Source organism: Hippopotamus amphibius, chromosome 17, assembly GCF_030028045.1.
Source record: "Hippopotamus amphibius kiboko isolate mHipAmp2 chromosome 17, mHipAmp2.hap2, whole genome shotgun sequence".
Classification (NCBI taxonomy): Eukaryota; Metazoa; Chordata; class Mammalia; order Artiodactyla; family Hippopotamidae; genus Hippopotamus; species Hippopotamus amphibius.
Genome location: NC_080202.1, coordinates 3,498,127 through 3,786,484, shown reverse-complemented (window position 1 = coordinate 3,786,484; position 288,358 = coordinate 3,498,127). Strand labels below are relative to the sequence as shown.

Below are 288,358 nucleotides of genomic sequence, written 5' to 3'. Positions count from 1 at the left end.
CCTTTGTATCTCTCATAGCACCCTATGCAATAATAAAATCAATGTTTGGGCACTCAATACATACTTACAGAATGAGTGAAGGCTGTTTTGTTTAGAACACTCTTGGAGGTGCTGCCTTGCCTTATAATGAGAAGTTCAAAGGTATAAACCTATCCATCCTTGGCTGATAGAGAATGGAGATCTGGCAAACCAGTAGAGAAATATAAGGGTAGTTTGCACGAGGAGTTATTAATAAGGATTGTGACTTGTCTAAGTAGGATGCTTTATAAGCCAAGATGGGATAGGCTGTGCTATGGTAACGTGCATTTCCCAAATCTCAGTGCCTCCTAAAAACAGAGGTCATTGTCTCACTCACTCTGTGTGCCCAACACGGGTAAAGGGAGGAGGAGCAGGGGGTTTGCTCATTAGAATCACTTGGGGACTAAGGCTGACAGAGGCTCTGTCTTGCTACCTTCACTCATACTTACCGTGGTAGATGGAAGAGAATGGGGTCTTTCTTACACTGGCTCTGAAAACCTCTACCTGGATATGACATTTGCACTCAATTTTCACAACCGGAGAAAATCATATGGCCACATCTAACATGAAAGAAGGCAGGACAGTGCCATTCGACCCTATATCCAGGTAGAGAGGAGAACCAGATCACTTGTGACCACCACAGGTGCTAACTTTGGCTAAGAAAAGATCTCAATCAGCCAAGATGTTTAACTGCAGCCAACAAAAGCTGGCTCTGGTGAACTTGAGCAAGAAATGAATCTATTGGGAGGGTATGGGTAGCCCACAGAATTGAAGGAAATCTACCTAGAAGGGATCCAGGCCAGGGTCAACCCTGAGGATACAGATGACTAACCAGACTGACAGGCTCTTCAGAGAACTTCAGTAGTATGAACCAGCCACAATGATATCTTTGTGTCATTTGTCTAACTTTCAAATTCTTAGATGACAGCATCTCATGGGCTGAGCTTGGACCATGGGCCAACCTTGACCAGGGATGAGTAGGCACCCAGGACAAGAGTCCCACTAAGACTGTGTGCAGTGGAAGGAAGGATAGTAGAACCCTGTTAGAAGAAGGGGGACTAAAGGAGGACAAGAAAAAGCTACTTGTGTCCATTTTGCACAACCATTGTACAACAGTTTAAAGGCTGATGGAAGTATGGCAGGCCTATGCAGCAAGACATTATGGAAGGACTGAATATCTGTATCCCTTGACCAGAGACCCCTAAGACTGTACCTTTCTCTTGGTTCACTTCTTCCAAAAAGAAGTCTACCTTCCACTTTCCTCCTTAAGCGCAAATCCTATCTTAGGGCACGAGCAACAGCATAATATATCTGTGGGAGTAATTCACGGCTGCAATCAAAAGGTGAAAGTTTAACTGAGCAAAGTCACACGGCTGCTGTTCTAAATAGCTTTCAGCAAATCCAAGGCTGATTTACTCCCACCTCCCCTGGTAGGAACTGATCCTAAATGCAGATGACTAATGTGCAGCCCTTTGAATGACAAGAGGATGGTTTAACTGGGGGACTGATCAGCCATCCCTAGAAACTCTCCCCAGATTTCCAAATGACAAAACCAGAGGTAGTAGCTCCAGGGCTGATAGCTCAAGGCTCATTCACCAGCAACTGGAGTATTCTGGGATGCTGTAGACTAAACCAAAGGCTCTCCACCTCCTGCCACTACCCCTGAAATACTTTATTCCAATAGGAGCTTAAATGAAAGAGTAAACAAATCAGAGCTACTCTGCATGAAACCATATTTGGGAACCCTGAATACTGCCCCTCGGTCTCCCTAATTCTACGCATAATTACTTGGTTTTTTCTTTCTTTTTTTTCCTTTTGGCCATGCGGTGCGGCATGTGGGATCTTAGTTCCTGGACCAGGGATCAAATCCATGCCCCCTGCACTGGGAGCACAGAGTCTTAACCACTGGACCACCAGGGAATTCCCTACTTACAGTTAGTTTTTCATGCACAACCTACCACCACAAACTAATGACTTATGACAGTAGCCATTTATTTAGCTGGAGATTCCGGGAGTCAGCAAACTGGGCGGGGCTCAGCCAGCTAGTTCTTCTGCAGACTGCAGTTGGGGTCACTCTGGCATCTGCAGTCTGCTGCCCATCAGCTAGGCGGCTCTGCTTACAGGGTTTGGCCAGCTGAGATGACAACCACTGGGTCTCTCATCATCCTATAGACATGCCTGGGCTTCTCGTGGTTTCTAAGAGCCTCAGGAGGGCAAGCCTTAATGCACAAATGCTTTCCAAGCCTTTGCCTGTGTCACAATTGATAGCGTTCCACTGGCCAAGACAAGCCACACATTCAACGGATTCAAAGAGCAGAACGACAATCTCCACTTCTTGACGGGCGGAACTGTGGTGGTGCATTGCAAAGGTATGAACACAGGAATAGATCAAATCTGTGGCCATTTTTCAGTCTTCCACAGAAGGCAATCTCTGTTGGAACTCCGTGGATCCAAATTTGGAAATCAGTGGGCTAAACTAGCCTGATCTGTCCATGCTCTGTCTGGCTGGATAACTTCTAGTCCACCTAAGTAATATGAGAGGAGCCCACTCTGTCTCAATCTCTTATTTTCTGCAGGCTGCTAGGTGAATAGGTTAGCAAAAGGGACTCTGCGGCCCAGCAAAGTAGACATTTATCTTGCCTCCCCAGCCTTGGCCATCTGCCCTAATGCTGCTTGTTCTTTTAAAATGCAGCGTTAGCAGATAGAGACCCCTGTGTCATCCACAGACCTTGGGAAGACAGGCTGGCTTTCCGGGTAGCACATTCTGCTGATGGGGAAGCAGTTCAAAGTGGGATAAATTAAAGCCCTTATTTAACTCACAGAATTCACTCATCTTTTGATCCACCTTCCACTCTGAGAGATGCTCCCTCTCCTATCACATTCAAACACACACCCCCTTCAGAAGCTAGTAAACTCCTCCCCTGCCAAGGAATGGATTTTCCCCATATTGCTTTATCTGAGCGATAAAAGGGTTTCATGTCCCAAGTTCGTTTTTCAGTCGCTAACTCAGATACAGCAGACACAGCGAAGTGCCTAAGCTCTCTCTACAATTAAACTGTTATCCCTAATTCCTCCAGAGACTCCACCTAGCAGCAGTGATTCCGAGGGCGCTTCCCTATTAAATGTGCATTCTGCACAGAGAGATAACGCAGGCCGGTTCCGCCCTGTTTACAGGGATGGCAGAAGAGCCCCTGCAGGCCGCCTGTGCTATCAGCGCTTTTCCTCTCTTGGAGAGCCTGTGCGGGACAGACCCCCACGGTTCATGGCCCGGACACACCTGCAAACTTTGCAAACTTTTCTAAAACTCTTCCAGGGTGGGAGCTCAGAGTCGCCTGGCAGGTTCGCAGCAGGTATGATGAGAGCATCAAAAAGCTCAACCAACCACCGAGGAACAGACATTCCCAGGCATATCTGTATAAAGCCAAAATCACTCTGGAGGCAGACTTGTGTGGTGTGAGATGTAAGTGGGGTCCCCAAATTGTGTGCACATCTTCCGAGCGGGTGTGAGATGATGCATTGCTTTACAGAAACAATACATTAGAATTATTTGTTTATGCCTTAAAAAGAATAAAAAAGAAATTAAGGTGTTCTAGTTTCTAACATACAAATTTCTCCCAGCACCATCAAGAGTCCGCTGTGTGAGCTGGGACATGTCTCATGGGTCCACAGCAGGAAAAGGTGTCCTCTCTCATCTATACTTTAAGCAGATTTTCATGTCTCACGGTTTACATGAGGCCAATAAAATTACTTTAACAACTACGTGACTTATTTCAACCCAAACCAACGCTTACAAAACAGACCAGTGGCCAAAAAGGATTCTCGCAAAGATACCAGGAGTGAAGATAATACAGATAACATAGACTCATAGCAACAGTGGCCAAGGAGCCTGTCCCCCCATTGCTGTCTGATCTCTCTGTCAACCACACTAGGAGGAAAAACCCAAAACAATAGGGCTAATTAGATCTGACAAAAGTGTGAAATGTGAATATACATCCACTATTGTTTTCTATGACTTTTTTTTTTTTTTGCTGTGTTGGGTCTTCATTGCTGCGCGCAGGCTTTCTCTCGTTGCGGTGGGGGGGCTACTCTTCATTGTGGTACATGGGTTTCTCATTGCGGTGGCTTCTCTTGTTGCGGAGCATGGGCTCTAGGCATGTGGGCTTCAGTAGTTGTGGAACATGGGCTCAGTAGTTTTGGTTCGCCGGCTTAGTTGCTCCGTGGCATGTGGGATCTTCCTGGACCAGGGCTCGAACCCGTGTCCCCTGCATTGGCAGGCGGATTCTTAACCACTGCGCCACCAGGGAAGTCCCCATCCACTATCGTTGACGACAGTCCTCACGTTAAGTACCGTGAAGTATGAGCTAATGATGGCTGGGAGCCTTCAGGATTAGAAAGACAGTGTATTGTTTATTTCTAATTTATCTCAACCTCCTGTAATTTCTATTCTGTGTGTATCTTACAATACAAGTAAAGATGCGTGTGTTAGAATGCATGATAACACATCTTTAACCAATGGGATATGCAACTCAAAATAATTTGCACTGAGACCACGTAGGTCGACCTTGAGGGCATTGTACTAAGTGAAATAAGTCAGACAGAGAAAGACAAACACCATATGATCTAAAAACAAAACAAAACCAAGTTCATAGGTACAAAGAACAGATTGGTGGTTGCCAGAGGTGGGAAAAGGGTGGTGAAATGGGAGAAGGGGGTCAAAAGGTACAAAATTTCAATTATAAAATAAATGAAGTCTTGGAGAAGTACAGCATGATGACTATAGCTAATAGTACTTCATTGAATATTTGAAAATTTCTGAGAGTCAATCTTAAAAGTTCTCATAACAACAAAAACACTTTGTAGCTGTGCATAGTGATAGAGAGTAACCAGATTTATTGTGGAGATCATTTTGCAATATATACAAATATTGAATCATTATGTTGTACACCTGAAACTAATATAATGTTATATGTCAATCATACCTTCTCAATAAAGAACAAAATTAAATAGTGGCAATTATACTACCAGACACACCTCTTTAATATTTAAACCTCATAATTACACACAAAAAAATAATAATTTGGAAAGTCTAGTTTAAGAAGAAAGTGAAGGTGACAGCCAACCTTTGTGCAATCCAGAGAAAGCTGCCTGTGAATTCATAGTTTTTCAAACTTCAAATCTTGCTTATTTCCCACTTGTCATGCAGTCTCCAACTAAGAAAATGAAATTAAATGAGAGTGGTTATTGGGATTATTTCATTTATTAACTATTGGAGGTATTTGTTTAAATTGAATCCTGGACTTCCCTGGTGGCACAGTAGTTACGAATCCGCCTGCCAATGCAGGGGACACAGGTTTGATCCCTGGTCCGGGAAGATCCCATACACCCTGGAGCAACTAAGCCCATGCGCCACAACTACTGAGCCTGAGCTCTAGAGCCTGAGAGCCACAACTGCTGAGCCTGTGTGCTGCAACTACTGAAGCCCATACACCTAGAGCCCATGCTCCACAACAAGAAAAGCCATCACACTGAGAAGCCCACACACCGCAGCAAAGAGTAGCCCCTGCTCTCCTCAACTAGAGAAAGCCCGCATGCAGCAACGAAGACCCAATGCTGCCAAAAATAAATAAATAAAATAATCTTTAAAAAATAAAATAAAAATAAGTAAATAAATTGAATCCTGTCATTCCAGAGCCCCTAATCAAAGACTTTCCAAGAGCAAGTACAAGTTAGAGGCCTCTTCTTCTGATGGGGATAACAAAACCACCTCACGCTGCTTCCTGAGAAAGGGTCCTCTTCTAAGAGCTTGATGTATATTAACTCATTGACTCCACATGATAACCCTATGAGGCATTGTGATGGACAGACTCTGAAGGTGACCCCAGGACCCTCACCTCCTGGTGTTCATGCCTTTGTGTAATCACCCCACAGGGACCTTCGAGTGAGTGGTGGACGGGACCTGGGACTCGCCTTTACTCCATCGAACACAGCAGAGGTGACGTGATAGCGTGTGTGTGGCTGTGTTACAAAGTCGTGCCTGAATTGCTGGGGCCTCTCTCTCACTGGCTGCTTTTGAGAAAGCAAGTGGCCTTTGGTCACCAGCCAACAAGAAAATGAGTCCCTGGGTCCTACACCCACAAGGACATACATTTTGCTAGCACCTTTGGTGAGCCTGAAAGTGGATCTTCCCCCAGTTCAGTCTCAGATGAGACCTCAGCCCCGCCAGACACTTTGACTTCAGTCTTGCTGAGGACCCGGCTGATCTGGGCCTGGACTCCTGACCACGGAAACCGTAGACAGTAAATGTGTGTTGTTTCCAGCCACCGTGTGCGTGTTAGCATTGCTCCTCAGCAGTAGATAACTGATACAGTGGTGTGGATAGCTGCACACCCACTTTACAGGAGGAAGGTGAAATAAACGGTCCGTGTTCATGCAGTGAGTTAGAGGCAAGATGGAAAACCAGAAAGTCTCCTTCTGGGAGATCAGCCTTCACCACCGTACCTTACCGCCCCTGCTAACACTTTACTAGCCCACCTGTCATAGGGACTGTCTCTCTCCCTCTCCTGAGGGTGGGGACCCCTACCCTGGAGCCACGGGCCCCATTAGGGCACCAAACCCAATCCCTCGCAGCCCCGGTGCCAAGGCCATGGCATGGCATTTGTGCCAGCACAAAGGAGAGAGCAGCAGTAATGGGCCGTGACGTCCCTTCCACAGCCCTGGCATCTGGGAAGGAGAGAGCTTGGTTGCACACCAAAGGCTCTGGCTGTCTGTGCTCTGAACAAACTCTGCCAGTGACTCAAGTTTCCCCACAAATAAAGGAGAAAAATAAGTCTATGGGTGTCACAGAAAGAGTCTTGGCATGAAAGTCCACAGACTTAGGCTCTGACCGCGGCTCTGCCAACCGGGAGGCCGTGGGAACCTGAGGAAGTCACTTGACCCCTCTGGGCCTCTTCTCTCTCGTCTCCACAAGGAGCGGCTTGGACTGCAGCAGTCTTAAAGTCTCCAAAAATTTACATAATTCTAAGGTACTGTCTTGGTTTGAACTGATTCAATGCCTTCCTTCCCTCCCGTGCCCCCAGAACTGAAAGGGCCTTCTCCACGTCAGTTACCTAATTTTAAATTCCAGGGAACACATTTTTAAGGGGGAAAGAGCTGAGGAAAAAAAGAGGAAACAAAATACCACGGGGTCAGAGACACAAGGAAGGATGGAATTAATAGCCAAAAAGAAGAAATTCTCACCCAAAGCTACTGAAGCCCTGAACCTCCAGCCTGGCATTTGCCACCCAGCGTCTGCTCAGCCACCCAGGATCCCGCGTCCACTGCTCCCTGGTAGATTGAGTCCCAGCCTGCGTGACAGGCTCATTTCTCACTGAATGCATGCAGTGAATGCTAAACTGTAATCTCTTTTTACATGCTTCAGTTCCGAATTAATAACCCGAGCAGAGAGCCTGCTGTCTGGAGCGGGTGAGCTCCGTGAGCCGCTCGGCGGGCCCAGCCGGGTAGCCCTGCAATCCCGCGGCTTTCTCCCTGCTTCACACTTTGTCAAGATGCATCACGAGCGACACAAAGAAATGGCCACTGGAAACTCCCCGTTCCCCAATCCTTTTACTTTCAAACTGTCCTCCTTCCTCAAGGCTTGGCCATCCTCAAAATAGGCCAGGATCCCCGCCTGGGCCACTTTCATCTGGAAGTGGGAGGCACGGCATCACAGAGGCCCTTCCCACAGCTCCGAGCGGGCGGTGCTGTCTGCATTGTCTCAGGCTCTGCTGTCCAGGCCCTGGGCTGAGATGCTGTTTTCCCATCATTCCAAGTGGCCAGTCTGCTCCCGCACTGTTAGCACTCGATCCGACGAGGAAGATGTGATAACAGAAAGTAAAGTAGGCGTGCCTGCGTCTGGCCCCTTGCCGTGCGTGGACTGGGAGCCCAGCCTGCCTCTCCCTCTTCATCCCCAGCAGGCCCCGGGAGGGGCAGCGCCCTCCAGCCACACTGGCCATCACATCCTTTCTCAAGGAAGGGCCTTCGCACACACTGTGCCCTTTGCCCTGAATGCTCTCTCCCTAGATCTCTCCATGGCTACCTCCTGCTTGTTATCATCTGGGGAATAAGCCCAGCAATGTCAGCCCTGAAAGAGCAAGTGCCGCCCTGGTCATCACTGGCCGGGCACATGGCCGGGTTCCAGCGCCTACATCAGACATCGGTGACTCCCTGGAGCCCCTCTGAGCACTGGAGCCCGCTCTGCCCAGTGTAGGCCCAGCTGGATGTACCAGTGAACTGCTGGGCCCAGGAGCAGCTTCGGTCCAGACACAGCATCCTGGCCCCGCAGCGTGGATAATACTGACCACACCCCAGTGCCCGTGCCACCTGCTTGTCATCACACTTTTGCCAGTTGCTTCCTTTCCCGTCCCACTTGCCCAGTGCTCTGCTGGTGCTTCCTGCCATGACCTCCCCGACAGACGGCATGCCCGAACTTCCTCGTCTCACAGCTGGTTCTCAAAGCTACTGACGCGAGTCTGCACTCCTGATCTTTCTCTTCCTGGAAGCCTTTTCTATGCTGTTCACAGCGCTGAATATTTTTTCTGTGTGTTTCACTGCTTACTCTTTTGTACTCACTGGCTTCCCTACAGAGAGAGAGAAAGCTCCACCAAGGCAGAGAGCCCTGTGTCTGCCCACACTGACCATAGCAGATGCTCAATAAATGCCTGCTGAGGAGTGAAGGAACTCACCGGCAGCTTGCTGTGATTCTGAGCTGCTCCTTTCTCTTTTAATGGAATTTTCCTCTTAAGGCTCAAGGGATCCTACAAAGCCTTCCTACACATCTGACACCCCCACTAAAGGAATTTCAAGCCACTGGAAAGTTCTTGCCAGTGCCTCGGAGATGACACTCCAATCAGCAAGGCACCCAGAGTCCACCAGCCCTGGGCACCCAGTCCTGCAGGTAAGATCTGAACTTAAAGGGCAGTTAGACAGACAGTGTGATAAAAATTGAATCAGTTCTTGAATTCTTGGGACAGTGTAACTATTGGAACTCTGGACTCTTGCTCCAAACTTAGCTTGTTTATTTCTGGCAGATGAAAAGCATGTTTATCCCAAGTGGCCACCCTTTGCCCTGCAGGGTTTTCTCTGTGGTTAAGTGGGTCTTGCCTGGCCATCCATCTAAGTTCCCTGGCTCTAGGGCACAAGGCATTATCTCTTGTTTGTTCGCCATCGTGTCTCCAGTGTCGACTGTAGTTACTATACACGGTGGACACTCAATAAATACACGATAGTTGAATGACGGATAGATAAATGCACAAATTTCTCTCTTCGCAGAGCAGAACCACGAAAACCCACTGAAAGAACCCATTGACAGAGTAGAATCACAGGAGCCCCCAATGAGCCAGCGGTGACAATGACTAGCCTACTAAGAGAAAGTCACAGTGTCAAAGGAGAGAGGACACATGGCATTGAAGGAGAAGCACGGGATCTCCTAACTGTGGCTTAGCCTTAAACAGATGGGCTAATTTCAAGAAAACTCCACAACCAGTACCTTGTTTCCAGAGCTGGGTTTTCTGCCAAAGAGGCCAAAGTCACTTTACTGATCACATGGGCACAACCAGGCTCCTCTCTTAAAGTGCCAGGTGATGAAGAGGAGGAGTTTTGTAGAGTGTGCTTCTCTTTACCCACACTGCGTGTTTTCATGAGGATGATAAATATTGCTAAGTGTGTTCAGTGAATAATTAGCCCCAGACGATGTCCCACTGGAAAGAAAAAGTCTGTGTGGTCCAAAAGCCAGGGCGAAATCCTTCTAAAATATAAGTCAGGTCATGCTACACTCCTCCTCCCAGTGGCTCCTGTCTCACTCGGAGGCAAACTCAAACTCCTTACCATGGTCCACAAACCAGACAGGACCTTCCTGCCTTGATCACGGGTACCTCTTAGAACATCCCTCACGTAAAATCTGCATAGGTCGCACATGAAAAGATGCTCAGCATCCCTAATCATTAAAACAAATGCAAATGAAAACCACCATGAGATGCCACGTCACACCCATCAAGACGGCTATGATCAAAAGAAAACAGAAAACAACAAGTGTTGGCAAGGATGTGGCGACGTTGGAACCCTGTGCACAGCTGGTGGGATGTAAAATGGTGCAGCCACTATGGAAATCAGGATGGAGGCTCCTCAAAAAGTTAAAAATAGAATTTCCATGTGATGCAATAATTCTCCTTCTGGATAGATACCCCAAACACGTGAAAACAAGGACTCAAACAGATATCTGCACTCCCACGTTCACAGCAGCACTATTCACAATAACCAAGATGTGGGAACAACCTAAATGTCCACCAACAAATCAACAGATAAAGAAAATGTGGTCTATACACTCAGTGAACTATTACTCAGCCTTAAAAAGAAGGAAATTCTGACACATGCTACAACGTGAACCTTGAAGACACTATGATAAGTGAAATAACCCATCACTAAAGAACAAACGCCGTGTGATTGCACTTATATGAGGTCCCTGGAGTCGTCAAATTCATAGAGACAGAGAGTAAGATGGAGGTTACCAGGGGCTGGGGAAGGGGATGGGGAATTTTTTTTTTTCCATTGGAGTACAGTTGCTTTACAATGTTGTGTTAGTTTCTGCTGCACAGCAGAGTGAATCAGCTATATGTATACATATATCTCCTCTTTTTTGGATTTCCTTCCCATTTAGGTCACCACAGAGCATTGAGTAGAGTTCCCTGTGCTAACAGTAGGTTCTCATTAGTTACCTATTTTATACATAGTATCAATAGTGTATATATTGTCAATCCCAATCTCCCAATTCATCCCAACCCCTCTCCCGCTTGGTATCCATATGTTTGTTCTCTACGTCTGTGTCTCTATTTCCGCTGGAGAGTTATTGTGTAATGGGTATAAATCTCAGTTTGGAATGATAAAAAGGTTCTGGAGATGATGCAGGTGATGGTAGAACAACAATGTGAAAGTACTTAATGCCACTGAACTGTACACTTAAAAACGGTTGATGTAGTAAATTTTATGTTACGTATGTTTTACCAAATAAAAACCAAAAAAAAAAAAAAAAAAGAACTCAGTAGGGTTGAGGATCCAGCCCAAGCTGCTGGCTGTTGAGCAGCAGAAGAGAGCAGCGTTCTAGATGGGACACAAGCCCGCGAGTGCTGCTGCCTGAAGCAGGCGTCACCACTCTGGCCGCGTCAGCCAGCCCAGTCCACTCAGACCCCAGGTATAATGATGCTCTCAGCAAGCTGTCAGCTCATTTGACTGAATGAACTCTACCGACAGATTGTTTGCTGCTGTTTAGACAAAGCTGATTCTGCCAGAAATAATGAGAGTGGCCTGGTGTGGAAGTGTCAGATCATGAATCACTAATGCCAGAGTTCCCTTCAGTCTGCAGCCAAAAACACCACCCCCTGGATTAAAAGGAAGGGGCCACTGATGAAAGCAACAGAACAGATACGTCTCAGAAGCAACTGCTGTGTGAAAGAAGTCAGGGTACTGACGTGCTGATCCCATTCTAACGAAGCTCTGGGACGGGTGAAACAAATCCCTGGTGAAAAACGTTGGACCAGTGGTCACCAGGAAAGGGGGGATGGAGTGTGGGGTGTGGCTAGCTGGGAAGGGCCACTAGGAAACTTTTAGAGATCATGGAAATGTTTTATACGTTGATAAGGGTTTGAGCTGTGAGATCGTATTTTTAAAACTCATCAATTATACACCGGATCGATTCCTTTCATTGTACGTAAATCTGACCTTTTAAAAAGAACTAGACATAGAGATGGGACTCCAGTTAATGCTTGATATGTGTTTGGAAGTACTGATGTCTGCAACTTATTTTGACATGAATTTTAAAATAAGATGAACTGATGTATATAAAGAGACAGTGATGAAACAGAGAGAAACACTGGCAGTTGTAGAATCTAGGTGTCAGGTGCATGGGTATTTACAATTCTTTCCATTTTTATCTAGAGTTAAAAACTTTTATATAGGGACTTCCCTGGTGGTCCAGTGGGTAAGACCCCATGCTCCCAATGCAGGGGGCCTGGGTTTGATCCCTGGTCTGGGAACTAAGATCCCATATGCCACAACGAAGATCCCGTGTGCCGCAACTAAGACCCAGCGCAGTCAAGATAAACAAATATTTTCAAAAAAACTTTTACATAAAATACTAAGGGAAATAAAATTCTAGTTAAAAATTATTCAAACCACTTGATTCTTAGTCCATTGTAGGACCAAAGAAAACATCAGAACTGTGTGCCCAACTGATAGTACCTTAAATAGTGATTCTTAAACTCTTCCCCACCACCAAAAAAAGTTTCAGGGACCTCCTCCTCTCCTTCAGGAAAAAAACAGCTCTTCTTTAATATGTTTTATATGTTGGGATTCTGTGTAAGATTTTTGTTTGAAGAAATCCTTCCACTATTTTAAAATGTGGATGCCTTTCAATACTGTGTCATCAGCATTTGGAACTGGCCAGTCTTGGCGGGGCAAGGCTGCCCCTCACGCTGATGTACCTGGGCATCCTTGGTCTTCAGACACCAAAAATCTGTGTCACCCCCGCCCCATTGCTGTAGCAATTTTTAATGCCCCCATTCATCTTGGCCCTCACCCCCATTGTCTTGTTCGTATCCCTCTGGAGTTAGCACTACATCTAAAAAACCTAGGTTGGGCTTCCCTGGTGGCACAGTGGTTAAGAATCCTCCTGCCATTGCAGGGGACACGGGTTCGAGCCCTGGTCCAGGAAGATCCCACATGCTGCGGAGCTGCTAAGCCTGTGTGCCACAACTACTGAGCCTGTGCTCTAGGGCCCGCAAGCCACAACTATTGAGCCCATGTGCCACAACTACTGAAGCCTGAGGGCCTAGACCCCGTGCTCCGCAACAAGAGTAGCCACCACAATGAGAAGCCCGCACACCTCAACAAAGAGTAGCTCCCACTCTCCGCAACTAGAGAAAGCCCGTGTGCAGCAAGGAAGACCCAACGCAGCCAATAAATAAACAAATTTATTAAAACAAAACAAAACAAAAACACCCAGGTCAACAGGCCTGTCCTTAAGTGGAGAAAGTTGTCCCACAATAGCATCTTGCCTGCAATTCTTCTTGAGTGTTTAAAAAACGCTAGAAGGAACCCTTACGGGCTGGTTTCTACCATCCAAGTGCAGCTCTCCTTAAGAGAAACCATCCTCCTCCCATCTTTCCAGGCTGAGATACTGCTAGTCTCCTGGTAAACAAATGGCCTCAGATACTTTCACATCTTGATTCCAGGAGGAGGAGAACTGCTGTGATCACGCTGACACTTGTACACCTGATCCACCCACAGTTCTACTGACCGTTAACAGTGAGTAAACTGGCATTCTGGCGTCCACAAATAAAACTGAAAAAAGACCACCATGCTCAAGGCCATGATGAAACCCAAGCAGGGGGGAACAAATGTCAGGGCCCTTCATCGGCTTATACTTTTGTCTCACCCTCTATGGGGTCTGTGGCCTCAGAAGAGGACAGCGGTCAAGTGCCACCCCCTCTTCCCTAGACAAAGTGCTTTTCCGTTGTTTTCATGTCAAAATGTGCAAATGGAGAATGAGTGGAGAGCGAGCTGGAACAGATGTCTAATATCATTAAAGCTGGCTCCGAAAGAATCCAGATCTCAGTTTGGTATATTAATGCTCTATTTATCTTTAAGCACAGATGGATATTTTTATTAGTATTACTTTGTTTATCTGGTTTCAAGAAAGGTTAGTCCAGGGGGCAGATGCCTGTGTTATGAGAGCACATTCCTGCCGAGAGTCAGAAGAGAGGGGTAGCCTTTTCAGTGGAACTTTAATTAGAAAAGCCGGAGTTATAAATGTTGGCGGCTCTTGCCTGATCTAATGAGGCCAGTTGCAACAACAAACAGAAAGACAAATAGGACATTGGCAAGCCGGTGCCTCCCCACCTCTCCTCCTCACCAACCCAAGAGAAAAACAACATACCACCACCTCATTCCCAGATGTAAAACAGACCACGACAGAGTCCAAGTTCTCAGAAAACAGATGCTTCTTGAGCAGCTGGTTATCACTGAGGATAACCAAGGGCAACAGGCCTGTTATGTCCTAGTTATAAAAGCATGGACCTTCCAGAAGCTTCTGGGTGAAGCAATTTCTCTTACGGATTTCATGGCCTTTAGTAGATGACAGCCCGGGATCCGGGGGGATGGGGGGATCCCCAGTGTCCCTCCACAACCAGAACCTCTACCTTTGTTTTTCACTGGAGTTGATTTCTCATTAGTCTCTCTTTTTAGGGGGTCTACATGGGATTATGGACTCACTTGCCCAGGAAATGTCTCACCGGGTTGGATTAGGAGAGCTCATGTGACTGACGGTTCCCCTAAGAACCATGACAATGCGTTTGCTTCCCTCACCCGTAGCATCATTTGTTACTACTCATCTTTTTGTTGATTCTTTTTGCTACCAGCCTCTCTATACATCTACTTAGCAAGTCTATAAGGAAAAAAGAGCAAAGGTTTGGTTTTTTTGTTTGCTATAATTTTTTTGGGGTTGCATTAGGTCTTCATTGCTGCGCACGGGCTTTCTCTAGTTGAGGTTAGGTGGGGGCTACTCTTTGTTGCCGTGTGTGGGCTTCTCATTGTTGTGGCTTCTCTAGCTGCAAGCACAGGCTCTAGAGCACAGGCTCAGTAGTTGTGGCGCATGGGCTTAGTTGCTCCACCACATGTGGGATCTTCCCGGCCCAGGGCTCGAACCTGTGTCCCCTGCATTGGCAGGTGGATTCTAAACCCCTGCGCCACCAGGGAAGCCCAAGAGCAAAGGTTTTAAAACCCAAAGGTCTGGGTTTGAGGACTAGCTCTGCCTTGTAGCCTGTGAGCGGGGACACCCCTGTGTCTTACAGCTGTGACTTACAGCTCCATGTCACAATTCTCCCACCTCGAGAGTGGGAGTCACTGTCTCTATCCCACCCACCTTATGAAGGTTGAAGACGTGAAACCATCATGTTTCCTCCAAAAAATCGCCCCATCTCTTGGATAGCGTGCTGTTCTCTTCCCAACTGCTCACGTAGGGCTCTCCCCAGACTCCTCTCCTCCCTCGCCTCAACACCTACCCGCCCTGTCTCCCAACCCCATCGTCTTCTCCCTTGAAGAGCGAGAAGACGCGTCGATCTCCGCACCCATACCTGCTGCTGCTGCTGCGGAAGTCTCCGCACCCGTCTACCTAGGCCAGCGTCTCCTGTTCACCTGACACACACGGACCCAGGTGAACCCGCCTGACCCAGTCACACCCTGCTGCTCGTTGGATTTTCATGGCTCCATCCGGGGTGTTATCTCAGCTTGGTGTATTTTGCGGCATATGAAATAAGATACAGACGACTCAGCCGCTGGTCAGGGGTCTCCGGGATGCAGTTTCACTCCCCCTTCCCACCATACCTTCCCCAAACATCCCCTCCAGCAGTGCAGGTGTTGGCTGGTCTGAAGCCCTGCCACCTCCTGGTGTTGCTAGGAACATCCACCCCGTGCCCCTTCTTCCTGGAATACCTTTCTAGTCACCTCCTCCAGGTGTCTGTGTCTCAGGCAACCTCCAGGAAACCATTCCCGCTTCGGCTCTGCAGGAAGCAGCCATCCTCTCTGCCCCGTTATCTGTGCCTCTCTCCTCCCACCTAGCTTTCCCTCCCCTGCAGTTTGTTTATTTACTACCTGCCTGTTCGTGGAATAAAGTCCTTGAGGGCGAGTCCTGTGTCTGATCTGTTTTCCGGCCCCACCGCCCCCTTTGGAATCAAGATGCGCCACTGGGAGCCCGCGTCAGTGCCCGCTTCGGTGAGCCGGGCAGGTCTGGGCACGTCCGGCCTCCCAGTGCCAAGGTGCACAAAGCTCCAGGGGGCCCTCTGGGAAGGAGCCCGTCCTGAGAGAGGTGAGCAGAGCCACATGGCCCCTCACAAAGCCTTAGTCATGGTGCCTGGGCTTGGGTTTCGAGAAGAGCATAATGTTGGCCTTTCAGCTCTGCCTCCCCGCCCTGGAGCTGTTTACTGAAAAATCTAGAAGGTGCTGGAACACAAACAGCACAATTTTAAAATCCCTGGGAAAACACTGGCTGTGGAGAGGAAGCATTCTGCAGGCTCTGAAGGGCTCCAGAGGAAAGACACGGGGCTGACGCTCGGGGACCTTCAGGGTGCGGCTCACCAAAAGCCGCAAAGAAAAAAAAAGAAAACAATGCCGACGTTACCTGAGACCTAACCGTTTATTAGGGAGCACATGTGAGATACCTCCAGGGACCCCCCCGCCCCAACAGGAAGTAACGTGTGAGGAGCTGGGGACTGCAGAAGCTGAAGACCCCGCGACGGCAGGTGGGGACGGAAGCACAGATAACACTGCAGGAAGGAGGAGATGAGAGCCAGCCGCGTATACAGAAGAATTCTTCAAAGTACATGCGGCTCCCAGGTTTGGGTCTCTGTGATAAATTGGTTCTGCGGGTTTCTCTTGGTTATATAAACACAGTCGCACAATCTTGAGTCTTGTCCCTCCAGGATTAACCTGTCCCCAGGGACCTCCATCCCTTCTTACGTTAAATCTTCTATTTTTTTTAATCCCCCCCCCCCCCCATGTATTACATCTATTTGCATCATCCCTCTAAGGCTGCGACAAATACATCTACGGAGCCGTGGGGACCCGCGTCACCACTCATAAGAACCTTTTGTTTGTCGTGGGACATACTGCAAATATCAGATGGGAGCAGAGGATACACCCGTGATGCCTGTCCCTGGCTTCTGGGAACTGGTGGAAATTGTGGCGGCAGCGGGGGGAGGTGGGGGGCACTGGGAAGACAGACTATCCTGCTTAACTGATCCACCTTGCTCATGCCTGATGATTATTAATTACGTTTGTGCATTGATACAATTTGCTAGTTTTCTGAGTAGGCGAATTGCGCTTAGTCATCTTGGCATTTTTAAATGTAAATGAAAAATCACCCTGTGCTCTGAGCCAGAAGCGAGAAAGATAAATAACACCAGGAAGCTGGTCGTTGCCCGTCTGTCATAAAATTTCATTAGTTCTGACAGCCTGTACAACATAAGCAATGAATGATGCTAACTGTACGTCCTCAACGGGTCCGCTCCCATAAGTCACCGGCATGGCACGGGCAGAGGAGGTGCCCGCGGTGCTGGGATGAAGGGCATGCGAGCCTCAGCCACCTCAGGTTGGTCACGACACCTACACTCGGGGGTGGACTCGGGGCCTCCCGGTCCACCCCATGGGACGGCTCTCTCCTGGGAATCACTCATCAGGCAAATGTTTCCTGATACCTCCACGTGCCAGGCACAGCACTGAGCACTGGAGGGGTAAGACTCTATCCAACCAATAAGGGGAAGGCAACAGGTACCGGGAGGAAAGCACACGGGGAAGGCGAGAGGAGCCCTGGCCGTGGCTGGGTGAAGGCAGCTGCAAGTCGCCTCACTGACCACGGAGACTCGTGGGCATTCACGTCCTGGAAATCAGGGGCAGCCTGGGGGTCCTGAGTCTCTTGGGGTAACTGGCACAGGTAAAGGTAAAGGCGCCCTGCTTTGTCTCCCCTCCTCTTCTCTTCCCATCCTGAACAATTCAGCCTTAAAGCCATGGTGTAGGTCAGAACAAGGGCCAGCATCTCTCAGGAACAGGAGGGAAACACAGTGGCCCACGGTACCAGAGTCCGTGCAGGTGAAGAGGACATCTGCATGAGGGGAGACTCCGCTGTGCAAAGGGGCGGGGGGTGGGGGGAATTGGTCACATACAGGAGCATTGATCAAATCAGTAAACCAATTAAGGAAATGGGGGCCTGGTTTCACCATCAGAGAAGTGCAGGGGAGAAAGCTAAAATAAACCCGGTGCTGTTGGGTTGGAATTGGGGGGATCAGAGTAAACAGGTAGTTCTCAAGTATAGAGCCACACACAGAAACAAATACAGATGTGTGTACACATTCCCTTGCTGTGCCTTTGAAAGAGCTTGGGAGCAAGAGCGTCCAACAGAGATAAATACACCTTTCTTCTCACCGGGAGGCTTGTAACAAAATCTTAAAGATGCCTGTGGCATGGTTATCACCATAAAGGAAAAGGCTGCCTGGAAATGAAGTGGATGCAAGAGGAGGAAAGTAAAGAGACCGAATCCCAATGACATCATGTGAACTCCTGGATCCAGCCATGCCTGAATCTTATCAGTGAACACATTTCTTCTTTCCTTTTGTTGTTCAAGCTTTTACTGGAGTTGTTGCTGCTTGCAGAGGAAAGAGTTCTGATTAGTAATTCGCTCAACAACTTCCTGATGATTGGTCTTAGTTAAATCACAACCTCAAATATTCCAAGCAGCCCAGTTTTTTAAAGGTATTTGCGTATACATGCGGTCATTCACTTAGCAAATATTGATTCGGTGTCTACTACCTGCCAAGCATCATTCTAGGTTCTCAGGATACATCAGTGAAAGAAAGCTGCCGAAACTCTCTGACCTGTGGAACTGTCATGCTAGTGGAGTCAGACAGACAGTAAACAACACACAATCTCTAAACAAAGAAAAGACTGTAAATGCTTTGGGGGGGGGGGTGGAAAAGAAAATGCAGAGCGTAGAAAGGGGTTACAGGCATTCCAGCGTAGGCAGTGGGACCTGACATTTTAAACAGGGTGGTCAGGGTAGGACACAGTGAGCCAGGGACATCTTAGCAAAGCCTAGAAAAGCAGGTAGAGAGAAGATGATGAAGAAGAGGGAACCGCCAGGGCAGAGGCCCCGAGGCGGAAGCAGGTCTGGGGTGTTCCAGAAACAGAGAGAAGTCACCGCGCTGGGGAAAGAGCTGGGAGCCAGGCGGTCGCGGAGGGCAAGGTTGGGGTGACCAGGTAAGACTTTCAGGGCATTTTAAGCCGTCAGCTTTGGCTCTGAGGGAAAGGGGTCAGCCTCGCATCCTTTTCAGCAGAAGACCGCACGGTGCCGGGTGCTCAAAGCCTCGCTCTGGCTGTTCTGTCCAGCGTGGATTTGGGGGCGGGCCGGGGGGAGCCGAGAGGACAGGTGGGAGCACCGGGGGAGAGATACTGGGGGCTCAGCCAGAGCCCTTCCGGGAGGGGTGGGGAAGGACTCGAGGGTTCTGTGCCTGGGCGGCTCTCACTGCGAGAGGATGAGCAAAGAGGCACAAGGTCTTCCCCCCATGGCGAACACGACTTTCCTCTCACAGACGCCGGCCGAGGGCCCGGGGTCCCCGGGCGGGGCGACCAGCGCCCAGGCGCAGAGGCCCCCGGTCCGTGGGCTGCCCGGGACACGGCCCGGGGCAGCGGCCTGGGGGCGGAGGAGCGGCGGGCTCTGGGGGCGCCCGCAAGGCCCATGAGCCACTCCCGGAAGTACACACAGAATCTGGGTGATACAAGGAAATCTAACCTTTCGTTTCCTCTGTGCTGAGTCTAGAGTCTCCTGCTCACAGGGGGCTGCGGGCAGAGGCCTGCCCCGCGGCCCTTCAGCCCAGAGTTCCGGGCGGGAAAGGGCTGCGCCCACACCTCAGCTCCGGGCCCTGGGCGGGAAAGCGCGGCTGCGCACCAGGGTTCAAGATGGCGGCGGCGGACCGTGTGCAGAGGCGGGCCGTGTGCAGAGGCTGGCCGTGTGCAGAGGCCGCGCGGGACCGCAGGTCTCGCCCACCCCCGCGAGAACTCACCCCCGCGAGAACTCACCCCCGCGAGAACTCGCCCCCGCTCCGCCCCCGCGGGAACCTGCCCCGCCCCGCCCACCGTCTGTCCCGGAAGCACGTGCTCTAGAGCGCGCATCTCCCCGGATTCTCTGATCAGAGAACGACACTTTCCTTTGCTTCTGAGCTCGGTCTCCAGCTATTGGCTGCAATGACACGGGGCAAGAGGACTCCCATGGGAGTCCGGCTGGAAAGGGTCGGTAATAGTCGTATATATACGAGTTTGGAGTTCTGAAGGTAAATTGGGATTTTTATTCCACTTTTGCAGACGTTTATAAAGGTAGCTGAGATTTAACAGCCTGCTGGAGGATCCATTGCGAAGGACAGTACCCTAAAGATCAAGCCAAACGATCTCAAAACCTTCGCTTGTAATTCTCAGCGGGGACGACCCCGCTGCACTGTTCTCCTGGGGGGCCCTGAGACCCTGGGAGGACATCGTAATAATGGGAGGACGTTATTCCCCTTTTTTCACTCTCGTTCTCTCTCTCAAATATGCCCGCGGTGGAGTCCTCCAGAGGCTACGTGACGTGATATCACAATAAATCGAGTGTAGGAACAGATAGGAGAATACTGTTGTCTTCTATTAAGCTGTCATATTGTGATAGAATAAGAAATATATATTTGGTCTTTGTCCCTGGTTCCTGGCACGAGACTTTTATTTTAAATCCTTGGGATTTCCTGAGTGATAGGGGTGAGGGGAACATCTTATGTCTTACAGAATGAGCCCCTTTCGGCCACACCTGAGTTTATGCTAATGAGGTGGATGTTAGTGGTCCCCGACCAGCCTCAGGGTGGGAGGCGGTTGCCAGAGAAACCAACCACGTGTTTAAAGGGTTGGGCCTCTCAGCCCCAACTCCCCAACCTCCAAGCAAGGGAGAGGGGCTGGACATTGAGTTCCTCACCAGTGACCAATGATTTACTCAATCGTGACTTCTTAATGAAACCTCTATTCCAACTCTGGGATTGGTGAACCCCCGAGTTCACCAGTCTTTGGGTGGGAGGTGGGAGGTCCGTGTGGCCAGAGGAGGCTGTGCATACCCTCCTCCCCACCTGTCCCTGTTTGGCTGTTCAATTGTATCCTTTATAATAAACCAATAAACACAAGTGTTTCCCTGACTTCTGTGACCCATTTTAGAAAATTATTGGCTACGAGGAGGGGGCTGTGGAAACCCCAGTATATAGCGGGATAGTTAGAAGTACAGATGGCAGCTTGGGACTAAATTGGTGTCAAAAGTGGGGGCAGTCTTGTGGGACTGAGCCCTTAACTTGTGGGATGTGATGCTAATTCCACGCAAGCAGAGTCAAAATTGGAGTGAATTATAAGACACCCAGCTGGTGTCGGAAATTACTTGATGTGTAGAAAACCCAACATGTGGTATCAGAAGCATTGTGAGTAGTGAGTAAAGGAGAAACACAGGAGTGTGTATTTTCCCCACCAAGCCCATAATATGTTATGTGTGTGTATTTTCCGGTTCTGTCCTCTGAGAGAACCTAGAAACACAGGCACTTCAAAAGCAAAGGGCATAGACCGCCCAGATCTTGACTTCTAAAACCCATTACGTGTTCGCTAACAGAAACCAGGGATCTTTAGAGGAACAGTCAGGGCGGGGAGCCTGCAAGGTGGGCCTGGAAAATCTTGCTGTGTCAGAAGGAAAGAAGGGTTCACGCTGATGGGCTGGTGTGGGAAGGTCACAGGAGCTGCTTGAAGAAGCCCCCACCAGCCACATTTAGGATGATCGGAGCCTGAAAAAGAATGTACTTTAAGTAAAAATCCACGATTCCACACTGCTAATAATAGAGAAGAAAAGAAAAAATTACTTTTGGCTTAGATGATACAAATATGATGAAAAACTTAAAAAAAATGAATTTTCCAAAAATCAGGGTATGGTTGTCTGTAGGGAAAGGGGGAGGGTGTTAACTAGCTCTGTTTGCATGTTTTATGGACGTTTCTGTATGTATCTTATTTTTTTAATCAACAAGCCAAAAACAAAAAACGAATGACTTAAATCGGCCACAAATTACATGATCCACCAAATCAAAGGTCAGAAAGAAAAAAAGATCAAAATTAGGTACCTATGAAATTACAGATGGTTTTTAAATTCTCTTCCTTTTGCTCTTCTTCTTTCCTAGTCTTCTACAGTAAATACGCATGACTCTAGTAACATGAGGAAAACAAAGCCAGAAGGTTGCGCTCTGCACATACAACGCACAGGGCTAGGAGAGCCTGCGTGGAACAGCACCCCGTGGGTCTGTCACTCTTTCCTGATGTAACCGTATGCACCTCCATTTTTTTCTTACGTATATCTTCCCACGTTTCCTTCTTTTATTCTCCAAGAGATGTTGTCAAAGCAGAAATTTAGTTATAGATGCCTACAGGGAGCACCACTCTTTGACTAATGCACTTGGAATACTTTATTCACATCAGAGTTTCATTTCTAAAACAACGGAAGGGAAAAGGATCTGAAAATGTACGAGGTTGGACAGCGAAACGACAAGACGAATTTTTTTTTCTACGCCAAAACGTATCTGGAACTCCTCTTGACGTCACCGGGGATCAAGTCACCTTCCTTACGGAGCTTCGGTAACATAAATCTTTCAGCTCTGGGGGTGAATGTCATTTTCGGAAGCAACCAAAAACCATCCAGAGCCGAGTCTGATGAATAAGGTGGTGGATCGAGCAGGAAACTTTTTTTTTTTTTTTGGTTAAAAATGAGGTGCCACTGTAGAGTGATGAGATCGAAAATATAAACTAGCTCAGACGTCATCCCAAAGTGGAATTCTTTGAGCGTTTTGAGGCACTTTTGTGAGGGGAAAAAAATGTACATCCCCCGCAAGGGATAGTCATTTACCATCATCGACCCTGTCCATTCCTGATACCAAATGAGGACATAACCGTCCCCGCTCCCAAATATCCTGGGCCCATCACTAATCCCCCCCAAAAGGACCCCCTTACTTGGCACACCCATGTGCCCTCTCTCATTCTAGATAGTGGTTTGAAATTCTGTCCTCTCCTCACAGAATTGGGTCCCGTCATGCACAGTGGTCAGCTCTTCCACACTTGCTTACAATGCATATGCTGGGGGTGGACGTCCTGCTCTCTCTGGGCAGAATCACTAGGCAGTTATTCCGACACCTTCTGTTCTCTGATCTCTGTCTCGGAAGCTAAGGAGCAATTACCTCTTGTTCACTGAGACCAACTGAAGGACTTGTAGCAGTTTCTGGGCTGGGTTCCTCTCTTCCTAGGATGACTCTTTGCTCCTGGGGTCATTTTCTACCTGGAGTCTCCTTCCTTCTGTGCAGCTGGAGCCTGGGGCCAGCACAATTCGTGTCAGTAAGGGCTTTTTTCCAGCTTTAGGGTCTGAATCGTTTCTTCTGTATCACAAACCCAGGCCCCCACCATCTCAGGGTACCTTTCCATCAGGATGCTCTGAAGCTGCAGGGGTCCAATAGTCCTGGTCCCACAATCTTCTGGACACTCTCTCTCTCTTTTTAGATTTTTATTGGGTTATAGTTGATTTACAATGTTGTGTTAGTTTCAGGTGTACAGCAAAGTGAATCAGTTATACATATACATCTATCCACCCCTTCTTAGATTCATTTCCCATATAGGCCATTACAGAGTATTGAGTAGAGTTCCCTGTGCTGTACAGTAGGTCTCTATGAGTTATCTATTTTATATATAGTAGTGTGTATATGTCAATCTCAGTCTCCCAATGTATCCCCCCGCCCTTATCCCCTGGTAACCATAAGTTTGTTTTCTGCATCTGTGACCCTACTTCTATTTTGTAAATAAGTTCACTTGTACCCTCTTTTTAGATTCCACATATAAGCGATATCATGTGATACTTGTCTTTCTGTATCTGGGCTCTCTTGATGAGAAAGGACTGATCTGAACAGGCTGAGATCGGGCCAGCTCCCGGGGCTCCATCCCCCCACTCAGAGCAGAATATCATGACAAGAGCAGTTGACACAAAAGAGATAAACCCCTAAAAATTCCATCGAGCTTTTAAATAATTACGTCTCGAAAAATAAAAGAAATGGGTGAGGAGTTAGGGCTGTGAGAGCCCGTTGGCTGCACATTTCTGTAACCAGGCTCAGTGTTCGCCATTGGTGGGACTTGGTTCTGGTTTCAGCAAACAGTATTCATTTCAAAGTCTCCCTTATTTGTCAAGCTAAGTTTATAAACACAGCTATTTGCTCATAAATGTGACCTTTAAATCGCATTTCTCTAAACACAGACTTCCTCTTTGTGCAGGCTGAGGGCCGGGGGACAGTAGGGGCCTAGAGAAAAGGCTTGAAGGAGCTGTACACAGCCCCTCCCCGCCAGCCACTTGGCCCTTAAACCAACCTCCTGTGGCCTATTTCTGCCCATGCCTGCACCCGTCCTTCCATTTAGTCAATACATTTCTTTTTGACTATTCTCTTTCTATTTGAGTATTCACCGTGGGTAAGGTGCTAGGTGAAAACAGTAAAGACACAGAACTTGAGAGGACAGTCATTGTCTTTCAGGACTGAGTGCGCGGCCATAAGGCACTCACACAAATAGCATGAGTTGTGGCAGCATTTGAGAAGTACAGTCTGAAAGGTGCCTGGATAAAGTCACACTTTGAACGGGAAAAGATTCATCTCGCCCGTGATGCGATGGACCGAAAGGCTTTGAAGAAGCTGACTTCTGAGTTGGTCCTGGAAGGATGCTTATTATTTTGGAAAGCAGAGAAAACCTAAAGATCATTCTAAGAAGAGCAAGCAATGTGAGTTCAGCTAGGGAGTGAATTAATAAGGTGAACTCTTAGGCATTCTTCTACCTCTCATGGGAAAAAAAACAAAGACAGCAAGTTTCATCAGAGCAGATTGTTGAATTATTTGGAAAGGGAAGGTTGATAGTCTTGAATAGCTCTGGTATCAGAATTGCGTAAAGCGGGAAGTGGTAAAATAATAATAGATTACACCACAATTGAACACCATTTAAGACTGTCAGCTCGTTCAAGGGCATTATCTGTTGTCTGTGACCCAAAATGTAGGGGTAGGAAGAGAAATAAAGCTGCGAAGGTGGTTAGAACTAATTTGATGAAGTATCTTGAGTGCCCCACAATTGGAAATTTATGGTTTGGTTTCAAGACACTGGGAGTCATTAAGAGTTTGAGGGTGAATGCAACTCTGCATGATGTTTGGAAGATGAATATAGCAGCAAAGTAGACAAGTAGAGATACCGAAATGAGGGAATACTGAAGAAAGGAAAACCAAGTAAGTTTTGGACGAGGGCTTTGGTTTAACATTTACATACCAGGTAGTATTGTCTTTACATCAATTTACTCTCCATTCTGTTGAAAATCCTATTTTGGCATCCTTGTTCCCTTCCATCGTTGCTTTCATTCCGTCAGCAGTCTGTTCCTTTCAGTCTGCCTTACTTGCCTCCCTTTTCCTGTTCTAAAATTGAGTTCTCCATCTCACGAGGATAGTGGTGTTCTCAGCTCTCTGTATTCATGGACTAAGTAACAGCCCTCTGAGGAAGGTAACTGCTCTCCAACGCCTGGAGTCACGCCCCAGCACCTGAAACAGCTCGTTCCACCGTCGGTGCTTGAAAATTATTTGTTAAGTGAATCCTCGTTTTACAGATGAGAAAACAGAAGCATGTAGAGGTTACATAAGTTCCTCAAGGTTGCATCACTCTAAGTTCTGGAGCTGGGCTTCTATCTCAGACAAGAGAGTCCTGCATTCTTATCACAATTCTTATCATAACTGTTTATCTGTTTCAAAGACGTTCTTATTTGCCTTCATCTAGGCAATAGCTCGCTCTCTTCATTTATCAACTCTTCCTTGGCCCTTGGCAATCACAAATGATTATCAACTTAGGAATCAAATTGCCCCAAAACTTCTGAAATGTTTCTAGAGCTTAGTGATGTGAAGTATCTTCATTCTCTGGTTGGGAGCATTCAACATACGTTCACAGTTCTGTGCACCGAAAACGTTTTCGGTTTGGTGCCCTTTTCTCCGGACCGTTATTTCTGGGTTTCTGGGTTACTACACCTAGAGTTCTGAGAACTAGAAAATCATTCATCAAGAAACAAATAACAGATGGGTTAGACCATAAAAAGGTGATTGAGAGGAAACTGGTTAGAATTCCAGTTCCTGTGTGTTCAACATACAACAGAGCACACACACACACAACTAATCTCTGCCTGCAATTACTCAGCCGTTGCCTTTATGATAAACCATCTGTTTCCTTATCGCTGGCTGTATGCTTACACGTTTGAGTCCTTAAGTATAGGATTGATTACACTGCTGCAAAAGATTTTTTTTTAAGTTTCTAGAGATTTTCATGAGTTCTAGGTATTTGGCATTTATTCTTCACCAATAGATGGTACAATCTTTGAACATGAGAGGCAAGTTTCTTTCATATTTCTCTTTCATTTTCCCTCAGTGTCTGCTGGAGCATATAGGCGATGTTAGATAAATTCTCCTGTGCACACACATATGCAAGTACACAAGCACACTTGAACACATGTGTGCACACAAGTACACATGCACACACATGGTAGCGACCTGCTCCCTTTCAAACACAAGTTATCTAAGTTATATTTTGGACCTAGATTTTTCTGCTGTGTTGACTGACTCTCCTGTAAGTTTCATCAAGGAGAAAGTGTGTGCCTCAAATGAACCTATCTATGAAACAGAAACACATTCACAGGCACAAAGGACGAATTTGTGGTTGCCGACGGGGATGGGGGTTGGGGGAGGGATGATTGGGAGTTTGGGGTTAATAGATGCAAACTATCATACATAGAATGGATCAACAACAAGGTGCTACTGGGTAGCACAGGGACATATGCTCAGTATCCTGGGATAAACCATAATGGAAAAGAACATGAAAAAGAATGTCTATATGTGCATAACGGAGTCACTTACCTGTATAGCAGAAATTTACACACATTGTAAATCAACTATACTTCAATAAAAAAAACAAATTTAAAAAAAAGAAGAAGAAAGTGCGTGCCTTGGCTTCCTATGTAAGCTCACACTCTGCAACAAACAGCTTTACTTCCAGCATATGTGAACCAAGGCCTGTGTGCACCTTGCCTTTTCCTAGGATTTTGACGCCTGAATTAGACAGAGTCCTATGGCAATCAGGCGAGCAAGATTATAACTTTATGTACTCATTGTAAATGTTGCTGTTGAGCATCGGGACATGCCAGCTGAGGTAGACACTACAGATAAATATGAGATGCAAGTCCCTTAACCCCAGGAAACCCTTAGACGTATCTGAGAAAGAAAATATAACACACCTAAGATAAATTAATTACATAAGATTGTGAACTCTAAGTGACAAGTAGTTCAGACAATGAGGATTATATGAAATCAGAAGAGTGCTTTCTGTGGGCTGAAATGGTCCAAAAAAGCTTCACAAAACTGGGACTTTACCTTCAGAAATGGTTATATTTCAAGTCAGCAGGAGGTAGAGCTTTGCCTTGCTGTTTCCTCTTCCTAGAACGTTGCCCTGTTGACCACTGGCTCCCTGGTGTCCTGCCGAAGTCCCGGACTCAGTGTCACCTGCTCAGGGACATTGTCTTCACCTGCTGCATCTAAAGGACCCCCCCCCTTCTGTCCCCAAGTGTAGCGCCTAGTTTTTTTTTGTTTTTGTTTTTGTTTTTTTTTTTTTTAAGAATTTGCTAACATTTATTGCAGAAGCCAGGCAATTACCACCAAGTATTCAGAAGTTAAATGACAGTACTAATTTGATTGAGAGTAGTTTTCAATATCTTAAACAAAAGATCAATTCCCACAGAACGAGCCCCTCTACAGCCTGTAAAATTAAGTGGTGCAGAAAGGGAAAAGGAGCCTAAAGCCTTTATTTACTATTTCCAGGACAGTTTAAATATACCTCAACCTCACAAAACCTTACTTTGCATTTCATAAATTAATATTTCCACCTTGCTTATCCATTCCTGTATTCATATCACCAAGAAAATAGAGAAATCCTATTCCTTATAAACACCCACAATCTATTAATAAACTAAGCCTCAAAACTTATTTAGATTTTAATTTTAGAGAAGGAAATTATTTAAGGAAAAAATGCTCTTCAAGGAAATGATATACACCACTTTATTTCTGTGATATACAATTATGAAAAGATAATATTTCCTCTTAGAAATCAAACATATTGCTGAAGCTATCTGCAACAGTCTTTCAGTAGTAGCTTGGCAATGAAGAACAATGGAAAAAGTTGGATAGGTAATGTCACACAGTAATATTAGTCACTGATTTAGCAGTATCCAACAACAGACATTCAAATTGCCATAGCTTCTGAAAAAATATATTTTTATGAAGCAATGCCAAAAATGGTATTTCATAATACTTCCCCAGGCTATTGAATATCCTCTGGAGAGTTTAAAGACAAGGACAGATAAGGCCGTCTGGGACCTTCTAAGGCAGGAGCTTTCACTTCTTTAACCATGACCCACAGTACCACAGTAATAAAGAAATACATTCTGTATCAGAATATACATATGCATGTATGCCTACAAATATGTATGCATATGGAACTGTTTCACAAAAGATTATTCTAATTATGTTTGCTATTTTTTACTATTTCTCTCCTTTTCATTTTTTTTTAACAATGGTCATGGCCACCTAACTGATTTCATCTGAATAGCTACAACCCACAGTATGGGAAACATTGGTCTGAAGGCGATCTCACACTGGACTACAGGAATCAGATCCAAACGCTGTGCCTACAAGCGCCTAGTTTTAAACCTCTCTCTAACACTTACTATCTGAGGGTTTTCATTGTTTCTGCTTATTTATTTCCTACTTGTTTTCCTTCTAAAATGCATGTCCCATAAGAGCCGTGACATTGTTTTGTTCGACTGTTCAGAGTTCCTTGAGGGTTTCAGTGGTGCTCAGTAAGCATTCGAGAGATGCATGAGTGGGCGCAGGGTTAAATAAATCATGAAAACAGTGGGAAGAAAGGCCTGGAAGAGGTAGGATGCAAAGACTTAGTCTGACAAGGCAACAATTCCAAACTCAAGTGCAGAGGTTACATGAAGGAGCAGCGGGAACGAGAGTGCCTAACAGTGAAATGAACAAGGGATGTAAACAGCCAATTCACAAAACGTAAGATCAAAATAGCTAAGAAGCGGATGAAAACACACACGACCTCACTGGCTGCTAAAAAATGCTGCAGAAAGTAATTAGCATTAAAATAGACAACGCTTAAAATTGACGAAAATGTTTAAGATGATAAAGCCTAGAATTGACAACATTTCTTAAATTCAGCACTATTTCTAGAAGAAAATATACATCCAATACACCAACGGGCCCAGCAAGTCTACACTTAAAATTTATCTTAGGAAATAATTAGCCCACATTGAGCTTTAAGAATGTGAATCTCAGGATTGTTTATAAAAGTGAAAAAGTGAAAATGCATAAACGTGTCACAATGGGCAATTTGTTTCATGTGTTCATCCTGTAGAATATTATGTACTCATTAAACAGGATGCTCCAGTCGTCAGAGGTGTTCATGAGGTATCACTTAGTAAAAAAGTCACTTATAGACAGTGTATATATGGCATGACCCCAAATTCATAAAGACAAAAGGAAAATAAAATTTACATATTGAAAATAAACTGGCCTCAATGTTCCCTGCAGCACTATTTACAACAGCCATGGAAGCAACCTAAATGTCCATCGACAGATGAACGGATAAAGAAGATGTAGTACATATATACAATGGAATATTACTCGGCCGTAAAATGGAACGAAATTGGGACGTTTGTAGAGGCATGGATGGACCTAGAGACTGTCATACAGAGTGAAGTAAGAAAGAGAAAAACAAATATTGTATATTAACACATATATGTGGAATATAGAAAAATGGTACAGATCAACCGGTTTGCAAGGCAGAAATAGAGACAGATGTAGAGAACAAACATATGGACAACAAGGGGGGAAAGTGGGGCAGGGAGGGGGATGAATTGGGAGATTGGGATTGTCATATATACATTACTAATAAGAAAAAAATATCAAATTGTACACTTTAAATATATGCAGTTTATTGTATGTCAATTGTATCTCAATAAAAGTTCTAAAAAAAGAAAGAAAACTAAGCAAACAACAATATGAGATGATTATTAATTCTAGGGGAAAGGAATTGCATGATAAAGGAACAATTGCCTTAATGTGCAACGTGCCTCAGCTGTGACGAATAGCTGCATGCCTTTTTCAAACCATTTTAAAATTTTATTTTATTAAAAATTATTATTTCTATACAATGTAAAGGTTACTTTACACTCACAGTTAATTACTAAATATTGGCTATATGCCTCATGTTGTACAATATATCCTTGTAGCCTATCTTACACCCAACAATTTGTACCTCCCGCTCCCCACTGGTAACCTCTAGTTTGTTCTCTATATCTGTGAGTCTGCTTCTTTTTTGTTATGTTCACTAGTTTGTTGTATTTTTTCGATTCCATTTATAAGTGATAGCAAACACTATTATACTCCTCAGTCATAGAGAAGGAATGAATTTTGCCATTTGCAGCAATGTGGACGGACTTGGAGGGCGTTATGCTAAGTGACGTAAGTCAGAGAAAGACAAATACTGCCTGACATCTGCGTGCCTTAATAACGCAAACACTGATCACTGATGTCAACAGAGTGTGACTGAACCTTGTCGCTCTATCTGCAGAAAATGGGAGGGGTAGTGTATACATGGGGTAATGGAAGACAGCTAAACTGCCTTCTCCCGAAGAAGAAAACCAGTAGAAGACATCTCAAATAAAAGTTGATAGGTAGCAGTATGATGATATGCTTAGTGATATACACCAGAATAAATAATAACAGGATTGAAAGCAAGTAGTGGGGCTTAGAGATGGGGCGTGGCTGTTTTCAGTATAACTACTACTAAACTTTTCCATAAACACGAGCCTAGACTGACTGGATAAAAAGTTTCAAATGGAAACCAGAGTTGAGATTTTGAAAGACACTATTTTGATTTTCTACTTAACCTGGATTTAGTCTTGTACCAGGTTTTACTTTACATGATTTAAAACAAACAACAACAACCAAAATCAGCTTCCAGATGTATTGCATCGAATCAAACAAAACTTGAGGTTCTTTTTTATTTACTATCTTAGTCTGTTCAGGCTGCTGTAACAAAATGCCACAGGCTGGGTATCTTCTCACCGCTGGGAAGGGTGGGACGTCCAGGATCACGGTGCCAGTGTGGTCTCATGCTGGCGAGGACCCTTGTGCCAGTTCACAGCCCACATCTTCTCCCTGTGTCTTCGTGTGGTGGAAGGGACAAGGGTGCTCTGTGGGGTCTCCTTATAAGGGCACTCATTCCATTCCTGGGGGCTCCACCCTCATGACCTAAGCATCTCCCAAAGGCCCCACGTGCTAATGCTATCACCCTGGGTGTTAGGACTTCAACACGTGAATTTGGGGAGGGGCACCCAGAAAGCATTTAGTCCGTAGCATTTACCTGTCTATCAATTCGTGAACTGGTGTGCTATGGCTATGTTTACAAAGACAAAATGCAGTAAGAAGAAAGAGCTTCCCCACCCTTGGGTAGGGAAATGACTCCTAACGAATCAGACCAGAATCCAGAAGTCTCCTCCCTCTTGTTGGGCTGCACCGTGCAGGACAGCAAGCCCTGTGCTCACCCAGCATGGAGACCAAAGGAAGAGCCCAGAGTCAGCGACAGAGACGCTGATGGTTTAAAACGTGGATGGAGGAGCTTACACGTCTGAAGCAAGGTCCTGGAAGGACACCCCACTGTGTGCGGCAAGATGTAGCAGCCGTCTTTGTTCCTGGGGGGAGGGGGACGGTTACCAGTTGTAAGGGTTGGCTCATCAGTTACCAGGGAAACCAGAAGAGGGGCACACCCCTCATCACCCCTCATCACCCCTTTGATGAGAACAGTTACTAGCTGGGGCCTGGGGCACTCCCTGAAGTGTGTTTGCTTAAAGGAGCAGAAGCCCAGGGGAGACCGAGCCCTTAAGAAAACAGGAGACCTCAGCTTCCTACTCCTCCTTCAAGACCCAGTTCCTCATCTCAATTAACTAACAATTTTCCTTAACACACTGAAGATATGATTTCACTGACTTCTGGCTTCTACGGCTGCTGGTGAGAAGTTAGGCATCCGTCTGAACAGCAGCTTCTTTCTAGGTGATCTGTCTTTTCTCCACAGTTTCATTTAAGATCTTGCCTTTGACTTCAAGACGTCTACAGTTTCACCATGACGTGTCCTGGTGGGCTTTCCTTCTTACGCTCCTTTTTGGGACTCTGACTACCTGAATCTCAGCACTGGTATTTTTTATCAAGTCTGGTCATTTTCTTATCCACCATCTCTCCCGTCAAACATCGACCCTCCCCTCTCCCTCTTCATTCTCTCATCTCCTCACGGTCTCTGATTAAATGCTGTCCATCTCTTTTAAGTCTCAGTAATGTAGTCTAACATTTATTTACATCTATTCTCTAGCTCACTTATTCTCTCTTCTGGGTCGTATCTGCTGTTAAACTCAGACAGTGAGCTTTTAAATTTCATTTATGATTTTTTTTTATTTCTAGAGGAAGTTTTATTTGACTTTTTCAAATCTGCTTGATCATTTTTATGGTTTCTTGTCCCCTGCTCATAAGTTTAATCTCTTTTTTATTTCTTTAGATATGACTCTTTCACAGTCTGTCTTTGACAGTTCCGATATCTGAAATCTTTTCATGTTCCACACTGATGTCCTTAGTTTCTGCTGCCTCTCAGTCATGGTCACGTGCTTCATTATTATTTTGGCATTTCTTATATAAATTAGCATCTTTGGGAAGTTTTTCCAAAGGAATTGTTTGAGGTTTAGTTTAAAGGTGGGTTCCCTCAGAGAAATCCTCCAAAGAGGATTCATGTTTGTGTCTGCCAGATGCCAGTGGGAAGGACCAACTGGAATAGATGGGCATAGACACAGTTTCAAAGCAGACCTTTTTTTTCTTTCCTTTACTCAGAATACAATTTCAATCAGGAAATTTTCTTTGATGTCCATTGGGTGTCAAGATAATTTCTTTTTTTTTCTTTTTTTCTTTTATACCTTTTTGGAGTATAATTGCTTTACAATGTTGTGTTAGTTTCTGCTGTACAACAAAGTGAATCAGTTATATGTATACATATATCCCCATATCCCCTCCCTCTTGAGCCTCCCTCCCACCCTCCCTATCCCACCCCTCTAGGTCGTCACAAAGCACTGAGCTGGATGGAAAAGATATTTCATGCAAATGGAAATCAAAAGAAAGCTGGAGTTGCAATACTTTTATCAGATAAAATAGACTTTAAAATAAAGACTGTTACAAGAGATAAGGGAGGACACTACATAATGATCAAGGGATCCATCCAAGAAGAAGATATAACAGTTGTAAATATCTATGCACCCAACATAGGAGCACCTCAATATATAAGGCAAATGCTAACAGCCATAAAAGGGGACATTGACAGTAACACAACAATAGTAGGGGACTTTAACACCCCACTTAAATCAAGATAATTTCTAGTTCAGTTTTACATGGGTAGCCTTTGGGGGAATGTGTAGCCCCACCTTTAATGATGGGGTCTCCTATTAAACACTGCACCTTGGGCAGCTCCTAGGCCATGTCTTCTGCCCTTTGAAGCTGTGAAAACAAAAGCTTTAGGTCACCAACGTCCCCCAAATATTCTTTAGTACTCTGCTCATCCCTGCATGTTTCTACTTTCACTTGATTTTGACCTCTGATGAATCCTTATTTTTATAACAGCTTATCAGTACAGGCTTTTACAATTTTGACTGCATTTTAGCCAGACTTTTATTATTTTCAGAGCCACGAGTCTGCCATCCTGTTGGAAATAACTGTCTGAAATTACTTGTTTTCCCAATTGCCTCCCCCAGTGTTGAACTACTTGTGAACAAGGGACCATGTCCTGTTTATGCATCCCTTGTCCCTGTGAGGAGCTCAGTGAGGGTTTGCTGATTAAAATGATGAGTGAACACAATTTTGATTAAAGCACCCCTTCAAAGGGATACACTTTTATTTTCTTTGATAACTAGAAATTTAATGAGTCATGTTCTTGAAGCTTTTTCATTAGCAGCAAATGACTTTTGCTACAGCTTGCTCACCCTTTTCTTGGGAAGAGAAAAAAATTTTAAGGTAAGGTGGAAGTATGTTCAAGACAAAATCTGGAGGAAAGAGGATAGTATAGAAGAATTTTGCACGCTCAGAGAAACTTCTTGATGTCACAGACCTCCAGAAAAAAGAACTGGAATTTCATGTTACCTCAGTCATTAGATAGCAGCCTACATTAAACCCTTGTTATTTTTTAATAAAGGAGGCTTGGCAACATCATGGTTAGGAAATACACTTGTAACAGAGACACATAATTTAAGTGGAGAAAACAACCCAGAGTTTCGTGCTCAAATACTTTCTTACATGGTAAGAACCCCAAAATCTTTACGTGAACACAAATCCACTCAAAGCAGATGTTCCCTCAGACAGACATCGTACCTCCAAACCTTGGAAGAGGAGCACCCCCTGCTTCACTCTGCAGGTACCACAAATAAATCAACATATGGGGGGGCTGTGCATGTGGGTGTATATATAGAGAGAGACAAGGTAGAAGACATGGAATATAGATGGAGAAAATTCAACATACAGCTGACCCTTGAACAACACGGGTTTGCACTGAGCAGCCGACTTACACACGGATTTCTTTCACCAAATGTGTCCCGCAGTACTGCACGGTCTAAAATTCCTTGAATCCTTGGATGCAGAGCCGTGGGTCTGTGGGGCTGACTGTGAGGTCTGCATGGGTTTTCAGCAGCAGGGAGGGTCAGCATCCCGGGGCCCCGCTTGTGCAAGGGTCAACTGTATACCTAACAAGAACTCCCCAAAGCGGGGATGAAGACAGTGGGGGTGGAAATGGCGCTCACACTGGTACGAGATGACGATTATCCAGCTGTATAAAAAAAATAAATCTTCCGATTAAAGAAGCACAGTAACTAAGTATGATAAACAAAATAAATTCAGACTGAGACTCACTGCAGTGAAATGAGGAAACCAAAATAACCAGGAAGAGAAAATGAATGATCAAGAGCAGAGCAGCAGCTACCACGGCAGCGGGGTTTCTAACAGTGATCCTAGGGGCTGGAAGACGTGCGGGGACAGCTTCAAAGTACTGAGGGGAAAATGACGGCAACTTGGAGTTCTGTTACCAGAAGAGGAAAGGTGATGAGAAAAAATTTAGCTGTATGCTGTTTATAAGAAACATACCTAAAATATAATGGAAAGGTGAGTGATAAAGGGTTGAAAATTACATACCAGGTAAATGTAAACTGGAAAAAGCCACTGCGTTGACGTAAGTAACAGATAAAAGGAAAACTAAGGCCAGATACGCTGTTAAGGATAAAAAGGACACTAAATATTAATAAAAGGGAAAATTTATCAGAAATGTATGTATTAATCATATATGTACCTAACAAGCTAGCATCTAAATGTATAAGGCAAAAATTGATGGAAGACAAAGGAAATTTACAAACCAGTATAGTGGAAGATTTTAATATTCCTTTCCCAGAATCGACAGATTAAGCAGAAAAAAATAACGACAGGGACTATTTGAATGACTACAATTAAGAAGCTGGATGAAGGGACACATGCAGAACCCTGAGAATTAAAGAGTACACGTTTTCAAGTACCCACGGAATAGTGCAAATAAGTTGACCGTATGGTATACTACCGACCACGTCCAAACAAATGCCAAAGAATCGATATCCTACAGACTACATCACAAGATTAAAAATCAACAACCACAAAAATGATTTAATATGCCTGGAAATTTTTTTTAAAAATGTATTTCTAAGCAATCAATGAGTAAAGAAGAAATAATGGAACCAAATCATAATACAAACATTAAATACCAAGTCTGGAAAAAAACAGGTGTCGTGTGGGTAGATGTTTTCCAGGAGGCTCTCAGGGTTGGTGTGCGCGCGTGTGTGTGTGTATGTGTGTGTGACTATGTACGTGGCGGTGGGGAGGGCAAGGAAGGTATGATTTGCAGCATTTGCCCATCTGTAGTGGGCACCAGGTCTATTTCAAATTACCAACCAAGTGTGGAATTGGGAAGAAATACACCAAATGAACTCTAGCAACCCAAAATGAGCTGGCCACGGTTGGTTCAAGTACACCACTGTAAACAACTGAAATATAGCTTTAAGTGCACATAAGAAACAAAGAAAGATTGGAAAAGACTGTACTTCATATGTAAATCAAAGGTTGGAAAAAGAACAGGGCAGCAGAGTAAACCCAAAGGGATTAGAAGGAAGGAAATAATAAAGATAAGAGCAGAAGTTAATAACATTACGAACAAAGACAGTCAAGAGGAGTAACAGAAGGGGAAAAAAATGGCTCTTTTGGAACACAAATTAAATAGGCAAACATCTGGCTAACATGATCAAAAGAAGAGAAATTAAAGTAAAAATAAACAATACTCAACTGAAAGAACACAGTAGAGATGCAGTAGAAAAATAAAAAATAAATACGACGAACAATGACAATAAACGTGAAAACTCTGATTAAAAGGGCAATTTTCTGGAAAAATATAACAATAAATCTGACTCAAGAAGAGATATGAAATGTGAGCATATGTGTTACTGTCAGAGAGACTGAATCAGTCCACCTGCCCCTGCTGCTCTTTCTTCAGACAAACACAGACACAGTCGCCAAGCCTGGTTGGTTTTACAGGTAACTTCTGTCTTCAAGAGATGGATAATTTTAATATCGTAAAATTGCTTCAGAAAAATAGGAAAAAACATTCATCTGGCTCATTTTATGGAGCCATTCAGCCTTGAGACAAAACTGAAAACTTTAGGCCCCTTGCATACATGCGCAAGGAGAAAAATGTAAGAAATCACATATTATTTTTTAAATCTGGCAAAGTAATATCTTAACTCGTTGCTAATTAAGATTTATCCAAGAATGTAAAGACACCTTAGAAGGTAGATTAATATCATCATTACGTTAACAGATGAAAGGAGAAAGATCATTCGAATAGATGCAGAAAAGACATTTGATACAACCCAACAACCATTCTTGATTAAACAAAGACACCTCCCCCAAATAAGTAAATAAATCCTCTCAAGTAAACTAGGAATAGGTGGGAACCCTCTCAACTGGATGAAGTAAGTCATCAAAAGCCCACAGCAAATACGGACATGAATAGTGTTAGAAACATCAGGATACCCCCTTGTTCCACTTTCAGTGTCAGACTATAGGTCCTAGCTAACATAATGAGAAAATAAAAGAAAGTTAAAAGACAGAAAGGTTTACAGCAGCCTGTGATGGTCCCAAATTCAAAACGACCCACTTCTGTCGACATGGAGATGGGATAACAAAAGGCGAGGGATGGAAGCAATGGGCTGTTGCTCAGCCACACGAGGGTGCGTGCCGGATTCGGGCCGCAATGTAAGTGAAACTGAGGACAACCGCGTGCCCTGCAAAAGCAGCCGGTCCCCAAATAAAACATCCCGTATGAGTCCGTTTCTGTAAAGTTCAAGAACGGGAAACCCTGCTTGACAGCCATAGAAAAGCAGACTGTTGGTTGCCTAGGGCTGGGAGGTGGGCACTGACTGCAAGGGAACGTCTTGGAGTGATGAAAACGCTCTATGTCTCGACCGGGGCGTTCATTACACAAGTGTGTAGAGCTGTCGGAGCGAACGGAACTAAATAATTGGCACCTGTGCTTTTTATTGGTGGATAATTATATCTCAATTTTCAAAAGCACAATAGGCACGAAAAACTAAAGATTGCCGGAAAGGTATAACATACTTAGTACAAAGAATACATGTTTACCTAGAATATCCAGGAGAATCTGAAAATAAGTATTAGCACTAATAAGAAAGTTCAGTAAGTTTGCTAGAAATCAATATACAAAAATCAATAGTTATTGTTAAAGGACATTATTAACCACAGCAATAAAAGCTTTTAAGGTGTCCAGAAATAAATCTAACAAATGGTGTGTCAGACTTTTATGGAGAAAGCAACAAAACCTTATGCAAGGGGGAAAGAAAGAAAGGATTTGCTATATTCATGAATGGGAGGGTTCAATGTTTTAAAGACTGCATTTTCCCCCAAGTTTACCGATAAATTCAATACGATTTCAACAAAAATCACCGTAGAGTTTTTCAAAGAACTTGACAAGAATGTGCAAAAAAAAAAAATTGCAAAGAAAAGGAGGGAGGAGAAAGATGAGGAGGAAGAAAAGGAAAAAGGGACTATCCTTTTGCATACTGGTACTCAGTATAAAGCGTTAATAGTAATTTGAACAGTTATATTGCCACAGGGAATAGGGAACCTTAGAAATAGAACACTTAAATGTGGAAATTCGAAATATGGCAAAGATGGAATTTCAAGTCTCCGGGCAAAAGATGAGCGTACACAATAAATGATGCTGGGACATCACCGTATAGGAAAAGTTAGATCCAGCTCTTCATATGAAAGAGGGTAAAACTGGACATCTACCTCTTTGTCATACCCCCAAATCATCTAAATGTGAAAGCGAAATTTAAAAAGAAAATATAGGAGGCTGTCTTGATGACATCTGAGTACCGTCATTCCTATTTAAGATGCCAAAAGCACAAACCACACTGAGAAAAGAAAATAATGAGACTATAACTATATCCAACTAAGAACTTCTGTGTATCAGGACGACGATGAAAAGAAAGACAAAAAAGAAAAAAGAGAAGAAAGTCAGCAGCTACCATAAGGTGTATACGACCCATGTAACTAGCTTTATATAAGTGGAATACAATAGAATTCCTTAAAAACCAAGCAAACAATATGAGCAAAAAGGAAGCACAAATAAATGCATGGAAAGATGCGTCAGCCTCTCTGGTAGTCAAAGCAAAATTCACATTAGAGCAATAAAATGCCATCCCATAACCATCGACTGATAAAAATCAAATATCAATAAATCCAATACCAACAAGAATGGGTGGGGCTCCTGGGAATTGGGAAGTCTTATACAATGTTGGCATGGCTATAAGTTGGTACTACTACTTTGAAGAGCAATTTTGGAATAACTAAAAAAAAATTGCTGTTATGCAAAACCTACCAACCAGAAATTAGACTTCTCGATGTTCGCCATAGAGCAGCCCATGCACAAGGAAATATGTGCAAGAAGGTTCATTGTGACACAGTTCACAGTAGGAGAAAAAACTAGGGAAAAACCCACAAGTGTTATCAAATCATATACTTTAAAAAAATGCATGTAAATCCGATGTATACTTATCATGGGTGTGTGTGTATCTAGGGAAAGTTTACCGTGACCCCCAGCAACACGGGGACAGGGCTGGCGGTGGTATATGTGACAGCCGGATTGCCTGGGTGGAAATCCCGGCTCCCCTGGGTACCACCCGCGTGGCCTCGGCCCCTCACCTAGAAAATGGGGCTAAAGATAGTATGTGTGTCACATATCTACTGCAGGCTTTAAAGGAGCTAATGTATGTGAAGTGCTCAGATAATGGCCAGCCTAGAGGAGACGGGCCGCCTCTATTGCCACCGTTATTATAATTATCCTCACTGTGGTCCTTATCCTCAGCATCAGGATGTGCTTCCTTCTGGGGAGGGCGGGGAGGGGCGGAGATGAATCTATAGCTTCATCCACAAGGAAACCTGGCTACATGTGAACACACATTTAATGTGAGTACGTGGCTGAGGGTACCAAGTACAGGGTTACTTGTTATAGAGCTTTATAGACTTTGCTGTGTGTTTCAGATAGTTCATATATTAGAAGTTTTTTTTTTTTTTAAGTAAAAAGATGAATGATCTGTGGAATATTGTGGAGAAATGTTTAACTGTCTTGTGTCCTGAATGACTCTGTGAGGAAGGTATTGCAGGAACACACTTCTGGACAAATACTTGATACCTGGCTAGTTACGAGGCAACAGCAAGTTACAAGTTAACCGTGAGAGGCAAAAGCCAGGGAAGTGAAGAGTAATCCTTTCCAGGAACATCTGAGATCCCAACACAACAGGAAAACGTGCAGTTTCTAGGAAGGACAGAAATGCAGAGCTCCTGGAAATGCCAAAGAAATACCGTTTGTTGATACAAGTATCCAAAAAACTTATTTCCTGAGCAAATGATTATGGTAACCTGTAGAACATTCCTTCACTTTTCAAATGAGTATTTACTGAGCTTCAATTATGTATACATGTATGTTTTCAGTGTGTCTTTTTGCCCGAGGCAGACTTCTGCTATAATTTTTTTAAAAAATAAGAAAAAGAAAGAAAACTTTACATTTTTTAAGTGCATCTCTCACAATAAGGGGCTTTGGGGGTTATAGTCCTAGAAAGATCACCCATCAGGATGCTTTCGGCAGCAAACAGCAATAGCCACCTGCCAATGGCTGAACCCGTAGGGGTTCACTGCTCTCTCAGCTGAGGGGGTCCCTGAAGGTGAGCAGTCCCGGCTGGATTCGGCTGCTCCCGTCACCCACAGGCCCCGGGCTCTTTCTGCGTCTCTGCTCTGCTGTCCCATGTGTCAGGAATGTTTCCGCTCGAGGTGGCGAGATGGCGGCTGCTGGAAAGCGGAAAGCAACGTTGGCTGGCAGACCCCTTGCTCAACTCCCATTTTGCCAGGTAGAAAAATCTTTCCCGGAAGCCCCTCAGGAGAATTTGTCTTCCATCCCTGTGACCAGAATGGGGTGACGTGGACATGCCGAAGCCGTTCATTGGTCAATGGAACTGGGATGCCCACGACCGTCAGACCCACCGCTAATCTGTCCCCTGGGACTGGGACCTTCCTCTTTCAGTACGTTTGTATCCAAACAAAACTTGGGTTAGTTATCAAGGAGGAAAACCACAAGGACGACCTAGGAGGGCAACACTTACCTATTTAGAAAGACACAGGCAAACGACAGAGAAAACACAGAACTAAATGAACAGCGTCCCCTCAGTGTCCCCAGCAGGACGCGGTGCCTTGCGGTAGGCATCACCCGCCTCTTTCTCGCCAGGGCACAGGGTTTGCGTGGTAGTGAGTCGCCGGATGCTCTCCAGAGAATGAGCCTCTTTACGGTCTAGGGGCGACTCTTAACTGGCCTTTGGCCACCACGGTAGATCCGTTCCCCCTGCCAAGTGACCAGTATAGGAGTGGAAGGCGACACAAAGGTGAGTCTTCTGCGGAGCCTCGGGAAAGAGGCAGAAGGAAGGAGGCCCTCTCGGCAGCCCCGAAGCACTGCTGTGCGGGGCATCTCCGCTGTAGTGCCGCGGGATCTAGCAAGTCTGAGGAGGAGGGGCTGTAGCTACCACCAGGAAAGTGGGTCCTATTGTCAGGTTTCTAAACTAATTAGCCTTTCAACCACTCAACCCCCAAACTTCTTGTAACAGGAGATGACACACTGTCCTCTTTGTTCAGGCCATTTTTGTTTGATTCTTTGTTGCTTGTAGTCAAATCCTCGATATTATACTTGCGCTGAAAAATATAAAGCAAATAATTTAATGAGGGATTTAAAACATCCAGATAGATAAGAAACTAACAAGCACATCTAGTGGCTTTAAACGGGTTCAAATCCATATGTTCAGAATAATCAGGTCTCATGATCCTGCAGGAAAACCCTTTACTAAGTATTTCCTGTATGTAAGGCCTCAAAATGAAACAGCGATTGAGAGAGTGAGTTAGGGACACAAAAGAAGCAAAATGCATAATCCTTAAATTCAGGGAGCTTATAATACAGCTGAGGAGAAAGTTCAGTTGACAGTAAAAATTCTAAGTTGTACATCACTTTTAAGGAAATGGTCCCATTAGTTCAAGGATGGTACCTATTGTCAATCAACTCATGCCTTGTACCATCGTGCAGTGATATATCAAATATCAGAATCCCTTCCCGCAGAAAAACTTCTAGATCCTGAAGTATATTAGAAAAAATCTTTAATTTCATAAGATCAATTCTTCTTTTGAAATGGCAACTGACATCTGAATAGATCTACTTTATCCCTGAGGAAACTAAAAATTCGTAGAGAAAGACATAATGTCCCATTTTTTACTTTAAGCGTCTTACCATTTATGAATAATCAGGATAGACTTGGAGTTAGTGGAGTCAGGATTAGTGAGTCTTCACTGTGTTTGCATTTGAGCGTCATGATTTCTAATTTGATAGTTTATCTTTAAATTTCTTGATGAAAATAAAGCTACCACAGGGATGGTGGTGGGCAAGTTGACCTGTTCACACTTGATGAAATACATTTTGGGATTTGTGGAGAGAGCGCCCAAGGCAAGTAGGATTCTAAGTAGGGCTAAGTGTGCATTTGCTTTCCTGGGGACCCAGAGGGAGAGGAAGAGTGCTGAGCCCTGGCAGGAAGGCAGCAGCCTGGATATAAAGCACCTCGGCTCCAAATGTGCCTGCCAGAGCAGAAATTTATTAAAACCCCATTTTTGGCCATAAAGCAAATGCATCAACAAAGCAGCAGCTCCCGCTCAGCTAGGTCAGGTTTGTTTTGTGTTTTGTTGCAGTATTTTTTTTGTGAAAATGTGAGTGGTTGAGCAACCCTGGCCTCGGACACAGGGTCTCAAGGGCCAGCGCCGTGACTGGCTGCAGCAGAGCAGGCTCCGCTAGATGCAGAACGGCTGAGTGGTTGCCTTCTCCACCAAACTGCTTGAGAGTGTCTCTCTATCGCTGTGTTGCATTTTCCTCTTCAGAAACCAGCAAGTACCAGCTTGGCCTGTAAATAGAATCTCTTCCTTCGTAGGGGAGGGCCATCTCTGCTGAATCCCAACTGGAAGAGTTCCACTAGACTAGAAAGGAGGGAAAGGCAGGTGGAGGATGAAAGAAGCTTTAAGGAACAAGAGGGTGTTTCAACCTCTAAAACTTCTTCATCAGCCGGATGACCAGTTACTGTCTGTAAGGGCAAGCTGCCCCCTGCTTTTCGCGGAATCCTGTAACCCTGGAGGAGGGTATGACCACACTAATTTTTAAATGACCACATTTCACTGTCAAGGTCATGAAAGATGGGAAAGATGGAGAACCGTCACATATTGGAGGAGATGGAGGAGATGTGATAACTAAATGTGGGTCCTGGATTGAATCCTCGAGCAGATAAAGGACATCAGTAAAAAACAGGAAATCCAAAGGAAGTCTTCAGTTCAGTGAATAGCTTTGTACAGTGTTTAGTTTTGATGACTGTATCATGGTTATTTAAGATACGACTGGTAGTGTGCAGTCTATAGAAAACCACTCTGTATCACTTTATAGAACATTTTAATTCTTCCTGGACATTAAAATTCACTACATAAGGCTAAAGTGAAAAGTCAAACATATTCAAGAAATTGTTTGCTGTGTGACAGAAATGCAGTGTGTTTTTCTCCAGTGAAACTGATGGTTGCAGAACAATTATGGCCCCTGTGGAAACTGATGCCAGCTCTTTTGAAGAAATCCAGGGAACTCGCCTGACTCCCTGAAGGTAAACATGATGTCCCGTACTGGGCTGTGTGCTCCCTGTGTCTTCAGGGCGTGAGGAGGAAGCTGAAGTACGTCACTGGTGATACTAGTACTCACGAGCCACTTCCTACACAGCGATCTATTCACCAGCAGTGCTCTGAGCGAGAGCTAGAGTTCCGGGGAAGCCAAGAGGCAGGGCACGGAGGGTACAAGGAAGCCAGAGCTACGAGCCCTGGGTTCCTAGGCTCAAGCATTTAAGAACAGCTGTCCTTCAGCCTGTACTTTGTAGATTGACTTCCACATGTGATTTCATTTGGGAAAACAGTTCTATTGTATGAATTTGGCCACAGGGGTAGGAGGAGTGCTTTTTTTTTTTTCATGGCAAGCATTTTATTGTAAATATAGCAGTGTGTACATGTCAATCCCCAACTCCCAATCTATGCCTCCCCACATCCTTCCCCCTTGGTAACCATAAGTTCGGGGAATGCTCTTTTTAATTTTTAGCTTTCCTTATGGAAAATCCCAAATGTACACAAAGATAGAGAGAATAGTTCAGTGAATCCCCATGCACCCATCACCCAGCTTCAACAGTTAGCGACTCACGGCCATTCTTGTTTCATCTCCACCCTAATTTCTCGGCCACCATCTGCTCTGCAAGAATATTTTGCATTAAATGCCAAATTTCACATCATTTTATCTGTCAACAATACTATATGTGTCTCTGAAAGGTTTTTTGTAAAATTAAACATAACCACAACATTATGCTATGTGAAATAAGTCAGTCACAAAAAGACAAATACTGGGTGATTCCTAGAGATGCTTAGATAAGTCAAAATCACAGAGACAGAAAGTAGAATGGTGGTCGCCAGGGGCTGGGGGGAAGGGCAGTGGGGAGTTAGTGTTTAATGGAGACAGAGTTTCAGTTTTACAAGAGGAAAAGGGCTCTGCAGATGGATGGTGACGGTTGCACAACAATATGAATGCATTTGACGCCACTAAACTGTGCACTTAGAAATGACAGACATGGTGGGACCTCCCTGGTGGTCCAGTGATTGAGAATCTGTCTTGCAATGCAGGGGATGCCAGTTCGATCCCTTGTTGGGGAATTAAGATCCCACATGCTGCGGGGCAACTAAGCCCTTGAGCCATAACTAGAGAGAAGCCCGCGGACCGCAACAAAAGCTCCCTTGTGACACAACTAAGAACCAATGCAGCCAATAAATAAATAAATAAATATTAAAAAAAGAAAAAGAAATGATGGACATGGTAAATTTTATGTGTATTTTAATGCCATAAAAAAGAATAGAACAGGGCTTCCCTGGCAGGGCAATGGTTAAGAATCCGCCTGCCAATGCAGGGGACATGGGTTCGAGCCCTGGGCTGGGAAGATCCCACATGCCACAGAGCAACTAAGCCCGTGTACCACAACTATTGAGCCTGCACTCTAGAGCCCTCGAGACACAACTATTGAGCCCTCATGCCACAACTACTGAAGCCCTCACGCCTAGAGCCCATGCTCCACAACGAAAAGCCATCACAGTGAGAAGCCCAAGCACCACAGTGAAGAGGAGCCCCCACTCACCACAACTAGAGAAAGCCCACACACAGCAACGAAGACCCAACACAGCCAATAAATAAATACATTAATTAATTATTTTTTTTAAAAAAAGAACAAAGAATAGAACAAAGAAAACTATAAAAAACTACAATCATCTTACCATACAGAAAAAAACTAATAATAATGCCTCATCAAATATCCAGGCAGTGTTAAATTTTCCCAATAACTCATAAGTGTTTTTACAGTTGGTTTGTTTAAACAAGACCCATGCTTTGCATTTGGCTTTTATGTCTCTTAATTGTCCTAGAACCTAAAGGTCTGCAGAAGTTTTCATTTTCTGGGTTCTGCCGATTGCATAGTTTGTCATGTCCTCTGACGCACTCTTTGAGCGAAAGGCTTTCCGTCTGCCCACCCTCCCTTAAGCATCCTCTTTCATGCCAGCTCCTGCTCTGGACCCCGTGATGGGGAGCACTCCCCTGCAGGGCTCTCATTTATCACCACGGCTTCACTCCAACCTACTTGAGACCCGCACACCCAGCTGCCTAGCGGAATCCTCCACCTCCAGTCTCAACGAGCCTGTCCGAAACAGAGTTCACTGTCTTCTCTCCCTCCTTCTACCAAACGTCCAGCCCCGCTGTGTCCCTTCTCCTGGGTGAATGGAACCGCAGCCTGCACAGAGGTCAGGGTCACACACGGGCGCCGGATCGGACTCCGCCCTCTCCTCCACCCCATCGTCTCAATTCTACCTGAACCACCGAATGCGTCCATGTCTGCCCATCGCCACTGTCAACACCTCGGTTCATGCCGCAGGTGTCCCTCTTCTGGATGTCATCTGGTGTCTCCTCTCCACTGTTTGAATATCCGCTAACTGGTTTTCCTGTCATATTTCAAATTACGTTCTCATTTGGCATTTAAAATCGTCCTTCTGAAACAGATCTGACCACATTGCTTTGCTGGTTAGAACCCATCAGTGGCTCTCCATTGCCCTAAGGATAAAATCCAAACTGTTAAACGGGGACGGCCTTCAGGATCTGGACCCTCCTCACCTTGGGAGGCCCGCTTCTGCTCTACTCCCTGCAGAGCCTCACGCGGCAGCACCCCTGTCGTCAAGGGGTCCTTCTGAATCTCTAGATGTGCCTCTAGGCTGTGGTGTGTCTCCTCACTGCCCCTCACCTGTTCAGCCCTACTTGTGCTCGAATTCCTGCTGTTACATTCCTGTAGTCCCCCTCGCTGTGACCCCCACAGATGGTGTTGCTTGTTTCTCCTCTGCGCTCAGAGTCCCCGGATTCAGCCCTAAGAGCAGGGCTGTATCCCTCACACACAGTAGTCTCCCTAACATCATGTCTTTTAGGGAATTCCCCGGTGGCGCAGTGGTTAAGAACCCACCTGCCAATGCAGAGGACACAGGTTTGATTCCTGGTCCAGGAAGATCCCACATGCCGCGGAGCAACTAAGCCAGCGAGCCGCAACTACTGAAGCCTGCGCACCTAGAGCCTGTGCTCCACAACAAGAGAAGCCACCACAATGAGAAGCCCGCGCATTGCAATGAAGAGTAGCCCTGCTTCGCCGCAACTAAAGAAAGCCTGTGTGCGGCAATGAAGACCCAATGCAGCAAAAAAAAAAAAAAAGAAAGAAAGAAAGAAAGAAAAGGAAAAAACAAGATCATGCTTTTTATATGCTTGGGACTTGACAGATGTTTAGCACATAATAGGTACTTAACTAACTGAATTGATTAGGGAGTGAAGGGATACATGGATGAATCAATTAACCAATGAGTGGAAATGCTCTTGTACGTGGTCCAAGCCCCAAAGCCAAGCTAGATAATTCTGATTTTCAGAAATTTCTACCAACAGAAGTCTTTTCGTCTTTTACAATAACTTACTCAGATTCATTCAACACAATCCATTCTTCCCTTTATCTTGCTTGAGAGAGCTTTTTTTCTTCTTTAATGTAGCAAAGGAAAATTACCTTCAAAACATTTTCCAGACAAATGATGAAGTTAGAACACTGGGCATAGAAGGCTTCTGATATTTGGTAACTCTTGCGAGATTAAAGAGATAAACAGATTAGAGATCTCGGGGACATTCTGGAAACAATCTTAATTTAAAAATAAAATCAGATACGACATCAGATTCTTTTCTTTCAACATATCAAAAGTGTGCAATATTCCCCTCTTTGCGGGATATTCCTACTAATGTGCTGTCTCCATCTACTTACAATGCATGTCTCCATATGAGAGAAAACATGATGTGACTCTTTTTAAAACTAGCAGTGCACATGAAAAAAATAGTTTAGTACCTAAAAAAAGTGTCCATACTTGTAACGTTTGTATTCTTTCAACAGACAGGCTCCAATCCGCTTTTGACTTGCCACGGACACGACCATGAAATTCTGGTTCTTTGATGACTGGCCGAAAATGAGAGCCCTCCCACCACCCCCACTGTGACCTCTCCTGGGATCAGTGTAATTTAAGAGAAACCAGTCTCGTCTGTCGAGATTGGAAAACGACATTGATCTTCTGATAACCGCTGCCATCCTGGGAGGTGATGATGTGATTTTTTTCCAAGCCGGTGCCAAGGAATAAACATTGAAAGTTTATGTAGGTTATTAAGTCCCACCAAGAAGAAACACCCCTTCACTGGCCTCTTGGCTCACCCCCTCCCCCCACCGGCACGATGCAGGTACCATAAGAATGCTACCAGGGGAAGCAGGAGAAACGAACCTAAAACCCCCCACGAAGCCCCAGTTCCAAATAACACCCCCGTGAGGAACCCCCATCTCAGGAGGCCAGGGGTCTTCCGTGTGCACTGGCCAATCAGCACTTGAAAACCACCATCTGGGCAAGGTCCTTTCCATCCTTAGCTGGGGCAACAACGAGAACAGCCGGAAACGTCCTAGCACCGTGGGAAAAGGCTAGCGGCAGATAAGAAAAGGTAGAGTGGGCTTGCTGTCAGTAATTCGTCACAGCCACGTAAACAGCAGGGCCTGACTGCATCCTAAATTGTGAGTTGAGTTGGGACCTTAGTTCGGTTATTCTCATTGTACTTAAGGTGACAAATTCACCTCTGAGTACAGCTTCACCCACGGCCTATGAACTGTGATATGTGAGTTTGCAACTGCCGTTATTTTCTAAATAGTCTAAAATTGCTGTTTTGATTTCTTCCTTGCCCTGGGTTATTTAGGAAAGTTGTAAATGGCCAAGAAGTTTTCTTTTTTGTGTGTTTATACTAGTGGTTAAACTTTTAAGAGTGTTATGGCATTTTGTGCCTGTGTAATTTCTATGATTTGGAATTTATTAAAATGTTTGTGTCCTCTAATCTGACTGGTACTTGTAAATACTTCGTGATATATGTATGATGTAGTCTCTTTCGAGAATTAGGGTTTTTTAATTTACATTGCTTTATTTATTTATTTATTGGCTGCGTTGGGTCTTCATTGCTGCGCTTGGGCTTTCTCTAGTTGCTGCGAGTGGGGGCTACTCTTCATTGTGGTGTGCAGGCCTCATTTCGGTGACTTCTCTTGTTATGGAGCACAGGCTCTAGGCACGTGGGCTTCAGTAGTTGTGGCGGACTTCAGTAGTTGTGGCACGTGGGCTCAATAGTTGTGGCTCGCAGGCTCTAGAGCACAGGCTCAGTAGTTGTGGCACATGGGCTTAGTTGCTCTGCCGCATGTGGGATCTTCCCGGACCAGGGCTCGAACCCATGTGCCCTGCATTGGCAGGCAGATTCTTAACCACGGTGCCACCAGGGAAACCCCTAACTTACATTGCTTTTTGAACTTGGTAACAATGATGGCTTAAATGACAACGTTTGTATGCTTTCCTTGTGCATCCCTATTCTTTCATGCAGTGGTCTCTGCTTCTTCAGTTCTCTGCCACAATTCATTTCTAGCGAGAAGGACATTTTTGGTCATTTTTTTTGGGAGAAGGACATTTTCGGTCATTTTTTTTCAGGGCTGGAATATACGAGCTATATTTTCTGAGTCCCCAAATATATTTAAGAAAGCCTCTGTCACATGTGCACATACAAAATTCTGGCTTGATCTAAAATATTTGAGCTATGTTGTTCTCCAGCAGAATTATGTTTTAATTGCTGCATTTTATTCTGGTATTTATTTTTGTGGGGGGAAAAATATGCCTAATTTTTTCCCATTATATTTACATTCCTTGAAGTTAAAATTTAATTCAGATAATCTAGGTGCAGTTTTATTCAATTTGCCTGACGTTAATTTCGCCCTTTGATTTAAATATCTAAACGTTTCTCCCAGAAAAAAAATTCACACATAACTGTCCTCACTGTTGCTCCTCTTCACTTGCTTTGTTCTTTCCTGTTGGAAATATTTTTTGTGTGTATATGAGATCTCTTGGTTTTCTCTTCAAAATCTCTCTTCCATAACTCTTATGTATATATTTTTAATTAATAGGCTTCTTTTTTTTTTTTTAAGCAGCTTTAGGTTTCCAGAAAAAATCGAAAGAAAAGTAGAGTTCACATGTGCCCCTCACACTCCTCCCTATTCCCCAGTTACCTGTATTAACATCCTGAGTTAGTGTGGTCCTTTGTTACAGTCAATGAGCCAATGTCAATATAGTATCATTAACTGAAGTCTCTAGTTTATGTTAGGGCCATCTCTCAGTGGTGCACAGTCTACAGATTTTGGTAAATGTGTAATGACATGTAATTCACCATTATAATAACCTGCATAGTAATAGATTCCTTTCCCTCAAAAGCCTCTGTGCTCTACTTACTCATCCTCTCCTTGCACTCCCCAAACCTTTGGCAACCCTGACCTTTTTATTGTCTCCATAGTTTTACCTTTTCGAGACTGTCATATAGTTAGGATCACACCCGACGTAGTCTGTTCAGACTGGCTTCTTTCACTTAGTCTTATGCAGTTAAGACTCCTCCATGTCTTGCATGGCTTGATGGCTCATTTCTTTTTAGTGCTGAGTAACATTCCGTTGTCTGGATGGACCACAGTTTATTTATCTGTTCACCTACTGAAGGACATCCTGGTTGCTTCCAGGTTTGGGCAATTGTGAATAAAGCTTCTGTAAACACCCGTGAGCAGGTTTTTACGTGGACATAAATTTTCAGTTCACTTGTATCAATACCAAGGAGCACAACTGCTGGATCCCCTGGTAAGAATATATTTAGTATTAAGAAACCACCAAACTGTCTTTCAAAGTGGCCCTACCGTTTTGCATTCCCACCAGCGAAGAGGAGGGTTCCTGTCACTCCTGTTGTGGTTAGTGTTGTGGACTTGGGGCCATTCTACAACTCATTGCTTTGATTTACATTTCCCCAGTGACACAGGAAGTTGAGCATCTTTTCTTATGCTTACTTGCTATCCGTATATCGCCTCTGGCGAGGTATCTGTCAGATCTCTTGCCCATTTTTAGTGGGTTGTTTTCTGATTTTTCAATTTTAAGAGTTCTTTATACATGTTGGATACCGGTCCTTTATCTGATATGTGTTTTGCAAAGATTTTCTCCTAGTCTGTTGTTTGTCTTTTCAGTCTCTTCGTAGTGTCTTTTTTTGCAGAGCAGAAGCACTCATATGGTGTTGTAGCTAAGAAGTTACCATCAAACCCGAGGTCACCTAGGTTTTCTCCTGTGTATTCTTCTAGGAGGTGTGCAGCTGTGCATTTTACATTAAGCTCTATGATGTCTTCTGAGTTAATTTTTGTGAAAGGTGTAAAGTCTGTGTCTAGATTCATTTTTTCACACGTGGATGTCAGTTGTGTCAGCAACAGTTCTTATATATTCTTTCAAGTGATTTTTTTCAGTTTATCCTATCTGCAAGTTCTAGAACTTGTTCAATTTTCCCCTTAAGTCACAGTGAAAAGGGCGATGAACCCACAATTGGCTAAGTTACCTCCATCATGATAGAATAGAAGCTTGGATTAGAAGATAAGTAGTCATCAAAAAAAAAAAAAGGAATAAAGTACTCAAAAGAAGATACATTTCTTGCTTCCTTATATCTGTGGCCTGAGAATCATACCTGCTGCACTTTCTTCTGCCCAGTTGTGTAACATTATTTATTTTTGAGACAGATATTTCTAATACCATGTAGCATCATGCTGTAATTCAGCAATGAGTGCATATTTTTATACTTCTTAACTTCGCAAATGAGGTGGTTCATTAGAAAAAGATTTTTTGGGGGGGTTTGTTTATTTGTTTTTCATGGAATAATTCTCAACAACAACCTTTAAGGAGTTCTTAGGTGAATTCAAACTTTCCTGACACTAAATAATGGATATATACTGAAGATGTACATTCTGGACCAAGTTTTCTAATTGTAAAAATATTTCATAATTTCCTGATAAAGTAATAATCTGTATTAAATTGATTTTCCTGTTAATTTTAGAAACACCTTAGGTACCTAAGCTCAGTGTGTTCATTTTCTCATTTTTAAGGAACAAATTAGTTTGAGTTCAAATGAAAATAGGACAAAATTAAAACAAAATAGACCATTTGACCCATTTTAAAAGCAACAGCCAAGTAAATAAATGCAGGCATGGTAAATAAAGGTCTCCAGCTACCTTCTCTATAAAGCAATGGTTGAAACTGATGAGTAAGAAAAAAAAATTTAATACAGTAATTTTCCTATTTGACTTTTTTCTAAGCTCTCTTCAGCTCTTCAGCATTTGTACCAAATTCTCCCAGTTATAATTTGAAGGGGACAGTCATGGAAAAGTCCTGAGAAGTGTTGTTAAGTTCGTTTCCTAATTGAGACACATTTTTTTCTAATACGGATTTTTTTCCTTATGTTTTCTGCACTTAAAAACCTCTAGTATACAAAGAAAACTGTCTGGTTTACACGTAAAGAACAAAGAAAATACGCATTATTTAAGCTTCTCTTTCACAGAAACGCACGTCTCATAGGTGCACAAATTCAGACACATACCCTGAAACCTAAAGCACCAGAGTCAAAGCCTAGTTATTAACACCAGTGCCTGATCTATCTAAAATTGGAAATGTTTTATTTCTACTTTCTTAGTTCTCCCAGCCCTCACTCCACCATATTTGTGTAATTCCCTCTATCCTTTCCTGTGCCACATCCTTTACCTTCTTAAAATCACACTGTTAGGTGACCTCTTCCAGAAAACTTCCTCTGGGTAAGCGTACCCTCCTCTTTACAAAAGCTCAGTTCAGCGTGAGTAATTTCTCATCCTCCACGTCGCCCTTAGACACCAAATACCAGTGGCAGTTTACGTGGAATACATGCTACACCCAATGTTCTACTCTATCGGTCACATGTTCCTTGAAGACACAGAGGTAGTCCACATGTCAGGACTTCACGTCCCCAAGGTTAGGGCTACACACAGAGCTTCCCGGAAAACCCTATTTTGGCTTTCTCTTCTTCCCCTCTTAGCCAGGAACAGGAAACAGTGACCAGAGTATGGTGACTGTACCCTGTGACCCGAGGATAGAAGCACTTGTGGGAAGGATGGCTGAGCCGAAAGACAAGGGGCGTCCTCCATTGCAGCACTGCGCTGTCCGCTTCTGCGTATCAACTACGGTGCCAGCAGAGAAGCCGAAGCCCCAGAGGGGTGTGTTCTGTTACAGGGTCTGGACCTTAGACAGTCGCGGGGGTGGGTTAAGCAGAACCTGTAAGCTTGTTGTCCTTGCACCTGATGCTGATGCTGGAGGCTGCAGACAGTGGAGAGAGGAAGACGGACATGAGGAGGACGAGAACAGGTGGGACCCGCGAGCACAACCGGGAGTCCTTGGGGACAGATTGAACCCTGTCAGGTCTCACTGCCTGTGACCTTAGTGGTGCGATCATCCTTTAGAAACTGGGCACCTTCATCGAGGAGCTACATGGGTACACCTCGCCCAGGGGTCAAAACGCTGAAGGAGGATCCAAGAAAAGATGGAGCACCTGCGGGCCCAGGTGCTGGCTCCCCTCTTCATGTGACAGGTGAGTCAGCCGGTAATCAACACCTGCGAGCGACACGATGGCGGCGGGCCCTTCTCCCCCATCCCCCACCCCGCCCCATCTCCCAGAGAACCTCCCTGCAACCCACTTGCCTGGAGACACACGGGAAAGGACATTCTGGGATTTGTACTTTAACACAGCCCGGGTGATGAAAAGCCGTCACGTTCTGGATTTCTTTACACTCTCTCTTGCCTAAACCACCAAATTATTTGGGACACTGTCATCAGCAACTAGAACGTAATCCCGAGCTGATACTGGGCCCCTGCAAGTAAATGCTGACGGAGAGCTGAATGGATAATGAATAAGACGTGTGGAGCCAGATGACGTCAACAGGGACTTTTCTTCTCTTGATAATATGTAAGACATCACTTAAAGAAAAAAAAAAACAACAACCAACTACACTTTTTTTAAAAAAACCTTAAAGAAAAGCATACTTTACTGAATCACTTTGCCATACACCTGAAACACTGAAAGTCAACTATACCTCAACTTAAAAAAAAAAAAAAAGGAAAAGAAAAGCACACTTTAAAAAGGAAAATTTAAAAGGTCATGGACTTGAGAGAGAAGAACAGAAGGAAGGCTGGGAAGGGATGTGGTCATTGTCTAACTGGTCACGAAAGTCCTGGCTAAGGAAAACAGGGGCTTGTAAACAAACTCTGAAATATTAGTTCCAGGATGAAACAATACTGTGACAGTGCCAAGTCCTTTTATAAAATACAGCGGTTTTGCGTATGGCATAAACTTTGGCAAGTTAAGCATCTGTGATTTAAGTCCTCTACCATCTTGTTGTGGTCGTTCCTTGTAATTTCTGAATTATTTCCACAAGTAGGTGTCGATACCCCGTGTCAGGTGCATCTTGTGGGACTGAGTTAGGCTTCAGAGCAGATTACTGGAGGAGCTGGGATGCTCTCCCAGGGAGAGCCTTAGATTGAGATGTGGATTTGACGAGGTCTAGGCTAATCCCCACATTGGACAGAGATGGTCAAGCCCCAGGTTCATCTTGTGCTCAGTCATTTGTTGGGGGCTTTCGAGAGAGAATGTGCTCTCAGCTCAAAAGCTGAGTTGGATACGGAAGGTGCTGGAGTTGGGGGCTGTGAGCTCCCTTGATGGGGACCTGAGCTACCCACCTTTTTTATTTATTGGCTGCATTGGGTCTTCCTTGCTGCACACGGGCTTTCTCTAGTTGTGGCTAGTGGGGGCTTCTCATTGCAGTGGTTTCTCTTGTTGCGGAGCACAGGTTCTAGGCATGTGGGCTTCAGTAGTTGCAGCACACGGGCTCAATAGCTGTGGCTCATGGGCTTAGTTGCTCCATGGCATGTGGGATCTTCCTGGAGCAGGGATCAAACCCATGTCCCAGGCTGCGCCAGCTTGGAAGTCCTGAGCTACCCCCTTCTGTGACCGTTGCAAGCACAGTTACTAATAGACACACCCTTCCGACACAGTAGACAAACCTACTTCTCAAAGCCCAGTTGATAAGGAGAATCCTTATAAGGGCAGAGTAACTTGCCTCAGGTCAGAAATTACCTGGAAAGAGTGGTTAAGAAATTAATTGACCTTCCAAAATCCATTGCTCTTGATTTGAGCTGGAAGGCCTGGCTGAGTTCACACAGACCCGAACCAGGCTGCAGCCACTGCTGACCTCTGTCCACGGTACTCCCCGGTTCCAAGTTCGGTAGCTTTCCTTCCTGCTCTGCACACACCATCCAGGTGACTCATGCTCTCATGCTCCCACAGCTACTCCAAGCCCTGTCCTCCTAGTACCCCGACTCCCCCAACTCCCCCCAACTCGTTTCACTTTGTAGGTCCAAGCACCTGAGAAGTAGTTCCTCAGGCTTTACGTTTCCCTATCACCCTAGCTTCCCGTCACAACGGACCTGCGCTGTTTTCATTTCCTTGGTAGAAGGGTGATGACTTAGGCTGAAAAGCTGATTGACACAGACTCATGAAAGCACACCTATCACCTTGTTTGCATCTCTAGCACTGAACCCAAACAAGTGTCCAGCTCCTGGGGGGTTTACAAACATTTGTTCAGGCCCATGTTGGTGAAACGTTGGGCAAAGTTGGTATAGAAGCAGCTCGCACGAACGACAGTGGCCGATTACAGATTTTACTCTCAAAAGGTACTCATTCCTGAGTAGCAACCTCAGCAAGCGGGCAACGGTTGTTTACCAGCCTGTTTGGGAATTCTGATATCGTGGAGGACTTTGTCTTGCTCTGCTTTAGGTTCTCTACTCTAAATAGAGGAGTAGAAATTGTGATAAAATAACAATTAAGGACCTGCTAGATACAAAGAATGGTGCTTGTACTTTAACTGGACCGTGGGTTTAATGCAGTCGTCCTATAAGCTGAGTACTATGTTTCCATTTCACAGATGAGGGTCAGAAAGGTTAAGTGGCCTAAAGCCAACCAAGCAGGAAATTGTCATAGTCGAGCCTGCTTCAGGTCAGGTCTGTCAGGCTCCCTAATCTTCTGCTCTATTCTCTCTCGCCCCACAATTCACAATGACACAGAAGAGTCTCTAAGACTTCCAGCTTGGACTCCATAGCTGCTGGCATCTGCAGTGTCTGATAGTTGGGGAGGGAGAAAATAAGATTGGCCACACGTTGATGATTGCTGAAGCAAGTACACCTACCCCTACTTGTGGGGGGTCAAACCTCTCTGCTTTTTACATGTTTGAGATTTTCCATAATAAACAGAGGCTTACAGGAGCGTTCACCTTCCATAAAAGCATTCGGTGAATACAGACGGCTCACCCCTAACCAGGACATGCCACGGGTTCCCTCACCCCAACTGGCTACGCGCGCGCACACACACACGCACACACAGAGAGTCGCACAGTTAAAAACATCTTCCAGCATCAGCAGTACAGATGTGAATTCGTCTTCAAGGTGCAAAGCAGAAGTCTGGACACCCTAGCGTCTCCAACATGGATTGTGTAAGCATGCCCTTTGCACTTGTGAATCACAGCATTCAGCCCTATTCACCGTCTCAGTTCCTCTTCATTTGCACAAGCCCAGCCAAAGCAAACCAGGGATCACCAGTAGAGAGAACTGCAAATGTTTGCAAGCTGTGAGCAAATTAGGAGAAAGCCCTCGATTTAGCCCTGAATGGTGAATAAACATTGTTCCCGGCGCCCTGCACGGACTCCTCCAAAGGTAAATGAGCGAGAGTCACTCCTCCCTGGTGAGCTCCAAAAACACCTGGTGGGGCACACGCTGTACTTGGCCAAGCTCATTTTCAAACCGCAGCCCTTGGAATACAGAGCAACCACAGAGTATGCGGCCAGCTCTGAAATCTGTGTGTTTTCAGGCAGCCATGAGGGCACAATAGTCATTCTCTCTTTTTTCTGTTCCACACGTCAGATCCTGGCAGTGGCCATCCTGGAAGTCTCACAATTTTTTTCCCCTCCACCTTCTTCATTTTTTAATTAAGTGAGACATACTTACTGTGGAATACGTATTTATTTTTAATACAGAGAATGAAGAAGATTGTAAATTGCCTTAATTCTATCAACCAGAGCTGACCGCCGTTCATTTTGAACGGTTTCTAGAATTTTTAAGGCGCATATAAACTCTGCAAAATTAAAATAGGAACATACTGTAGGTAGCTTGCTTTGTTCATTCAGACATAGCCTGTAAACAGTTTAATGCCTATAAACAACCTTTACAGCAATATTTACAATGTCTCTACATATGGACATAAAAAATTTACTCGGTCAAGACATATTGGATATTTACCAAGAATTGTTAAAGAACATATCGGTTGTTTTCAAACTTTTGCTCCTGAAACTGAGATTGGATGACTATTTTAATAAATAATTAGTTCTACAAATGTATTATTATTTCCTTAGAATGAATTCCCAGAAGTAAAATGCCCAGATAGGAACCTTTTGAGACTGTTAACAGACTGCCTTCCAGAGAGAGCGCAGTTGTCAGTGTCCATGGGGGACTGATTCCAGAACCTCCACTGTTTCCAAAATCCACGGATGCTCAAGCCCCTTGTATAAAATGGTGTAGCACTTGCCTATGACCTATGCACATCCTCCCATATATTATACTTTAAATCATCTCCAGATAACTTATAATACCTAACACGAGGTAAATGCCATGTAAATAGTTGCTGGTGTGCAACAAATTCAAGTTTTGCTTTTAGGAAATTTCTGGAATTAAATATATACATATATTTTCGATTTGAAGTTGGTTGGATCCACGGACGTGGACCCCGTGGATGTGCAGGGTCAACTGCGTATAGATTTATACTCCCGTTGTCCGCCTGCACCCTAACAGCACCGATGATCACTTTCTTTAATCTTTGCCAATTCAATAGCTAGGAGAGCCTATCAGTTTTTTTGAACTTTGTAATTCTTTGACTCTAATGATATTGAAATTGCAGTTATGCTGGGGACATTTGGTTAGTTCTGAGCTGCGGGCTGGGGGTATAAAAGACGTTTGCCATTTTTGATCGGAGGAAATTAAGAGTACACGTGCGTCTCCTTCTTTGATAAGGTGGTGACCATAGAGGCCACCTACTGGGAATGGTGGAGCTGCAACATGGAAGCCGCCTGGATCTCTGGCTCACTGCTCGGAGGAGGGCAGCCTTGACGAGCCACCAGCCTGCATCACGCTCTAAGTGAGCAAGAAGTAAGCCTTTTGTTGGTGTCATTTAGATTTGAGGACTTGTTACCATCGTAAAGTGCCTTAGTAAAGGCGGCAGATTTCTTATTCAGTAGGTCTTAGGATTGATATCTCGGTAGTTATTGTGATAGGGAAACCGTGCTTTGATTTACCATAGTATTACTTTATACCAGACCGGAGGTTCTGTTTGCCTAGCCGGTGAGGAAGGGAACAGATACAGGGTAGGAACTTCACCCCGGTGCCTCCAAGCCTCTTTACCTGATGGTCATTCTAGCTTATAACACTTAGGGAGGGCTGCAGGGCGACACTCCAGGGAGACGTTCCCCACCGCAAACCCACTTCCTCAGATTTAAGCCAGCTTCATGGCTGCCCCTTCTTTACTTAGTCTAGGAACTCATTCCAAGTAGAAATCCGATTGAAAGCTGCAAGCAGCCTCTGTGTCTGTACCTGATACGCTGGCTTCCAGACTCTGTTTGTCCTGGCTCCCTGCCCCTCTGGCTCCGAGTCCGGGGGTGGGGGTGGGGTACTGGCTGAATTTTGCTTGGCGGCCCCCCGTCTTTCTCCATACATGAGTCTCACCCTTTATGTGTCATGAATCGTAGACTGATGGGTTCTTTTCTCACTCTGGCCTCACCTGTACTCTAATTTGCAGAAATTCTCAGAAATTATAGCCAAATGGGCAAACCCTCAGTTTGAAATGCAGACATGTTCTTTTTATAGAGAATTGGGGAGGGAGAAGTAATTAAATGTGAGAATGCAAATCATTATTTTAAACTAGTGGTCCTTTCATGGATATTTTCATGAGAACTTGGAAAAGGCTAAGTGGAAACCCAGATGTCAGCTGAGGGAATAAGCTATCTCCTTCCCTCTGCCCTCTGTATGTGGAAGGGAGGAGCGCTGCAGAGATTTATTTTCCCACTGAAATGCTCCTTAGAGGATGGAAATGATTATGGTCAGTTTCAAATCATATTTTCCCCCCAGTGGCATAAATCCTGAGTGCTAGCCAGAACCCATTTTCACTTGTCCTTCTTTGAGTTCCCGTGAGTTCCTGGTCCTGAAACACCCATTCACGGGTGAGATCTTATCTACAGAAAAAGTTCTTCGCTCCTCTGGGGTAAAATATATTAAATACAAGTATTTTCTCATAAAGCTACACTATTCCATTTAAGTAGCTATCAGATTATACCCTTTTAATATTTTTGGCATTAAAATGATCGATCTTTTATGAAGCCATTACGTGAACACTAGATGGTAGTTTGATTTGCTATAAATGCCTTTACAAAGTTAAAAGCTGGCAATCCTTATGCTGGTTTCTAAATTATCTTTGAGATTTTTTTCTGGTCTGTATAATCCCAAACCCTCTAAGCCACTGGAATGTATCTTCAAATAGTTTTTCAACACGTGGAATATTTTCTGAGCCCTTGCATTTCTGAGAATGCCCGCCTGCCCCACTGAAAGACAAATTGTTGGGAATAAAGTTCTTAGCTCGTAACTTTTGCCCCCTCAAAACTCTGTGTGGAGTCATTTGGCATCTAGCTGTTGCAGAGGAAATGTCTGAGACTGGACTGGAGTTTTGTGCTCTTGTAAATAAATTGTTACCGAGTAGTTGGGAGATTTTTCTCCCCACTTATCACACCTTCTGCTGCTCAAGGTGCTGCAGCACACAGCGGCCCCGAGTGCCTTCCCGAGACAGGATATGCGGTGGCTGACGGCCACGGGGCCAGATTCTAGCATCACCCAAGCTCCAGTCCAGTCCTGCACTTTGTAGCCATTGTATCCTTGGATAGTGTTATGGGTTGAACTCTGTCCCCAAGAAAGATATGTACCTGTACCCCAGGACCTGGGAATGTCACCTTCTTTGGAAATAGGATCTTTGCAGATGTAGTCAAATTGAGATGAAGTTGTTCGGGTGCGCCCTCATCCAATTAGACTCATGTCCTTAAAAAAGGGAAATCTGGACACAGACACACACAGGGCAGAGAACGCCTTGTGAAGACAGAGGCAGAGACTGGAGTTCAGCTGCCACAAGCCTGGCACTGAATGCCCAGGGCTCTTAGAAGCTGGAAGAGGCAGGAAGGATGTTCCAGAGAGGCCTCAGAGGGACCGTGGTGCTGCTGACACCGCGATTTCAGACTTCCAGCCTCCATGACTGGGGGATGGTACACACCTGTGGTTCTAAGCCATCCAGTTTTGTGGTACTTTGTTACTGCAGCCCTAGGATCCTAATACAGATTTCTCAGATGATGGGCTTCAATTACTTTATCTATAAATGTGGATAGTCGTGTGTTAGCTCTAAGACTGTTGTGGAGGTGAAATGTAATTAGATGAGACAAGGTCTGTAAATCCTGGGACGCAGGAATGATCTAAGAAACAGAGGGGCTGTGTGTGTTGTTATCATCACCGCCATCCCCGCCACCACTGCCACGGCCGCTGCCACCTTCCTTGGGGACCCTTTCTCCTGGGAATGCTTTCTTTTTCTGTACTCTCGACATTTCTATGCAAAGCTTATGTGATTTTCTAAAAATAATAACGTCATTTTTCTTAACTGTACATTCCCAGGCCCACCCCCAAAGATTTCTGATTCAGTAGGTCTTAGCTAGGCCTCCAGAATGAGTTTTATTTGAAGGTGTCCAGACGTGAAGGTCTCATTAAGTACGGAAAGTGCAATGCAACTGAAGTGGTGGACCTGCTATTAGTATTCCTGTTCTATAAACACAGAAACTGAGGTCAAAGGACATTGAACCCAAGTCAGAAAACGCAAATTCAAGTAATTTTTTGAGGCTGGACGTCAATAACTTCACTCGTTTGATGAAATGCGAAACTCTAGACTTGTATGAAAAAAATGCCAGATAATGAGGACTCTGTAATACATAAAATATGGGAGACAGCCCAGTACTAGGATTAAGAACACATGCCTCAGAAATCAGGCGGGTTTAAATTCTAGTAGTGGTACTTACTTTTCTAGCTATGTGAACTTGGAAAAATTACTTAATCTTTTAAAATCTTTTAAGGTCTCAAGCTCCTCATTTGAAAATGGGAATGACATACATTGGATTCTTGTGAAAAGTAAATGATGTCATGATAAAGCACTTAATACACCGTAAGTGCTAAAGAAATGGCATATTTTTGCAAACATGCACTGATACTTATTTCAAAAAAGAAATCAAGGGCTTCCTAAGTGGCACAGTGGTTAAGAATCCGCCTGCCAATGCAAGGGACATGGGTTCTATCCCTGCTCCAGGAAGATCCCACATGCCTCGAAGCAACTAAGCCCATGTACGAAAAAAAAAAAAAGAAAGAAATCAATACCTTCATTTTCTGCTATCAACTGTCTTAAAGGCACAAATGCAGCAAGAAAAGAAGGTCCACAGATGAGAACTAGTAACTCATTTTAGAAAAGATGTGAGGTTTATGCTTTCTTAGTGACTTGCTAATTATTTTTGTTCTGAAAATAACCTTTCTGGGATTCTTCTCATTAATTTGCCTTTAGCAGATCTCCTTGTACCTTGAAATTCTCTAGTTTTATAACACTGACAGGTCATTTCCCAGAACATGTAAGACCATTTTTAAGAGTTTCTGGAAGCTAAGAGAAAAATGTGTGTTTAGGGATGCTCTTCATGGGTTATGATTTCTAAACCAGTAGTGCCCAAAACGATTTGTTTCCTGCTACACTTGGAGCATTTCACCATATTTTTCACCGAGGTTTCAAGATTCCACGGAGGAGGAAACCAGGAAAGGAATGCTTTCCCTATGTGGGGAAGCAGGACATTTTGACATCAGCAAAGGAGTTGGGTACACAGTAAATAGCAAAGAAACAAGACAGGAAGCCAGTTTGCACAAAATCTCGTCTTTTATTTGTGTGTTATTTAAACCCTTGTGGATTTATACCCTATTGAGTTTGTGTTGTTATTCCTGTCAGACACGGCCTGTGTTTCGGCTGTCTGACGTGATTCGGGCTGTCTCTCCATGTCGTTTTCCTCTCCCGAAGCTATCATCATGGAGGCCATGAACGGGAAACCCAGAACACAGCTTACACAGAACTGGATGCTCACAGCAGTACGTCTGCAAACAGAGCTTCCAGGCTTGGAGCAGTGGCCCAACAAGTTCACCTAGAACCTGGGCTCTTTTTCCCACTCTGCCCTCCTCCTTGGCGTGTTTTTTCATCACTTCACAGTTGCGAGATGGCTGCCTCAGTGCCAGGAATTCCACCTTCAGTCCTGCTTCCTGAGAATGAAAGGAAGGGAAGGGCCCTGAGCACCGCCCTTTTCACACCCGGCTTCAGCGGGAAACGAGATGATTTCCAGCAACCTTGTCTGCAGGTTTCTCCTTCTCTTTCTCTCTAGCCAGAGCTGGGTCAAGTGTGGCTGAGGTTACTCTGATTGACTGCAGGTAGTCGTGACTCACCTCCTGGGCTGCATGTACTGCTTCCTTTGAAATCACGGTCTGTTGACTAAAGAAGGTAGAAGGCCACGGCAGTGAACAGAATTTGTTCTAGTGCATTTCCCTGCTGCTGTTTCATTTTCCTGCATCCCTGAACTTCCCCTTCCACTTCTGATGTCCCACTAGATGTACTCAGCGCTGGGGCGTAGAGCTGGAAAAGGCTACTGCTGAGGGGTAATGTCTGACTGGAGTGACCCTGGACTAGGATCCTTTTCGGTCACCTTGGAGGAACTAATAAGAGATCCGAGGAACTGATTTACATTATTCAAGCTCATAGGAGGCTGATTTGTAAACCCTAATCTGTACACTTACAGTTGGACATCTATTCACCTAAAAACTCACAGTGGTTAACTGTCCTGGCTCCAAACTTACCCTGTATCCTGTGCCTGGCAGTGCTAGAGCCGGGAGTCTGCAAACCACACTCCTGAACGCCCGCTCACTACTCGGCTCTGCCAAGAAGGGACAGAGATGCCGCAGGATGGGGAGGGGAGAAAAATGTGTGTTTAGGGATGCTCTTCATGGGTTATGATTTCTAAACCAGTAGTGCCCAAAACGATTTGCTTCCTGCTACACTTGGAGCATTTCACCATATTCTTCACCGAGGTTTCAAGATTCCAAGGAAGAGGAAACCAGGAAAGGAATGCTTCCTCCTCCCGCCTGCTTCCTGCCTGCCTGCAGCCCCTGAGTGCCTCCCTCCAGGGCTCCTCCCTCCAGTGCTCCTTCACCCCAGCAGCAGCAGCTGAGGCCACGTGCAGCTTTTCTAACACCTTAAGATCCAGCTTGGTCAGGTCCCCCTCAGAGACTGGAGCATCAGTAAAGCAGTGCCTTTTCCTCTCAGTTTCCACACGGTGATAATTCTGACCTCATCCCCATCACCCAGTTACAGAGGTGGTAGCTGCTTCCTGAAGGTGCTACCTCTGTGACACTTGGAGTTCTAACCCTTTCGATGACCTAGTTAACAACATTGTATGTGTTAATCTTTACATTAAATCTCTGTTCCAATCACTGGTGTGATTTCCGTCTCCTGACCTGACTTGACTCAGCAGCGTCACCATGAAGCCCTGTGGCCAAAGGCAGGGTCCTGAAATACTCCCACTTTCCCACACCTGAGCTGCCTCCTGGAGCAGCAGTCACCTTCACTAAGCCCCCAGAGGAGGACAAGGAGGGTAAAAGCCACTGTGTATCATCACACGAAGGCTCTGGACACACACACTCACGCAGGAGCCCTGACGCTGGTGAGCAGAGCTACACCCGCTGGGAGCCCAGCTCACTGCAAGGAGCCTGAGCACTGGCCTTTTCCTGCAGGAGGCGTCCCTCAAGTAAGAAGCAAGCCCGGCCTGTCCTGTCACCCACTCCCAACATCATGGGACCAGGGGCAGAGCCCTGTCTTTTCCTTGTGGAGTAAGTATGTCTTCGTTTCTCCATGTAGGAGTGGAACTGCTGGGTCATGTGACAGCCGTTTTTTAACTTTTTGAAAAACTGCCAGACTGTTTTCAAAGGCAGCTGCACCACTTTACATTCCCACCAGAAGCACATCAGGGTTCCAATTTCTCCACATTCTCACTCTGGTGATGTCTCTTATCTGTCCTTTCGACTGCAGCCACTTCAGAGAGCATAAAGTGGTATCTTGACAAGATTTTAAGTCATATTTCTCTGACTGCTAATGATGTTGACCATCTTTTCACGCACTTATTGGCCATTTGTATCTCTTCTTTGGAAAAACTCTATTTAGATCCTTGCTGATCCTTAGGCTTTGAAATCTAATTCTGCTTTTCGATAGATAGTTCTGTGCCAACCGATTACATCCTGCAAACTAGGTTGGGATTTTGCTTAGAGAAAGCTAGGTCTTTATCTACTGCACTAAATTCAAGGCTTTGAAAGAGTGAGCAGCCACTCAGAAGTCTCATCATATGGTATAAAATGCAGATTTGATTCAGTACAGACTCTCTAAGGAGACACTTTATTTGAAATTTTGCTTTCAAATTTTGAAGCAAATCCACTACAGGACAAAGTGGCAGTTGAGGGCAGCTTGGTTTTTAACTAAGTGCTAAGCCATTATCTAGGTAAAGTGTGATAACATTAATTTTAAGAGACAAAACACAAAGCTTTACATTAATTATTCAGAATCATGTTTACAAACACATAAGTGAAAATTGTATTTAATGACCACATTAACATAAAATTGAATACAACTAAATTTTCAGTAACTATGGGCTAATTAAAACTATGCTTTTAGCTAAAAATAATGCTTTTAATTCTTTATATCTCTTGTCATAAGCAATACTGAACAAAATAAGTAATTAAAAACATATTACAAAACCCCACAAAACACATTTATTTTACTTGAAATGTAAAACTTCAAGAAATCCAAAGTCAAATAAATATATATAATTGTGGAGTCCTACATCATTTCATTAGTGAAGATGCCAAGGTAGAGGGACAAGAAAGACAATTTAATGAGATGGAAAAATGCTGGCCTGAGTGCTTGGAGAGACAGTTCTATCACTCAGAGTAAATTACTTAACCTCTCTGGACCTCAGTTTTCAAATGTGTAAAATGAAAAGGTGCAGCTATACGGCTGTCTGAGGCCCATCTCTACATGTCCTATTAATCTACAGCAACCGAAAGGCAGAGCTTGTATATGGCAGTTTCTAAGGAAACCTGTCCAGGAAAAGTAAGTCTAATGAAGCAAGATCGTTCCAAATCAGGGAGTCTGATTCACCTTAGAATAAGGGAAAACTGTTAATACAAACATAGTCCAAGCCCCAAATTGTTCATTTGTATGTTTGGCTGTGTGTGTGTGTGTGTGTGTGTGTGTGTGTGTGTGTGTGTGTGTGTGTGTGTGAGGCTGGCACTTTCCAAGTTTTCAGGGTATTTCACAAAAGAGTTTGTTTCCAAACTGTTTGGAAAACAATAGGTTCAACAAAGTTGGGGCAAACCCTTTTAGCTGCTTAACCAAAAGCCATTCTCTACTTTTTTCCCAGTCTAAAGTCACCGTGGTTTGATTCCAGACAGCACTACGTCTGGGGGATGGGTTGTGGCTGGCCAGGCTCATCACTGCAATCCTGCTCTCTGCTTCCTCGGCCTCCCCTGCAGCTATGGATGGCCACATCACCTCCCGTGGCCATGGAATTCTCTTCTTCCCAGAAGCATCTCCAGGGATTACTTTTCCGGAGCCTCTGCTCTGGCATTATTGACACAGGCTAACTTAATTACAAATGAATGCACTTCCTGACCAAGCTCATCAGAAGGTATTCATCTTTTAGGCATTTCTCCCATATAACACTGATTCTGGTTTCTCTTAATAAATAAAAACCTATGCATTCATTCGTGTACTTGATATTGCCACCACTTCTGGAAAGAACTGTAAATGAAGAAGAAACTCTGCCAGCCAAGGAGGAGCGTGTCTATTAAACTTCTTGTCTATCACAAGCCTAGAGAAGTCAGAAATTCACATTTTCTGAGTATATGAAACGTGACACGCGTGTGAATAAACCTTTTAGATGTAGCTGTATCGTCAAAAAGAAAGAGAAAAAAAAAACCTGGAATCTAGTAATTCTCAGTTCTTTGTACCAAAATCACCTGTGATGCTTTAAAAAGAAAACTATAGTTCCCTTCCATGCATTCCCCACCCCTTCTAATTTAATAGCTCTGGAGGTGGCTCAGGCAGCTGCAATTTCTGAAGCACTGCAGGTGACGCTGATGGGCAGTCAAGGTTGAAATACTGTGCTTTACAAATCACAGAGGCTGTGACTCTTCAAGGTGCTTAGGTGAATAAGGCCGTAAGGCATGGTGCACTCCTGTGATAACAGGTACCAGGGGTTCTGGTCTTGGTCTGGAACTCAGCAGCTAGATGACTTTGGGCAGATAAGACTCTTTGAGCCTTACCGGGTCATTCAAAAGAGGTTACTGTGGATGTCAACACCCAACGTTTATAAAAAGCACATGGGAAATTATAAGGCATTTGAAAACTTTTAACACATTATTTTATCCTGTTTACCTCTTCATGGAATATACTCTCCCTTCCTTGTACGCAGGGAAAATCCACTATTCCTACAACCGAGTATTAAGTTTAAATCTCCCAAAGCTTCCCTGAGCCAACCACCCAGAACTGTGACTTCCCCTGGGTTTCTGCAGCACTTTCTCCATCACCCCCATGTCACACTGACCTGGTTAACTGCCAACCCTTCTGGCCCCCACTGGTGCAGTGTCAGCTCGTACACGATCGGGGGATTCTTCTGATCCCCCCCACCCCCACCCGTGCCCGGCAATGTCAGACGAGATGAACCAAATGGCCACCTATCGCCTTATCATTGAAGTCAGAGACATTACCCTCCTAGAACCCAGTTACCTATTTCTTCTCTTTCAAAAGCTGCATCTTTTCCAACTTCAGTGGACTGTTACTTGCGGAACTCCGATGCCAAAAGCAGATGAGAGGAGGGCTGCTGACACCTGCCCTCCTAACCACGACACGAATGATAACTTATTTCTTAGCTGTGACCGCCGTCTGGCTGGCCACCCACCGCAGAGACATCACTGAGGTCTCTCAACCATCTTATGGGATCTACGCTATTAAGATCCCCGTCGTGCAGCGACACAGCCGAGGTCCAGGGGACTCAGGGCCTCTGCCCAACAGGTCCGAGGCCAGGAGGTGGAGGCCGGAATACAGAGGCCACTCCAGAGCCCGAAATCTTAAACTCCGCATGCACCTTCCTCATCCCGGGATGCTTGGACGGCTCCTCGGCGTGCCTCAGGGACCAGGCGCCCGCTCGCATCGCTCTCCGCATTTCACAGCCAATACCGACGGGGCTGGAAGGTGGAGGCACCGTCCCCAGGACCTTTTCCTCCCGGCGGCAACTGCAAGCGACCCGCGAGCAGCCCCGCGGCCGGCCCTGCCCTAACGCCAGGCCCCTCGGCTCCGTCCATGGATGCTGGTCTCGGGCCACCGCCCTCCGCTGCTTCCGCGTCCGCCCGCCGGAAGGGACGCGCCGGAAGTGACGCTCCAGAAGCGCCGCTCCTCCCCCGGGGGCGGGGCGGGGCAGGGAGATGGCGGCGCCCAGCAGCCGGTGAGGAGAGAGGACGCCGGGACCCTGGGGCCGGGGGGCGCGGCCGGACTCGTGCGTGATGGCCGCATCCCCGCACCCTGGCTGCTCACGCCTCCTGGCAGGTACCGCGCCCGCCCTCGGGCACCGCTGTGGGGGGGGTTGTCGTCTCCGAGCCACGTGCGACGCCGTGCTTCCGCCCTCCTGCAACCTTGGGAGCCCTTGGCTAGGGCGGCGGGGCGCCGGTGGGGGCGGAGGCCCGTGGAGCGGCCCGACGTGAGGCGAGCGCGGGGCTGGGGTCCGGGCCTGCTCTGGGGCCGCGGTGGTCCGCAGCGCCTCCCTCTCCTCCTCCCCGGGGCCTGGGGTGGGGGTGGGGGGGGCGCGACGTCTGGCGCGTCTCTCAGTTGTCAGAGACTGGCGGCTGCAGGAGAGGGGACGGGGTGGGACCTGGGGGCTCCACGAGCCTTGTGGCGCATCAGAGCCTTAGGTCCTGGCGCCCCTGGAGGTTACTCGTACGCCCCCCGGGTAGGGGCCCCGGCAAGTGCTTTGCCCCCCCGCCCCGTTCCGAAGCCTTGTTCCAGTGTGCAGGGTCGCGATGGGGACGGTAAAGATCCTGACCACCTCGGACAGCGCGCCTACCCACCCCCCCTCCAACCGCCCCACCCCCCAGACTTTTGTCTTTTCTACCCTTAGCGTGGTCCCTGACGTAATCCGTCCACGCCAAGGACCTGCCACAACTGTATGTTGAAAGTGGGATGCGCTTTCTTGCTCCCTTGGCTCGGTCTCAGCTCAAATGTTACCTATTTGGAGAGGCCTGACCACCCTAAGTAAAGCCCCCCCCACCCCCCTCTTCTTACATCAGCCTGTGTCTTTCATCGTGGTTCGTCTAGCACAGTCTGTCGTCGTTTATTTGTAACCGGCTTATTGCGTGTTTCTCCCGACGGGAAGGTTGAACCTTGTGCGGGCAGGGACGGTCTCTCTCTGGTCCGTCTCTGTGTCCCCAGTGCCCAAACCAGTGCCCCAGATGCCTTGTTGGTGCTGAGTAAATCATTTGTGAATGAGTGAAGGTTGTCCTGATGGAGTTGTTAAAAGCGGGGGGTTGGGCATCGTTTTACCCTCTGTAGTTTAGGATGGTAACTGATGTGTGAGGACTGTGTTGCTGGTGGCCCACACTGGAGATGGGCTCCCTTTGGGTCAAATCCCAGAAACTGCTTTAGGCCTCACCTATCGCAGGCTCTCTACAGCATCTGGCAGTGTTGGTCGCAGCACTCTGTGAAACTCCATTCTCTTCCTTTCTCCCAGTGTTGTTATTATGTGGGTCTCTTTTGGCTGTGTAGCCTCAGGGCATACCAACTGTTTTCTGGAATTGAGTTCTACACGTCTATAAAATGAGGCAATTCAACTAGATGATCTCTAAGGCCTCTTCTGGTTCAAAAGGAGGGCAGGAGGGTGAGAGGTGGGAGTGGGAGTGAACATTAAACCAGATTAGCCCAGGTTTGGTAATTGTTGAAGCTGGGGGGTCAGTTGTGTTCTTCTGCTATTGTATATGACTGGAATTTTCCATAATGACACATCTTATTTAAAGGGTCTGTGGTTGGCTTTGAATTACTTTGTTACCTTCTCCACTCCCAAAGGTGAGTGTTTGATCCTGACCCTAGACACTCATTCTCAGAGAGCTGGATTATCCCCTCTGTAGGGAGGTTTTTCCCACGTGCACTCCTCAGGACTGGCTGCTTTCCTGCCTTTCACTTCGGTGTTTTCAGCTTTCCCACCTGACTACCCAGAACTCCCCGGGTTCAGTAAGTGGACTGCATGGGGTTCACGTGGTTTGTTGCAGGAGCAGTCTTTTTGATGCAGGTGTGGGAGAAATTAATAGCTTAGCCTCCTGACGCTATGTCATAATCCCCAGAAGATCTGCTAGTAAGTGGTCTGTGCAAGCTGCTGTGATCCACCCGGAAGATCAGTGTAAGAGCTTGATACGGAGGCAGCATGGTGGGAAAGGGACAGAAGGGTAAACTGGGACTGTGTCGGGTATCTGGTGGTCATGCCCAACTGTTCTTCTAAGGCATCAAAGTATTTTATCGCCATTAAGAACTTGTCAGGACCTTTCGGTTTCTTATCTGTGCACTTCGCTTTAAAAGCTCTACAATCATGACTCACTGTTGATGGTGAATAGTGGATATGATCATATGTTTCCAAATTTTTAATGCATCTTTTATAAGCTCTGTGTATCTTCAAACCTACATTTGTTTACCTGGGGCCAAATGTCTTTAAATTTCTGGCACTGATTCGTAGAGAAGTGACATGTTTTGACGAAATGAAGCATTTTCATCTTTTAAAAGTGTAGTTTCCTAGTTTTTTTGTTTTTGTTTTTGTTTTCCATAGAATCTTGTTTTAACCCACTTAATCTTGAGAGATATTTTCCTAGGTGGCTGTTTTCCTCCCAGGAACATGCATTTCTCATTGGACCATTGGAACTCAAAACTGGTTTTGAAATTAAGGCCCAGAGCAATAAAACTTGATGTCTTCTGACATGATCTTTTAATATTGAAATTGTATTATTCCAAAGAAAATGTCAAGGCAAAAAAGGAAAAACACACACCATCCCAAAAAAAGACAGCAAACCTTTACTATCGGAGGACTGATTCCAACACTCCTGTTCCTTCCTGTACCCATTTATAGACAACACGTATTCATGTATGTGGAAAGTAAGCATTTCATACTTACCTGAGGGTTGAGGAGATGATTTCAGTGGAGAAGGGACTTATCTCCAGTCTAAGATAATTGCCATGTTTACCGAGGGTCAGTGGTAGTTCTTCCCACAGTCCAGTGAGCGACGTGGGTGACCCAGTCATCAGACATTATCTCCTTACATGGAAGGCACTCTGCTAGCTGTGGTAGCAGAGGTGAGGAGAGGAGAGTTCCTGCCCCGAGGAACTAAAAAAAAAGTGATGCAGAAACAAATGGAAATATTTGCATTAAGAAGGGCCCCAAGAAAAGAGTGTAAAATGATAGAGTAGTTGAGAGAGACTTGGACATTCGACAGGCGGAGCAGAGGCAGGACAGTGGAGGCAAGGAAGCAGCAGAAACAAGGAACATGGAGCTGGAGTGGTGGCGTGCACAGGGAGGGATGGCATGATGAGTCACAGGGACACGTTCGGGCAGGTGATATGTACTCTGGGCTTCAGACGGAAACCGTTGGCTCTATGGGACATGGCTTAACTGGAGTCAGGACGAGTGAGCTGAATCCCATGTCTGTACTGTAGTCAGCGTGTGAGATGGTAAGATCTGTACCTCTCAGCGGCCAGGAAAGGAGTGGGCAGATTTGACTGGTGTTTCAGAGTTGACTGGAGTTGATGATTATTAGGTGATGAAGGAAGAGTTCAAGACGGTCCTGGAATCTCAAGTAGGCGATGGTTTTATCTGCAGTAGGTGACAGAGTAGAGATAAGGGTGAGAGTGAAGTGTTCTTAGAGACGTATTGCAGCGCATCCACGTGGAGACCCTCAGCAGATGGAAATGGGTGCAGTGACTCTAGCAGTGGGTTGAAGATGAGAAATTACCCAGAATTGCATTTGTTCAAGGACAGGATGTAGTGCGCAGAACATCGGGGACACAGCTGCCTTCACGTGGCTGACACAGCACAGGAGCCACTGTGGGAACCTGAGAAGTGATGAGTCGCGGGCCGCGGAGGACCAGGGGTCCTTAGGGGGGTCATGGAAGCTGCGGGAGGAGAGACTTAAAAGAAAGAGGTGGGGGGCCTGTGCTGTGGTCCTGTCGAAGTCTCATCCAGGATGAGGGCTTACACGGAAGCACTGGATTTGTTGATATTTGAGACAAGGTTTAGAGATGAATCACTAAAAGCCAAATTCGGATACAACAAAAATAGCTTCTTACTAACTATGTTGATAGACTCATACTTTATTGAGAACTGTTTCCTCTCCCTTTTAGTTGGCTAACCCAACATGGCCAAAATATTAATCTGAAATATATCTTCCAATTTACTTTTATTGAGAAAAATTCAGCTTCTCATTTTACACTTTTTAAAAAGTGACTGAATTGATTATTTTACATTTTGTTCTTAAAAAGATCTATGGTTTGGTTATTTCAGCATTTGATATAATAAAAGCATAATGATCCTGAAATGGAAGAGTTCCCTAGCCCTGCTGGAGATCAGTACCACGCATCCACAGGTCTGGATCAGAGCATTTCAGAGTTCTGACCCATCACTCGTGCATTGCTTGCCGTGGTGTGGGCGCTGCTTCTGGGTAGGTCCGGTCATCACTCGGTGAGAAGCGTTAGCCGTTTTAACATTTTCCCCCTTCCTCTCTATTGCAGGCTGGGTAGGAGGACGCATCTGGTATCTAGAAAGAAGAGCCTTGCAGGAGTCACCTCAAAGGTTCCTGCATCTTCTCAGGAATGTCAATCAACAATGGGTCACGTTTCAGCACTTTAACTTCCTCAGGCGCATGGTACGTTCAGAAGACCATCCTCCCTTTGCTGCTCCCTGGCTTTCCTTGCCCTGTAGGAGGGGATTGTGAGAAGAGTTCTAAAAAGTACTCTTTGAGAAGGATTTTTGTTTCACATGCCCTTAAGTTTACCCACAACTTTAATCCCCTGTTCTGGTTATGTTTAACTGAAACCAGAATATTTCTGGTGTCTGAGTTTTCAAGTATGATCTTGAACTTATTGATTAAGTTTGGAGAAAGACTGAAAACTGCTGCCATGTTTCGACTAGGCCACAGTTAGGAAAAGCTGAACTGTTACAAAGCATCTCTTTAAATTCTTTAAAGCTCTGTGAATACATCAGTAATACAGAAATAATGGCTTTAACAGTGTAACCTTTCTATTTTATAACATCAGCAGTGTGTTCAAAAGTCTTTTAAACACATGCACTTCTGAGCAGATTCAAACAAATTGAGTTTTGTGATTTGCTGAGCATTTTACAGTGGGCATTGGTAATATAGCTCAGTTCTCTAGTGGGCCTTTGTCCAGGTCGACTCTGGGGTCTGCAGCATGGGAACTTATATTTGCCACTTTCTCAAGTGACAAAGAATCATAGAATGAAGAAATGATGGTAAAAACTCATAATTTCAGTGTAAGCGTGAAAGAATAGCAAATTCATAATCTGAAGTCCTATTTGACATTTCTCTAATCTTTTTTTAACTTAAAATGCTCACTCTAACTTTTAAAATCTTAACAAAACTCATTGTTTTGATGAGAGATTTTAATTTCCAGAAATGTTCAGACTTTTAAAGTTGGGGATAGAGGATAATGGATAATTAGAAGAGAAACTCAAGTATGTAGGATGCCTTTTTTATGTAAACAGAACTCTGAATTCAGTCATGAGTTTGTAACTCCTTTCTAAGACAGGTGTATGTAATTTCAAGCTTTTGTGATATAATGGGGGAAAAAAATCACTTAACTGGTTATCAGGAAGGTGGCTTCAGTGCCAGGAGCATCTATCACTAACTAGTTGTTGATTCTGGGCTCTGTCCGTTTTTTCCCAGCCTTGGTTTCCCCATCTGAGAATTAAAGCGAGACGTACTAGTAACGGTCCATCTTCTTCCACAGCTTTTGAGAAGATTGAATGAGACGTGTGTTGTGTAAACTGTAAAGATGCATGTTACGTAAAGTGCCTCACGGTGTTAGTCACAGTTCCTCCTTTTCGCTAATGATAGAGACTGTTTGACTCTAGATCCCATTCTTTCCACACACCCACTGCCCTAAGGTCAGTGACACCTGGGCTGTGACCCCATACCGAGCCCCTCTGCGCTGTCTGCCTGGGGACATGGAAAGTCAGCAGGTTGCCTTGGGCTCTTGATTATAGAAAACTTTTTCATTGTATTTGGAATGTGAAGCCTCCAGTTTCTGGTACTGCATGGGGGGAGGTTCTGGGGGAGATGAGTAAGGAATAAATTCATCTTTCTTTCAAGGAACTTAAATTCCTAGGATTTTCTAAGCCATAGAATTTGAAAACCAGCTAGTTGCATTCTCCATATCTCTTAGTAAAGTGATTCCCATGTAGTACGAGTTCTTTCAGCGAGTGTTTGTAAAGGTATGGAAAATCTTTTAAGTGCTGTAGAGGTTGGACTGGTGGAAGGTGTTACTGAACAACCATTTAAGAGCATCTGGGGCCTCAGCTTCCTAGTAACGGGTACCTTTTTTATTCAGTATGTCACACAACGGAGCAGAAGCCTCAACCAGCAAGTAAAACCGAAGCCAGAACCAACGGCGTCCCCTTTCCTTGGGAAAACACCTTTGGATGAGGCCAAAGCCGAAATGTACGAGATGAGTCCTCTTTCGCCCCCCAGCCTGCCTCTGTCCAGAAAGCCACATGGAAAAGAACGGATAGAACTAGAACCAGCCCCAGTGGCTGAAGCCTCAGCAGCGGTGGGGGCGGAGACAAGGGAGGAAAAGCAGTGGAGAGAGATGCGGCTGCGGGCGGATGATTTGCCGGGGATCCTGGCTCGGCTGTCAAAGATCAAACTCACAGGTATGCGGCTTCTCTGCTCTGGTTGGATTCTTACTTGAAACTGGGTGGTTTTTTTTTTTTGGTTAAACAAAATGCTGATTTTATTACTGCCCCAAAAGAAATGATTTTGAAACTACAGGTCCTCTCTTAGTATTTTTCCTCTCTTCAACTTGATTGAGATTTGAAATCAAAGTTTTGGAATTCCATTTATGCAGAATTGTAAATAGTATTGCCCTAAGCATATTATACTAAAAATAGTCTCTCTTTTATTTGCAGTTGCAGCAGAATGTTTATCTTCCTTATTTCCTTGTCTTTTGTGTGTTTATACCTACTGTCCTGTAAAGATGCAGTAAGGTAATGCGTTCTGTTCCAGTTCTGGAAGCACTGCTGGCTGGACGGGCAGTGGACCCTCAGGCGCCGGGGCTCCCAGCTCACTGCCGTGCGTGGCTTCTTGTCAGGCCTCTGCGGTTGTCCCCCGTGTGTGGGAGTGTCCAGTGCTTCTCTGCAGAGAAAGCTGGTGACAGCACTGTTGAGCAAGGCTTGCCTGTCTTTTTAAATAGAGTTTTGCCACGGCCGCTGGTTCTGTGCTCATGTCACCCTCCCCCCCGGCAGAATTGAGTCACTGCCACAGAACTCTTACGGCCTGGAAAGCCTGGAACGTTTCCTGTCCGGCCCTTTAGAGAAAAAGTTTGCTGACCCCGCCTCTAGAGCATGGACTTGTGAGAGGCAAGGATGATGGCAGACAAACCAGTGGTGGCTAATCAGGAAATGCCTCGCGGCTGAGCTCAGGAGGAAAGGGCAGAGAGAGAGAAATACAAGGAAGTGACATGAACAGACCCTCAGGTAGACCTGGTGGAGCACTAGCGCCACGAGATACAAGGCTCTTAGGACCCAGGCTCGCGAGGGGCCTGACTGCTGTCGGGGGAAGCAAGCCTTCCCCGGTCCTGGGCCCCTCTCCTCACTGTCCTCCACCCAGCCCCATCCTCTGAGCGAGAGCGTAGAGTCCTGCCCTCACATCCTCACTCAAACTCGTTCCGTGACCTTGAGCAAGTTCCATGCATCTCTGTGCCTCAGTGTTCCCATCTGTAAAGTAGGGATAGCAGTGATACCTACCTCCTAGGTCTACTGAGTATTAAATGGGATGGCATCTTCAAACTGTGTGGAAGTGGCATGTGAAGACTATTCACTTGTTTCTTACATGAGAAATAAATTTGTCACCTGGGTACCCCTGTGGGCACTTGTGCTTGCTGCCCCTGCTCTAGGAGGACCCCTGGCCTTCTGCTGTGGGAGACTGGCTCACTGGTTGCGCTGAGGCTTAAGAATGTGAACACTGAAGGGAGAACCGGGTTTGGGGGGAGGGCAGGTTTGGACACACGGAATTCAAGTTGCCTCTGGCACATCCAGGTAGAGAGGTCCAGTCGGCACTGGCTGTGAAGGACAGGAGCTTGGCTAGACTCCTGGGCCGGCAGAGCAAGGGGTCTTCAGGGTTGACCGTGAAGCTGTGGTGGGTTGCCAGAGGTCAGGTGTAGAGTGACCAGAGCAGAAGGCAAGAACAGGACTTGGGGGCGTGTCCCCCTTTAAGGGGTGGGCAGAGCCTGCAGGGAAATAAAGGGTGGGAGGAAGGGAAACAGGAAGGGGCTTTGTTAGGGAAGCCAAAAGAAAGCTGGTTCATAAAGGAAGTGATCAACACAAGTGCTAGAGGTCTCTGACGATGCCTGGCTACGTGGTTATTTTATTTGGCAGTTAGGGAGTCAGTGTTGACAGACTGCTAAATCAGGAACTAATTATCAATGTTTCTTAGAGTCTTAAATGAGGTACTTTAATGAATTTAAAATAACATCTTAAAGTTTGTTTCCATAATGCTTATTTCTTTAGGGACAGACAGGAAAGGATGATAATTGGTTTAGGAGCTTTTGGGGGGCGGGGGGCACATCTTCCTTCCTTTCACACTGCTGTTGTGTTGTTTGTCCTTTTCTGTCCCTTACAGTGTTGTATCTCTGAATAGGCATTCCAGATGCAGGGTTCGATGTTTAGAACATGCTGTGTGAAGTCTAGAGCAGGGACTGAATCACTTCTTCAGTGGTACGTGTTGTGCTCAGTGTGTGTTTGTGTCGACATCAGTCCCCAGGCGTCAGTTTGCGAAGGAGCACACGTGGCACATGTGTTCAAACGGCGCTTCCGCGGTCCCCGGGGCTCAAATCCCGGAGGCCTGGGACCGGACCCAGATCTCTGCATCTTGGCACGTGTGCAGACGATGTGGTGCTGCAGGTGGTCCTGGACCACCCTTTGAGAACGTGAAGGAGGTGCGCACGTGCAGAGGACCGGGCCCGGCCCCACTGGTCTGGGGGACGTGGGGGGGCTCGCCCCTTCCTTCCCGTGAGAGGCAGAGCGGCCCTCGCCACCACTGGCACAGGAGCAGCTGGCTGGGGGGCTCTGGACCACACAGGAGAGGTGCGCACAGGCGAGGTGCACGGAGGCCGTGGGGAGCAGCAGCCCCTACCCCTGCAGCCACAGGCAGTACATTTCTCCCCGTATCATGTTATATAGTCCATGCCCCAGGTTTCTGGATGAGCTCATTGAATTAAAGTCATTTCCTTCTGCTTATTCCATTTAAAGAGGCAGCACCCTTTGGGTGACCCCAACCCTCTTGTTTGACCTCTTACCTCCCTATTTATTTTATTACTTGAATTCACATGTCTTGGAGTCAGCAGGATTTTTTTTTTTTTTAAAGAAATCCCTGGTATCTGTCAATTGATTTCTTTTGGACTCTTTAACATCTTGGGCAATTCGTTTATAGCTAATGATGGCCGAGGCAGAAATATCTGGGGGTCAGCGATCACTTTTATAGGACTAGTCTTCCTTCCTTCGCCTCCTTTTGTTTACAGCTGTAACACGCCATGGATAATTAACCAGCCTACGGGAAGAGCCTGTAGCGAGCGTGTGTGCGCTTCTTGTGTAGGGCAGGAGGGCAGCAGCAGGAGGGTGCCATGCCGTTCATGCCAGGGTCTCAGCCAAAGTTTCCAGGAGCTAATGCCAGTTAAAGATTTTTTTTTCCTATGAAAGGAAGTAAGACTGAGTTTATAAAGAAGTAATAATATGTCTCCCTTGAGCTTCTCCTGCCAGCTGAGCTATTTACAATGTGTTTTGGAGTCTGTTGCAAGGACCACACTGGGGTGAAGAAATTTTATTTGGATTAGGGTCCTAAGAAGCTTTGGTGACTCAACCGAGTTTACACTTAATATGGGTCAATAAAAAGCAGAAATTTTTTTCTGAATAATGTGTGTGCTGAAAATCTACAACACATTTTTTCTGAGACCAGAATGCTAGAATAGATTGTTTATTGGAACTGATAGATTAGGCTGTTAATGAAAGTGATATAAACTGCAGTCTATCAGTGTATCGATTTCTTTCCCCTAGAACCTAGAGTGCTGCTTTTTATTAAAAGGGAAAAATAAAACAATCAAGAATAGCGGATACAATTTTATTTTAGATCGCGTGTAGTTTTTAAAAGTCAGTGTACTATTATCATCAGCTCTCAGATACTGTGTAAAGGATTTTTTACATTTTCAGAAAAATATTAATTGAGTAGGATTATAATTTCTTAAATTTTAATGTATATTTTGAAATAATTACCTAATATTTATATGCTTATTAAATGTTAAACTAGTATTTTTATTGTGTCTACTTTTAGAACAAATGAAAAATACAGATAAGCAAAAATGAGAAGAAAGGAATCTCCTTAAAATTCTACTCTCTCAAAATAATAACCGTTTTGTTGACTTTGGTGTATTCTAGAATGTTTTTCTATTCATGCCATTCAGATATTTTTGCCTTTTAAACAAAAGTAAGATCATAATGTAAACGCTTTCTGTAGTTTTAAAAAAATTCTGATTCTGTGCATATCTTTTTGTGTCCCTATGCTTACCCTGGTTTTGATGACCTTTTCTTTTAGTAAGTAGTGTTTCCTTGAGATACAGAAGCACGTGATAACATCCCTCTGAGTTTGATGTGACATTGTCGGACTTGTCTTGCGTTTTAAGCTCGAGGATGGAGGCTCTCAGTTTCCATTACTGGTAAGGCATTCCTGTGGCCCGAAGCAGACGCAGAGGGAGCTACCAGCGGGGCAACTTTTTCTCTAAAAAGGTTTTCCCAACGTTTTTGAAACCACAGAGCCAGCGTCCTGCTTCTTCCCGAGTCTGCATTCTCGTGTCGTCCGCCCCCACGCTCAGCACACTGTGTGTCTGTGCTCAGCCAGAGCCCCGGTGCCCCTGCCTGCCAGGCGTACCGGCTGTGCCGGGGCAGTGCTGATGGGGGGCTCACTCCTCGGGTTGAGGTCCTGAGGGTCGTCTCGGTGAGGATTCTGTCAAGGCCAGGCCCTGCTTTCTCCCCGGTGTGCCCGCTCGTCTCTCCCTCCAGCTGGGATGCAGCTGCCTCCGATCAGTCCTGCCATTGCATAAAGCGGGTCCACGTCATCGTGGTCCACCCTGGCCTCTGCTCCTTGCTCTTCACCCTCCACGCCAGCCAGGAAGACAGGGTCCCGTCAGATAGCCTTTATTTCCCATGTTTGTTCACTTTCTTACCGCTTCGTATTTAGGTTGTCTGATGTTCTGCTATTCAGATAGTGAACGTAAGAAGTCAGCTCTCAGCATCTGTCTTCAGTTTCATCTCATCTGCACTGTATTAGCAAACATTTCTTGAGGTTTTTAGTATCCTCTTTTTACCTAATCTATCGCTGATGTCGGTTTTTCTCCAATTTTCATTCTTATTCCATCATTTCAGTTGGTTTCTGGTGGGAGTGGGGGCTGTGTAGATGCTTTAGCCAGTGTTGTAAGTTAGATGAAAAATGTATTTATCATGGCTGTTCTGTTTTCTGTTGATATAATTGTTTTAAATTCAGTTTGATGTTAATTGGATTGACTGTAAGTGTAAGATGCCTGGTAGATGCTTGAGGAATGTACGGATAAATTTCACATGGATGATAATCATTCTCAAAAAAAAATTGACAGCTGTAAAGACAAGAAGGAGAAAAAGCTATGAGTTGAGAACGGGCTCAGCTCCATGTAACTGAAAACTGAAATAACAGTGACGAAAGCAAATAAAGCGTTTATTAATCTCTTGTATTGAAGAGTCTGAAATTAGGAACCCAGAGCTCATGCTTGAGGAAATTGTCAATGTAGCTGGCTCCTATTTTTTGTTCTGTTGTCATTAGCTTGTGGCTTTTGTCCTCAGGCCCACAAGATAGCTGCCGATCCCCCATCATCATGTTGTATTCCAGGCAGAAAGAATGAAGAAAGGTGATGGTATAGAAAGGCAGAAACCTCCTTACAAGACTTGGCCTTTTTAGGGAATTCCCTGGTGGTGCAGCGGTTAGGATTCTGCACTTTCACTGTTCAGGGCGCGGGTTCGATCCCTGGTTAGGGAACGACGGTCCTGCCAGCCGTGCTGCCTTTTTATTTGGGAAGGGAAGCTTTTGATAGGAATGTCTCCCTGTACCTCATTGGCCAAGACTGTACAGCATGGCATCTCCAGCTAAAAGGGAGATTGTAAAGAGTTCTTACCTCTGCCACTTAAAAAGCCAAAGCAGCTGACGTCCAGCCTAGTCCATTCTGTGGGTAGTCAGCTTCTCTGTGTCCTCACAGCCCCCGGCCCAGGCTGTCTCATCATGCAGCGTATCCCCTGCCAGGAGGAGGGCACAGGGCTGCCCGCCTCTCTATCCCCAGTTTCCCAAAGAAAATAGAGCAGCACCCCGAGGTCTGCTCTAGGTCACGCCACTCACGCACTTCACGTGTAACGCATTTACATGAAGGCCGCTTTGCCGCCTCGACAGGCGCGTTCCCAGCGGCGGTCGTGGTTGTGTACCTGTCTGTCGGCAGTCTCTCCCTGTCGTCTTGGTAATCAGATACGTATCGGAGACTCCTAGTGTGTGCTGGGGACTTGTCAGCACTGGACTGTGCGGTGAGGAAGGCCAGCTAGCCCAAGAGCACATTGAAACTTCAGCTAGACAAGGAAGCAAGCCAGGTGGCCCCCTGGAAGTTCCGCTTTCTCTTTCTGTTGCACTTCACAGTCACTGAGGGCTTTGGCATCGTGCGAAGTTTTCTTCTTCACCCCAAATTCCGTCGTCGACCTAGAGGACTGCACTATCTTCAGTGTTCTGAGACTCCACTTGTGATCTGAGATACTTAGAGTGCTTGTTCCAGTGCAGATTTCTGGGCCTCATCTCCATAAACTCCCTTCGCTCTAGGTCTGGGATGGGGCCCAGGAATCTGTGTTTTAACAGAGGGCCCTGCTAGGCATGGTCCCCAGAACATACTCTGAGAAACTCCTTACCTAGAGAACTCATTCAGCACCTTCTCCACCACCTCGTCTTCATCCTTAGCAGGTCACCTTGCTTTCCATTTCAAACAAAAATAAAGCTTCAGTTCTCATCCAGTGGGAACTCTGCAACTTCCTGCTAACTGAATTCATCTGAATTCTCACCTGTTACTGCCTTTTCTCCCCTCTACCTGTTCCCCCATCCCCGTCCCCCCCACCCCCGAACAGTGGACAGCTCCATCACCGTGGCACCTGGGAGTCCTCTTAGATTCTGCAAGTGCAAGCAGACCTCCCTTGCCCGTGGAGGGTGTGTTAGCCACCTCTGGAGGGGACCAGACGGTTGCTTCCCAGTCCTGCAGGTCAGACGTGCCCAGGTGCCTAATTATCATTTTGGGGTATTATCAAGGGCTTGGTTTCCAGTTCAAAGCAAAGTATGGTAGCATCTCATTCATTAAGATTAAGGAATGAAAAACTTGCAGAAGTGACTTTAAAAGAATGTTACTAGGTTATTTCTTTAAGTACTAAAAAAAGCTTTTGCTCAATAGTATTTTTTTATTTTTCTTGAGGGGATAGTGAATGGGGAAGTCAAGAATGAAGAGAGGAGTGCTAACATATCAGTGATTTGTTAAAAAAAATACAAGGGCACTTTTTTATCTGTATTCACACGGGTGGCATTCTGTCTACAGGGGAGGAGGGCAGCTCTTTCTGGCCCTCCCTCACCCTGTGACCTTGTCCTTGCTGTTCCTCTGTCTCCAGCACTCACACCTCCCCCTCTTCCCCGTTCGCAGGCCAGCTCCTCCTCATCCTTCGGTCTTCGCCTTTGACCTCAGTTTGCACAGGCGTCCGGGTGGTCGGAGCCCTTCAGGTCCTGCACAGCGTCTGCGGCTCCACCCTGTGACGAGCTTTCGCGCTCTGCTGTCCTGCCTGTTGGCGTGCCTGACTCTCCAGCAGCCTTTGGGCGCCCAGAGGGCTGGGACCGCATCCGTCTTCTTGGCTGGTTGCCTTGTTGCGTTCCCAGGGCCTCTTGCTGCTGCCTTGTACATAATAGGTGCTCCAAAAATAGACGCTTGACGGGTGTGGGGAACTATAATGAACTCTGTTGCCACCATTTGTAGAATTTGGAACAGCTTAGCCTTTTAATTACAAATAGTCACTTATTTTACTTTGATGTACCAGTTGAATGTGTAGTGGCAGCTGAAGAGTATTGTCCCTGAACCAGATGACCGTGGGCCACTGTGCTTTGTATTTCTGTCTGCAGTTTACAGTGTCACCTTCACCTGTTGTCATTGATACGAAACTGAGAAAAATCTTCGTTGTGTTAGTGAAAACTGCTCAAGTAACAGTTTCTTCTTGCCAAACTCATTTTTCAAAAGAAGTGTTTTTACTTCTTAAAAGCTTGATAAGCATCAGTTTTATGGAAACTTTTTTAGTTAATTAACGAAGGTTGTAAAGTGTTGGTTATTAAGTGTATTGAGAAAAAATGTTTCTTTTCTTTTTTTTTCCCTTTGGGCTGTGCCCTGCGGCATGCGGGATCTTACTTCCCTGACCAGGGATCAAACCTGGCCAGCTGCATTGGGAGCACAGAGTCTTAACCACTGGACCATGAGGGAAGTGCCGAGAAATGTTTCTTTGTTGAAGAGGAAAACTAAAAATAGGATGACAAAGTAGAAAAGCTCTGATGGTTCAGGGAAAAACTGTGATTTTTAAAGAACAATCTTAGGGTCTCAGTGTTGTGTAATTAACTTGGGTATAAACAGCTTTTATTTATGTGTTCATTTACACCCACCTGGTAGTGATTTCGTTCCCCTCTTCTGAATACTGTCTGCCAGTGCAAACCCAGTGCTTCCTGGGGATTGTCTGGGGACGGTACTTACCTGTTTCATTTTGGTAATAGTGCTGCTCAGTAAATTTGAAGTTAGGAGGTTTAATTTGGTTTTAGGATTTTTAAAACCAGCTCTGGTTACTGAGTATAAGAAGAAGAAAGGAAAACTGAAAGGCCCTGCAAGTTCTTAGTCTTGCAGCTGTGTTATTAAAAATCTCCACGGAAAGTCTTTATCTTTTAAGCAGAAGTGGCTATGGTTTGTAATCAGTTGCCCCCTGATTGATAGCCTCTAATGTGGCTGAGAAACACGTATCCTGTCTCTCATCAGTGGACTTTTCATCTGAACCTAACAATAAGCGTAAGAATTGCCCCCTTCCTCCATGTGTGTGTGGGTAAGAGAACTGTCAGGGGCTTCACGGAATGCGGCCAAGCTGTGAAGCCTAAAAAACGCACTCAAATTAGAAACTGAGCCATTTGCAGCTTATGGTGTTAATAGAAATGAAGACAGAGGAAGCAATGCTAAGTACAGCTCTCAAGTAAAAAGTCCATGCTCGTTTGAAAATCAGAAAAGACCTAATCCTTCCCTCTTAATTAAGTTGTATAATTTTTGAACTTTGAGATCCGCTAACAAAAACATTCCATTGCTTGGAGCCACCCGTGAACAAAACCACATACAAATTCATTAACTGCCTGTTCTTGGGCAGCTTTGTACATAAAAGAGCTTTCAAGAGAATACATCGCAGGCCTGTAGGCTTTGGGTTATGATACCGCATAGTATCTCCTATCAAGGATAATGAGGTGTAATAGATCACAAGGATAATTTGAAATCTATAGAGAATCTTGGATTCTCATTTAGCCAGTGGTTTCAATCTTTTGAGCAAATCTTTTATCAGAGTTGATAATTATCCAAATTGATTTATTGGAGTTTTGTTTTTCACTTAATTCTTTTGGGACCAGGGCTGAAAAATAGCAAGGCATTGAAAGACACAGATAAAGAAGGATGTAGATGATGAGTTTTTTAATATAATCTTTATAGTTATTTTTAATTGATGGTCTCAGAAAAGAAGTAAAGTGCCTCCATTATGCTTCTGCTCAGAGACCAACAGTTCCCAAAGTACTGAGCTTTTACTAAAAAAATCATCCTTGCTAGAGCTGCTGCTCCAAGAAAACCCCTTGCAGATTGGAAAAGGCAAAACCTTTCAGTGGTTCCTGGCTGCTCTGGAAAGCACACTGTCTGCTGGAGCCGGGGAGCCTGGCTGCACTTGCACCCAGGACCCAGGACCTACGCAGCCACCCTCTGCAGAGACAAAGCCCCCTCCCCTGGGCGCTTCCCCCTCGGTGCCGGGCTCCCTCCCCCGGGACTCAAGGCTGCTCCCCTTGAGACCTTGCTGCAGGAACACCAGGGCTTGTGTGCAGGGGTGCAGTGCCCTGAACGCCCTGCTGGCCTGGTTGTGGGTTTGTGATTAGCTGGGTGATGTGTGTGTGTGTATCTGCCCTTCCTTTAGTGGAATTTTCTTCCAAAAATGAGTCTTTGAGTCCTTGTTACAGTGTATCCCGTGAAGCACAGACCCTGTGCAGGAAACATATGCTTCTCTGTTAGATGGTGGACAGAGTCCGCCACCGCTGGTTGGCACCTGGGTCTCCGTGCATAAAATCTGACGTGATGCCTACCAGTACTTGCCTTGCTGTTTATTTTAGGGCAAGCTTCTCCAAAGTTTGTTAGTCAGAAAACAAGTTTTAAGTGAACGTGTGTATATGTATAAAATATTTATGCTGTTGTATATACATGTTATATATAACAAAAATATATAGTTGTTACTTATAAATAAAATTGATGTACTCTTACTCCAAGTGTATTATATTCATTTTAAGATAGGCAAAGTCTGTGTTTTAAAAGAAAGAGTTAAAAAGTCAAATATAAGTCAGAATTCTCATGTTTTCTTCCCATAACCCTGAGGTATCCACACCCTGGTTTGAAGTACAGTGTTTCTGAGATGTAAATAAATGTGAAAGCACTTTGGCATTGCAGAGTGCTTCACAAATGTAAGTCCTGTTTTTATCTTTTACCGTGGCTCGTCCACACTTATTAAGGCCTGCACTCTCGTAACTCCCTTAGACGTCATAAGACAGGAGGCGCTTACGTGTTTTGTTGTTTCTCGAAGTTCCTTAAGGCACTGCTTTGAGATATTAAGTCTAAGTGTAGTGGCTGGAAAAATACATCATCTTGAACCACATTCTAATAATTACCAAGAGCACCGCTTATTAAGCCCTTACTATTTGCCAGGCACTGAGCTGAGTGCTTTTGTTACAGTAGAAACTAGTGTTTCTCTGAAGGGTGTCACTCAGTGTGGACAGGAGTGTGGAGGCCCCACGTGGCTGGTCCCCGCGGTCACTGCGCCTGGAGAGGCAGAGGCGGCGGGTGGTGGCATTTGCACGATGGAAGGTTGTGCTAAGAAAGAGGTGAATTCAGTGTTGCTGCAGAGACAGGAGTTACACCCAGAGGTCAGCGTCTCAAGGGAGTTGTCCTGACTTGGTCTGGGGGAGAGAGACAGACAGAGAGAGAGACAGACGCCTGTCCCACAGCTGGAGCCCTTCTGTGTGGAGGGCTCAGGGGCCACTTCCGGGCCCTCTGGTTTTGGCAGAATTCATTTCTTTGCATCTCTGGGACGGCAGTCCCCGGACCGCTCTGCTCCAGGGGCCACCCGGGCTTCCTGGCCACGTGGCCCTCAGGCGGCGCACATCAGTGAGGTTTGCTTTCTTCTGGGGCAGCCAGGGTGTGCCTGCTGGTGACTGTGTGAAAGTTTAAAAAAATTTTTTAATTATAGGGAGCATTAGTACGAGCTTTTCCCTGGAGGATGCAGGCAGGCCAGAGACCGTATCTGGTGACTCCTTGTCAATGACGGCATCTGGGAGGATGCGGCCCCGGCCAGTCTTAGGTCGGGCTTGATGGTTCCGAAAAGAGCAGAGGGTAGCGCTGCAGCTGTGCTGGGTGTCAGGGCGGCCTTTGTCCCCACGCACCTCCCCAGCGCGCTGCTGGGTCTCTGTGTGGGGGGGCTTGTGACTGGGCTGGACACCCACCCATGAGCGGGGATGAGGGTGGGGGTGGGTACATCAGGGTGGGGGTACCTCTCTTCCTTGGGCCCCCAGAATCACCCCTGGGCCTGCAGGACAAGGCTTCTGGGCCTATACTGCTTGGGTCACGCTGCATTGGCGACATTGATTTTATGTTTATTTGTGAAGGGACAGAATATGAGATTACCAAATAAAATATAATTTCAAGTGTTATTAATGAAAGAATATATTACATTCACTTTTAATGAGATCCTGGTGTTGCAAAATGATTCCATGTAATGAATCCCAGGAAATCAATGAAAAGTTTAATTACCGTTGTGGCAGGGCTGTGTGAGAATATTGCTTTGGTCAATTTTACAATTTATCAATTTTCTTTTCCTCTCTCTTTCTTTAAATTAATTGCTTTGATGAAGTAAGTATAAATACATTCTTTGTTAGGTTTTGATCTTGTTTTTAGAAATGTGTAATGAAATTCAGATTTCTTCCTCTGTAGTGATAATGGCCCTGTCATTTTTTTGATGTGTATTACCCTTTACAGCGTGTATATTTTTAAATGAGGCAATATTTCTATTTTGTAATTTAATCATTGCTAAGTCTTTACTAAAACATTGTCCTTTTCTCTCTGTCAGTTTTTTTGCAAACTTCTTTCTCTTTTCAACTCACCATTTGACCCATTAGACAAAAATTCGACGTGTTTTCTGCTTATTGTTCATCATCTGGTCAAGCTCTGGGGCAAATAAAAAGGATAACAGCGCTTTTGTGTGACTACATACCCTTTTCGATTTTAAACAAAGTGAATCTTCTTTTTACAGTATTTTTAGTTTGACAGTTCAGTGGCGATGGTGCCATCTTTTCTGCCATGGTGGTAATTGATTTTTTAAACTTACATTTACAAGGCACAACACAAAAGGTTGACCTGGATATTTGTGCTTTATTTTGGTGGCTAGATTTTACTAATTATATACTGAAAAAGTTATCATGGATTTTTCTGCACTTTTTTAACTGCCATAGTTGTTTATAAATAGTGTGCTTTTGGTCTAAGAGTCAGGGTCTCAACATAGAGTCGTGAATTATTTCAGCTGGTTTACTCCCCGGAGAGAAGCCCTTTTCTTAGTTCCCCCCTGAGGGGAGGAGCCAGCGGTCTCTCCTTCCCTCCGCATCCTGCCGTCGACATCGTGGGCCCTCTGTCCTCCGGCAGCGCTGGGAAGGAGCCTGCGTGCTGAGGCCCCTGCTCCCAGGCCTGGCTCGTTGCCACACGCGGGGCGACCTGCGAGGCTCTTCTTCCCCTGTCACACGTGGGTGAAATGTCCTTCACAGGCACCTGCAGCCACGGTTTTCAAAGGCTAGAATCACTGGCGTTTTCTTTTGGGCATAAGTCCTTGTAGAATTAAAGCACTAAATGTTTCTTCCAGAATGTTTCCTTTGAAGGAAGAGTTCTGTCTTTGGTTGCATCCCGTCTCCGCGTGGATGCTTGCTGGTGTTGTGTGCATACGTGAACTGGCTGTGCCCTGGCTTACAGACCCCTCTGGGGCCGGGGCAGGCCAGGCCCCCGGAGCAGAGGCCCAGGGCACGGCATGCCTTCTGGCCTCGAAGCACTCTGGGCCTTGGCCGGCCGGCCTGTCTCCTGGGTGTGTGTGTCTGTGACTTCTGATCAGCCTCTTGTCTGCCCTCAACTCCTAATCTTTGGCTTGTCTTCGTGTAATCTTTATCTAAACCTGCATTCTCATTCCTGGCCCTGACTCTTCAGTCTGCTTAAACCTGTGCACCTGTACATCTGTACCCTCTGTCCTGGAGGTGAGTCTTTCCTTAGGAGACTCAGATGCACACACATCTGGGGACCCTGAGCTAGAGCAGGACCTCTGTGCCAAAATTCATGCTCTCTAGAGCCTTCGGGTTTAGGATGACCTTTTCCGCACAGATACTTAAGTCTCCTTTGCACAGTGCTCTTGAACCCAGTCAAAGACACACAGAAATATCAAGAAGCCCGTGTCTGGGCTGGGTATTAGGGAGAAGGAACTTTCCGTGTGGTAGAAGTAGAAACAGTTTCTATACGTTGCCTGTAAAACTAGAATTGAGGACGCGCCAGCCACTCTGTGACCATGAGGAGGAACGTCGAGTGTCTCTGGCCTTGACCTGCTGGTGTCCACGGTGGTGCCTTGCGGTGCTGCCCCTGCGGCCTCACGTGTTGGTTTATCCTCCTCCTGACTCTTGTCTCCATGTAGTCTTTGTCCACGTCAGTCATTATTTTCTTCTCCCCCATCTGTCATTTTTCATACGCGTCTCCCTGCGTGTCCATTGATGTCCTCCAGCCGTGGTCTCTGGGCAGGTGACTCTAGAGCTCTCTGCCTCTCTCCTGGCTCCCCAGTCTGCTTCCTGAGCTCCAGCGTCATGTTTCATCTACGCCCTGTACGTTTCTACCTGCATGTGCCATGGTTCCCCTACAGCAGCACGCTTTCCCAAGACCAGCCAGCCGATCACCGCCTCCCCCGGTGACCCTGTTCTCCGCAGCTCAGCCAGGTGCATTTCACCTTTTATCCTTCCTCTCACAGGTACTAAGTCGTAAGACTTGTCCAATCAGAATATCTCTTCTGTCTGTTTGGTTCGCACTTGTGCTACCCTTATTGCCAGTGGCTTGACGGTAGAGGCTCTCACATCGTCCCTCTATGTGTTGTAAGTCCGGGTGCCCGTTGCTCCTGGATAAATGGCCAGTGGTAGATGATGACCTCCTTGCATTCGATTGTCCATGACTGCTACCAACCAAACGACGTGCAGGTTCCTCAGCTTGCGCTTCTGCAGACGGACAGCCGCCCCTCTCTCTTCTGTTCCTGGTGCAGAGGGAGCCCCGGACGCATAGCGGTGAACTCCACAGTCAGGGCTCCTGCTGCGGGGAGCTCGTTCTAGGAGGAGCCAGAGCGTGGTGGGTGCCGGGAAGGAAATAAGAGGGCGAGGGACCTGCGGAGGCCTCTGCCCGTGAGATGGTCGGGGAAGTTCTCCCCAAGCCCTGACATTTAAGGCAAGTTCTGAAGGATGAGAAGGATCCAGCCGAGGACAAGGAAGAGGGAACAAAAGGACAAGGACCTTCAGGCAAAAAAGAGCCTGGCCTGCGCAGACAGTGCCCGGACGTCCCGCACGGTGCGGATCGTGGATTAGGTTTGCAGCGAATGTTTGCTGAATGAGTAAGTGAACGACTGGCTCTGAAACACCCATCTGATGTTTCACTCTCGGGTGTAACGGAGTTAAAGGAAAATTGGCATTTTTGTGTAATGAACACATATAGAGTTTTTACAATCAGAAAAATGTTTTGTAAAACTTTTTCTTTTAATGAAAGATTAACCCACAGGTCGTGCTGTTGCTGTAGCAGTCGGCCCGTCTGGGGGGCTGGCTCGGCCGCAGGTCTGGCCCGCGCGTAACGAGCCCGCTCTGTTCTGTGTTGCAGCCCTCGTGGTCAGCACCACCTCGGCCGGGTTTGCCTTGGCCCCGGCACCTTTTGACTGGCCCTGCTTCCTGCTGACCTTTGTCGGAACTGGCCTGGCTTCCTGCGCTGCCAACTCCATCAATCAGGTCAGTGTGTCACCTTTCGTTACGTCTTCTTAGGCTGTGATATTGTCGCACTTGAAGAAAACAAAACAAAAAACAACCGTCTTCAATCACACCTCTAGCTGGGAAGCTCCTGTGAACCTGTGTCCTACGAGGTCTGGGGCACAGAACCAGTCTGTCTTCTCTTTTGAGGTGAAAGGTTTTCAGATACGTCCAGGGGAGAGAGCATTAGAGTATATGCCGCAAACGAGCAGGGTTTGGGGTTGGAAAGTGCTGCAGGGCCGTCAGACCTCCTCTCACCCACTTCAAGTACCTTCGCCTGAGCTTACGTTAGTTACTGTGTGCTGTTCTTTCTTTGGTTTGCCTGGTTTGCATTTTAAACCACCACTGTGCAAAACAGTGTATTTTAAATAAGCACGTCCAGCTTTAAAAAGAAAAAAGAAATCGATAATTCAGGATTCAGTAAACTTGGTCTGTGGAATCAGAATATATCAAAAGATTAAATTAGCACATTATTTTTAACGCATCTTCCCCTCCCTATTATTTATTATTTTAAACATCAAAATGATTCTCTAAAATAGTTTTCTCCCTCTGCCTGGTCCTTGTGGTGTGCCCCAACCTTGTGGCTTTCTCATAAGATACTGTGGTGGGAAAGCCTTGGCTAAAACGTAAAGAAAGTCATTTTCATCACCAGAACACCCAAGAGGAGTTGGCATGGTTTTAAAACAGGAATTCAAGTTACCAGCAGGAAAACAGCTTGGCTGCGTGGATGCGTGAGGCGGTAAAACATGAGCGTTTGCATCCGGCAATGCCTGAAGTCATTGTGTTTTTACAATGTGTTGTCAGCTGGAGAAGGAGCGATCTATTTCAAATAAAGTTAATTTTCTGTTACAATTTGAAATGTTAAAACAGCCTCACACTGAGGTTCAGGCAGCCCCGCTCCTTTGTCCGTCCTGTGAACCACGCTGGCCCCTCTTCCAGGTGGCTCCTCCCCTCTGCCGCCCGCCCATGTTTCCTGGCTAAGAGAGTGATCACGGTTTCACAGTGAACATGTTTTTAATGAAAATTGGAATAAAAAGCAGTGTAAGCAAAACGGATTTACGTGGCTATTTTGGGGTCTATTTTTCAAAATAATTTTAAAATGATTACTTTTATGTAGTTATAAATCTGGGTCATACGATTAAAAGCCAGGAAAACATTCTCGTTTTCAGGCTCCTTTTAAAAATTGAAGAGCTGCATTTATCCTTGAGGTATTAACTGCTGTCTTCTGTTTCAATTATGTGGATTTGAAATAGAGGCTTCAGACAAAAGCGTGGAGGCTCAGAAGACGATAAAGACGAATGTGTCCAATGGTTCAGAAGTCCCAAAATGCTGTAAAGGAAAATGCAGAGTTGCTCTGAGTTGGAGCTGCCTGTCCAGCCCCCACCCCAACCCAACAAAAAATGGGTGGTTCAAGAACTCACCGTGGAAAAACACCCCTTGGTTGTAGAAAGGAACTGTCTGGAGGGAATAAATGATTTACATTTAGGCAGAAATTTATGGAAGCGGAACATAAAGCAAGGGTTTAGGAGTAAATGAGTTTAGCTGGCTGCTGTAGTTCACAGTCTGTAGGAAGTGTGTTTACTGCAGGGGTGAGTTGGGTTCTGTGGACTTGAAGCTGCTGGGGAACCTCAGCCTCCGTGAAGGGGTGCTTTCTGGGCCGACCCGTGACACTGTCTGTCCCTTCCCGTCCTGTCTCCTCCCGAGGCTGGTTTCCTTGCCCGGCCTGCCTCTCACGCACACAGCTGTCCTGCTCTTCTTCTGGAACTTGCTCAAGCCCCCTGCAGGCCTCAGCAGTGTTGGGCGTGGCGTCCGCCCTCAGTCAGTGGTACTGGTGCGTGAATAACGTCATCTTCTCGCATCCGTCACGTTGCTGCCTTCCGCTTCATCTGGAAGCCTTGTGATACGTACAAAAATCTCGATTTCCATCAATGTCAGACTTCATTGTTATCATGTTATAAAGTAACATAATATATTGTCACTTAGCTTCTCAAATTACAGTATTTTCTGAATAACGCGGGAAATATTTTAGTTCTGGTGCTGTTAAGCAGTCGCATAAAACTAAAATAAAGGCACGGGAGGCCGTTTCACGCGTGCTCTCCTGAGCGTGAGCAGCAGGAAGAGCACAAGGCCCCAAGGCTTTGCCCGGGTCTGAGCAGCGGGTGAAGAGGCGTCCTCGGCGAGAGGGCAGCGCCTTCCGCTTTCTCAAGGGCGCCGCCGCTCAGCTGCACGCGTGCAGAGGGCGGCTGGTGTGCGGACGTTCTCCAGCCTCTGAGAGCGTTCTGTGGGAGAAAGTGTCCTTCAGTCACGTTTATAAAAGGATTCAAATAGCATTTCGTATTGTTGTAATACTTCTCTTAGCTGTTATTCATTTAGTTCTGAGTGTTTCTTCTTGGTACCCTACCTCTGTGTTCTCTCTGTGTGAAAGTAGGAAAAATAAAGCTTTGGAAAACAGTTCTTCCATGTCTTTTAAGGAGGGAAAATGAAATTTAGCTTCTGATTTATGAAGTCCTGACGAATGCATAAAGAGATGCATGTACATGCAAGAAACCACTAACCTGAAAATGTAAAAAGGAATTACACCCATGTTTTGTAAACCATGCCCATCCTTCACTTAAAGCCATAGGGCAGCTTGAAAGTGGGAGTGCCTTCCAAGGGTGAAAGTAGTCCATAAACTCAGCAGCTGGAAGATGAGATGCTGTAGGTGGCTTTGGCCGATCGCATCTTGTGAAACGAGAGACCAAAAGGAAAAAGCTGAGTAAATTCAAGTAGAATGAATTAACAGATTGAAAGAGAAGAATTATCAGAAAATTATCATCACAGCTATTTTGGCTGTTTGACATAACAGATCCTGCCATAATCAGCTCTGCTGGGGATTCTCTTACTTGTGTCACAGATCTTTTTAATGAAGGCCAAGCGTGTACATCAGCGCGTGCATTTCTGCAGGACGGCTTTCATGGGGACGTGCTGTTTCACTTTATGGACGTGCGACAGCTTTCTCAGACAGCCCTCTACTGTTGTGACTTTTTGCTTCTACAAGTAACGCCACACACGCCTCTGTTTTTGAAGGACACTATACTGGAAGTGAAATTGCTGAGGGGAAGGCTACCAGCCAAAGCGTGTATGAAAGCGACGTAACTGGCATTAGTGATCCTAGCAGAAGCACTGATTCTCACGTTCATACAGCACTTTAGAGTTTATCAAGCGTAAATTATTGTTATTTAAACCTTACAACCCTGTGGGGTAGGTGTCATTATTTCCATTTCTATTTGTAAAACATTTTGTTTTGCCATGAGATTATTCTTTTTAAAAGCAACATTTAAAAATTATTATGCAAATAAAATGTTTATTGCAGATCAGTGAGAAACTATAAGTAAAAATAACAGTCTTCCTCATGCCAGGCACTGCTGTGTGTGTTAGAGTCACAGCAGAGAAAATGCAAAAACGCCTGCCCTTGTAGCTTACATCCCAACACCCAGATAGATCCACTGCTTAACATTTTGATTTGTATTATTACTGTATAGGCTTTTTTCACACACATACCTTCGTATTAATTTCTCACAGAAATGATTTCTTTGGGGGGCGGGGGGTTGGAGTGGGATGAATTGGGAGATTGGGATTTTCAATTTTTGCCCAAATAAATAATGCTGAGCTGAAATTCTTGTAGCTGAATCTTTAAACACGCCCTGAACTGTTTCTTTAGATTCCTGAAATAGTGCGATTGTATTAAAAGATAAATCGTTTTCAAAGTAAAAAGTTAAAATTAAAAAAGATATTTTAAGTACAGCTAAATTTCTTCCCCGAAGATCTTTTTTTGTTTGTTTGTTTGAAATCAGTTTATACTTCCATTTGGCGTCGTGTGACAGCTAATCACTGGTACTGTGTATTAGAAGATCTATGCTGGGTTTATAAGGTAACCTTAGAGGTGTCCTTTTAATTCAAGGTGTTTTGATTACTCAGGAGGTAGAGCTGTTTTTTATTTGAAGAGACTTTTTAAATGCTTATTTGCCATTTCTGTGTGTCAGCGCGTTTTGTGCATTTTGCTGTTGGACACTTGCCTTTGTTTAAGAGGTCTTGAAGTACGTAGATTGGATTAACTTTTTGCCATGTAAGGTTTCAATATTTTATGCAGTGTTTTGGGGTTGTTTTGAAGTGCAGATGTGTCATATGTTTATACAGTCAGATCTTTTAATGTTTAATTCAGGGTTCCTCAGTCTTGGTACTCTTGACATTTTGGGCTGGAAAACGTCTTGTGCACTATGGGGTGCTTCCCAGTGTCCCTGGTCTCTGCCCACTGGATGCTGTTAGCACCAGCCCCTTCGTTGTGACAGCTGAAAGTGTCTTCAGACGCTGCCAAGTGTTGCTTGGGGACCACAGTCCTTCGGTTGAGAACCACGGCTTTGATAATTTCTACTTTTGGTTTCACGCTAGATCCTGGCTACAGCTTTTGCCTCAGGCAGTCTCTGGCTCACATTTCTTCTTGTGTAACTGCCCACCGATGGCTGCGGTGACCACATGGCCTGGTTTATGCTGGTGTTCCTGGTGTAATTGTTAACAACACCCCTTTTAACTCGGTTTAGACAAGAAATCATAAGTCTGTCTACGCATAGCCCTCCCACGCCTTCCATCTTCCACTGTAAATGAGAGGTGCTGAAAGAATCTTTGTATCAGGAGCTTTGGGCTTGGGTTCTGGCTTCTTTACTCACAAGCGCACTGTTGGACCCAGCTCACCGGCTTGCCGCGCCCCCGCCTTCCCTGTGGTTACCTGTCGGAGCTGCCGCCACGCTAACCGTGGTGCCATGTGTGCATCTGCACATAAGACCAAGAATATTTTCCTCCGTTATACTCCGCTGTCGCTAGATTGTTCAGGACGTTTGATGACTTGTTTTGGGTTGGCTCTCTGTAGCTTTTGCAGTATCCCTGGCGTACCAAATCCTTCCTGGGTAACTGGCTCTATTGACAGGTGGCCTGTTGATTGGAAACGTCTTCCTCCTGTTGAGCCAAAGTCGGACTCCTCATCCCTCCAGCGTATGGGTCATCGTTCTCCTCTCTGTGACAGTTCAGTGTCCCTTCTTCCATGTGACCGTGCTCCCGGTCTCTGTCACTTCCTTGTGGTGTTGCAGTAAAATTGTTCATCTGTAGTTCATCCCTAGCGGACACTTAACTCCTCGAGACCAGTGATTATGATTTACTGACCTTGTCCATCCATCACCTCTTCCCACAGCATAAAGCTGGCCAGGAGGGTGAAATCCCAAGGGAGGTCATATTGGGGGAAAAGGAGTGTTTGTGGTGGAAGAGAGGGAGAGGAGCAGGAAGTTGCCGTGACAGTAGCCGCAGCCCATGCTTATTTCACACTTGCCAGGTGCCGAGTGCTGGCTCAGCATTTTACATGTATTAGCTTGTTGGTTTAAATCTAGGTTCATGAGATTGCAGCAAACGGCTCTTCTGAAAGATGAAATAAATGATGAATGGATTCATAACCTAGACTTAGCTCTAAGAAGAACTATTGATGTTCTCAGAGACGTTATTTTGGAGAAAATTACAAGAAAGACACAAAACGTACGTAGAGTTTCAGATCTGAGAGGTAGGTTATAATTAGAAAGGTAAGGGAGATAAGGCTGTGTTATCTTTGGGATCTAGTGTATCTGAATGTTGAAGAATGTTTATGAAAGGAAATGAAAGATCAAGAGGTGTGAATAAAATAGGGTCAAGAAGAGACGTGTTTTTTGTTTGATACTGACAGTACTTGAGAGACTTTTCATGGCTGAAATAAGGTAAAAAGGAAGCGCTTTGGATAAAGAGCTCTGAATTATAGGGTGGGTAGGGCAAAAGAAAATTCACAGCCTTTTAAACTCTGAGAGGGGAGACAGATAAAGATCTTTCTGTTTTCCCAGTGAACATGAGATTAATATCGAAAGCATCTTTCTCCATTTTCCCCTTCTCTGATGTTTCTTTTGTTGTGACCCTGCAGTCCGCCTTGAGCAATAGGGATTGGCGTTCATCTCCCACGTGGAGCAGAAGTGGTTAGGAAGCTCGGTGTTGTGTTCTAGGAGAGCAAGGCTGACGTCAGTGAGCACGGGCAGTGCGACGTGCAGAACGTCGGGCGTAGAAGAAAAATCAGTACGAGAAATGTGTTCTTCTGAATGCTGTGCTTTGTTTGGCTTTGATGTTTTCACTGGTGGGCAGCTTGCGTTCACTCCGAGGCCTCTGAAGTCCACAACTGTGGCTCTTCAGATGACTTGGTTTAGCTGCTGCACTCAGTCAGGTGTGCAGAGTCTTTGAAGAGCATGTGGGAGAGAGTCTCCAACGAAATATGTTTTTTATACAAGGCAAATGATGAGCGTTGCGGAGCAACGTCAGAAAGAACGTGCATTTTCAATGCAGTCTCTTTTCCTGCGTTTATATAACCCCAGATAGTTCCTAAATTACATCTGATTCTCCACTCCAGAATGACCCATCTAAGTCGAGTGAGTTTGGCATCGGAATTCATAACCAAATAACTCTAGGCGAAGCTTTGCCCGCAGATGTAGAGGTGACGATAACTGGAACGTATATTTGGGGATGGTAGTTTATAATTTACATGCCACATTAACTGGCCGTTATTTTATTGGCTTCTTACAACGACTCTGTGAGGTGGCATCATCCCAGTATCGTATAGAAGAATAAAGTGAAGCTTAGCAATGTCCTTGCTCACACGTCTGAACCTAGTCAAACTGAGAGCAAATGTGTGGACTGTGGGGCCCCAGCTTCTTCCCCTCACTTGAAACATTTTAGTCCGGGTACCACTCAGAATAGGGCTGTTCCCACTGAATGAGTCACATTCCACCAAGGGAAGCCCTGGAAGTGAAGGAACAGTCGTGGGTCAGTGGTGTCTCTGTCTCCAGTGAGACGGGGAGGGTTTGAAGCACTTACGCCCTGTGGAGGCCAAGTGTTCCATTACTGTCAGCTGTTGTTATTGTTATTAATATAAAAGTGTGGTCTGTTTCTGACCCACTTTCAGAATCTGGTTACTGTCCAGTTATCTGCAGTTAGGGTCATAATATAGAGAATGGGAAGGGGAAACGTATGCTAAGAGCCTTGGGTTAGCCTTGCAAACTTTAATATATACGTGTGTGTGAATATGCATATATGTTTATTTCGAGTGTGTAAAACCTGCACTTGGTATTGGGATATGTGGTGACCTGGGCTCAGCAGGCATTATTTGTCCTCTGCCATTTCATAGGCATGTGGAGTCGTGTAGTCAGTGCTGGTAAGTCTAAGAAATATTGGTGGAAAAGGTGGATAAAAAAACTAGCTCTTTAATTGCGGCATAGTGGAAATAACGGAAGTGATGGTAATGTAGGTTTTTGGAGTCGCAGTTCTTGGCTGTGTCTCTGGGTAGTGGTGGTGACTGACTGTGGTGGGGGAGGTTTAGAAACTTGCTTCCTGCCTGGATGGCCCCCTGTCTTTCCAGCCCAGCAGGAGTCAAGCTGATTTTCTTCCCACATTATCTTTCTTTTCTTTTCTTCCCAAGTCTTCAGTTATGTTTTGCCTTTCCTGGTAGCGTGTTCTTCTGAATCCCTTCAACTTGTTTGTTTTCTGCCCTGAACCAGCCTCCCTGCCCCGCTCTTCTAGGTTAGGCTGACTCTTGGTTAACTGATGACACTGATGTCAAACCTGACGGCATGGACTGACCCTGGGAGACTATCTCATACTCACACTCTTGGCCTTAGTCACTGCTTTCAGGGTTTAACACATGAAGAATTTGGATGCTTTAGTATTTACACTTTAAAGTCGGAGTCCTTCGATGACTCGGAATTCCATACTGAACTTCGAGACACTTGAAAGGAACAGGAATCAGAATGAGGGTGTCCCCAGGGTGGTGGACAAGTAAATCCTAAATTCATATTTTCACGACCACCCAGTCCTGTCTTATCGATTTGCTAAGGAGTTTTAGAAAATATTGTTTGGCAAGAAGCGGAAATTACTTACCTGGGTAATTAATCTTAAAGAAAATTTCACTGTGGCATTTCCTTCAGATCCTATGCCAGATTTCTCCCGGAAGCAGTGATCACAGGGGGAACAAAGAGATTCTAAAGGATTTGAATGATGGAATGTAAAGATAGGATGAAACAAAAGAGAAAATTTGGTAGTTAATAAGATTTATGTGTACTTGTAATATAGAGTATCTTTATACCTTAAAATATACTTTGTAACCTTACAATAATAAGATAATATGCAGTTCTAGTTTTTATTCCAACTGAGATTTCTTTAATCCTAGAAGACATTTATCTGCTAGCTTATAAAAAAGTAAACCACAGCTGAAATAGTAGTCTAGTGTCATATCCTAACATTTTCATTAATATATCTGAGTAAAAGTATGTTATTCTGGTATTGCTTTTAGCAAAAATGTGATTGATGGTCTAGAAAATGGCTGTTGTTCATGTTGCTGTTATTTGGTGAACTAATAAGAAGGATTCGACAGTGCTGTGTGTAGTTTCCTTCAGCAGCTTGCTGAGGATACGTGAGTAAAGATCTCTCTCCTAAAGGTAATGCTGTCGACTCCTAATTTAAAAGAATGGGGATTAAACAGAACGTCGGATGTTAAGAATATAAAAATATCTTAAGACCAGATTCTCAGTTCTTATAAAAATATCCAGGGATTTTGCAAATTAGGGTGTTAGTAAAGGACACTTTTGACTGAGCCTGGACTCCCTCCTTGACCGTCACTTGCCCTTGAGTAAATGACCAAATGGCAGAATAGCGCATTGAAAGAAGCGTGCAGTTAACCCGGAGCAATTAGACAGCCCCTGATTCAAAGTCTGACACGTTCTCACATAAGAAGAAAAATAGTCCGTGAGTTTTTCATCAGAGAGATACTTAGCCATCCCAGATACCTCTGGCTTAAGTAAAGTCAGATTGTATTTAAAAAAATGACCCTTTCCATAAGTACTTGGTGAACATTCAGGCTTCGAGACTTTGCTTTAATGCCTTTGAAAGTCAGGAAAATGTGACTGAACTAGTTTTCACTTGCACAGAATTTTGTTTATTCTGCTTAGTTCAAGTCAGAACGATTGAAGTGGGGGAGGCTTTTGAGATCCCCTTGAGGTTCCCCTGCCTGTTGTTGGAAAGGAGTTCCGATTTGCCCGCCACCGAAAAGCAGGAGGTCCTTAGGTAGTAGGAAATGCTGGTACTGTGTGGTCGTCTCTCCTTGAAAGTTGTTTTCAGGAAGGACCCTCACCCGTTTATCGACTCCTTTTGGTAGTGATCAAAAGATCAGTCCCTTCTCTGAAGCAGCTCCCAGTCTGGTAGGGAAGGCTGATGCGCGAACAAGTACAGGAAACGGTGCAGCACACAGTACAGGGGAACAGTATCGTCAGTGCTGTAGGTGTGCCAGGGTCGGGAGTGGTCATTTCCCCAAGGAGGTCAGGAGAGCTTCCCCGAGAAGGGACCAGAGCCTGCAGAGGTCAGGTGGGCACATTTACCAGGTAGATGCCCGTGAGAGGGGAACTTCCCAGGCAGAAAGAACATCCTGAGTAAAGACCCAGAGACGTGAAACGTTAGACAAAGAGGACCTGGGAACATCCCGCCCAGCGGAAGCGCGAGGCCCAGGGTGGCGGGGGAGGGGGGATGCTGTGAGAGTCGGCCAGGGCGTAGCGGGCCGGCTTTGCGCTCAAACACCGGCCTGTCCTCTGGGTGCTGGGCACCCATGGTGGGTGGTCGTCACGCCACCACACCTGTGATGGTTCTGGAGCACGCTGAGGGTAGAGAGGAGAGCGCTGGCTCTGACCCACGAGTGCTGTGCGGTCCGTTTCCCCTTCAGCCCCACCTGCTTCATGCCCTCATCGTTCCCAGGGTCACAGCTGAAGTGTCATTTGTTCAGCCGTCACTTCCCGCGCGTCTGTGTCCTGCCAGGCACTGTTCTTGGTGCGGTGCTGGCAGACAGCAGGGTCGCTCCTCTCGTGGAGTGTAGGCGGGGAAGCAAAGAGGGGCAGTAAATACTGTCGCAAGAAAACCTCAGGCAGGGCCGAGGACCGAGACGGACACCGCAGCCGGCCACACAGCAGCGTTGCGTCCCCCGCGCGGCTCCCTGACCCCGACCTGCATCCCCCACGCAGCGTCCCTTCACGGTGCTTTCCACCATTGTGTGGGTGAGTTGGGGTGATTGATGGATTGTACGCTCAGCGAGGGCAGGGACCTTGTCTGTTTGTCTGGTGCAGGAGTGGCTCAGAGAGACCAGGAGGCTGAGGGTCGAGCCCAGGCTCGCTGACCAGGCTGCAGGCGCGGGTTCTGTGTCCACCAGCCGTGAGCCCTGGGCCTTGGGCGGCTGACCTAACCTCATTCAACAGAGGAGGTCGTTGAGAAGGAAATGACATATTTAGTTCTTAGAGAGGGGCCTGGTACTTAGAAAGCAGGCAATCAATGTTAATTATTACGACTTTTTGGTAATAGGAATTTACTGAATGAGGAAAGGGGGTGGGAGATTTTCTTTCTATAAAAATTGATTTAGCCATTCTGTGAAGCAAAGCTTGAGGACAGACCAGTTCAGATAACACGTAGAGATCACGAGAGCCTGAAGGGGCGTCATTAGGAGAGATGTCAAGTTAGAGGACCTGATCGTTAAGTTGATGTCCTGGCGCGAAAAAGAAAGGGGTGTGAATACCGGGTACATTTCCGACATGGCGGGGTGGGTGGATACAGTACTGTCCGGTGAGGTGGGGAGCACAGAAGGAGGAGCAGGTCTCGGCAAAGAAGTAATAACTCAGTTTGGATTTTTTGTGTGGCGGGGGGGGTTGTGGGGGAGGGCCTGTTTGCTGTGCTCTTGGCGTGTCCAGGTGGAGATGGGCAGGGCCAGTGCTGGAGCAGGAGACGGAGGGAACGAGAAGGCTGGTGGAGAGCTGGTACCAGACAGCTGGGGTGGGCGTCCTGGTGAGGGTGAATGGGGGGGTGGTATCGGGGGGCAGAGGGCAGCCTGAACTTGAGGACAGTAGAGAGGCTGCAGTCTGTGGGCTGGGACTGGCGTGAACATTTTGGATGTTTTCCGTGATGGGAAAATAAAGACCTTGGACAAAGAGAAGGACGTTCTGTCAGAGGCGTGTGCATGGACCAACCCCCGGCCGCCCCTCTAGGAACTGCTCTCCCCCTGGCCTCACTCACCTGCTACAGCCACGCAGCTTCTGGCCCTGTCCCCAGCCCACCGGAGCGCTCCTGCCCGAGAATCCCCGTGCCCGCCGCCTCCTCACAGGTGTCCACGCGGCTTCATTCCAACTTCCGCTCAGGTGTCTCCCCTCTGGGTGAAGGGCAGGCCACATGCTGCACCCCTGTCCCTCTCCTGGGACAAGTTCTCTGGTTCCCCCACTAGGATGGGCACATCCGGGAACAGAGCCAGGGTCTCATCTGTCACTTTCCCCAGGGCCTAGAACATTGTTGCCCATGGAGCTCGGCGTACGGATAAGTCAGTGATGAAGGGTGCTTACTGTTTGGTGGGAGAAATCAATCAAAAATGACCGATAAATGTAAAATCACAGCTGCGGTGAGTGGTCAGGGCGTTCAGGACACACCGCGGCGGGGAGGACGCCTGACCTGCCCACCAGGGAGGCGGTCGGGGGTTGGTGCTGGGGAAGCAGGCTGAGCTTGGTCTCGTCACTACCCCCGTCCCCCTGTGGACGGCGTCCTGGGGCGAGGAGGGACTTCCCTGGGGACGGATCCAGCTGTGCACCGCCGCCCCCTCAGGCTGCCTCGTTCCTGGGACTCCAGTTCCTGTGTTTGTAGGAAATAGTCTTGCTGGAAAGTGATTATAGACACGCCTCAGAAGTGAGATTTTTTTTCTTAAAGCTATTCTGGGATCACGGGGAACTCATCCTCAGTTACGCACAGTGATTTTTTTTTCCCACTTTCAGAGGCAAATGCTTGGGGTCTCTTCCTTCCGTGCTTTACTTGCTGTTTTAGGGCCGTGTGTGGTGGCCTCAGTGGACTGGAGGGTGAATGCCCTGACCAGGGAGCTGCGGCTGAGCTCGGCCCAGATCTGTGCAGATCCTGTGTAGCTACAGCGGCCGATCTTTCAGTAGCAACTGGACGCTTGGGTTTTCCTGTGGAATTTCCTGAGTTTTCACTATGAAATGTTGGCTCAGTTTTTTGAACCCCCATGTATACCAACCGAAACCTGCCAGTGGGCGGAATTTTCCTTGAGGACTCCACCCCCAAGTCTGGCCTTTGAAATAGAACGTATAATTTATATAGCATCATTATCCAAAATTTTTTTTAAGAAGAAGCGATAGAAATTCTGTGTTTTCTGCAAACAGAATTCTTCACAAATGGTGGCATGTACTTTTCTCTCCTTTTTTTTCATCACGCTGGGTAAAGTAGAGCACAGAATATCTCAGTAGGGTAGCTAGAATCAAGCCACTGAATCTCAGCTTGGAGATTTAAGTGGCTGGCTTTCTTGGACACGTGTCTTCTCAAGCTGTACCATAGAAGAGCTCATTATTTTCAAATTTAAAAAAAGAGGGGAATGGCACTGCTTTAGCATCCAAAAGGTAAAAGTCAAGAAGGGTCAACTGAAAATTGCTTCAAGAAACACCTGGAAATTTCAAATGTGTTTACAATTATTTCTCCACCGATGGCAATGGCGTTATGTTTCAGAAAGTGCCATTAATTGTAATAGAGTAACACACAGCTCTCTGTGAAATTTAAGTCCATTGAGTATCAGCACCTTCAAAGACAATAAAAATTCCAGCCTGCATTTATCTATCCCCCTGTGAGGAGTTACTACAATGGATATTGTATCATTCCATGTGAAATTCTTTGCCTTAATCGTCTCTCATTTATTTGCAGTTGTCTGAGGTCAGTTTTCCATTCTGCAGTTGTCAAACAGCTGTCAAATTAAAAGAGCAGATCCCGTGTTCATTTACATTTCGTGCCATTCCGTGTTAGTATATTTCTTGGCATAAGTTTTTAAATAGTTATCCACATGCCTTAATCATCCTTTCCCTCATTAGCCCATTTTTCCCCCACAGATGTCCACACACAAATTGTGATACTCTAAGTATCTTTATTATTTTCTAAGCATAGTTTTAAATGATTTGCATGAACTTTTAACAAAATCACTTGAATTAGCCAGTTAATTATACCGTTCCTTTTGCAAGAAGAGAAAGTCAGGTTAATGTAAGCATGTCATTCTTGCTTTCATTGCCATGCTTGTTTGCATTCTTATTTTTATCATTTCTGTCAAATTGGAATCTAAATAGTAATCGAACATAGAATTCTTAATTTGCTGTCTAAATGTCTGCATAGGACAGTGTGATAGTAAAGAATCAGCCTTTGTTTTTAATAGTTCATTGATCAAAGACATGTTTCTGGATATGCTGTTTGATGTTTTGCTACAAAGTGTCTCAGGCTGCCAGCAAGCGACATTAACACTATAATCCTCTGCAAAAGAGGTGTTGAAAGAGACACGGAGGCATCTTAAATTTTTTAAGAGTTTCTTTGAGCAAGGATCGATCCAAACTGGGCAGCACCAACCCAGAAGTGGTTAGGGGTGCTCCCCTGTCAGGAGCCAAGGAAAACGCTTTTCCTGGAGCAGAGGCGAGCAAAGCCAGGAGATGGGTGGATTCACTGTAGCTCCAGCGCCTGCCTTTGAGAACCTGGCTGGCTGTTTGTGATCGGCTGCCCTTAGGTTTCGATTTCTTCGCCTCGAGACGTTTACAGGCTTAGGTTTTGTTTGGCACATGCAGGCTGCTGAGACAGCAGGGACATCTCAGTCTACAGGGCTCCTCACTTATTGAGTTTAACAGAGGTCCACTTTAGGTGTTTGAGTAATATGTCAGAGTTAAGTAATTCGATGGAAGAACTATAGTCATAAGCATATACAATTCTTAGTTATTTGATAGAAAACATCTTACGTGGATATCCTGAAGTATGGCCATTAGAGATTAGCGTGTGGTAGCACACAAACATTACCATGTTAAGTTATATCTCACCTTTTGCAGTGAGGTCCTTTTGATCAGTGTCTGTTCCGTGCCTATTTTCCGTAAGCTTGCATGTTAGGGCTCGCTTTAACCTTTTCTGGGTTTGATGCCTTCCACTCTGATCTCATCATTCCCGGAGTTTTCTGTGACATGGTCGACTGGATCGTGTTTTATGTTTTGCGTATCCTAGTGTCACTAGCCTCGGAGCCCAGTTTTAGCTGCAGGGGCACATTGTGTTTATCTTACTCCCTGGCCCCCGGCCCTCCTGGAAGGCCCTTGAGTGAGAAAACTTAAGGCTCAGTGGTCAAAGGGCCCCAAATCAGTACTGTTACCCTGGGCCTTTGTTATTCTAACCTCATCACAGCTGTTCCTTAAAAAATCACATTTTACAAGGTAAAGAGGAGGCTAATCCTATTGTTTGTGCAAATTGTCTTGGAAACTTATTAGTTGTCTTTGAAAGGATTAGCATTAAGATTGTAATAAAACAAGTTGAATTAAAATTGAGTAATACTAAAGGAGCAGATAGAATCAAGCTTAAGTTAATGGCAGTGTGAAAGTTATTTATAACAGCACGGTAGGTTTTTCATACAACACTAAATGAGAGTGTTTATTAATTTCATATTTGTCATTCGCAGACTTTTAAAAATTATTCTTCATTAATTAGTATTACAAAATGATTTGGAGGTAATGAGTTATGTGTCCTCTCTGCTTACAACAAATAGCTACTAGTGAAAACGTATTTCGGTGATGCAGTTCCTCATAGAAACTTCATTACCAGGGGGAAAAATTAGATACAATATTTAGAAACCCAGAGTCTTCTTGTATCCTGCTGTCTCCTCAGCAGCTCTGCTTGGATTTCTGTAAGATGCCAGAAAGGTAATGTCTAAAACTGAACTTCTCATCTTTCCCCATAAACCTGCTGGGACCGCCCATCTCAGTGCTGTCGATCAGTCCAATGTGATGGCTTTTCAGGCCGGAGACTTTGGAGTCATCCATGACCCCTGGTTTTCTCTCGAACCCCAGATTCAGTCCATCAGGAAATTATGCTGATTGTACAGACACACACACACACACACACACACACACACACACACACACAGAGGCAAGGAGTGGCAGGAGGGTGGCTGGACCGTCACCAGTGTGACCTAGCTGGGTTATGAATAACCTCTCACTGGAGTTGCTGCTACTCCAGCCTGTTCTCAACATGACATAAGTGAGATCACATCCCTCCTCTGCTCAAAACCCACCAGGGACTCCCCGGCCCCTGGGAGCATCCTGCCTCCCGCCCCCAAGTTCAGCTTCTTGATGTCGGCCAACACGTTTTCTCATCTGACTCATCTTAGGCCTTGAGGAAAGGAAACCAGCCTCATGTTCACACTGTGTTAATTACAAGTATTTATCTGTCATTGTGCTTTCTTGTCGGTTAATTGCTGTGATTGTTCTGACATGTCTTTTGCCTATTTTAGCATGAAGATATTTTCTTTTCAAATGATATGTAAGAGCTTTTTGTGTGTGTAATAATTTGTTGCAAATATTTTTCTGAACCTGTCCTTGATGTTGCCCTTTGTTTATGTTTATTTATGTTATTTTGGAGTATAGGGAAGCTTTACATTTTTAAATACTCAAATCTGTTATTTTGTGATGATTTCTCCCTTGGGAAGGGTAATTAGAAAGGCCTTCTACATTAATGTGTAGATTCTCTTTAAAAGAAATAGATTGCGAGGTGGTGATTTAACTTAATATGGTCCTAAATTGTGAGCTTGTCCTCTCAGGACTATTTTTGAACTGCCACTCTTAAAATAGCTACCATCCTGTCGAATTGGGATTTATTTCTCTTGCACTAATCTGTTCATTCTGTTGTTTCCAGAACCACACCCTTTTAAGAGGTTTCTCTCTATCATGCACTTTGATGTCTGAGGGCGCATGTTTCCTGCAGTGCACTTCTTCTTCAAGACTTTTTTTTTTTGGTGCACCTCATCAGTGTATTATTTCAGATGAAGTTGAGAATCATTGTTTTGAAGTTCTTAAAAGAAAAAAAGCCCATTGGGTTTTCATTAGAGCTACATTGTGAATTTACTTGTGAAAACAGGCATCTTAGCACCATTCAGTCTTCTTATCCAGAAGCATTTCCTAGCTCCTAAGACTGTTTGCTAACCCTTGAGGGCAGAAAGGTACATACAGAACATGAGACAGCATTAGATAGACTAGTCAATCTGCAGATGAATTGCAGCTTCAGAAAAATATAGGGAAGAGAAGCACGCAGAAGAATCAAAGAAATACGCTGATTTTTTTTCCTGTTTGCTTGTACTTTATATTCTTAGTAAAGGTAATTTCTAAAATTTAGAACTTCTCCATTTTTTAAAGTTCGTTCCTAGGTTTTCTTAGTCAGCTCTTAGATTTTTAGTTTCTTTAAAATCAAGTCCCATTTCTTATCTATTTTTCTGTTTATATCTGCCTGTACTCAGGTAGCTCCCCCCCCACACACAAGTATATTGTCATGTCTTTAGTTCTTCTTTTATGGTATTGAGAGTAAAAAGCAAATGCTTTCCAAAATTTACTTTTGTTTTTACTAGTAGGATTTTTTTCTAACATACATTTTACAGCCTCTCGGTACTGTTTCCACTGTTTCTGTGGGAAAGTTTCGACGGTCCCCCTGGTATTTCCCCCTGTTCGTTCCCCATTCAGCTAACGGGTCCCTGCAGCACAGCCTCTGTGCTGGTGCAGCATGCGTAGCTTCTAGGCGACCGCAGGCGTGGGTGCTGGTCCTCCTCTCTGCCCTCATGCTTTTCCACGGCGGGCGCGGGTCTCCCTCCCACCAAACTCTCATATTCCTGAGCTCTTCATCTGCCCTCAGGTGGTATCTCCTGGCCCCACTTCCTATATTTTGTGTAAGTTTGTAATTTATGCCTTTGTTGAAGCAACTGGTTCATGTATTCAACTTGTTTTTAACTATTTTGTCTTCCTCTGAGCATCTATATTATATATACCAGTCACTAGGCAACGGAGTTCACGGGAAACTGACATGAACTTGCTCTCAGTGGCCCCGATACCTGGGGGGAGGGGGGTGGAGGCAGATAGTAATTCACTAATCACAAATTTTATTTGAAAACTACAGGGTCGCTTCAGCGACTGCTGCGAGGGAAAGGTGTCTGGTACTGTTTGAGTTTGTGAGAGGGATGCTGGAGCAGGGAAAGTGAGAGTTTCCCAGGGAGACGGGGGAAGGCAGAGAGTCCTGGGCAGAGTGGATAAAACGCGCTCAGGCCCCGCGGCAGGAGGGAGCATGGTGAGGACAACTGGGAGCACCGTCACTGGACGGAGACAGGAAGGCGTGTCAAGTGCAGGGAGGCTGTGGGGGGCGGCACGGGGCAGACCGCGGGTCGGGTGGCGTGCGGGCTACCACAAGGTTTGTTTTAAGCGCGTTGGGAAGTCATTGTCATGCTCTAGCGGAGAGGGATCACCTGATCAGAGTTGGTATTTGAGCCAGAATGAATACGGTGAGAACAGTCAGGAGGCTTTGCCATTCTCCAGGGAAAAGCTGGTGGGGGCTTCGACCAGGGTGATGCCAGAGGAGGGGCCACAGAGAGACTTAAGAGGGAAAACCAACACCACCTATGGGTTGATTCACGCTCGAGGAAGAGAGAGGTTGTCAAGGAGGATTCCTGGGGTGTAACTTGTAAAATTAGGTGGAGGGCGATACCATTCCCTCAGAGAGGACCTGGGCTTGGTGCAAGAATCATGAATTCCATTTTGGACACGTTGAGTGTGAAATGCCTTCATTATAGCCAAGAGGAAATGGCAAGAGGCAGATGGACACATGGGTGTAGAAGTCAGGATAGAGGAATGTGAGCGTCATCCCAAGAGATGGTGATGACCAGCCTCGGGGACTGCACTGCTTCTCGACACGTGGAGGAGGGTGCCCTTGCGGAGGACACTAGGGGAGAAGAGAAGGAGAAAACTGGGGCACCAGGGAAGCAGAGGACACAGTGAAGGAGAGTGTGGTCAGTGCCCGGAGGTCATGAGGGCTGAAGACAAAGGCTGTCTGCTGGGGGGGTGGGGAGGGGGTCAGGGGTGATGGATTCAGGAAGGGCTGCTCTGATGGTCGTTGGTGGGAAGCCACGGGCCCGCAGGGAGGCGGAATTCCAGATGATGCTGTTCACACGGAACAGAAACAAGCGGTACTTGCCAGAGTCGTGCGGTGTGGTAGCCATGGGCAACCAGGCTGGACAGAGGACTCCGCATGGAAGAGGATGAAGTGGGGCAGCGGGTAGGAAACGTCACATGGAAGTGGTGACAGCCACGCCCTCAGCGACACAGTGTCCTGAGGCTTGTGCAGGCTGGTCTCCCCAGCCGATGGCTTTGTATCTCCACGGCTTAGATCCTTGGAAGCGCAGACATTACAGTTGGAACGCTTGGTCTTCCCGTGCAGGTGTCGGTTGCGTTTTCCTCCTCTGTTGTCTGCTCTGCACACCGTGCATTTCCTTTCTCGACGTTTTCACCTCCTTGTCCTTTCCTTCTGTGATGCAGGTGAACGTGCCCTGCTCACACTGCCTGGGACTGGCCTCATTTCCTTCAAGGTGGGTTTTGTTCTTTTATGTTTCTAGGGCTGACTTAATTCTGTAATTCTGTTTTTAAATTTATTTGTTCCTGTCTTTCTGCACTCTCTTTATATCTTGTCTGCCTCAGCCAGTTGTACTTCATCTCACCTTTGATTTCAGGCTTTATGATCTGAATTTTATTATGTGTAGACAGTCAACGTCCATTTTAAAAATTATATTTTTATTCCCAGGCACTTTCTAAGAACCATGACAAAGAAGAAAGAGTGGCCAATTGAAAAACTTAAGCCAGCAGCCAGGTTCACGCTTAGGGACGCATGTCAGACGTCGCCACTTCCGCCTTAAGCAGCCTAGTCATCAGCGTGAGGGAGAAGGTAATCCAGTGGATAGGCTTTGTCGTGTGATGGCGAAGGAGACAGGTGTGAGTCCTGGCTGCACGTAGTGGTGTGACGTGGAGCAAGGTACGTCACCTTCCAGATGCCTTGACTTCTTCACGGGAACAGTAGCATCTGCCTGTATCATGTGCTGGCTTGGAGACAGGCAAATGAAACGTTATTTCTACTCTTACACCCTAGTGGGAAATAGCAGATATGTACACAAGTAACTGCAGTTGAAGGTAGGAAATAAATAAGAGACATACATGTGTATAGGATATCATAGAAGAAAGATTTTGTCTCTGGCTTCTAGAGGAGCGAGCGCATTAGCTTAGAGTGTGCAGGATTTGAGGTTGAGGAGAGGATGGGTCCAGCTGGAAGAAATGACCTGAGCCCCGGCAGGGCAGCGGGAGGGCATCCCGCGGACGTGCACGTGTGGTGCGGAGGGGCCTCCGGTGGCAGGCGGCAGAGAGGAACTCGCTGGCCATGGACCGGAGCCTTATCGTCAGGTGTCGGAATCGCCAGGCCAGGGCTTCCAGGTCTGATTCAGGAGGCGGGTCACTGACGGGGAAGCCTTGGGCCATGTGGCCAGTCAGGGTATTGTTACCAGGGCCCCAGCGACTGGAGGAAACAGGAACTTGGAAATAGCGATAACAAGGAAATGGATTTGAGGAAAAAAAGGCCCTTCGTTCTGAGAAATTAACTTACCTTGAGCTTTGACTCTGTTAGTATGCAAATGTGTCTGCCGCCTGGGTGGCAGCCACCACTCTGAGATCCAAGTCCCCTTTCTCCTAGGACACGCGAGGCCGCAAAGCCTTCAGCGAGATCTGGCAGTGAGGTCGCTGTCACCCCTTTGAACCAGTTGGCGTCTGCCATCTGTGATCTTTCCAAGGCCTTTCTAGCTGACTTCGTGTAGCTTATCATAGTTTTATCATAGTTTCTTTGGTTAACTTTTTAAAAACAGTGAAAAACCAAGAGAAGTTTAATACAATTATAAATAATACTGTTATGAGTGAAAATATATTTTCTGAACTTTTAATTGTGAGTAAACAGTTAGCAGTGCTTTTTCATGAAATTGAAAAAAATTTTAAGAAAATGCCAAACTTTCTCCTTAAATCTCTTTGAATAATTAATTCCCTAACTTTTGCTACATGGAAATTTTGAAAATGTTAAAATTAGCATGTATTACAAGTGACACAAATCTGGTTGCCTGAAGATCATTCCTTACACATTCTTACCCTCCTGGGAAGCTCCAGGCTGGTGGTTACGGGACCATGAACTTGTTCGTTGCTGACCGGATAGCAGTGGGCATAAACCTGGCCTGCTGACACCCTCCATCGAGGCTGAGTTTTCTTCCTGTAGGCGTTTTTTATTGGCCCTTATCCAGTTTGACGAGGGAGGGCTGGGGTGAGATGGTAAGAGGCCTGCTTCTATCAGGGGAGGTGTGTGCCCTTGAGTGTCCTTGGACTGTTATGAACACGCATCTCCCGTTATCAGGGTGGTAAATGTAGGGCTGAAAGTTGCCTGCCGGAGGGCTGCTGCGTTTCTCACTCCACACGATTCTGCCATTCGGGTGTGTTCCCAGGAATCTGCTTCCATCATCTGTCTAATCTGTTACTAGACTGATTTTATTGGGTTGGTTCCTGCCTCTGCGAGAACAGGATTAATGCCCTTTGCCCCAGGCCAGAGGTCCCCCTGATTCTGCCCCTGTGTCTGCCCAGGCATCCCTTCACCCCTAGGTGCTGTGTCTCCTGGTTCCTAGTCAAATGGGGTATGCTTTGAGTAAATACATACTCAAATATACATATTACAGATATATTGGAAGTACATATATTTTTGCTCTGCTGGCAGCCTGCAGGGCCTCCGGGTGACTCACTGCTGCCTCTGCCTCCAGCTCTGTTACTCCGCAAATAACCGTAATGGTGCTAATAATAGCATCACTTCAGGCCGCCAGGCACTTTACCTATATCACCTGATTTTATCTCTGTAGCAACCCTATAAGCTAGGTCTTGTTTTTGCTGTGGGACGGATGAGAAAACAGTCACTCAGACAAGTTAAGTGATTTGCCTTAGGTTATTTGGTCAAATGGCCAAGCTAGAAGTCCTTCCAGTTTTATCCAGCTCCGGAGCCCTTTCTCTCTTGACCCCGACTTACTCACCAGATCCTAACCTTGCTCTGACCAAACATCAGCACATGAGGCACTTGTTGCCGGATTCTTGCCGCCCTCTCACCAGCGGTGGATTTCTGGATCTGAGCTGTTCTGCTGCTTTCTGCATGGTACCTTAAGCCTTGCCGTACCTGTGAGCTCTGGCTTCCCCTCCTCACCCTGTAGTCTGAGATTTTCTCAGCACAAGCTGACTGGGTCTTGGTTGGTGGCAGTGACTGTTGGGACGCTCTGAGGAAGAAAAATGCCCTTGGCCAACTGGGGGAAGTCCTGCCAGGCGGCAGGGGTGGCTGAGACTCGGCCTCTCAGTCGTCATGAAAGCCAAGTGCTGGACCGTCCGCTGGCCCGGAGACCGCTGCTTCAGTGAACCGGGTTCAGTTAAGATCTTTCCTAAGCATGCGTCCGCCAGACACCAGCTGAAGCCTCCCTGGACCCTGAGACAGCGAGGCAGCGTTTCCCACGCGTGCCTGGGGGAGCTGCCCCTGCACGGGGCCTGCCCGCTTCCCCAAGGGCTGGAGAGCCGCAGCCGAGCCCACTCAGCCGCCCGAGAGGCTGGTGCAGCGGGTGTGGAGAGAGGGCTGCGAGTCAGGACCACCGGCAGTGCCTTGTGTTCCAAGGGCCCTTCACGGTTTACAGAGCGGTCTCCTGAGCCAGGTCTTTCACCTTCCCCACAGCTCCCTGAGGTGCACGGAGCGGGGCCACCATGTGAGTCCCACGCGGGAAACCGAGGCTCAGAGTTCCGGTCACCCTGCCTTGGGTGCCAACGCTCAGACTCAGAATTCTAGTTCTTCTACCAGTTCTTCTACAGCTCATGCAGTAAACTTTTGATCTGAGGAAGCGATGGCTTCAGAATTTTTCTGTAAGCTATAGATGTACGTTCGTCATAATGAATCTGGATCTCAAATCATAAATCTCTTCTAAGCAGCATTAACTCAGTAATTTTCTGAAGACTTTTTGCGTATAGAATGGACTCAAATAGGTGATAGTATTGATGCACGAGCTGTGAAAATTAAAGCTTTTTTCAGAACTCGGGCTTCTTTCCCTGTGTGGAGAAACGAGCCCAGAGCATGATGGAAACATACGAAACTAATTTGTCTGATTAAAAAGAAAAATTTATACAAATCATAAAATTAGAAAGGCAGTTTATAATGAAAGGCATTCAATAGAGAATGTAAATGTTATTTCTGTGGTATATTTGGTATTACATTTTAATGTAAATCATGTATCCCAAAGAAACTGTGAAATTGAGGAATAAATCCGCTCTCCTCCGAGTTAGGCAACCTGAGACAGCCTGAGCAGGGCTGTCTGTGCGGGGAGCGGCGTTCTCAGGCTTGCAGGGTGAGGCGGGGCCGCCGGCCCGAGCACAACAGGTGCCCGCAGCGCTTGTTCAGAGCCATCTGAGTATCTTTAATCAGTCTGTTTTAAGTCAAACCATGTGATGTGCAGACATGGACCGTTTTCCCTCCAGTATCAAGTGCTTTTTCCTTTCTTCCTCTTTTCTTAGTGCCCGCATCAGTGGTACCCGGCTGTGAAGCTAGGCTTGCTTTGTGTTACTGAAAAGCAGATACAGTGCTTACAACAGTTACAGTTGATTGCATGGGAGTGGTTTCATGTCTCTCTCCTGTTACTGTGACAGTGGGTTTCCAGAGAATAAATCAGGTACCTGATTCTCGTCTTCTGCTCAGTTCAGCTGTAAATAGGTTAGTTGTTGCATCAAATATTGCAGGGTAACCACTCTGTTAGACTCGGACAGCTCTGTCCTACCCATAGGAAGAGTCATGTCATCTCTTGAAATTGGCACAGAATCTGTGAACCAGGGAAACCCTTAGAGAGACTAGGACTTAGCATTTATGACACATCATTGCCTTTCCATCAAGGATGGAGAAGTGGGGGATCGCTTCAGTGAAGTGAGCCATATCCCAAGGACATTCCACAAGAAGCTTCCCGTTGTTTGTTTCCCCGAATTTCCACGGACATAGAATTAAGAAGTGAAGGCTTCGTAGGCCAAGCCAGAGCGGATGAGTTTTCTCATGCCGTTCGAACGTGCGTTTGGGTGCTTCCGCCAGCCCTGCTGTCCTTGGCTGGTGGACATCTGTCCTGGCGGCCCGCGTTGCACATGGAATTTGTTAACGGGTCTCTGGATGATGAGGGTGGCGTGTTCATCCCACAGCACCCGCTTGTTAGATGACTGCTTGTGGAAATTATGTCCGGGGAGCGGGGGCGGGGGGGGACCTGTCGTGGTCCTGCGTCAGTGGTCCAGTGCCGCTTGGCAGCCTGGCTCCCCGCTCTGCGCTTTGGTTTCTTTATCTGTCAAAACGTGGCGTCTCCTTTCCCACTCAGCAGGCGCGTGAGGGGGCGGTGTTTTCATGATGCGACTGTGGCGAACGCTGGGGATGTGTGTTTCGTGTTGAATCAGAACCAGTTTATAAGTTATACGTGAAACAAATGTTCCCCGATTTTAGAAATGTTCCTTTTCGTGTAGAATTATTTAAAGCTCATTTTTTTTTTTTCCTATTGCGTTATCAGTTTTCACTTTGGTTTGAAATCCAATAGAAAATGGCCCGTAAAAGCAGGTGACAAATTGATTTATGAGATGCTGGTTGAGTTTCTTCCCCCCTGAAATGTGAACAATGAAACGTGAACTTCATCTTTAAATGTATTTACACAGGTTGTCACTGATGAATGCACTTCGGTAAAATAACTACAGGAATGTTTTTATCCTGTCACCTCCAGTTGAAACATTTCATGGAGGCCGTAGTTTTCAACACGCGCTGAAAACAGAAGGCTCCGCTCCTACAGCTGATAGGAGGTGACAGCGTGCCCTTCTTATACCACATCGTCATCTTATTAATAAAAATGTAATAAAGTCCTGAAACCGTCGGGAATGGGATTTCAGGTGCTATTGGTAATTTTCGCAGCATTCAAGTCATTCACGGCTGCATTAGCCTTGGACCAAGGAGGTCCATTGAAAGAAAAACGTTTGGGCTATTGAAAAATAAAGTTTTACTTCCATACCCAAAACCACATTGTAAAATTTAAAACGTATTCAGAGGCCAGCGTTCAGAGCCAGATGATGAAATGCAGCTCTTTGGGGAGGCAAGCAAATGGGAGCACGGGTCACAAAGGGAGAGAGGCCTGTGAGTTTCAGGAGCTGAACCAGGACTCCTGCAAGTGTTAGGAGGTGAGGCCTGCGTGTCTCCATCCTTATTGTACGGCCTCTGAGAAGACTTCACAGCGAATGTTCTGGGTAGACAGCAGCACTAATCATATTAAGCACAGTGTCTGAACTCACAGTGAATGCATAATTAATGCATTGTTTTAGAGGACCCGAGGTATTAGTCAGGCAAGGGCAAGAGCTTCACGCCCAGCGTGTCCTGTGGGCGAGGAGGAGAGCCGTGCCCGGGCCGCCTGTGCCACCGCAGCTAGCTCCACGCACTAAATCTATTTTGTTACACCTCTGATTTGAGCCAAAGCCATCAGACAACCCCATTAAAGTGTTTGCCACGAAGAGCTCTCTCTGGGGTAGTAAATGCTAATTCAGTGTCAATTAGAGAAATGTCTCCAACGAAACACTGCGATTAATAAGGGGGCACTTGTGTTGATTCATTGCTGGGATATTTTTTTTCCCCTAATTCCTTATAAGGATGCATCTTTCATTACTTTCTATTTATTATTTTAAATATGTTTAGTTTGAAGGCACTTTACCATTTCATCTTTATTTTAAAATGTACCCAAATGTTTACTTCTCCATCAATATCCATTCAAACTTAAGCCATTTGGGTCTCGCTAATTTAAATTCCTTTAGTCAACCCATTGAATAAAAGGGTCAGTATAAACTCTTGAATTATGGCATTCAAACACACTTTTAAAAGTTTTTGATTTCTGTAATCCTCTTCCTCGTTTTGAAGATGTGTAATATGTTTTAAAAATAAATCCAGCTTTAATAAACATCCTGTTACCACAGCTAATTAACTGAAAGTAACTCTTTCTCTCTTCACAACTTTCAAACTTTATATAGATGTGTTTATGTGTGAATAGGGTATTCTGTACTTTTATTAGTATACAGTTCTTAAGCCATTTAATTGAACCAAGCGCGTTTAATGGTGAAAGTGGTTACAGTTCTGTTTTTCTTACTGTTTTGATGAAAATCATCTTTGTAAAGCTCACTGATACGAGTGTCTGTAGGGAGGGGGTGTCGTCGGGTGAGGGCATACAGTGGGGTGTAATTCGATGGGGTGAATTTGGTAATGTTCCTTTGGTAACTCGGTGTTTATTTTTTGCCCTCTGTAATGTTCTATTAGTATTTAAAATTACAAGGAAGTATTTAAGTATTAATCAGTAAGAGCATTAATGAAATATGCTTAATCATATTAATTTGGTTTCTGACTTGTTTTTAACTTTAGAAGAAATAAATTGTTAATAACTGTAATTCATCTTTCCTTAAATAATAGAATCATATATTTGGTGCAAAGGACTGAAAGTCCAAGGCTTCATATTTAAATCTTTGAAATATAATCTTGAAAGAAAATAGTTTGATTTGCCCAAGACTATGGTATAACTCTTGAATTAACTTCAGCGCTTTTAAAGAGAGTTCGTTTTAAATAGATTATGATGCAATGTGTAAATTTAAGCTATTTGCTTTACTAAACCAGCTTCTCTACTGTAGGTGTATGTTTTTATAAATTTAATGTTTTGAATAGATTATCTGCTGAAGACTATTCCTCCTACATCTACTTTCCTGGTGCTACCACTACGTAAAGTTATACCACTGAGACATCCTGATGGGGTCAGCACAGCTCTGCCACTATAAGCATATTTCAGCTATTTATTATTCTTGCATCAGTTTTCTCACATATTTACATACCGGTGGTGAGGAGGGAGAGGTGAGATACAGTCTGATGTAAAGCCTTAACATTTATAAATAAAAATAAGCCATACTCACTTTAAATTTTCTCTCCCTAGAGGAAGTTTTAAGATTATTGAACAAAAATGCAAATGCAGTAAATGCATTCTACTTATTCTATTCAGGTAGATCAAAACTAAGGACTAATCATTTGAGCTAGTGAGTTCTATTAAATAAAAATTGTATGTGTGCTGCATTGAGAATTTTTATACATCTTGCCCTACGTTTAGATTATTAATATTGTGAACTGTCGTTCTGTACTTTAAAAAAGTAATTTATTTTGCACACTTAGCTGTTGTTCTATTAATTACACGCTACTGAGAATGTACTGTTTTGCCCTTAGGTACCAGAACAGTCTGGTAACACAGCCACATCCAAGTTAGCACCACCTTCAGAAGTGTTTTTAATTTTTTCAAAAGTTGCATTTTTAATAGTATTTTGAATCTTTGTGTGTGTGCGTGTGTGTGTGTGTGTGTGTGTGTGTGGTTTTTAAATTATAGCATGGAACCTTGAAGCCCTAGCCAGTACCTCAAATTTGTTGCAGATGCTGTATACAAATCTGATTTATCTTTTAACAGAAAACGTAGACATTTTCTGTTTGATTTTGCTCTTTTTGGTACCTCTAATAGTTTAATAAGCAGTTTCACTGAACTGAATTTTTAGTGGGGAAAAAAAACAAGATATGAAAAACAAACTACTATAAGCTTATGAATAGATTTTAAAACACGACAGGATTATAAATTGTGTTGTTTCATCTATATTTTAATGCTACAATTTTAAGCGTTTGCGTTTTCAGCTGTAATCTTTTTTTTTAGTTTGTCATGTACGTATGCGATAAAATGTTCACTCTGAATATGCTTATTTGACCAAGAAACTATTCCTGTAGTCATTAATAAAAAATATACTAAGTATCAGATATCTTTTTTTTCAGTTATGGCTTGATGATAATACTTGTGTCCTTTTTATGATATTTTATATTTCTGGACAGAAAGTAACTCTTTGCAAATATTCTTTTGATCAGAGTAAACCATCAAAATTGAGTGACTTGTGACACAAATTATGAATTCTCCAAGTAGGGTGTGCAGAGAGTAGGGATTCTCTCTCTCTCTCTCTCTTTTTTTTTTTTTTTTTTGCATGCATACATGGATTCTTGTAAAAATGCTTTCACCTCAAGTATTTAGATAATTAAATAAAAAGGTTCGTGGAGGAGGGGAGAGGTGCTTTGAGAGGGGGCAGTTAAGTACATTACGGATAGATTTATGATTGTACAGCTGGGCTGAGTTACAGCACGAGCACAGAACCCAAACAAAAGTGTTCAGCTTTAGGAAGAGTATATCTCAAGGTACGTTTCTAAAATCTGTATTTTCTACATTTTATTTTTTTTCAAACACCCATTTAACATTAGTAAAAATCAATCTTTTTCTTTAGATTCAAGAGATTGGCAGGTACATTATGCTGCAGTTTTAGTTTGCAGCACGGAAATTTCTTCCCTTCGAAGAAATAGTGCTTTGTATCTCTACATCGGTGTATGCATAATGTGACCTTTCCCCAGCTGATGCGTCCCTTGCCATGAAGAACGATTTACTCAGGTTCTCGGTTTCTGCTACCTGAATTCCATTGTTTGATTTCTGGTTATATACATACTGTCCGAATCAGCTTGAAACTTCCTGTGGTATTTGCATCCTTTGTAATCTTTACCAGGATCTGACTCTCAGTAGCTATGTAGGAGAGCTATTTTTATTTAGGCTTATCTGGGTAGACGAACTCTTTCAGGCTTCTCTATTTTTGTTTGCCTTTACTCTGTTTCTTTAAGGCCCCTTGAGAAAAGTACTCATAACCGTCTCAGTCATTTTCTTCATTGCACTGTACGCCACGTGCCCCTTTAGCAAAACATGTGAAGATGCAGGTTCTTTCTCAACGAAAACAGACCTCCTTACCTGGAAAGCACGCCTGCAGGAACAAGTCCACTTCTGCAGAGCTGTGATAGCAATAGGTCGGGAAGACTCTGGAGGAAATACAGCCAAATGTGCTTGGCGGTTTTGTTTTTATGTATTAAAGAGTGAAGATTGTAAGCCTCCTTCTTTTTCAGCCTGAGGACCAACTTGTCTAGGACACAGTATAGTCGCATGTTAAGAAGCCCACATAAATTACCTTGTGATACTCCTTAATCCCAGGTGTGTACCCCTGCGAGCCCAACATCTGCTCACATCTCCTCTCCTCCCGGGGGAATGGCGTGGGCGTGCTGACATCAGCCTCTGCCAGGCTGGGGCTTCAGCAAAAGTCAAGGAAGTAAAACACTTTGGACGTAAATGGAGAGTTTTCAGTCCCCAATTAAATGGCACTGAAGGAGTAAGTACCCTGTGGGTGAGTGTGCTGTGTCTCCCTTCCTAGGAAGACGTTGCTCCCATAACTCTAAAATGTTTCTACAAGTGAAGGCACTCGGTGTATTATTGTTATTGAGTAATTTTGCCTCTTTAAGATAGTCTGAGTCATGCCCATCAATGACTGGAAGGTTTGAAGCCCAGTCACTACCTCTGTAATGATCTACTTGTTTTTAATAGACAAAAGTCCGTGTGATAATATGCTGGCGAATGTCACAAGTTTGGGAGCAGAACAGGCCTAGAGTCCAATCCCAGCTCCACTTACTGGGGCGTTGTTCATGTAACTACCCAATCTCTCTGAACCCAGCTTTCTCATATAGAAACAGGCCTGTAGCATCTACGCTGTAGAATTTTTCCCTAAGGATTAAGTTCGGCCTGTTGGCTTTTAGAAACCCCTCCTTTGCCGTCTTCCTCACCATCGTGCTTGTTTCCTTGGCCGTTGTTCCTGTGGTCCTCTCTGTCTCACCATCGCCCGTTCTGCGGGCCGGCTTCCTCATCGTCAGACTCATCTTCGCTCTCTTCTTTCTCTCTTTTGCGGCTTCCTTTCCTCCATGTCCCCCATCTTTCCCTCCTCCTTTGCTCCTCTTCTCCCCCATCAACCCCTGTAACTGAAGACCTTTCAGGCACCTTCCCAGAACCTTGGGGCTCCTCAAACACTGTGTGAAAACCCCTGAATTAGGCTGTATTTGAAAAGCCCTCACACGTGGCTGGTCTCTGGTTGTGCCCTCATTAACTGGTGTTTCCCCTGGATCAGGAACCTAGTTCCCTGCTGTATCCCCAACAGCACATAGTAGATGCTTAATTAAAGTCTTCTCAAGTAAATGAACGATTGGATTTTTCATTGTGATGTGTGGCTTGGATATATTCAAGTCATTTAAATGAATGGCCAAATGGCCATTGATTTATAGACATCCTAAAAGGGCAGTTTATTGAAGAGAAAGTCAAAGGGCATTTCTAAGTAGTTACTGTAATTTAGAAGAATAACCAAAAAGCTGCTTAAGGAAAGCTGAAAGGAGATTGTTTAAATACGCCTTGATTTGTCCAATGAAAAAAATTCTCTGCAGTCATTATAGGTGATGAGGTAGATCTATCTGTGTACGTATGTGTATGTGTAAAATATAAAAAATATATATATAAAAAAATAAAAAATTTTTAAAACACAAATGATGTTCACTCTACAGTGTTAAGTGAAGGAGCATATTCAGAGCAATGTATAGGGAGATAGAGATAAAACTATATTAACTTTGTATACATGAGTGTCAGTACTATGCTTTAACTTTTATTTTTCTATTTTTTTCTGATTTTATAATTAGAAAGCAAAGCATGACACTTTTCTAAAGCCTAAGAAAACTGCTTTATATATTAAATATAAAGGTGTAAACAGATCAATTTGCCTGTTAGACGGGTTCTGAATACTCCTGTCCAGCTTAAGATTATCATTAAAGTCATGGTTCCAGCTCCTAATTAAGCACGGTCTTCAGCACTCTGCTTCTGTTTTCTGAGGGCTTTAAAATTTTGAACATCTTCTTCACAATGAAATACACCATCTCCCAGCTTAATCCAATAATAAAAGCCAAAGGGCACAAGCTTTAGGCACAGGTTTTCCTTTTCAGTTTCTCTGATCACTAGTTCTTATGCTTTCTGTTTCCATTTTCTACTCATTTTGTAAATATCAGAGAAGACTCAATGAAATATTTAAAAAATTTCACTAATACTATTGTTGAGACAAAAATAGCTGTGCAACTAAACTCAGATGCGAGGAGATAGAAAACCATGCTTTGTAATAGCTCAGATTTTTTTATTTGTCAGCTGATGTACGGAAGTTTATATCGCAGAAGACCATTTTAGGGGCATCAAACATGTATAATGTACAAGAAGGGACATCCAGGGAATTGAAGACTGTATATGAGGTTAGATGAATGAGTTCTCAGACCCATTCTAGCATTCCCCGCATGTAGCCAGACGTCCACTTTATTTATTTATTTATTTTAATTTTTTGGCCGCACCACACGGCACGTGGAATCTCAGTCCCCTGACCAGTGATCGAACCCGCGCCTCCTGCAGTGCAAGCACGGAGTCTTAACCACTGAACCTAAGTGGTCCACTTTAAACACGTGGATAAAACCTGTGTGCAGGACTGCTAGTCAGCGGACACTGACTGTTTTAACGTGTGGGTTGGGGAGTAAGGCAGTCACCAGGCCCCCGCCCCCGGGACTCCCTAGACCTCAGAGCTGGGAGAGGGCAGGGGCAGCGTCCCTCAGGATGGCCCCATGCCCGTGCTGTACTGGTGGTTACACAGTTTGAAGTGGCCCTGCTGTGTACTACTTACATGGTGAGGTTCAGAAGTTTGCATCAACAATCTTTTTAGCAAAAAGGACCTCAGTTTTATGCAGTTAAATCTTAGCCCAAGAGAAAACCTAGAAGCAACCAAACAGGATATGATACACAGAGACAAAACATGGCACAGACCTGCCCATCTCATTTATCTAAGGTTATATAAAAATGTGTCTATGAAGAAACACTTTGAAGTGAAATAACATATGTGAAAACATTATGTAAGCCGTGAAATGCCATTTAAAGGTAACTTATTAATGTCTGTGAGGCGGGACAATTTCAAACGTTCCGTGAGAATAAGTCGATTCAACTAAGAAACTGTTGAATGCCGACTGCAGAGCGGGAATAAATGAGCACGTAGCATGTGCCCTGCAGAGCCGCTGCACCCGCACAGTTCTGTGCCCCCCATAGCAGCTTCAGGAGGCAGGGGTGGCTGTCCTGCTGCAGAGCCTGGGAGACAAGGGGAGGAGACTCAGCAAGCCCGGCCTTCCCTTGTGTTCCCTCTCTGTTCCCTGGCTGACTTCCTACACCCAAGGGAGCTTCTCTGCCTCCGACTTTTCTCCCCTCTCGGGACCCTAGGGAGATGTTAAAACTGCCTCCGTGTCTGGCAGGACCCCTTAGCAAAAATCAGGGGAGTAGGGGAGGAAAGCTGCAATTCTCAGCTCATTTTCACTGAGGAAGCTTGGCCCCCCGGGAGGGACTCTGTTCTGGCCCCGGCTTTGCCCAGTAGAATAGTTTTCAGTCACTGAATGTGACCGGGTGATCACATTATACCATCAAATCTGCCGGATGAAGCAAATAAAAGATAACATTCCATTCCAAATGCTCTAATGGCAGTAATTCAGAAAGCAGTAATATTAAAAAATTATGAAACAGGTTTTTCCCTTAAAATTATTATACGACAGCCTATATTGTTACCACGTGACCGCAGCAAATGCACAGGAGCATTAGACGGACAGACCCAGTAATAAAGAATACTGACTTGTGTGTTGCAGTCTTGACATTCATCAGGTGGGGAGAGTAATTAGGAAGGAGGTTCTGAAACCAAAGCCAGTAGCTTTTTGACAAAGTCTGTTTCATTTAGAGGATTTTCCAAGTAAAAAAACTGGGGGATTAAATGATAAAATGATGAACAGATGAGTTGCTTATGACTTCCTTCTAACTAGACATTTCCTCAGTGGTCTATACATTTTCATCATTTATATTTATGTTAAAAATACTTAAACTTATTTGGGTTTCCTTTTCCATAATATTCCTACATTGTACGTTAGAATTTAATCATGAACAAAATGCCACATCTTTCTTTATCCAAACATCATGAAACCATTGCAGATGAGATGAGGAGATAAAGTAATCGGATTAGAAATGGGTGGTTTAAGTTTACACCATTTTATTATATCAGGAATTTTTGATATTTGAGACGTAGATTTCCACAGCTGTGCGATCGCTTGTGCCCAAGATACATACATGAAACCAGGTTCTGTAATTTTGTTATTTTAAATTCCGAAGGAGGATAAGTGTAGATGGTCACATCCATTCACCTGAAAAAGTTTCATCTGAAGTAAAACAACTGATGTATCAGTTTTAAACAACGTGGAGGTATGATCCCTGTGTTACTAAAGGTTCCTTAACTTGATTCTCTGCTTTCTCTCACTTTGGGTTTATAAGGAATTTAATGAATGGTCGTCATGGTATATGAGCATAATAGTTTGTTTTTTAAAAATTTTCTATCCATAATGTTCTCCTAATCTTAAAAAATAAAATTTTATGTATTTTTCCCATCTTACAATTATATTGGCCTATTGTAAAATAGTTTTATGATAAAGTGTTAAATTTTCTGTGGGATATACACGTAGTTTAACCTTTAACCTATTAAATTATTTGAGAAGAAGAGAAAGAAATTTGTTGCTTTAAGAAACTATATCAAAGAATAACCCTGATTATTTCTACTTATTCTGTGCTTATGCTGATGCTAAATCATGGCATGAAACATCTTTAGGTAGTATTAGAGAAAAATTTTGCACTGTTACTATAGAAATTGAATAATCTAATGTTGAAAGAATTGTGTCCTTAGAGCTTTTTAACTGTTCTGATTTTGAGTTTAGTTTATTTTAGATTTATTTAATTCCTAAGAAAACAGTACAGTTCAATAAACTGGAGATTTTGTTGAACTTTTTAAGTTAAAAATTTGTAATGTGGTCACTCTTGTAGCTTTTTTATTGAGGGGATGTGTGCTACTTGTAAAGTTCTTTACAAAGGGACCAGGTAAAGCTTGGGTTAATGTGAATTTGAAAAACTCTCCTAGAATTTCTCTGCAGTTTATTAAAAATACATCATTTATTTACTAATTTTCTTTATCAGAAATGATGGAGTAAAACTTTAAAGCTTAGTGTTCAGTACTTGTATTCATACGGTTGGATTGTGCTGCCATTTACTTTTGTAATTTCCATGAAAACAAAAAAATCAAAAATGTGATTACTATAGTTTGTTTCATGTATTTTTTAAAATAATTGACAGTAGTTTAGAAATGCATATTTAGGACTAAACAAGGGAATTGTTAATACGTTACTTTTGTGACTCATACATTAAAGGAGGCTTTGAGGGGACCTCTGGTTATCCATTAATCTGTATTATTGTAGCTACACTTAAATTACACTAATTTATACTAACTGGATTTGTAAAAGGTTCAAATTATGGACTATTCTGGAGAAATTTAATATTATTATTTTTCAAATTAAATCAGAATAGTATAGTTCTTGAAGAGTTTCTTATTGGTAAGAGTCATCTCTGAGTGTGGGCACTGTGTCTATGTGTATATGACCCCATTGTAGCTAAAGGTGTAATTCACTGAATTAACAAATGATTTGTAATTATACTCATTGCGTAATACAGAGTACTTGACAAAATATATTTGAAGATACTTGGACAGTTGGTTATAAAGCATTTTAAATGCCCGCTGTCACTACCAACACCAAATATTGTTAAAACTACAAAATGGTGTTCTGTAGAATGAAAGAGTTTTCTAAATGGAAATGTTTCATCCTGATTCCAGTATGGATGATGGAAAAAAGTGACTAATTAAGTACAGTTTAAATTCATAAGTGGCACTTTTATCATAATTGAAATCAAGGAAGGAAGCATCCTTTTCTTAAAAATTAGTCTTTAATTCAGATTTTTCATTAATTCTAGTGTAGTCGTAATTAGTGAAGTTTTAGTTTGCATTGACTTTATGGGATGTAAGTGAGACTCTGTGTTCCCACATAGAAATCTTTTCTTTTTGTAAAACATGTAAATAACCTAACATGCCGAATGACTTGACTTTTACCGAGAGGAACCCTGGTGTTCACGACGGCTCTTTGAGTCAGTGTCTCTGAACTCTCTTTGGTTCTTTGCTTTGGTGTTAAAGAATTCCTTTCTATACCATAAATATTAATAGTAATTTTTCAATTACTTGTAACTAAAAGGCTTTGTGATGTAGATTGCATAATGTCCTCAAATTCAACGAATGTTAGTGTCTGAAGGAAAAAGCAATGGTTCTTCACAATCCATTCCGTCTAGATCTTTAAAGAGTATATTTTTTCACGTTTCATCGAGTTGTCTCTGACACTTGTGACCTTTGGGAATATTATTGATGACATGCTTACATGCTTGTTAACGCATTCTTACAGAAAATCGAGATAAAAATACAAAGTTACAGTCTCTGTTTGCTTTAGTAAACAACTTGTGTGTTAGAAAATGTCCGTTTTCTGGAAGAAATTAACTGGGTCTTAGAATTACGTTACTGGTTGCTCATATTGGAAGATGAAAAGCATGGCCTTTGTCAGATAGGGTTTCAGAGGCACAGAGTGACTGTAAGATGCCTAATTTTGCTTCGTATGTGGGACACAGATGTTTTCACCTCTAAAAAGGGGTTGCAAGCACATAAAAAGGAAATTAAACCTGTTCCCAAGGAGTGTGTGTGGTGTAGTACACTTTCAGAGAGAATTTAGAAATCAGCTAGCTTATTAAACTAAAAAAGCCAACAGTGCCACTTAACTTCAGTAGCAGAAAGGGTGCCTTCCAAAGCATGAGTTCTTTGACCAGACCTGGGTAAATTAAATACCCTTGAAGCTTTTTAAAAAATTAAACGCTTTGTTTTGAGATCCTCATAGACTCACCTGCAGTTGTGAGGAACGATACAGAGGGATCTCATGCAACCTCCCCCGCCCAGGTTCCCCTCCGTGGCAGCGTCTTGCAAAACCATCAGATGACATCATAGCCAGGATACCGACTCGCCTTCGTGTTTTAAAATGCTTTGAGTCTGCCCACAAGGCCAAAGCATAGCACTGTCTTTTTCCTTTCATTCTGAATAAAGAGCAGCTGTGCATGGCTATACGTATAAAAATTATCTTTAAAATTAATTCATCTGCGAATAGCTTGCTCTTTGTTTTCCTGCACAGTTTAGTTTATTGGTTCTGTTGACACATTTTATTTTGATTTTTTTAAAAGTCAGAGTAATATACAGCTTATATTAAGTTGAAATCTGTGAGTAGTTTTGGTAATTAACCATTACCATAATGATAAAGTTTCTTCGGAGCTCATGCAGCTATTTTGTTGGGAACAAAAACATGCTAGCATGTAGCAAGCACACCACTGGTTTTAGATACTAGATTAGTATCTAGTATTTTAGATACCAGATTCGTAGTTCTCAAATTTTATGAACATAAAGAGTCACCTGCAGAGCCTATGAGAAAGGCAGGCTCCCATCCCCACTCCTAGACGTTCTTCTGTTTTAGAAGGTCAGGGGTGGGGCCCCGGGACGTGCATCTGTAATTAAGTACCACCGAGGATTCTGATGCACGTGGCCCCTGAACTGTACTTTGAAAAGCACTGCACTGGACATGGAGGCTTTCTAGCATTATATCGTAAAAGCAATAGAATGTTTGTTTTTCTCTAAATGTATATAAAGAACATCATCTTCATTTTCCAGATTTTTGTTCAAATGTGGAATTACTGTTTTTCATGGTCTTATTGCTTAACCTATTGGAACTTTTAGATTTTTTTTAAACAGATATAATTGACATATAACAGTATATTAGTTTCAGGTGTACAACATAACAATTCGATATTTATGTGTGTTACAAAATGATCACCATACAGTTACAAATTTTTCTTGTGATGGGAATTTTTTGAGCAACTTTTGAATATACAATACAGTACTATTAATTATAATCACCATGCTGTACATTACATCCCCAGGATTTATTTATTTTATAACTGGACGTTTGTACCTTTTGACCACCTTCACCCTTTTCAACCATGTTGAAACCTTTAATCAGTCACACCTCTGCTCTCCAGCTGAATTCTTTTCCAGACCTAGAGAAGCAAAGGCATTTACTTGCACAGTAAAGAAAAGAGCTTGGACTGGAGATGGAGAAGCACCCTCAAAGCGCGGCCTTGGATGGTTGCCTTTAACCGAGTAGTTTGCTTGCTTGGTTGCGTGTCTCCCCCCCAACCCCGGCTAGACTAAAAAAAAATTGTTTCAAGTAATGCCAGAAAATTTAAAGTAATAAGTTAAGGATTAGAGATGAAGGTGAAGAGGAAGAAAATGCTGGCGTAAAACAAAAGAAAGAAAAATAACGGTGATTTGTTTTTAAAAGCTTAGAAGTTCAAGCACCCAGCCGCCCCCCCCCCCCCCCGCCACCCCAAGTGAAGGCAGGACGTCCTGCGTCACCGCAGACAAGTCAGGTAAGGCTCAGTAAATGGTTTTGAAAGCTCAGAAATAGGAGAAATTTTAGAAACATTTCCATCAAAAAGTGATTTTAATTTTATAAACATTTGACTATTCAAAACAGAAAATGACTTTATTAATCTGGAAAATTAATTTGCGTGCAACATTTTCTTTCTCCGAGATGACAGAAAAATGAGGTGTGACTTACTCACTTGACCTTTGAGTAATAAGCATCCTTTTAAGGGAAAGCTGGGTAATTATATATACCTCTTTTTAGATGTTTTTCTTGCTGTTAACCCAAAAGTCTGGATTTGCTTCCATTCGTGACCAGTGTGTCTAACCCCCTTTTTCCACAGGTGGCTTGGCTGCAGCATACTGATGCATCAGGGAATTTCTCACCATAAAGCCCAGTTGGGACTTCGGTTGTTTGAATACTGTACTGATTTGTTTTCTTGATGTGTGCATGTCAAAACTTAGAGGGAATCTCCTCCTTCAGAATACAGTTTTTGCTGGGGTGTTCTTTCTTGTGATCATCTTATTTATGAGGTTAGCAGAACAAGAACTCTGCCTTGACTCACAGCGTTAGGAATTAGTTATAGTGAAAGGAGACAGAGAAAAATGTGCAGGTCTGTAGTCTGTTCATACAGATATTTGCATGTGCTGATGACTTCATTTTAACCATCAATGCTTTATTAACTTAAGACTTTTTATAAAGTTGTAAGGTTTAGTTTTTACATCCTGTGTTAAAATCTTTCTTTAAATCAGTGAGAAGCTGCATGTAGTAATAAACAAATGAGTAGACGTTAAATTTAGTTTTTTTGTTGTTGGTTTTGTTTGTTTGTTTGTTTTACCTAATGTTGGTGAGGATGTTGGAAGGCGGGCCCTTTCAGTGCTGTTGAGAATATAATTGGGACAGTCTTTCTGGAGGGAAATTTTGGAAGTGTAGTTTAAAATTGTTAAAAATGTACATTCCCTTCAACCCAGCAATTCTATTTCTAGAAACATTTTAAATTCTCAAAATACATGCAAATGTTTTCTGTATTAAAATGTGTTAGACATAATTTCAGCATACAAAACTGGGCCCAGTTAAATTGTTTTGGCCATATAATGGCATACTATTAATATCATAAAAGTCACATTTCCAGATAACATTCAATGACATGGTGAGTTTATATTTTGAAACAAATATTAGATTATTATAGTGAATATGTGTATGTCTGAGTGGTAGATCCAAACGCATTTATAGCTTTTAACCTAGTAATTTTCCTTTTGGAAATGAATATAGATAAAGTGAAAGTGAACAAATATTTACTTCTTTTAAAACAGTGAACAAAGACAAGGAGGATAAAAATAATACTCCCTGTGAGAGTTATTATATATTTAATGTTTTCATACAGAAAATCTCAAGGATAGTGTTAAAACAGTGTGGTTAGGATTCCGACACGTGCTATCTACAGACTGTAAGAACTTTCTAAAATGAATGACTTTACAATAGATGAGTCAATGGAGGAAAGTAAATAGCGTTAAAGGAGACTGGAAAGGCCACTATCTGGGGTGTCAGAAGGACAGAAGGATTTGAATCCTGACATTCCGGGGGGTGGGGCGGGGGTCTCTTCAGCTCATCTTGGGAAATCACTGCTGTTTTCAGTTGTCGAATGCAATTTACGTCCAGATTTATCAGCTTGTCCTGAAACAAATTGCTTGTATTTCTGGGTATTTTTCCTCCATGCGGACTTACGGTTAAAGCTTTGTGATTTTTATCAGAGCTCTTTCATTCCAAAATGTTCTGGAAAGGCAGAGGCATTCAAAACATTTTTTTAATGTATTTCTACAAGCTGGCAATTTTACTACATTAAAATAAACTAAATCGCAATACTCTAATTTCCGTTCTTTCCAGTATTTCATACGGCGATGCTCATTAAAGGGACGCACGTGAATGAAGTTTCCTAGAGAGGGAAGAGCGTCCCCCAGTTATCATGTATTGGTTCATAGCTCTTTAATCTGTTTTCAGTACAGGTACACAGGTAGGCATTCCACTATACATGGCGTGTCGCAATGTTATTTTCTTCTAAGAGAAGAACTTCATGAACGTCCCAGGTCACTAAATATTGTTTGCTTTTAAAAGGCTTTACCAGTTTTGTACATTATGCCATTATATAAATAAAGAAAACTTTACATCAGCTAAGCCCGTAGTGTGGGATATTGAAATTGTGTCCAGTAATTTGTAAGTGATTCCGCAGTGGGTAAGCATATCAGTCGTTCTTTTTGAAAAGAGTAAAGTCACTTGAAACACATTCTCCGTATTATTATACCCCTAATGGTAACTGCTCTCTTGGCGGCAAGCAGTGTTTCTCAGTGTGTCTTTCTCCCTGGTGGCGGGGTCAGCCCGAGCAGTTGTGAAGCGCGGGCTGCACGAGGAAACTCGGACTTTTGCTGCAGGTTCTCAGGCGTCTTGTGACCCCGTGCCTGGTGGGCAGAATTTTGGATGTCCCAGTTTTGAGACTCATCCTCTTTCCTTTCTGTGAGTCTTATCGTGCTGCCTCTCATCACGTGATAAGCATCTTATCTCGCCGGCTAGACTGTGATCTGGGGCCAGGGTCTCCGTCCCACAGCGCCTTGAAGCCTCCTCACCGCAGCCAGCCCTGTCTCACGCTCACGCCTCCTGTGCTGGGGGCCGTGCAGGGCCGTGGTGGAGCACAGGGATCCAGCCTGCTCGGGTTCAAATCCAGGCCTTACGACCTTGGCGGATTACTTGTCTGGGTCTCCGTTACCTCGTCTCGCACATGCAGATAATGGTAATACCTACCTAAAGGAGATAAGGCTTAACACACAGAACACTGAGCCCCGGCTTGGGGATAGTGAACCGTGGGTGAGTGATGGCTGGTAGTGGTGCGCTACTCCTGATTTGTTCAGAACAAGTCAGGGCGTTGCTCTCGCCTTATCAGTGTTGAGAAGGCAGCTTCCCACTGCTCTCCTGTGTTTGCTTGTCCGTTGCACTCATTCAGTCATGAAGCTGACTGTAGCTTTTCAGCTGCTTCAGGCTGTGACCAGTTATCCTGAGAGTGAACCCTCACAATATCAGCCAGGATCCGTCAGTTATTTTTTGCAGAGCAGATTTGCTGGTCACCTCATAGGAAATATGTTTCCTTCATTACTAAATCCATAGCTGAGAATGTGCACTGTTTTTCAGGTAAAATGCTGATCAAAATAAAAGGTTTTGTAATTTTATTTTTGCAGTTTTCATAAAGTTTCAAATGAAATAACCTAGCTATGTATTTTTTTTTTTTGTCTAAATAAGTCAGTGGAGTTTTTGGCAGTAAAATAAAATAAAATTGCATAGTGATTGCAAACTTAGACATTTTGTTCACCAGCCTCACAGTTCAAAGTGGAAAAACCACAGGTGTGCACACTTGAGACCGTCTACGTGGAAGAATACCTCTGTCTCCTCCAGTGTTTAGTATCAGAAACGGTTTCAGCTTGTAGTTCTAGCTTGCTGGACTAAATGTAAATTCTTGAGCAAATTAGAGTATGCTATAATAGTAAAACACAAAAGAAAAATTCCGAGAAATATGGCCTTAGCAAGCTACAGCTGTGAATAAACAAATAAAACTATGGAAAATTTAATTTTGAGGAGAGTTCTTAAAAGGGAAGAGACCTTCTCTAAAAGGAGCTTCTTCTCTAAGTCTGTTTGACCTGGCGTGTTTATAAGGCCTTTCTCCCTCAAACTAACCTTCAAAAGCGTTCGTGATGAAACTTTTTACATTTCTAATATGTTTTGGAAAACCTAAAAGATTTCATGTGGTTTGGAAAATGTAATGTAACATTTAATTTTTTTAAATATTCCCAAACCATCTGCAAATCTTTTTTTTTTAACGTAGCCACATCTATCTGTATAATTTCCTCTTTGTGCTTATTATTTTTCTCCTCGTTGTTATAATAAAACAGAATTTGGAAAAGAGAGTAAAAATGCATAGACCCACCACCCTGAGCAAATTGTAAACAAAAAACTACATTATTACTGTTTGAAGCATTTTCTCAGATTATTAGAGTCTTAATTATTGTTTTTAATGACCGCCTGATACTCCACTGGGGTGTCTGACCACAGCTGAACCATCCTGTTAGTGCCCTTCCAGTGTTGATCTGTTAAAAGCAACACTGCAGCAGACATTTTAAATTTTTATCATGTAGTTTTCTCCTCTTCTTCTAGATCATTTCCTTAGTATGAAGTTTAAGAAGTAGAATTTATTAGAAACAACTAAACTCATTAAATTTAGAGTTCCTTACTGCCCTTTATAAGAACATTTTCTTTTTCCTTTGTAAATGATTTTGAAATAATATATTCTTATTTTCATATTCCTGTTTGTTTTTATTTTTAATTTCAAGCATTTTATATTCTTCATAATAATCTCATTGACTTGTTACGAAGCAATACAAAATTTAGATTATTAAATATCTGTAAGATATGTGGTCAGTAGTCTTCAGCGAGCCTGTTCATTTAGTTGCAATGTTACATCTGATTTCTTGGTTGCATAGCTTTCAAAATCTTGATTTGTGGTGGTAATTTTCTTTAAAAAAAAAAAAGCTTTAATAGAATTAATTTTTAAGTCATCACATTATGATAAACAATAAGTAAAATGATGTCTCAAATATATTTAATTATAAGAGCTATCATTTTGAAAAATTATATTAGTATAAACTAGATTCTGCTTTATTGTGTTCTTCATATATTGTTTCAAGAATGCATACATGGATATTGACTAGGATGTTTAAGCCTGATTATAAGTTGTAGTGCTAATTTACCTGTTAAAGATCAGTTGGCAAAATCCCAACCTCCTCTTCCCAGTGTGCCTTATTTTAAAATACCGACTTTTAAAGAATGAGAAGTATTTTAGTCACATCTCATGGAATAAAAGTTACTGTCAACAGATAAGCTGAAATAAATGTACTAATGGTTAGGTAATTCCACAGACTATTTTTTTTTTAAGGACATTTATTATCTAACATTGTCTTTTTTATCACTACAGATTACATTATAAAGGGTCTATTTACCTTCCATTCGCTATGAATTTTGTGGGGGTGGCTGTGGTGGTTGTTACTGTTTTCTCCTGGCACATAAATTTAGGATTTCTCTGCCTCTCAGAAGAGAAGCAGTATGTGATCTGGAAGAATTTTTTTTAAATACAGGAGAATTGTGGTCCATTTGGTATTTCTAAAGTAAAATCTCTGACTAGACGTGCACTCAAATACGTTCTTACGTGCTTTTTCTGTAAAATCTGACTCTGGGTACTATTTGGAATTTAACCTCATGCTGACTCCTGCTCATCTGCTGTTTTACCCATCGCCAGCGTGGAGGCTTGCTTCTGCTCTCGCTATCTCCAAAAGTAAAAAAGGGAGTACGTGTACCTCTTAAAAAACCTGCCCTCCAACTAGAGCGTTTCTTTTCTTTAAAAAGAAACTGGGAAGAAAGGTGGTCATTAAAACTTAAACCTTTCTGTTTGGAACTATTTTATTAAGACATTAATGCTTTTCCTTTAACTTGTATTTATTAGAAAACTAGATTACTGCTTTACACGGATAGTTGTGCAAACATGGAAAATCGTATACATGTCTGATATTCTAAGAACTGCCTCTGGAGAGAAAAAACCATGATGCAGACAGAAACTACATGGACATGTAATCGGTTGTAATTCTTTAAGTATTGGGATTTGACAGCCAAGTGAATAGCTTAGCCATTCACCTAAGCTGCATCGTCGCACTAATAATAGTAAGTTCACAGTCACACATCCATTCCTGTAGTTCATAGGCATTTTTAAATGTTTGCCCGCTTTCTGGGGTTACGTTGACATTTGATAGAAAAGTTCAAAATCCTTAAGTTCTCTTTATGTCATTTTTAATTAATTAAATTAAAACTATCAAAAGTTTGCATTGAAACACTCAAAATGAACCTCAGAACCCTATTATATCTTTTCTTTCCTAGAAACTCTTGAGTAATTTGGAATTTTTATCCACATATCTTAGAAAAACACTTCTTCCTGGTTTGCTTTTAACAGGAGGACTAAAAATATTTTGTGTGCAGATGGAAAGCTTTTCTTCCATGGACCAACCACTGTGTTATTTCGGGATCATTCTGTAAAGTGGTCAGTGCACGTGTTATGCTCTCAGAACACAGTAACCACGCTTATAACGTGTCACAGGCTTTTGTTTGGCTTCTCAGGAAAGAAGTTATGTACTTAAGCTTTCGAGGGTTCAGGGAAATTACCCAATATGACAAATGTCTTGCCCTACTAAAAGAATTTTCAGCCATTTGCTGTCTTTCTCTATAGGCCCGACTCTATGCTCAGATATATCTTCTGAATATATCAGACACAGAGTCAAGGCACATCCTGTAATCAGTGGGAAAATAGGAACAGAAACAGCTGTAAAAGCTGTCAGAAGTATTCCACTCAGTGACTGCTTGTCTAACACGTGTATTCCCTTCTTAAGACTTTGAAAATGCCCCAATGTATTTTATGTGCTATTTTATTTTTTGATAAAAGTATTATTTCTATTATCATTTATTCATTATTAATTTGATGTAAGAGTCATTGTTATTATGCACCATTCTAGTTTGTTTTCTTTTTCACTTAAGTTCCTAAAGAAGCACATTTTGTAATATGCCTGCATTAAGCACAAAGACTTTCGAAAGGTTATTTAAAAATAATTTTAGGTAATCAGCAAGAGACTGAGAATTGTAAGGGAAACGGGGCAGCAGAGCAGTTTTACCACAGTGGAAATGCACTCTGGCCATACCCCATCACAGAATCTCAGAGACGGAAGGAAACAGGGTCAGGAAAGAGAGGTTTGGAGTCACTTTGCTTAAGATAACATAGTAAGTAGGCAGTTGGTGTCTCCTCGTGAGCTGAATCATTTCCCTTTGCAGCCATGTAGGATTTGAAGTTCAAAAAATAAACTGCAGTCTTAGAAGAAATGTGCTAATCTTCCAACACGTTATTGAACATTCACAGAAAGCATAGGTAGCTATTTTTTTAAGGTATATATTCTCTGAGAGGCAAAATGAAGGAGACGTGATTTTTCGCAGTTCCCCCGGCCTCCTCCTCTCTGCCCCCCGCCCCCGGGTGTGGAGTAACGCGATGAAGAAGCCAACAGGTGCCAGGGGTGCCGGCGCAGGCCGGCTCCGGGCCACATGCAGACCTTAGAGATCTGGTGTCGCTCCAGGTTTTGGTGTATCACCCTGTCCTCACGAGGGGAGGGATCACCCAGTGGAAACACATACTGCAACTCCTGAGGGATTAAGTGTGTTTCCTCTGCTTTATAGGTCAGAATTTTACAGGTTCTTTGTCTGGACCGTCTCAGATGGCTTAATGATTTCTCTAGCTCCCAGCCCCACCCCGCTGGGACCAGATGTGTATCACAGCAGCATCAGGGCCTCTGTAGACACACCAGTTTTATTGCTCAACTTGTGGTCTAACCTTTTCTTTTCAAGTATCCTATCGTTGTTCTGCTGTGGATTCCTAGAAAAAGATGATTTTACTTATTTCCTGCCTTTTAAAATGTTCATGTTCTATTTTTTTTTAGTGGTGGCGTTTAAACTCTAGTATTTTAAGGAGCTGTTGCAGAGGTCAGACTGTTGTCATTTTACCACCATTAATGGTTTCGGAAAGCATGCCTGTTTTTTTTATAGTTGTGGAGGGAACCACAAGGATCTATTAATTTGCTAGTCTTGTGTCCCTATTAAATGAGGATGAAGTAGCACTAGTAGAGGAAAGATTTTGTTTTTAACCTGTGAAGCCCAAGTTTAAAGGTGGGTTTTAAAAAAAATTTTTTGCAATATACATAGTCTGTTCATTTAGCCACCTTTAGTGGACTTCAATGCATTTATTTATTGTTCTTCAAAACTGGCCTTCAGAATTAGCTGTTTTAAAAAAGTTTTCTGCAAAGTTGGAATTATGGTCCTTGGCAGCTGTTAGAGTAGAAATTCCTTGGAGCTTATTGGGAGATTTCTGGAGGGTTCAACACCTCGCCCTGGACGCCTCCTTCTATTGAACTAAGATGAAGGCCCCAAACTTCATGTGCGTTAGGAGCAGAGACTGTTTCTTCTCTTCTCCAAATGCTAACCTTGTGCTCGAGTCAACTGACGACATCGGGGGATTGTGGGCTTGAGGTGCAGATGGAAGTGATCCAGCTAAAAGACACTGGCTGGATACGCAGCGGAGAAAGGGGGTGATGGATGGAACCGGTTTCCTAGGAGGCGGGAAGGAGCAGGATCGCCAGCCCAGGTGGAGGGAAGGAGGAGGTTGCACGTGGGTTGTGAGTGGACCCGACGGAAACCCTGCCCGCCTGCAGTGGAGAGGGGCAGAGCCAGTGGGCTAGAGGGGTGGATGGGGTTTGCCAGGGAGTGGCATGAGCCCCTTCGAAACTGGAGACTGTGAACGTGCAGTGAATCCTCTTGTCCTGTGGAGGGTTGTTCAGACAGAGGCGCACACAGAGAAGCAGAATGTCGGGCAGACCAGTAGGTGAGTCCTGCACGAATGATGGATGCGGCGTAGCTCCTGAGATGCGGGCAGGGAAGGCTGGGGGAAGAGCTGACAGCAAGCTGGCCCCGAGGACCTGCCAGGAGGTTCAGACCCTCAGAGGGGGGCAGTCAGGGACGAGAGAAGAGAAGGGCCCTGGCGAGGTAGAGGGGCCAGGGCTTCTGTCAAGGGCTTCACCTGCCGTGTGAGAGCACTGGACTTCATTCCCTGGGCAGCGGGCAGCCGTGGAGAGCTGTGGGCTGGGAACGAACGTGATCAGGTCTGTACCTGAAAGGATGGCGTTGACTGTCATGTGAGAAGTTGATAGGGTGGTTCAACACTGCAGATAGGAAGTGTTGGAAGGCTGTTGTAATCTGGGCAAAATAAAATAGTTGCCTGAATTAAAGAAGTGGCACTGAGGATGGAGGGAAACCGGGGTCCTTGAGAAATATTTAGGATCAGCATTTTATCCCATGGTTCTTTCTGGGGGAAAAAAGGTTCTAATTGGCTAAGGCTCCACTGACATTGGCTTTCTGCTAGACACGTTTAGTTATTCTTTATTAGTTAATCTAAAGAGGGTCTATCCAGATTTTGTATTTGTATCATTTAGGTAAAAATTTTTATTATCTTTGAAGTGGAAAATACATGGTCTTTATAGATGATTATAAAGTAAAAGAAGAATAATCACCCCACATCTCTCTACACAGATGTTGTAAATATTTTGATGTATTTTCCTTCCATCTCTTTTCAGAAAACAGGGTTACAAATTGAGATCCCTCTGGCAGGAGAAAGGGTGACCTATAACACCATTTCTGAAGCTCGTCAAAACCAGTGCAACTTTCTGGGTTTCTTTTACGTACAGGATGTGGCCTCTAATAAGTTCTGGGTGACCTTTTAGGGCGAAGCCTTACCCTACAGCTTAACGGGCGATGGCCCGAGCAGCGTGTTTGGAGGAGAGCATCACCCAGTCATCACGGGAACACACACACCGTATTTCAAACTCCTGGTGGGGACAAGGCAGTGGGAACACGAGTCTCTCTTAACTTGTTTATTCTCAGGATGGTAGTGGTCCGTGGGTAACAGCCGAGGCGTGGTGGCTGACTGCATATCTCAGCCGGTTTGTAAGCTGAGAGCAGTGGTGTGTGGAATGCTGCTGGATAAGGTGCCCTCCCCGTGCTTCACTCATTCATGTTTGCTGACATCCCTTTAACTGGGTCTGAGGCCGACTGAGACATTACCTTGGACGTGAGAGGCCGTGAGCCACATTGGAAGGACAGACACTTGTTGACAGCTTTGAGAAGATGGATGGAAAAGCAGACTCCCACGAGGCCCACACGTTTGTCTTCCCTCTGAGTCTTTAGAAGCATGGCGCCGCCCTCACCGAGCACAGGGGGAGAGAACGTTGCCCCTCGTCATCAGAGGTGGCGTTTCCTGAGCCTGACTTCCAGACATGTCTAGAACACCCCTGCTTTCTCCATAGCGTGGTGTAATTGATCAGAGGAGGAACTGGAAGTCTATCCCTTGGGCCAAGTTATATTTCTGTCTGCTTTTGGTGTCTGTGTCATGTTAGCTCGCAAAAGCCAATAGTATCTTAAGTATGTTACTATCTGTTAGAAGGGTTGAGAAGTACATTTCATATCTGAGCAGCATCTCGTTGGAGTAATAATAATTATCTACTAATATAAAAGCATGGTATAATGGAAGAGCACAAATCTCGTATTAGCACCTAATAAATGTTTATCCGCTGGTGTAGTGGTGACCTGTATCATCATGTAGCTATGAGGAGGAAGAAACGACCCATTTCCTACTCTGTTAAATAGAACTGTTGATCCCCAAATGGGTTATGAGACAAAGATTAATATAAATTATTTACTGTGTTTGTTTCAGATACTTAAACTAAGAGTAACGTAGGCCAGTTATGTTACAGATGTGACGTGTGCGAAAGGAAATGATTTGGAGCTGTTAGCTTTACAGTGAGTTTGAAATAATTTCACTGCATCTGTCTGCCTAACATCTTCCTCCTTTCTTCTGGTGACAGAATTTTACCTTCCTATCAAGAAAGTAACACTTATGGCTTGAGCGGGATACTGTGTCGCCGTGTCTGTCCACCTGCACCCTTCCCGCGGCCACAGGACGGTCGTGTCACCCCCTAGCCATGAGCGTCTGTGGCCGTGGTGGTCCTGGACCTTCCTGTGGGAGTGTCGGGGATAAACTGTCTGCTGGGGTTGCCGGGAGGGTGAGCGTCTGGGGCTGCCAGTGCTGTTTTGCCTGCGTCTTGGAGGGCACCTGTGTGCATGAGTGCTCGGGGTAGTTTCAAGAGACAGAAAGAGCCAGAATCATCGCAGCACATTTGGCACTGAACCCAGTAGTAGGAAATAAAGCCCCATTTTCCCTTTGAGCTGTTTGGGTTGTGTTTCTACCGTTTGCAGCCCCAAGAGCTGGACTCGCACGACAGCTCATAGGATTGCTGGGGGGGCAGGAAGTGTGGAAGAGTGTTGGCCGAAGGGAAGGCGGATGGCGGGTAGGGAACCTGGTTAAAAGGGGTCGCTTTAAATGAAACAAATTCCAAAAGATTGATGGATTTTTACAAGGGGAAGAGACTGAGAGGAAAACTTCTTTTGGAAATGAACATAGAAAATACGTTGTTTGCCGCAGGAAGAAGCACGTATTATTCCTTGTGGGCAGTGCACTGCTCTGATGTGTGAAGCTCTTACAGGCTTCTTCTGTGGGGACTTTGGAACTAAGAGGCGTGGACCCATATCGTGTTGGCTTAAACTGGAGAGGACGGAGGTCGAGCCTTGACCCAAGGAACCAGAGTTGGACCCTCCTCCCCTTCCCTTTATCCTGTTCCGTGGCCACGGGCAACCCAAGAGATGGGAGGAATACTTTTCTGGGCTTCTGGTTTGTAAAATCCCAAGGAAAGACTCTGTTTTGAATCAGATACCCCCTCAGTAAACCAGTCAGTGTGTCCAGGTGTGGGGTAGAGTACCAGGTGACATGGCCATTTGAGACCTAATGACCAGAGCCTCATAAAGGAAGGGCCCAAGAGGACGGGCCTGGGCTGAGACGCTGTCCAAGTGTGTCACCAAAGCGCATCACTGAGGTTTTCTTCGAAGCAGGGAGGATGTATGAAAGGGCGGGCGGAACAGTGGGTTCTAAGGGTTGGTAAGACTGCATTTCTGTTTTATTTTCAACACAAGTTGTAGGAGTTTTACTTCTTTGCTTCAGAAGTAGTTGCAGCCAACTGAAATGATAACATTATGAAAAAATTACAAAGCACAGGGAAAAATGTGAGTAGATTAAGCCAGCTATATGTTCTAAAGTGTTTAAATTTCTCACCTAAATTTACTCCGCTTTAGGTTTTGGAAATGTGGTTTCAATAGCTAAACCAAAGCAGTGAACCTAACTGAAAGGCATTATAGAAAACGCATGAAAAGCAGCATAAAGCAGCAGAACGAGCTCTGATGCCTTGGTGCTGGGAGGAGTTGCCTAGGCCTCACTGAAGTGAACCAGAAGGCTTGGTTAGCGTGGTGTTTCCCCCCAGAGGTTGCTTGTCCTGATCTATTTACGCCTCCTTGGGAGTCAGAAGCTGCTGCCAGGGGACGGCACCCTGGCGGCCAGGTGCTGCGTTCTGGACCTCAGCCCCCGGCTCTGCATGGCTGGCTTGCCAGAAACACAGAAAAGATAACATCTTTTTTCACCCAGATGAGATCACTCATTAGAGTTCCTGAGCTATGTGTGTGTGTGTACGCGCATAGCCTTGAGCACTGCCAAGACAGTTATTTGTACTAGAACTTCTGTGTTATAGTGGCCAACACCTTCCCAGCATTGAAGCAACGTGGCTTGTAATTGGAATCCTCATTAGTCCCGTGAAATTAAATTAATAGGTCATGAAGGAAAGATTATTTCAAATACTTGTAGACTGTGTTTGAATATTGGGGAAGGGATGGAATGTGAACAGACAGAACGTTTTAATTATGTGCCACTTGAACTCACTCAATAAAGAACATAGACTCTTAGAGGCAAAGAATTTTTAACACGTATAAATCATAAATCATTTCAAAATGTGATTCAGTCTACAAATTATTTGCAGTGATGGTTTATTTAATAACTTATTTATTGAGTCCCTATTTGTGTAGTTCTCGCTAATGTGAAGGATGAGAAACTCAGGTATCTCAGGAAACCTGTCCTTGAGATCAGGAGATAAGATGGGCATATTGGACAGTTAAGTGCTTTTGCACAGTGGCCCTGTTGAAGGTCATAGAGAAGATGCCTGTATCAGTTAAGGTGTGATCAGGGTGTCGGAACCACTGTGAGTGATGTAAGGAATTAGACCTGGTGCGATCGCGGGCTTGATGCAGTCGTAAGGCTCTTGCCTGCGTGCTTGGTGCCGGGCCCAGGAAAGCAGGGGAGAGCAGGAGTGACCCAGCATCCACGAGGAGGAGCCAAGCGCATGAGAACAAACTGGACCAAGCCTGCACCTTTGATGATGCAGGTGACCTGCAGGGGAGCGGTGCACTTGGCCGTGGAACAGCACACAGACTTGGCCTGAGATCACAAGACGTGGCCGAGCTCGGGGGTCGGCTGCTGCGCAGGGAGGCCTGGCAGGAGCTGGGGCGGCTGCGGGCCCAGTGTCCCTCTGGGCCAGCAAGGCGAGCCAACGGGCCCCAGGCGCCCTGTGTGAGCCACAGCAGTGCCTGACCTCACACCAGTGTTGCAGGAGTAAATGTGGCCGCTCCTGTACTCCCACCTGCCAGACCTCAGGCGCGCTTCCGTGGCTGCCCCTAAGCTACAGCCGTGGGGGGGGGGGGGGCGTTGCGGGCAGCCTGGTTCCCGGTGAGCTTCATCCACACGGCACAGACCCGTCACGCTCACCCTTGTCAGCCTGGCGCTCAGGTACACCCTGCGGTCGTCCTTCCAGAGGGAGCGATAGCAAAATGTGTTTACACCAAACGTGGTGAAATACTCCCCCTTACAACCAACAAGTCACTGATCTGCTCCCAAAAAGAGGAGGCAAAGTCTGTTTATTCATCCCTGGGATGTCCATTTCTCTTCCAGCCAACCCTGTGGACCTTTAACACTGAGGCATGAGAGTAGATACTGTGAACATATATTCCGTGGGGGGAGGATGGGAGACAAATGGAAATGTGCTTATACCTACCTTCTTCTGCTGGCCACTCCATGTGCCTGGCCACACGTGATGACCCAAAACCTAGCCCTTGGAGGCTCTGGGGCTCTTGTACACTGCTGGTGGTAATGTAAGTGGCAGTCCACTTCATGAAACAGTTTCTTGGGTCGTTTAAACATGTATCTCCTCGGTGATTCACTGCAGGGTACTTACCTATGGGAAATAAAAGCATACAAGCATACGTTCACCGCAGCTTTTTCGTAACAGGCGACACCTGGAAACAACCCACAGATCCAACAAGTGAGTGGCTGTACAGCTGGCAGTGTCACCGTGTCATGGAGCACATTCAGCAACAGGATGAATCTCAAAGTGATTATGCCACGTGGAACAAAGAGCTAGAGAGAAAGAGCACATATTGTTTGATTTCATCACATAAGAGTCTAGAAAATGCGAATGATCTGTAGGGACATACGGCAGTGCCATGTCTGCCAGAGGATGTGGTGTGGGCAGGTGGGTGGGGCGGGGGACCACAGCGAGCTTTCGGGAAGATGGATGCTGCAGTGCCTTCATCGTGGGGATAGCTTCATGCTTGTATACATACGTCAACACGTCACCAAATTATATATTTTAAATACATGCAGTTTACTGTATATCAAGTGGAGCTCAGTAAAGTTAAAAAAAAAAAGATTGAACCTAAAAACGGGCAATCTGTATTTTCATTAGCCAACTAGAGTGACACTGCTATCACATGAAATCAGCGACAGACTTACCACCTTTTAAATTCTGGAATTCTTGTCAAGGGATTATTTTATTTGCTGTATTTCGATTTCTCCTCGGGTGCGACCTCACTTCCACGTGGTTCAGGCAGGTACCATGGGGAGTGGAAGGAGGCAGGGATCACGTCAAGTCAGAGTTCAGGCTTCAGCTAAAGCCGACCTTAGGCTTGTAGGAAGGGCCGGTTTGTTAGGGGAGGCGAGTCTCGTGGGCAGGTGTGGGCATGGGTGAGAGGGGGCAGCTCTCGGCCTGCGTGGCTGCAGGGTCGTCATTCGTCCCCGATGTTGGTAGGTGAGAGCACCTGGTAGGTAGGTGAGAGCACCTGTTCTCATTGGCTGCCAAGGAGACTAAGGCTGCAGACGCAAGTATTTCCTCCAGCCTCAGACCTAGAAACTGCCTCCGTCTCCAGCCCCCGTGGGCACTTCGCTGTGTTCATAAGACGGTGCCAAGTGTGACGCCCTAATCTCAGGCACACAGGAGAGCTGCAGAGGGGGGTGGCGCCCTAGTCTCAGTGTGGCCTCATCGCATGCGTAGTTTCAGGAGGCATCTTGTTCCCTGCAGACTTGACTTTGACTCTAGTTGCCAGTTTCCCGTGGTCGACGGGTTCCTGGCTGATTCATAGGCTTTGGGACGTGTGAGACGTTCTGAAATTGTGTACAGCACTAATGCTTTACACCTGAAACAGTGGCTTTGAAGAATGCAACTGTGTGTTTAGCACGTGGTTTTCAAAGTGGATAAAAGCAGAACTGTGGGTGTTCCTGACAACGCGTACAGTTTTTAAAATGTCTCTCCCAGGGAATTTTTCTTGAGAGAGTACCAAGAGTATCCGTGTGTAGTATCAAAGTTAAAATGAAATTTACTGCGGAAAAACACTGTAGAACTAAAGCAGAAGAGAATAATTGTTTCATGCTGTATTTAATGTTTCATCTTTTTTTCAATCTTTTTTGCAGTTTTTTGAGGTTCCATTTGATTCAAACATGAATAGGACAAAGAACAGACCTCTGGTTCGTGGACAGATCAGGTAAAAAATCATGAATGTCAGTCTCTTTCGTGTTATAGAACATTCGTTTGCTTGTCCATCCTGAGTCATTTTCCAGTATTTTCCCTTGAGTTGTGAAGTGGAAAGAACACCCCACCCCCAAAGGGACATGTGGGGGGCAGATATGCAGAACTTGCCAACTCTAACCAAAACGTAGGCCACAGTGCTCAGAATGGACCTGAGCTGGGCAGTGTAGCTGTGGCAGGAACTCACGCAGTAGACTTCCTTATTAGCTTCAGTGTGGAGAAGTGGATTTGTTTTCTCCTAGTGACTGAAGGTAAAAATGTTCCATTAACACAAGTGATTTCAGGCAAATCCATACAGGGTCTTAGCAGAAAGCTACATCTGAAGCCATGTGTTTTCTGATAAGCTGAGAGCACTGTGAGCCCCCAAGTAAAGCACTGCGTCCCGTACTCTCCTGTCCGCCAGACTCAACTAAGTAGAACTAAAAGGCACATAAATATTTTAATATCACTAATCGTTAATAATTAAACATTTTACTTCTTGGAGACCTCAAAACTGGCATTTAAAAGTATTTTTTAAAAGTCTAATAGCCAGCAGAAGCCGAGGAGAATAGACAGAGCCAATGGTTCCTAATGAGTGTTCTGAATCAGAGAGTCCTCTTTCCATGTGTCCCAGCAGGGCCCTCATGGGGCTTCAGATTTATTGGGGTAACACTTGTGGATCAGATAATCACATATATCAAGTAAAACAATAAAGGAAAAATTCAGATACAGTCTAATGTCTCTGTACAAATAATTTTTAGTATTTGCTGCTTTTAGCCATTCAGTTCTTAAATGAGCTTAAGTGTTGGAAAGGGCAGTAGAGCCAGATGGAAATATCTCAGAACAGAAATCTCATATCTAACTGATGTTTTATTTCCTGTTTTGAAATCTGATACAGCTGTCTGCTGTGTTTATGTTTAGAAAGTGTCAAAAGCACTTTCATTTGAGTCACGTTGTTTTAGCGGGGCAAATGAAAACCCCGTAACCCATCTCAAAAGCTCAAAGCTGCTTTTGCCACTGGTCAAATCCTAGGTAAGTTCTTACTTGTTTGGAATTTCTGTCCAGGCTCTTCTCCTCAGGGAAATCGTACTCCTTTAGGACCAAGGGAGACGTGGGGACAAGCCCAGCCAACAGTCGCTCAGGCATGGGATGGTCGTCAGACAGAGGCCCGTTGTTCTAGTAGCTCGTCTTACTTTACCCCAATGTGGTCGCTTCCTGCACCCCGGAAAGCAGCGTCTCTCAGCACCCCCAGGATGGGGGAGCGTCACGGCCCTGGTGGTAGGTGTCGGCCGTGCCCTTCCCTGAAAGGAGCGAGGCTGCAGTACACTTACTAGTCCTGACAGACTTGTAACTTATCTTTTGTTTGCAAGATGACCAAGGCAGAATCTTATTAATAAACCTTAATCGCTCTTTCAGAGGGCAAATTATCGGCCTGAAAAAGCTAGGCTCAGACTTATTTTTATAGCTAGGATGTATTTTATTAAATAGGTACGAAGAGCTATTGTGAGTCTGGGACAAAATCTTACATTGAGAATCATAGTTTTAAAACTGAAGACTTTATATCTTGCCATTTAGTGTTTATTATAATTCAGTAAATTATTTTCTACTGCACAGATATTTTATAGTTGAGTGGCCACAGGGGTGTGGTAGAAAGTCTTGTAGACGACCATTCACATTTACTTCTCAGCCTTGGTGGTTCTCCTGTGCATAACAGCTATTGGGCGTTAAGTCCAAAGCCTAACCAGTTTACTCTGAAATTCTATTTGGTGTTTACTGTCCCTTTTGATCTTGGCCGATGTGCTTTGCTGAGTCTGTACAACCTCATGGACTTCGTTCACAATTTGGCAGGTAAAGCGTGATCCCTGTCATTGTTGATGGGCAGTGGTGAAGTGAATGTGGGGAAAGTCTTTTTTGCATTGTTGGGGGCATACTGTAACATCAGTAAAACCATGGAAGTAGAAGTGCAGTGTTGGAAAGCGGGTTTAACACTCTAGAGGAGTGTAGAGTTGTTTGCAGAACTTTGGTCTGCTTTCCAAATCTGCTTCAAAATACAAATGTTTTCATACTTAGGCAGTAACATAAAAAAAAAAAAGAAATTCAGACTCGTTTCAAGGGCTGGGGAAAAGGAAGCAACGCACTTGGCAAATAACGGAAGTCAGACAGTGGAAGCCCGTGTTCCCATTTTCACGGTCACGTTGGTGCAGCCAGCGGCAGGTTAGTGAAGCCTTCGCTCATCCTGTCGTTATCGGAACTCGTTTACGGGGATGTTGTCCCTTAGAGGGCTGTGCTGGGTGCTGGAGGCACAAAGAGGCAAACGACACGGGCTCCATTCCCTCAGAATCCCGTTGAAGAGAGGGCAGTGCACACACACAGGGACCCAAGTGCTGTCCGGGGTACAGCTCGCTCAACAAATGTGCTATCTGGGCGCACCCGCCAGCCCGCCAGGCACCAGCGGTGCAGCGGTAGACACTGTGCCTGGGCGTGCGCGGGGGAGGTGGGAGCACAGAGGACCTGACCCAGCCTGAGCAGGTCAGGGGGACCGTCAGGGAATGAGATCTGGAAGCCGAGGGCCGCAGAGGGAGTAGGAGCGGGGCCTCCGGCTCTTCCTCCTGTTCCTTCCTCCCCTGCCTGCTCCCTGTTGCTGGCGCGCTTCCCATCTCACTGCTCCCCCGAGACGCTGCTCTCCACACCACTGTGCCCCCAGCCCGGACACCTCTTCCCAGCCTGGACCCTTGACAGTCTCTTCTGGGTACCCTGCGGCCTCTCGCGTTCCGTAAGCGCATCATGTTCTCTCCCAAATCTGACTTTTTCCTTCTGTGCTTGTTAATTTACTTTCTGAAGTCAGGCACCTGGAACTGACTCTAGACTTTCTTTTTCTATGTCCCCTTCATCTGATTAGTTAACATATTGTGTCCTCTCAGCCACCGGCCTCACCCCGCAGTCTGCCCGTTGACCGCCATCCGTTTCGTGCGGGTGGTTACAGCAGCGTCCCGGCCGCCTTCCCTCCCTTCTCCCTTCTCGCTCACCCCCTCCATCCGTCTTCCACTCAGCTGGCAGATAACGGTCACACTGGTTTCTGGCTGAAAACTTTTCCGGGTCTTCCAAACATGTTTGGGGGGAAATGTGTTTTAAATTCTTTACTGCGTCATGCAAGGCTTTCGGAGTCTGATCCTTCCAAGGCGTTCCAGCCTCATCCCACAGTTCACCTTTTCTTATTCATGCTTTTATGTTGTATTGTGACTGCGTGGAATTGCTGGGTTTTCCACCAGAGTGCCCTGCTTTCTCTGACCTCTGCCCGCTGTGCTGGCCTTGCCCTTCCATGGCCGGGTAGGTCTTCTGCCAAGCGGGGCCTCCCCTGGACGGACAGCTCTGTCCACACTCCAGTGAGGTGGTGGTGGATGTCTGGTCTTGGTGGCTTTCTTGTCCTTGTGCTTATGTGTGTCACCGCACACGACACACCTGTCCTCGGGTTGCTTCCTCTATCGTGTTGTGAGTTCTTCCAAGGCAAAGACTGAGTTTTCCGTTTGCTTATGTCCAGTGCGTAGGATTATTTATTTAACAGGAATTTTCTGAGTGCCCAATACGTACTAGGCATGATTTTTAATGCTGTGATACAGCAGGCAACAGAGCAGACAAAACCGTGAATGTCACGGAGCCTTCTCACTTGCCACCACACGTGGCAGATCGCTGGTGCTTAGTGAGGGGTGGGTAGGTGGAGGGACGGACGCATAGACCTTAGAGAAGTGGAAATGACCTCCAGGCGAGGGAAGCGGAGACACCGAGCCATGAGCACAGGACACGTGGCATCGTGGCGACGGGAAGGACGGGGGCAGAGAATTCATGTCGAGGGAAAGTGAGGACAGATGTTGGCGGGAGCTTGCAGAGCGTGGAGGACACCTTGGCCTCGGTAGGTGGAGAAGAAAGCCAGGACCTGCGGGCAGGGTGGGCATGGGGGCGGAGGAGCAGAGCGGGAGTGCAGACGTGTTTCAGGACGAGAACGGATGAGCTGGCTGGACGTAGAGTGAGGGTTTGTGGAGGAGAGCAGTGAGGAAGGAAAGCTCGAAAGCAGCGCACTGTGCAGCGCGGGCTTCCTGAAGGAAGTGGGACATGTTCTAGAGCTCCTGACTGGGCAGCAAGACAGGAAGAAATGAAACAGGCAAATATAACTGTTTACGTGGAAAATGCAAAGGAGTTGACGAAAAAGCTGCTAGAACTAATGAATGAATTTAGCAAGGGCACGAGATTCAAGGTCAATAGATAAAAACCACCACTGGGGGCTGGACTTCTGGGGCGACAGCTCGGGCTGCCCCGCAGACCCACCCCCAGTGAGACCAGGCTGGGCAAAGACATCTGAGACCGTAACAGCCTTCCCGGAACTGTGACCCGTGGGCCATCAACATCTCACTTTTCTTAAATTCTGCAGCCCTCTGTGCAAGTACGACAGATTCACGGTAAGGGAGAGAAGAAAAGCAAACATGAGAACACAGCCCCCAGAGAAGGTGCGGTCCCACCGGCCTCAGGACCACAACAGAAATCCGTGCCTGTTCAGTTAACATTAAGATAAAGGTCGTACACCCTACAGAGAAGCAGAACCCTGTAGGATTCTCCTCTCCTCTGCGAGAGGTGTCTCAAAGGTAGATGGTCTGAGTCCCATCTAAATATAGACTTTTCTTTTGTTCCCTCTTTTCACTCAGCAATTCTCAAACGTCGGTGGACTTAGTCATTATTTTCCAGAATAGTACATACATAAGCTTGCATGCACTTAATGGTTGGCTCCGGGGGATTGTGTAGGATGATTTTGAGTTGGATGTATTTCTACCTTAGGGCTGACCTACACAGGCTGGATGAACTGCAGTCTCATGTGTCTCAAGAAAGGGAGAGGCACCCAGGCCTCCCAAGGCATCCTCGCCAGGCTTCGTGCTGTCGCCCTTCTTTTTACTGAGCTACTGTTTGTCTCTGTTGCTTTAGCTATTGGAGAAGGTGACACTGAATACATATTTAATAAACAAGGCATAGGAAGATAATTGGCTATTTTTGAAATAGTCAATTACGGTAAAACCACACTCTTTACGTCTTAGGCCACAGAAATTTTCTCTAATTTTTTTGAGACTCAAAGGAAAAAATCTTTGCAGTTAAAATGCTATTTGATGTTCATAAAAGTATATGAAATTGCATTGTTATTTGCTTCATTTTCCCAAGGAGAATACAGAGGACAGCACTTTTAATTATCTGTTGGTTACCTACGTAAAATGCCATTTCTGTGTGCCTAAAATTTTTACAATTGGAAAAAAAGTGTCAACTATTTGGGAAGAGACTGCTTCTTATGCCTTTCTCACTAGTGGAAAGAAAAGGCATTTTTTTATTAAGATGACATGTTTGAATTCATCCTAACTCCTGGGGGGACCCAGTGGTGAGTTACTCTGGTGGCCTTGTCTAGAGAGCACAGCCGCCTCACAGTAATTGCAGGTGGTTGCTAGAAACATCCTTTTGCAGCTTCTGTTTCCCATGGAAACACTCGCCCCCATGGCTCTCTGCATGCCACTCCAGCTCCGGGGCCTTTATGGTGGAATTATTTATCAGAGTCTGATGGCTCAGGGGCCACTTGATGAGCTTGAGGACACTGTCCCCCCATCACTTAGGCGCATCCCTGATGCACGCGGCTGCAGCTGGAGTCTCGGTGCATTTGGTAAAGAGCTCCGCTTCTGCCAGGGGACGTCTGGGGAAGGAGCCTCCGGGGCTCAGGACAGTGCTCTCCTACCTCCAGCATCCGCTTCTCCCTGCAGACTTGACCTCTGCTAGCTGGGAGCCACACCCCCCGCTTCTGCCCCCAAGGCGAGTGTTGGCAGCCGCCGCACAACCCAGGGACCACGGCTCTGGGAGCCTGGATGATGCGGGGCAGGTGGGGGTGGGGGTGAGCGGACCTTGCCCGGGGCAAGGTCTGGAAGGAGTTTGACGCCTCTGGGTCCCCCGTTTTTCTGCTGTTTTATATCCTCACGAGTAACTTCCTTCCCGCCGCTTACATGTCACACGCATATCCAGTGTCCTTGAGCTCCTTCCATGTGATGAAGCTCCGTAGTTACTAGCAACATTGGCCCTAATTGGATAAAATGGATCTTGTAGTTTTCGGGTGGCCGAGGGGAGGGCAGCGGATGAGGAGTGATTCCAAGTGAATGTCCTCAGGAGTTCTTCCTGGGACAGCCCTCGTTTTTCCCAGGGAGGATGAGACCAGGTATTTTTGCACAGCAGGTTATTGCTGCCGGAATCTAATACGTGTTTTTGGCAGTTGAGGGCCTACAGGCCCCCTGGGACCCCATTTCTGCCTTCTGGTCCCCAAGCTCCAAGACCTAGAGGACGGCTTGCAGAGCACGGTGCTCAGCTCAGACTCTCACTGGGGCTCCCAGGCCCCCTGCCCCACCGGGTCTTTTCCCTCTGACTTACTGTTTGGACAAGCAGTCCTTCTGTCGTAGAGAGGAGTCTGTTAAATCAGCTGCTCCCAGTTTTTCTTCTCCTCTTTTTAGAGCCAGACTTCCAGAAAATGTGCCCCCCCCCCCCCCCGCCGCCGCCGTGTCCAGGCTGCTCTTCTCTCTGCTTCCACCTCATTCCTCTGCGTGTTGCATCTTCAGGTCCCACTTCCACTTAAACTGACTCATCACAGACATGGAAACCTCAGCCTTGCTCCCCAGGGTCTTCCAGCCAAGTCCTCTGTCCCGGTTCCAAGGCCCAGCGTGAGAAGAGTTGCTGGACTGAGCTCCTGTCTGGTGTCCTGGGCCAAGGACAAGGCCTGTAGGAACAGTTAAGCACTGGGGGTGGGGGGGTGATGGGACATGAAGAGCACCCAAGGCCACTCCCCAGGCTGCTCTCCAGCAGCTTGAGCCACACTTGGCTCTGATTCTGCTTGGTCACCTTCTAACTGGGGTCATCCTCCCCTCCCCCAGAGCACCCACTCGATGTCAGATTCCTTCTGTGACCTGTAGTCAGAGCCTCAGGAAGACGTCCTGAGGGGAGGTGTTCACCGTTTCCCTCAGATGCACAGACGTGTGTGTCCCCTCACCATCTTCCTGGGTTTGGCCACTCTTCTGTAGGAGTGTTTCCTAGTCCTGTCAAAAGTGGAGTTTTCTGTTTTCTGTTCACTCTCCTGTTTGTTTTCAAAGAGGACAGAGGGGTACATCTTTCTCTAACTTGAAGTCCTTCAGACTTAAATTTCTAATTTAGCTTATGTATTTTTTTCAGTAATAACCTTTTTTCCTAGTCTAAAATTAATCTTTTTTAAGAGTTTCAAGGCCAAATGTTTCTTCTCTATGTTTTAGGATTAAATAATTTCCTTGTTTAATGTAATTCATCAGGAATTTATTGATTACCTAGAATGGAACGAGCGCTGTCGGTTTTATTGTTACCATGCTCAGAAGGCTTGTAATCAGCTTGCAGAAATTAGCCAAATGCATAATATGCTTCACAGACTAGATGGGGCAGCCTTTAAACATGTGTTGAGGGAAACGAGTGAATCAGTACAAACAAGAAGTTCCCCGAGAGGCCAGACACGGAAGATCTGGATACGGGCCGGCTGGGCAGCGAGAGCCTCCTGAAGACACCAGGCGTGGGCTGGGCCTTCTTTGTGATTTTCATTCTGTCTCCTTTGACTTCTCCGTTTCCCAGCATGGTCTTGTTGACAGGGAAAGCATACATGTCAGCATTCATTTTCCCAGCTTAATGGACCCGACGAGAGTGATCCGTGGCTGTAGGCTTGCGGTGCGGGCCGGGAGCCCGAGAGACGGCGCGATAAGAGTGGAGGGCAAGGTGCTTGCAAGAGGAGAAATGGAAACACTTGGAATCGGGGGCAGCCATACCTGGTTTTGAGATGAATGATGAAGATTGAGTTTTCGCAGTGAAAGGGATGGATTGTTTAGTTGGCATTATTAACTTAAAGAACGGGGTTTAGCCGAAGCATTATAGGGATTTACAGGAGACATTTTTCACATTTACTGAAGGTTTTACCAGTAAGCACTTAAGCAAATGTAAACATTTTGCGGGCTGCAGGGGACCTGGAAATGTTACTGCTCTCCCGTCACGCTGGTCTAGTAGACGCACGCCTGGCCTGGTAAAGCTCTGCAGAGCTTCTGGGCGGCTATGATTAGTCTCGGTGTGTATATACCGCAAAAGTAATAAGAACAGAAACATTTCATAAGTGCAGAAATTTCTTTTTTTTTTTTTTTAGTGTTAACCAGTCACTTGAAGTGACAGGAAGAACAGATTTGGTCTCAATAGTGATGCTAACGTACAGAACTTTGTCCTTAAAACAAAACCACTCGGCGTAGAGACCACAGTAGGAAGAACCAAGAGAAGGTCTGCGCGCACATCGTCGCACTGAGTCACCACAGTGGGTGGATGAGGGGGCACCGGCGTTTTCGGAACGTTACTGTTCTTTTCTCCCGTTATCATACGAGAGAAGAAAGAAAGCATTTATGAAAGCTTCGTGACTTGTGAGGATTTGTTGACAGCAGTCCTGGGGATGGGGGAATCCTTTGGCCCCTTTCTATAACCCAAAGATACTTAGATAGTCTAAGAAACATGAATATGAAGTTAACTATTGTATGATAGTAACATAGCCAGTCCCTTGCAGGCACGTGAAAAATAAGTCATAGGAGCAAACACCTTTTACTAATAACCTGGAGTCATTTGGTCTAAGGTCCTATCACTTTATTTCCTCTCTTTTCAAATAAGATGACGTGAAAAGATTCGACACCCCCAAATGCTGCTCCCATTGACTGCTATTACGGGAGCTGTAGTCTTAAGAGCATGTTCTCTCTTTCACCTGGTTTGTAAAGCTTTGTTTCGGCCAACATTTTGGGCCCCAGCCTTAGGCACAGGGCATATGAAGATGAATGGTGCAGAGTCGCACTAAGAAAGTGCGCGGCGGGGACGAGCAGGCGAGGCGGCAGAGTAGGTCCGCATGAGACCAAGAAGTGCTATGAGAGCAGAGGGCACGTGGACCAGCCACGGGGGCAGGCAGGGGAGAGAGCGGCGAGGGAAGATGTTCTTGAAGGACGTGTTTTGATGTCCACACTGGACTTCGAGGATGGGTAAGAAATGGCCACACCAAAGATGAGAGGAGTGTTGCCGGGTGCAGTGGGGGTGGGGGAGTGGGGTGGTCCTGGGGCAGAGGAGCTGCACACACGTGACAGCAGAGACCGACCTTCCACCCAGACTGCAGATTGTAGAACAGCAGCTGCCAGGCCAGCTCCTGAGGAGGCACTTTTTTGTTTGGCACACTGTGCTTTTCTGCAGTTGCCAACATTTAAAAATAGAAAACTTGAACATAAAACCTCAGATTTCTGGGCCTCTTCGGCTCCCTCCCACATGGAATCTGGCAGCCCAACCTGACTAGCACGTCCCACGGTCCTCACCCCTCCTGTTTTTTCCGTAAGTCGGCCCACTTTACGCCTTCACGTTGCCAGCCTGGTCCCTACGACATCTGTGTTTGCAAACGCTGTCCTGGACCAGAAGCTCGGGTCCCGGGCGGGCAGGGCAGGGGTTGCAGTCGCCACACCTACACCTTCGTGTCCGCGTGGCTGCACGCGCACGCAGCTCCCAGCTCGACCCCGGAGCTGGAGGGATGGGTAGTTTTATTTCCCAGCTTCGTTTTTTATGAATTGTGTTTTACTAAAGCTTTTCAAAGACTCCTTGCAATTCATTGCCCCTAATTTTATGTAGGTGAACAAAGCTGCTTTTTCTTTTTATAGATGCCTATAAATTAAAAAGGGAGGGGGTCAGAGAATTAAACCGTCTGGCTCAACCAGGAAAAAGGAAAAGTCTATGTCGCCCCCGTGAGCGCCCTGGGTGTTCCTCCCAGGGACCTGGGGTGAGGGAGGGAGGGGTTCCGCAGGGGGTCCCCACCAAGCATGTGAGAAAACGCTGAGACTGGACCCCTACACCAGGGACTTGGCTCTCATGGAAGAGATGCAACAATAGGAATCTTCTTTTTGAAAATTCCAGAGTCTTCATACACATAGCATGTTCTTAATTTGAGCTGCATTGACGTAGCACCTTTCAGAAGGTAACCAGCTGCTTCCACCCTCACTTAGAAGACTGAGTCTGAGAGGTCCACATTGGGCCAAGTTTCTCTTGTTTTTGTTTCTTTGGTTTTTTTTCCCCCTAGCGTATCTTTCTTATCTTCCCCCTAGATTAATAAAGTTCTTCAGTCAGTTTTCAAAAACTCATTCAGCTCAGACCTGCTTTGTTTTCCTCCCTAAAGTTTTACTTAATGTAGTACCACAGTCCCCATGTTTTGAATATAATCATGCCAAAAATACATACTTATTTTTGCATTTCTGTTAAACATGTTATAAAATTTAAACTCTTTCTTGAAGCAGGTTACCATCATTTTATATATTACTGATAGTCTTTCAAGAATTGCTATAGCTAATTTTCTTTTAAAATACGTTTTGTGTCCCCATTGTTGTCACATATTCCTTAAATTCTAAATTTACATGAGTCCCCTGCTACCTTCCAGTGTCTATAACTTGAGACTTGTTCAGAAATAGAAAATTCGTAAGTGAGATTCTGGGCAGACATTTTCAAAACACTTATTTGTGGAGACTTTTCCCAAAAACTCAGGTCAAAGCTCAAATGTGGGATTTATGCAGGAAATTAAAGTTAAATTGGCTTGGTTTGATTAAGGCTTTGAGTTTTCTTTTGTTTTTGAAGAAAGGGAATTTTGTTTTATAATTTAAAAATCATTTATTCTGGAAAAATGGCCAAGAAGTATGATTAATTTTTGTGTAAACCAATTACTGGCAGAGATGCTTAAAACAAAGCTTTCTTGATTTAATGTAACATTTCATAGCCCTCTCTGACACATTACTTAAACAGAAAGGCCACATTTTGCCAGTAAATTGTTTAAAAGTTAGGTAATTTAAATTACACTTAAGTGTAATAGGTAGGTATCAAATTAAAGCGCGTATATTCTCATTTGTTCCTAATTTCTATGGAAAATTACACTGTGATGGAGCTACTAAGGATTGGTGTTTAGTAAACAAAGAAATACTAGATTTTATAGGCGGGATAAGTAATTCATAGAAATGTGTTGACAAATTTCCCCTCGCTCGTGTCTCTTAGTTTCTTTTGCACGGTAGCCTTGGGCAGGAGAGGCACAGGTAGAGAGACCTCACACTGATGTTCAGTAGGAGGGTGTCTCAGTTTAAAATGTAATTCAGTTTTGGATGTGAGTTGGGAAATGAATCATCGTTCCACCCTCAGCGTGAGCCGTGAACCTATTTGCATGAGTGAGTGAACCGATATAAAAGGATTTTCTTTTAGCTCAAGAAAATTGCTAGATCTTTTTCTGCCACCATTCCCAGTCCGCATCAAGAAGTGCTGTTTTCCTTATTCATACTTTTTTTTTTTCTGTTTTATTGACAATTAGAAATGTTTTGCAGCATCATCACAGGCTGTTCACCTGCTTTTCTGACCTTTCTTTGTAAATTCACCCAGGCAGCATCCGCTCACAGAGATACTAATTCCTCAGTTCTGAATAAAAGCCATCACCGGTCCTGTGGTAGTTGTGTAAGAGCACATTTTTAAAAAATTTTTTACATGTGATCCACCTAGTTTTTCCTGGTTCTGGTTTATTTTTTTGTAACTTGCTGTAATAAAATTAAATTCTTGAAGTTATACTTGGAGGTAGCAATATTCTGCCATTTTAATTGTTATTATTAGAAACATGCTTCACAGCCATCACACATTTATAGTTTATAATTCAGAATTGACATTCTTGAGTAAATGTCCATGCATTTGCGTAATCTAATGTATATCCGTCATGTCTTTATAATTTTGAGAAAATAAATCAGGGGAAACAATTTATTGCAAGCTTATCAGCCTCTACCTCCAGCTCTATTTAAATAAGTCCTCCCTATTTAAGTCACTCGGTCTCATATAACCTGTTCTTTTTCTTGTAGCCAGTGTTACAACTTGAGAGTTCATAGTATTTGTGTTTGTCTAATGTCTGCCTTCCTTTCTAGACTAAACTCTGCTGTCTGTCTTGTTCGCTGCTAGCGAACACCTAGCGTAGCGTAGCAGTGGCTGTATAGGCAGTGAGAGATTTGAATGAAGGAATGAACACCATGTGGTCCTTTAGTGAGTGCTCTAAGTGCTTTATTTACATTGCTGAATTTCATCCTTAAGCAATTCTGTGGAGTTAGTATCTCCCATTTCACAGATGAAGAAACTAAGGCCAGCAGGTTAAGCAGTTTGCTCAAGGTCACACAGCTCCGTGGGGTAAAACCCCCGCCTCCCCCGTGGTCTGGTTATCCAGCCTTATGTGTAAGCCGATTGGGCTTGGGTTGCAGTCTTGCCATCAAAAGAGTCCTAATACAACCCTTACTTTGCAGTTGAGGAAACTAGGGACCAGCGAGCTTAAATAATTTGCCCACTTTCATATAGATAGTTAACATCAGAGTCCTCGTCAGGGAACTCAAACCACCTGATTCCTGCACAACTGTATACAGAAACCAGAATATAGAATAATTCAAATAAAGAGTATCAAACCATCTCCAAAAACATTATTGTTATGAAAATGATGTATGGGACACTGGTAGCAAGAGCACAGTGAACCCCAGTACACCCATCACCCAGTGTCAACAGTTACCAAGACTTTGTCACACTCGTTTCATCCCACCCTTTTAATGGCCAAAGCGCGTTAAGCCACGTGACTAGATTAAATCAAGGTAGATGGAACCGTGGGGCTGAAGGATACACCTGCAGTTCCTCAGCTAGTTGATGACAGAGCTCGTTCACAGCCCTGTGTTCTTTCCACCGCAGTGACACTTATGTAAAGATAACTGAAAACGGGTGACTTACTAGGCCAGCCCCGTCAGCACTAGAGGCAGAACGAGGGTGCAGGGCTCTGTCGGCTCAGCCTGCGTCAGCTTGGCCAGACACAGGCCGCGTAGGACCAGCACCGCGCTGGTGACGGTGTGGCAGTGGGTCTCCAAGTCACCTGGCTTCCTGACAAGTCCGCAGGTGATGCTGCTGCTACTGGGACCACAGCGAGTCCTGGCGAGGCCCCTCCCTCAGGGAACCCCCAGCCCAGGGAATCACAAGGAAGCCTCCGACTCACCTCCCTTCCTTCGGCTCTTACCTCTAGGAATCAGGCCTCAGAGTAGCACTTGAAGTGGGGATGAACTGCGAAGGAAGTTAAATGCTGAAAAAACTGTCAACAAAAATTTAAAATAAAGAGTAAGTGATAAAAGGAGAAACAATGGGGGTGAAGGGGTGTCTCTCCCCAGGTTTGGGATATTTTCGAAAACCCATGTGAACGGGGAGGGTAGGTGGGTTTTTTGGTCAAGGGCTAAGCAGTGTGATTGGGAGAAAATACGTTGAGTAACGGACCTAAAATAACAAGAAATCAGTCTTTGACAAAATTGCCCTTCAGGTCTTTGAGATTTAACTCTGAGCACATTTTATGAGACTAAGGCAGAAAATCATAGTTGTATTTAAGCAAGATGAGAAATGAACACACTTTTCTAATCTTTTTCTGTATCAAGAATAGATCTTTTTATTAAAACAGCTAAACTTAAACAACTCTAATACCACCATGATATTTAAAGATTTCATGGTAAATCAAACAAAAAAAAAATAACCCCCTTACCACTTGATGTATTTTCTTTCTTCTCGCCCATCCTCTTCCTACTTCCAGTTTCAGAAAGACCCTTCACTTCTTTTACTGATGTATTTTCACCATGGACAAAGATTCTAACCACAACCCGGTCGTCACCCTGCATTTACTTAACTCTTTTATTCTGCCTTATTTCAAACAAGGCTTCCCGTAACTTGCAAAGGTATGTAAAATGTGACAAAATTGTCCAAAAAAAAAAAAAAAGTCAAGAGAAGAAGGCTAGGGAGAGACAAGGAGGGCGGAAAACAAGAGCTAGAAGGCAGCGCATCGCCCTGGAGTCAGCCTACCCCAGGCCGCTCGGCGGACGGGGGCCCCTTCCCTGCTGCCCCGCTGCACTCCACCATGGGTTTGGGGGTGTCTGGAAGGTAGGTTACAGGTACTCGCTGCCTGAATGCTGCTCCTCTCAGCTGAGCATTTGATTAAAAAGTGTGTAGTGCGGTGATCACGCGTCATTTTCCCCACAGAAGGCCTAATGTGGACTTCTCCTGTGAGGGGGTAGTGCTGGCCTCCCTGGCAGGCAGAGGGCTGCTTCTCAGAAGCAGATCTTACCACTTTCTTCCCTGATGTAAGAAGCAGAGAGAACTTTGTTGACTCTGCATTTGCCCAGAGGGCTCCCCGTGGCCTTCCTGACCTCTGCTCTCTGACCCCTCCAGCCCCCAAAACACACTCCCCGACCCTTTGCCTGCCCCCCATCCGTCCATCAGGGCGTGGCTTAAACGTCCCCGAACCTCCCTTGTCCGCCCCACACCCCCGCTCACGTTGGGTTCCTGCTGCCCGAAGGCTCGCCCCTCACCTGACTGTCCTGCCTGTTTAGCTGCCTCCCACTCCAGGATAAGCGCCCCCAGGACGGGGACCACGTCTGTCTCTCGCTCACCGTATCACATCCCCGGTCTGTCCTTTTTTTGAAAACAGTGGAGTTGCTTCCCAGTTGTCTCCATCTCGGGGAGTGCAGTAGGCAGTTCGGCCACATGTGCAGTGGGGTGAACTGAAGGAGCTGTGAGCCCACAGGAGACTGCTCCCGGCTGAGGCCACCAGCCCCCCAGCTCCCCGCAGGCCCCAGAAGTGAGAGCATCAGGAAGTGGTATTAGACCAGTGCCCCCCACGTACCAGTTAGAGGGGAAACCCCGGATTACATGAATGAGCCCACAAGGAACCCTGAGTACAGGTCCTGGTTCTGAGTCTCAGTTTCTCATCTGTAAAATGGGGATAATACTGCCTATCTCAGTAAACTTGTTCTACTTAGTTAATTTTTGTTGTGTTTTGAATGCCGTGCCCAGTGTTGATACAATTTCTGGGAACAGGCTTTCTCATATGCTGCTGGTGGGAGTGGAAACTAGTATAAACTCTGGAGTACGGGCTGGGGTACACGTCAGAACCCCTAAAAATGTTCATATCATCTGACTCAGTGATCTGGGAACTTATCCTCAGAAGGTATTGTAATCAGAGTTGTGAATGACGACCTGTGTATAAGAAATTCATCCCGACATTATTTCTGATTAAAACAATGGGAAAATACTAACTGGACATATTGATTGAATTAATCGTGGTATATCCACCAAACAGGCCACTCTGTAGCTATTACTGATAATGGTGTAAAATAATTCTTAACGGCATAGGGAAATTATTAAGATATATTGAAAATAGAGTAAGTAACAAAACCACAATTCATTGTGTTCTCAATTATTTTTAAAGTAGATGTATCATTGGAAAAAGGCTAGAAGGATATAAACTGTTTCTTTGAATAGCAATTTTAGAATCTTTTGTGTGATTTTCTGTAGTTCCAAATTTTCTGAAATGAACATATGTTACTTCTATCATATTTTTTTTCCTCCCCCTCCCTCCTTTCCTCAAATGTAGGGGAGAATAATACTTTTTTATTTATTTTATTTTATTTTTTAAATTAATTTTTATTGGAGTATAGTTGATTTACAATGTTGTGTTAGTTTCAGGTGTACAGCAAGTGAATCAGTTATACATACACATCTGTCCACTCCTTTTTAGATTCTTTTCCCTTATGGGTCATTACAGAATATTGAGTAGAGTTCCCTGTGCTGTACAGCAGGTCCTTGTTATCTATTTTATATATAGTAGTGTGTGTATGTCAATCCCAATCTCCCAGTTTATCCCTCTCTCCCCATTTCCCCTCATAACTGTTGTTTGTTATCTACATCTGTGACTCCACTTTTGTGTTGTAGATAAGTTCACTTGTACCCTTTTTTTAGATTCCACATGTAAGTGCTATCACGTGATGGTAGTCTGTCTGTGTCTGACTCACTTCTCTCAGTGTGACCATCTCCAGGTCCATCCATGTCGCTGCCAATGGCATTATTTGCTTCTTTTTTATGGCTGCGTTATTCCATTGTATATATATGTACCACATCTTTGTTCACTCCTCTGTTGATAAGCATATATGTTTATGAAAAGTAAAGCACAGGAAAATAAACTTCACAAAGTTAGCCCTTAGAGCACCTTCGCCCACAGTACGCGCCGACCCCAGGCTCCTTGGACCAGGAAGGAAATGGTCCCCGAACGTCTGGGTGGTGAGGTTGATCGTGGCTTCTGGGCAGGTACCCTCATTTTTGTTGGCGAGGGTTGTCAGCCTACCCGACTTCTGTGCGTGCCTCTGAGCACGAATTTAAACACCAGAGAGCCTCGTGATTTTCTGTGATTCCAACAAGGGTCAGAAACTAAACGTCCACATAAAATCTCCTATCTCAGTAGGTTAAATTCATGGGCACTTTTGTAAAAGGGCTTTTCTCAAGACTAATACCTTTGAATCCAACAGGCCTTGGAGAAGGAGTGAACAGTCTTTTTTTTTTTTTTTAACACAAGGTCCAATTTTAGAATAAATAAAAATGTTTATGAACCACATTTTCCCCCACCAAAAATAAAACTAGCTTTTTAGAGTCCCATAGGAAAAAAATAGAAACCTGTTCTTATAAGCTATAAACTACCTGATTGAAAGAAGAGCAGCAGTTATAATTTTTGCGCTGCTTTTCAGCCATTTCAGTTCTTTTTTCTGGGCCAATGTGAGAAGTGACCCCAGGTGTCTTCCTCCCCTTGCCTCTGGAAAACTGTGTTGTCTGCTCTGCAGGGAAGCTAGGTGGTCCATGTCACACCTGTATCCAGGTCACAGCAGAGAGAAATCCGCTTCAGCAGGTGTAAGGGAGAGAACTGGGGCCGATGGGCGAGGGAGGGATTGGGAAGTTGAGGCCATTTGGGTTTGGAGGGGATGCTCAGAACCTTGGGGGACATGAACAAGGCCAGTGACATAAGGATGTGGCTCAGTAGTCAGTGGGGGCAGAAGGTGAAAGACAGACCAGGGATTTACCTTTAAAAATGAGAGAGAAGATGGGAGGAAGACGTCAAGATGAGGACACTCATCACTCCTAGTAAGAGGAAGGCTGTCGAGGGGTTGGGGGCCGGAGGGGATCTGGGCCCCGAGAAGGCAGGAGAGGAGTTGCCACCTTCACCATGAGGACCAGGAAGAGAGTAGAGCCCTGACTGAGACCCAGCGCTGGGGGCCGTCAGGTGGGAGTGATGGAGGGGGCCAGGACGGCTCAGGGGGCCTGTGGGGGGCGTCATGGATGCGCAGTGCAGAAGAGGTGGCCGGGCGGGGTGGAGATTCAGCCTCGGGGCTTAACACGCGCTGAGTCTCAGGTGTGATTCGGGTTCTTCATCCCCAGAGCCTTGACGACAGGTTACCCCTGGTATGATCTCTCTTTCCAACAAGACTCCCATTTTGTTTGGTTCCACCTACAGGCCTGAGCCATCACAGCCTGGGAGGAAGGGGTCCGTGCCGGCCCCCGCAACAGAGTGGGAGCCAGGATTCTGGAAGAGCCCTCCCCCTCCACGTGCCAGCACCCCCATGTCCCCTGGTCTCCAGCGGGTGGGCTCTCCTGCTCCCCTGTACCCCCTCCCCCCCAGCTGGTCTCGTTCCTAGAGGGACAGGCGGGCAGTGTCACAGGCACAGGGCCGCACCCACACATGGGCCTGAGGGGACACATGCCACCCTCGCCGGGCTGGCCTTGATAAAACCAGAGCCCCCTTGGAGCTGCACCTGTGACTCCCGTGTGCCCATAGGCACGTGCTGGGCTGTACGTGGACTGTGGCTTCTTTGAGGAGGAGGCAGGCTCGAGTCCGCTCCTTAGATTTCTTCAGGAGGAGTAAAGAAGCGTGCAGATGAGCAGGAACTGGTAGGTCCCGTGTATCCACACTTCCCAAAAGCCTTTCCCAAGAGGCCACACAGAGTCCACTCTAGAAAGCAGGCTCCGTTGAGAACCCCGCTCGCGGTCATCTGTAGAGCTGTAGACGTCTGTCTGACAATTTACATGTAGAGTGTTGTGCCACCTCTTGTGAAAGTCGCGTGTCCATAAACCGCGCTCCCGCCCTGGAAGTGCCATCACGGGGGCAGCCCCTGGTGTCTCATCGCTGGCGTGGGCGTGGGGCTGGCTCCTGGCTGCACCTGTCATTTTATTTACACATAGAGGTAGGTACTCAGACACACTCTTCTTGTCCATTATTACTAACTGAGTGATGTTTTTAAATAAAGGATAAAAAAATGGGGAGAACTGCTTCCAGAAGTAAGATGCTGGTTTTTGCCCAAATCTTGACTACTGGGCTCCGAAGGGTTCATCCGCTGCGATCACGTACCTCCCACCAGCGGAAGCGTGCGCAAAGCAGGCACCACGCCGGGCAGTCCTCACGTCAGCCCGGGGAGGAGGGGGCAGCCACTGCTCCTGCCCAGAGGAGGACAGGGAGGCCGCGACATGCCACGGCCGGGCAGGGCCAGGGCAGGGCCTCTGGTCGAAGCCGGGGCTCCGTGGCCTCCGCGCCCTTCTTCGCAGCTGGCAAAGCCGGGAGGAGCAGCCCCCGCTCCCGCGAGCAGCTCCCTCCTCATCGTGGGTGCCACGCAGAGGGCGTCCTGGGAGGAGGCGGCAGCCAGGCCAGCGCGGCCCCCAGCCTGCTTCCCTGCTCCGCTCTGAGTCTGCACGTCGTGGTCACCTGGAGCGGAAGGTGACGGCTCTGTGTTCTCTGCTCTCTTACAGCCCGCTGCTGGCCGTGTCCTTCGCCGCTTGCTGTGCGGTTCCGGGGGTTGCCCTCCTGACCTGGGGCGTGAACCCGCTCACGGGAGCCCTGGGGGCCTGCAACATCCTCCTGTACACCTGCTGCTACACCCCGCTCAAGAGGGTGAGCATCGCCAACACCTGGGTGGGCGCCGTCGTGGGCGCCATCCCTCCCGTCATGGGCTGGACCGCGGCCACGGGCAGCCTGGATGCAGGTGAGTGTCTCAGCCTCTCCGCAGACCCGGGTCTTCCGTGTGCTAAACACCGCGAGTCAGAGGCCACTCCCTCCCTGAGCCGCGGGACTTGGTGGGGATGCCGTTTCACTCGGCACTCATCCCTTGGCAAGCGTGTGGCTGTGGCCGTCGGCCGTTTTGTGAGTGCAGAGCCGAAGGGAGACCGTGCAGCCTGGCTTCCGGGTGAGCAGACGCTCCCCCACGTAGGGAGGGGCTGAGAGCAAACAAAGGACAGCGGGTAGAAGGAGACGGCAGCGGCTGTAGGCCAGGAGCCTGGTGCTGTGTGGGGCCGGCCCTCGTCCCGGAGGAGGCGTCTGGCGCGGGCCCGCCTCCCCCCGGCCCAGCGGGTGCTGCCCTGTCAGCAGGCCGCCTGCACCAGCTCTTCCCACCCCCCAGCGCCCGCTTTCCCCCTCTTCGGAGAGGACAGACTATTTTCATTAGTTTCTAATTTATTTTTATATAATTTGCTTAAATTGTTCATGCTGTCTACAATAAAACCATTGAAACCTTCCTCCGGTTTTTTGGCCGGGATGTCACAATTTGTGGGGTGAAAATAGCTCCTTTTTACCATCTGTAAGGGAAGTTTCACAGTCTGATTAGTCAAGTAATTAGTGTTTTTGACCGACACTTAGGAAGGAAGTGGTGAGGTTTCCTGCAATATATGTAAGTACATATTTTTCACATGAGCGATCAAAAGACTGTTGACATAAACCATTGCCCAAGGAGCCACATTTCTGAAACTTTTCATAAAAGCTCTTACACTCCGACTTGGCAAGCTTACAAAGGCGATTGCACCTTCACCAGAATTGTCTCTGAGAGTGGCTTTAATATCCTGTAAATGTTGGACGTTCGTGAATCTGCGCGTATAATATTCTAAAACGTACGTGCCCGTTTGTTCTGCGATGAGCTTGAAACCGGAGTCCCCTGCGCGTGGGAGGCAGCGTCAGCCCTGCGGTGAAGAGCTCGGCCCTGGGGGAGGGGGCTTGGGTTTGGAGCCTGCCCCTTACGCCACCCCCCTTAGCTGGGTGCCCTTCGGAACCGAACTTGACCTCCTTCTGCGGGGTCTCCTCGCCTCCCACCTGGGGCTAAACGGCCCTTCTCCTGGGGCTCTGTGAGGATTCAGTGAATTACTGTCTCCCTCACTCATACAGTTGGGATATTAGTACAGAGGAAGGACAGTCGTGAGGTTTTATTCCTTTGCACCCTTGGAGCAGTTCCTGAGTGTTAGCTGGCCGTGGGGCGATGCCTCCAGGCTTAGCGGGAACGAGCGCTGGGGTCCATTAGTGATGAGTGTCTTGGGTGAGGGAAGCGGGAGGGGAAGCATAGGTCTGGCAGCCCTGGACTGGACGGCTCGTGAGGTTCTCCCCCGGTGTTCAGTTTTAAATTTGAAGAGCACACCTGGGTACCGCCTAACCTCCTGGTCAGAGGCCTGCTTCTCCGTTCCGCCTGGAGCCCCCGCCTTGACCCAGCCAGCCTCCCCGTGCTGTGCCCGCCAGGCCCAGAAGTTCAAAAGCAAGCGAGTGGCTCCCAGGCTCTGCCTCCGCCCACGTGCCCTGTCCGCACCCGGGGCCTCCTGCCTCGGCACTCAGGGGCCCGCTCCAAGCCTTCTGCCCGCCTGCTGGATGCAGCTCCGGACCCTATTCGCTTTCCTCAAACTGGCACAAGGAACAAGGCACCAAAAACTGCCTTTCCTGTCTAGGGAATCCCAGCCAGGGCCAGGGTCAGGGCCAAGTGTGACAGCCCCAGGGACAGGTGTGGCCGGAGGTACGTGAGGGCTGTCCACTCCAGGGCCTGGAGGACTCGGTCACCTCTGTCGCTCAGGGTCCTTGGACCCAGTTTCTTGCTGAGGGCTGAAGGCTCCTGGCAGTTTCCTGCGAATAGCCTGGGCCGCAGCCTGTGGTGGCTAGAGCTGCGACCCCGGAGGCCAGAGAGCGAAGGGGCTTTGCAGGTCCTCCCACTTAGGCCGCACATCCAGGCAGAGCCCTTCTTTGTTCAGCCACAGTCCGGATCTGGCTAAACTGCGAAGAGGCATATTTAACGTAATTTTTGTTTTGAATTTGAGGTAGTGTTTCTGCAATCCAAATTTAATCATCTGTATACAAACTCATTAATGAGGAGCAGCTCAGGGCTAGGCTGTACACTGTTTAGTTGGCAGCATGAACATGCACGTTTATCTTGAGAAACAAGACCCTTCATCTACCTGAACTGACCTTGATATAAAGCAGAGCAGCCTGAAAAATTTGAATAACCACAAAGAGAAGGTCCTTTTGCAGTTTTTAAGAGTGACTTCTATGATATCCCTTTTCTATAAATCTTAAAAATGCTTTGTGGGCACACAATGACAGCATGGTTTACTGCCCCCAGAATCCTGACTTACCTACACCTAAAGCCTTGTGAGGTTGATACGGAAAGAGTGATGCTACTTTACATAATGCTTTAAATTGAGTCAAAGTTTCAAAACATTAATTTGATAGGTAAACCCAACTTGAGCTAAGCAGTAAATCTTTGAATGAGTTAAGTAAATGAAATAATGAGCGAATCAGCGAATACATACTTTCCATTTTAGAGATGAAAAGTTAAGGCATTCCAGTGTCAGTCGCCAGACATTTACAGAGCGTCACCTCTGAGTGCAGGAGGGATGACACAAGCTAAGGCAGAACCTGGGAGCGCACAGTTGAATGATTTTTATTCCTGGGATTTTAGGGACTAAGTTGGCTATGATTTTATATAGTTTTATCACCTTCTAGAACTGCACTTTCTACTATGGCAGCCACTAGCCACAGTCCAAAACGATGGTTCTCAAACGTTGGTGCATGTCAGAGTCACCTGGGTGGAGGACGTGTTAAAACTCAGGTTCCTGGGCCCTGCCCCCAGAGTTTCTGATCCGATGAGTCTGGGGCCGGGCCTGAGAATCTGCATTTCTGAGTCCACGTGCTGCGGATGCCCCGGGTTCAGGGACCACCTTTGAGAACCGCCAGTCTGCACAGGCGGAGCCAGAGAGAGGTCTTGCTGTTAGAGTGCCCTGGAAATACTCAGGGGTTTGGGCTGAGGCTGTGGCCGATGGTATTGTCAGAGGTGAGCTACTGGTGTCATTTCTGTTATCCACCAAGGTTGTTGTACGTCTTCTGGGTTCTTATCTTAGGGGACGTATTTGTTTGAAGGAGCCCTCCTGAGAAAAACAGCCAGAAGTGTTTCCTTTCTTCTGCAGTATCTCCAAACCACCTTGTCTCTAAACCTCTGAAGACTGATGAGTGTGGAGCAGGCGCGAGGAGAGAAGTGTTTGGAGAACTCTGCCCCGCTTGCTGCTGGGGAGGGTGGCGGAGTGGGGGCGAGCTGGGTGACAGCGGCCCGCTGGGCTCGCGCCTTCCCGAACCGGCCTCACACCCGCCACCATGTGCGGGGCCCTGAGATGCACAGTCACCGAAACCCAGTCCCTGCTCTCACTCTCGTCTTGTGTCTCAGCGTCTTCAGGGAGAGGCAGGCAGGTGCTCAGGACCTCACTGAGCAGAGCGCTTTAGCGGAGGCTCCAGGCTCTCTTACGTGGGCCCCCGAGTCTGTCCACGAAGCCTTCAGAGCCGAGTGACTTCTGAGTTAAGTCATGGCCCGTTTCCCTGAGGAGGGAAAGTGCTTTCGAAGAAGAGGCGCGTGCAGGGGGGCTGGTGGGCGTGAGCGCCTGCACCGCCCGCAGTGCACGCCTCCCACGCCGCCAGGGTCACTCCCCCGGCCGCTCGGCCAGGACGCCCCGTACCTGCCCTGGCATGGCAGCCGCCCACCCCCTGGCCGGGTCGACCTGCACTCAGGCCCTTTCCTGGGGCGCGGTAGACAGCGGCCACGATCGGAGCGGCCGCAGCGTGGGGCCCCGTGGGCGGTGGGGCCCCGGAGCCTCACCTTCAAGGGCCTGCCTCGAAGGAGCGGACTCTGGGTGGGAGAAAAGATTCCAGATCCGTAGCTGCAGGAAACCGCACGCTCCCTGGACGGCTGGCGGAGTGAGGAAATCCACGCTGGCACGTTCCTCCCCCCAATTCTCAGAGTCGAGATCTTTCTGTGGTTTTTGTGGCGGCCGCAGGGCCAGTCAAGACCCCAGGGGCCCCAGCCCTGAAGAGACGGCGCTGCCTTCGCGCCTCCAGTAACGATGTAAGATGTGAGACACGTGTGAGGACAGCCCTGGGCTTCTGGTTTCTGTTCCCCACCACAGCCTTGCTGTTTGCTTTTCTTTGTTTTCATCACGAGTGAAAAAGAATCGCTCGCTGTTCCTGGTGTGGGTCCGAAGCCTGTGCCTGACGTGAGCCTTCGGCGTCCAGCCCAGGGTGGGGGGGTGCGGGAGGCGGTGGGGAGGGGCATGAAGACAAACAGATGCATGGATGGAACCTCTAAAAGCTAGGCAAGCGCTCGCAGTCCTTGGTGCCTGCTGTTTTGTAGCTGCCCAAAGAACTGTGAGCAGCCAGCTCGTCCGTCCCAGCGGAGTTCTGTTTCAGGGGTGCCAGCCCCCGCCAGGGCCCAGCCCCGAAACCGTGCTTTGTGTCCACAGGGGTGATCGTTACAGGAATTGTCTCCTGTGTCCATTCTCCTCTGAGATCCAGGCTTAGACCTTTTCTCCCACCTGGCGAAGTACTTTGCTTTCTGGCTTAACTGCTGTCAGCAGAAAACATTAAAAATGCCGAATAAGAGGGCTGCCTGAATAAGAGGGCCAGCTCGCTGTCTTAGCAGTGGAAGTGCTTGCTTTGCTTCTGCAGGCAGTGGCCAGCAAGGAGAGGAGTGACCTGTGTGCGAGCCCTGGGGAGGGGGCTGGGGGTGGGAGGCACCGCTGGTAAGTGCCCGACAGCAGACCCTCCTCTCCGGCGGGCCTGGAGCCACACGCATTAGCCTCTCAACACTGTTTACCTCCAGAGACTGTCTCGCTTATCTCGGGGGCTTCAGGTTAAAGTCCCTTCCCCCTCCCTCCTCCTTGCCGAAGCCACCTCTCTTCCCAGCGCCCCCGATTGTTAAAAAGGCTCAGATTCTGTTTTGTCATTTTCCTAAATTTGAATAAGTCCCTGGTCTTGGGAGTTTATGGAATGGGTCTGGTGACTGTCTTGAAGAGATTCGTAAATGGCCTTTGGTTTGTAATTCAGATGTTGTTGTGCGGTCAACATTAATTATGTCAGCCAACATTCAGTTACAGATGAGGACTTAGAAACGGGCTCTTATCAGGAAGTGACATTTTGGCAGATGGATGGTTCTGGTAACAAAAAGGGAATGAGTGTTTTTAGCTCCAGCTGGTAAACTACAACATGTTAAATAGTTTCACCTTATTTACCTCCTTTATTCCAGGATGAGAAGGTAGGAGAGAATTTACTCACTCGTTCATTCCACAAATATTTATTGAGGGCTTACAAGTACCAGGCACTGTTTAACCCCAGCACTTTTGAAGATTTCCTTTAAAATACTGCCTCACTTTGAAATCAAACTTGAAAACGAGTAAGTTCCTTTTGTGTGAGATTTTTCCATAACTAGCCCTAGAGCTTGAGACTGATTAAGATAAATGACATTTCTAAAGACAGAGTGAACAAGGAACATTATGGGAATATTAGCAAACCAAACGTTATTTAGAGCCCTAGTCTCTTCAAAGAAGGAAAAACAAAAGTCTGAGAAGGACTGTGTGAGAGACCCACAGGGAGCCGGAGGTCGGGGGTGTAACTGACGACTGTTTGGTATGAAGCCTCGTCACCCCTGGGTCATGCAGTTGGTCAGGATCACAGGAGCTGGGCCCCGGTAGACGTGGCCCACCCCGGAGTGCACATTTAATCAGTTCTGCTCAACAAACAGATTAATGTTCAGGTGATAAAGGGACAGACCTTCAAGTGTGAGCTGAGGAGGGGGAAGCAGGTGAGTTTCCCAGAGCAGTCCCAGGTGCTTGGAGCCTCCAGGGAGACGGGAGGAAGAGGAGAGGGTCCCTTTCCTCAGAGCCAGGGCTTCGTGCTGCCTCTGCTCCCGACTTTGCTGCAGAGTGAAACCTCGGGTGGCTCTGCGTGGATGGCGGGGCGGGGACCGCGGGGGAAGGGCAGGGAGGGCATCCCTGTCTCTTCATCATTCCCCAGTCACTTCCGGAGCGTTCTTCAAGGGCAGGCAGCCAGGGCCCACTCTATTTCCTATTTTCAGGGGGCTTTTTATCCTCTCCTTTGTTGCCATGCGGCGGATCAACCGGCCCCACCCCTTCCCTCCCCTCTCCCTGCGGCGCCGTGGACACGCATGCCCTGGCGGAGGCTGACCTGTCCCACAGGCGCCCTGTGTTCACCCTCACAAGAAGGGCTCTGAAATCGCGGACCATGAAGCTCTGGACCTGGCTCCGCTCCCCCAGACAGCCCCCAGTTTACACGAGCACGTCCCCCCGAAGCTGCCGAGGGCGCCGTACAGGGAGGACCGCCCCGCCCAGCGCAGGCTCCACTGCCGCCGCGCCTCTCCTCCTTTTCACAGCCCCGTGTGGACAGCGAACTGGAGTGGATGGTTGCGGTCGGGGTGGGGCAGGTTGACTGTAAGCCCACCGGGCAGCAGAGAAGGCGAGCTGACACCACTGGACTCCATTCCAAAGGGGTGTGTTTTGGAAGAGTCCACACAGTCAGGGCTCCCACTTGGAGACTCGGGTCTCCACTCTGTTGGGAACCCATCTGGCTGGGGTTGCCTCGGCTTTGTTGGCCAACAAAATGATGCAGGCACGCTGCAGACCTCAGCAGCGGGGGCCAGGGTGAGGGTCTCCATGGGCTGGTGAGGCATAGAGGTGGGTGAGAGGTGTTTCCAGAGTATCTTCCAAGAGTCGCCCGGAAGACACTGGCTGGCCTTGCCGCACCCAAGGTCCCTGCCCTCGGAGAGGGTGCCGGGAGAGGAGGGCCCTCCCCAGCTGTTCCCGCGCACAGCACATCGCCGAGCTCACCCAGCTTTCTGCATGTGGACGCGGACACACGGACCTTCTCTGGAGTTGCCTCCAAGCCGGGCCCGTGGTGTCGTGATCTCAGGAAGTTGCTGTCTTCTAGAGTCACGTGCAGATACACCAACTCTCTCACAGATTTCCGTGCCCTATATATTCATAGCCCAACAGATATTTGATTAAAAGAAAGAAAGCAGACATTTTTCCTGGGTATGATTAAACCGAGTATGTACGAAGATTCAGCAGACTTGATAGAAAAATGAGAAAACCCATTGAAAAAGAGAAAACGCATGGCTTGTGTGAATGCATCGAAGCTCGGAGACCATCTTTGGATCTCAGTGCATATATCCCTTCTTCCAGGAAGCCTTCCCTGACCTCCCCAGAGCCGACCGAGGTCTTGTCCCGTGCACTCTCCTTCAGCCCTGCGCTGAAGGTGACGTTCCCGGGCTGTGATCCCTTGTGTGTTGTCTCTGCCCCTGGCCAGACTCCAGCAGAGACAGGGCCTCGAGAACAGACCGTGCCTGCCCTGTAGTGGGCGCACAGTAAGTATCTGTTGCCACAGAACATGGGGCCAGTAAAAACAGACTGCTTTGTGGGGGTGAGGCTGAGGTGAGGCCTCTGAGTCAGGAAACTGAGGGCTTTATGTTTCCCCCACAAGGAAGGTGGGTTCCCCCCAGGCCCCGGGACCAATTCCAGCCTTCCTGTTCAAGCTCCCTTATCTTGATGGAGACAGTCATTTGTTTTACATCTTTTATAGGAGCTGAGGCCGTTGCAGCCCCTCGAGTAGGGTTGTGTGGGGGTGGGGTTTTCCGATCACACTCCATGAAGGAAGGCTAAGCTGTGCCTGCTGAAGCTCTTTCAGTGGCGACATGAGCCAAAACCCTACCTACCCAGTGTCCTCTCCCAGAGAAAGCAGCATGCTCCTCTTATGAAAATGATTTTTTTAATGATGTTATTTTAAAGAGAAGCATAACTGAAAACGTGTATTGAGCAAAACAGAATCCTCCGGTTGGCACACGAAAAAAGAGGGCTTTTGAGAAAGACAAGCGAGACTCCACGTGGGAGCCTGATGTCCTAACCGTTTCAAGCCTGGTTTCCCGGCTGAACTGGCTTTCTCAGCCATTTCAAGAGCAGAACAGCTCCTGAGCCCTGACTTACCTGTCCCCTCCCTGATCCCCGCGTGGTCGCGGATGCTGTTCCCGTGGGGACACATCTTGATCTTGTCCCCCCCCCCCGCCCCCGAGCTGGGGCTGTGCTCAGAGCCTCCGAGGGGCCTGGCGCCCTGAGAACAGGGCACACTGCCTGCTCTGGGCTGGTCCTTCTGGCATCTAGAGGTGGCTCCACTTTGCCATCAGGATAGGAAGACGTCGCCTTCTGTCACCCTGTTTTCCACCTCACTTGTACCTGGGTGGTCCACCCTTCCCTTCTGTCTCTGCTCATTCCCCGAGGGCGCTTACTGTCAAGAAAAATATCGTCTGCATGCTTATATTTGAACAATCTTTTTTTTTTTTTTTAAGGCCCCAGCCCTCTTATCTTAATACGTGGGATTCCTCCTTCCCACAAGCCTTCCTTTGCCCCGCCCCGCGCGCATTGATGACCACGCGGCAGTCACTCGTTAGCAGTTTCAGTCACCGTTCGGCAACAACTTGCTAGGAGAAAGTGCTGGTGCGCAGCGCCTGGGTGCTGGGTGGCCTCAGGCCAGTTAATTAACCGCTCTCATCGGTGAGACGAGAGCAGCTGTACCTGCAGGAGGATGCCGGGAGCGTGAGAGCATGGGAGCGTGAGAGCATGGGAGCGTGAGAGCATGGACGCGACCCCTCCACGGGGCCTGCGCGCAAGCCACCAGGCCTTCACAGGGCGTGCCTCCCCGGAGAAAAAGGCATCAGCATCTGCCGCTCCAGTGCCCCCCGACCACCCCCCTTCCCCGGTGACTGCTCCTCTGGGGGAGGGGCCCCTCCCCACCCGGGTGTGCGGATGCCCCGAGACCCTGCCCACCCTCTCCGCCCTCCCCCGGCCTCGCCGCAGGCTCCACGCCGCCCAGAGACACGCTGAGCGACTCCTGGCAGGGTCGGTGGCGGGGGGTCGTGGCTCACCCGTCACCCGTGGCGAGGCCTTCCCTGAGCCGTCACTCCGCCCTGCTGTGATTCGCTGAGCGGCATCTGTCAGTGTCGCCCTCATCGCGCGCGCCTCTCCCGCGAGACTTGCACCGGGCTCTGTCGTGTTGCGAGGGTGCTGCTCCCCGGCACCAGGGTCATACCTGGTGGGTGGCTGACACCGTCCTCGGTTTGCCACCAGATTCAACAAATAGTGGCTGCTACTGCTGTTTTTTTTTTCCTGGCCCCGCGGCTTGCGGGATCTGAGTTCCTGACCAGGGATGGAACCTGCGTCCCCTGCAGTGGAAGCGCCGAGTCCTCACCGCTGGACCGCCAGGGAAGCTCCAGTAGCTGCTTCTTTTGCTGTTCAAATTGGAGTGTGTTTACGTGAACGAAGATGTATACATGTGCTAGTTACAGACAGGGCTACCACGGGCTGGGGGGATGCGGCAGCCACTCTAGCAAAATAGGGACCCTCGTTATCTTCCTCCCGGACTGGAAGGCTGAGCAGAAGTTGGTTGACTCATGAATAAAGATCCGAGGTGAAGAGCAGGCTCCTTTCCTCTGATCCCCCCGGCAGGTGCACGGTCGGACTTGGCGCCCACGCTTCCTTTCTGGGTGATTCTCAGTGACCTGTGTTCTCTCCTGGTGAGGGTCCTGTGTCAGCCATCGCCACCCCCTCCCTCTGCCCTTTTACAGCACGTTCCCACAGACGAGGGGCTCAAAAGATCCGCGTCACCGCCTGGGAAAGGACGGTGGGTGCACGTGCTCAAGCCCCTGCAGGAGGATGGTGCTCCCGGGGGGTCCTCCAGCTCCCAGTTCTCAGATCAGCGCCCCCGCGGCAGGTGGGGTCAGAGACGGAGAACCGAGTGAGTCCGCGCGTCCGGGACCCTCCGAGGAGGAAGGATGCGGGGAGAGGAGACGCCAGTGCTGGAGATGGGCGTCTTGGGAGCGGCTTTTGCGGAGCAGTTCTCTGTGCTCGCGGGAGGACCCTTTGCTCCCTGGTATGCGGTGCTCCTCTCGGAGATGGAAGAGGAGCAAACCCCCACGGAGTTCACAATCCAGATCGGAAACAGCTGTTGAGGGGCAGGTGGCTTACTCCGTGGGGCACGCATCCCCGCCCCGACCCTCCTCACGACTTGCTGTGTGGACGTCCCAAGGGCGTGTCAGACAACACACCGGGGCTGTCCTCTAGGGCGCGGCTCCCAACACCCCCCCTCCCATCTCTGCGCTCACATCCTGTCCCCTTTGCCTCCTGGGTCCCTCTCAGGTCCGTCTCTCCTGCTCCACTGTCACTGCCTGGGTCCTCACTCCCTTCACCTCTCCTCCCCTCTCCTGAGTGATCCGTCCAGACCCACCTGGGCCCTTGGATGTGTCCTCACACACCGGGTCAAGTGACACCAGGGCCCCTTTCCGCAGCCCCTCCCCCATGCACGCACACACGCACGCTCACAAGGTGAGGCCCCCGTGGCTCTCTGCTGCTTCTGGGATAGAGCGGTCCTTGGCGCGGCCTGCAGAGCCGGGCCGGTGGCCCTGATCCTGGAGCCTGGCCCGCTGCTCTCTGCACTCGAGACACACTAGCCTGCCTTTTTTATTCAGCCTTGTAAGTCATCAGACAGTAAGGCTGACCTTGGTCTTCTGATGTACAGCTCTGTGTGTCCTGACAGCGGCCCTCGTCTCCTTGTCAGGTCCTGACTGCGGCGCCTCCAGCCCCGGGGCCTGGTCACTCCTCCCTTGGCGCAGACGTCCTCCTCGCAGTCCTCCGCGCCGCACCACAGCTGGGCCCCACGCCCTGCGCCCCCCTTGCACGTGCTTCCTTCCCCACAGCGGCCGCAGTGAGGGAGGGCCGGCGCGGGGCCCTGGATGAGCGGCTCTGGGGGACTCGGCGCTGCAGGCCCACGTGGACTGGCGCTCACGCTGCATCTTCCTGCCGAGGCCATGCTGGCCTCTTAGCAGGTGCTCGGGGAACATGTCCTCTGTGAGGAGAGAAGGAATGAACCGTCTGCTAGGAGTGGCTGCAGCCCCTTTGGGAGGCCTGGCCTGGCGGGGGGCGGGCAGCCGTGGTTAACATCAGACAGGCTCCCGCTGAGTCGTCCTCCTTCACCTCTTGTTGGAGAATTTTGCATCATCTGGTTTGTTTGCTTAATGAGGATTATAAAACCGACCTAAAGTCCTGCAGTTGGATTCAGTGAGGTGACTGTGAAAGTCTCTGTTAGTAGGAGGTGCTCAGTAACTGGCAGCCTTCACCCCACTGTGTTGTGGGGAAGACCCGCTCACTTCCAGGGAAAGGCGGCTCAGGTGCTCACCTGTCCCAGAAGCTGCAGGGCCACTGCCCCGGCTGCGCTGCGTATTCAGCTTGTGCTGTGGAGTCCTCCACCCTCCCCGCCATGAGGGCCGAGCACCCCTGCATCCCCGGAGACGCCCAGAGGGACTGAGGTTCTGTCGAATTGGGAGCTGCCACCTCCCGGGAGTGTCCTTCCACCCCGCCCACCCAAGCCCTGACTCGAGAGCCGGGCTGGTGGAAACAAGAGCTGAAGGCCCAGCCGAGAAGGCCCTCTGGGACTGGTTTGTCCCCGACTTGCTCTCCTTTGTTGCCGTGGCGAAGGCACCGCAGGGGAGGGCGCCGCGGGGGGCGGGCAGGAGCCACAGGTGCTGAGCCTTGCGGGAGGCCGGATGCCCAGGTGCCCAGCCTGTCGCCCCACGGTGAGGACGCAGGATCCTGGAGCACACTCCCCCCCCACCGCTCTCCACCTCCGTCTGCATCTCGGTCTCCCGAGCAGAGAGGAGAGCGCAGGCGCGCGAGGACCCGAGGGAGTCCGGGGTGCGGAGAGGGGGGTGGGCCCGCACCGCCCAGGGCCGGGCAGCTGCGGTGGAGCGGAAAGGATGCCTCTGTAGATCTCTGATGACGGCGTGTCTTGCTTCCCCAAACCTCTGTGCAGGAGCGTTTCTTTTGGGAGGAATCCTCTACTCCTGGCAGTTTCCTCACTTCAACGCGCTGAGCTGGGGCCTCCGCGAAGACTACTCCCGGGGCGGCTACTGCATGATGTCGGTCACCCACCCAGGCCTGTGCCGGCGCGTGGCGCTGCGCCACTGCCTGGCCTTGGTCGCGCTGTCCGCCGCGGCCCCCGCCCTGGACGTCACCACGTGGACCTTCCCCATCATCGCCCTCCCCATCAACCTCTACATTTGCTACCTCGGCTTCCGGTTCTACAGGGACGCGGACCGCCGGAGCTCCCGGAAGCTGTTCTTCTGCAGCCTCTGGCACCTGCCGCTCTTCCTGCTGCTGATGCTGACCTGCCAGCGGCGGGGCGGCGCGGGCGGGCCGCAGAGTTGACGCCGCAGCGGCGCGTGGGGAGAAGCGGAAGACATCCAGGGAGACGTACGGGTTTTTTGTTTTCCCCCTTTGCTGTTAGGCAAGGATTTTTTGTTAATTCCAAAGCACCAGGAGAGAAGTCGCTGCGTTTAGAACAAGATTGTAAAATAACTTGGTGCTCAGCGGGCCCTCGACAGCTCTTTTCATGGTGATGTCCAAAAGGCTCCCCAAATAAGAATGGGGTTGGCTCAGCAGATTAACAGAGGAGAGGATTTCTTTTTGAGGGTCTTTATAGAGCTCTTCTTCCAACCCAGCCCCTCTGTTTGTCTTCTCCCTCAGGTAGAAGCGCACGTGCACCTTCTTTGTCTGGCCCCTCCAAACACGCTGCCCACCTTCTGGCCGGGGTGGCCAGACGAGGCGTGCACCCGCCCTCTGGGATCTGTGGTTCCGTGGCCTCTGGTCCCTGGCGGGCTGTGTCAGAGGAGACGCGAGCTGCCGGCCGCAGCCCCCCTTCCTGTGAGTGGGCCAGGGCCCCCGACATCAGCTCCCTCTGCCCCACACAGTCGCAGCCTCATATTCCCTCAGATGATAACAGAACACCAGGGATGTGCTGCTGCCCAGCCTTTGCACGAAGAATTCCAAACGGTTGCCTGGGGAATCTCAGACCCGACCGTCAATCCCCCCCCCCCACCCCGTTAGGTACCAGCACGTCAGAAACGCCAAGGAATCGAAGGCATCTTTAAAGTTCACTTAAAAATATAGGAGGTGTCAGAGCGTTTCTTTCTGGAAGGGTCGTGCTAGGCTTAAAACCAGAAATCCCTCCGGCTCTGATCCATCTTGTCCTCTTTAGTCACTGCTGCAGTCATCAGCCCGGCTCAAGGCCAAGTGAGAAGGGAAATCAGAAGGGGGTGAGCTGGGCCAGCCAGCCCACACAGCTCGCATTCTCATCCCTTTAGTGAAGAACACACTTCCATCCTGCTGTCTTCTGAATTCAGAGAGTAGCCTCCACACGTCCAGCGGCTTGGAGAGCCGGAAACAGGAGCTGGACTCCGGGTGGGATGCTTACGGTCCTGGGAGGTGCGTGTGTCCCTGCAGACAGGGGTGGCCTCCATCACCAGCAGTTCCCTCAGCCCTCACGTCCGCCCGCGTGTCCACTGTCCGTCCCATTTGCCGGAGGTCTTGAAGCTTAACAGGATGTTTTAGTCAGTCTCCGGATACTGCTGCCCTGGAAGGAATTCATTTAGGAGTTTAAGCAACACTTAAACAGTCCTCGCAATATGCCAGTTCTCTCAAAACTTGCCAAAGTGATTGCAGGTAGCATCCAATTTCTGTCTCCATGGTGATTACCTAAAATATCACCTGTTGGCTGCGTCCAGGTCACGCCCTCAGGTTTGTAAAGTGTGTTGGTTCTCTCCCTGCTGCAGTAAACCAGCACCTCAAAACCGCAATGTGTGTGACGTCCTTCCACTCCATCTCCGGTTCCTGGTGGAATTGATAACACTTGCCTCATTTTCACGCGCTGGTGGGGAAGAGAAGGCATGGGGACGTTTCTGTGAGAGGGGGTGGGAGCGAGCAGCCTGTGCTCCCGAGAGAATCCGCCCACCCCCCACCCTCTGCTCTGTATCACCCAGTCTCTCCCTCCTCCCTTCAAAACCATCTCCCTAGAGATGGTCCTTGGGGCCTCTCTGACCTCCAGCTCAGAAAATATAGTGCCTGATGTGCAGTCTGCACAAATGATGTCCCAGCTCCTTGGCGCTCAGACCCCAGGAGAGAACCTTCCACGGGAACCCCTCATGGATACCCCCCCGCCACCCCGCTGCTCTTCACGCCTCCCGGGGGCTGCCTTGTGCTCCGATCACCCCTTTCCAGTCCCCCATCCCCTGCTACCCACAGGAGTGTAGAATCCATGCTCCCATGATCCCTCAGCCCTGGAGCCCAGACGGCTGCTCAGTCACCTCACCTCCTGACGTCCTGGGGCTTCACCTCCACAGCCCGGGGCTCTGACCCTGACCCTGACCACCAGCACTTCCCAGCGGGTGAAGCCTGTGCACTCCAAACATCCCTCGGCAGGTCTCTGGGAAGAGGGCCTCCTGGGGACCCAAGGTTAAAGACCCAAGATCTGAGTTTGCTCACCCTGGTGTTTCCCTGCCCATGTCGGGAGCCCAGCTTGGGACACGCTGTGTGGCCCTGATCTGCAGTTTCACTCGGCTTGTCAGACCACTGGGCCGCAAGGGCAGGACTCAGCCTGGGGCCCTGACTCAGGAGGGGGCCACACAGGTAGGAGCAGGGGCCTGTGCTCCGAAACAGGATTGCACCTGGACTTTGGTGGTTTCATGATACAGCAAACTAATGACGGAACGTGGTTGTGTCCAGTTCCTTATTTAGCTTTTTTAAAAAACCAGATTCTCTTAACACAGTATTCCTTCTGATTCTGCAAAAGTTGTTCCAACTTCCTTTTAGTAAAACCACTGTATCCGTTAAGGATAAAACCAAATTTCCCCAAAGGATCCTTCTCTAGGCCAACAGTGAGGCGGATGCCATTGCCTCTTCCCAGGATTGGTTTGTCTTTTCAAACGTAAAGAGGGTCTGTCTTGCCCAATAAAAACACCTTCATTGCACTTTAAATACACTTTGAGTGTCCCACGCCCAGATGCTGGAGGAGAAAAACGAGGCTGTTGGAGGCTTTGTTCTGAGGCGGTACAGGGTTGAATTTCCCTCTGCTAGCTTATTTTTTCTCAGTCCATCCTCATCTCCTGTTTGCTAAGAAAATAGCTGGAACTCAGCTCTCCTCTGACCTGTGGCAATGCCGGGACTGGAACAAAGCTTTTTCTGCTTGCTGACTCCGGTATGGTGGGAGACTCATTCCTCTGAGTTTAGTGGGAGTCAGGGTCTCTGTCCTCTGACACCCACCCACCCCACTTCCCAAAAGGCTGCAAACAGGAGGACACCTGTAACTGAGTGCAGCAGGGACTCAGGGGAGGAGGGCTTTCGGGAAATGTCCACTTGACCTTTCCAGCGACGGGCTCACAGCTCAAGAGGATTTGGCTTGAACAGGAACTGGGTGGTCAGGATGCGGCCTTGGTTTTCCAGGGAATGATGGGCCAGCTAGCGACCACCCGCAAAGCGCGGCGTCTGTCAAGGGCGCATTTTCTCCACCGTCTTGTAGGATCGATGGTGTCGATCAACAGGCACCTACATAAAAAGCACGTGGAAAACAAACGGTCCAGCAGTCGTTTGAGCGATGCTTGGCCCAGAGTAGGTGCTCAGTAAGTGCTTTTTGAGTGAATAACCCCATCTGGGTGACAGGAGGCCCCTGTGGTCAGAGGCATAGGGTCTGTGAGCCCAGGATCAAGAAGGAACTGATTTGTTAAGCTGTTTATAATAGGTGGTTCCGTGAGAGAAAATGGCTCGGAAACCGCCCTTATCCCACTGCTGGGACAGTCTCTGTTCCCACCCTGCCCGCAGGACAGTCTGGGCCTGTGCCAACCAGAAGGCCCTCCCCCGCTTCCAGACCACCACCCACAGTTTCTCTTGTTTCTGGAATCTGCCTTCTCTGACTTCAGACCACCTCCCCAGCCCCTGCCATTCCTGCTGTTCCTCCCGGAGCACCTGTCAGTGTGCTGCCTGCAGGTGCCACTCACCTGTCCATTCACAGTCTCCCTGAGACCCTCCACCATCAGATCCTAAGCTGAGTGAGGTAGGAACACCTGCATCTCATTGCTGGGTCCACGGGCAGCTAGAACAGAAGGGACTTGGGAGTGACCACGTGGCGGATGCTCCGTCAGTGACCAGAGGGGTGAATGGGTGGCTCTAGGGGAGGCGCTGGAGCGGGAGGAACGCTTGTCTCTGCTCTGTTGGGACCAGCACGGGGGGACCGGGGGAGCTCATGCCCCAGGTGACGGAATCCGGGACAGGTGCGGCTCTCTACCTGTCTTGTGAAGAAAGCAGCCAGGGTCGCGCCAAGACGAGTTCCTGTCGTCTCTTCCTGATGCTGCCCAGTCCTTGTTTTCCAGAGCGCGGTGCGTTCTCATTCTTTCCTGTATCTTCAGGGCTGTCTCAGCTCAACGACTTCGCAGGAGGGAGTTCTTAGCCAAGTCTGCTTTTTGGCCACGATTTCTTTCTCTCTCTTTTTGCTTCCTCAAACACATCAGCAGAGAATCTAGCACCTGGCTGCATCTTCCTTAATCGTCCCCCCCCCCCCCCCGCTGGCGGGCGAGAGCCAGCCCGTGCAGCCAGGTCAGCTTCAAGGAATGGGACCCCAACCCGACTCATACCTTCAGGGGCTGTCTATGAAGTGGAAACCAAGAGAGCGAGGACCCCAAGGGCAAGGCGGCAGGTCGGCCAGGCTGGGTGGGTGAAGATGGAGTCAGACAGCTCCTACCTGACAGCTCCTCTCTCTGAAGCAAAACCCAGACAGCTGGGGACAGGCAGGAGCGGGGAGGGGAGAGGAAGGCAGGAGACTTTGGAGGAGGCAGAGGAGAGCGCTTGGCGGAGCAACCCCATCCCAAACATCTAAAGAGCTGCCAGTGACAAGACAAATGATCCCGGGAGCATTAGCTGGTCAAACACAAACAACCCCCCCACCCTTCCCAGCCTCAACAAACACACACAAACTGAACAAAGCACCAGGGAGGGGAGAGGCACCTGCCCCTCCGTCATCCACCGAGCAAGGGACCGTCCAGGTACCATGAGCCAGGCCTGCTGTGGGACAAAGGGACAAACCCCGCTACAGCCCCGACCCCCAGGAGCTTATCTCTGGAGGGTTCTCAGGGAGGGAGTGGAAGGCACATTCCAGCTTCTTCTCTGGAGTCCTCGGATGCTGGGTATTTGGCCATGTAACTAATTGGCCGTAAGGCAACTTTGCTGAAAAGATAAAATAAGGAAAAACAAAAGAGAGACATTAATAAGGACATGATGGAACATGAGAAATGAAAAACAAAATTAGAAAGACTGTTGCAAAATCAAAATATCTGAATACATTTAAGGTGTGTAGGGAATCGCCTGGCAGTCCAATGGTTAGCACTTGGCACTTTCACTGCCAAGGGACCTGGGTTCAATCCTTATTTGGGGAACTAAAATCCCACAAGCTGTGCAGCATGGCCAGAAATTTAAAAAATAAATAAAATTTTAAAAGATTAAAACAAATAAAAGTAAAAAAATAAAATGTGTGTACATTCATGACAATACTGTGTAAACAACTTGTTTTATTTTGTCAATTGGACCTCAGCTTGTCTTCCAAGTCTTTCATTCATAGGATTAACCTTTTTCTTTTCTTTTTTTGTTCATTGGTTCATCTCTTCATTTGGCATCACGCTTTTTATTTTTCACTAAAATTTCTTCCTTCGTTAGGAGAGGTATCTGTTTCCAGACGCTGGGATCCGTTTGCAGCCAAGCTCTATCTCACCCTGTGAAAGCCTCTCCCTGCTCGGTGTCCTGGACACATCCTCACATGTCCTCTGACAGACATTCCAAAGCCCTGCAGGAAATGGGGATCCAACTCTGCACCTTCAAGGCCCCCGGCCTCTTTCCCCAAGAAACCAACTCCAGGGGCAAAGCATCGTCACCCGTCAGCTCCAGAAAGCCATTCATAACATCACTGGCTGGAGAAAGGCTAGTGCATCTCAACCAGGTGAGACCAGACTGTCAACCAGTCATTTTATCTTTCATGGCAAAATTGCCCCGTGGCCAGTAGTTATGCTGTGAAAGTACTTGTGGCTATGATGGCCACAGCAAAAGTGCTGCCAGCGAAAGTACCAGAACCCTCGGCCCGCGTCTTCTCAGGCCCCATGGCCTCACCAGGGCTGCGCATGCTCAGCCTCACGACTGTCCTCCCAGCATCTGCTCCTTCAGGATCCCGGTTCTGTACCTCTGGCTGTGACTCGGGTCTCTCTGGAGGCAGCACCCCTGCCGCAGGGCTGGCCTGGCTGCAGGTCCCCACTCTGTACTCAGGGCTCTGAGCCCGTCTGGGGGTTGAGCTCAGCTTGCATCTCACCCTGCTCACACCCTCTTTTCTCTTTGGGGTGCTCTGGTGTCTGTGTGTCACCCCAACTGTGTTTCTGTGTTCAGAGGAAAGAACTCCGCATAGGGCACTGGTCACCAGACTAGACGGGGGGCTGAGGAGAGGAGCAGGGGGTGGGGGCAGAGGAGGAGATGGAAGAAGCAGAAGGAGCAGGCGTGGCGTCTTCATAGGACGGCGCCCTGAGGGTGGGGGGGACCTGGGGGGGACCCTCCCCCCGTGGAATCACGCAGGGAAGGAGCACGACCAGGTTTGTACTTTAGGAAGAAGACTCAGGCTGTAGAGTGAGAGGTAGTTGGGGGAACTGGGGAGACTGAGTCTGGGCAGAGGAGGGTGAGGGGCAGAGGGAGGCCCCCGGCCTGGCGGGGAGACTGGCAGAAAGGAGATCCTGGCTGTTCCAGGGCTTGGGGGGAAAGGTGGTGCTGCACCCCGAGAGGGCTCCCCCTTCCACGGCTCACGTCCCCTTTCCTTCCTCCGCCTGTGGTCACTGATGGCCTCGACCGCTGGTCTCACCTCCCATGGGAGACCCCACCGCCTCAGCCTGTCCCCCAGGTGTGCACACGTAACCCGGCCTCCCCAAAACAGGCAGACTGCTGACCCCCGAACAGGGTGGCCCAGGGTCCCGGGCCTCTGCCCGAAAGGTTCCAGAGCAGGCACTGCCCCCCTCCCCTCCTCCTCCCCACCCCCGAATCTCTCCCATCTGCGTAAGCTGCTGGCCTGTTCAGCCAGAGGATCTGAACTCACTTTCCAAATAAGAATGGGATTGCTTACCCTAAAACCTACCTAAATCTTGGCTGAGGTTTGTTCAGGCCTCTCAGCCTGCCATTTGGCATTTGTTCACCTCAAAATGTAGATGATCTAAAGAGAACCAGACTGGGAGAAAATTTTACAGCTAATCTCATAGCAGAATATGTGCTTATTAGTTAACCATGAACCAACCTTCCTGTACCAATTTGGATTCCTAATTATGAGTGACAGGAAACTCAACTGAAACTGGCTTACGAGAAGAAGTGTATTGGTTCCTGTAGTTGAAAGGCCCAGAAGCTTCAGGCATGGCTTGATCCAGGTGGCAGAATGTTCTCTCCAATTGTTAGTGCAACTCTCGGCAGGCTTTCTCCCATTAAGAAGCAGACATCCCTTAAACAATTATTCATTCCTTTATTCACAAATATTTGTTTACTACATACCTTGGTCGAGGTGCTAGGGGTGCAGCAGTGAATAAAACAATAAATAAATAAATAAATAAATAAATAAATAAATAAATAAATAAAAATAACCTCCCTGTCTGCATGCCTGGGATATCTCGAGAAGAAAACAAAAAACCCTGGTAACTGTGCTTGCCTCTGATGTGGCGCCTAGATGACTGGAGACAGATTCTTGTTCAAACCTGGAGAAAAAGAAAGTTGACATTGAGATGCTGGCCCCATTTGGCCTGACTTAGGGTTTGTGCTGATTCCTGACCCACTAGGCCTGGTTCATGGCCATCAGCCCACGTGCAGGGTGCAGCCATTCCCTCCCACCACGGAGGGTTGAGGAACTTCGTAAGAAGTGGGTGCACAAAGGGGAATTTCACTGTGTTAGTTCGGCCAATACAACCCATCGTAAAATGTTACGGAAAACCCCAAACCAACTTTTTGGCCAACTCATAGTTTGATCCTCGGAGAGGCCTTGGGGTCGGGGCTGTGAGGAAGTGGGTCCCAGGAGGGGCCCTGGGAAAGGGGTCCTGGCGAAGGCAGTGCCCAGTGGCTGTGCAGACCCTCAGACACCAATGCCCATCACCACCACGCAAGCCTGTCCTGACCGTCTGACACCTGTGGTCGCCAGCTCATCATAAGGAAAGGCCTCCTTTCTGTACAGGCCCAGGTGAAGGTCCACTTATTACAAGGCCACTAACGAGGTGAAAACCCAGGGCGTTTTACTCCCCGCTCTTTACAGCAAGTCAGCCACACCCCGGGACTTCCCAGGTGGGCACCCCCTTCAGGGAGGCGGGGCCGCCCTCAGAGCTGAGTCAGTTCCCATCCAGAGCTTTTGCATCAGCACCTTTCAACATCAGCTGCTTTCTTCTCCAAATGAAGTGCTTCTTGGAAGACACTTCCACTTTCTTGGGAATCGTTTCAGGAAAACTTTGGATCGAAGAGCCAGGAATGAGCCAGGCATGAGCCAGGCAGGTCCGTTTTCCAGTCGCCCTGACCTGAGCTTCTGTGGGCATCGGGGTCCCCGTGCCGCTGGCCACCCGCCCACCTCCTGGCTCCTGCCCAGACACGCGGGACAGGAAAGCATCAGCCGCGGCCCGGCTTCCGCCCGGGCTGTGGTGCTGTCCCTCAGCATCGCCCCCGCTCCCTCATCTGGAAAGGGACACTTGGCATTCTCCGCGAGGCATTTTAATGCTAATTTGTTGAGTCCGAAAAGAGGAGCCCAAACAGATGTGGTCCATTTGGCAGGGATGTAGTGCATTTGTTAGTCGGTGCGAAAGGCTCCCTGGCAGGATATTAAATATTACCCCGGCTATTCACGAACACTTCATATTTCAAGAAAGGAAGGGAGGCTAAGGCTGCGTCCTATAAATCAGCCTTTCAAAGAGGCAGAAAGAGGCAAACATTTGATAAATCTACGTCGTCGTGCTCAGAGATCAAAGGCGCTAACGTCTGTACTCCTGCACCCGGCGATCCGGCAGCAGCTCTGACACACCGAGGCTGGGCGGGCTGGGGAGGAAACGCTTAGCCAGTTGTGATCTGTGATCAGCCGGGTCTCGGGAGAGGTAGGAGGGTGTCACGGCTGAGTTCTGGGCTGGTGGCGGTGGGAGAGGACGAGGGCCACCCCCTTCAGCCTCCACGGTCCCGCTGCTCCCCGAGGCCACTTCACTTCGAGACAAACGTGACCAGGGATAGACCCGCAGCCCTCGGCATCGAAAAGGTGAAACTACATTGGCCGTTGGGCACAGCAGGAGGCCAGGTGGCCAGCCCCTCTGCAGAGGGTCCCAAGCCAGCCCGGGGCTCCCTGGGTCTCAGGCTGCGCGAGCCACCCCAGCTCCCCGGGCCTCTCCCGCAGCCCCATCCCTCTCCTTACACTTGCAGCCACTTTGCCTTCCCCCAGCTTCTGCTTTACACAGAGGTACCATTGAGGGCCCCAAGGATGTGGTCCAGAAGCCCTGACCCTGGTGCCCGTATGGACAAACGGGCAGTAAGTGCAGACGGGTGGTCGCCTTCCTCCAAACACTGGGGGTTAGAGTTGAGCTACTTGGCTCCTCTTCTTCAAGAGCACAGGCCAGTGCCCACCACCCGGTGTATGACTATCGCCCGTGATCTAGATGTACCAGGTGGCCACTAGGATTTTCCCACCTAGGTACCTGGGGCCTTACATGGTCCCCTCAATGACTGTCGCTCCTGATTCGCGGGTGGATGGGGCTGGAAGGTTGGCTCCAGCTCCGGGAGACTTAAAGGAAGCAGGAGGACCTTAAAGTGCCAACAGCGGCTCTTGAGCTGCGGGAAGGTGAGCAGTCTTAGCAGACACGGACAGAACTCTTTTCCTCTTTTTGGATGACACGGGTCACAGCTCCCATGGTTACATTCTAGGTCTTAGAGTTACTCATCCTCAGCACTACTGACATGCGGGGCCAAATCCTTCTTTGTTGGGAGTTGGGGGAGGGGGACGTCCTGTAAAATCACAGAATTTCATCAGCATCTCTGGCCTCCCCCCACTAGATGCCGGTAGCATCTCCCAGTGGTGAAATCCAGAAATGTTCCCACCCATTGCCAGGGGCCCCTGGGGAACAAAAGCACCCCCCAGTGAGAACCACTGTCTTGGAATTACTCTCAAATACCCACAGATGAAAAATCTATGTAGTCGACACCCTGTTATTTTCTCTCTCAAGCCGAACGTTCACCTTTATTCCTTTAATGGCACCCTGACCCCCTGTGCAAGAACCCCCTCTTCTGCTCTCGGCCCACAGGGTTTGGATGGGGCTGACTCCAACCAGGTACCACGGGTGACACGTTACGTGGGCTTGAGCAATTCGCGTACAGCATCCTTTTGGCCACAGTGTTCTGCTCAGGACTGGCCATGTGGTCCAACTCATAACCTTGAGAGTCAGGTCTAGGACTTTGAACTGTTGGACTTGCACTTATGAGGAAATAAGCCTGGAATTACTCGCTGCCGTCTTGTCACCCCGAGAGAGGCCTCTCTGAGAAAGTGGCCACCGCAGATAAGAGCAGAGCAGAGAGCAGGGAGAGGCCGGCTCCTGGCGGTACTGCCTGAGCCCGAGTGCCCCGGTGCCCGATGCTAGGTGTCTCCCCTGGGCTTCCTACTTACATGAGCCCATCGATTCATTGTGGGCTTGAGCCGTTTTGTGCTGTGTTTTCTCTCATTGGCAAAGAACCCTGGCTGCTGTGTTTGATGAGGTCTGATCTGCTTGCAAACTGTCATCCTGCCTCCCCTTCCCAATATCTACAGCATTTCTCTGCGTGAGGCTTATAGACTACCTGGAAGATCGCACTTCTCTCTTTGCTGGTCTCCCCACCTTTAGGCAATTCTCGAGGATGCTGGGGCTTGAAGGACAAGGATGAGGACCTGGAGAGGAGTGCTCATAGAGGAAGTGGGACCCTCTCCCTCTGGGGCCAGAGAGTAGGGTGAACCAATGGGTAAAGAAGCAGGTGGTGTGATGGTTAATTTTTTGTGTGGTTTTTGTTTTTGTGTCTGTTTGTAATTGAAGTATAGTTGATTTGCAGTGTTGTGTTAGTTTCAGGTGCACAGCAAAGTGATTCAGTTATGCATACATATTCTTTTTCAGATTCGTTTCCATTGTAGGTTACTACAAGATTTTGAGTATAGTTCCCTGTGCTGTACAGTAGGCCTTTGTTGTTTATTTTATATACAGTAGTCTGTATCTGTTAATCCCAAATTCCAAATTTATCCCTCCCCCCCACCTCCACCCCTCCCCCCACCCCATGTGATGGTTAATTTTACGTGTCAACTTGGCTAGGCCACGGGGGGCCCAGGTACCTGGTTGGACATTGTTCTGGGTGTGTCTGTGCGGGTGTTTGGGGATGAGATGAATCTCTGAGTCAGTAGACTGAGTTACGCAGCTTGACCTCCCCAGTGCAGGCGACCCCGTCCAGTCCGTGGAAGGCGGGAACGGACCACAGAGGTGGGGGAAGGGAAGACTTGCCCTCAGCCCACTGTCCTTGACCTGGAGCAGTTCCGGACTTCAGACCCGGACGTGGACTGGACCGTGTCAGCGGCTCTCCTGGCTCAGCAGCTTGCCGACTACGGGTCTTGGGACTTTGTCTCCACAGCTGCTGGAGCCAATTCCTTACCAACCAGCCGATCCATCCATCCTGTGGATTCTGTTCCCCTGGAGACCCCAGGCTCATCTGGATGGGCTTTGGCAGAACAAACGTGTGAGGGGGAAAGCTCTGCCCACACTGACTCGAGCTTGCTCTCTCTCACTTGTCTACGGGGGCCGCCCTGTTCATCAGCCTTTATCGCCTCACTGGGAACAGCTCCTAGCAGTTTAGAAAGTTTCATTGAGTTGAGTAGGGCATGTAGACACGAGGCTTTAAAGAATTTTAATAGAATCTTTATGTAGTTGTGAATGACTTGGTAACTTCTGGGTGTGTTTTGGGGTGGGGGGAGGCACCTTTTATATCTTTATATCATATCTACATGTGACCAGAACTGCCCAGACAGACGTGTCCTAGGCTGAAATATAAAACAAACATATTTATATGTCAATTTTATAGACTCTCCCCAAAGCACCGTCTTTATTTGTGGGTTTTGGGCGGCCAGCTAGCATTCGATTTAGAAAGACTGATGGTTACTCATAAAACCCGGCATGGTGTCCTATGTCTAGGGCAGTAAGATTAAGGCATTTTGAGGCTCCTGTAAGAGGTAAGGCCCCTGCCACCTAGAAAATGAGCAAATGCCTGCACAATTTTGCGAACAGTTTCAGAGGGTCCATAGATCTCCCTGGTCTCTAACATGGGGAGGTGGCTCTTAGACTTTTCCCTCACTCTGCTCAGGTGTCTTAGTTACGCTGACACGTCTTATCTCAGGCCGACTGCTTCAGAGATTTCAAAGAGTGTGTATATCCATTCCGTCCACACACCGATGGAGAAATCACGCATTCAGGAGGCAGGCAGACCTGACTTTGAACTCGGGTCTGCCCCTGGGCGCTGTGGCTGCGGGGGTGCGTTCCCGCCTCTGTGATCTCCCATCTGTAATGTGGTACCATTCCTGCCATTTCAGAAACTGGGGTGGCGGGGGTGGGGGGTGAGGGTGGGGGAGGGGCAGGACTGGAGTAAATAATCCCCCTGCTTTGCTCTGTGCGGAGCTGCCCCGCTGCACTGTGTGACAAGTGATGTTCCCGAATCGCCCAGTTGTTCTGGCCTCAGGCAGACACAGCAGAGCGTCTGCCCGCGTCCTCCTTCCCGTCACCCACTCCTCGCAGGTCCTTTCTGTTTCCGTTTCGACGCTGAGTTCATCTTCACACGACAGTGCCTCCTCAAGGGGACCCCAGTCTTCTACTCACCCTGCTTCCTCCTCACAGCTGTACCGGGCATTCAGCACGGCGTATTCCTGTCCTTGTTTTTCAGGGGTGAGCATTTACCGTTCATGGCGTCAGACAGCCTCTGCTACAGAGCTTGGTTATGGAGTTGAACCCTGGTCCATCCCACTTTCCTCTCCTCTACGTTCTCCTGGTCCCTCCCTCCTGCAGGACCCGTGACTTGGGCCCTGGTCAGCCCAGGCTTCTTCCCCACTTGTGTGAGCTTCCCAGGGCTGCTGTAATGAATTGCCACACACTGGGGCGGGGGGTGGGGGCTTGAAAACAACAGAAATGTGCTTTCTCGGGGTTCTGAAGGTCTGAAGATCTGAAGTTGGTATCACTGGGCTGGAATCAAGGTGTGGACAGGAGGAACCTCCCTCTGAATCTTCCTCACCTCCTCCAGCTTCTGGTGGCTGCGGGCGTCCGGACCATCTCACTCCAGTCTCCGCCTCCTGTGGCACCCTGCCCCCTCCTGTGTGTGTGTGTGTGTGAGAATTCCTGTCCCCCCCCCATAGAAGGACATGTCCATCCTTAGCCAGAGCCCGCCCGGATCACCCAGGTGAGCCTGCATCTCAGCATCCTTAAGCTCATCACATCTTTTGCTGTGTGAGAGTCACGGGTTCTGGGGATCAGGGCCTGATATCTTTGGGGCACATTTTTCAATGTTATTATCAGCACCTAAAACTCCAGCCATTCGTCTGTTCAATTCTTGCCAGGTAACCCCTGCCAACAGCCCCTTCCCACCGGAGCTCGGCTTCCTCCTCTTGAGACCACCTCAACCCTGTGTTTATCCCTCTCTTTCTCTTCGCATCCCCTGCCGTCACCTGCGTGGACAACAGCATCCGTTTATAAGGAACCGGTGACTCACTTCGGTCTGACGGCCCTCAGCCTCCCCCGGCCTGAGCTCCAGCCTCACTCCCCGCCTCCGCCCGCGAGCAGACCGGCGTCCTGAGGTCCCCGTGCCCTGCACGGGAGCCTGCAGGAGGAGGTCCCTGTCCCCTGCACAGTGGCTCACCTCAAGTCTCCCCAGCGGCCTCTTCCTTTCCCAGTCTTTTAGTGAGCAGCCTATCAGTGTATTCGTCAACACGCGTTTCCTGGAGCCGCTGTAACAAATGACCACAAACTCGGTGGCTTAAAGCAGCCAAGTTCATTCTCTCACAGTCCTGGCGATCATGGCATGCGTGGGCCTCACTGGCTCCGGAGCTCCTGGTGGAGGACGCGACCCTGGCCGCCTCCAGCTCCTGGGGGCCCATCGGCTCGTGGCAGCAAAACTCCAGGTTCTGCCTCCGTCTTCACATGGCCTCTCCTCTGTGTCCTCCACTTCTCTTCTAAGGACACTTGTCATTGGATGTAGGGTCCACCCTGATCCAAGATGATCTCAACTGAGGGTGCTTACCTTAATTACATCTGTAGAGACCCTTTTTCCAAATAAAGTTACATTCACAGATTCTGGGTGGACATTCCTTTTGGGAGACCACCATTCAGACCCCTGCACCTCTCCAACTTCAAATCTGAAAAACACAGCACACTGCAGGGCGAGGGAGCTGCTTGCTGCAGCCAACAAAAGGCCAGGTGACGCAGTCTGGAAGGCTGAGGAAGTAACTCCCAACGGATGGACCTTGACCAGTGGGGGTCAAGAGAAGGAGGAAACCCCCTCCAGTGGTAGATAAACCCCTATCCCATCCCGTGGGCCTCCTTCCACTCTTCTGAAGAAGGTAGTGGGAAAAAAAAAGATAAAAGAAAAGAAAAATAAGGAAGGCTGATGGGCCAGCCTGCCTGTCTCTTCCAAGCTCTTCTGTAAGTCACCGCCCACAAAGTGCTGCCTCTCCTCTCTCCTCCCCTGGCCTCACTTCCCGTGGCCACTGGTGTCTGTTGTTTGATGCACATGTGATTATAATTGTTATATCATCTTGATGAATTGACCCTTTTTTCAATATATAATGTCCTTCTTTGTCTCATAATGATTTTTAAATTTAAAGTCCATTTTCCCTGATGATAGTACATCACAGCCCTCTTTTGGTTTAACTATTTGCGTGGAATATCTTCATTCTTTCACTTTCAACCCATCTGTGTCTTTAGATCTAAAATGAGTCTCTTCTGGACAGTGTATCGTTGGATGATGTTTTCTTTATCCACTGTGTCAATGTCTGCCTTTTGAGGGTTTAATCCATTTACATTGTAATTACTGATGAGGAAGGACTTTGCTATTTTGCTAGTTGTATTCTGTATGTTTTACAGATTTTTTTTGTCCCTCATTTCCTCCATTACTACCTTCTTTTATGTTTAGATGATTTTTTTGTAGTGACACTTTGATTTCCTCCTCACTTCCTTTTGTGTATCTTCTACAGACCTTTTCTTCATGGTTACTATGAAACATTTAACATCTTACAGTTATAACAATCTAGTTTTAATTGCTATCAGCTTAACGTCCGTAGCACATACTCTGCTCTTACACAAGTCCTTACCCTCCTCTTTAATATTATTGTTGTTACAAATTACATCTTTATACACTGCATGTCTTTTATGCATTTGTCTTTTAAAACATGTAGAAAATAAAAATAACAGGAATACCCTTGCGTATATTTGCCATGTATTTATCAGAGATCTTTCTTTGTTTATCCAGCTTTAAGTGGCTCTCCAACATCCTTTCATTTCTACCTGAGAGTCCCTTTATCATTTTTTGTAGGGCAAGCCTGCATTCACCAAAACAAACTTTCTCTGGAATTACCCAATGGGATCTAATTGCTTGAATCATTACTTAGGTAGTATCTGTGTTTATACTCAGGAGTCCTTGAGGCCAAAGACAGATGGAAGGTCATGCAATGCTGCCTTCAAAGGTCAGCAGTTCCTTGCTGGATGGGGCAGAGGGCTCACCAAGGCCTCTTCCGCATCTGTGCTCCTATGGTGCCAGCTCTGTGCAGGCATCACTCAGGCTTCCTCGGTTCCTTTAGGAAATAACTATTTGTTTCCGAGCCACCCGATGGGAGGGTGGGGAAGGGGGAGAGATTCCTTGTGTACAGCTGTCTCCGTTTCCAACTGAATTCACTCTTTATATCCATGTATTAAATTAATCCGTCCTTTTCACTTTCATAATGAATAGATGCCTTTATAATATCTACGCTTCAAGCTATTAAGATGGTTCTGCAGATTGTGAGCTGTGTGACGGCATGGACTGCATTTCTGTTACCAGCACGGGGCCTAGCCAAAGGGGGAGCTCAGGAAAGGACAGAGAAATGAATCAGCTAAGGCTTTGAGCTAGTGAAAGATCCAGAAACTCACTTACTTTATAATCCAGGGGCTCTACAGCTGACCACAGACCGACATTACAAAGTATTTAAGTGGCCATTAGGAAAGCGATTCCTCTAATGCAATAACCCAACATGCTTAATTACTTTAATCACTTTGAGCAACAACAATTTGTTGGCCACTGACTATTAGTCGAGGATGGTGCCCGGCGCCAGGGCAGGGTTGGAGGCGGGTTTACACAAAGTGGCAGGGTTGGCATGCGGGTGGTGATATGTTCAAATAGGAGGACGCGAACCGTGCGCACGCGGTCCGGGCATCTCCCTAAGCGGGGCAGGACTGGGAGGCTCCTGTGTGGTGGGGAGGGGGCCATGGGCGACCAAGCTCTTCTGGCTCCTTTTGCTGCAATTAGATGACTTTCACTTTGTTGAAAATCAGTGTTCGTGTCTGTAAACAAGAGTCAGATGTCCTTTCCACTCAAACACTGTCATTTCCTCTTGGTCGCAGGAACTCTCTGGAAGGAACAGGGGTTCCTACAAGCCAGAGGTTGGCAGTTCGAGTTCCTCGGTCTGATCTACTTGTGTTTGGCTCAGATATTAATGACCCCCAAAGCTCTTTTTAAATTTTATTTCAAACGTGTAACTTGTAAAATCCCCTCCCATATAAAATGCAGGTAATTTCACATAAAAATCCAGTTTTCTAGCTTTGCTGGAAAAATCAGATCTGGCAACACCGACCTACTAGCCCAGAGTGGCGTCTGCAGTTTTCCTGTTTCCTCGGCCTCTCAGTCCTTTCTCACCTGGCCAGGCTTGGTCCAAACTGTCGGCCAAGTTTCAGGACAGGTATCTGAACAGGAGGCGTTCCAGTGATCCTCATGGGGGGTACGTGCACAGGGGTGGAGGATGGGAGAGTCCTTCCTAGCGGTTTAGATGAGAACATCTGAGTGTGTTTTCAGCCCCAGAGGTTCTGAAGTCACCCCCTCTCCACTTCTCATCTGAGAATCATGGGCCATCAGGAGCTACAGAAGAGAGGAGGGCACTGGGGCAGGGGAGAGGGGCGTGACGGTCATCTACTTATGTGTGATGAGGAGAGCAAGCATTGCTTGAATGCCAGCCCAAGCTTGGCACTGCTCTAAGCCCTGACAGCATTACCAACCCATTTTACAGATGGAAACTGAGGCACAGAGCCATTAGTAACTTTCCAAAGAGCTCTGGGATGGCAGGTGACAGAACCAGACAGTCTTGTCCAGAAAAAACAAGAGTTGAGAGCCACAGGTACACACAACTAAGAACCATGGAAAGTCTTTGAGTGGGAGAGTGACAGGCAGAAATTGGCATTGGCGAGCACAGTCAATAGAGGTGGGCAGAAGAGAGCCTGCAGGTTAAACACTCATCGAAGTGATGGTCAAAGCAGTTTCCACAAAGAGCCTTTACTCCAGGACAGCGTGTTACTTTCAACACACTGGTAACCTCCTTGGGACACATTCTTACGGAAACCAAGTAAGAGGCAGCTCTGGATTTTATAAACCAACCTCATTTTTAGGTAGAATCACCTTCGTGCTTTCGTGCCTTCCGGATGGAAATGGGGTTGAAAGCCTGAGGTTGGCCCCTGGAAGTTTGAGAGGTGGGCAGACCACTATGGAGACAAAGCCCATAGCTTCAGCATCATAACTAATTGTCATGGATGCCTGATGGAAGTCAGTGTCATTATTTTACACTCACACTCTTACTTCACAAAAAGTACCAGGCGTTCCCATTTCAAACGGGTTTCCCAAAAGCTCAAAGTTGAGAAATTCGTCAGGCGCTAATGGAAGTCAACAGGAAACCCATCTTCCTCGTGTGGCCAGTTTCTTGGATAATGCACTTAGCAAAGCCAGGGAGATGGGGGGGCGGCGTTTATGACGCCTGGAAACTCACTTCTCTGTTACTTCAGCCTGTTTGGCAACCGCTGGGAATTGGAAAAGAGGAATAGGTTACGAAGGTGATTTCCAGAGGGAGAAAGTGGAAAGTGGAAATGAAGGGTCAGAAATGAAAGAGAAGAAAGCGTCCATGGTGAGGTGGATGTGACATTAGCGTGAGACTAAAGGGTCAGGGGAGCAGAAATGGGAACCTCGGGAACCTGCAGCCTTTCGCTTGCAAAACGGAGCAATGGATAATGTGCATCTGCGTGTGTTAAAAGCAGGCTGGGGAACCTGGTGACGAGTCACAGACACAGGGTGACACACACCGGGCTGTAGGGACAATTCCGGGGTGAACGCGTCTCAGGGTTTGGAAGGGATCACAAGTTATATTTCAATGGCTTTGGTTGGAGAAAAATCCCTATGTGATTTCAGCCATCTGTGGCTGCTGGTCTGCTCAACACTGTGTGCAGCTACTTCCTCCCACTTTCAGAGGAATCAGTTTGACATGTCTGGGCATCGTATAGAGACCTTTGGGAGATACGTTATAAGAAGCACTGGTACCCCCAGACACCTCTGAAGATCTTCTCTTCGATTAAAACAGGATTCCTCTCTAGCCAGTAAGTAAGGAGAATCTGGTTCAAAGGCTGTCAGGCTGCCACCTGCTACTTCAAAAGCTCTTTCAATTCCCTGAGCGACTGACGGTAGGACATTCGCGCTCCTGGGTGTGGTTTCTACCCTTTTCTAGACGTGTTCTCTTTGCACGGAGGAAGAAGCAGTGTCTCTGAAGATGGGCTTCAGTACAGACCTGATTGGTGTTTGTCAGTCCTTATGGCTGTGATGGTGGAAATTGGGGAAAAAAGTCTCATTTTGATGGCTGAAAAATACAGATAGGTCAGGATTTTAAGACCATTGATAAGGAATCCGGAGTTGGGTTCTATTTTCAAAATTAAACGTTGAAGTGATTGGAAATTCCCCATCTGCGTTGCTGCAGATGACTCTGCCGTCCTACAAACAGGGCCTATAAACTATAAACAGGTTATCCTATAAAGTCTAAAATTACCCTAAAGCACACTAATTATTAGAGAAATGCAAATTTAAAAAAAAAAAAACAAAACACAGTGAGATCTCACCCAGTAGGATGGCTGCTATCAGAAAAAATAAAATAACAAGCATTGGCAAAGGTGTGGAGAAAGTGGGATGCTTGTGCCCTGCCGGTAGGAATGAAAAGTGGGGCAGCTGCCGTGGAAAACAGTGTGGCGGTTCCTGAAAAAGGGAAACACAGAATTACCATAGGACCCAGCGATTCCTCCTGTGGGTAGATAGCCAGAAGAACTGAAAGGCGGGTCTTGAAGAAATATGGGAACGGATAAACAAAATATGGTCTATACGATGAAATATTATTGATCCTTAAAAAGGAAGGAAATTCTGACATACGGTACAGCATGGATGACCCTTCAGGACATAATCTGAGTTAAATAAGCCAGACATAAGAGGGCAAGTACTGTATGATTCTGCTTAAATAGGAACCTAAAGTAGTCAAATTCACAGAAACAGAAAGTAGAATGGTGGTTGCCATGGGCTGGGGGAAGGGGAAGAGGAAGTTATTATTTAACCGGAACAGAGTTTTGGTTTTGCAAGATGAAAAGACTTCAGGAGACTGGCTGCATAGCAGTGTCAGTGTCCCTAATGCTACTGAAGTGTACATTTAGAAGTGGTTAAGAGGTAAAGCTTATGTTGTGTATATTTTATTGCAATTCAAAATAAAAACAGAACAAAACAAAAAAATACCTTAAGGCAATGGGTCTCAAACTCAGGCACACATCAGAAGCTACTTGGGGTGGGGGGGTCCTGTTACAAGGCAAACTACTGGGTCCCACCCGCAGAGTTTTTGGTTTCTTTTCTAACAAGTTTCCAAGTGATGCTACTGCTGCTGTCCAAGGACACACCTTGAGAACCACTGCTCCAAGGGTTCCATAAAGTGTATCTGTGTTTTCTTCCAAAACAATGGGAATTTGCTGAAATTTTCGCCAGTAACACATAGTACCTCTGTAGAAATAACCACATTCTCAATGAAGTGGAATTTACTTATTGCTACAATGTGTCAGGCATATTATTAGACACCTTATACACATTTTAATTCAATCCTTACAAACTAATTCACTTATTCAACATGTACACATTGAAAGCCGACCCAGGGCCCTATGCCAGGTGTGCGATGATAAACAAAGCAGGTGTGTTCCTAGCCAAGGGCATCAGGGTGTACACTGATGCAGTGACTAAACAAACAAAATGATGACCGTGGTTATAAATTACTGAAAGCACTGGGGAGAAGCAAAATGGAGCTGAGCTCCAAGAAGACCTACTTTGGATAAAATGATCAGACAAGGACTCTGAAGACCTGTGTTTGGCTATGAAAAGGGGCACAAAAAAAAAAAAAAAAAGTAGTAGTGTGTTTGGTTGCTGATTTGAACCATACCATAGAGAGGGAGAGATACAGGTCAGGTCAGATTCATGGGTGGCAAGCGTCCGGGATGCCCTTGGGACCAACACCTGGAGGAGGAGGAGGGGACAGGCTTGGGCAGAGGGAGATTCCAGCTGTGACCGGCCCCATGTCCTCTGCCAACCAGGCAGGAAGCTCTCAGAGATGCCTGGAGCTGGCTGGGACAGCCAGGCCTTTCCCCCTGGGCAGTCATTGGATGCCCACCCCCCTTGGGAAGGGGCGTGGCCTGCAGCCTCCGCAGGAACCCTCTGCAGTCTGGAGGTGCTGACAGCTGGAGCTGGGTGCTGACAGCACTCCAGCATCTGGGGCAGTGCGTCCTTCACTGATGGCGTCTGGGTGGCACGTCTGTGTCCACACAGAGGGACTGGTGTCAGGGGCAAGGAGATGGGAGGCGAGAGGTCTGAGGTCCAGAGCAGAACTGGGGGTCACTGTGTGTCAGGCTAGCCCGCAGCTTCCTCCACTGCAACAAGAGGGAAGAAGGAGGGGTCGAGAGGAGTGACATGGGTGCTCGAGTGTATGGACATCTGGTGGTGGGAAGACAATCCCATCAGCATCTATGTTCTCAAAGAGGCTTTGAGAAATGCTGGAGGAAGCAAAGGTGAGAAATGCTGTCTCAGGGGCTGGGGAAGTGGGCCTCTTGGGGACCCTCAGGGGAGCTGCAACCCATGTGCCTGTGGAAAGTTGTGGTGGGAAAGCTGAAGCCGGACCAGTCTTCTCTAAGGCACCATCTCCTCCAGCATCTCCACGGCTCAGGCCCAGAAGGCTGGAGGCAGGATTGGCCTGGGAGGATTTCCATGGCCAGGAGAGCTTAATGGAGGAAAAGGGGGCTGAAGGCTTCTGTAGGAGAGGAGCACAATGACACACAGTGGTTCTGAGGCTCAGAAGGGGTGTGTAACTTATTCAGAGTCACACAGTGCGCAAGTGGTTGGGAACCAGATTAGGGAAAGTAGTGCAGCCCTGGTGTATCAAAGTCAGGGTCCTGGCAGGAAAGATGTGACACACTCCCGCTGGGTAATGACCCAATTACTTACAAAGATGCCGGAGGGGAGAACACAGGGAGGGCACATGCTTTGTCTCCAGTAAGTGGAGGTGTCAACACCATCCTAGGCCCACAGAGGCCAAGTGGACAGCCTTTCTAGAACCTGGTGACAGCAGGGCTGTGTGGGAGGACTTCCCAACAGGAGCTATGTCTTGCAGGACAGGGAAGCCGCCAGCCTTTGATGACCGAGCGAGAGGGAGCCTGGGGCATAAGCACCTGTCCTGCAGTCTCCCCACCACACCCTGCCCCTTGGCGGCGGGCATGGGGAGGTCTGGGCCCAGAGCAGGGGGCCACGTGGGCGAGGGAGCCGCAATCAGCGCACGACCATGACTGCTCAGGACACCAGCCACCGAAGCAATCCGGGTACCAAGCTTCTTTTATCCATGAGACAAGAGCAGTCGTCCCTGTTCCGTGTTGTGCGGAGCGCTCCTCGTAGGCGGCCGCGCTCCTGCGACGTGGCGCTGCCCAGAGCCCCGGCCCCGGGCCGATGGGTCCAACTGCGGCCGGTGGGCACACTGTCCCCGAGGCGCACAGGAGCGCAGCCTGGGGGCCGAATTCCTCCCGGCGGAGCCCGCCGGCCACCCTCACAAGGGGTTTCTGATCCCGCGTCTGCTTGGCCAGCCGCAGCCTCTGGCCGGCAGCTCCCGGCGAGGAGAGGGGAGTCCGGGGCGCGCCGGGGCCTGGTCCCCTCCCCTGGGTGCTGGGGCGCTGCGCCCCCGCCCCCGTCGGAGCGTCTCCCTGAGGGCGGGCATCTGGGCGCCGCGGGGCGCAGGGCGGAGCGAGCCTGAAGCTGCCAACCTCGGGCCGCCTCGCTGGGGGCTGGAGGCTGGGGGTGGGGTGGGGGGGGCACACGAGTTCCGGTGGCGGGAACCGGGCTCCGGGCCACCGGCTCAGGCAGCCCAGGAAGGACGACCTCTGCGGCGACCCGCTGGGGTCCCGGCCCCCGGAGCCGGAGGGTCGGCGGGCGGAGCGGCAGGGGCTGGAGCCCGGAACCGGAGGACCTCCAGGCGGAAGAGATCGCAGGGACGTTTCGGCTCAAGTCCCCTGCTCTACCGAGGGGGCATTTTAGGGCCAGAGAGTGACCCGACTGGGGTCGTAGGCAGCAGGACCTGGGGGAAGAGGGACAGGAGGTGGCCCCGGGCGCGTTTCTGAGGGAGGGGGCTGCCTGCCTGCCGCGTTAGACCCTCCGGGGCCCTAGGGGCTCCGGTGAGCGCCGCAAACCAGCCGAAAGCCAACGCAAGCCTTCCAGGTGTGCTCACGTGCGACTCGCCCCTTTCTGGGTTTCCCGAGGGCAGAACTTCTGAACGAGTTTATGCACGGGAACCCTGTCTCCGGGTCTGCGTGGCCGCGTCTCGCCGACGGCCGGGATCGCGCGTGGGGGCCCCCGCACGGCCGAGCGATGGTTAAGGGCGGAGGCTCCAGCTGGGTCCGCGGGCAGCCTCGCCACCTGCGCCGCGCAGCTTGCCCTCGGGTTCCGCCGCCGCAGAGCCTGCCGCGGCCGCCGCGCCTGCGGGTTTCGGGGCGCGTCTCGGGGCTCCCGGGCGCAGCGGGAGGACCGGTCGAGTGGGAGGAAGGGCCAAAGCGCGGGGTCCCCGGCCAGGTCCGCTCCGCGGTCCGCCGGCCGCTGCTCAGGCAGGATGGCTGCGCGCATCAGGCGGCAGGCGCTGCCCAGTGCTCGGCGGTCGGCGCCCAAGGCGCTGGGGTGGCCTCGGCGGCGACTTGGCCCGGGGGCGCTGGGCCCTGCGGAACTCTGCGCTCAATTTCCTATGCCCGCGTCTTCACTCCACTCCCTCCTTCCCTTCACCCCGGGAAAAACAAGAGTCCTAAACATATCCGGCAGACTCGCTCACTGCTTATTCTTTTACATTGGACGTTGCGAACCCTCGGGACAGGGACCAGTTTTATCAGGGTTACCAAAATATTAAAAACAAAAAGAAAAACTATGACATTGACACCCAACCAGGCCTGAAGTTAGCCACGTGGGAGCTACAATTTCCTGAACACGAACACATCATAAACCACTATCCCCCTCCCCCCAAAGCCACAGAAGTCCACAAACTCAAAGCCCCCTCAGATGGGAGGCAGTGACTTCATTTCCCCCTGAAATAATGTGAATTTAAGAAACTCTTTGGAGATACTAACATTTTCCCTCTCCCTTTTCAAAAAAGAAAAAAGGAAAAAAAAATGTCCAGTTAAGCTAACGCTCAGAAATCTACTCTCAGGGTTTAGAAGTTAAAATTTATAATAAATTAATGTAATTACAAACTAAGCGTAGATAAGTCACTTCCGAAGGAGAGGGGGAAAGAGGGCTGGAAAGAAAATTTCCCTGCGAATATAAAAGGGGGAGGAAATCCTCTTCCTAAATTACTTCCCCTTCGGCCATTCCTTAAGAAAACGTCTTGGGCTTGAGAGTTGCCAGGAGGTCGCGCGGAGCACAGCGGGGCGCAGGGGCCGGGTGGGGGCCGCGGGGTCACCCGAACCCTCCCGGGTCGCCGCCCCCCCCCCACCCCGTCAGAGATGCTCATGGCCGACGGGCTTTCTCGGTGTGCTCCCGATGGCGGGGAACCGGACTCGGGACTAGGGACACGTCCTCGGGAGGGGACAGCACGGCTAGGGGACCGGGGCTTGGTGGTTCCGCCGCCCGCGCGCGCGGACAGGGAGGGCAGCGGGGCCCGCGCTCAGCCGGGGGCTTCGCGGGGGTCGGGATCGGAAGGAACGTCCTGTCCCAGAACCGCGCGGGGCCGGGCGTGGGAGGCGCGCTGGTCCCTCCGGGGCCGGGTCGCCGGCATCCAGAACTTCCTGAGTGCCACCGGGGTAAACTGGGGCTTCTCACCGGAATGCAGGGCACGAACGCAGCCCAGCACGGCCCCCGCCCCGCCCGGCGCGTCACTTTGCGGAGGAAAACCCAGGAACGAGGCTTGGAGTGGACTTTAAGTGCAACTCAGGGATCGATTTGCTCCGAGCTGACATCTGACTTCAAACAAACAAACACTAATAACTCGTGTAACAGGTCAGCAAACCAAACCTCCTCCTAAGTGAAGGCGAATGTTGGCTTTGATATTTATTCATGGGAAGGGAAGATAACTTTTTCTTCTCCTAACGTCCCCAGCAACCTCATATCCGGACAAAAGTTTCCACACGTGACTTTCACACTCACTTTTCGACCAGGAGACTGTCCCTCAGCCTTTAACTCCCTGTTAACTTCCCCCTTCTTTCTCCGGACTTTTCTTTCCTCTGCACTTCGGGAAGCGAGGGAAGAATTTTTCCTGAGGATAGTTTACACCGACCTCAGTTCACCGGCAGCCCGAGAGAGATCAACTCCGGCAAAGAATAAGAAGGAAAGACTTTAAAAAGAAAGAAAGAAAAAAAAAAAAAAACCAGAAAACTTTGACAGCGATTTCCACTTAAACTTCCTAAACCGGTGCCAGCCCTGGAAGGGCCCCCCTCCGATTCCGGCCGTGGGGTGGGCGGGCATCTCCGGCCTGAGTCTGGCTCCTCCACCCCCTCCCTATTTCTGACACAAGCACACACCACGATCCCGCCCGCGAAACATCCGGATGGGGACTCGCGTCCCCACACGTGGGCAACCGCGGCCAAGACTGGCTCCCGGGCAGTGAGCGCGGAAGTGCGCGCGGGAGCCAGGGCGCCGCGCTCCGAGGGTCGCAGCCCTGCCCGCGCTGGGTCCCTCCAGCATCCTTCCTCCCAGCTGCTCCTGTCACCAGCGCGCGGCTCCGCCCCTCGGAGCCCGCCCCTTGCCTCTCAGCCAGTAGCAACCCCCGACTGCTCTCCACCGCCCCGGACCCTTTCCACACCCCCACGTTCCGGGAGCCGGTTGGCTGCCGAATCCTCGGCGGGGCGGCTGGCTTTGCACGGGGCTCCGGGGCCCTGGTAGGAGGAGCGACCTGTCACTCCCGGTGGCCGGGCCGCCCACCCCGCCTGGGTCCGCGGCTCTCTTGCTGCGCAGTCCTCCTTCGCGGCCTCCGCGGGGAAGCGCCGGGGCTGCGCGCAGGGCTCGGCTCGCAGGACCGCGGCGAGGCAGCCCCGGCGAGCGGCGCGCGCCGTGCGGAGGGGCCAGGGCGCGGGGGCGCGGCGTCGCAGCCCCCGCCCGGACCCGCGGTGGCCGCCACCCGACTTTGGCTGCAATCGCGGCCCCTCCGGGCAATATGTCAAAAGCCGCCGCCGCTACAGCTGCCGCCGCCGCCACCCGGGGAAGCGCCGCCGCCGCCGCAGCAGCAGCAGCAGAGGCGGCGGCCGCGGGCGCGCGGGGGCACTGAGCCCAGCACCCGGCGTCCAGGCAGCGCTCCCCGCGCCCCCCGCTCCGGCGGGCCCCGCGCCATGTGCTGAGCCATGCCCCTCGCCGCGCCCGCGGGCAGCGCATGGGGCAGCGCCTGAGCGGCGGCCGCTCCTGCCTCGATGTCCCCGGCCGGCTCCTGCCGCAGCCGCCGCCGCCCCCGCCGCCGGTGAGGAGGAAGCTGGCGCTGCTCTTCGCCATGCTCTGCGTCTGGCTCTACATGCTCCTGTACTCGTGCGCCGGCTCGTGCGCCGCCGCGCCCGGGCTGCTGCTGCTGGGCTCGGGGTCCCGCGCCGCCCCCGCCCCGCCCGCCCCGGCCTCGGGTGCCGACGGGCCTCCCCCGAGGCGGCCGTTCCCGCCGGCGCCAGCCCCCCGGTCGGCTGCCGGCAGCGAGACGGCCGGGGGCGCCGCGAGCCAGGAGGAGCGGGGTCGCGAGGCGCCGGACGCCCCCAGCCCCATCTCCAGCGTCTTCAGTGGGTCCGGGAGCAAGCAGCTGCCGCAGGCCATCATCATTGGCGTGAAGAAGGGCGGCACGCGGGCGCTGCTCGAGTTCCTGCGCGTGCACCCCGACGTGCGCGCCGTGGGCGCCGAGCCCCACTTCTTCGACCGCAGCTACCACAAGGGCCTCGCCTGGTACCGGTGAGTCTCCCGGGCAGGGCCAGGGCCGGGGCCGCCAGCCGCGATGCCGACAGGGACAGGAGGGAGACGTGGCATGCGCTGGGGGAGTGACGGGGGTCCAGCTGCGGACCACGGGGCCCGGGAGGGGCCGAGCAGCGACCGCGCGGTGCTGGCCCGCAGCGCGGGAAGGGGTGCTCTGGGCGCCGCTCCGCCGCAGCCCGGAGGAACTTCCCGAGGAGCGCTGGCGGCCCAGCGGCCTACGGTGCCCTGGCATTAATCGGGCGACCTCTGCTCAGAGAAGGGGGGCAGCGACTGGGACGGTGCTCAGGGAAGCGCGCAACCTTCCCGCTGTGGCCGCGTCCCAAACGAATCCAGCCAGCGTCGCCCTTAGGTTAGTTTTTCCTCTCGGATCCGGGACGGGTCTGCGCCCCGCCGGCCGCCGGCTCCGCCCCAGACCGACTTCCAGAGCAGCTTCTGCTGCCCAGATGGGGATGGGGTGCGAGCGACGCCGTCCTGCGGAGGCCGCGGGGAGTCCGTTCGCTTTCCGAAGGGGGTCCGGCCGGCTCGCGCGCGGCCGGGCAGCGGGGCTCGGGAGGCTGAGCCCGCGGGCGGCGGGCGGCGGGCGGCGGGCGGCGCGTGGAGCGGTGCTGGTCCCTGTCGGGCAGAGGCGCGCACTGCAGCGCGAGGGAGGCTTCCCGGCTCCCGGGGCTCGGCCCGCGCGTTTCCGCCTCCCGGGCCGGGATGCTGAGAGAGCCGGGGCAGGGACGCGTGTCTCCGCCGGCCCTTGGCACGTCGGGGTGCAAAGAATATCCGGGGCCCATAGGTTGAGAAATGCGGGTTGCCCGGAAGTCGGGGCTTCTGGAAACTCGATTATCGGGTCGGGTTGCGGGTCTGGTTCCAAAGGGACAGCGGCCCCCGGGGTCACAATCACGACCCCGGCCCAAGGCTTCCCGCAGCCTTTGGGGTGAGCGGTTTGGTTGATGGAGTTTCCGGTGAGGCGCGGGGTGGACACGCGGTCCAGACTCGGGCCTCGGGAAATCTCGGCGCCAACCAGGGGCCAGGCCACCGGCCCCCACCCCTTCTCCCGGGTCACCACCTCCGACCCCCACTGGCGTGACTCCCTCGAGCCCCCGGCACCCCTCCAGGCCCAATTAGCCTCCAAGAGGCTGGAGACTTAGGAAAACAAAAGGGGAGAGTGGAACCAAACCCCATTCTCTGCCCCCATCCCCTCTTTGGGGACCGGGAGAGCTTGGAGGATAAAAGGGGGCTGACCGAGCGGATTAAAACCGCTCTCTTCCCAGCCTCGCCCTCCCCCCTCCCTTTTGTCCTAATGTTTTATTATTGTCAGGAGTTGCCCCAGCCTCGGGGTTTAGCCAGCCGTGACAGTCAGCCTTCCCACCGTCCCCGGGCCCTGGACACCGGTTGTTGCGAATGGGGGCTCTGGAGCCCGCCGCCCGGGCCCCCGTCCCGGCGCTGGCAGCTCGCGGGTCCCGCAGGCCTCAGTGCTCTCACCGGCGCAATGGGCGGCCGGGTTGCCGGCCGCGCGGAGGAGCGATTGCGCCGGCGCAGTCAGGTGCCTGGCAGGCAGATGGGGGCCTAATTGCCAGCTATTGTCATCGATCGTATTGTTGTCATTATTTCTGCCACCACCGCTCCTCCTCCCCCTGGGATGACGATGCCGGGGGCCGGGACGGCAGGCTGTGACTAGCGCCCTTCCAAGTAGAACCCACCCGAGGCCAGAGGCAGCCCGGGATTTTCTGAGATCAGACGCATAGGGGGCCCGGCTGGGAGGAACTGGCAGGAAAAGAACTGATTCCTTAATGTCGGGCGGTTCTCGAAGCACCTGGGGCAGGCAGTGGAAATCCCCCAGGAAGATTCGCCCAGTCTCTTAGGCGGCCGCCCTCCACCTGCCACGTTCCTTTTGATTGATTCAAAAGCGCTGAATAGAGGACGAAGTCGCCCTGGAAAGGCCGGCCGCGCGCCTGCCGCGGGGAGCGCAGCCCGGGAGCTTCGGGCGGGCGGGCGGGACGGGCGCCCGGGGCCGCTAGTATCGCGGCCCACGGGTCGGCAGGGCTTGGGGGGCGCGAGGGGCTTGGTCGGCACGGGAGCCGGGAAGTGCAGCCTTCTCTCGAGCCACCAACCTACGCTGATGAGCCGGACCGTCCGGGCCTGGAGGCCCGGGGTTGGCGGCGGTGACCCCGCGGAGCGCGCGGCGAGAGGAGCGAACTGCAAATGCAGCAGCTCGCCCCGAAAGCTGCGATCTGGGGCTGCTCTAGCAGCGCCGGGCGTGGCCGCAGGGTTAGTGGATTTTTGGTTTTTTAAGGAAAAAATAAAAATAATCTTTTCAATGCCATCTGCTTAATTACAACTTTTAAATTAATTTAGAATATTCTGGATGTCTGCGCAAATGTGTGGACTTAATTATTTTGAAGGCGGCCTTTTAATTCGAAACACAGACCACACGGGGAAAAGAAGCCTGACCCAGAAGGCTGTTCCTAAAATCCGGTGTCCAGGGAGCACCCTTCGTCCCCTTCCCCCAGGAGTTCTGTCCGCTGGGCCCAGCCCTGGTGCTCACCAGAGGCGCGCTGCTTGGCTCCGGATTGGAGAAGAGTATAAATAGTAATTAGCCAGAGTTGCAGTTCAGAAACGAGTAGTTAAAACAAGTCCTCAAAGCCGGGAAATAGCAGACAGGGGAGACATTCTGAAGGCGTTAAACAACTCGGGGCACGGATGGTTGAATCCGAGGGTCAGCATCGTCCTCGGCTGGAGAGTGAGATCTTGCCTGTGTCTGAGCGAGTGGTTAGTAAGTTTCAACTGTTGATACACAGCCCGCCTCGGGGCCTAACCAGTAACCCGGGGCCTAACCAGTAACCCAGGGCCTGGGAGGATCTGCGTGAAGTCTCCCAAGCTGATTGTGGTTCTTGCCACGTGGCAAAACGAGACACCATCAGCCCCCACGGAAGGGATCGTGGTGGGATGGAGCCCACCGTGGTGGCCACGCGGAGCTAACCTGCCACTGGCCGGAGAGTGGGAGGTTTGGCGCTGCTTTCACTGTTGCAAAACTCAGATGGTCCATTGGCCCTGGAATCCGCATTTGTTTTAGTCTGGGATGAAAACTCCTCAAGGTTTACTTTTCCAGTTCCTCACCCAGCTCACTCTTGGGTCAGGTGTCTCAAACTTAGCAGGTACTTATGAGGACCCCATGGAGGGGCTTATGGGAACTTCCAGCGAAACTGGCCCTTACCTTCTGTTGGGGGTGGGGTGATGGTGTCTGAGAAACAGAAGCAGGTGGTTCAGGAGAACCTCACACCCACCCTGTACATTTAGGCTTTCAACACTGATTTAAACTCTGAATGGTCTAAAATTAAGTATATTCATTCTTTACTAAGTTTCTCTTTTTGATTTGGCTTAAGTTTGGTGGATTTTCACAAATTTTAATGACCTTCGTTTGGGATTTAAATTAGCCAAATATTATGTAATTACTATTTATATATATATAGAAATATTCCTTAGACTTTACAGTGGCAGAAACTCTTTTCCCACCTTGATTCTTCTTTCCATTTTGGGTTGTACAAACTAAGCTGAGAGTTTAATGCTGTGGCCATGTGAAAAAAGTGCTGTGAGTGTGTGTGTGTGTGTGTAGGGGGGGCGTTAATATCATTGGTAGCTCACACTTACTGACTGTTTTCCCTATGTGCCAGGCACTGTTCTGAATTTTACAGGATTAACAAATGTAATTCTCATTACCATCCCGCGAAGTAGGTACTTTTACAGATGAAGAAACACAGGCCCAGAGAGGTTAAGCAACTGGCCCAAGGTCTCACAGCTAGAAAGTAGCAAACCTGATACACCAACCCAGGCAGTCCTGCTCCAGAGGTCACTCTGGACCATTCTCCCTTGTTCAAATGGCAAAACATGTTGTTGGTCATATATGACGAATTCGAAACTGAGTTGTTGGTTTGGTTTGTGGTTTTTTTTGGTTTTTTTTTTTAAGAGTTTGAGTTTTCTATTGTGCCTCCAGTGACCTTGGTGAGGGTTGCTCACTTTGTTATTCACTTTAAAGGAAGACCAGCTCCAGAACAGGATAGTGAGGGCATCTGAAGTTAGTTTATAACCAGAGTGAGGATAATTACATCACCAGAGCAGTCTCCTTTCTCTGCCTGCACAGGACAGTGAGAATCAATGGCGTCATTAAAATGACAAAAATATCCCCAAGTATAAAGGCTGGGAAAACATGGCAAGTGTCCCCACTGAGAGTAAATTTATTCTCTTCCATTTGTCCTTTTTTAAGGCTGCGAGACCTGGGAGAACACAGGGTTAAATTAGATGTTCTAAAAGCTCTTGGAATGAATTTCTTCCTTTAAAAAAGTACAGTGCTTCAAATCAAGACTAAAAACGTACTTGTACTTATTAACCAGAAGACAATTCCAGAAATTACAACTAACACTTGGAGTAGAGCTCTTTAGAGTTAGAATGTAAATCCCAGTAACTTCAGAAATCTCTGTCTCAAAAGCTACAAGCTGAAAATAGCAACTTTCCTTACATTTTAAATTTAACAAATGCTGAGAAAACTAATTCCTCCCCTCTTTTCCTAGTCTATTTCTAAAAACTTGGTGGCAAAGACTGTTTCTGTCTTCCCTAGGGGAAATTTAAGATAAGATCTGATTGGGGATAATCCTTTTTGAAGTAATTGCATTTTTTTTCAGTCCAGGAGTTTAAATCAAGTATGCAGCTCACTTCAAACTGCTGGGTGAAGATCAAAAATCTACATTTATATGCAACAATTTGAAATACAAACCATCATGTTACAAAGCTGTCAAGATTTATTAGCAAGACAGTGTAGCATGTGTTGGACTCTGTTTTCAATTAGGCACCTAAATTAGACCATAAAATGGTTGATTAATCTTTTACAAGTTGAGGGGAAAATATAACATAAATTAACCTAATCATAAGTGTTTTCCCAGATGCTCTGAGTTAATAAAAGAGTCAATATTAAATAGCAGCCTATTTGTTTTAGGTAAATAAAATGCTGAAGTGCATGAATGAATTAAATTACACTTATTATCTTCCAAATGATATGCTATTGAACAGGTCTCTAAAAATCACGTTGCAGCCCATGTCTTAAAAATTAAATGTCAAAATAGAATACTGCAATTTGACTAAGCTACTGGACTTAGATTTTGCTTTTTTAATGAAGACTGATTATTGAAAATTTACAATTTAATATAGACTAATACTTATAGAAGATATTTTTCCCAGCTAAAGTTGTATTACTTGACATTTTAAAGTGACCTGTCACAGCTTCTGCTTTTCTCTGGTTTGGTGTTTTTATTTTTTTGTCTGAAGAAAAGCTTTTAGATAGTTTGAAAAATTAATATGTCACAGAAACCTCATTCCAAATGTGTAGGCTGATGTACCTTTTGTTGAAAACATTATAGGACATAAGGTTTTCTGATTATATAAGATATGCCTTTGAATCACTACAATTATTTAGAATTAAAAGCACACCAGGAATTAAAAAAAAAAAAATCACCAGTCAGCTAGTGTTTTGAATCAGGGAAGTAGCATTTATTTAAAGCTTCAGGACTGAAATACGTGACCAAGGCTGCCTGCCCACCACTTTCTGTGTCAGTAGTTTTTGAATACTTTATGCTCTCAGTTCTGTGAACATGGAAATTAAGTTGATTGACAGAAACACAAAATGTCCACTCTAAAGGCACAGCATAATGAGCACTTCTTTTGCTGTGAATAGACTTAGTTTCCAAATAGGGTGTTACCTCTCTCTTTTAACAGTCAGTGATTTCGGACAGTAAGGGAAATTTCAGTGCTGGGCTGTTGGGATAGGAATCCCAGCAAAATGAATTCCCCGAGTATGTGGCATATTTTCAAGGGTAATGAGTACAATATGCCGCCTACCTCAAATGAAAACATTTACCATGACCGAAAAGAAATAAGATACTGATATCTTTGAAAACTATTCAGGAGTAAAGCATGAAACTTAAAAAAAAAAAAAAAATTTTAAAGAATACCTTGTTAGAACTCTCCTATCCCTCTCAAACTATACCAAAATAAAACTAACATCAAATAAAACTGATATTAGTGTATGTTGCTTTCTCCTTCTGATTTTAGATTTAGGGAAAAATTTGAGATGTGAGCAGAAATTATCAGCTTACTAATATAATAATAAGTAATTTTCATTCCAGCCCAGAGACTGTGTGAAAATACTGCTAGTGCTAATAATACCTCCCATTAATTTTCTCTGTACGTAGATAAGAGTGACATAGGTTTCCTTTATATTTTATCTGAAATTCTTCCCTTACATACACATTTCTGTGACTTGAAAAATATTAAACGTAGCCTAAGTTACTGGAGCATTAAAAAAATGTGCTTCATTGTGTCAATGCATGAAACATTTGAAAATAGCAAAGTTGAAATGCAGTTTGTTGCCTCCCAAAGAGAGCTGCTTTTAAAAATTACGAGTCCAGATCTGGGGAGAGGGAGCTGGTTAAGGAGTACTGCCAGCAAGGCATTTATATTTTCTATCTGCATTTCAAAAGTACCTATGTGTGTATACACACGTATTCACTGTTAATTTAAGTTGATACATTTGTTACAGAAGAGATAAAGTCTTGGCATAAAATGTTTTTGTCCTAAGTGCTCTATGGCAACTGTGTTAAAATACAGCTCTGGTTTTGTAGATTGCATTTCCGCCCAGGCTAGACTGTTTTCTGCCAACGGGTCACTGACTAGATTGTGAACGATTCCATGTGCGTGATTCAGAATCCCTGTTTTTCCCCCCAGATCTTTGCCTCATAATACTTAACAGGGTTACACTTACTTAGAAACCCACAAAATGCTGAAAGACGGTTCTGGGCAATATGAAGCTTGGGGCAAAAAATGGAGAGTGAAAAAAAAAAAACCGGTATATACACGTTGGGAAGAGAAGCAGAAGCAGAAGCAGATTTTTCACGCACACTCGATGTAGTGCATGGGGGCGGGAGGCAGGCTCTGGTGACAGAAGTGTCCAACATGGCCCAGCAGGCCCGACGGGCCACGTGTCTGCTCTCCGGCCGCCAGCGGGGCGTCCTCGCGGACCCCCGGGTCTGGAAGGGTGGGCGACGCGCCGCCGCGGGCGCGGGACGTGGCTCCGCCGCCAGCCCGCCCGCCTCGGGGGCCACGCAGCACGGCCCCCGGGGTCGCGTGGGACCCCCCGCATCTGGTCCGAGGAGGCAGATGGCCGCGCCGCCTCGTGTCGGGGGCGGGGCCCGTGGCCCGGCCGCCCCTCCGCCCCGCGGGTCGCCAGCCGCGACCACGTGACCCGCGGAGCCCCGCGGTCCCGCCTCACCTGTTGGGCGCAGCTGGGCAGAGCATCCCGCGCTCGCAGAGGGCGGCGCCGCCGCGCCCGGCCCCGCGCTGATTGGCCCGAACGGATGCCGGGAGACCAATGACAGCCCGTCTGCGCGGGGGCCCCGCCCCGACCGGGCCCGGCCTCCCGGCTGCTGCGCATCCTTTCCCGGAGCAGCGCAGATGCTGAGCCGCGCTCCAAGCCTGGCGTATGTGCTCAGCTCTGTGTCTCTTCTCTGAACGTTTGCCTCTGCTGGGTGGAAAAGGGAGGACGGGGTCGGACCTTCCCTTCCCTGCATCCGTGGCCTCGGACGTGGGTCTGAATGAATGAATTCTTTTTAGGGCCTTATTTTGGGCGCGGAAGAGGGTGGGGTCAGTTTTCAACCAGGACGTTTCTTTTCTTTATCTCCTCCCACCCCCCGCCCCTTACCCCCACACCTCATCTTTTTCTCTTTTGAGGAAAGAAATACATAATCCTCAGCTCACCCACTTCTATAAGGGGGGGTACTTAAAATGCAATTCAGCAAATTCAGCAGAATACTGAGTAGATAACCGAAAATAGGCTCATTCCCATAATGTGAACCGTGAAGTGACGGGATGAAGAGAAAAAGTGGGAAAGACTGACTGGAAGAAGACAAGGAAAAGGAGAAGCAAATATTCTCAGCCGCCTTCCGATTTCCGAATCTTGTCCGCTCGAGACCAGGGGCCCGTCCCTCCCCAGCCTAGACCCCGCGGCTCCCCTAGGGCCCTGGAGGACACGCACTCCCGGGGCGCCCGCTTCCCTCTGCCCCTGTGCCCGCAGCCTGCAGCGTCCCTACCCAGAGGAGGAAGGGGTAGGGGAAGCTGCCTTTCCGCTCCTCCAACCCTGGGCGGGGGTGGAGTGGCGGGACACTGTCCAGGCAGAATCCCAGCCCGAAAATGCTTCCTCTCAGGGTGGGCTTTACACTCTGCCGCGGATTTGGATGAAGCAACCGAGTCTTCTGGAAAGTTTTTTCAGAGGTGCAGGAGATGACCTGTCTTAAAAGCTCAGGAAGCTCACTTAGGACATTGCTGTGGGAGATGTTGAAGAAATGCATGGTTTGGTCCACGTGTCCATTAAAGTAGGCTCCCTGGGGGAGACGACACAGCAAACAACAATTAGAGGACAGTAACCCCCAGATCACTCCTGGTGTTCCCCCGCCCCCCCCCCCCAAACCCCGGCCGCGCGCCTGGCAGAAAGACGTCTCCCTTCCCATCCTCCCCGCTCTGGCTGGAAACTCGTGCAGGCTCAGCCCAGCCAGTCCTTCTCACGTGTGCTGGTCCTTTGGTCCCTGGTGCCCTCCCTCTGACTCTGCCAGCCTCCAGATGCTTAGCATATGCTGGTGCTGCCAGTTATCACAGATACACAAAGAAATAAACATCCTCTCCCCGAAGAGCTTTACAGATGCCCAAGTGTGTGGGAGGGGGTGGGAAAGCAAGGTGGTGAGCTCTCATCACGTTGTCACAGATTTGAAATACTTATTAGAGGAAACGAAAGGTGACCGTTTTAAGTCTTTTTCTGTAGTCAGTGAATAATACTGTCTTATAAATCGTTGACCTTTGTTTTTTAAACCTATTCCAGCACGGATTTGTTAAGCCCTTAGTTTTTAAAAATATATAAACTTTATTTTTTAGAGCAGTTTTAGATTCACAGCAAAATTGAAAAAGAGTTCCCATATATGCCCTGCTTCTCACAGGCGCAGCTTCCCTGCTCTCAACCTAAAGCCCCAGAGCTACACATTTGTAACCATTGATGAACCTACACTGACTCATCACTGTCGTCCAAAACGCATAGTTTACATCAGGGTTCATGCTTGATGTTATGCATTTTAGGGTTTTTTGACACATATATAATGACATGTATCCATCACTATAGTATCATACAGAACAGTGCCACTGCCTCAAAAACGCCCTGTTTGAGCACTTACTTTTATCCAGGGCTCTCCTGGGCAGCACTTGAGGGCCCAAGGAAGTTCAAGAGAGGTGAACTTGTCCTTGAGGGGCCCATGTTTGCTGGCGAATTAAACTCTACAGGCTCAAAGAGGTCTCAACGCAAGATCAGCACGGGTGAAAAAAAACCATTAGTCCTGTTGAACCACTAATGAATCTAAAAACCATTTTAAGGAGACGAGGGAGCATGTGATACAATAGTAAAAATTAAGAAATGTGACTCTGTATTATGCTTTTCCAGGAATGTTCCAGAGAGGGCTAAGGATAACAAGGAAGGAGAGGGAATATTAGTTACTAGGTGATGCTACAGGTAAAAAAAATAGCTCCGCCTTCACGATTGGGGCCGGCTGTGTGCAGGCCAGTGGCCAGCGCGCATTTCATCTTAGAAGTGATACTTCCTGTGTGAGTCCCCCATTCTGCAGAGAAGGAAAGGGAACCTCGCAGAGATGGCCAGGGTCATACAGCTGTATGTGTAGGTGGCTCAGCCTCTTGAACCCAATGCCTCCCTGAGGGCCCTTCAAACTCCACAACTTGGAGCTTCTCTCTGTGGCCGAAATGTGACACGATGTTCCTTCTGGATCAGTTTAAGCCCTGTCTGCTTTGTTTCTTTCTGCTCCGCAAACACAGACTTTTCCATACAAAAGTATCCCCAAGATTATATTTTTTTCCTCTCTTTTTCTGTCACTCTCAGCCCCGTCTCTGTTGCAGGGACGTTTGCACCGATGCTGGTCGTTTTCATGCCTGTCACCCCTGCACCGACCAGGGCTCTCGCATCATCCCTGGAGCGATTCCTCCCACAGTGAGATCGGTACATTTGATGCCCCTTTTCTGACCTCAGTTCCCTCCATCTCCTCGTGTGCCCGTCTCTCCTGTCCCCTGTTCCTGGAAGCCGCCCGCCATGACCAGGACACTCCGATTCTCAGTTCTCAGGATGGTATTGAAACCCTCTCTGCACATGTCGTATGGCTTGTTCATCTGCTGCATCATGTGACACCCTAAATGCCCTTGCCCCCCGCTGTGCAGACACCCCCCCCCCCGCCCCCCGTTTTGTACCATCCCCAGCAGCTGGCAGGAGACAGTCTTACCTCAGAGCAGCCCCGGACCACTGAGTTCCTACCTTTGCCCAGAACTCAGACCTTACAGCTCGCCAGCCCTGCTGGTCACCACCCCTGACCCATGCCAGACCCCCGTGCACACCGGTCCTTATGAGTGGCATTCTCTGCCTTCACGCATCAGTTAACACGCCTCCTCCCGCAGACGGAGAAACTCCAGAGAAATCACGGCATCCGTAGGAATTCCACTGGTTCAGCCACCTCTCGGCGTGGCCTTAATTTCTGCTTTGCCCATGACTTCTTTGCAGCTTTCCAGGAAGTGTTCACTCTTTTCTTTCTATATTAATTGAAGACAATCCAGACATCAATCATATTATTTCATCTATATATCTGGCCTCTATTTTTTTTTAGTAAAATTTTTATTCACATGACTATACAAAAGTGTACCAATCAGAAGTATGTACCCTGATGAATTTTCCCAGCCCACATGCCCTTGTAACTGCAGTTCCAGAGCCCGCAGAGCCACGCCCACGCTCCTTTCTGGACACCGTCCCTGTCCCAGGTGTAACCACTTTCCTACCTTTGACCACCACAGATTGATTCACCAGATGGTGGACTTAATATAAATGAAATCCTTGAGTGAATATGCGTAGGGTTTTAAAAACATGCAGTTCATTGCCAATATTGACAGATTTGCAGATTTCACATACAGATGCAGATTTTCTGTTTTTGTGTTTTAATTTTTATTTTATATTGGAGTATATTTGATCAACAATGTGTTAGTTTCAGTCATACAGCAAAGTGATTCAGTTATACATGTTCATGTATCTATTCTTTTTCAAATTCTTTTTCCATTTAGGTTGTTACAGAGTATTGAGCAGAGATCCCTGTGCTATACAGTAGGTCCTTGTTGGTTTTCTGTTTTAAATATAGCAGTGTGTACACGTCAATCCCAAATTCCCAGTGTACTCCTGCTTCCTACCCCCCCCCACCCCGAGTCTCTGTTTTTGATAAGGGATCTGACAGTTCTAGGCCTGCCTTGGTCATGTCAGCAGCTGCCTGGAGCCGGAGAACAGCTGTGTCTGTGAACGGGGGCATCGTCTCTCCCCTGGACACAGTCTCCACTGTTCCTTTGTGTCTCACACTTGGCCTGCTTCACTCATTTATCACCTGCCTGGTCCAGTCAGTGCCAGACAGTGGGGCACTACAACCTGTCCCCTCTTCTCTCAGGTATGTGCTGTTTCAGGACTGAATTTCCTCATGGACATTCTGCCAATGTTGGCATTAGCTTTTTTTCTATTTGACTTAGTTTTCATTTCATGCTTCTGTAGTGATCCTGGGAGAGGATACATGGAGGTGGCTGGGTACCATTTAGAATCAGAATCCCCATCATCAATGATTTTCAGTGGAAGCTTCTCCTATTCAAAAATTTTCTTAGTTCTTTAACAGCCTCTTCTTCCTCATGGTCTCCTGTTGGCAACCCTTAGGCTTAGCTCTTTGCTGTGGACATTCTGTGACCTTGAGCAAGTCACTTTATCTCTTTGGTGTCAACACCCACACTGGTCTATCCCCTGCCCAGGGAGTTCATTGATCAGGGCCTTGGACTTCTCAGCCACATCAAAGGACTGATAATAGCTTTAAACGCTTACTGTCAGGTCTTATCTTTTTCTCCTGGAGGACCCTTTGCAGGTCGCCCACAGGTCACACTTTGAGAAGCACTGTCTCAAGTTTCTTCAGTGAACAGAAAGTTCTGAGAGATTAATAGGCGATGTAGAAAAAAAATGGTTCCATGTTAGCACATTAAAGGCCCTGATAAGTACTGTAACCAAAGAAAACCTCCAAATCTGTTTAATGGTGTTGAACCTCGCATTTTCCCTGAGTACAGAATCCTCTTTTCATTCAGTGCCTACTGATAACCCAAGGAGGGGTGTTTGTCAGATGCCAATGTGGGGCGCGTTATCAGAACAGGTCTCCAAGGTCACTTGCAGTTCAAAAGTTTGACCCCTGACCCCAGGCTATGTCTGTCTACGTTTACCCCTTGGAACAGGCCGCCCCTTTTTTCTTTCTTTCTTTTTTTTTCTTCCTTTTTTTTTTTGGCTGTGGAGCATGTGGGATCTTTGTTCCCTCACCAGGGATCGAACCCGCGTGCCCTGGAGAGGCAGCAGAGTCCTAACCACCTAACCACTGGACGACCAGGGAAGTCCCATCCGCCCCTTCTTATTGGGAGCTAGACTCCATGCTTCTGCCACTGGGACATCATCTCAAACGTATTGTGTCTGCACCGCCTTTGCTCCCCGGAAGATGGGTGAGGATTTCAAGCCGGGTCTTGCTACAAGCCTCTTCCGCCGCTGCTCGCTCAGCAGGCTAATTGCCGGTTCAGCTTTCCAAGAAGCTTATTATGTCTGTTTTCAAAGGTGAGCCCTCGTCTCCATGCTGTTTATGTGCAGCAGGGCGTCTGATGATGCTGAGAAAGGGGCGAAGCTGTTTTGCACCCTGCCTGGTCCAGGGTCGCCCCCGTGGGCGGCGTGTGTGGTAACATCATACCAGGATGACTGCGCCCCTGCACGGAATCCTGAGAAATGACAGCGGGGCCGCGGAGAAACACTGCCAGCCTCGAGCTGCAAACAAAGCCAGGCGTTCTTTTTTTTTTTTTTTTTTTTTTTTTTTTTAACATGCATCTCCCCCTTTTTGTGTCGGGGCCAAAGGGGGACACTTAAAAGTGTTCTTTAGTCTTACAGCTCCGGAAACGAAGGAAACTTTCAGATTAGGTGTCGCTGGGAAAGGAGATGAGTGGAACCTTTTACAGAGAGAGATGGGGGATTAGTTTACCTGTTTGTACGAAACTTAAGTTACGGGGGTATCTGGACTCCCCTCCGCGCACTCTGCCTGCTCCGACCATCTTGTTATCTCCAGACGACACACTTAGCAAGGACTCCCACCCCCACCGCCCACCCCTTGTATTTGGCAGAATCCGAACGCCCGTTTGCGTGGCCCCCCCGCACCTCGCTTCTGGGTGGGTGGGTGGGGGAGGGGTGTCCGGCTAGGGCGTTTCCCACGGTCTGGAGGTGGACAGTTTCACACCAGAGTGGGGTCCTCGCTGATGTGTTCTTGACTAGCTTTTCATTCTTATCACACTTCCTTTCCTATAAAGTTACATATCTTTTAGCGGGACACTTGATACCCACCTTCTCTTTCTACCGGGCCTGTGAACATCAGGCAGTAAGGACGCAGCCTTCCTGCCAAGTCATGTCCAGAGCGCCAGGACCGCGGTCTACGGTTCCTTCCTCCTCGATTTGATTTCATCCGCCAGACAGTTTGGAACAGCTAGGACGGGCCACGCCGTAGGAAAGCACTTGGGAGAGTCAGATGCTAAGCCGTTGTCAGAGGCCTCAAGGAGCTCCTGAGCTTGCTCAAGGAGCCTGTAGTGAGACATAATAGAGAACAAAGTGAGAAATGACATGGGAGCAGAGAGAACAGGGCCCAAAGGAGAGGTCACTGTTGAGCCGGGCTTTGACGTATGGATAGGAGTTTGCTGGCTGATTGTCCCAGAAACCGGATCAAAGGATTCATGGCAGAGCAGCTCTATGGGAAAGGCCCACAGCGAGGCCTGGCCGAATGCTGGGGACATGTAGGGGATGGGGAAAGGGACCAGGAGGCTGGGTCGGAGGTGAATGTTATGTTGTGGGTGGGCCTTCAGCTCACTGGGAGATTTGGGGGCCCACAGAGCCTCCCATGCTGAAGAAATTCAGACTTGACATGAATTATGCATTTGAGTCATATAGATGTATTTTTGAGGAAAAGGAAATGATTTGGTCCTTCAAGGCAGAGAAAGCAAGAACGTGTATAGATGGTTTTCTGGGGTGAACAACGTCAGCCCCACTGGATGGTTTGCACGAGGCTCTCAGAATTCTAGGACAAGAGTGTGTCCCCATGGTGCTCAGGAGGAGGGACGGGCCGCTGTCCTCACTCGTGACAGAACCCGCACACCCCTCTCCCTGTTGCCTCTCTGGGTGACACAGATGCCTGTCCCAAAGGGCTTTGGGGGAAAGAGAGCCCTTCTTCCCAGGTCCCAGCTGGGCTCCGGATGCCGGGAAGAGATAGATGGCTGCAGCCCATGGGCAGGGCTGCCCACCTCCTCCTCTGGTCCTCAGTTCTGCTGCGGGGAGGGGAAGTCCTGTCATTGCTCTGGGGTGGGGTTCTGAGCAAGCAGAGGAAGCCAAGGGAGAAGGATGCCACGTGGTCCCCGCTCCCCGGCCCGGCCTGGCAGGGCTGGGGTTGACCTTGGCTGCTGTCTCCAGAATCCTGGGCAGGTCGAGAGGACCACGCTGGGTTCCTAGTCACCAGCCTCACCAGGGCGGTTTTGTTCTGTGCCCATCACTCGCCAAGGAGGAGCTCAGTTAAGCTGGGGAGCCTCCCATGTTAGCTTATAAAAGTGATGGCAGTTAGTGATCAAGCCCAGCTTAGAACTGCCTTTCCCTGATCCAGAGGCTATTTCTGTTCAGAAGAAACAGAAGTGAGAGGCTGAGGGGTGAGCTCAGGAGAGCCCGGCCAGGGGCTCCCGGTGAGGGGCTGCTCCGTGAATGGGGGTGGCCCTGCGCACGGGCCCTGTCTCTCCCCATCTGTCCCCTCTGCTGCAATGTTCTGTCACTTGCAGTTATTTTTAGCCTTGTTTTCTTCCAGTCCCAGCTGGAAACAGAAGTACGGAACAGGCTCGTGGCTTTTTTTGTGTTCCGTTAAAGGAGCGTTTGCCAGGGAGGACGTGAGCCAGCTTCCTCGAGACTTAAGCGTACACATTCATATTGAGGACTCTGATCAAAGCCACCTCGTCTTACCCCAGGTGGTGTCTTTGGGGGATGTCGATTGGGGGGCACGGGACGTGCAAGGGTGTGGCCCCTGTGGGCCTGTGTCCTCTGTGGTTGCTCAGCCCCCAGCAGTGACAGATGGGGGCCAGGTCCCAGAAGCTGGAGGCGTGGACCCAGCACGGGCGGACCCAGCGGTCTAGACTGCAGGTAGAGATGCTCGCCACGTGACTGCGCCGTTCGGGCTCAGCAGCGGGCTGGGGTTAGTCCGTCCCACTCATTTTTAGCACGTGACCTCCACGAAGGATTTTCCAGCGGCCGGTTCCTTGTCAGTTACATTCTCATGTAGATCTGGTGGTGTTTTGTCTCGATTGTAAAATCCTCTGGCTTCTCTTACTCAGTGGAGCCTATTCAAAGGACAAGCTGGGGGAGAAACAGGCATTAGGGATGCCCCTGGGGACTGTGTCCATTGGAAGCCATCAGCGGGGACAGAGAATTGGGGACAAATCAGGTTGATTTCACTCAGCTCGTGGTGTCCCCGGATTACAGGGGCCACTGAGGTCAGTTTTGCTCCTTTTAGGTGCGTACTGATTTTATGAGTTTCTTGAGCAGCTGTTCTGTGCCAGTCTCTGGGCATGTGGAGGTTTACTCATGTCATGAGTATGATCGAGTGCCTATTTTATCAGCACTGATCCTGCCCTCCTGTGGCTTACACTCTCCTAGGGAGGTGGGCAGAAGACAGATACACAGCAAACTAGTGAAAATAGAAAGTCTCCTGCAGTGATAGGAACCACGAAGAGAAATAAAACAGAGAGAGGGGATGGAGAGTTGTGGGGGAGAGTGTGGGGTGTGGGGTGCCAGTTGGGGGCTCCATAAATGAGGGCAGGGACAGGCAGGGCCTGGCCTGTGACGTGGATATTGACTACAGAGCATGTGAGTGAAATTGGGGGTGAGATGGCTAAATATAGTCATGTGTGATTCAGGCAGAGAGAGAAGGATGCGCAAGGCAAAGATATTGCAGAGGAAGGGTGATTAAATCTGTGTAAGTGGGGAAGGATCTTTCCTGGAAGGGCTTCAGAGAGGAGGTAAGGCAGAGCAAGGTTTTGACAGATGAATAGGAGTTCGTGTACAGACCAAGTGAGGAAGCTGGGTGGGGGGGAAGGTCTTCTTGGCAGAAGGAACACATGTGGAATGCCAAGGAGGTTTATGTTAAAAAAAACAATGTTGTGGATGCGGGGAAGGACCAGCAGAGGAGAAGGGAAGGAGAGTGGGAAACATCAGGGGGACAGAGGTCTTTGGTGAGGGAGCCTTTAACATCCTGTACGGTGTATCCTGCGTCTTTCTTTTCCTCTCTCTCTCTCAAGTATTTCAGCTTGGACGTGGGATTTACAAGGTTCAGTGGAATAGCATGAAACAGGAATTGCTTTTGCTGGCGATGGGAGAATATGCCCCCCAGGGAAATAGGCAAGTGCAGGGATCCTCTCAGGATGCGCGCTCGGGGGACCCACGTCCTCTAAGCTGGGTGCTCTTTGCTTGCCTGGGTGGAGCCTGTCGTTAGGGTAAAACCCAAGGCGGGGTAATTAGAAATTCCACTTCTCAGCTCGAGGACCTGCAGCAGGAACAGGCCCGCGGGTGCTGGGTTCCAGCCCTCTTAGAAGCTGCATGGGCCTGGCTGCCAGCGCCAAATGCCAAACCTGGCAGCTACGGGGCGGCTTTGCTGCCCCCTCACTGGAGCGTACGCCTCAGCACAGACCATCCCTGGGAAGCTGGTGCACATGTGTGTCTATCCCCCTCCCCCCCTTCCCTCTCTTCACCCTCCCCCTTGCTTTCTTTCTAAGCTGAACATTTCTTCCTCTGTCTCTGTCGAATGCCACGTTTCTGACCATTTTGTCTCACGAAGCCAACCTCTTCGGTCATTTTACTAGGGGTGACCCTGGTGAACTGTGCTTTTCTCTGAAAACCCAAACAAGAACGTCTCGCCCCTCTGGCTGTATAGTTTTTCTGATCGTTCAGAAGACAGAGTGCACAGAAGGGCCCAGCTTGGAGGATGGAAGGGTGCTGCTTGGTGGGGGTGGGGTTTGGTGGTGGAGTTTTTCCCTGGGAAGGCTCATCAGATACTTTCCACTTGACATTCCTGGTTTATAGCCAGGCTCATTTAATTTCCAGCTGAGAGGCGACTCCCCTCATGATGGTAATCTCAGACAGTTAATGAGCTAGAAGAGGAGGCAGCCTAGTGCGTTGATTCTTGGGGCCTCTGCTCAGTGGCTTCGCAGGACTAATTTATCAGCTTGTTTTTCTTGGTTGGAGAGCCTTGTTCAGCGTGGCACAACGTTGTGTATCTCCCCGCTTCTGAAGACGGATTGAGCCATGACTTCTGGCCTCCGGATGTTTAGAACCAGCTCTCTTTGCCTTCTACACACCTGGTTTGTTTAAAGGGAAGAAGGGCAGGAGGGATAGAGCCTCAGCTCAGCTCCTCCGTCCGCGATACCTGAAAACACCTTGAGAGATGTTTTGACTCTTTCCTTGGCCCCAGCAGGGTGGGTAGCAGAGCCTTGGGGGCGAGCTGTATAGAGCCATGCTGCTCTGGGATGCTGGTCCTAGGCTTTGGGGCAAGTATTTTCCCTCCTGCAGAATGCTGGAATTTCAAGAGATTTCTTTACGAGACCAATGCTGTTGAAAACAACCAGGGCTAGAGCGTGCGATGTGAATAGGAAGAGTGACAAAGGAATTAGGGCTGTGCCTGGGGAAGGCTCATCTGATGGTTTTCAGTTCTATGATCATTTGTTTTGGTTGGGTTGGGTGAAAAATGAACTCCTAAAATAAAGGCAAAAGGCAGAATCACAGGGAACCAGTGAGACATTAGTTCCCACTTTCTAAATTAATCTCTTTCTCTCTCTCTCTCTCTCTATATATATATATATATGTTTATATATATATATTTATGTTTACTTCATTATAATTTATACCCTTATAATTCCCCCATTTAGTTTAAAACGAAACCTTTTTTTTATCATCTGAAAAAGAGGGAAGGTGGAGACCTCTTTAGAAAGGAGGTAGGTAATAATAGACTGGTCAGATGAATCCGGGGGGATGGTTGCTGTATTTGAGGATTTTAATCCTGGAGGCTCTTAGAACTGCCGAGAACTGGGATGAACGTGACATTCGGAGCGGAACCTTCTGAAGCCCGAGTCCCTGCCTGGCCGTGCCCCGATATTTGGGGCAACTCCATCTAACCTCCCTCAGCCTCACTCTCCTGGCTCTAAAATGGAGCAGACACCCTTCAGAGAACCTGGGTACCCAGTCATTTTTGGTGGATAACGTGCCGGGCGCCCCGTAGAGTTGACCTCCTAATGGCCAAGGAGGAGAGAGAAGCGTCTTCTGATCGCAAGGAGACCTAGTCGTTCTCCCGGAGGCAGACTGGCTCCACTGCTGAGCACCAGGGTGGGCGGTGGCTTGGTGGCTTTGCAGGCCCGCGTGCAGCCCGCTGTCACACCGGCTCATCGCGCTGTCACGGAAGGACAGAGGCAGATCCCACTTGGATGTAGTTCAGACAAAGCATTAGGGGTGGGTGAAGCTTGGGGGTCCCGACTGTGCCGCTGACCTCGCAGGGGGACGGAGAACACGTGTCCACTGTGCCGAGTACGCTGACTGCCTAGTGCACCACCTGGGCTGGGCTTCTGGCCGTCCGGCAGCTGGCCAGTGGCTGCTCAGTCGCTGAGGAGCCTCCTTGGGGCTCTCCGTCTGGGCCCATGGGTGGCCCCCGGGGGGGTCTGTGAACCCCCTGAACTCGGGTCCCCAGGCCCGTGTGCATGTCATACACGTGCACTCTCACACCCAGCCCTTTTCCCAAATTCTCTGCAACCCCTGAAAGTGGAAGCCTGCTGCTCTGAGGGTACAGCTCTGGGATGTGCGGTCAGCGCGGGTCACATTCTGTTGCGATCATTAACAAGCCCATTTCTATTCTGAATAAGAGGAGATCCCTCTCTCTTCAGGGGAAGGGGGGGCCCTGGGAAAAGGGGGCCCCTCCTCGGACAGACACTGTATTTGTCTCGTAAAGAAGTCTCTCGGAATTCCAGGTTCATGGAGACAGCCTAAGGAGATGTGGTACATATATACCATGGAATATTACCCAGCCATAAAGAAGGACGAAATTCTGCCATTTGCAACAACGTAGATGGACCAATAGAGAGGGACCGTCTGACTTATTTCACTCGGGTAAAATAAGTCAGACAGAGCAAGACAAATACTTTATGTTATCACGTATATGTGGAATCTAAAAAATAAAAACAAACGAATGAATATAACAAAGCAGAAATAGACTCACAGATAAGAGAACAAACTAGTGGTGACCAGTGGGGAGAGGCAAGACAGGGGTGTGGGGTGAAGAGGTACAAAACAGATGGTCTACAAGGATATATTGTGCAGCACAGGGAATCGAGCCAATATTTTATCATCATTTTACGTGGGGTATAATCTATAAAAATACTGAATCACTGTGTTGTACACCTGAAACTAATATAATATCATAAATCAACCATACTTCAATTGAAAAAAAAAAAAGGAAAGAAAAGAAGAGAAAAGAAGATGGTTGGGGCACCAGCTCTGGCATCTTTGTTCAGTCAGTTGATTCCAGGCCTCATCATGTTACCTGCTCGTCCTACCTGCCGCGATGTGAGAAGTTAATCCGTGTGGGCTCAGCCGGCCCAGGGAAACCGTGTCCTTGGAGGACTTGGGGTTGATTCATTTCCCCAACGTGCTGGGAGGCAGCAGAGCATCTCTTGCTCTCTCCTTTAGGGGGTGTTTGCACGTGGGCTTAGTGCTTGCTGTGTGTTCCCAGCCCTGGATTTGGAAGTGGATTCATTTGGGAAAGTGGCAGCTTAAAGGTCTTTACCTGGTTTTGTCAGTGAGTGGGGAACAGCACTGAGCATCTCAGGGAGAGGCGGCCATTGTTTGCGGCCCCCGGCCTCCGGCTGGCCTCCCAGGGAGGCCCCACCCCACCCAGGGCTGACCTGTCTGGACCCAGGAATCTGGGGTGATGCTTAGAATCTGGGGCGATGCTCACCTTCTCTCCATTTCTGCTTTTTGCATACGGACACAGAAACCTAAACCCTCATATGTTGGTAACATTTCTGGGATGAACACCCTGATTCTGTTGTGACTCCCATCCTGAACACTGCGTTGGAGGCTGCAGTTTCTGGGGGTGAACTCAGAACACAGAAGTGTCCCGCCCTCCACCCATCTTGCTTAAAAACTGAAGGTCTTTCCTCATCTGTCCTCATCTGTAACCTGTCGCCAGCTTTCCTTTTTTCCTTCCTTCAACCTGTTTTTGAATCAGCTGTCCTGTCGTTTTCACTCCCAGGCCCTCTTCCCATTCAGATCTATGGAATTGCATTTATCTTGTATCTGCCTTCTTGAACACCTACTTCAGGTGGTTTTTGAATAATACTTAAAGGGCCACAAACACATAAAACGTGAGCGTAAGAGAGGAGAATCAATAGTGGGACCATAAAATGGAGCCAAGAACTGGTCTAGGAAAGGTCCCTCAAATGACCGGGGGACGTGACTCTCAGCTTCATGGCAGCCGTCACAGACGGACAGACCTCAGTCACACAAACCGCTCAGACAGGCTGTTTGCTCCAAAGGAAGCATGACTGTTCTTGGTATAAAGACGGGGAGGGGGTTGTGTAAAGAGGATGCTGTGGGGTATCAGACACTGGCTCTTCTTTTAAAAACTTTTATTTTATTGAAGTACAGTTGATTTACATTGTGTTAATTTCTGCTGTACAGCAAAGGGATTCAGTTATACATATATATACATTCTTTTTTCTTTAAGAAATTTTATTGAGATACCATTGACATGCAATAAACTGCATATATTTAAAGTGTACAATTTGGTTTTTTTTTTTCTTGTTAGTAATGTATATATGGCAATCCCCATCTCCCAGTTCATTCCCCCCCGATTCCCCCTGCTTTCCCCACTTGGTGTCCATATGTGTGTTGCATTCTTTTTCATATTCTTTTCCTTTTTTTTTTTTTTGGCTGCATTGCGTCTTCGTTGCTGTGCACAGGCTTTCTGTAGTTGTGGCGAGTGGGGGCTACTCTTTGTTGTGGTGTTCAAGCTTCTCATTGCAGTGGCTTCTCTTGTTGCAGAGCATGGGCTCTAGGCATGTGGGCTTCAGTAGTTGTGGCCTGTGAGCTCAGTAGTTGTGGTGGACAGGCTTAGTTGCTCCGAGGCATGTGGGATCTTCCCGGACCAGGGTTCAAAGCCATGTCCCCTGCATTGGCAGGTGGATTCTTAACCACTGCGCCACCAGGGAAGTCCAGCAACCAACTTATTAGTCTGAATAGAGAAGGTGGTTTATTACCAGCCCCTAGAGGTGGTGCATTCAAAGTTCGAAAGTGAAATAAGGAACTTGTTCTTTGCTGTAGCTTGGCACTTAAGGTCAAGGCCTTCTTTATGTGTATAGCCTCTTAATGTAATTGTGTCACTTAATGTAACGGGTATGATGAGACATAAATGTTGCTCTAGAATTAACTGCTTTGGGTGTCAGGATCCTGAGATGGTCACCATTTTCAAACCTGGCCCAAATGGTAATTTATTATCCCCAGGTTGCCCCCAATTCTCTTTACATATTTGCACTGTGACCTCCTGTCATTAGCTTTAAGCGCGGTTAGCTCATTTCCTTTCATTCATTCACTGATGTGTTCATTCAGCAAATCATTTTCGAGAGCTTCCGATGCTGGGTATTTTGCCGTCTTTCTTGTATTTCTTTTGAAGAGAAAAATCTTTACAATTCACCATCAGTATAAATACAAAACAAAGCATGGCGGGCCATAAGATGCAACCAAACATTTTGTTCTTAGAAATCGTCATCAGGGCTTAAAGACAGCTACAGGATTGGTCTTGCAGTCGGGCGAATGCAGGGTGAAGGCTAATCTCGCCTGTAATTCTTAGCAGCCCTCTCACTAACCATGTGGTTACTTGATCTCCCTGGCGCTTACAGTTTTGTTCCCTGTGGGAGTTGCGAGGTGGGGGGAGGACATACTCTGTCTCAAGCACAGAAGAGTCACTGGAAATTTTAAGACTGGCCATCTACCAAAAAGTTCTTGTAGAACGTGAACAGTCATGATGGGATGTGCTCTCGTAACAACAGAACACCTGAGCGGGGCTTTAGCTTCCAGGACTTGCCATCTCTCCTGTCTTTGGACATGAGGCACACAGGCAAGTTGGACTCTGAATACTGATCTGTTACAGATGCATTTTTTTATAAAAAATGGTGATCATTGACAATGAATGGATGAAAGTTTGGGGAGGTCGCAGTTACCTTTCTCCTCCTGAAAACTGGCTCAGGGGGGCCTCCCTGGTGGCACAGTGGTTAAGAATCCACCTGCCAATGCAGGGGACACGGGTTCGAGCCCTGGTCTGGAAAAATCCCACATACCGCGGAGCTACTAAGCCCATGTGCCACAACTATCGAGCCTCCGCTCTAGAGCTTGTGAGCCACAACTGTTGAGCCCACGTGCCACAACTACTGAAGCCCGCAAGCCTAGAGCCTGTGCTCGGCAACCGCACTGAGAAACCCACGCACCGCAATAAAGAGTAGCCTAGCACGCACTCTCTGCAACTAGAAAAAGCCTGTGCACGGCAACAAAGATCCAATGCAGCCAATAAATAAATAAATAAATAAATAAATAAAATAAAATATCTGTCTGAAGTTAAAAAAAAAAACAAACAAAAACTGGCCCTGGGAAGCTTCTGTATTTCCCAAGCTGAGAATCCGCAGAAGGGTAGGAGAGGGGGGAATTTGATGGGTGGTGTCTTTAGAGTTTCCATCGGCCTTGCCATGTCACTTCCTTTCTCGAGATGCCTTCCAGTCAGTTCCAAGCACTAGGTCAGACCAACTGGAGAGAAATAAGTGCTGCTGCTGATAGGCGTGAGATAAGGAATTGCAAGCTTTTCTTTGTCAGCAGTGTCTCCGTGTTTATACCCTCCTGTGGATGTTCTCTCTGGGTAGAAAGTCTCTCTTTTCTTCTCTGAAATGTTCTCAAGCTATTTAAAGCCTGTGATAAGGGACGTTTATGTGCCCTCATTTCCCTTTGGTTTAGCTTAACTGAAACTTATGTCTTGGGTTTTTGTTGACCACTTTACACTGTTCTCAGTTGATGACCATCGAGCGGGGTGCTGTTTGTCAAGCAGAAGGGGAGCGGGGAGTGGGATGGAGCCACAGTCTTGGGCTGAAGTTGAGAGTTGTTTGGGATTCCTCTCATCCCAAACTCCTGCTGGCCCTGCAGTCAGGAGGCAGGAAGGTAACGGGTTATAGCAATGCTTCACTCTGGGGGTCTGGTTTCAGCAGTTGGGTGGTTTCTTTTCATCAGCCTGAGATGGACCCCTTGCCCCTGAACGGGCTGTTTTACTTCATGTAAACTTCATTCTCTGCCATGGAAAGAAAGAAAGAGAGAGGAAGGGAGGGAGGGAGGGAGGAAAGGAAGGAAGGAGAGAAAGAAAGAGGAGAGAGAAAGAAAGAAAAAAGAAAGAAAGGAAGAAAGAAAATGAAGGAAAGACAGAGAAAAAAGGAAGGAAGCAAAGAAAGAAAGAAAGAATGGAAGGAAGAAATAATGAAAGAAAGAAAGAAAGAAAGAAAGAAAGAAAGAAAGAAAGAAAGAAAGAAAGGAAAAGAAAGAAAGAGAGAAAGAAAACAAAGGAAAAAAGAAAGAAGGAAGGAGAGGAGGAAAGAAAGAGAGAGAAGGAAGGCAGGAAACAAAGAAAGAAAGAAGGAAAGAGTGAGAAAGAACGAACCCTCCAACGTAGGATGTATTCATATTACTGCCTCATTTCCTGCTCCTCTTTGGCTGGGATCATCACATCCATTCAGTGATGTCAGCCCAAGAAGGGGAGTTTGGTTCTTGATCTCCAAGGTCCTACCAGAGACCTAAGAAGGAAGGTCTAAACATGGGATCCTTCCTAGCATGTGTGAAGAATTTCAGGAAACAGGGTCTCTTTCAAATATCTCTTTTACAGGAGACTTTGAATTTAAGAACCAATGTGGAATCTTTTTCCTTAGCAGTATTTCCTTAGAAACATCCCTACCATCTAGAGCCATAAGTCAAAGGAGATAATAAAGAGGTCACATGAGTGGGGTTCATTCCACTTACCCTTAGGGAGGGTTTTGTTGCTTTAAGAGCTTATTGACATATGAACTACATTTGAGTCTCAAAATTTTTTTTAAATAAGCAGGATGAATATCTCCATTTTACAAATGAGGAGAGACAGCTCAGAAATCTTAGGCAACTTGCCTGAAGACATATAGCCTGCCTTTGAACCCTACTTTCCTTTCTATTCCATCCAGGCACCAGGTCACCTAAGAAGTGGGTGCCTAGTTTGAGAGTACCCTTCACACTGACCTCCATTTAAATTGCACTCTTGGGGTCAATCTATATCCCCAAGGTGCCTGAAGTATGCTTTGTACATATTTAGTCATCAAATATTTCTATAGCTTCTCCTTTACCAACTTGTGCTGGCTGGAGAAAGAGGTGGCATGAGGGTGGGGTGGGAGAGATGGAGAATGCAGGGGTCCCCTTATAAAATTTTAGAGCCTAAGAATACCCTTTTAAACCAATCCATTAATTTTTATACACAGGAAACTGAGCCCAAAGCTTTGAGTGCCTCATCCAAGGTCTTGGGCTCTTGTCAGTAGCAGGGTAGGAACCAGAGCTCAGGTTCCTTCAGGTGCCCAGTGCCCACTGGGCTTTGCTGTGTCAGGAAGCCCCCTCCCCTTGCTCTGGGAGAAGGTGGGGTGCTTCCCTGGGTGGGGAAGTGATTTTCATGTGCTCTGACTGGAGGTGCGGAGTGGTTCAGAAGCTCTTGGGTGAGGGTCTGTTTACAAATATTTGCACCCTGTTGCCAAGGGCACGGAGGGGCAGCCTTCCTTGGGATGAAGCTGGGAGCTGGGAGAGGATTTACAGGAGCTGGCGTAACCACCTGAGGGCTGGCCCTTGTTGCCAGGGAAGTAACCCAGGCAGAGCCGCCCTGGGTTCCAGGTGGGAAGCCCGCACTGGTGGGAGATGAAAGTGGGTCGGGTCTACACAGAGAAGCATTGGTCTGAGCAGGAAAGAGTGGAACTGCTTCAGCGGCAGCCTTTCCGCATCCGGATCTGGTTCCTTCTGCCCCCTCTGCTCCACCCCACCTCTGCCCAGTGGTAGGGCTGATGTTATTTTCTAAAGAGTGTGCTTCCCAGAAAACTTTTTTCTTTCTTTCTACTGACCTCAAAATATAATTTTTTTTTTCCAGGAAAGGGGACACAGAGCACTTTGATTTCACACGATTCGTGCCCGCACACAGTGAGGGCCAATAAACAGGAGCAATGCCCCAGAGAGCTCAGACACAAAAGGCTATTAGCTTTTAATGGAAACCCTCCCTCCACCCCTCACCCCCCCAGCCCCTTCCAGGAACAGGAACTCAGGCCTTTGTGAAGCAGGGTCTATAACAGAGGACTCTGCCAAAATGAAAGGAATCTTGAGTTGACCCAGAGGAGTGAGATGCTCTTTTGAGCCCCACCCCCTTATGGCATTCAAAGGCTTTTCATTTTCTGAGCAGTATTGAAATTCTAGGACAATGGAGGCCAAATCCTTGCCGTGGGGGTTGGGGGCTGGGAGGGGAGAAAGGAGAGAGGGTTGGCTGAGGAGGGGGCCTGGGGGAGTCCATGCTTTGTTATTTTTCTTCTTTCCTACCCACTACCTTAAAAAAAAAAGAAGAAAGTAAAAAGACCCAGTAAACTTTATAATGAATAATGACATCACTTCCGGGAGCCCAACTGCTCCGGGGACCAGAGAGACAGAGAGAACAACAGACTATTTACAATTTCATTTTAAATGATTTTAAACCCTCCCAAAGGAGTTCTTTGATATGCAAACATCTCGCCCAAATGGAGATAATTATTTATGGAGATGTGGCCCTTTGAAGGGGAGCTCCGATCTGGTGGGCTCAGAGACTTCCGACAAAGGAAGAAGGTTCCAGACAAGAAGGGGCTGAGCTGACCTCCATCTTCCTCCCACCCCTCCTTCCCCCTCCCCTGGGAAGAAAACCGCTTTAAAGAAGAAACTTCCCAGGGTTACAACTTACAGCTCGAGTTACAAGTCTCAGGAGCCGCCGGTGTCTCCTCATGCACTGTCAAGTGTACAGGAAGAGTTCCTTTCTCATCCCCAGGTGTCTCATCTTTCTGGAGGGGACGGAAGCTGCAAGGCTGGACCTTTGTCCTCGCCCACCACTCCCCCCTCTCCCCGCCTGCCCCCAGAGTCCATTGTAATTTATAAGGTCCCGAGGCAGACAGGCTCCACCCCAGGGAAGAGTTTGGGGTGGACATTCAGGGCTGGTTAGACAGGCCTTCAGAAGGTGACACCAGCTTCCCCACACTTGGCATGACAGGAACCCCTCTATTAGGACTGTAGTGACCCTGGGGTCTGCTCTTTTTCTTCCCCAAGGTTTTCCTGCCTCTGGGATGGGAGGTTGAGGCACTCGGCTAACTCAGCCTCACTTCCTTCCCTGGGGACCAGGCAGGGTGGGCGGGGCCTCGGGAGGGGGAGGAAAGGATGAGGGAGGGGCTCAGGCAGCCACCTAGTCAGATCCTGATAACCCACGGGCATCCTCTCCTAAAAGAAGACATGTTTTGTTTGTTTTCTGAGGTTTTTTTTTTTTTGAGGGAGGGGCATATATTTTCAAGGCAGAACGTTGGATATTTTGCCTGTTCCCTTTGACAAGCCTCCGTTTTCCCTGGGAGGAAAGGGTTTTCTTTCTTCCTGAGTGGTTGCCGGTGAAGGAGCCAGCGTAGAGGAGGCCAAGGTACCATGCCTCCAGCATCCCAGGAAGAGCCCTCGGCCTGGAGCCGAAGAGGAAGGTGAGGGCTGGGAAGGGACTCCAGTGATGAGTGTGGTCGCCTGTGCTGGTGGCCCAGGCGGAGGGCTCCAGGGCGTGTGACCCCGTTCTTCCCAAGGAGGAAACCAGAGTTCATAGTCAGGAAAAGGAAAAGGACATCTGGATCTCAGCGGTGTTCTTCTTTATTTTTATTTTTTCTTGAGCAGTTTGAGGTTCACAGCAAAATCAAGCAGGAACTGCAGAGATCCAGAAGCTGAGCGTGGACACATGACATTGGGGTTCAGCCACATTCCCACGTGCCTCCTGCTCCCCCCCAAGCACAGCCTCCCCCACTGTGGACACCCCCCGCCCCAGCAGAGGGGCCCATCGGTTACGATGCGCTTACACTGATACGTCAGTCATCCTCACCCCAAGTCCATGGTTTACCGCAGGGTCCACCCTTGGGGATGTACCGTCTGTGGCCTTGGCAAACGCGGAATGGGACGTAGCCGTCATGGTGGTATCGTTCACAGTATTGTCTCTGCCCTAAAACTCCTCTGTGCTCTACCTGTTCAGCCCCCACTCTCCCCACATCCCTGGGAATCCCAGTGGTTTTGAGTTTTGGCTGCTGCTATTTGTGGGTTTATCAGCTGCTCAAAAACAAAATGGCACTTTTTGTGCGTTACCCTTTTAAGGGGGGCATCCTTATTTCCCACACCGATTTCGGACTGTGGAAGGAGGTCTCCCTTCCAAACATTTGTTTGTTTGCGGGGTGGGGAGGAGAGGTGTAACCTTCCTAGAAATCCTGATTCTTCTGTTTGTAAAGGGTTTTCCCAGCTGCACTGTTGTGTTTTGAATTCTCGGGGGGCTGGAGGTGGGCTTTGGGAACAGCTAAAAAATGATGCGGCATTTCGGCTTCCCGCCCTGAGCCCCCCGGCACCCCATTGTCTTCAGAGCAGTTTATCAGAAGGCGACCTCCTCTGCGGTGCTGAGTTACAGACCAGGAAGCTGAGGGCTGGAAAGGCAGGGATGTGGCCGGTGGGGGTGGGGGGACAGGCCACTTAGGAGCCAGAAGTGGAAAACTGACAGAGACCTTCGTGAAGACAACGTGTCCCTTCTTTTTTTTTTAAAAAGCAACAATGAAGGCAACTTCTTTTTTTTTTTTTTTAAAGCAACAATAAATAGATCTGTGATGTCAAAATGTCTAAGTCTCTATGGACCATTTTCTCTTCTCAATCAATATTTTCCTCCCAACAGTATCAAAACAAGGATTTGAGCAGCCTCGGGCTACTTGTAAGGGGGTTTGCCTTGGGGAAGGAGTTTGTGTGGAGGTCTTTGATGGGAAGACGCAGCACCAGGGAAAGACTGGGGAGTGATAGACCGGGGCTGTGTCTTCATCGTGACGCTGGTTGTTAAAGAATTCTATGCATTTGTCACAATTCATAGAACTGGACACCAAGCATGATTATTTACTGTATATAGGTTAAGAAGTAGATTTTTAAAATTAAGAAAAAAAATCTTTGCTGGAGGTCAGGAAACGTGGGGATATTTCCTTTTTTTTTTTGCATTGAAGTATAGTTGATTTATGATGTGATAGTTTCAGGTGTACAGCAAAGTGATTCAATTACACATATATCTCTATCTATCTATCTGTCTATCTATCTAGCTATCATCTATCAATCTATCTATATCATCTATCTATCTATCTATCTATCTATCTATCTATCTATCTATCTTCTTTTCCAGATTCTTTTCCCTTATCGGCCATTATAGAATATTGAGCAGAGTTCCCTGTGCTCTACAGTAGGTCCTCGCTGGTTATCTGTTTTATATACAGCAGTGTGTATATGTGTGGTATTTCTCTAACCAAGCAAGGAGGTCATTCTCCCCTTGGGAGAGGAGAACAGGGGGCCAATCTTTCCCTGACTCTTCCTAGTTTTCTTCAATCCGAGGGGGGGATGGGCCCATACCAACCCAGTGTGGCTTGTAGCTTTGTTCCCTCTCTGAAGTTCAAGTTCATTCACTTCCATCATCTGCTTTGTGTCAATGTCTTGGCATCTGTTTGGCTGTAGTGCGTTGGGTGACACCCATTTCAGTAACCTTCCTCTTTACTGTTGTGTCATTTGCTGGTTCAAACAAGAAGTTCACTTGCTGGGCCCCAGGAGCAGGCATGCCACCTGCAGAAAGAAAAGAAGCCAGAAAAGAAAATGAGGGCAACATTTGCTGCTGGGGAATTGCAAGGCTTTTAGAAAATCTCTGGTTCATTCAAATGTCCTATGCATTTAGACCTGAAGTTTTGTTTTTAAGAGTCTGGGTCCAGGGACTTCCCTGGTGGTGCAGTGGTTAAGAATCTGCCTGCCAGTGCAGGGTACACAGGTTCCACCCCTGGTCTAGGAAGATCCCACATACCGCGGAGCAGCTAAGCCCGTGCGCCACAACTATTGAACCTGCGCTTTAGAGCCCGTGAGCCACAACTACTGAGCCCATGTGCTGCAACTACTGAAGATGACGTGTCTAGAGCCCATGCTCTGCAACAAGAGAAGCCACGGCAATGAGGAGCCCGCGCACCACAACGAAGAGTAGCCCCCACTCACCGCAACTAAAAGAAAGCCCGCACACACAGCAAAAAAGACCCAACATAGCCAATAAAATAAATAAATAAATAATGTAAAAAAAAAGAGAGTCTGCATCCAGCTGTAGCACATCAGAGCCCCATCGAGACTTGGGGTGTTCAGTTGTAGACGCTGGGCTTCTCCAAAGCCCGTGACCCTGTGGGAGGCTGACTCCGCACGTCACCTCTCAGCTGACTCCTGAGTCTGGCGAAGCTCAGGTACAGGTGAGCGCCTGGACCTGGGGCTGAGATTCTAAGCCCTCAGATCTGCCTCTGGATATCCTCTGTGTCCACCTGCCACAAGATTAGGAAAGAGCAAAACGGCCCAGTGGTCATTTTGACATCAATTCATCTTAGTTTCACTGGGTTTTTTAAAAATAAAGAGACCTTAGTTTCATGTTAAGCCATGAAGTTGGCAAAAGCATAACTCAGGTAATTTGGGACTTGTACTGTTCTTCACCTGTTTGCTTCTTTCTTCTGTTTATGTTGATATTATCTCGCTCTGGACGATGACGGACTTAGATGCGTCTTTTAGTCTCTCATTATCACATGAGTAGAGTTGGCCGTACGTTTCTTCGCGTTCCTCGTTTTGTTTTACTGGGAGCCCAATTTGTGTTTGACGATTAACTCTGTGCAGTGTATGTGTGTGTGTATGTGTGTATGTGCACAAATGCATGTATTTAGGGACAGCAAGCATCCTTTTCTGTATTTGCATTGAACCTGACCGTATTGTTTGTTCTGTTTGGTACATTCCTTCTCTGGAGTTTGCAGACCCCGGGACATCACCCTCACTCACTCTGGGGCCTGGTCTGCTTTCAGGGGGGAGGATATGACCCCGTGTTCTGCAGACGTCACTCCAGGCCTTCGACTCAAATCATGCCTTGGATTAGCTGAACAACTTCTGTCCTGTTCACAGTATTGTTTTCTGGTTGTTTCCCCACGGGGGCCTCTGCCCCCACCCAGCACCCCAGGAGGTGCACGCGGCCTCAGTGAGATGCGTGGCGGAGGGGCAGGCGGCTGCCAGGCCCGTGGACGCTGCGGGGCGACGACTCCCAGTCTGGCTGCAGCTCCGCATCGTGAGCAGATTCGCGCACGGGCCCGACGCGGTGGGGCTGGGGCTGGGCCCCGGCGTCCAGTGTCCAGCACCCTTGGCATCCGGTGGGGATCCGGCCACCACGGACGGGCACGTCGGTGTCCTGTGAATTTCGTGAAACACAATGAAAGCCTGAAGCACCTGCTGCAGACCCTCCAGTTCCTCAGGTCCCTGCTCTGTGGCGCAGCTCTTTGAGAACTCTGTTGCTCCCGGAAGGTCACCAGGCTGGTCATCCCCAGGCCTGAAGGTCGTGGGGGTGACCCAACGCCTCTGCTTAGTATCCACTCGGCTTGTCCCAAGGGACGCTTCTGGTGGGTGCGAGCACGCGTCTTCCTGAGACTTGCACCTGGAGAGGCCGTCCAGCCCCACTGTCTTCACAAGCACCGATGGTGGAAATGCGTCCCTTCCCGCCTGCGTGGTGGAGGAGGGAAGGATGGGGTGGGGCGGCGCTGGCAGGAGGAGCGGCTGCCTCCCTCCTCGTCGTCGTCCTGATCTCCGTCCTGATCTCCCGCCCCGTCCAATGCAGTTAACAGCGGGCATGTGTGAACCTCAGACAGCTATTGTTTCGAAATCTGACTCATCTTTGAGCAATTATGATTCTAGTCGTGTGATTCTGGCCCTGGAATACCTGTTATTAAGATGTTAATCTCTGAATGAGAAGAAGAAATACAGGTATCTCTTTAAAGAGAGGACAGGTGTGTGGCTCTTTGTAAATTTCATCACAGTAAGAGAAAGGAAGCAGGCTGCGGGGTGGTGGGGGGAGCGGTCACGATGGTGGGCCTCAGAGGGCCTGGCTCTGGGTCTCTGCTCTCCCCCTGCGGGCCGGTGACCTGCCCCGTCAGCCCCAGCCCCGTCCAGATCAGACGGTGTGTGTGAGAGTTTCTCTGGGAGCCCCAAAGCACCACGTAGTTATTAGCTGTGGCTATCAGTTTGGGAAACTGGCTTTGCTGATGAGCTGCTCAATGAAGCTACAAGCTCCCCGCTAGCTTGGGAGGCCAGCCTGGGGCCAAAGCCGCCCCACCGGGATGGGCGTGCAGGGCCCACGTGAGGGGTCACCCTTGGCCGCATCTCCATCCTTTCTTCTCTGGTCCACACAAGAAAAACAAACACGTTTAATACCACGTGCACCTCCTGTGTACCTGGGAGATACCCGGGAAACCTGAGCGACTCTTGGAAACAGCCCAGGCCAGCATCTTAAATACCATCTCCAGCTGGAGATGAAAGAAGGTTCTGGAGGGGAGAGGCCAGTTCTGGTAGGTGCTTGGGAAGAGCCCGGTACATAAGGGTGCGGTTGTTAGGCAGATTTCACTCCATAGGTATAAGTTTCTAGAGATATAGCTGTTCTCTTCCTGGTGCAGAGAGGAAGACACTCTTACATTTCCCTTATACATGTAAGTGTCTCTTACTAAAGGGTAACTTTTACCGGTTTTCAGAGCTTTTCCTATCTCTGCTGTTTCTTGAAAATTATAAGCCTAAAATAACCCTTATGCCGAGGAGACATATTTCTGGTGGCATATTCTCCTTCCCTCCCCCTGCCACAGAAGAGCCCCTGGAAACCAGCGGATGGGGTTGGGGGGGCACCTGCCGAAATGATGGAGAACCCCCCGTGGCGCACTCGGCCATCGGCTCCTTGGTGTCTGCACCGAGCATGTCCGGGGGAGAGTGGCCATGGAGCTTGCAGTGGTTGGGGGGGTTGGGAGCTGAGGCGCGGTGTCAGTGGTTCCCCTGGCTGTTATCTGATAATCTGAGAACGTCTTGAGGTCCCCTGAGTGCTCTCTGACACATGTGTGCAAACTCCGGACCATCCCGGGGAGATGGGGTCCCTTGGAGCTGGTACCCCAGGATGGCGAGCGTGACCAGTGAGCCGTCCAGCCCAAGAACCTGAGCCCAGGCAGCTCAGGGATTCTTTATTCTTTGGACCGGAGCATGGTGAGGAGTTCCTGTTCCCTTTCTGCTAGTCCTAGTACGTGCTTTCTTATTTGGCTGTTCTGTCCCATGACCCCCAAGCCCTTCTTTAAGGATGTTTAGGGGATGCAGGCAGCAAAGGTTCAGGAATGGCTCTGGAGCCCAGGCAGGCTGAGAGCCACGTCTGCTGTTCCTGCAGCTTTGCCAGTCCCGGGAGCCGTCCCCATCACCCTTCTGTGGGGAAGAACAGAGGGAGTGGCCGGCCTCCACGTGCAGACCTCGCTTCCTTACACACTTCCCCTGACACTGTCAACAGAAGTAAATTGACAGCATTTCCTTGGCACCCAGGCTTGGTCCCAAGGAGAGTGTCGGAGTCCTCCCAGAAACCCTGGGTGGTAGGCATCACCCCAACTTTTCTCATGGACCAAATGAGAAAACGGAGGCACGGACAGGTGAGGGGCGCACACCTAATCAAGGGGGTGCTGAGACTCAGCCCGGCAGCTGGACTTTGGCACCCGTGCCGGGTCAGGTGGACCCTCTGAAGACAGACCCCAAACCCACCCCCATCTGCTGTGGCCCTGGAGAGCTTGGCAGGTCGGATTTCCTTCAGTCAGCACTCGGATTCTGAATATGAAACCCTTTCTTGTAGACTCAGTCTAGGTGCAAATGGCTGAACCCTGGAGAAGACGCGGACTTGATCAGACTCGACCTGCTTGGGCGTGAAATGCAAAATAAGCTGAGAGCCAGCCCCTCCTTAATCCTCCATCACATTAGCCTGATGGCTGGCTGCCTTCGTCTAAGTGGCTAAATGGGCAAAGTGGGTCAATCCCGCTTTAGCTTAAGCCGGCGGTGGCTGCAGGGCTGCAGGGCGCTCCTTCTGCAGGGCGGGCAGACTGCTTCCTCCAACTCGCTGTGAAGGAGGAGCCCGTTGCCCTTTCTGGCTCCTGTGATAGAGTTTACATCGTCATTTCTATAAATGTCTCCCGAGAGGGATTTTGGTCTCTGTAGATGAGGGATGGCTTGAAGCTGGGAGTTTAGAATGTCCTACTGGGAGGTAAATATTTGGTTGAAAATGATGTGGAAATTGTCTTTTTTCAAATTCCTGGGCCCGGGTTGGAACCAGTCGGAAATCTCTAACCCGTAGCTAATGGAAGATTGTACATCTGTGGCCACTGCTTGGTGTCTGATTAGGTCTGTTTGATGTACACACACCAGCGTGTACACACACATGCTCAGCGTGGTCCTCCCGTGCGCTGTAAACTGTGTATTGCACACTGTCATAATGGTAATGATAATGGAGTAGTGGCAGCAGCTAGTGAATATCAAATATATAATGTATGTCAGGCATGTTCAGAGCATATTATGATTATTAATTATCTTACTCTCTTTAAACTCCCACGAGGTTGGTATTATCATCTTTATTTTTTACAGCTGAGGAGAGAAGGCCAGAAAGCGAGTTGCTGAAGATGACACAGTTTATAAGTGACTGAGCTGGGACTTAAACCCAGACAGTCTGACATCCAAGCCATTTGGACATCAAGCTTAAATATTAAGCCAAATGCGTCCGTTTTACAAACCCCCCAACACCTGAATGCAGTGCTTGGAAATCATTCCCGCTTCACGTATTCAGATGCTGAAAGTCAGGGAGCAAATCAGGCGCAGTCTTACATCATTGATTCGTGTGATGTTTACTGCTAGTCGCTGCACAAAACTGCTTTCTGGTCCAAATGTCATGTCCTCTCTTCCCTGTAAGTTTTGCCAGTTTTGCCTGCATAGTTATGTTTAAATTATGCTACAATGGGCATCATACAAGTCTCTCTCTCTGTTTTAGCATATTTATTTATTTTTTAAGTTTTTATTTTTTTGCTGTGACATGTGGCTTTTGGGATCTTACTTCCCTGTCCAGGGATCGAACTTGTGCCCCCAGCAGTGGAAGTGCAGAGTCCTAACCACTGGACCGCCAGGGAAGTCCCTCTTTCTCTTTTTTTTTTAATGGAATCTAAAGTAGTTTCAGAGGCTTCTAGAGTTGCACCTTAGCAAATTTTCTCTTTGTATCAGTTTATACTTAATCTGATCTCACCCCATTTTTTGGAGGCTCCAGGCTTTTTGGCTTTCAAGTAGGCCTTTCACAGTGAAGGTGTTTGGTCAGTGGTCACCGTGACGATGCCAGTACAACCTGGCTGGCTCAGGGGACGTTTTCCTTCCCATGCCCACCACACATTTGCCCCTGCGTGGTGAGCACAGCCAGGCAGGCTAGTGAGGACACGTGGACGACAAAACCTCCATGAGCCCCAGGTGGTATTAATTAGGAAAGGCACAGCATCCAGAGGCCAGAGGTCTTTGTGTTCTCATGTCAGATATTTGGGGCCGACTAAAAGCTGGATACCCTGAAAAATGAGGGAGAAGTAGCAACACCCAGGAGAGGATCTCAGAGAAACTCAAAGGTTATTCCTTCTACCCTACACAAAGGTGCCTTCACATCTTAGGTAGATAGCATCTGGCCTCCAAACTTCAGGTGGAACGTTACTGTGTCTCTCAGCTCCGAAATTCATTTTGCACTTTTTCCTGTTTCTATGACTGTAATTAGAAGGAGCTAGGATTAAAAGTGTTGACATTGAGATGTGTGGCTAAAGAGATGTCACCTTCTGGTCTGTTTGCTCCACTCAGGGACTTGATGCCGAGGCCCCTGGCAGGCTGGCCTCGGGTGTAGGAGAGCCTCCCCGTCCCGGGAAGGAGCTCGCGGTGCCCACCAGGGGAAGGTGCTCGCTGGGTCTCCAGGCTCTAACCTCCCTTTCTGCTCCGCGCAGGGACCTGATGCCGAGGACCCTGGACGGGCAGATCACCATGGAGAAGACTCCCAGCTACTTCGTGACGCGCGAGGCGCCCGCGCGCATCTCGGCCATGTCCAAGGACACCAAGCTCCTGGTGGTGGTGCGGGACCCGGTGACCAGGGCCGTCTCGGACTACACGCAGACGCTGTCCAAGCGGCCCGACATCCCCAGCTTCGAGAGCCTGGCCTTCAGGAATCGGACGGCGGGCCTGGTGGACCGGTCGTGGAGCGCCATCCAGATCGGCCTGTACGCCGAGCACCTGGAGCGCTGGCTGCGCCACTTCCCCGCCCGCCAGATGCTCTTCGTGAGCGGCGAGCGCCTGGTGCGCGACCCGGCCGGCGAGCTGGGCCGCGTGCAGGACTTCCTGGGCCTCAAGCGCATCATCTCCGACAAGCACTTCTACTTCAACCAGACCAAGGGCTTCCCCTGCCTGAAGAAGGCCGAGGGCAGCGGCCGCCCGCACTGCCTGGGCAAGACCAAGGGCAGACCCCACCCCGAGATCGCCGGCGAGGTGCTGCGGCGGCTGCGCGACTTCTACCGGCCCTTCAACCGCAAGTTCTACCAGATGACGGGCCACGACTTCGGCTGGGACTGATGGGGCCCCTGCCCCCGGGGCTTTGGAAATATTGAGAGAGATTATATGTATGTAAAATGTACAGAAATCTATTTTATGATAATTTATTTTTAATTCATAAGCAATTAATTCACTAAGCTGCCTAGCCACACTCTTTAGAGAGTCACATAATCTGTTAACATTCCAAAGTGTTTCTAATATTTTCTTCTTGTCCTCACAGTGGATGGTGCTTCTATTTTTGTTTTTTGTTTTTCTTTCTACCCATTGTATTTAAAAAGAAGAAAAGCACAACTTGAGATTTTTGTTGTTACGGGTATGCAGCCTTCGGTCGCCGTCTGGGTGCACTTGCCATCTCCTGGTACTCCTTCCTGCCTGGACGCCTCTGGGAGCTCTGAGCTGCCAGACCTTCACGTAGCAGCTTCTTCGACCAGTGCCGTCACGTCCAAGGGTGCAGACTCCAGACCACAGCGCTAGGCCTCCCCCAAGTCCGCTCAGCACACGGGGGAGTCGTTACCATGGCAGGGACGTACGCATCCTTTTAGAGTCTGCCTGTCTGGGCCCTTGACTTTAGCTTTTGATTTTGAAGGATGCCCCTTCTTCCTCTTCTGCTCTGTCCCTGGTTCATTAACCGGCTTGGAGTGTATGCAAATGTTAGTCACCTCCTCTTTCCCAGGTCCCGTGCGTGAGATGCTTGGCTGCTGCTTTAGAAATAAAGACGATCCCTTCCAATTTGCACGCAAGTGCATTGTGCTGCGTTCTCCAGGCAGACGGTTCTGCTTTGACACACCAAAGAATCCCCTAGGCTAGCACAGCCACTGGCACGAAACTCCAGGGTGACCTGAAAGGGTCCGCTTCATCCCACGCCGTCCGAATCTACCAAGGTGTCACTCTGTGCAGAGCCAGGCCCCCTTTGGCGTCTGGAGTTCCCGTCCCTGGAATTCCTAGCTCATCTCAGACAACATGGTCTGTAGCCAACAGCCAAGCAGCGAGAACTGGGGTGGGGGGGTGGAGCTCTTGTAAAAAGACTGGGAACACTGGTCCTGTGCTGCCTGGAAGCACTTGAGCCTGTGCCGCTCTCCCTTGTTTAGCCAGGCCCTGGCAGAAGGGGTGCAGTGCTCAAGTAGAATGCTCTCCCCGCCTCTCTGTGGAGGGAGCAGTGGGGGGGTCATTTGTGATGACCAGCTAGTGGGCAGTTGGGTAACTGTATAGCAATATCACAACACGACATCTTCACTTTATGCTCAGTTTTCTAAACCAGAGCGCTTCTCCCATCAAAGAATCATCATTTGTGTTATACTTTCACTAAGGAATTTATGGAAAGATATTGTCAAAATGGTGGGGGTTGTGATATTTACAAAGAACGCTTTTGTATGTTCTATGGGATAACTCGCTCTCCAGAGAAACAAAACACTGGTCTTCAAGGGATGTCTTGTTGATAATCTGGTTTGTCTTTGCCCACAAGTTTTAGCTAGCGTGTGCTTTTAGCCTCAAAGCTAAGGTGTAGGAGGATGGGCACGGCGGGGGGGGGGGGGGGGGGGGGGAGGGGTGGGAGCTCCATGCATTCCTGAGATGCTATCTTCATTTCATAGCTTTTTTACTGCCTCTACCAAGCCGAGTAGATCCTGCACTTAGGGGAACGCCCATACTTGTGGCATGGTTCTTCCCTCTTGCTGCTTGGGTGTCAAAGACATCTTCATAAGGGTGCTAACTGATCGTGCATTTCTCCAATCAAAAGGCTCGTTAGAAATAAGACAGGGAACACCTCTTTTCCGTTAGAGTGTAATATCGCTTAAAGTCAAAGCCAACCCACATCTGCCACCCGATCCCGCCCTGTCCGCCTTCTGGCCACTTTCGTGCTCTGATGTGGTGCGTGAAGTCAAACTGCAGAGGAGTTCAGAGAAGGCTTCGCCACAGAGCATGGGGAAGTGTACAGGGACGGTTTCTTCCCCTCCGGGTCCCTGCTTGTCTTTGCAAGCTGGACCATTTTTGATTAAGTTGTTTATTCTCTGCCTTGAAACTGAAACAGGAAATCCTCGGAGAGAAGGAGGGTCACGTAGTCATGAACACTGAAGTGAGTCAAGATTCTATTCTGGGTCAAACCCTTGAATCCAAACAGATGTCGACAATTAGCACTGAAGGACTAGAGCGAGTTTTTCTGCGGAAGACAAATAAATCAGACTTCCCGTGCATCTTCCGAGGGGTCTGACGGCTTACAGTTCCTGACTGCTCCCCACGCGGCATCGGCGCCAAGGTTACACCCCATCACGTGATACTTATTACAGGGCCACATGTCTTCCTCCTGGAGGAGTTAGGCAATACATAAAATGAGGCCTTGACTTTCTTCCTGTTCTAGCCATCTGCAAGGCCACCGACTTACCTTCTTAGCTGCTACAAGACAAACACCATTTCACGGTTGGGCAATTTGTCCTAACACACGTTTTGGGTTTCTTCCAGTTTACAGGAAAAGCTCTGATATTTCACGGGGTACTTTCTTCCACCCAGTTTGTTTGAAAACAAACAAAAAAGTTAACCAAAAAATTGGAGGCTGTTGCTGTTCCTGTCTAGCCCACGCTGCCTTGGCAGTGTTCGTACCGTGGTCTGTTGATGTGTGAGTGGTACCTGGAGAGGTGTTTACATGCGGTGACTGCATCATAAACGTTTAATTGGAAGATGAAGGAAGAGAAATTGTCTTCTTCATGGGATCCTCCTATGAAGTCATTTTGAGTGACAGGTACATTATTGACCTTTGGAGAAACACACTTTCAGATCCTGCCAGGATATTCTCATAAGAAAGGAAAACAGAAGGTTCGGCTAAACCGGAAACACTTAGTGTCTAAAATGCCGACATGGAAGTCAATATTCTTTTTCTTTTCAGTTGATCAAGAAAGATTTAGATGGTCAGTAAAACTTCAAGGTGTGGTTAGATTTGTTTTTTTCACTTTTGTAACATTAATTTATGATTGAGTTTCATTCAGCCCAGTAATCTGGACTACTGTGCAAATTCTAGCAGTGTGTCCTCTGTAACCTGGATGTTAGAATAGCCAATATGTACAAAAAGAAAAAGAAATTAAATCACGTATTTTGTCCTATGTATAACACAAATTAATTTTACACAGAGAAAGATGTTTCTAGGAAAATGAAATTCTGGTAATTCATACTGTGTCTTTGTATGAACAAATAAAATATATTTTACCAACTCGTGGGTACTTCTATGTTTTATTATGCGCTGTGGATGGACAAGGAGGTGGTGTTTGAGTCAATCACTAGTCACATGCATCTACACACGCACACGGTATTCTGAAGGCACACTGATCTTTCAGATTTTAAAAGGTTTGATCCCAAATCCAAATAATCTGCAAACATTTGGGTTAGACTTTTTGTAAATGACTCTGAAGGCTGCAGGATGCGTGCAAGTCTCCTGCCCCCTGGAGAAGTGCACACGGGATCCCAAGAGCACCATGTGCTGCAGCCACAGTGCCTCCGGGTTCGGCCAGGGTGGGTGTGAGGGGCTGTCACGTGTGGGCCTGCGTCTCGATAAAGGTAGCCTTCCCTTCTCATATTTGCAGAGAATTCTCACGTCACCCATTTGGAGTTCCTTATCTTTGGGATGGCTTGGAAAGGGGTTTGGACAGGAGGGCACTTCCGTATCTTTAGCCCGTAGCAAACGACCTTCTGTTTTCTTCTGACACAGCACACCAGCCTCACGGTTATGGACTTTAACTTACTACTTTAAACATGTGAGTCATTCTTCTACGTCATTTTTATTTCAGTGTTTAATTAGGGTTTGTTTTCATTTGACACACCTCTGGTTGAGTTTTAAAGTACCTGACACTAAGTGGGTAAATTAAGGCTCAAACCCAAGAATTCTGACCTTTTTTTTTAAGCCACTTAATGGAGGTGAGATTGGCATACAAAATGTGCATGTTTCATGTGTACCACTGGCTGAGTCTGGTGATGAGTGTACACCCATGAAACCAACGCCGCCATCAATGCCGTAAACATCCCCATCGCCTCCAAAAGTTTCCTCCCACCATTTTTACTTATTTGTTTGTGGTAAGAACATTTTACACAGGACCCACTCTGTTAGCAACTGTTTAAGGATGCAGTGTCCTATTATTAACTGTAGGCACCACAGTGGAGAGGTGGTGTCTGGGGCTTCATTCATTTTGTATGACCGAACTTCTTTTCTTCAATTTAAAAAGGAAACATATTACAGTTTTAAGGGAATAGCCATTATCTCTTGCCCTAAAGAGGAGGTAATAATCAAAAACATAAATACAACAAAAACAAAGCGATGCTAGTGGTTTCTAGTTACACACAGCTCAAGTCACGACTGCCATAAGCTCTCCACGGCTCCTGGCAAAGGTCCCTCCTGCGAAGCCTAGTGCTTCCCTGAGATTTGCATCTTGCCATGAAGGCTGGGAGAGGGTTGAAGAGGGAATGATTTGCCCGTGTGTTCTGGAGTTGAGTCCAGCCTAGCATTTTGGAAAGGTGGTGAAAAGGCCCCTCCCAATAGGAGGATGTCTGCAGCTCAGTCAGGAAGCACGTCTCCGGGTGACACCTGGTTTTCAAAAGCCTGCCTCTTATAGAATGCGTTCCTTCAAACCGAGGATCACTTACTGAGTGATATATGTGTGGTCCTTGAGCGCTGACCTCACTTTGCACCCTACCCCATCAATTTTTTGCTTTTTCTATAGAAAGATAATAAAATGGGCCTAAAATCTACTCATTAACCTGATGGCACAGCTTAGAGCAGTATTTCTCAAGCTCGGGCAAATACTCCAATGACCTAGAGAGGTCTTAAAAACTACTGAAGGTCTAACACACCTCAGACCAATTACACGAGAACCTCTAGGGGATGAGGCCCTGACACTGTGTATTTAAAAAACTCCCCAAGCGTGGACCTTGAGGGCATCACGCTTAGTGAAATAACTCAGACAGAGAAAGATGAATACTGTATCATCTCACTTATATGTGGAGTCTACACATGACAAAGTCAGAGAAATAGAGCAGAGTGGTGGTTGCTTGGGGGCTGGGGGGGTGGGGAAAATGGGGAGATATTGGTCAAAGCGTACAAACTTCCAGTTATAAGTTAACAGTTTGGGTATCTAACATATAGCACGGTGATTATAGCTTATAATACTGTATTGTGTATTTGTAAATTTATTTATTTATTTATTGGCTGTGTTGGGTCTTCCTTGCTGCGCATGGGCTTTCTCTAGTTTTGGAGAGTGGGGGCTACTTTTCCTTGCGGTGAGAGGACTTCTCACGGCAGTGGCTTCTCTTGTTGTGGAGCACGGGCTCTAGGCACACAGGCTTCAGTAGTTGTGGCATGTGGGCTCATTAGTTGTGGTGCACGGGGCTTAGTTGCTCAGCAGTATGTGGGATCTTCCCGGCCCAGGGATGGAACCAGTGTCCCCTGCATTGGCAGGTGGATTCTTAACCCCTGCGCCACCAGGGAAGTCCCCTGTATTGTGTATTTGAATGTTGCTGAGAAAGCAGATCTTAAAGATTCTTACCATGAAACCCTCAATGGTAATTATGGGACAGAGTAGAGGTGGCAGTTAATATGATGATGGCCATCTATTTGCAATTTATTTTCTTTTAGTTATTTATTTATTTTTATTTATTTATTTTTTGGCCACTCCACACGGCATGAGGGATCCTAGTTCCCCGACCAGGGACGGAACCCATGCCCCCTGCAGTGGAAGTGCAGAGTCCTCACCACTAGACCGCCGGGGAAGTCCCTAATTTGCAGTTTATAAACATATCCAATCAAGACGCTGTACACCTTAAGCTTACACAGTGTTATGTGTCAATTATATCTCAGTAAAGGTGAAACCATTAAAAAATAAAATAAAATAAAATAATAAAATAAAATAAAATAATAAAAAGTTCCCCAACTGATTCTACCATGTAGTCCAGATCGAAAGCCCTGGTTCTCCAAGTGAGCGTCCTGGACCACGTCAGCGTCCCCTGGGAACGTGATAGGCACGCAAGTGCTCAGGTCCCATCTCAGACCTAGTGAGTCAGAAACTCTGGGTTTTGCAAGTCTTCCTGATGACTGATTCCTGCTTACGTCTGAGAACCACCGTGTAAGAGCATAGACTTCATTTCATTTTGAAACTTGTGAGCTTGGATTTCTATTCAAGTACCTTTTCCTCTGTCCCACGCCCTTTGCCAAGGCCATTACTAAGCAGTCACCCCTTGTAACTCTGCGTCTCCTTTAAGGGGAAGCCAACCTGGCAGCATTTTAAACAGTGGCCTTGCCTGCCTGGCTTCCCTCCCTCCGCCGGGTCCTCTTTCTTTGGGCAGCCCCCAAGCCATCATCGCTAGCCTGTTCCTGAAACTGCCTAAAAGTGGGACCACAGACTTATGTATCATAAGGGATTTTTTAAAGAGAGCTAGAACCCTTTAAATCCCTAAGATCACCTCCCCTTTTTGATTCAATCCTCAACAATATATTTCTAGCACTTTGTATAGGATCAATAATTGTTTCTCCTTATCCTTCACAACTGAGCACACAATTGACTCCCTCAGAGGCCCTGATGGGCCCTTCAAGGTGGAAGAGTCCCTGGGGGTCACGTTCTCAAAGATGAGAAGCTCATCTAAACCGACAGCGCCCATCACTAGCACCTAGTTTTATTTTTTCATTCCCATTCTTTTTTATTTTTTTAAGCTCTTTATTGGAATATAATTGCTTTACACTCTTGTTTTCGAGACACACCAAAGTGAATCAGCTGTATTTATACATATAACCCCATATCCCCTCACTCCTGTGACTCCCTCCCACCCTCCCTGTCCTGGCCCTCTAAGGCATCACCCATCATCGAGTTGATCTCCCCTTGTTATGCAGCAACTTCCCACTAGCTATTTTACAGTTGGTAGCGTATCTATGTCTATGCTACTCTCTCACTTCATCCCAGCTTCCCCTTCACCACCCCACCAGCCCCACGTCCTCCAGTCCATTCTCTACATCTGCATCTCCACTCTTGCCCTGTCACTGGGTTCATCAGTACCGTTTCTTCAGATTCCATATATATGAGTTAGCATACGGTATTTGTTTTTCACTTTCTGGCTTGCTTTGCTCTGTATGACAGTCTCTAGGTCTATCCACCTCATTACATATCCATCTCATTCCTTTTTATGGCTGAGTAATATTCCATTGTATATATGTGCCACATCTTCTTTATCCATTCATCTGTTGATGGGCATTTAGGTTGTTTCCTTGTCCTGGCTATCGTAAATAGTGCTGCAATGAACATTGTGGTACATGTTTCTTTTTGGATTACAGTTTTCTCTGGGTATATGCCAGGAGTGGGATTACTGGGTCATATGGTAGTTCTATTGTTAGTTTTTTAAGGAACCTCCAAACTGTTTTCCATAGTGGCTGTATCAGCTTACATTCCCACCAACAGTGCAGGAGACTTCCCTTTTCTCCACACCCTCTCCAGCATTTATTGTTTCTAGATTTTTTGATGATGGCTATTCTGACCAAAGTGAGGTGATACTTCATTGTGGCTTTGACTTGCATTTCTCTAATGATTAGTGATGTTGAGCATCTTTTCATGTGTTTGTTAGCCATCTGCATGTCTTCTTTAGAGAAATGTCTATTTAGATCTTCTGCCCATTTGTGGATTGGGTTATTTGCTTTTTTGGTATTAAGCTGCATGAGCTGCTTGTATATTTTGGAGATTAATCCTTTGTCCATTGCTTCATTGGCAAGTATTTTCTCCCATTCTGAGGGTTGTCTTCTTGTCTTGTTTATGGTTTCTTTCACTGTGCAAAAGCTTTTAAGTTTCATTAGGTCCCATTTGTTTATTCTTGATTTTATTTCCACTATTCTAGGAGGTGGATCAAAAAGGATCTTGCTTTGATGTATGTCATAGAGTGTTCTGCCTATGTTTTCCTCTAGGAGTTTTATAGTGTCTGGCCTTACATGTAGGTCTTTAATCCGTTATGAGTTTATTTTTGTGTATGGTGCTAGGAAGTGTTCCAATTTCATTCTTTTACATGTAGCTGTCCAATTTTCCCAGCAGCACTTATTAAAGAGGCTGTCTTTTGTCCATTGTATATTCTTGCCTCTTTTGTCAAAGATAAGGTGCCCATATGTGCGTGGGTTTATCTCTGGGCTCTCTATTCTGTTCCATTGATCTATATTTCTATTTTTGTGCCAGTACCATACTGTCTTGATCACTGTGGCCTTGTGTTTGAAGTCAGGAAGCCTAATTCCACTAACTCCATCTTTCATGCTCAAGATTGCTTTGGCTATTCGGGGTCTTTTGTGTTTCCATACAAATAGTAAGATTTCTTGTTCTAGTTCTGTGAAAAATGTCATTGGTAATTTGATAGGGATTGCATTGAATCTGTAAATTGCTTTTGGTAAGATAGTCATTTTCACAATGTTGATTCTTCCAATCTGAGAACATGGTATGTCCCTCCATCTGTTTGTATTGTCTTTGACTTCTTTCATCAGTGTCTTATAGTTTTCTGCATACAGGTATTTTGCCTCTTTAGGCAGGTTTACTCCTAGGTATTTTATTCTTTTTGTTGCAGTGGTAAATGGGAGAGTTTCCTTAATTTCTCTTTCTGTTCTTTCATTGTTAGCGTATAGGAATGCAAGAGATTTCTGTGTGTTAATTTTGTATCCTGCTTCTTTACTAAATTCATCAATTAGTGCTAGCATTTTTCTGGTAGCGTCTTTAGGGTTTTCTATGTATAATATCATATCATCTGCAAAGAGTGACAATTTTACTTCTTCTTTTCCAATTTGGATTCCTTTTATTTCATTTTCTTCTCTGATTGCTGTGGCTAAAACTTCCAAAACTATGTTGAATAATAATGGTGAGAGTGGGCACCCTTGTCTTGTTCCTCTTCTTAGAGGGAATGCTTTCAGTTTTTCACCATTTAGAACAATGTTGGCTGTTGGTTTGTCATATATGGCTTTTATTATGTTGAGATAATCTCCTTTTATGCCCATTTTCTGGAGGGTTTTTATCACAAATATTGAATTTTGTGAAAAGCTTTTTCTGTGTCTATTGAGATTATCATATGGTTTTTATCCTTCAATTTGTTAATATGATGTATCACATTGATTGATTTGCGTATATTGAAGAATCCTTGCATCCTAGGGATAAATCCCACTTGATCATGGTGTGTGATCTTTTTAATGTGCTGTTGGATTCTGTTAGCTAGTATTCTGTTGAGGATTTTTGCATCTATATTCATCAGGGATATTGGCCTGTAATTTTCTTTTTTGGTGACATCTTTGCCTGGTTTTGGTATCAGGGTGATGGTGGCCTTGCAGAATGAGTTTGGGAGTGCTCCTCTTTCTGCTGTATTTTGGAAGAGTTTGAGAAGGATAGGTGTTAGCTCTTCTCTAAGTGTTTGATAGAATTCGCCTGTGAAGCCATCTGGCCCTGGGCTTTTGTTTGGTGGGAGATTTTTAATCACAGTCTCAATTTCCTTACTTGTGATTGGTGTGTTCATAGGTCCTATTTCTTCCTAGTTCAGTCTTGGAGGATTGTACTTTTCTAAGAATTTATGCATTTCTTCCAGGTTATCCAATTTATTGGCATATAGTTGCTTGTAGTAGTCTCTCATGATCTTTTGTATTTCTGCAGTGTCCGTTGTTACTTCTTTTTCATTTATAATTCTGTTGATTTGCATCTTCTCCCTTTTTTTCCTGATAAGTCTGGCTAATGGTTTATCAATTTTGTTTATCTTCTCAAAGAACCAGCTTTTAGTTTTATTGATCTTTGCTATTGTTTCCTTCCTTTCTTTTTCATTTATTTCTGATCTGATCTTTATGATTTCTTTCCTTCTGCTCACTTTGGGGTTTCTTTGTTCTTCTTTCTCTAATTGTTTTAGGTGTAAGGTTAGGTTTTTTATTCGATATTTTTCTTGTTCCTTGAGGTAGGACTGTATTGCTATACACTTCCCTCTTAGAACAGCTTTTGCTGCTTCCCATAGGTTTTGAGTTGTTGTGTTTCCATTGTCATTTGTTTCTAGGTATTTTTTCATTTCCTCTTTGATTCTTCAGTGATTTCTTGAGTTGTTTAATAGTGTATTGTTTAGTCTCCATGTGTTTGTATTTTTTACAGTTTTTTTCAGGTAATTGATATCTAGTCTCATGGCATTGTGGTCAGAGAAGATGCTTGATATGATTTCAATTTTTTTGAATTTACTGAGGCTTGATTTGTGACCCAAGATGTGATCTATCCTGGAGAATGTTCTGTGTGCACTTGAGAAGAAAGTGTATTCTGTCGTTTTTGGATGGAATGTCCTATAAATATCAATTAAGTCAAGATGGTCTAATGTGGCATTTAAAGCTTGAGTTTCCTTATTTATTTTCTGTTTGGACTATCTGTCCATTGATGTAAGTGGGGTGTTCGTCTCCTACTATTATTGTGTTACTATTGATGCCTCCTTTTATGGCTGTTAGCATTTGCCTTATGTATTGAGGTGCTCCTATGTTGGGTGCATAAATATTTACAATTGTTATATGTTCTCTTGGATGGATCCCTTGATCATTATGTAGTGTCCTTCCCTGTCTCTTGTAATAGTTTTTACTTTAAAGCCTAATTTGTCTGATATGAGTATTGCTACTCCAGCTTTGTTTTGACTTCCATTTGCATGGAATATCTTTTTCCATGCCCTTACTTTCAGTCTATATGTGTCCCTTGTCTGAAGTGGGTTTCTTGTAGACAGCATATTTAAGGGTCTTGTTTTTGTATCCATTCAACCAGTCTGTGTCTTTTGGTTGGAGCACTTAATCCATTTACATTTAAGGTCATTATTGACACGTATGTTCCTATTACCATTTTCTTAATTGTTTTGGGTTTGTTTTTGTAGGTCTTTTCCTTCTCTTGTGTTTCCTGCTTAGAAAATTTCCTTTAGCACTTGTTGTAAGGCTGGTTTGGTGATGCTGAATTCTCTTACTTTTGCTTGTCTGTAAAGCTTTTGATTTCTCCATCAAATCTGAATGAGATTCTTGCTGGTTAGAGTATTCTTGGCTGTAGGTTTTTCTCTTTCAGGGCTTTCACTATATCCCGCCACTCCCTTCTGGCCTGCAGAGTTTCTGCAGAAAGATCAGCTGTTATCTTTATGAATTTTCCCTTATATGTTATTTGTTGCTTTTCTCTTGCTGCTTTTAATATTTTTTCTTTGTGTTTAATTTTCATTAGTTTGACTAATATGTGCCTTGGTGTATTTCTCCTTGGGTTTATTCTGTATGGGACTCTCTGTGCTTCTTGGACTTGATCAATTATTTCTTTTTCCGTGTTTGGGAAGTTTTCCACTATAACCTCTTCAAATATTTTCTCAGACCCTTTCTTTTTTTCTTCTTCTTCTTCTTGGATGCCTATGATTCGGATGCTGGTGTGCTTAATGTTGTCACCAAGGTCTCTGAGACTGTCTTCCATTCTTTTTATTCTTTTTTCTCTTTCCTGCTCTGTAGCAGTTATTTCCCCCATTCTATCTTCCAACTCACTTGTTCGTTCTTCTGCCTCAGTTATACTGCTGTTTATACCATCTAGAGTATTTTCAATTTCGATTATTTTGTTGTCTATTACTGTTTGTTTGCTCTTTAGTTCTTCTGAGTCCTTATTAACTGTTTCTTGTATTTTCTGTATTTTGTTATCAAGATTTTGGATCGTTTTTACTATCATTACTCTGAATTCTTTTTCTGGCAATTTTCCTGTTTCCTCTTCATTTATTTGGTCTTGTGTGTTTTTACCTTGTTCCTTCATCTGTGACATATCTTTTTGTCATCTCATTTCCCCCCCCACTTTGGATGGGTGGGATTGTGTTCCTGTCCCACTGGGTGTTTGGCCTGAAGTTTCAAGCACTGGAGTTAATAGGCTGTTGAGTATAGCTGGGTCTTGGTGTTGAGGTGAGAACCTCTGGGAGACCTCACTCTGATGAATATTCCCTGGGAACTGGGTTTCCCTGTTAGCCAATATTTTGGACTCAGAGCTCCCACCTCAGGAACTCAGGCCTGACCCTGGGCTTGTGAATGAAGATCCCACAAGCCATGTGGAGCAGGAAAACAAAAAAATTTTAAAAAAGAAAGAAAAAAAAAGATGGAGCAACAACTGGAAGGTAGAACAACTGCAATAGCTGAAGTGAGGAGATGGGAAGAAAAAAAGAAAAGAAAAGAAAAAAGCCAGAAAAGGTGTTGGCTGCGCAGGCAGGGCTTAGACAAGGGGGGGGTGTGGTTAGGCAATGGGCAGGGCCTACACTTAGAAAAGGCCCTGGGGGTGGTGGGAAATGGGGTTTAGGCCCAATGAGGCAGAGAGGTCCAAGAATGCCTCTGGGGCAAAGGACCAGGTCGAGGTACCCAGCAGGCTACCCTGGCCTGAGTTGGTGGGAGAAATGCTAGGCACCTCCCCTAGTCCTCCAGTCTTGGAGGGTCACTCCCCCTTGGGTTCTCTTCTTCCTCACTCCCTCTCTCCTATTCCCCTAGGACCCTCACAGCTGCAGGGGCACTGGAAGACAGGAGACCAGACTCTGACACCACACTTCCCAGGGCCAACTGGGCTAGGGTAAAGCCTGTGGCACTTCCCCAGATCTGCCAGTCTGGTAGGGTCCCTGTCTGCCTCTTCCTCTGCCCCGCCTCCCCACTCTCCTAGGTCCCAAGCAGCTGGAGGGGGCCCCAGAGTGTGAAAGACCAGGTCCGTGGGCCTAGCAGGCGTCCCAGGGCTAGTGGGCAGGGGAAATACCTTCCTCACCCCCTTTGACCCTCCAATCTCAGAAGGTCCCCTCCCCTGCCCACCTCTCCTCTTCTCCCCTGCTTTCCTTCTACACCCCCAGGACCAGTGAGACCTAGAGGGGCCCCTGGAGGACCGAAGACCAGGCCTGGGGGCACAATAGGCTTCCCGGTGCTAAGTGGGTAGGGAGATTTCCTGCAGTGTCCCCCCGGGTCCTCCAGTCCTGCAAGGTCCCCCCACCACTGTCTGCCTCTCTTTCTCTTCTCCTCTCTTCCCTCCCATGCCTGTATGACCCACTCAGCCAGAGAGACCGAGGGACCAGACTCGGGAGCCCAGCAGGCCCGCCGGGCCCAAGTGGGCAGGGGAAAGGTCCTCCGCACCTCCCCCAGTCCTCTGCTCCTGGAACGTCCCACCACCAGTCTGCCTCTCTTCCTCTTCCCCTGCCATGCTGCAACGTCCCCGCACATCTGGGAGGGCACCCTGGAGAGTTGGAGACCAGGACTGGGAGCCCAGCAGGCTTCCCGGGCCAGTGGGCAACAGAAATGCCTTCAGCTCCTCCCCCGATCCTCTGATCCCAGAGGGTCCCTCCCCACTTCTGCCTCTCTTCTTCTCCCTGTACCGCTTCCCTCCTGTACTTCTAGGACCAACGGCCAGAGGGGCCTTGGGAGGTGGAGGACCCGCCCAGAAGAAATATCCGGTGGCGCCTTCCCTATTCTTCTGACCTGGAGAGATCCCTTCCCACCCGCACTGTCTGCCTCTCTCCCTCCCCACCCTCCCCCTCTCCCCCACACCCCCAGGACCCTCATGCTGGAGGGGGACCCAGAGAGTGAAGGACCAGGCCCGGGAGCCCAGTCGGCCTCCCTGGCCAAGAGGGCAGGTGAAATGCCCTCTCACCTCCCTGTCCCCCATCTCAAAGCCCCCACCCCCACCATTCCGCCTCTCCACCTCCTTGCCCTTCCTCCCTGCCTCCCACACGCCAGGACCCAGGCAGCCCGGAGGGGCCCTTGGAGCGTGGAGGACCCTGCTGGGGAGCCCAGCAGCCTCCCAGGCCCAGGAGCTCAGCAGGCCTCCTGGCCTCCCGGGCGGGAGAAACCCAGTTGCAGTTTCAGATCTCCCCAGCCCCCAACTGTCCCTCCAGGCGGGAACCTCCCCCCTCACCCAGCCACCCCCCACCCCGGGCATCGGTCCCTCCGGCTCCCCCTTCCCTGCCCACCTGACTTCCCCCAGGTCCTACCCAGTTGCTCCGGGGTTCCTGCGGTCTGCTTGGGCCTCAGGTCCCCTCACCGGCCTCCAGCAGCTGATCTATTTATGGGGAGATGAGATCTCCGCGTCCTCCCCTGCCGTCACCTGGACTCTGCCCGCCCTCCCACCATGTGTTTATTATCATTGGGGGCGAAAGATGATAAAGTACTCATGAGCTGCACAAGATCTGCTATAGTCACGTATCTGTGGGCTCAAGCCTGCCTTCCCCATTTGAGAGCTTGGGATAGTCTGTTTCCATCCAAGAGTCTGTTTTATGGGAACTGAAAGGGGCTTAAGGACCCCAGGGCATAGTGTCCTGAGAAAGGTGAGTAGAAGGCATTGAAGAGCCTCCCTCCAGCCTTCACACCTGTGCAGGTGTTACAGCCTCTTTTATATCTTTATAAAGATGAAGCTGTTACCATTCCTCCATGGAATCCTGGCCTCAATCCTAGACCTTGCGTGCTTTCTCTTTTGATATATTCTGATATATTTAGGAGCAGCGGAGGACACCACATCTCCGTGAGAAGTGGTCAACAGCAGAAGGCTCCGGAAATTCTTGGGAAGGGAAGTCGTCTGATGGGAGGGATGTTCAGAGACGTCTGTTTAGGATACGTTATTCCTCGGCTGGACCTGGAGCAAGAAGAGGCTGGGTGCAGACATGAGATCACTCATCCAGTAAATATTTACTGAGTGCCTACCGCTGCTCGGAACACAACCTAAACAAGACACATTTCCTGTCTCAAGGAATTCCTGCAGGAGGTGAAGATGCAATGCAGTGTGACAAGGGGGCCGTGAGGAGGTGCTGTGTGAAACCAGGACAGCGGGGGGGGGGGGGGGGGGGTCGCCTGATTTGAGGTGGGGAAGGGGAAGGGTCAAACCCACCCATCCGATTGGATGCAGCCTGGTGATTGGCTGCAGGGTGGAGGGGTGGCAGAGGGAGAGAATCATTGCAAAGATCTAGATGTGCAGGAATCCGGCCAGGTGGGAGCTGCTGGCTGGTCAGTGGGGATGTGCTTGAAGTGTGTGGGGGGAGGGGTGAGAAAGTTCCAGAGGGACCAGCAGAAGATGGTACCACAGGAAAGTTCACCGCAGTCCAGCTTCTTCTGAGCCGCAGAGACACAGACTCCTCCAGCCAGTCACCCACTTGACACCTGTTTGTACGTCTCCCTGAGCATCTCCAATAAAAACGTGCCTCTAACTGAACTCCGTGTTCTCCTTCCTAAATCTCCTCCCCTCATCTCGCCTGCTTGCCGCGCTCAAGCTGGAAGACTTGGAGGCTTTCTTGGCTTCTCTTTCCTGCACATTCCTCACATCCAATCCATCATGAGTCCTGTCAAGACAAGTTCCAGAAAGTCTCCCAAATCCATCCACTCCTTCCTCTCTCCTCTGACACCGACACCTGGTACAAGCTACCATCGCGTCTGTGGACTCCTGCGGTAGCCTCGCACCTGGCCACCCACACGTTTCCTACTACTCCCTGCCACCTCTTCTGCTCGCAGCACTTGGAGGCATCTTTTAATAACTCAGTTTGGACTGTGCACTCCTCCTGCTAAAAGCCCTTAAACAGCTTCCCAGTGTGATTCAGATAAATCCCGACTCCTTCATCTGTCTTGGATGTCCCTCCCCCTCCGTCCTCCTTGGTTTCCTTGTTTTATACCCTCTCTTCCTTGGTTTCCAGCTGCAGTAGGCATCTTTTCTTTGTGGATATTTTTCTCCCAACTCCTTTCCCTGCTAACTTACACTCACCTTTCAGATCTCAACCCCCCCCCCCCATCTGCATGAATTCCTCAGGGAGGTCTCCTCTAACTACCCTCGGTGGACGGTGACCCCTGTGAGCCACGCCTCCTGGCATTCACACCCTTGGGTACCACGTTGACTTGGTGACGTCAGTGCTTTAACCAATAGAACACAACCTTTGTGGATACCAATGCTAGAGCTTAGATGGGAGACGCCCGTTGCCTCAGTGATGCTGGCGTCAGAATGGGGGCTTGGATGGGTAGTGGGTGGGGCAGGGCCCTGCTTGGTGACTGACCCCTGCTTTTCCAGTTGGCCTGCTTCCCCAAATGTCACACAATGGGCACTGCCAGGTAGAATGAGTTCCTTAGGTATCTGGGAGCCTGGAAGGGTGGGTTGAACTGTTGGAAGTCAGAGAAAAATCTGAGCCGGACTGGGGACTCTGGGGAAAATGATATCATTCCATTGAGCTTTTAAATAATAATTGTTTCTTGTTTAAAGGATTTTATTCTGATACTTTGTCAACTGAACTCTTTTTCCTCAATGATCCATGGATAGAAACACGGGTCCACTGATAGCTCGGTCAATAGCCGCGAACATCCTCACCTGGAATGTCTACTCCTCAAGGCTTCTTGGCCTCCTAGGGATCCAGGTGTTTGCACAGCATCAGATAGTCTATTACGTGGGGCGTCGAGGGTTTCAAATTGGTGATGGTGACTTGTTTAGGGCAATATATCATCACATGAACTCTCTTCAAAATGCGGTTAATCTGCAGCGACATGGATGGACTAGTGATTGTCACACTAAGTGAAGTGAGCCAGGCAGAGAAAGACAAATACCATGTGATACCAGTTATATGTGGAATCTAAAATAGGACAGATAAACAAGGACCTAGTAGTGTATACTACAGAGAACTATACTGTTAATCTTGTAGACCTATAATGGAAGAGGATGTGAAAAAAAAAATATATATATATATACCTATATATATGTATAGCCGAATCACTTTACACTTGAAACTAACACAAGTTGATTGTAAATCAACTCCATTTCAACAAAAATTTTACAAAATTAAAAAATTTAAAAAGAAAAGAAAATTTTAACAAAAAGGAAAAAAATGTGGTTAACCTAAAGTATCTAGCCGGTAACCATTAACATCTGATAAGCTCTCTCAATGGAACAAACTATTTTTCTGTACAATGGTAAATACGTGCTATTTATATACAGACATATTTCTATACATTTACCTTTAATATATGTAAATCATGAGCAACGAGCTCTTTCAAGCCCTCCGAGTGCCATTTTAATGATCCTGACTGTGAATGTCCACCTGGGCCTTGTCTTCTGTCCGAGGGACCATTTTCTCACGTCACCTTGGGGGTCTGGAGGCTGGTTCCACGAGGAGACAGGAGTGGAGGACCCAGGAGGCTCGTGAGGACAGGGCTGATGCTCAGTCTCAGGACATCAAGCCCTTCTCACCTCCGTTCCCAACCTGAGTTTCTGGCATCTTCTGCCTGCGGGCTCTGCCCACCCCCTGCACGTTTGCAGCTCTGCACTGCCTCTTACTAGCTCTGTTGCCGTGGGAAAACAACCAAACCTCTCTGAACCCAAGATTCCTCAACAGCAGATTGGAAGCTCTGGTACTGGCCTAACAGTCCTATAAGGATGAAGAGATTCCGTGCACGACACACTCACCCGACCATCTGGCACAGCTAATATTCAATAAGCATTACTTTCCTTCGCTCGCTCCTCTTGAGTTAATTTGATCGCGGTGGTATGACTATCTAAAGCCTCAGGCTCATTTCTGGTGGCACTAAGCCAGGGTAAGCCTTTCAAACCCCAGTGGCCTCAGAGCTTCGCGATGCCCTCCTGCCCCCGCCCCACTGGCTGCGTCGGCGTGCGTGGGATTCTACCTGAATTTACCTGATTTGGGATTTCATCCATCCTCTGGAACTAGAGACTGCCCTGGATCCCAATCTGTTTGGGTCCCTAACACTGCGGGCCCCCTCCGCACTCAGCTCTCGGCCCTGTTCCTCTCTAGCCGGGGGCCCGGTCCGCCACTGCACGGGCCAGCCAGTGCTCTGACACCCTCAGCCTCTTGCACACAGCTTTTTTTCTCCATCCTCGGCCATCTCGTCCCCTCACAGTGCCTCTTTTAGGGGTGAAACCGCCGTGTGAGTTGGTGAGTTCCCGACCCCGGGTGCCGTGGGGCCGGCTCTGCAGAGTTTCCCCACCCCCGCCACAGCCCCTGGCATCCCACTCCCATCACTGACAGCCCACGGGGACACCGAGGGCGGGAAGATTGCACAGGCACCCAGGTGTGAAGAGGTGGTGCAGATGTTCTCTCTGTGCCTGGAAAGGGGGCATGTGGGTGCCACACCTAAGGTCCCAGAGGAAAAACTGCCGACCTAAGGCATCCCGGTCCCCCCCAGGCAGGAGCTTCGATAGTCCCCCCTTCCCCTGCAAGAGGAAATGCCTCCAGCCAGCCTCCCCCCGCCCCCTCCCTCTGGGCAATTTCCCTCCCTGACAGGGCTGCCTGAGCGCCACCGTGTTCCCCTTTCTCCTTGGCCCTTCATCCTTTACAGCTGAGCACAAATCCTATCGTTTCTGAATCCATTTTTGAAATGCACACAATTGTCACCTCCTTTCTTTAAAAATTTGCTACCTATTTTCCCACCAATATACTCTTTAACCCTTTGCAATGCAGTCCCCTGCCTGTCATACCCAATAGTTTATTCTTTCAGACAATTTCATCTTCTGAGGGTTCTTGTCTGAGGGTCTTGTCTGCCAAGACCCACATCATCTCACCTTGGTCACAGGAAGGACCTCCTTCCAGGTCTCTGCCCCTGGCCCCACCTTGCCACAGCCCACCCTCCTCAGAGCATCTCGTGGGATGTTTCTGAATTGCTGTCACAAGTGTAGTCTGTGGTTCCCACCATTTGGGAAAAAGCTGCCACTCCTGGTCACGTGAGGATGCATCCTTCGTCCTGATTCGGCCCCTGCCTGCCTCTCCTCCCTCTCTCCTCTCTTTGTCAGCCTGCCCCTCTGCTGCGTCGAGTCACCGTTGTTTCTCAGGACACAGCCTGTGTCTCTGTGGCAACCGCTTTGCAAGAGCAATTCCATCTTTCTGGAATTCTGCGATGCACTTTCATCCTCTGTTCATGTCTGCTTTTTTCTTTTTCTACATTGTAAGACTTGTGAAACAGGCTTGCAGCTTAGCAACTGTCCCATTTAACCTACTCAGATGAGGAAACAGACCCTTACATCTGTCTGATAGTATCCGCCCCCGTCCCCTGGAGGTTACCAGCATCTAAGGGTGGCGACCATCATTTCACGACGTCCTTGAGTTCTGCCCCAGTGAACAGGGATCCCTGCACACTAGCGATTCGTTTTGCCTTTTTTCAACTTCATGGCACTAGAATCTCGTGCTTTTGGGCCTGCTCCTTCACGCAGCGCCCTGTGGTGAGTGCCCTCTGTGTTGTGTGTGTAGCCGTGGTCCTCTGCCTCTCGTGCTCCTCCCATCCATGAAGACATCGTATCTGATAGATCCACACGACTGTTTTTCATTTATTCTTCGTGCTCTCTGCCACTAAGCATAGTGTTTAAAATTCACCTTCCCCTAATTGAATGTCATGAACATAGAGACTGCTTTGTTCAATATTAGATTCCCAGAAACTACAGAGCGCCTGGAACGCGGTAGGTGCTCCAAAGAGGTGTTGAATATATGAATGTTTGCTTAAGAAACTCATCCTGGTCTTTTCAACAACAGCAACCACAGCAATAATAATGAGTGACTCATTGTGGAGTGCTTACTCTGTCTTAGGCTACATGTTAAACACTTGCACCATCTCTTTTAATCCTCCTGAACCCTGGCAAGGGAGGGGATCTCGTGGTCTCCACTCTACAGAGCTTAGGAAAGTCACCGCCTCTGGTCCCACAGTTCAGAAGGCTGGAGTCAAACCAGTGATTGGTTTCTGAGGCCAGGTTCTTATTCTCAACAACATACTGGATCCCACGAGGCTAAGTCTGCCTGCGGATGTGTTCCGTTCGGCCCACCAGGGTTTTGACATTAAAAACAAAGATCAGGACCTCCCCGGTGGTCTGGGGTTAAGACCCCACACTTCCAATGCAGGGGGCGGGGGTCCAATCCCTGGTCGGGGAACTAAGATCCCACATGGCCCACAGTGTGGCCAAAAAATAAGATGAAAAAAAATAATAATAAAAACAAAAATCGATTGCCAATATTGCAGAAGGTGGAGATTTTTTTCACTGTTATAAGAATCCTTATCACCATATCAGGGATAGACTCAAGTCTACCAAGAGACGTGAAGTGAGTGTCTAAGGAGTCACCACCTTTCAGGTGGTCCATCCAGGACTTACACTCCCCTGTGACCCTCAGTCTGCGTCTTTTCCAGTAGAATATTCTGCCTCAGATTTAAAGCGAATGTGGACAAAACCAGTGCTTCCCTGGGGCCGAGAGGCGCGCCCTCCTTTGTGGCCGTTCCTGGCTCCGCTCCGGCCATGGCTGTGTGGACTGGCCTGCTTTGAAGCTCTCCTACGGCTTAAGGCATCCATTCTAGCTCCTCATGGGCGCTTAACATCTTTCCTTTTCTCAGGGTGTTCTGTGCACGGATTGCCCTGTTTTAGACACAAGACACATACATACGTCCCTGAAAAAATAAATGTTGATCTGAAGAGTTGGTAAAATCCAATTCTTTATCATCTTGATCGTGTCCAGTCCCTAAGTTGGTGAAATAACATTTCAAAAAGGTCATAAAGGAAAAAAAAAAATGTGGTCAGGAAAGACAGTGATTGATTTGGAGGGCCTGCCAGCTCTAGTACTTCACTTGGAATTTATGAATCAAAAGCTTTAAAACGTAACTCAAGAAAGTTTTTTTAAGTACTACCCTTTCCACCTAATGAAGGACTGTCATACAAATATGCTTTACTTACAGTTATCTTCCCTGTATAGTGTAGAATTATCCAAGTTTTTAAAAAATTTCTAATGACTTTTGTGCATGAACTCAATCAAGAAACTTTATTAAAATATTATCTTTCCCCTGATGGATAAAGAAATTCATGCCTACTTATTACACGAAATTTAGAAACTATAGAAAAATATAAAAAGAACATCAAAATCACTTGATTCCTACCACCTGGAGTTAATTGTGGTGACCACCTGAAGAATTATATATTCAACTTTTTCTGTGCACAGTTGTCTATAAATTTATATATGTATATTATAAAGACTAGATAAAAATATATAATTTTGTATCCTGCTTTACTTACTTAACAAAACACTTTTACTCATTAACCGTGCTCCTAAGAATACACATGATTAAAAAACATAATCTTTGATGACCTCAGGGTAGTCCATCTTATGGGTTTATCATAATTTGCCTTTTTCCTGTCATTGGAATTTCTGCCTGTTTTTTACAATTATAAATAATGCTTCAGTGACAGTTTTGTATATAAATACGTATCCATTTTGGATTATTTTCTTAGTCTAGATATAAACAGATTAGTAGGTGAATACAGAATCAGAGATTAGGACCTTTATAAAGACGTCAGGGGCTTGCTTTCTCTCTTTTTCAGCCATGGTCATATGGGAAAAATGGTCCTTCTGTAGCAGCAGGTGAAAAAGAGTAGGATGTGAAATGGCCATCCTCATTTTCATCTCAGTTATTTAAAATGCATTAAAATATGTGTTATACGAGGAGAATATATGGTAGTGATTGACTCTGAGAGGTGAATTCTTTTATTCACTTCTGCAGACGTCTAAACTTCCCAGTGGACAGTCTTTCTCCGCCCCGCTCCCCCTGACGTATTTGTACGGGTCACCAACAGTACACTGTGTAAACTTCTCTCCGTGACCTGGTTTCTCTTATTTTAAATTCTCTATTTACTTTTTTGTTTGTTTTTTTCTTTCTTTCTTCGAGATGGTTATTTTTATAAATGAAAGGTATGCACGCCAATGAATTCTTCCAGTCTTCGAACCTAAATGACGTCCCCCTGAGTCACCACTTGCCTCTTCCCAGGCCTCAGAAGGCACTCGGATGCAACTCGCTTTGTGGGTTTTTTTAACGTTGTGTCTCCTTCGAAGTCTGATGCCAGATTACTCCAAATTCGCATTTTATTAGTAGACATCCAATTAGTGCTGAAGCCTTAAAGTTTTCCTCACATAATTCACGTCAAAATAAAGGTTCAAGGTAAGTTAAACTGAGCTTTTCTCAAGCTGGGTGCGCCGACAGGATTAGTTTCATCCGTGATTCAGAGCCATTTACCTGTAAAGAGAAAAGTCCTAAATTATAAGCACAATTACCATGGCTTAGGTTGTATGTAATTACTAAAAAGTTTTAAAGCATACTTCCTTTTCAAAGGTTTTAGTTAATAGAAAGGGGGGGTTCCCACCAACCCCCTCCTTGGGTTTAATTAATTTGCTAGAGCCGCTCACAGAACTCAGAGAAGAATTTTGCTTACTAAATTTCCTGTTTATTATAAAAGGATATCGGTCCCCACAGGAACTGCGGGACGGAAGAGAGGCACAGGGCAAGGATGCACGCGTGGGGTTAGTGCGCTAATGAAGGAGACTCCGCGGAGCTGCTCGGCCCTTCCACCAGCTGAGGACACAGCGAGAGGTCCGTGACCTGGAAGAGGGCCCTCTCCTGACCACGCTGGTGGCACGCTGGTCTTGAACTTCCAGCTCCAGAACTGTGAGACATAAACATCTGTTGTTTAAAGGTTACACCCAGTCTGGGGTATTTTGTTATAGCTGCCCAAACGGAACAAGACAGCCTCTGTCGGTTTCATCACCTGAGACACTCGTCTGGTCCCTGGAAGCACTGAGTTTCTAAGCTCTAGTGTAGAGGTGTGTGCTTAAATATCCTTTTTAAAAAAAAAAAATTGTGGTAAAAGATATACAAACTTTACCATTTTAATCGTTGTAAAGTATATGTTCAGAAGCATTAAATTCACTCACTTTGAGCAACCATCACCACATCATCTCCAGAACATTTTTCCATCTTCCTAAACTGAAACCCTGTCCGCATTTAACACTAATTCCCTATCCCCTTCCCCCGCCGGCCCCGGCCACCTCCATCCTACCTTCTGTCTCTGTGAATTTGACTCCTCTAGGGACCTTGTAAAATGGAATCATACAGTATGTGTTCTCCTGTGACCAGCTTACTTCCATCCGCCAAGTTTATCCACGTTGAAGCGAGTGAAAACCTTCTTCTTTTATTGGCAGAATAGCAGTCCCTGGTGTGTACGCACCACCTTTTGTTGATCCACTCACCTGTCGATGGACTCTGGGGCAGCCTTCCACCTTCTGGCTGCTATGAATATGGGAGTAAACTGTCTGAGTCCCTGCTTTCAATTCCTTAAATATTCTCTTGTGCAGGTTCACAGAGGGAAATCTTCCCTTCCCTGGGGTATGTATGGGGTTTTGGCTCCCAGCGTGTAGGTACAGGCTAGCAGAAAGATCTTTTCCCCTAATGGATGTCAAGGGTGCACCCTGTTACAAGCTACAGGGCAGTAACAGGAACACAACCTCATGGCTGACCTCCGCCGCCTGCCCCCTTAATGGTTGTAAAACTGGGGGAGTGTGTGGCTGAGGGATTACTGTTACCTTAATTATTTTTGAGTCTTGAGAAATTAATCAGCGTCCCAATGATTGTTTACATTCGGCCGCATAAGAACCGACCCCAGCTCAGCGGGCTTGTCCAGCTGTTCACAGATGTTGAAAGCAGCCACCGAGAACATCTGGGAGGCTCATGGAAAGGGGCGCTGAGGATATTATCCTAATGATGTGTAACCAGTCAAAAATGACCTGTGTGGTTTCTACCCCAAATTTAGTTTAATGCATGAGCTTTATTTGCTCAGAAAGGAGGGAGATCAAAAATATACTGTGACTACTGTAGCCCTTGTGGCTTTCTTCCTGGATGAAGTGATTATTTCCGTTACCTGGAAAAATACGGCCTGGATTTGGGGGGACCAGCTTTATTTAGTAGTACATATATAACTTATACATAGCATCAAATCATTCTATGAAAACGAGATGCAAGTTTGTCCTTAAATTTCCTTGTATAGATGCTTTTTTTACTGCAGGCTTGTTTACGTTAATGAGTTCATACTCCTTGTGAGAAAAGGGTTTGCCACACACCATAGCCCCAGACCACATACAGTGAGAATAGATTCACTAGTCCATCCATTCAACAAATATTTACAGAAAACCTACCAAGAGCCAAGTGTGTCTGTTGGGCTCTCTTCAGAGCAGAGCCCAAGGCAAGGATGTGGGTGCAGGTGGTTTACCTGTGAGGTCACCCCAGGAAGTGGGAGTAGGGGTGGGGCACATGAAGAAGAAGGGGGAGGAGCCCATGGAGACCATGCCAGTGAGGGGTGCTCAGTCAGGTCCTGGGCACCGGCGGAGAAAGAATTGTCCACGGATGGGCCAGGAGGGCCGGGCGTTTGTTCCTGCTCTTGGTTGGTTGAAGAGTTCCCCCGGGGGCATTAATTTGTTTGCATACCTCCAGCAAACTCCTAAATAGAAAGAAGCAGTTTCTTGAGATGGGGAGCTGTCCACTTGCAGGAATCTGGACCCAGGTGATGTGGGGCCGCTGACGGTGTCTGCTGGGCCACCTTGGGCTCATGCTAGGGATACTGTGATGGGCAAAATGGTACCCTCTCTGCTCAGATTTGTGGGAGAAGACAGAGCTCGAACAAACACAAATGATGGTTATAATTGTGATAAATGCCTCCAGAAGTTCAGGGTAAGTACATAATGGGGAGACTGACCCCATCTGGGGATTAAGATTATGTCAAGTTCCAAGTAAATGGAGTCTGAGTATACGATTTATTGAGCATCTATTTATGTACTATAAGACAAGTTTGAAATTTGGTGTTGTGACTAATTGCCATCATTTTTTGTGATCATTCTGAGAGCTATCACGTGTGCAGGGTACCAGGTGACAGGCTAATTCTGGAGCTTTTGGTGGTTCTGGCAGCCTGATTGGGGCTAGACTGCTCTGACTGGACTGGCTGAGCAGTTACGATTGAATGGGTGTTTTTTTTTTTAAAGATTGACTTTATTGGGACTTCCTGGGCAGCGCAGGGGTTAAGAATCCACCTGCCAATGCAGGGGACATGGGTTCGAGCCCTGGGCCGGGAAGATCCCACATGCTGCGGAGCAACTAAGCCCGTGCACCACAACTACTGAGCCCGTGTTCTAGAGCCCACGAGCCACAGCTACTGAGCCCATGTGCCACAACTACTGAAGCCCATGCACCTAGAGCCCATGTTCCGCAACAAGAGAAGCCACCGCAATGAGAAGCCCGCACACTACAATGAAAAGCAGCCCCTGCTCGCCGCAACTAGAGAAAGTCTGCTCACAGCAACGGAGACCCAACGCAGCCAATGAATAAATACATAAATAAATATATAAAGTTATATAAAATCACTATTTATAATAAACATTTATTATATATATTAATCACTATGCTAGTACATACTATATATGTTTCCTTTTTTCTCTAGCAGACCTATATCATTCTTTGTTTTTTTTAACCTTACTTTTATTATTTATTTATTTTTTTAAGCTCTTTATTGGAATATAATTGCTTTACATTCTTGTACCAGCTTTTGAGGAATAACTGCAAAATAAACAATATTTTTAAAACCATTCCATCAGGGCTTCCCCGGTGGCACAGTGAAGTAATTATATATGTTTTACGTAGATTATATTATAAATAATGTCACTCTCAAGAAAAATGCATTGTTTAAGGGTAATTTCCCTCCAACCCGCTTTATTCACATGTGTTTCCTAAGTCTTTGAGTCATCGATTTCATATTTAGCTTCCCTTGTCCTTGGATATTCCTGAAAATGCATTGCATGTAGTGAGTCGTAAAGTCGCAGAGTGCAGGACTGAATCATGTACTAATTGAATGAACGAGTCTCATCAACCAGCCCACGAGCAGGCTCATTTTACTAGAAATGTCATCTTTTCTGTAAAGTTGGGAAAACACAGAATTTCCAGGCCTCCTGTCCCTGTGAACATCATTGATGTGTCATCTGTGAATGTCAAGATTATATGTGTGTGTATTTCTCATAAATTTAGTTGAAATTACATCAACTATGCAGTTCTAATCCTATTTTCTTTAACATTACTTTTTGAGCATTATTACATTTTTTTTCATTGTGATAATTTTGAGAGGCTAAATGATATTTGATAACATAAATGTATCATAATTTGCTTTTATGTTCAATTCTACTATTGGAATGTAAGTTGCTTCTAGGTCTGTGTTATTTTAATCAGCACTGCAGTGAATATCGCGAGAATTAACCTGTGTCTGAATTTTTGAAAATTTCTTGGTACAAATATCTAAAATTACAATTTCTGGGTCAAAGAAAATGAATATTTTAAGGTTTCTAATAAATGTTGTCAAATCACTTACCAGAAAAATCAAAATATGGGTGTAAATTAAAAAAAAATTACTCAAACTCTTCAATTATATTGATGAATCTATTTTGTCAAAATAATCAATCTGGTTCCGTATTCAGAGATTTTAGATGCTTTTACTTCCATTGTACAAGGAATAGGAATTCATTAAATGATGCTGGGAAAGAGAGGAAGAGAAACATCGCCTTAGCTATACCCCACAGCACCAAGGTTTTCCTTTTTGGGGGAGTAAGTCCCAACTTTTTTAGATCACGGATGCATAAGCCTTGTTTGTGAGTCTATATGGGAAACACGTACATATGCGTACATATGCGTGTGGCCAATGGAATTCTGGGCTTTTCCTCCACTTTTTGCCCTCCACTGTTGTTATATTTTCTTTGATGACTTTTTAAAACCAGCAATTTAGAGATGGTTTCAGGATGGCCTACTTATGTCCTCACTGAGATAATTTTTGAGGACCTAACATACCCCCCAAAACATGGAAGCCTTCGGAACAAATTTGCTTTTGTTTTCCAGAAGAGATTTACAGAGTGTTCTTAAAACCCCAGAGAAAATGAAGCTGTGTTTCCTCAAACATGACTCTCTTTCACGAAAAAAGGATGGCCTGTTGACAACAACAGCTTGGAAACTCTGTTTCTTTGGTAGCCATTTTTCTTGCTCTCAGATCAGAACGGGGGAAGGATGGGAGGCCTTGAACCCCTCTGCTCTTTCGCATTTATTTACCCAATTCTATCAGGTTGACCGTTGGAACCAATGAGTCAATTAGGTCAAATGGTTGACCCACGCAAGTTAAACAAGTTACTCGCTTAAAAAAAAACTAAAAGCAACCTCTTTTCTTTTTAACCACTCAATTGACCACATGAAACGCCCTGTCCTTCTGTGTTTGTGTGGTGTTGACGGCCGGTCGAGGCGGTCAGGACAGAGTGGAGACGAGGACAAAAGAGCGTGATAACACTTGAAGTTTGGGCCGACAGAGGGGTCAGGGGCCAGAAAAGCAAACTGAGATCAAGGATACACAGATTGCTGGGAGCAAGGCTCAGGCAGACCCGGCTAGGCACACGGTCACCCTGCGGGGGAGGCTGCCGGCTGAGGCCACTGCCTGCCCATGCCAGCTGCACTTCGTCCCCCTCCACCCTGGTGAGAGCCAGCCCTCCCCGCGTTCTGCCTGGGGATGCTGTAGGTGCAGAAAACTGAAGGCAGCTGGTGGGGAGGAGTGCGGAGCAGAGGCAGGGTGCTGAGGGTGATTTGGGAAAGAGCGAGCTTTACTGCCCCTTGTCCAGGCCACGCCAGGTTCTGGATCAGTGTGATTCTCCCCGAGAGAAGCAGCGGGGGGCTGGGAGCTGGGTCTCCATGTGTGAGAGGGGCTCATCTGTGTTCTACCAAATCTAAGGGCCACCAGGGAAAGAAAAGAAAGTTAACCCAAGACTTAAGTTTTGACATGCGCTGCTTCTTCTTTTTTTAAATTGATTTTATGGACGTATAGTTGTGTTAATCTCTGCTGTGCGGAAAAGTGATTCCGTTATACACCCATATACGTCCTTTTTCCTATTCTCTTCCATTGTGGTTTATCACAGGATGTTGAATATAGTTGCCTGTGTTCTACAGTAGGACCTTGTTGTTCATCCATCCTATATGTAAATAGTTTACATCTACTAGCCCCAACCTCCCATTCCAGCCCTGCCCCACTTCCCCTCCACCTTGGCAACCACAGGTCTGGTCTCTATGACATGTACTGCTTCAAATTGAGCCTTAGCTTGGGTTTCTCAGAAGCAGGTCCCCAGGCGAGGATTTGTGCGAGTAGCTTCTTTGGGAGGTGATCCTAAGGAAGACCAGATGGGAGGAGGACCACTGAGCTGTGGAAGGAAAACAAGAGTCAAGATGAACTGCTGGGCAGATTCCCACGGTGGGCACCTGGGCTCAGGGTCTCTGGGGACCCCCAGGAGACAGTACGGAGCAAACTGCAGAGTTGCCCCACCCAAGAGGAAGGAGAACAGAGCTATTTACCCGGCAATCGTGCCACCACGGGTGGAGGATTTCCTGGGAGCCGTTACATCTCTGGCTCACCCTCAGTCTGGCCAAGGGGGCTCCCAGGGGCCAGGCAGAGGCCAAAGGCAGGCAGGTGTTCCAGGCAGCCCTCATGGCCGTGGGGGGTGCTGAGGGGGGCGTCAGGAGCTCCCAGGGTGGCTGCTGCAAAACCCAAGTGTGTGCTCAGCCATGGAGAACACGCAGCGTCCCACTCACAGAGGCAGGCGAGAGTCAGCCTGCAAGGTCCTCATCACTTACCCCCCCCAACGATCATTCCATCAACTTCATTGATCAAAAGAGGCAAGAATGCCTTTCCTCTGGCAGCCCTCTCTCCAGCCCTTCTATCTGGGTGGTTTTGTTGTAAACCTCAGGAATGCATCTCAAGTAATGAGGGCTTTTTTTTTTTTTTTGGTATTAATCACCCCTTTGTACAAATCCGGGATTATAATGCAACGCAATACGAATTACAGCAACGATTAAGGCAGTAAAAATCTGGATAAAGCAATCCAGGAGAAGACTCAGCGGGCAGCCGTGGAACCACAAGTATCTGTCTGCCGAGTCTGTAATTTGTGTCCTAGCAGCCTGCTGACAACGTTGATTTGTGTTTTACAGAATCATCTATTATCTTAATTTGTAGCGCCCCTTTTAAACGCACCCCAGGGCATGTTCTTTCGGAAACTCAGTTACGTGCAGTTAGTTGTTTGATAACATTTTTGGCAAGTGGTTGTTATGAGAATAGGATCTGTGTGTTGGACAGATAGCAGGACACGCAGGCTTCTAACAGGTCCCTGGGGAGGGGATCCGGGTGTGAGAGCAGCCCTGCAGGCTTCCCACCAGGTGTGCTGTATCCATTAGCCTGGAGACCTAGAAACTCAACTCCCAGCAAGGAGTAGAAAGGGGAGTGTCAACCGACAAATGTTTATGGAGCATTTACTATGCACCAAACCTGTGATTCTTCAGGGTTCAGAACCACTCATGAAAATCACCGATGGACTTCCCTTGTGGCACAGTTGTTAAGAATCTGCCTGCAAATGCAAGGGACACGGGTTTGAGCCCTGGTCTGGGAAGATCCCACGTGCTGCGGAGCAACTAAGCCTGTGCACCACAACTATTGAGCCTGCATGCCACAACTACTGAAGCCCCAGCACCTAGAGCCTGTGCTCAGCAACAACAGAAGCCACCACTTGAGAAGCCCATGCACTGCAACGAAGAGTAGCCCCTGCTCGCCACAACTAGGGAAAGCCTGTATGCAGCAACGAAGACCCAATGCAGCCAATAAACAAATAAATTTATGAAAAAAAAAAAAAAGAAAATCACCGAAGCCCTCAAAGTGCTTTTATTGTTGTGGGTTATATTTATAGGTATTTATCATATGAGAAATTAAAACAGAAATATGTTAAACATTTATTAACTCACTCAAGAAATAGCCATAATACAAGCATTGCATGTTACCATAAATAACCCATTTCTGTGGACGCTAACTACAGTGTCCAAAACAAAAAAATAAATAGTGAGAAGAGTGGTATTACTTTATGTTTTTGCGATTCTCCTTTATGTCTGTTAGAGAAGATGGCTACGTTTCCGTATCAGCTTCTGCATTCAGTTTGTTGCAATATGTCGTTTTGGTCGAAGTGTATGAAGAAAATCTGGTCGAAAAAGGGAGGTATATGGTTTAAAAAGGGAGGAGAATGGTTCAAAAAGGGAGGAGTATTTCAGTAGCCTTTCAGATAATTGTGGATAATCTTCTTGGATGCATTACTCAAACCTGACAAATTGTAGTTTATTCTTTCTTTTTTTTCTCCCTCCCTTCCTTTTTTCCTTCTTTCCTCCCCTCTTAAGATTTTAACCATTTTTAAGTGTGCAGTTCAGAGGCATTAAGTACATTCACGTGGTCGTGCAACTATCACCCACCCACCACATAACTCTTGTCATCTTGGAAAACTGACATTCTGGCCACAGTCAACGATAACTCCCCATCCCCTTCCGCCACCAGCCTGTAGAAACCACCATCCTATTTTCCATCTCTGTGAATCTGGCCACTCTAGGTGACATATACGTGGACTCATACAATATGTGTCCCTTAGCATCTGGCTTACTTCACTGAGCACAGTGTTCTCAAGGTCCATCCACGTTGTAGCCTGTGTCAGAATCTTCTTCCTTTTCAAGGCTGAATAATATTCCACTGTATGTTTAGACCACGTGTTCTTTATGTGGTCATCTGCCAGTGGACACGTGGGTTGCTTCCGCCTTTTGACTATTGAGACTAGTGCTGCTGTGAACAAGGTGCACAGGTATCTGTTTGAGGCCCTGCTTTTGACGCTCTTGAGTATATACGCAGAAGCAGAATTGCTGGGCTGCACAGTGATGCTACTTTTAATATTTTGAGGAATCACCATACTGTTTAGTAGTAGTTTCTTATGGTTAGTTACAATGTGGAAACTGAAGTCATATCAGTGCACTTTCTGTGATCTGTAGTTTAAAATTTATAAGCTTGTCTTGCACATTGAGTGGATCTTTAACCAATGCATGATTCTTAAAATAGTAGGTGTGGGTCATTTGGAAAATACTGGTTCAGTGAGTTATGCAGATGTCCCAAGTAATAATTCATTTTTAATACAATATAAAACAATCACATTAATTAATATCATTGCTGACATCATCAGAAAAGTCTTTAAAGTACTGCGAAGCTCTCAAGTTCATGGTGACAGATACACCTATTCTAAAATTCTAATTTTCACTTGAAAGCTTTGTGTTTTATCATCGGCAACTGACACTGTCAATTGTTTTCTTTGAAGTGACAGGCTCCCTTGGTTCATTTTTAAGAACATATCTGCCAAATGCCCAGGTCTGAACCACTGTAGCTCATCATTTTTCCAGTAACAGCAGGGGTGCGGGGGGAGGGGAGAGAATTAGTTCCATGTGCAACTCAAGCAACTGCCCGGGTACTTTCCTTGGAGACAGCTGTTGTCCTCTGGGACCCGGCAGAAGTGTTTTTGTGTACTTTCCATCTTGTTACACAGAATATTAAAAACCCAGGCTTGTGAGGATCGGTCAGGACTTCATAAAATTAATCACTGTTACTGTTTCATCAAGGACACTCTGAAGCAACACTGTCTGGTTTCACTGCCTGCGTTGGCAGTGAACAATACAGTGTATACTGAGTCAGGTTTGGCTGCTACCCCTGTGTGTGCCGGCGCTCCAGCGGGGTTACCCCCCTTACTCTGGCATCATCAGTGCAGTGATGAGCACAGTGAGAAAGGCAAGTCACAGCTCCATGCTTGGGGATTTGGAGAAGAGTTTGGATTTCACAGACTTCCTGAAAGTTGTCTCTGGGACACCTGGGTGTGCAGGCGGTCCATTGAGAACCACTGTGCTGCAGGAAATGCTGCCTGGCTGAAAATTTCAATGCGCACGGAACACCTATGTGGAATATGCACCTTCTTTATTCGTTTAAAACATTATTTTAATTTTATCATAATTATAATGATATCATTATAATTTTATTATAACTATATTAATTTAATATATTTAAACAATTATATTTATTTGTTTAAAAATTATTTTTGCCCTTCAAAAGTATCACAGACCTATAGTAGAAACTTAAATAAAGCAATGATATGACAGTTAAAATCACCAAGAACCTGATTATCTACAAAACAACTCATTAATAGTTTGCTATTTTATTTGTTTGTTTATTTGTCTATTTATTTAGGCTGTGTTGGGTCTTCGTTGCTGTGCGAGGGCTTTCTCGCGTTACGGCCAGCTGGGGCTATTCTTCACTGTGGTGCGCGGGCTGCGGAGCACAGGCTCTAGGCACTCGGGCTTCAGTAGTTGTGGCACGTGGGCTCAGCAGTTGTGGCTTGCGGGCTCTAGGGTGCAGCAGGCTCAGTAGTTGTGGCACACTCCGCAGCATGTGGGATCTTCCCGGACCAGGGCTCAAACCCATGTCCCCTGCATTGGCAGGAGGATTCTTAGCCACTGCGCCCCCAGGGAAGGCCCTAATAGTTTGCTATTTGGGCTTTCAGATAAATACCTATATCTTCCTTTATTTATTTCTCTACTTATATACCTTTTAAAAAATGGAATTATATTAAACAAGTTATTATATAATCTGCTTTGTTTGTAGAACAACATGGCGTAAATACTTTTGTATATCATGACACGTCCTTGTACAAACACAAACACAAAACAGATGGTTGGTATCACATTCTATGGCTACATCAAAATTTATCTTAACCAAACCCACTGTTGCAAATGTACCTTGTTTCCTGTTGCTTTGCTGTCATAAAACTTCTCCACCCACCATTCTTGTGCCCAAAGTGTTAGATATATTATATATTTATATTTTCTTCCTGACTATATATTCTTAGAAATGGAGTTGGTAGATATGGAATCTTCATGTTTTAAAAATAAAAATGGCTTTTGTCTAACGGTCTTCCAAAATGCTGCCTCCACTGTAAGGGAAATCTCCATCACCTGGTGCTGTGCTATGGCCTCTGATCTGCAGTGTGCTCTCCTCGGCCCTGTGTTGGAGCATTTATCTCTGCTCTGTTCAGTTGTGTAATGCTCACCCAGCCCCTTCACACACACACACACACATGCACACACACCAGGGCTCTGCTCCTCCGCTCACTGTGAGACCTGAGACCTGGCTGAGGAATAAGGTGCTAGGTCAGAACTGAGCTCATCCACCTGGAAGAAAATCAAACCCAAACCAACCTCCTCTAGCATGTTCAGGCTTGAACACAGGATCACATTTGATGTTTGCAGAGACAGAATGGAGGTCACTACAGTCTACTGGTTTTTTCAAGGTTATTTTTAATCGTGGCAAAATATACATAGCATAGAATTGACCATTTTAACCATTTTTTAAAATTGAAGTTTAATTGATTTACAGTGTTGTGTTAGTTTCAGATGTACAGCACAGTGATTTGGATGTATATATCTCTATATATTGTTTTTCAGATTCTTTTCCCCTATAGGTTATTAAACAATATTGGGTACAGTTCCCTGTGCACATAGTAGGTCCTTGTTCGTTAGCTGTTCTACATGCCACAGTGTGTATATGTTAATCCCAAACTCCTAATTCATCCCTCCCCACCCCATTTAAACCATTTTTAAGTGTAGAGTTCAGTGACATTAAGGGCGTCTCTACTGTTGTACAACCATCATCCTCCATCTCCAGAACTTTCCCTCTTCCCCAACTGAAACTCTACCATCAAACAGTAATTCCCTGTCCCCTCCCCAACCCCTGGCAGCTACCGCTCTACCTTCTGTCCCTGTGAATGTCACTCCTCCAAGCCCCTCATATACATGGCGTCACTAGCATGTGTCTTTTTGCCACTGGTTTCTTCCACACACCTTAATTGACTCACCCATTTCAACAACCTGCTTTTATAAGCCCCTGTGTGACAGCACCAGGATGGTTTAATCTGAGTGTGTTGGCAAGTGGCTAACACCAGAGTTTCCAGGTTCCTGAGCAAATGTGGTCAGGAGAGGGGAAATATACACAGCGTCCTTGCTCCTGAGAAGGGCCATTTGTCTACATGCATTTTCAGAAGAAAGGGCCCAGCAGTACCACCGATGAGGCTTCATTGAATGTCTTGATTTAAAGAAAAAGACATGTGTTCTCTTGACATTTCTGTGATGAGAAGCACACCATCCTGAACCAGGAAGATTTCAGAATCACTGGGACCTCACCGTCTTTACCCCTCTTCTAAACCAAAAGGATGCCTCATTCCAAAGGCTAGTCTGGACCTACTGTTCTGATTCTGATGGAGCAAGATGGATTTATCTTTGTGGACGTTCAGGTGTAGTGCAAGCATTCACACCTCAAAGTCCTGGGTCAGTGGAGTTCCAATTCTTTATTTAAGCTAATTTAAGCCGTCAACAAAGTCTGCAGCAACAGGGATGGACCTAGAGACTGTCATACAGAGAGAAGTCAGTCGGACAGAGAAGGACAAATATTGTATGATATTGCTTATATGTGGAATCTAAAAAAATGGTACAAATGGACTTATTTACAAAACAGAAATAGAGTTACAGATGTAGAAAACAGTCTTATGGTTACGGGGGTGGGGGGGAGCTGGGGGAGGGATAAATTGGGAGATTGGGATCGACATATACACACTCCAGTATATTAAAATAGATAGCTAATAAGGACCTACTGTATAGCACAGGGAACTCTATTCAATATTCTATTCAAAATGGCCTGTATGGGAAAAGAATCTAAAAAAGAGTGGATATATGTATATGTATAACTGATTCACTTTGCTGTGCACCTGAAATGAACACAACACTGTAAATCAACTATACGCCAGTAAAAATTAAAACAAAACAAACAAACAAACAAAAAAACAAAGTCTAAAGCATGCAAACACAGAGTTGCAGAGTATACTGTGTAGAAGTTGAAGGCTGTCCATCCTGAAGCGGGCTCACTCTGCCAGGAGGATCTGATTTCTTCCGAGGGCTTGCTCTGTGGCAAGCCCCTGATTACTGAGTGTCTTAGCTCATTTCATTTTACAAAAGTGCTGTGTGGTGCTTATACTCCATGCTATTTTGCAAATAAAGAAACGGAGGATAAAGGGGTTAAAAACTTCCTAAAATTGCAGTTTGTCACAGAGCAGGATTTGAATTCAGGCAGTTGAGTTCCGGACTCTAGGGGCTTAATAAGCGCATCCTAAGATCTCTGACCTTAGTGTTTATCAGGCTGCTGAGTATTTAGTAGACTGATCTACTGAAGAGAACAACTTTTTAAGAGCGACATAATCATCTTATTTACAAATGTTCATAAACTATAAAGAGCTGGAAGTGATATTCTTTGTGATTATGTAAACATACAATGAAAGATTTTTTAATAAATGGTTTCTGAAAATATTTTGGCAGGGGCCCTGCCAGTCAAAACATTTGAAAACACTGTTTGGTTTATAAATGATTTTGGGAAAGGATGATAAGAATAATCTAATTTGATTAAAAATGAGAAAAGATAAAAAGTTATTTAAATCTAATAGATGAAAAACAAGACTTTGAATATCACTTTAAATATCTGGGGTACACCAACACAGCATCAGTCAGAGACAAAATAAGAGACTGTTTTTGATATAATACGTGAAAATGACTTGCTTTGTGAAAAATAGAATCAGAATCACTCAGTTCTGAGAACACTGTTATTAAACAACCTAAGTGTGTAAGAGAGGCAGAGGGCATTACACCCAAATGACCATAAATCCAGCAAGTATAGATGAAAATTGTAACTGTCTTTCTTTCTTGTTAATAATGATACATGAAGCTACGCACTACTTTTTCAACCAAACAATCAAACCCAGCAGAAAAAGCCTATGCATTTCCTCCAGGATTCTTTCAGTGGGTTAGACAAGACCCCCAGGGAGGGGACAGCTGGCAATATGACTCCCAACCACCTACTGAAAATTCAAAGGCATTTTCTGCTCTCATATCTCTATCACGCCCCCTACTTCACGCAAGAAGCAGATGATTACAATTCCTCCCAGAAGCCAATCAGAGGGACCTCAGGGCAAAGAGGTTATTCAATTGGATTTGGAGAATATTGATGGCTATCTGCAAGGAGCTCCAAGCTGTGTGGTTGGGGACAGTTTGGGGGCTACAGAAAAGATGGATAAGGTGACGGGGTGAGTTCTTGAGGAGTTTGTGGTCTTGTTAGTGACGGGGAGACAAAAAAGCATGAAGTAGAGAGAGAGCGGGGAGGGAGGGAGGAAAGTGGGAAGTGCGTGCTACAGTCAGTAAAAGCCTGAGGTGGTGGGGGAGAGAGACAGAGAGAGAGGGACTACAAGGACTGTGCTTGGAGGTGTGAAACCCAAGGTTTGCAGCCATGGCATCGGATACCAGCAAAACAGGGGTCTCCAAAGAGAAAAGCAATGCAGTGGCACAGAACTAGCAACTAAAATGCAAGAGAACTTTCCTGAAATACAGCGACATTGGAAACTACATCTTGAGATTGACCCCAAGTCCCTGAGACTATCAACCCAGAATGAGCCGCATCAACACATATTTAAGTAAAAGTTTTGGATTAAAAAAAGAAAAGACACCCCTAAGACAAGAGGTGAAAGCAGCTGGGGACTCAGAAAAGGAACTTGATTATCACCGTCTTTAAGACGGTCTCTTACTGAGGAAAGTTCTGGAAGATGACCACAGAGAACTGAAATGGTCACAGGCAGCCACATCAAGGCTGGTATAGAGTTTTCAATGTCAAACTACCATAGAACGAAGATTAAATGAGAGTTAGAAAGGAGGCCGGGCGGTGTTTACGATGGTTCTATGATCTGACAGGGCAGGTACGGACTGACCCTAGAAATAAGGTGGAAAGAGGGAAAGTGTGTGTAGAAAACCCTTTTACCCGCTCTCAGTGGTTAGATGTGATCAGACTACAATATTGCTGCTTGGAGGCTGTTGATGTGGGCAACGTGGGATGCACCATCTCCTTGTACCTGCCCGCGGGATAGATGACCCAGGTACGACATTGACATTTTATGTCTCTCGTTTCCAGGTTTTTGTCTTGTTTGCCAAATTTCTCAGTAGCCACACTTTGTAGCATGATTCCCTTCTGGACGTCCCAGGTTTGGGGTCTGGGGCAGAAGGCCTCAGCTCTCTCCTACTGTCATTCTCACCGGATTTCTGATGGTCAGACTTAGTATGTGTTTACATCTCAAAGATTATTTCTATTCAGACTGATAAGGACTTTTTGCTGGTTTTATTCATCTCTAAACCTCTGTCCTGGACTACTGATAGCCAATGTCTATTTTCAACTAAGTGATGAACAGAATTCACCTATCATTCCACTGGAATAGTCCGTTCTGTCCTCCCCACCCCCTCGTGAATTCCTCAGTCATGACCGATGCTCAGTGTGGTTTATTTTAGTGTCATTGAGTGGCCAGTGACTCAGTTTCCTTCTCTCCCTTTTGTACTTTCTATGGCAGAAAAGAGAAAACATTGGATGCCCATGACTCAGAAGTGTGCATCTTATTTTTCTTCATAGACTTACCACTGTGTGACTGTTACAGATGTCCCTTGCAATCCGAGGGGAATTGGTCCCAGGATCCCCCCAGTGGAGACCTAAAATCAGGGATGCTCAAGTCCGTTATATAAAATGGCCTAGTATTTGCATATAACCTACTCACATCCTACCATATATTTTATTTATTTATTTATTTATTTATTTTAAATTTATTATTTATGGCTGCATTGGGTCTTTGTTGCTGCTGTCGGCTTTCTCTAGCTGCGGTGAGCAGGGGCTACTGTTTGTTGTGGTGCGCAGGCTTCTCATTGCCATTGTTTCTCTTGTTGCAGAGCCCGGGTTCTAGGCACTTGGGCTTCAGTAGTTGTGGCACGTAGGCTCAATAGTTGTGGTTCGTGGGCTCTAGAGTGCAGGCTTAGTAGTCGTGACGCACGGGCTTAGTTGCTCCACGGCATGTGGGATCTTCCTGGATCAGGGCTCGAACCTGTGTCCCCTGCATTGGCGGGAGGATTCTTAACCACTGCGCCCCCAGGGAAGTCCCCTACCAAATACTTTAAATCATCTCTAGATTGTACTTATGATACCTAATTATAATGTAAATACTATGTAAATGGTTGTAAATACAATTCTATGTAAATAGTTCCCCATACAAGATAAATTCAAGCTTTGCTTTTTGGAACTTTCTGGAAATTTTTTTTCCAAATATTTTCCATCTGAGGTTGGTTGAATCTGCAGATGTGGGATCCGTGGACCCGGAAGACTGACTGTGTATTGTGTTCATGGACTCTGGCCTCACAGAAGCCGGAACCATGTTAGTTTGCTGCTGTTTCCTCAGCATCTGGCATCAGTGGAATCTTAATAAATATTTGTTGAATGAATGAATGATGAAATACTTTCAGATGTTAGGTGTTTGTGGTGAAGCAAATTTACGTGTTCTTAAAGGAGGGCTCCACTAAGTGTACTGGGCTTTGTCACAGATGTTTAGAGTAGAAGAGGGAGAAGTACAGGGAATTTTGTCCAATTCCAGAGAAACATTCCCAAGGTCACCTTTGGTACTTATTATTTTTTTAAATTAATTAATTAATCTATTTTTTATTTATTGGCTGCATTGGGTCTTCATTGCTGCGCTCAGGCTTTCTGTAGTTGTGGAGAGTGGGGGCTACTTTTCGTTACAGTGTGCAAGCTTCTTATTGCAGTGGCTTCTCTTGTTGCGGAGCACGGGCTCTAGGCATGTGGGCTTCAGTAGTTGTGGTGCGTGGGCTCAGTAGTTGTGGCGTGCAGGCTCTAGAGCGCAGGCTCAGTAGTTGTGGTACACGGGCTTAGTTGCTTTACAGCATGTGGGATCTTCCCGGACCAGGGCTCAAACCCATGTCCTCTGCGTAGGCAGGTGGATTCTTAATGACTGCACCACCAGGGAAGCCCCGGTACCTATTATTCTTAAGATTATCTGCACATCTTCCAGACTTGAGGAGGCTAGTTTAAATTTTTTTTTCCACTAAATAACTAGCTGTTGCATAATATTTCACCTAAATAAATACATGAATGAATAAAACAAATATCAGTATTTTAATAGATTGAGCTAGGGCTATCATTCAACAGGATTGTATACCATCACAAAATTGTTGTATTTTCAGTAAGAAAGAAAAGTAATTTTTTCAGCTAAAAGTGAGCTACGTTATGCATAAAAAAGTGTAAAAGAAGCAAATGCATGGATAAATTTTTCCTTTAAGAAATAAACGAATGTGCAAAAAAATAAAAAATAAATAAATTTTAAAAGTTGAAAAAATAAATGAGCAGAAGCAAGCTATGTATACTATTTTCTCTTTAAAAATTGATGTTATGTCCAGGGATTGTTCCACATCAATGCGTACAAAGTTTCCTTGCTTGTAATGGCTGCATAATATATAGATTTACAATAATGTATTGTACCAGTCACCCATGGATGGACGTTTAGATAGTTTCCAATCTTCTGCTAGTTGAACAAAGCTGCAATGACTAATCACATATTTAGGTGATGCTGTAAATCAGAGAGTGTGTGTATCTGTGGGACAAATTCTGAAAAGTGAACTTTCTGGACAAAGGGTATATGTGTTTGTGATTTTGAAAGATTTCACTCAGTTGCCAACTGTAAAAGTTGTATCAATTTCCACACTCCAGCCATTTATGAGAGCCATAGAACCCCCTTTAATGGGCACTTGGGACCTCATATGTGCCCGGGAGGGGACTATTAAAGGCATGAAACACTTGGATCCTTTCTGTACTGAGGGGACCATAGTTTGGGAATAAAAAATGAGGACTCGGGCAGGTCTACTTATGGGAAAAACAGCCTGGCGTATTTTTACTTGAGGGTGTTGTGAATTTTCTGGAATGTATTGTCACATTGCCAAGAGTGGATACACATGTAAGAGCTTGTAAGAGCTATAATTTACTGAGTAGGTAGGTGTCTATCCTCTAACGTACATCTTGGCAGAATTCGTGCGAAGCTGGGAGCCTGAGGCCCAGGCACTCTGGTGGCTGGACCAGTGGATTCTGAGCTGATGTTATTTGGTTTGAAAGAAGGTGGGGGGACCACAGATCAGCCAGTGACTGTTGTACAGTCGATACACTCAGCAGTGGCACGCGTCCAGTTCCGTCATTAAGGCCATGTGTACGTGATGTGAAAACAACCTGTGAATTCCCTGTGTTCAGATATTTGGCCTGTTCCGTGGGGACGGGGTGGGGGCGGGGTGGGGGGATCCGTTAAGCTCATGGTTAGATTTCTTTGACTGACTGTTTGGATGGATGAGACAGTTCCATTAAGAGGGTCGATCCAATTAGTCACGTGAGATGATTAGAATACTGGGTCCATCGCCCCTGCTTTAGTGTTTTCATTCGAGGCAGGCTTAGCGGTGGGAGCCACGGCCCCTCGTTTTAGCACCTGGTGGCCTCGGCTGTGACGTGGGCTTCCACAGTGAGCCACTGACTATCGGCTTTGTTGTGTTTTGAATCACAAAGGGATGAGGGCTTGCACAACCTTTTTAAGAGTCTAGTCTCTCTAAAGGTCTAAAGTCAGCCCTGTAACAACAGTGATGTATGTTTGTTGTCCCGATTTTGTGGGAGCACTCGCCTAAGCTCGTTGCCCAAGAAACTCTTGGTTCATTTCCTGAAAATTTAGGCACAAACTGCTACCAGGAATAAGGTGGACCCAAGCCATTCATCAGTGGTTGTTTTTTTTTTTTAAGATTTATTTTATTATTTATTTATTTACTTTATTTTTGGTTGCATAGCGTCTTCAATGCTGCATGCAGGCTTTCTCTAGTTGCGGTGAGCGGTGGCTTCTCTTGTTGCGGAGCATGGACTCTAGGCGCACAGGCTTCAGCAGTTGTGGCACGCGGCCTCAGTAGTTGTGGCGAACAGGCTTCGTTGCTCCGCGGCATGTGGGATCTTCCAGGATCAGGGATCAAACCCGTGTCCCTTGCATTGGCAGGCGGGTTCTTAACCCCTGCACCACCAGGAAAGCCATGCTGGTGGTGAAATGATAAGCATTGCATGATGATCTGACAGACAGATCAGAGCTGGCTTTTTTGCTGCGGGTCTACAAGTGGAAATAGAGCCTTTTATTAAAACACCTCATCTTAGCAACATTCAGGAAAAATTATACATCATAGGAATGCTTTTGCATCACAGAAGAAATTAGGCACGCCAAACTGGGAAAAGAAAGGAAAGAAAAAAATCTCCTGAGTCTGTCCCTCCAGCCAAATTTTGTTATGATCTACTTTGAATTTTGGGGGGTGGGGGGGGGATGGGGAGTCAGGTAAACATAACTCCACTCAAACCTGTATTTTAGGGTTATTTCCCCCCCGTAAGAAAACTGAGAGTAAACTATCAAAAAAGCATCTAGGGACAATTTGGTGCCTTTCTAATCCTAATTGTGTACACAAATTTTATTACAATCTTGAATCTAGAGGAAAAGCTTCTTCACAGCTCTCAGTGTGCAAATCAAAATCCTTCGCTTCTGGGATTTTACTGTCTCTTAGGGGTGAGAGTTTATCCGATGCTGCTTTCTGCAAATGTGAGGGAAAACCCTAGTTTCTGTTGCTAATGTTTTATATTAACTCCTCAAGCTTAAGAGCTGCAGAAACTTTGTCTCTGTGACAGGTGTCTGTATGAGGCGGGGGGGGCCCCATTTCAGTCTCGAGGTCCCCATGGTGATAATTGCCAGCCAGACAATGAATCTGTTTTTGGGGCTGGGGGTGAAATGAGTTGCTTTTCTCTTGGCTTTCTGCTGCTGTTTCTTATAAACCGAAGTCTAAATAAAATCATCCTCTTGACAACTGGCTATTTTAAAAGACCGCTGCCAGCACTGACTGTGTTGTGAGTACCTCTCAGTGCAGGCCAAGAATGGGTTCTGAAAGAACCAGGTGCTCTGTCAGCAAAAGTAATTTTAGGTAATATTTATTTATTTAATTTATTTTATTGGCTGCATTGGGTCTTCGTTGCTGTGCTCAGGGTTTCTCTAGTTGTGGAGAGCAGGGGCTACTCTTCATTGCAGTGCATGGGCTTCTTCTTGTGGTGGCTTCTCTTGTTGTGGCTCACAGGCTCTAGAGTGCAGGCTCAGTAGTTGTGGCGCATGGGTTTAGCTGCTCCACGGCGTATGGGATCTTCCCGGACCAGGGCTCGAACCCCTGTCCCCTGCATTGGCAGGTGGATTCTTAATCACTGTGCCACCAGGGAAGCCCAGTAAAAGTAATTTTAAACACGTTTATTGGAATGAAAAAATAAAATCAACAAGATAGAAGAAGGGACGGATAGCAAACCTGTGTCACCCCAGTCTCACCCACACACAAAGTCGTGGATGAGAGGAAAGACCATTTACTGAGCATCAGCTATGAATAGGCGCTTCTGCTCCCCTCCTGGTATTTAAGGATGGTATGGGAAGATGAGAGATACATGGGAGAGGAGGGGAAAAACCGGGTAGGGGAGTGGGGGGGGGGAAGCAGAAAAAAGAGTCCTGAAGTCCAGTTTCCTTTATTTTGGGAGGTATTTTTAATTTCATAAAATATATAACATAATACATAACATAAAATTGACCAATTTTTAAAAAGATTTTTTTTGATGTGGACCCTTCTTAAAGTCTTTGTTGAATTTATTACAACATTACTTCTGTTTTGTGTTTTGGTTTTTTGGGGATCTTAGCCTCCGGACCAGGGATCAAACCCCTGCATTGGAAGGCAAAGTCTTAACCACTGGACCGCCAGGGAAGTCCCCATTTTTAGGAGTCAATTCAGTGGTGTTCATTATATTCACAATATTGTGCAACCATCACCACTATCTATTTCCAAAAACATTTCGCTCCCTCCAACAGAAACTCTGTGACCATTAAGGTCTAACTCCCCGTCCTGTCTCCCTCCCAGTGCCTGGTAACCTCCATTCTACTCTCCGTCTGATGAGCTTTTTATTCTGGGCACCTCACATGAGTGGAATCATCTGATATCTGTCCCTGTGTGTCTGCTTGTTTCACTGGCATCATGTCTTCAAGGTTCATCCATGTTGGAGTGGGTGTCAGAGCTTCATTCCTTTTTATAGCTGAGTAATGTTCCAGGGCGTGAATACACCCTTTTGTTTATCCATTCATCCGTTGATGGATACTTTTGTTTTTAAACAATGGATACTTTTAATTTTTTTAAATTTGATTTTATTTTATGTACGTATGTATTTATTGACTGGTTGGGCCTTTGTTGCTATTTGTGGGCTTTCTTTAGTAGCGGAGAGCGGGGGCTACTCTTCGTTGCGGTGCACTGGCTTCTCATTGCAGTGGCTTCTCTTGTGAAGCACAGGCTCTAGGTGTGCAGGCTTCAGTAGCTGTGGCACATGGGCTCAGTAGTTGTGGCACATGGGCTCAGTAGTTGTGGCACACGGGCTTAGTTGCTCCTCAGCACGTGGGATCTTCCCAGAGCAGGACTCAAACCCATGTCTCCTGCATTGGCAGGCGGATTCTTAGCCACTGCGCCACCAGGGAAGTCCCCGTTGATGGATACTTAAGATAGTTCTATTGTAGATGCTGTTATGAGCATTGGCACTCATACATCTGTTCCAGCCCCTGTTTTCAATTCCTTGGGTGCATATGTAAACCTAGGGGAAGCATTTTCCTTTCAAGACCTATGTCCTTGGGCTCTCTCTAGGGAGACGGGCTGTCCACTGCAGAAGTGGGAGTAGCAGAATCAGAATGGGGAGAACAAACCGAGAATTAGCAACAAAGGGTTTTTATTCTGCGTTTTAAACTGGAGACAGACTTTAAGGGAAAAAAATCCAAATGAAAGCAAGGGCTCCCATGCCTCCCTTCTTCTCTCTCCTCCCCTCCCCCAACACTTTACAGGCACCCCCCCTTCCTTCTCAAGTATGTGAAGAGTGACTGGCATCCCACGTTTATAAGGCCGCTCTGCAATGCGATTGCTCCTCTAGGACTTTATTAATGACATTTACGATTCCTGGAATAACTAAACCATGCTGTTCCCCCAACACTGGGCCTTAGAGAAGCCATCACCCTAGTGATCACAGCAAAACTGAATTCTAACAGGGTGCCTGCTGGTGCAATACGCTGTGAGTCACTCCCCGTGTTCTGGCAGTAAAAACAAATTAAATTAAAGATCCCTGTTCACCAAAGGCCTAATTCTAATTTCTACAAAATTTCCATTAAACAATATCATCTGCAGAAAGTACACACGAACATTCTGCCCTCTGGGAACTGAAGGCAAAGGAAATTCCAATAGGAGAATTATTAAATTTCCCCGTTAATTTTGGGTTACACCCTCTTAGCATTTATTAATCATATTAGGAAGAGTCAACGATCTGTCCTCTTTGAATTCTGTAAAGCATTTATGGAAATTAGATTTCGTTGGGGAGATGCGAACTGCTGAAAATCAGAAAGGAACAAAGGAATAGATTTAAAGGGAGTTTGTTTTGGTAATAAAGATGGTAAGGGAGCTTCTTCCTTTTATTAATGGCATGGAAACATTTCAGGGAGTATTTTAATATTGTTTTCCCCTGTAAGAATCTCAGTCCAAGTATTTTTTTCCTCCCCCATTTGATGACAGTGATTTTCGCCTTGCCTTTGATTTAGCGGTCCTTGGATGCGACACCTGGTGTCTGGGAAGAGCAGGTGACGTTTCTACCCGCTGTGGGTGCGGATGAAGCGGTACCCCTGGGAGGAGGTGTGTGGGTGGGCTTCCCAAACCCATCAGTTGCTTGGTTGATTGGTTGATTGTTGCTGCAAGACTACAGCGAATTTTTCCTTTTCTAACATTCCACTTTGTTCGAGATGGAGTCCAGCATTCTCAGTGTTTCCCAGGTACGTGTGAGCAGGGCTGTGTGTAAACATCAGAGTAGAAAAGCTGGCAGAGCAAGAGAACACAATTTATTGAACACCTATCAAGTACCGGGGACTATATACTGGATGCTTCTATAGATTCTTGTTTAATTTTGATTCTCACAGCAGGCCTTTAAGGTAGATATTTTTATTTTATCTGATAGATGAGAAAACTTGCCCCAGGTCACAGAGCTTGTCAGTGGCAGGACTGGAATTCATTCATCCATCCATTCAATCCGCCAGTACCGATTTTGCACTAGACGTGGCCCTAGGCTCTGAGATTCAACAACTCTTTGTATTTGTGTCATTTATTGAGATGTTTTATTACCTTTTTTTCTTAAAAAAAAGCAAATGGGTGGAATGTCTCATTGATTTTTTAAAACACAGAATTTATGGACATGTGCTCCTGTTTTATCTTCAACTTGCAGTTAGTAATTTTTTTCTTTTTGCTGTTCTTTTACAGCAGTGCTTCTCCACGTGCGGTCCCGGGACCCCAGAGCCAGTACCCTGGGGGCACTTGTTAAAAATGTAGATTCTCAGGGTTCACCCCTTGGAAACTCTAGGGGGTAGAACATGGAAATCCAGATCTTAACAAGATCTCCAGGTGGTTCTGACATTCCTTAAAGTTTTCACGGCTTCACGGACTGGGCACGTTACAGAGATAGGAAAGGAAGGAGTGAAACCTGCATTTATTCAGCACGTACTTGATGCTAGATAGAGTCCTAAGTACTTTATATTCGTGACCTCATCTACTTCTCACGACTCCTGCCTCTGGTGGAGTAAATATTGTACACCACACTTTTACTAATGAAGAACCTGAAAGTCAGGATGGTAAAATGACTTGCCTGAGGTCACGTGGTCAGAGTCAAGGTCAAGATTTGAACAGCTGGCCTGCCTTTAAAGACCATGCTTTTTCTAGTGCCTCGTGCTGCATCAGGAAACTAGATGCCTGAGAGTGGCACTCACAGCGAAAAGTGGAGATAAGCACAGACCCATAAGCAGAGCCTCGGGGAGGACGCAGTCTTGCTTGGGGCCCCTGGTGTGACCCCCACATGTGCATATTGAGCACAGCAGAGAGCAACAAGGACCAGCACGACAATGGATGTGAGACAAGAATCTCTTTCTCTCAAATATTCTGCAGAAACTTGAGCCTGGAAGGGAGTAGAGGGGATGCTAACTGCTATTATGAGAGTAAGGGCTGTCCACCTGGCAGACATTAGGCTTTGTGATAATAACAAAACAGTGATTGTGTAATCATGTGCTAGTGATGCTGCAGGTGATGGTGGTGATGATGCTGGTGATGGAGGTGGTGGTGGTGATGATGGTGGTGATGGAGGTGTTGGTGGTGATGATGGTGGTGATGGAGGTGTTGGTGGTGATGATGGTGGTGATGGAGGAGTTGGTGGTGATGGTGCTGGTGATGGAGGAGTTAGTGGTGATGGTGGTGATGGAGGTGGTGGTGATGATGGTGGTGATGGAGGTGTTGGTGGTGATGATGGTGGTGATGGAGGAGTTGGTGATGATGGTGGTGATGGAGGAGTTGGTGGTGATGGTGGTGATGGAGGTGTTGGTGGTGATGATGCTGGTGATGGAGGTGTTGGTGGTGATGCTGGTGATGGAGGAGTTAGTGGTGATGGTGGTGATGGAGGTGGTGGTGATGATGGTGGTGATGGAGGAGTTGGTGGTGATGGTGGTGATGGAGGTGTTGGTGGTGATGGTGCTGGTGATGGAGGAGTTAGTGGTGATGGTGGTGATGGAGGTGGTGGTGATGATGGTGATGGAGGAGTTGGTGGTGATGGTGCTGGTGATGGAGGAGTTAGTGGTGATGGTGGTGATGGAGGTGGTGGTGATGATGGTGGTGATGGAGGAGTTGGTGGTGATGATGCTGGTGATGGAGGAGTTGGTGTTGATGGTGGTGATGGAGGTGGTGGTGGTGATGATGCTGGTGATGGAGGTGGTGGTGATGATGGTGGTGATGGAGGAGTTGGTGGTGATGATGCTGGTGATGGAGGAGTTAGTGGTGATGGTGGTGATGGAGGTGGTGGTGATGATGGTGGTGATGGAGGTGTTGGTGGTGATGATGGTGGTGATGGAGGTGTTGGTGGTGATGCTGGTGATGGAGGTGTTGGTGGTGATGATGCTGGTGATGGAGGTGTTGGTGGTGATGCTGGTGATGGAGGAGTTAGTGGTGATGGTGGTGATGGAGGAGTTGGTGGTGATGGTGCTGGTGATGGAGGAGTTAGTGGTGATGGTGGTGATGGAGGTGGTGGTGATGATGGTGATGGAGGAGTTGGTGGTGATGGTGCTGGTGATGGAGGTGTTGGTGGTGATGGTGGTGACGGTGGTGGAGATGAAGGTGGTGGTGGTGATGGTGGTGGTGGTGGTGGTGGTGATGGTGGTGGAGATGGTGATGGTGGTTGTAATGGTTATAGCAGTTACCATTTATCAAGCTCCCGTTAAATACGAGGTATTGTATGAGGGCGAGTCAAAAATTATCTACACTCTGGCTGTAGAATTTATAGAAGTTTTAATACAACCAGAGTGTGAATAATTTTTGACCCACCCTCATATTATAATGGGCCTTACATGTATTGTCTCTTTTAATCCTTATAACAACCCAGTGGGAGGTGGAGGATGGAAGGTTCCTTTACCACCATTTTACCAATGAAGAAATGGAGGCTTCCAAAAGGTGCACACTTGCCCAAATTTAAAGTGCAAGAGCTAAAATGGGAGTGACTTACGCACTGATAATAAGGGCCAGCCCTAACGGAGGGCTCACTCTGTTCCAGGTCCTCTGCATGGCATTTTAGCTAATCCCCATCAGATCCTCATTAGGCAGACATCATTGCAGATAGAGAAACAGAAGCACAAGAGGTATGTAGTGTATTGCTCACGAATCTATAAGCAGCAAAGCCAGGGATTAACCTGGAGCCCACATCTGGCCACTAAACTGTACTCTCTCAGCATTTATTCAGTGGGAAGTTGAATCTTCAGAATTAGCTTGATTCTTTGCAAGATTTCACGATGACTTACTGGATTTTTCTGGTGCTTCTCTAGGGAAATTGTTGCAGTTTCCGCCTGTGTTAAGCCCCTAGGAACTTCAGGTCCCAATTTTCATTTGCATCAAAGAGTTGCATGTGTTTCCAGTTCTTTACCTTTCCACATTGGGCACATGAAATCGCACTTATCCAGTCCAAATTCCATACTAATTGACCGATTGAAACAGGATGCTATTTCAAGTGTGCTTTGTAATTGAGCACTCTTCTCCGGCTATAGCTTCAGGTCTTCCATATAAAGGAAAAGACAAATCTTGAAGTCTTATCTCTTTCTGAGAGAGTAACCTTAATTTGGCTTATTTTGCATCTTACAAGAGTGGGTTCAAAGCTAAGCTAAATTACAAAGGGCTCCAGCTGTCACTCTGAAAGATGCCTTTTTGTACATCCGTCTGGAAAGGATTTGTTCCCATGGAGGCATCTATATCTAACAGGTATCAAATGCTGCTTGGATGGATGAGAGGGGACTTGGAAATCCTTTCATCCCTTTAAGATTTTCTTTGTAATCAGGGTACCCTTTGATAGCGTTTGACCTGTACTGACTTCTTCTAACATGTCTGGCTAACCATCCTGGTCTTACAGAAGAAATGAGGATGCTGGTTCTTACAGGAGAGGTGGCGTGGAAGGCAGCCTAGCATAGTGGTTCAGCAGTGCTGCTTCCTCGCGACCGGCTGGTGAGCGTTGGTCTAGAACTGTCTGCTATTTGTTCCCAGGAGATAAAGAACCTGCACCAGAATGTATATCAGCTAGGAAGTGAAGCACACTGTTGAGCTCAGCTGGGATGGTTTCATAGCAAGACTTTCTTCATGAAGGAAGCATGGAATAGACTTACAATCTGACATCGACACCTTATCTTCTTAACAGACCGGAATAAAAATGTTTGAAGTCTAGCTACTTTGTGTCGCTGTGGTTGAGAGCACAAATTCTACAACCAAACTGCTTGGGTTCGAATCCCCGCTGTGCCACTTATTAGGCTGGGTGATGTGAGGTAGGTTCCCTAATTTCTCTGTGACTCCGTTTCCTCACCTATTAATTGAGAGCAAATAATTTTTTAATCAAGAAGAATAAAACTATAATAATAATATTATTCATAAGAAACGACTACGATTAAACGTGTGTGTATATATGTGATATCCACACATCACGGAGTAAGTGCTGTGTAAGTATCAATAATCATAACAGTCATCACCATAACAACAACAACAGTAGTTACAGGAATGAAACAACGAGCCTGGTCCCGCAGGGGCAGCTGGAGGGGTGTCTCTGCTCTGGACTGAGCTGGTTGCAGAATGGTTGAGCTGGTTAGTGAAAGAATGGAGAAGCTGGGGTTGGGACGGAGCTTTGTAATTGATAAGAATTTAATCTCTAGAGTGCTATTTGCTGACTCTCTAAATTGTCACCCCTGCCCTTATCTATCTTTGCAAAAAGCAGGGACGCGCACTTAAGATGTGACCAGTGCTGGGGAAGGGAGGAAAGAGATTAGTGGACCTTCCAGTGACGTGTTCGGTTGAGGACAAGTGCTCACGTTGTGAGCTCCGTGAAGACTGAGCTTGTTAGACATTCGTTGAACCTGTACATGAATGACTACACCCCTTATCAGAAATGCAAAGCTTTCCATGCTGTGGGTGATTGAAGGTCTATAAATTAGCAAGCTCTGAGATAGGAAACAAGGGAAGCACCTTTGCTAACGTTCTGGTATATATTCGTTTCTCTCTTAGCCCTGGTTCAACACAGCTTTGCCAAGATTCTCTCTCGCTTTTTGTCCTTTTGTTTAAAAGTCCAGTAGAAACCTGGCTTCCAAGCAGCTCATCTTGTACGCACCGCAGTTACACTCTAATTACCTTGTGGGTGGAATCGGAAGTCTATTTTACAAGTTTTGTTTGGGGTCCCAGACTCAAACTTTGGGCCTTTCTTCACACTACCAGATACATTTTGCTGTGATGTTGGAACGTCCTGGCCTTCAGAACCCATGGGAGATAAACTCTGAAGACCCCTAAAACCAAGAATTCTGGGACTATTTAATGAAGAAGGGTAGGAGGGGAAGCAGATATCTTGTTTTTATTTGCTCTCCTTTCCCAATGGTAAAATGGACGATGGGTGGAAAATATTGGACTAACCTCTAGACTGGGTCCAGACAGCCTAGGTTAAGGAATCAGGCTACTTTTTGAAAAGCTGATTTTTAAAAAAATGTATTTTATTGAAGTATAGTTGATTTACAATGTTGTGTTAATTTCTGCTGTACAACAAAGTGATTCAGTTATATATATATGTGTGTGTATATATACATATATATACGTTCTTTTTCATATTCTTTTCCATTACGGTTTATTACAGAATATTAAATATAGTTCCCTGTGAAAAAAAAGCTGATTTTGATTTTACTTATTTTTTAAAAATATTTTTAATTGTGGTAAAATACACATAACGTAGAATTTGCCATACTAACCATTTAAAAATATGCAATTCAGTAGCATCACACACGTTGACATTGTTGTGCGACCATCAATCCTTTTTGTTGTCAAATACTGTTCCATGGGCTGTTATGCACCTTTATGTGCAAGGACCTGTGTGGACATCTGCTTCCATTTCTCCTGGGGCTGTAACTAGGAGCAGGATTTCTGGTTCACACGGTAACTGCGTTTAACCTTTTGAGGAACTACCAGGCTGTTTCCCAAAGCAGCCACACCATTCTGCATTCCCAATAGCAAAGTAAGAGGATGCCAGTTTCTTTTCATCCTTGCCAGCACATCTTACTATCTAACTTTTTGATGAGAGCCATCTTGCAGAACGTGAAGGATATCTCATTGTGGTTTTAATTCGCATTTCCCTAGTGACAGATGATGTCAAGGTTGGCTGCGTGCGTGAGCGTATTGGCCATTTGTGTATCTTCTTTGGAGAAAGCTCTGTTCAGATCCTTTAGGCAGGAGTTCGTAACCATTTTTGTGTCAGGTACCCCTTAGGCAGCCTGGTGAAATGGATGGATACCTCCTCAGAATAACCCTAATTACAAAGAAAACATTATATTAAAATAAAATTATTAAAAAAATATTTTAGAGACCGTATTTTTCATATCGTCATTTTAAACCTCGTTACTACCATGTTAAATAAAATTAAGAGGCATATTTAATCACACCATAATCTGAAGGTAATGAGGAGAATTAAGGATATTTGGCAATATCTGCAACTACTGTGACAAACGACAAAAATCTATTGAATTTAGGCGGGTGGCAGAATCACAGATCTAAGATTACTAAATAATGTTACTCACAAATACGACGAAGCTTAGTTACCTACACTCAGAACTGAAGGAAACGTTAAATTTCAGTTCGAAGTTAATGAAAAAAAAATGGTGTCATTTTTCTTCCCTTCCGAGATCACAAACCTTGAGAATTCTACTTATGGTGGGGGTCCATAGGTTGTAGGTTAAGAAACTGCCATCGAAGGAAAGACACAGGCTCTTCCAGAACCATGACGCCCATACAGGGGAAAAGGATGGGGAAAAACTCTCTGAAGCTCTCTCATCTTTTACCCTTCAGTCTCCAGCAGTGTTTTCCACTGATAGGACCAGCTGGAAGCCAGAGGACCACGGGGCCTGAAGATGCAGCCCTAGGAGTCAGACCCTCAGGGCACAGAGAGGAGCAGGGGAGGTGGGGAAGGCATGGGGGCGGAGGGAGGGAGATACTAAGAGTGATGGTGGGGAGTGGGGAGAAGAGTATGCATTCTGGAAAAAGGACTAGAATGTGCAGACGTAGAGACGTAAACTTTCTGAGGAATTAAAAGAAATTGGCTTGAGACTAGATGGGGCAGGATTGGAGGGTGGTTTTGTTTTCAGCTTCCTCCCTCTGATTTACATATTATTTTATTGAATTTTATAAAGAAGTGTTACATGCACGTACAATATCCCACAGGTACAGAAGAGCATTGAAGGAAAAGTACGTCTTTCTTCTTCTCTGTCCTCTGCCCATCCATTTCCACTTCTGAGACACAACCAAAGACACCTGTTTCTTGCTAATACTTTCAAGAATATTTTATGAATTTACAAGCCTATTAATGTGTGTTTCCATTATTACTTTTATTACTTAACTGTATATCTTTTGTTTTATTACTTAACCAAATGTCTTTAAAATCTTTCCGTTGTTTTCCTTTTTTTGCTTTTTCTTTTAAAAAGAGTTTTATTGCTTTCCATTGTTTGCCGTGGCCAATCTGAGAGGTTTAAAAATGGCAACTCATAATTTTAATTCTCTTATTATAAGCAATGCTAAGCTGCTTCTGGTATATTTCAGAGCATATTTAGTTTGTATTCTGTGAAGAGTCTGCTTATATGTTTGCAAAACAGTTTTTTATTGCTTTGCCAGAACTTTTTATATATCCTGGAACTTAGCCCTTTGTCCTCTGACCTGCAAATATATTTTTCCTAGTTTGACATTTTTCTTTAGGCTTTCTGTGTTTCTGTTTTGTTTTGATATTTTGTCATTCAGGCTTTTCTTTTCTTGGGGTAAAGTTTACTAATAATTTTTTAATGGCTTCTGGGTTTTATGTAATATTTTTAGCAAGGGCTTATTCATCCTATGAAAAAAAGTCTCATTTTTATTTTAGTACTTTTATGAATTTGTTTCACGTATTTCAAATTTTTGTTCCTCTGTAATTTACTTTTATGATAAAGTATGAGCTAGACACCTATATTTATTTCTTTTTCCAGATGGCTAGTCATTTTCCCCAACATGACTTATTTTTAACCTTTTTTCCCTCATTGATCTAAAGTGCCGCCTTTATCGTATACTAACTTCCCAAATGTATCTGGATATGTTTCTAGACTTCCCACTTAATTTCATTTATCTGCCAGGCTATTGCTGTCCAGGTACCACCTCATTTGAATTTCAATTTCTGTAACGTACATGTAACGACTATCAGGGAAACCCAGCGTCTTCTCTGTGAGAACGTTCTTGCCTCTCCTCCCTGATGGAAACTTTAAAGGGGACCCATAACTAGCCCGTGTGATCTGCCTTCCTCCACCCACCGGTCCTGAAACCGGACTTTTCCCCTTGGTTCTGCCCACTTCTGGCTGCTTCTAGAAATCACCGGAGTGCTCGTAATGAGCACGCTACCCTGCTTTTGATCTGCTTTTCTGTGTCTTTCCTGGATGCTGAGGCTTCCTGGACGCTGGGAAGAGGAACTGGACAGACGGCGTTTTCCTGACTCCGGGACTGATGGCTGTTCGGACTCCCGTGAGGATGACTTCTGTCATTACTGCTAATGCCAGCACCCCCCAACCCCCCTCTGCTCCTGTTAAAATACAACCTGCCAGCAACGTGGCTGGGCCTGGAGATGCTCACGCTGAGTGAGGCAAGTCAGACAGAGACAAACATCACATGACATCACCTGTATGTGGAATCCGAAGGTTGATATCCATGAACGGATTTACAAAACAGAGACAGACTCACAGACATAAACAAAACAAAACAAAACAAAACAAACAACAACAAAAACTTATGGTTGCCAAAGGGGAAAGGTGGCGGGGAGGATAAATTGGGAGATTGGGGTTGACATATACACACTACTACATATAAAATAGGTAATGAACAAGGACCTGCTGTACAGCACAGGGAACTCCACTCAGTACTCTGTGATGGCCTCTATGGGAAAAGAATCTGAAAAAGAGGGGATATGTGATTGATATCTGGGTATGTATAACTGAATCACTTTGCTGTACACCTGAAACTAACCCAACAGTGTTCATCAACTCTACTCCGATATAAAATAAAAATGTAAAATAACACGATGTGCCGGGCCCTGTGCTAAATAATAGGTTAAATATACGATCCATTTCCGCCCGACACAGCACCCAGAGGAGGGGGCGTGCGTTCCTCCACCCACACCTAGCTGTTGGTGGTCACTGCTCCATGTGTTCTGCCCCAAACACGTCCCCTTTCTTGGTCACTTTCCAGCTTCTGACCAGGAGCCCAGGCATCCAGACTTCCTAGTGTCCCTGCAGACAAATTGCCCCACCAGTGTGTTTTCATTTCCAACATTGTAAATTGCACCAAAATAGCTTTTATGCAATTTACAATGTGTCTGACAAGAAAACAGGTGGTAGCTGCCAGATCTTGATTTTTAATTGAACCTCTGTTTGAGTGTGGGGTGCGATAAATAGCCCTGCCCTTGGGGGCAGAAGGCAACAGTAGAGGCATTTGAGAATGTCTCCCGGGAAGGCCAGAGGGCAAAGAGACCACAGTTTTCTGGTTTTCTTGCTTACTTTGGTTATTTTCTGAAACGTCTCTTAAAGGACCACTGCCAGGGAGTCGATGATTTCACGACTGCCTTCTGTTTCTGGTTTGTTTGGTTTTTAAAATTTTGTAGTATTTTCATTCTCTTTTTTCCCAAATATTTTGTAATGTTATATTTAGTAATCGACAACAAAATACTGCTGTTTTGGTAGCAGTCAAGTAACAAAGCAGTTGTGTTGAGTTCGGACTTGATTTGACATTCGTGGACGTGGGATCTCGAGGACATGACTGAAAAGTCATTTTGCACACCCAGAGAGGACTTCCCCGTCTTGCCGGGTCCTCTGCTCAGAGGTGGCTTGTTGGAGAACAGGGATGCTTGTATTTTCACAGATCGGGTGAGAGTAGTGAGCGCGGAGAGTGTGGTCTGAGTCTGGGGTTGCTCTGCCAGTGACGGGGCATTGCGAAAAGATGGCTGTGGCTCCAGTGCACCTTGGGTCAGCGCGGGCTGAGGCCCCCAGAGGCTCCCAGCAGGGATGGGCGTGCTGGAGTGTCTGTGAGGGCGATCTTCGTGGTTGGTGTGCCGGGTCTGTCATGAGAAGACAGAGGGGCCGGTGGAGCGCAGGAGATGATGCTCTGAGTCATGAGCCCTGGAGGATGCGGATGGAGACGATGGTCCCAGAGGCGGGTGTCCCCACAGCCGCTGGGCCAGTGCTGGGGGCGCCCAGACAAGTGCATCATTTCTTACCCTTATCCACGATCTCATTAGACATTCCAAAAGTTTTTCCTCCAGGTATTGTTTTTCCTCACTTACAGATAAAGAAATAAGACCCAGGGATGTGAACTTGCTCTGAGCTGTGTGGACAGCAGGGGAGGCACACCTACCGAGCTGTTTCCTGACCTTAAAAACCCTCAAACTTGTTCTCTTTTTCCCCTAAATTCTCAACTTCAGAATTGAATACAAAGATACTCTTCTCAATAAGAAATATGGGAATGGTGGCTTCTAGTCCTACCTGGGGTACCGAAAAAAAATAGCAGAATGGATATTTTTCTTTCAATAAACCTCAATGTTTTGCCTTTTAAAAATTTTGTTCTCCAACTGAATGTCTCCTACAGATTCCATGAGTTCCTTCTAAAAACGGAGAACTGTCTAGGATACGAGGAGGAACTATTCCTCCTCTTTAATTTTTCCACAGTTAACACGATAACTCGGTTTAACACACATGATCATTTCCCAGGCTCTGGGCACTGTGTAAGCTGTACAATGGGATGACCCAAAGTGTGACATATTCTTAAGATATGTCTATGTAGAGACTTTAAAAGCTGATAT

At 47.0% G+C, this 288,358-nt stretch overlaps 2 protein-coding genes across 3 annotated transcripts; both read left to right on the top strand.

Annotated features, from left to right (window-relative positions):
- The first annotated feature begins 66,648 nt into the window (after window positions 1-66,648).
- On the top strand, window positions 66,649-172,673 carry LOC130839925 (protoheme IX farnesyltransferase, mitochondrial). 2 transcript variants are annotated; one of them, XM_057714681.1, is made up of 7 exons: window positions 66,649-66,851; window positions 71,068-71,201; window positions 72,904-73,225; window positions 87,847-87,971; window positions 139,714-139,784; window positions 158,525-158,757; window positions 170,709-172,673. In XM_057714681.1, the coding sequence occupies exons 2-7, from the start codon at window positions 71,199-71,201 to the stop codon at window positions 171,101-171,103; spliced, it is 1,149 nt and encodes a 382-aa protein (XP_057570664.1). In that variant the 5' UTR covers window positions 66,649-66,851; window positions 71,068-71,198; the 3' UTR covers window positions 171,104-172,673. The 2 variants fall into 2 exon arrangements, with proteins under 2 accessions (XP_057570664.1, XP_057570663.1); XM_057714680.1 differs by having other exon boundaries at window positions 66,698-66,855; window positions 170,709-172,669.
- A 24,024-nt stretch (window positions 172,674-196,697) lies between these two features.
- Window positions 196,698-234,728, top strand: LOC130840317 (heparan sulfate glucosamine 3-O-sulfotransferase 3B1). The gene is made up of 2 exons (XM_057715697.1): window positions 196,698-197,251; window positions 232,658-234,728. Exons 1-2 carry the CDS (start codon window positions 196,698-196,700, stop codon window positions 233,274-233,276), a joined length of 1,173 nt encoding a protein of 390 aa, XP_057571680.1. The 3' UTR covers window positions 233,277-234,728.
- The last annotated feature ends 53,630 nt before the right edge of the window (window positions 234,729-288,358 follow it).

Excerpts from the sequence above, each read along its gene's own strand:
- LOC130840317 (XM_057715697.1), top strand. The coding sequence starts at position 196,698 with ATGGGGCAGCGCCTGAGCGGCGGCCGCTCCTGCCTCGATGTCCCCGGC. Across the intron at positions 197,252-232,657 it reads AAGGGCCTCGCCTGGTACCG|GGACCTGATGCCGAGGACCC; the intron begins GTGAGTCTCCCG and ends TGCTCCGCGCAG.
- LOC130839925 (XM_057714680.1), top strand. The coding sequence starts at position 66,813 with ATGGCCGCATCCCCGCACCCTGGCTGCTCACGCCTCCTGGCAG. Across the intron at positions 73,226-87,846 it reads GTCAAAGATCAAACTCACAG|CCCTCGTGGTCAGCACCACC; the intron begins GTATGCGGCTTC and ends TCTGTGTTGCAG. Across the intron at positions 139,785-158,524 it reads CTGGTTCGTGGACAGATCAG|CCCGCTGCTGGCCGTGTCCT; the intron begins GTAAAAAATCAT and ends GCTCTCTTACAG.